The 244,987-nt window shown below is 39.9% G+C and overlaps 4 protein-coding genes and 1 long non-coding RNA gene across 11 annotated transcripts; 4 read left to right on the top strand and 1 right to left on the bottom strand.

Annotated features, from left to right (window-relative positions):
- The first annotated feature begins 3,127 nt into the window (after nucleotides 1–3,127).
- Nucleotides 3,128–15,548, top strand: LOC148116960 (uncharacterized). The gene is made up of 3 exons (XR_015731601.1): nucleotides 3,128–3,221; nucleotides 7,809–7,869; nucleotides 15,420–15,548. It is a non-coding gene; the product is annotated as an uncharacterized LOC148116960 (long non-coding RNA).
- A 6,695-nt stretch (nucleotides 15,549–22,243) lies between these two features.
- Nucleotides 22,244–62,491, top strand: LOC117667687 (L-gulonolactone oxidase-like). The gene is made up of 12 exons (XM_034421243.3): nucleotides 22,244–22,375; nucleotides 23,588–23,689; nucleotides 25,100–25,225; nucleotides 25,949–26,043; nucleotides 28,351–28,441; nucleotides 42,257–42,442; nucleotides 48,322–48,429; nucleotides 49,393–49,469; nucleotides 51,185–51,334; nucleotides 54,941–55,105; nucleotides 57,639–57,729; nucleotides 61,626–62,491. The coding sequence occupies exons 1-12, from the start codon at nucleotides 22,373–22,375 to the stop codon at nucleotides 61,752–61,754; spliced, it is 1,323 nt and encodes a 440-aa protein (XP_034277134.2). The 5' UTR covers nucleotides 22,244–22,372; the 3' UTR covers nucleotides 61,755–62,491.
- A 3,350-nt stretch (nucleotides 62,492–65,841) lies between these two features.
- Nucleotides 65,842–89,202, bottom strand: FBXO16 (F-box protein 16). Of its 2 annotated transcripts, XM_034421248.3 has the most exons (11): nucleotides 88,849–89,202; nucleotides 87,466–87,560; nucleotides 80,549–80,646; nucleotides 79,564–79,599; nucleotides 78,056–78,262; nucleotides 76,581–76,745; nucleotides 75,595–75,827; nucleotides 74,003–74,108; nucleotides 71,471–71,515; nucleotides 68,044–68,269; nucleotides 65,842–67,398 (listed from the first exon to the last, which is right to left on the bottom strand). In XM_034421248.3, exons 3-11 carry the CDS (start codon nucleotides 80,642–80,644, stop codon nucleotides 67,289–67,291), a joined length of 1,224 nt encoding a protein of 407 aa, XP_034277139.2. In that variant the 5' UTR covers nucleotides 80,645–80,646; nucleotides 87,466–87,560; nucleotides 88,849–89,202; the 3' UTR covers nucleotides 65,842–67,288. The 2 variants fall into 2 exon arrangements, with proteins under 2 accessions (XP_034277139.2, XP_034277140.2); XM_034421249.3 differs by lacking the exon at nucleotides 71,471–71,515.
- On the top strand, nucleotides 89,103–129,345 carry FZD3 (frizzled class receptor 3). 6 transcript variants are annotated; one of them, XM_087883335.1, is made up of 9 exons: nucleotides 89,103–89,378; nucleotides 102,865–103,045; nucleotides 103,089–103,337; nucleotides 112,949–113,145; nucleotides 114,533–114,689; nucleotides 115,366–115,550; nucleotides 120,784–120,932; nucleotides 121,929–122,162; nucleotides 124,489–126,011. In XM_087883335.1, the coding sequence occupies exons 6-9, from the start codon at nucleotides 115,398–115,400 to the stop codon at nucleotides 124,700–124,702; spliced, it is 750 nt and encodes a 249-aa protein (XP_087739461.1). In that variant the 5' UTR covers nucleotides 89,103–89,378; nucleotides 102,865–103,045; nucleotides 103,089–103,337; nucleotides 112,949–113,145; nucleotides 114,533–114,689; nucleotides 115,366–115,397; the 3' UTR covers nucleotides 124,703–126,011. The 6 variants fall into 6 exon arrangements, with proteins under 6 accessions (XP_087739461.1, XP_087739462.1, XP_034277135.1 ...); XM_034421247.2 differs by adding an exon at nucleotides 91,910–92,060 and having other exon boundaries at nucleotides 89,262–89,378; nucleotides 114,533–115,550; nucleotides 124,489–129,345; XM_087883336.1 differs by having other exon boundaries at nucleotides 102,865–103,337.
- Nucleotides 129,346–137,311: 7,966 nt separating this feature from the next.
- On the top strand, nucleotides 137,312–243,941 carry ELP3 (elongator acetyltransferase complex subunit 3). Its single transcript, XM_034421250.3, has 15 exons — nucleotides 137,312–137,635; nucleotides 139,686–139,785; nucleotides 140,775–140,913; nucleotides 141,484–141,554; nucleotides 142,558–142,621; nucleotides 144,137–144,205; nucleotides 146,815–146,969; nucleotides 166,102–166,263; nucleotides 179,310–179,436; nucleotides 194,658–194,851; nucleotides 198,847–198,937; nucleotides 202,457–202,522; nucleotides 207,993–208,220; nucleotides 221,012–221,093; nucleotides 243,129–243,941. The coding sequence occupies exons 1-15, from the start codon at nucleotides 137,617–137,619 to the stop codon at nucleotides 243,203–243,205; spliced, it is 1,644 nt and encodes a 547-aa protein (XP_034277141.2). The 5' UTR covers nucleotides 137,312–137,616; the 3' UTR covers nucleotides 243,206–243,941.
- Nucleotides 243,942–244,987: the final 1,046 nt, after the last annotated feature.

Genomic DNA, 244,987 nt, shown 5'->3' with positions numbered 1-244,987 from the left:
CTGATAAATGACCATTGACCCCAAGACTATAATTTCAAGCACTGTGTGGTCCATTGGTAGGCAAGTGCCTCTGTATATGATTAAAACATTTTTAAAAATCCATAAATGTATCTTTTGCAGTGAATTGGTTATAGAAGTGCTTCTTGTGATGTATCTGGAAAGCTGTACTCTGCGTAGAATTTGAGCCAGCCAGAGAATAATAAATCGTGAATGAATTCTGGGGGAAATGAAACCATTGGGCGACAAGTGAAAGATTTGGATATGGATTTTATCTCTCCCTTAAGAAAAAGTTCAGGATAAAAAATGCCTGCATATTTGGATTAGGAGAAATATTCAAATCAAGGTCCAGAATCAGTACGACTTAATCCTTTCCCCATTTTTATATATATTGGACATACCAGTTCTTTGCAGAAGTCTCATGTTTGCTGAAGCCTCCTAGGCAAGGAAGAAGATTGGGCAGCCAAGTGAGAGTATCCTGCTCTGCCCAGCTAATCAAATCAACTCTGTGAGCCTTTCTCTGAAAGCTTCCTACATTAGCCGCCTATAGCATAAAAGAAAGGGCTAGTGACGACAGAAGGGTCATAGCTGAAGATACTCTTGTGAGCTGGACCAAAAAACCTGGCAAGCAAAGGCATTTACAACTGCAGTTAAATGTCAAAATGGCAGCCACATCTGCGCTACTGAATCCTGCCTCTTATTTGCAGAAATTCAATCACGTTGGCACAGCCATCATCTTGACTTATTTAACCTCAATAAAAGAGAATATTTGTAGCTATAGGTTGAAATGAGGGGTCCTTGGTTCTCTCTGAGCTTGCTTTTTTTCTTGCAGACGTCTCATTTTACCCTAACTAGGAAACCATCAGTGCTAGTAAGGAGTGCTTGCTGTCAGTTTATATTCTAGTGGCTTGTCTGTCTGTGTGGGTGTGGGGCAGTCTTAGAGATTCTTTGGTTGGGCTGTTTACTGATGGCTCTTTGGCAGTTCCTTGACTGAGGTATTGTTTATTTCATTGTTCATCTGCAATGAAACATCTACAAGAAAACAAGCTCATAGAGCACCAATAGAATAGAATAAAATAGAATAACAGCGTTGGAAGGGACCTTGGAGGTCTTCTAGCCCAACCCCCTGCCCAGGCAGGAAACCCTACACAACTTCAGACAAATGGTTATCCAACATCTTTAAAATTTCCAGTGTTGGAGCATTCACAAGTTCTGCAGGCAAGTTGTTCCACTTATTAATTGTTCTAACTGTCAGGAAATTTCTCAGGTCTAAGTTGCTTCTCTCCTTGATTAGTTTCCACCCATTGCTTCTTGTTCTGCCCTCAGGTGCTTTGGAAAATAGTTTGACTCCCTCTTCTTTGTGGCAACCCCTGAGATATTGGAACACTGCTATCATGTCTCCCCTAGTCCTTCTCTTCATCAAACTAGACATACCCAGTTCCTGCAACCATTCTTCATATGTTTTAGCCTCCAGTCCCCTAATCATCTTTGTTGCTCTTCTCTGCACTCTTTCTAGAGTCTCCACATCTTTTTTACATCTTGGCGACCGAAACTGAATGCAATATTCCAAGTGTGGCTTTATCAAGGCATTATAAAGTAGTATTAACATTTCACGTGATCTTGTTTCTATCCCTCTGTTTATGCAGCCCAGAACTGTATTGGCTTTTTTGGCAGCTGCTGCACACTGCTGGCTCATATCTAAATGGTTGTCCACTAGGACTCCAAGATCCCTCTCACAGTTACTACTATTGAGCAAGGTACCACATATATGGTACCTGTGCATTTTGTTTTTCTTCCCTAAATGTAGAACCTTGCCTTTTTCACTGTTGAATTTCATTTTGTTAGATAGCGCCCAATGTTCAAGTCTGTCAAGATCCTTCTGTATCTTGAGCCTATCTTCTGGAGTGTTGGCTATTCCTGCCAGCTTGGTGTCATCTGCAAATTTGATGAGTTTCCCATCTATCCCCTTGTCCAAGTCATTGATGAAGATGTTGAAGAGCACTGGGCCTAAAACCAAGGACACCTCATTTTTTAAACTTCTCTGCAAGGATGTTCCTGCTAGCAGACAATTGATAGTTTTCCCCTGTTTTGATTTAGGTACCCAAAGCTGTGTTACTTTGTTTACACTTTTCAACTCTGAGATCTTATAAGGAACATTCGTGCTTGTATGTTCCCAGTGTCAAAGCTGCCTAAGGGTGGAAAACTATCTTTGCAGAAAGGGTAACCGTATGTGCAAGGCATAGACACTTATACTGTAACAATTTAAATATTTATTTAGTTAGTTAGTTAGTTAGTCAAGTACATATTAAATAGTATATATAAGTATAAGCATGAATTGAATACATAAAATGAATACAATTAAGGGGAACATTAGGACAGGGACAGTAGGCACTCTGGTGCTCTTATGCAAGCCCCTTACAGACCTCTTAGGAATGGGGTGAGGTCAACAGTAGCCAGTCTAAGGTTAAAATTTTGGGGGTTTGGGGATGAAAACCACAGAGTCAGGTAGTGCATTCCAGGCATTGTCCACTCTGTTGCTGAAGTCATACTTTCTGCAATCGAGTTTGGAGCAGTTTGTATCTATTGTGTGCTCGTGTATTGTGGTTGAAGCTGAAATAGTGAAATATGTGCTGTCTTCCCCGTACCATTTTCTTAAGTGGCACAGTAAGTCACTTGTATATTATTTTCATACTTACAAGGTCAATTCATACAATTGCAGTCCCATTTTACATCATTAGGGAAGCTGCTGTACCACTTCCATCTCTGCTTCTGTTGCATTTCTGTTCATCTTGGATGCTGCTGGCCCACCGAGTGTTCAAGCAGCAGCTTTAACGTGATCATGTCCATGTACAACAAGACAGCAAAGAAAGACGAGCATGGAATGTACCCTCAACCTGCAGCGAATCATTGGAGCTTTCAAATGAGAATGTGGAAGCACCTGTTTTGACTGGCTGGCAGCCAGGATCTCATAAAAGCTAACCTTAGCACCAAGGCAGCATATTGGAAACTTGGAAACAGCCTTGATTTTGCTTTTCAATCACATTTGAAGCTAATGCCCCTGCCCTTGTGTATGTTCCATCTGTTTTACAAGAAAAGAACATTCAGCAAAGAGGATTGCAAGAAAAGAATAACTGCTGTCAGGTTTGGCACAGCACAGAAGATATCAGATTCCCTCTGGAGTTTCAGGAAAGAAAGGAAACATCCAGTGAAAAGCTGCAACCATGGTCAGTGCATGTGCTTGGTTGGGTTTGTTTTTTTTTAAAGAAAAATTCATTAATTCCAACAACCGTCTTTGAACTTTGGCGTTGAAATCACAAATAGAATAGAGTAGAATATTGGCCAAGTGTGATTGGACACACAAGGAATTTGTCTTGGTGCATACATTCATCAAGAATCATAAGGTACAACACTTAACACTTAAATATTAATTGAAATCCCCATAAGTTCCATAAGCTTTTCTGTTTTTCTTTTTTAATAGTTGTAGTATAAAATACAAAAATAGGAATAGAAAAGGGATGGGATGGGAAGGGAAGGGAAGGGGAAAGTGCAGGAAAAAAAGGGAAAAAAAGGCATTGACTTCCAGCTACCTTTACTGCAGTAAAATAAGATAGTAACATCAAGCCTCATTTTTTTACTTTTACATAATCCTTCTAAAATGAGACTAGAGACTCTCTCAATGCCAGAGTGAGTAAAGGTGCTGAGACCCTAATCCTGGGCTCTTTTGGGCTCTTCTGCATGCAACATAGGCTCTGTACCATTCAGGGATGAATCTTTTTCTCTTCTCCAAGGACAAAATTATGGGTTTCACCCAGAATGGAGGTGAAGAAGCTCCAAGTAAAGGCTGCAGATATCAGGAATGAACACAAAATAACTTTTCAATTTTCTAAATGAGGCTGTTCTCCAGTTACAAAAGGGAAGAAATTCTTTTTAGCTGTGTGGGTTCTGATCTTAAAGCATTATAAACAATTCTGGCACCATTAATTGATTAGTATCCTTTTCCTCTTTGTTACTCAAAACTATACATTTAGTTTCAACAAGGGAAAATGAGAGAAACATTGTCCTTTTGCAAGTATTCCTGATTCCTGGGAACTGCATGGCTCATTCTTGCCAAATGAACATAAAAAAGACAGCTGCCTTTATGTGCCATTTCTTGGTATCAGGCATCGTTTTATGCCCTTTGAGTTATCTATTTTCCTACATTATCTTGAAGGTCAGCAAGACTCAATTCAGGATCCTTGATCTCTTTGCTTCCCACCAAACTGCCTGATTAAATATGCTGTGATTGCTAGAAACAGCTGGCAACATTCAGCCGGCAGTTAATTCTGCCAGGATGGAGGTGGAAATCAAGTGACAGCTTATAACATAATGAAAGATTGATAGTGGCGCTGAACCTTACATGCAGAAATAAACAGTTTCATTTGCCCATTTAGTCATTCTCCCATTTAGTTTATTGTTTAAAGGAGAACAAAGCATCCAAAGCTATAAACCAACGCAGGAATGTTTGCTTGCTATGAACTTTGCTAACCAGCAAGAGGCATGCATAAAACTTCTCTCAATTCCCAAACACCCCAGTGCTATAACACAGTGCCTGTCATTTTCATTTGCTCTAACACCCAATTATTAACATCTGTTGTGTTAATAAGTAAACTAACAGAACAGTCAGGTATAACTTTGCTTGCAAATAATGGGACATCCCCTATTCTTGTTTAGAATTGTGATTTTAATCATACTCCCAAGTAGGTTCAGATTTCAGTGGATTATGATGACAGCAGGAGGAGGAGGAGGAGGAGGAGGAGGAGGAGGAGGAAGAAGAAGGAGGAGGAGGAGGAGGAGGAGGAGGAGGAGGAGGAGGAGGAGGAGGAGGAGGAGGAGGAGGACTGTTCGCCTCCTTGAATCATGTATAAGAAATGGGCGACCATATAAATTTACTAAATACATAACACTGATCACAGATAGAACTCATAGAATTTTCTGAAATTTCCGCTATGACATTTTTGTAGATGTCTACTAAAGGCCTATCCCTTTATCCCTGCTGGTTGGGGAATTCTGGTAGTTGAAGTCCACATATCTTTAAAGTTGCCAAGGTTGAAAAACACTGCTATATAGGAATGATGAACGGCAGTCCAGCTTCTGCTTGTACACATCCAATGAACCTGTCACCCATCTGAATAAATGGATCTTTTATTGAACTGTTCTTACTATTAGGACTTTGTTCCCAACATTCAGTCAGGTTCTACCTTCCTGTAACTTAAATTCATTATTCTGTGTCTGGCTTTCTGACAAATGGAGGGCAGGACTTGGTCTCCTTCTGAGCCATATCTTTTCAGATATTTGAAGAGTACGATGATATCGTTCTTTCTGCACAGTTGTCTCAATAATCATAATCACTCTTCTCAAAACATTGTAACTGGTTCCTAATCATCCTTATTGCTATTCTCTGGATATATTTCAGCTTCCTCAATTTTCTTAAATACAGGATGCTCAGAACTAACACTCCACTTGAGATGGAGACTGTCAGTACAGAAACAATGGGACTATTATTTCCTGAGACTGGAATAGTGGCATAGTCCCGTTGCCTGGAGGCCATGCAGATCTGGATGGGGAGGAACAGGCTCAGATTCAACCCCTCCAAGACTGAGTGGCTGTGGTTTCCGACATCCCGATATAACCAGCTAACACCATCGTTGGCTATTGGGGATGAGATCTTACCCCCCTCAGAGAGGGCTCGCAACTTGGGCATCCTCCTGGATTCACGGCTGTCTTTAGATGATCATATGATGGCTGTGGCCAGGGGGGCTTTTTATCAGGTTCGCCTGATTTCCCAGTTGCGTCCCTTTCTGGATTGGGACGCCTTGCGCACAGTCACTCACGCCCTCGTCATCTCCCGTCTGGACTATTGTAATGCTCTCTACATGGGGTTCCCTTGAGGAGCACCCGGAGGCTCCAACTGGTCCAGAATGTGGCCGCGCAAGTGATAATGGGGGCGACTCATCGCTCCCATGTAACACCCCTCTTGTGCAAGCTGCACTGGCTCCCGGTGGTCTTCCGGGTGCGCTTCAAGGTGTTAGTTACCACCTTTAAAGCGCTCCATGGCTTAGGATCTGGTTACATACAGGACCGCATTCTGCCACCGTTTTCCTCCCACCGAGCGACACGCTCCCACAGAGAGGGCCTCCTCAGGGTGGCCAAACAATGTCGACTGACGACCCCCAGGGGGAGAGCCTTCTCTGTGGGGGGTCCTACCCTATGGAATGAATTGCCCCCGGACATACGAAGGATCCCCGACCTCCACGCCTTCCGTCGTGCTCTGAGGACCCTATTATTTCAGCAAGCCGGTCTGACGGGATAAATGATTTTAAATTGGGTTTTAAAAGTGGTTTAATATGGTTTTAATTGGAAGTTTTAATTTTGGCCAAAGATTAAATTGTTTTAATATGTTTTTTAAATTTTGTCTTGTATGTTGTTTTATCATGGCTGTTCAGCGCCCTGAGTCCTTCGAGAGAAGGGCGGTATACAAATATAATAAAAAACTATTAAGTTATTAAGGTACTACTTATAGGCATGTATATTATTTGTTTTGTTGTTTTGTTTGTCATTTATCTGGTGTGTTGTCTTCTTTTTTAATGACAAATGTAAATAAAGATTATTTTTTAAAAAAAATTTAAAAAATATATAATAAAAACTAAAGCTAAAAATAATGCAGTCTAAAATTATGTTTGCCTTTCTTTTTTCACGTTGTACATCCACCATGTATAATCCCAAGATCTTTTTCCTAGTTATTGTTAGCCAATCAGGTACCCTTCATTAAATACCTGCAGATTTCATTTCTAAATTGAATATACATTTTTAAATTTTTGCATCTTACTATTTCACCATAGATAAAACTCATTTACATTATTTTGGGTTTGTCAATCCCTCAGTAAATAAAAGAAAAGAAGCTAATGGTGCAGTGCATGGTGTTTATTATGCTGGACTAAAATTGGGCTAGGTAGGTGCATGTTGCAAACATTTCCAACTTCAGTGAAACAAGGCCCTCTGGGATTTATTAATATGTTTACAACATGATGGATTTCAAGGGAATTCATCATACTCTTCCCAATGCAAGCAGGATAAATTCCTTATTTAGAAGTGCCTAATATTTATGGGTCTTCCTTTTGAGTAGAAATGTACTGTATACTCTAGTAGTTGGTCTTCTCCAGTGCTTTAATATCAGTGGAATATAAAATGGGCCAAATTCTGTGCACTGTTCTAAAACCTCCCAAAATAACAGCTTGGAGAAGAATAGCAGCGAATAGGTTCACCAATTTAACTTTTACGAAGAAAAGAATGGAATAAAGTTTTCTCCCAGTAATTAAATGTTGCATGATTTCAGTGAGATTGGAGAAGATTTAGCAAGTTTTTTAATATATGATTTATAGATTATAGAAATTGGATTAAGACTTGGAGAGCCAAGTTCAAAATGAACCTTACTCATGAAATCTGCCTATTGGCCTACTATTATTTCTCAACCCATCCTACTTTACAGAGTTGCTTTGGAGAGAGAATGGAAAGAGGGAGACCTACTGTATAAATGCAATCCTGAGCTTTGTGAAGAAGGATAGGATATAAATTCTACCCCAAAAAATCCCTACAGGCACTATTTTGCTAATCTTGCTTAAAGGCTCAGTGTTCTATAAACTTTCAGATTTGAGTATTGATGGCACTGAAGTAGTTTTTATTATTTGGGTAATGTGTTATTCATGTTGTTTTATAGATTGCTTTAGAAGAATATAGATCTTGAAAGTGATCTAAATATATTCTACACTATTTAGGAAGTCAAGATTAGTTCCAGATGTTACCAACTAAAGGGTCACAAGTAACAGAATGAGAAAAGTGAGTATTTTTTGCTGGAAGTATTTCAAAGTAGACATTTTTCCATGAACTCTAAAACTATAATCCCAGTGGCAATCATTTAAACTGATTCTCAGTGGAATTGCTACTGAATTTCAATTTACTTGGATTAATCACTGGAGTCAAAATTTTAGCCCCTAAAAAAAACTCCAGTCTGGACATTTAATTATTGAAATGACCTTTTTAGGCTCTTCATAAATTCAGCAAAGAAAAGCCAGTGAAGTGATTAAATGATTGAACTTGGATCAGGAAAACCTAAGTCCCTATATATCATTACGGCTAACTGGATTATTTTGGGTTTTGATTATTTTCTTTTTCAGTCCAATTAACATCACACGGCAGTTTTTGTTCTGATAAAATGAGGGGGGAGCCCAAGAACTCATGACACTAAGGTTTCAGGGGGAAAAATGTGATCTAAATGCCAAAAATAGATTTTAAAATACTATGAATCAAATAGCTTAACCTGTGGCTACTCAGTAGATGTGTATCTGCTCACGTTGTTAAAAATAATAGGAAAAACAAATAAACTGCAGACAATTGAATTGAGTACATTCAATTAGTCTTAACTTCAGATGGGTGTCTTTCCTTGGTATGAAGGCTGTTGCCTTGATTTGAATCAGAAGCAAAGGAGAAACTCTACAATGTATGACTTGTAGGACTTCCTGACCTTTTTCTGTAGCAGCTTGACTGTTTTTATCTTCAAGATTACTTATCTTGGTTCTTTGTTTGTCTGCCCATGGAGATACAGGATGCAAGAGAAATAAAAGAAGTATTGCAGTTGTCAGAGACAAGTTGCAAGTCAGAGGTGATTTCTGAGCAGGAAAAAGAGCCTTGATGCTGTAACATTGTTCCAATGGAAATACCTTGAAACCATGGATTTTGCTGTTTTGACCAGCTCATAAATTCAAGGCCATGAACTTTCTGGGCGATGATGACTTTTTGCACTGTCTCTTTTCTGACCAATTGCAACAGTCCTTAATTAGCTTGGAAAGTTGCCAATGCCTTTGCTATTAGTCCAAATACTCCCATTACTGCAGAAAAATAAAGATTCCTGTTTTTGCAGTGACTTTTGTCCCCTTAGTTTTCAGTAATAAGATCCAAATGAATGGATTTAATAAAAAAAGGGCTGCCTATGTTAAAAAATAATCCAAATTACATGAAACTAAGCCATAATCCAATTTTCTACCTGATACAATATGGAACACGTGACTTTTTAGATTTCATATCTCCCCCTCAAAAATGGCCATGGATTAGTGGTGAAATTCAAATTTTTTTACTATTGGTTCTGTGGATGTGGCTTGGTGGGTGTGGCTTTGTGGGCATGGCAGGAGAAGGATACTGTAAAATCTCCATTTCCACCCCATTCCAGGGGAAGGATACTGCAAAATCCCCATTCCCTCCCCACTCTGGGACCAGCCAGAGGTGGTATTTGCCGGTTCTCCGTACTACTCAAATTTTCACTACCGGTTCTCCAGAACCTGCTGGATTTCACCCCTGCCATGGATGACCCAGAAAAGTGCACAGATGCTCTGTGTTTAGTAGAATGCTTTTTCACTTGGAAAAAGTTGTGAGGTCTTTACAAAAGCTTTTTCCTTATTTACAATTTGTATCAGCAGTCAAATTCCCTGGTGACCTCAACATTCTCCTTTGATTGTACAAAAACATTTCTCCGGCCCAGGTTTTAAATGGTTTTGTGATGATCCTTCCAAAACTGAGTCATCATGAGCTTTGTAGGACTCCTCCTGCTGCTGCTTTTCTGGATTCATGTGGACTTATTAAACTCACGTTAACCAAGGTCTGGGTTTGCCAGACCAGAACCAAAACAAGAAATTTCAGTCTGCAATGCAAAGAATGTATTCTGGCACTAAACTAAGGTTACATGCCAACAGGATTCAAGTAAATTTAGGGCATGGGTGTCAAACCTGCCACGTCATGTTCCCATCGCGTGACATTTCACAATGTTTTTCCCCTTTGCAGAGCTGGGGTGGGCGTGGCCTGCACATGATGCATCTGGCCCATGGGCCACCAGTTTGACACCCCTGATTTAGGGGATCCAAGAATGGAGAACATTGATTGGATATTCAACTTGGAGGACTGATCAGGAATAGATAAGAATAGTAAAATATATGCATTTATTTTTGGAGAGTATGAAATGCCCTGCATGCCTTCTCAAATATTTGCTGACAGTCCTGAGAACTAGAAGCAAAAGACAAGGAAAGATTAAAAGTAGAAGTATCAGGCATAGATCCATACAATTTGTCTATGGATGTATATTATTGAGGTTTCCTTCCCAGCAGAATGGATTCTCACAAGAAACCAGATAATCAAATATATATTTTGGAGGGATGGAGAGAAAAATCTGTCTACTTCTTAGTGATCAATTCAGCTCCATAGTGAAAAGGAATAATAAAAGGTTCATAAATCTCCCAAGGCTAACAACAGTGGATCTAAACTACAGCTTTGAACAGAGGCCTTAGAACAGAGGTCTTCAAACTTGGCAGCTTTAAGACTTGTGGACTTGTGGCTGGAGAATTCTGGGAGTTGAAGTCCACAAATCTTAAAGCTGCCAAGTTTGAAGACCTCTGCCTTAGAAGTTGGGTTGTAGGAGTTCAGTAGTGTGAGCTGCTCAACCAAAGGAGAAATTTGCTGAGCATCCAACAAAATCCAAGGAAATCTCCATCCATCCAAGGCCATCCGTGGAAATCTCTTTGCTTCCTGTAGGGCCAACAAAGGCAAACACTACTCTCTGATCTCTAGAAACCCAACCCTCCTTATGCTAGTTTTTGACCGTAATAAAGATTTGATTGATGGACCATAAACATCCTCATGTTTGTTTGGGTTAGAGAAAGATTCTTTTTTTTTCCTGATGCCCCTCTAGTTTATGCTTATTGTACTTCAGCAAGAGTTAGATCTGAAATCTAGGCATTAAATGATCTGTGAATATTTAGTAGCAGCATGCTCTTCCTGTGTATGCAAATTGGTCCATTTTGCATTGATTCAGTGTCATGCCTTTAATTAGCATATATATTCCAAGCCATAGCCGCATTCCCCTCACCAGATGTTCCTGTACACTCACCCTTCATCATTTATAATTATAGCCCCACAGTCACAAATGTCCATACTTTATTGTGCAGATTTGCATTTGTATGTATTATGTGCATTATATATTGTATGCCATTTGGCCATTCCTGTCTTATCCAGTAATAGTGTTTTCCTTGCTGTCCTTCTTAGATGGATACCATATCATCATGGAAGCTGTTAACTGTTCAGAGTTAGGTTGATTGCAGGTGACAAAAACATGAAGACTGATGTTTCCTCAATGGGAATGAATGAAAACGGGATCCTGAAAACTGAGGCTGTCTCTCGGGTTCTTTTCAATGGGACCTCTAGCTCAGATGATACCGCTCCAACTCAGAGATTAGGTTGGAGAGAGAGACAGCAAAAACATCTTTGCAATTAACAAAGTGAAAAGGGGGGGCATTGTCCAGTTGGAGTTAGAGGGAAATTAGCTTGCAGGGCTATAAAGAAAGAGTGGCATTAATTGCAGTTTTAACATCTCTCAGGTTTAAGTGATTCACCTTTTCCCTAGAAGTATCGGTGAGTCTGTACTGTTCTCTATCCTCTTGTACACAAAGCAAATATTGATGTACAGTACATGCAAATGACACAAACTGATCTTATTTGCATGAAGCCATAACTCAAAATGAGATCCATTTGGTTTAAGTCTAATATGCTATGTGAATTTACAAACCTTGATTTATGGTTTAGCAGAGGCTGTAGGTAACTTGTTTGCCCAAGGGCAGGAGGGAAATATAGGTATAACTCAGCTTCAGGCTCCGTGACAAGCCAGGTAATAAATAACACTCACACATATACGCCATACCATGAACTGATAAGCTTTTCTGTAACAACCAGGAGAGCAGAGTGCAAAAACAAGTAGAGCCTGCAACCATGTGGAACAGACACTAAGAAGAATATTTTTCTCTCTTTTTTCTCTCTCCTCCATCTCTCCAAATAGTTCAATTAGATGATGACTATTGAAAATTCACAGCATTTTCCCATTATTTTCAGATAGGAATATATGAAACCTAAAGTTTGAGACCTAAAGTAGGGATAATATTGTAAAAAAAAAGACAACCTTTCAAAAACTCACTTCCAAATGCAGAGGGGAAAAAAGAAAAAAAAAACCCTTTTAGTGGGGTTTTGGAGAGCTCATGTATTTTTTTTCCCTTTGATGCTCTGCCTGGTTTCTTAACTCTAATATTTATTAGTTCAATTTATATTCCGCCTTTCTCCGGAGACTCAGGGCGGCTTATTATTACAATTATTACAGTTTCTTAATATATTTTGCTGTTAAAGGTTTTTCTGCATGTGTAATGTTTTCTTCCCATGTCCCTGGGTTCGCAGCATAATAAAATATCTACTTTTAAAATTCTAAAATCTTCCTTTTGTGGGAAGAAATTTGGGGATGGATTTAAGGTTTGGGGCGTCTCTTTTGTCCCTTAAAAGCTATCAGCAGTGGGAACAATAGATCAGCTGGGGGAAAGATGTCAGTTGTGTCCGGCCCATTCAGGATAAGCTCGGAGGGCTGCAAATAGGGTTGATGACGATGCATGTCCCTATAAAATGTGAGTTGCTTGCCCACTCTTGGTCTGGGAAGCTAGGTCATCCTGTAATCTCACAGTGAGCACACTGAACCAGTGGTGGGTTCCTCCCGGTTCGGTCCGGTTCAGCCGAGCCGGTAGTGGTGACGATATGACATCACCGAACCGGTTCTCCCCCCCCGCCCTCCCACCCACATACGTTATTCTTACCTTTTATTTGGTCCCACCCCCAATCTATTGCTGCCTCCTGAGTCCCAGCTGATGACTAGAGGGAAAAAAACTGTTTAAACTCTTGCCGCGGGGCTTCAAAGGGCCGTCCTACAGCTGATCAGTGTTAAAAGCAAACAAATGAGTCGGGTCATAAGTGCGAGGACTAGTCGTAAGTGCGAGGATCTTCCAGAAATGACTCTGACCAGCTAGCCACGCCCACCTAGTCACATGACCTCCAAGCCACATCCACAAAATAAGCCACGCCCACAGAACCGGTAGTAAAAAAATTTAGAACCCACCCCTGCACTGAACAGCTATCTGGGCAATCTTAATCTTCTGCTGATGTTCCCCAAGGTTGACTTTGAGAAGCAAAACACTCAATATTGACATAAATATAGAGCCATAGAAAGCCTTTCTTCCAGAACTACTATAAAACCAGCATCAAATTCTCTAATTAGATCTCTTTGGATGACTTCAAGCAGAACATGGATAGATATTTGTCAAGGATGCTTTGATTTGGATTCTACACTGAACAGAAGGTTGGGATAAATGGCCTGAATCAGTATCTCTTAGATGCTGCAAAACTAGTATTATATAAAAAGCATGCAGATACTGTGTGTCCTAAGTGTTTGTAAATACCTTCACCTTGGAAGCTTAGTCACTATTACACACAGACAGCTGTGGAAATCTCCTGCAAAGCAATTCAACCCATTGTCCTGACTCTTGCTATGTTGCCTGTGTGGGAAGAAGATTTCTCCACCATACGCCATGCTGGCACAGTGGTTTGAAAGCAGTATTGCAGGCTAACTGTGCCCACTGCCAGCAATTGGATCTTGACCAGCTCAAGGTTGACTTAGTCTTCCATCCTTCTGAGCTCATTAAAATGGGGACCCAGATTGTTGGGGGCAACATGCTGACTCTATAAACCATATAAAGAGGGCTGTAAAGCACTGTGAAGCAGAGATGGGTTTCAGCAGGTTCTGACCAGTTCTGGAGAACCGGTAGCAGAAATTTTGAGTAGTTCAGAGAACCAGTAGTAAAAATTCTGACTGGCCCCGCCCCCATCTATTCTCTGCCTCCCAAGACCCAGCTGATCAGAAGGAAGTGGGGGTTTTGCAGTATCCTTCCCCTGGATTGGGGAGGGAATGGAGATTTTACAGTAACCTTCCCCTGCCATGCCCACCAAGCCACGCCCACCAAGCCACACCCACAGAACCAGTAGTAAAAAAAATTGAAACCCACTACTGCTGTGAAACAGTATATAAGTCTAAGTGATATTGCTATAACCCTTTAGACTGAAGTGGGGAAAAGGCTCAGTAATGTATCCAGCCATTTTCCTGCACCGGATATGACTTTTACGTCTGCTCAAGGCTTTGCAAAGTGCAGGATTGAAACCATGTTGTGGTTCCAGTGGGTTAAGAGAGTTGGCATTCCCTTTGGCCAGCAGATGGAAGTAGAGATGCAGATAGAAAACAGAAAGTTGGCATCATATGCTTCTGCCATAACCTAATAGCCTTGTAGCTTTCTTCTTCTGAAAAAAGAATAGCTACAGGTTGCTCATTCTTGAAAAATTAAAGAAACACTGGCCTAATTATCCCTTCCAACCCAATGATTTTTGGGAATATTAATTCTCCTCAGTAAAACATGTTAGGTTGGCAATCTAGAAGTTCAAAAGCGTGCAAATCCCAGTAGATAAATAAGTACCATTCCGATGGGAAGCTTACTGCGTTTCATATTTTCATTACATGATGACACAAATGTCTCTCAAACAACGCATGTTCCCTCTGCTGAGAATCAGAGATGAGCCCCCTTGAGTCACTCATGACTAGACAAGGGAAATCTTTAAACCTTTTTTTTTTTTAAATGCTAAGTAAATGCATACTTTTCTGTTCAAAAATGACTCTTATTAAAGATGAACAGTCCACAACTAGAGCGCAGGTGGCTAGATTCTGAGCAGCAGCACAGGGGATTCGTCGGAAACAGTGTCTAGTCCACCATAGTTATGTTATATAACAAATGTGGCAAGCCCTTTGCACTGCTTATTCCTTTCCCTTTTAGTATTAAACTGACAATGGGCCACACAGTTTATGGATTATAATTTTAGTATAGATAGACCATGTATAATTGACAGCCTGGATTTTATCATAGATTTTAGTTGTTATTTATTATTTTATACTGGAATTTTTAATTGTACGTTTACTGAGTATTTTTATTTGTTCTGGTCTCTGGTCTATGACTGTAATAAACTGAATTGAATTGAATTGAATTGAATTAATTTAATTTAATTTAATGTCCAATTTATATACCGCTCTTCTCCCTGAGGACTCAGGGCGGTGTACAGCCAAGATAAAAAACATAGAATACAAATATTAAAAAACATTTAAATATATATATAAATTTTGGCCCAAAGTTAAGAAATCACAAACTGATTAAAAGAATTTAAAAATTTCTTCTTAAGCCAACCCAGCTTGCTGGAAAAGATGGGTTTTAAGGGAACGACGGAAGGCATTGAGGTCATGGATTCTCCTTATCTCAGGGGGCAACTGATTCCAGAGGGTAGGAGCCCCCACCGAGAAGGCCCTCCCCCTGGGGGTCACCAGCCTACATTGTTTGGCTGATGGCACCCTGAGGAGGCCCTCTCTGTGGGAGCACACGGGTCGATGGGAGGAATTGAATTGACTCTCATTAACCATATTGTTTTCTGATTGCCTATTGCAGATTTTATGCCTCTTGAGAAGAAGCTCTGTCAGAAAGAAGAATTGGTGGAAGTATCAAAGATGCAGGTCACGAATAAGGTTAAATATTTGGGGATACATTTGACAGCAAGATGTGGTACTCTTAAGGAGAACAATTATGATAATCTTAAACAACAGACAGTGACAGATTTAGCAAAATGGGAGAATTTGCAATTATCATTGATAGGGAGAATATCAACTATTAAAATGAATATATTGCCCAGACTTTTATATTTATTTCAGACAATTCCAATTAAGTTGGGGAAAAAGTATTTTGAAGATTTAAATAAAATTGTGTTAAAATATATATGGCAGGGCAAAAAGGCAAGGATAAAACTAAAATTGATGCAAGATGTTAGATCAAGAGGAGGTTTTGGTTTGCCGGATTGGGAATTATATTACCAAGCTTGCAATTTGATGTGGATTAAAGAATGGATAACGTTAAGAAATATTAGATTGTTGACTGTAGAAGGACATGATTTATTGTTGGGTTGGCATGCTTTTATGTGGTATAAAAGTGCAAAAATACAGGGTTATTTCAGAAGGCATATGATACGAGAATCTTTGTTATTAAATTGGGAGAAGATTAAACAATGTCATTATTTAAAAATTCCAGTCTGGTTATCACCTATTGAAGCAGTCTCACATGCAATAACATTCAGGAAGGAACAAATTGTTAGATATGGTAAATTATTAAATGAAAGGAGGGAACTTAAGTCAAAGCAAGAATTAGAAGAACAAGAGTTTGAAATGGAGTGGTTTTCATATATGCAAATACAGTCTAGATATGAGGAAGATTCTAAAATGGAGGGTTTTTATAGTAACTTGATGAATTTAGATAAAATCTTAACAGGTTCTGATGACCATGTAATTAAAAAATTGTACAGTTACTTATTAGAAGTAAAATTGGCAGAAGAACAAGTTAAAGAAACAATGATTGCATGGGGGGGAAATGTTGGTCATGGGATTGATTTAGAGAAACGGGAAAAACTATGGTCGCAGAATTATAAAATGACAATGTCAACAGCAAATAAGGAGAATTTGTATAAGATGTTTTACAGGTGGCATCTACCCCCGGCGAGAATAGCCAGAATGTACAAGAATAAATCAGAGAAATGTTGGAAGTGTCATCAGATTCCAGGTTCATATCACCATATGTGGTGGACATGCGCAGAAGCTAAAAGATATTGGACTAAAATCCACACATGGTTGGAAAAAATGATAAAGAAACACATTGACCTTAAACCAAATATATTTTTATTAGGGATTTTACCAGAAATATACAATAGAGAATTGAGATATTTAATTGTGAATGTTTTAACGGTAGCTAGAATTGTATTTGCTAAAAACTGGAAAGGAGAGAAGATACCGACGGATGACGACATTATTAAGAAAATTCTGGAGTATGCTGAAATGAGTAAATTGACATTTGAAATTAGGGAACAAGAAGATAAACAATATTATTTGATATGGGACTTATTTTATCAATGGTTAGACAAGAAAGAATGGAAATGAAATATGAAATGGATAAGATAATAAAACATATAGAGAAGGGTTTTTTTCCCCTTATGGAGGATAAACCACTGTTAAATAATTGGTAAATGAGAATAATAATGTAATAAACTATTAAATAAGAAAATGTTGGATAGAGGATTAAGCACAAAAGATTTGTAACCGATCAATACACTTTCTGTAATTGTAATGGATGATAATTGTTTTAAGTTTTGTTTAAAAATTAAAAAAAAAAGAAGAAGAAGAAGCTCTGTAAGGCACCACACATAGTGAGCTCTACAAAGGTAGAGGATGCCATGTCCAAATGTTTTATGCCAGTGTTTCTCAACCTTGGAAGCTTGAAGATGGGTGGACTTCAGCTCCCAGAAACCCCAGCCAGCGCTGACTGTAATTTCATCAGCCTTCAGTTTTCTGAAGCGTCCTCAATTTTGTTGATGAGTAGCAGACACCCCATCCCACCAAGGGAATTCCATGTGTTCAGCTGTGCCCAAGGGTCTCTAGAGTTAATGGGACTCTGAACCAGGTAATAGCTAACTTGCTGATACACTGTTCTTATTAACCATTCTGTAGTTAACAGGGTCATTATTCCAGTCGAACTTTAGCCTTTTGTCTGGAATTGAAAAAGAGGGATGGGACAAGAGGTGTGTTTTCTTTAAAAAAAAAATCTATTATTCAGTATCTGGATGTCAAAAGAACCACCATGGAAAGCAGAATCAGTTGTTGCAAAAAAAAGAAAAATCATTTCTCGTTTGTATCTTGTTTCCCTGTTGTATCAGCATAAGGATTGCATGTAATATTTCAAAGCAATTCCTTTCATCTTGCTAATGGCTATAGTATGGGTGTCGGCAACCCACAGCTCCAGAGCCGCATGTGGCTCTTTGACCCCTCTCCTGTGGCTGGCTCCCTGCTCACCCAGTCGCACGACCTGCTCTCCGGCCTGAGACACTGACCCAATCCGGCCATGGCCGATGCCAACCTTGCTAACACGAGGGCTGGCAGGGTGGAAATGGGATCCAGGAGGAGGGTACAGTGGAAAGGGGGACAGGCCCACAGCTGAGGTGTGAGCACGAGCCATAGCAATGGCTTCCCCAAAGATCACCCTCCTCCTCCTTCTCCTCACGCGACCCCCCTGGCTGGCTGTTGCAGGGCCAGGAGGGCACATAGGAGCGGGGATATTTCCCCCAGCGAGCAGCCGGGTTCGGCCAAAGCGCAGCAAAGGCACGCAGAGCAGGCGGCTTGACTGGCTGACGGGTGAGCATCTTTGGAGAGGGCGCTCCAACTTTCTCCAAGCCTGATCCCTGGGGTGGGTGGGTGAGGTTTGGTGGAGCCAGCCCCCTTTTCCCACTGCCCTGAGCTTCTTTACTCCTCCAGCTGTGTGGTGCCACCAGTGTCGTTTATTGAAAAGTGTCCTCTGGAGAGCGAAATAACAGAGAGAAATGAGAGAGAGAGAGAGAGAGAGAGAGAGAGAGAGAGAGAGAGAGAGGAAAAAGAGAGAAAAACAGAAATGGGAGGGAGAGAGAGAGAGAGAGAGAGAGAGAGAGAGAGAGAGAGATATTTCACAGAGAAAACACCGGGAGCCACAAAACCTGGGTAGGCATGGCGGGGCGGGGGGGGTCATGTGACTGGGTGGGAATGACATTGAGTTGGCCACGCCCACCCAGGTTTTGTGGCTTCCAGTGTTTTCTGTGGGAAACGGGTCCAAATGGCTCTTAGAGTGTTTAAGGTTGCAGACCGCTGCTATAGTGCAAGAAGGAAGAGGAAGGAAAATATGAAGACAGGAAGATAGTTTTTTAAAGCACATTTTTGAACAAGCTCCCTCTATACACGGAACATCCTTATAAATCAATTTTAAAAAGGTGTATGGATGTATGAAATCTGATGACCTAAGAAATACGTTAAAGTATGATGCTAAAGGAAAAGGCAAGATCTCACACTTGGGGTTACTGTAGGCAATATGGTACTCTGAGGAATACTGGCCAGCCACGATGTAAGAATATAGGAACAACTTTTGCATATTGAAATTATACATAGGACAGAGAGCTTGTTAGAAGCCCAGGGAAGGTAAAATATCATTTCCAGTCTGGAATTTGTCCTATTTTAAGAGAGGTGATCAAAAGCAAACAGTATTGCTGTAGGATTGGGTCTTAGTACTATGCATGATTAGATCTGGTTTTGCAATGTGGAAACTCCAGAATGACCCAAAGGACAGGTCTAATTTAACTTCTCCAGTTCAAGCTTCTTTCATATTTAAAGGGGGCTATGTAAGAGCATCACTCCCATGAAATCACCTGACTGACCAAACAGGGAAATGGGAGGTTAAGCAAGGCAGAATTTTCGCCTGATCTATCAATGCTATTTTTCTGTCCTTAATTTCTCAAGGTAAATTCTAATTCCAGGGCTGCATGAGCTAACCAATGATCCAGTTACCATGAAAAATAGAGTAAACTTTTCTTTTCATTGCACCTTGCCCTAAGTGAGTCACTTAATTTGCTCACATTGCCAGCAAGAAATCAACCAAGGGGAATGTGAACACTTTGACACTTGACTCAAAAGAGAGATTTTGGTGGAGAAACTAGCATGGTGTTGAGCAACAAAACTTTAAGGATGTCTGAAAAGATATTGATATGGTTAAGCATGTAGTAAGAAAAGATAATAATTGTGAGGGAGTTTTTGGTTCAGAAAGAGTCTGAGCCTACTGCAGGAACGATGAATCTATATTAGTGATAACCTAAAATGCAAAGGGACGTGGTGGCTCAGTGGCTAAGACGCTAAGCTTGTCAATCGAAAGGGCAGTTCAGCGGTTCGAATCCCTAGTGCCACGTAACAGGGTGAGCTCCCGTTACTTGTCCCAGATGCTGCCAACCTAGCAGTTCGAAAGAAAGTAAAAAATGCAAGTAGAAAAATAGGGACCACCTTTGGTGGGAAGATAACAGCGTTCCATGTGTCTTTCACATTTAGTCATGCCAGCCACATGACCACAGAGACGTCTTCAGATAGCGCTGGCTCTTCAGTTTTGAAACGGAGATGAGCACCACCCCCTAGAGTCGGGAACGACTAGCACATATATGTGAGGGGAAACTTTACCTTTACTTTAAAACGCAAACTCCAGTTGAAACAGCTGGCTGACCATTATAATAATAATAATTCAATACAGTACAATGCATTCAATACATCCAAATGAAATACGCCCTGAACTTTCTCCACCAGCCAGCTTAATTGTGGCTTTTTCTGCTTAAGAGTTCACCATTTATATTATGCTTGTTAAACTATGCAGTTTAAGACCAAATTGAACAGGATGCTGAAAGAGAGTAAAGAACAGGTCTTCAAATCTTTCTGCTTTTCTAACCGGGAATCAACAGATTATCGTTCTCTTTCCATATCTAAAATTTATCCTGACAACAAATAATTGTGTCTAGAAACTGTTCCTTGATGATTCTTTCTTTGCTGGTTGTTGTCCACCATAGTTGGAAGACAAGATTTGGTTAGGAAATTCATAGCTATTTTCACATGCGGAGAGCAAGATGGTATACAATGATCAGCAGAAAGGCCTCTAAAAAGGACACAAATGTTCTAAGACAGGAGTGTCAAACTCAGAGACTGGATCTGGCCCGTGGGGTGCTTAGATCTGGCCCACCGGGTCGCTCTGGAAACAACAAAGGACAGGCCCGCAGTGCCTCTGCCAGCAAAAACAGAGCTCGCGAGGGCTCTGGGCGGCTCTCCTGAGCTCTGTTTTCACTGGCAGAGGGTTGCAAGAGGCTGTTGCAGGTGAAAATGGAGCTCGGGAGACTGTTTTCACTGGTAGAGCACTCAGGCCGCCACAGGCACCCCCAACCCGCCCCCCTCCCAAGGTCAAACACAACTCTGATGTGGCCTTCAATGAAATCGAGTTTGACACCCCTGTTCTATGCTCTTGTTGATTCCATACAAAGAGAAAAGCAAGATGGTGTCTATTCACTTATTGTATTTTTCGGAGTATAAGACGCACCTTTTTCCCTCCTAAAAGGGGGTGAAAATTTAGGTGTGTTTTATATACTGAATGTATCCCCACCCACCCACTGGTCCCCACCCTTTGGCCTCTGCCTCGCAGCAGTTACAAAATGAAAAGTAAAGTGAAAATAAAAATAAAAGTATAGCAGGTGTTTGCTCTTTGCTGCAAGAGGCAAAATTTCTCAGAGGCAGAGGGAGAGTTCTTTTTCTTCTTTTCCTCACCAAAAAAGGTAGGTGCGTCTTATACTCCGGTGTGTCTTATACTCTGAAAAATATGGTACTTTAATGGCAGTTGTATGGAATAGTTTATGCACACTCTAACTAAACTATAAAAGAAGACAGAGTCAAGATTCCAGAAGGCCTTGCCTGGGGAAAATACCAGAACGAAACCAACAAGATAAACATAAACTGAGGAAGGGACGGGGCAGCTGTTCATGTGAAAATAAATAAATAAGTAATGACCATTTTTGGAAACAGCTTGTTCAGTTGATGGACTTTGGTTGGAACTGATCAACAAAGCATGTCTTGAATCATTGTTGGTAAATGTTTTTGCCTTTGCACACAATGATTTGAGATAGAGGCAAACTAGTAATAACAGGGTGGGGAGGGCAGAGAAAAGGTTGTCTTATGCTTTGGTACAGACTTCGTTCAAGAATAATCCAGGATAAAAAAAGCTTTTTCATTTGATTCGGGCAATCTCTGATTTATTGAGATGTTTTATATAGTATTTTTGAAATCAAGCATTTTCATTTAACCGTTTAAAAAATATTATTCATATAAAATATATATGAGTCCATTTAAGCTCACGCCAACTTCTTCAGTGACTCCATCCATCCACTTCATTCTCTGTCGTTCCCTTCTTCTTTTGCCCTCAGACATTCCCAGCATTAGGCTCTTCTGCAGTGAGTCCTTCCTTCTCATTAGGTGGCCAAAGTATTTGAGTTTCATCTTCAGGATCTGGCCTTCTAAAGAGCAGTCAGGGTTGATCTCCTCTAGGACTGACCAGTTTGATCGCCCGGCAGTCCAAAGGACTCGCAGGAGTCTTCTCCAGCACTTTCTTTATTACTCAACCCAATTCTTTTTAAAGAATCTCTCAGGGCTACCTGTTAATTAAATAGGATAGCTGCTTAGCTTTCATCCCAAATCTAAATTTCTTAACCCCCAAACCAACATTGCAGTTGTTACTCATTAACCCCTTTTTTTCCTGGAGAAAAGTCCTTATGACACAGAGAAGTATTCCATCATTTGGCTTCTCCCAACCCAGCAGTCTTGATTGAATTTCTGAGCCTCCTGTCTTTCTAGTTCTGCCGTTCAGTGTACATCTAAAAAGTTCAGCTTTTAAAATTCCCCACACCCCTTTCTTTTTTTAGAGCTCTTTAAGAGGGGACTTTCCATTCTGCAAATCTTTCCTCTGAGGTTCAACAGAAGTCAAGTATAATGGTAAGAATATTTGTTTTAACGGTGGAAGAAACTATACTTGGAATGATGAATGAGTTGGGTTGAGGAGCCCAAGGAAAGCTAACCTCATCTGAAATTATCTTGATGGCACTGAACTGACAGCAGAGAAGTGATGATTTTATAGTATTTGAAAAATCACCTAAACTGATTGTTAAGAGGATTTTTCGCCCTGAAGTTCTGGCTCTGGTTTTTCAAGTCATTTTTTAAAGCTGAAAATGACATTTGAATAGTGATCAAGAGCCCATCCTCCAGAAAGTGAATGAGACCCTCCAAAAATAAAATAAAACCAGAGTAGGAAGGATCAAGACAGCAATTACATTTGATTTAATTGAATTTAAATGCTAAATTAAAAAAATAATTAATTCAATAAATGAATATGGTTCTTCCTCTCAATTTAAAAAATATTTTTTCCTAACCTATTAAGAATATTAATTGGCATTCACTTTTGTAAAAAGTCAGTAGGCAGTAAGACATTCCAATCTGCTGAGGATATTGGACCCCTTGCCAAAATAGTCTGGGAACAGGAGATGGTGCAAGCATATGAATTTGCCCAAGCTTTAAGACTAGCATCAGAAGCTAATTTGGTCTATCTTTAAGGTCAGTTAGATCAACGTTTCTCAACCTCATCAGCTTTAAGTCTTAAGATGTGTGGACTTTAACTCTCAGAATTCCCCAGCTAGCATTCTTTCATAATGCAGGGGGCTATATTCAACTGTTTCAAAAGTCTTGTATTTTTTTTTTTAAGTAGACTGTCACAATACTTGATGTATTAGTTGGAAGAATTTTATTTTAGAATCTTGGAATTATTTTACTGTACCTCATTTTGTGCATGTAGTTTACCATTTTAAGTGGAATTGATCAGGGGTGGGCTTCAAAACCCATCGCTACCGGTTTGCTCGTGGGCACGTGGGCACTCTTGTACATGCATGACACTTCTGCGCATGCACAGTAGACTTCCAGGATGGTGGGCGGAGCCTCCCACTGCCACCACTACTGGTTCGCCCGATTCGGGACGAACTGGTAGCAACCCATCACTGGAGTTGATCCAGTAAGATAATCTACAAGCAAAACTATCATCCATGTTTTTAAAAAAATCTTCCCAGAAGGGAACAGATAAAACTGGCAGTTTTCATGAAAACTTCTACAATGAATTCTCAAATGGATGGGCTTCCACTATGTGTTTTTGGGCACTAGGTACATGGTGAAGGTGGAGTCAGATTCCAGAACTGGGCTAGAACTTATGGGTCCTCTCCAGAAATGTATTTCCAGCCAACAACAGTTGATGAGATCAGAGAGGTAAGCAAGCAACATCCAGCCAGGTGTTCTGTTGTTTTGATATTCTCTATGACTAATTGTTCTCTACCTGTTCTCTATCTTCTTTATTTGTTCTCTACTATTCGCCGATGATGTAAAACTATTTAACACCACCAACAATGCTGCTACCCTTCAAAAAGACCTTGACTTCATGTCGGAATGGTCAAATAATTGGCAACACCAAATATCAACCAACAAATGCTCTGTCTTACACATTGGCAAAAAGAATCAGAACACAAAATACAAGCTGAGTGGACACGACCTTGTAGATGATTCTCTAAGTGCCACTGTAACAACATCGCCAAAAAGGCATTAAGAGTTGTAAACCTAATCTTGCGTAGCTTCCTCTCCAGTAATATTACACTACTAACCACAGCATACAAAACATTTGCTAGACCAATTCTCGAATACAGCTCATCTGTCTGGAACCCGCACTGCATATCGGACATTTATACAATTGAGCGTGTCCAGAAATATTTCACAAGAAGAGTCCTCCACTCCTCTGCTCGCAACAAAATACCTTATGCCACCAGACTTGAAATTCTAGGCTTAGAAAACTTAGAACTACGCCACCTTTGGTATGACCTAAGCGTGGCTCATAAAATTATCTGCTACAATGACCTATCTGTCAATGACTACTTCAGTTTCAACCACAACAATACATGAGCACATAGTAGATACAAACTTAAAGTGAACCACTCCAAACTCAATTGCAGAAAATATGAGTAACAGAGTGGTCAATGCCTGGAATGCACTACCTGACTCTGTGATTTCATCCTAAAACCCACAAAACTTTAACCTAAGACTGTCTACTGTTGACCTTACCCCATTCCTAAAACGTCTGTAAGGGGCGTGCATAAGAGCACTAGCGTGCCTACCGTCCCTGTCCTAATGTTTCCTATTTGTATTAATTTTATGTATTCAATTCATGCTTATACTTATATATATTATCTAACTCATACTTGACAAAAATAAATAAAAAATAAATAAAAATAAATAATTCTCTATATCCCATTGTTCTCTACATATAACAATATGTCCTATTGTTCTCTATCTCTATTATGCCAGCTGCATCTTATAGGAATTCTTATATGGTCTAGAGAAAGTACTGGTTTGCTTATAAGAGCCATGGTAGCACAGTGATTAGAATGCAGTATTGCAGGCCAACTCTGCATTCCACTGCTAGGAGTTCAATTCTGACCGTCTCAAGTTTGACTCAGCCTTCCAGCCATTCGAAGTCAGTAAAATGAGGAGCCAGATTGTTACGGGCAATGTGCTGATTCTGCAAAATGCTTAGAGTGGGCTGTAAAACACTACGAAGTGGTATATAAGTCTAAGTGCTAGTGCTATTGTTAATCTAAATGTGCAAATGTGTGATTAATATCTTTGCAGATCTTGGCTCTGGCCAGGCAGAAAAGCAAGAAAGTGAAAGTGGTTGGCGGTGGACACTCCCCATCAGACATTGCCTGCACAGAGGATTTCATGATCCAGATGGGAAGGATGAATAAGATCCTTGAGGTAAAAGGCTATGGCACTGGGTCAGGTTCCTGGTTCATTTCACTTGGCTTCAGAATTCTAAAGGCTTCTTTTCTTTTCTAAAAAAGACAGCCAAACCAACACTACTAAAGACTGCTAGGAATGTGTAAAGAGCTCTTAGGTGTTGGTAAAGGAGTGGAGAGTAGTTCTGGCTAGGTTCACATATCATGCCAAACCATAGTTTGCTTTAATTAAGGTTGTTCATCACAGATCCAGTAAACTAAAATTCTCATATGTTAATCTGTAAATCATGTTTGAAGAACACAATGCCAATTCTGTATGATTACTCAATGAGTATTTGTGCTTCGACTTTGGCTCTGTATTTGAAAATATTTCCAAAGAAACAAGCACAGCACCCCTTTACAACTTATTACAGCATGAATGTTTTTTTTTAAAAAAAAACTTCTCTGCAGGCTTGAAAAAGATGCTGCTGCTTTAAAATCAAATATTTAGTGCAATACTTGTGAGACGTCTGATGCATTTCTTCCAAATGATGCTTGGCCCATGCACAGACATAATAAATCCTGATTGAATTTTTTTTATTTATTTATTTTATTGAATTTCTATACCGCCCTACTCCCTAAGGACTCAGGGCGGTGCACAGCCATGAAATAAAACACATAGATATACAAAATTTAAAATCGATATTTCCTCCCGGACTGCTTCTTTGATTAACACAACAATATACTGTATTATCTCTCGTAGGTGGACAAAGAGAAGAAGCAAGTGACAGTAGAGGCAGGGATTTTGCTGTCTCATCTGAACGTGGAGCTGAGCAAACATGGCTTAGCTTTACCTATGTAAGTATGCTATGTAAGCAGGGGGTTGGACTAGAAGACCTCCAAGGTCCCTTCCAACTCTGTTATAATGTTATTCTAAGTCTGAGGTCTTCAAACTTGGCTGCTTTAAGACTTGTGGACTTCAACTCCCAGAATTCTCCAGCCAGCATAGCGAATTCTGGGAGTTGAAGTCCACAAGTCTTAAAGCGGCCAAGTTTGAAGACCTCTGTTCTAAGTAAACCTTCACTGAGATGGTAGGCATATTGCTCGCTGAAACGAACACAATTTTAAAAAGTTGTGATATTTATGTAGTTACTTACCATGCACATCTACATTATATTAAAGTAACCAAAATATCTTTACATATCATTGTATCATTTGTGACATATCAAGGCATGTCACAAATTTTGAGCACCCCTAATGCTTGGAAATCGAAAGTTGAAAAATTTGACCCGCCCTATAAAAATGCTCAGATAGTTGTGATACATGTAAGGACAAATATTATCACTAGTCTGTAAATGTGGCCAGATCAGAGGTGGATTTCAGCAGGTTCTGACCAGTTCTGGAGAACCGGTAGTGGAAATTTTGAGTAGTTTGGAGAACCGGTAAATACCACCTCTGACTGGCCCCGCCCCCATCTATTCTCTGCCTCCTGAGTCCCAGCTGATCGGGAGGAAATGGGGATTTTGCAGTATCCTTCCCCTGGAGTGGGGAGGAAATGGGGATTTTGCAGTAACCTTCCCCTGGATTGGAGAGGGAATGGAGATTTTACAGTATCCTTCCCCTGCTATGCCCACCAAGCCATGCCCACCAAGCCACACCCACAAAACCGGTAGTAAAAACATTTGAATCCCACCACTGGGCCAGATGTGTGATGGAATTCTGAGTGAATCAAACCATTTTGGGAGGGTGAGAGGACCTTTTTTAGAATGTTCCATCTAGTACAGGTCTCTAGGGCAGGGGTCTCCAACCTTGGCAACTTTAAGCCTGGTGGACTTCAACTCCCAGAATTCCCCAGTTGAAGTCCACCAGTCTTAAAGTTGCCAAGGTTGGAGACCCCTGCTCTAGGACCAGGTTTCAACTCACCTAAATGAGTCAAATACATTATCAACTTAAGATTCAAGGCACAAATGTCCTCCTAGGGCAGCGCAGAATGATTTTAGCACAGGAGCTCAGGTATAGTTAACTCCAAAGACCTTATAATTGCATACAGAGGGAATCCTTCACCCCATTGCCCTTTTTCGGCGCGGGAAATGAATTCTTTTAAAGCAAACTGGAAAATGAAAATGAAATGGGCTTATGGGAGCATATGCAAATGCAGTCATGTGTGATGACACCAAGATGGAAAGAAGTATAATCACAGAAGGATCTAATAAGACTGACTCTTTTTTTCACAGCCAAGGTTATCCAAGAGTAATTATCAATGCATGGGCATCCAGAACTGGTTCCCCCCACCCCTATCCCAATGGGATGTAGACAAAACTGAGAGAGGAACATTCCTGGATTCTAGAGGAAGCATGGAAGGATTTCTGGGATGGAGGTGGTTCCCCTGCCAACTGAGCGCACGCAGGAACAAAATTTCAGTTTCACAAGGATCAGAAATCCATTACATATATCCTTGCCAGGATATAAAGGGGTGGGCTTCAAAAATTTTAGCAAGGGGTTCTCTGCCCAGTTGCTGGATGGGCATGGCCATGGTGGGTGTGGCCTTGTCAGCCTCCTACACCACGGCGGGGGGGAGGCATTTTTGCCTCCCTGGGCTCTGGAGCTTTCTTTGAGCCTCCGGGAGGGCGAAAACGACCTTCTCAGGCTCTGGAGGTCCTCTGAAGGCATTCTGGCCTTCCCAAACTTCCGGTAGTCCCATTTTTCACCCTCCCCGAGCCTCCGTGCGTGCCCTGCACTTACCTGCATCCAAAACTGACCGTGTGGGGACTTCTGGGAGAAGAGGGGAGAGGTGGGTGGGGCCAGCCAGGGTTGGGATTTGGGGATTATTCAAACTGCACAGAATCTTAGCTAGAGGTTCTCCCAAACCTCTGCAAACCCCCAGGAGCCCACCCCTGAGAATATACCGAATCCCAGGAATCATTCCAGGATCAGAAATACAACTCTGTATGCAACATCCCTTCATAGTCAGTGTTCTATTTCTATGGCTTGATAGGATGTGACATTTGCTCAACACTCATTGGGGCATGTTTTGAAGTCAGAGCAGGTGCAGTTAATTAGCTTTTCTTGTATCAGTGTCACATTTGTTAATATATTTCGTCTCAGCAGTTACCTTTGGAATGGATCCCAGCTAAATCTCTCCCTTTTCTGTGTTTCGGGGCCCAGTTTAGGAGCTGTGTCAGATGTGGCAGCTGCTGGAGTCATTGGAACTGGCACTCACAACACTGGCTTCAGCCATGGCATCTTGGCCACTCAGGTATGTCCCTAGTGGGTTGTAACTAACAGGGTTTAAAAATTTCCTAGCCATTATGTCTTATGAGCAAGTTATTAGAATGCTAATTATGTCAGCTTTTATTCCCCAGTGGAATGAAAATAAATGAGAATAATGAAGAATTACCTCGAAGTCCCTTTGTATGCAAGGCACCACAGCAGAGTTCAATTCAATTCAAAAGGCAATGCTTGCCTAGAGTTCAGAAGCCTAGTGGGTCCGTGGATGGGATATCCCGGGGCTATACATTGGGAAGGAGAAAAACATCCTGGGAAATATATTAGCAAAGTACTTCTATATTAGTGCCCCAAACGCTACAGACATACATCCAAGAGGTTACTGATTTGAGTTGGAAGAGAATTTTCCTTGACCATTAGGTATCTGGCAAATAGTAATGTGCTTTTTCATACAGTGTACTTGCTGCCTCCTCCCACCTCACCTCTTACTCTAGATAATCTTGGAAGGAATTATTTGTGCCCAGAATTTTTCCTTCATGTTCCAAAACTGTGACAGACTTTCCTTAGATTTTGCTAACATACTTGGTCTCTGAACTGGATCTAGACCAGGGGTGAAATCCAGCAGGTTCTGACATGTTCTGGAGAACTGCTAGCGGAAATTTTGAGTAGTTCGGAGAACCAGCAAATACCACCTCTGGCTGGTCCCAGAGTGGAGTGGAAATGGAGATTTTGCAATATCCTTCCCCCAGGAATGGGGAAGGAATGGGGAATTTGCAGTATCCTTCCCCTGCCACGCCCATCAAGCCACGTCCACAGAACCGGTAGTAAAAACAATTGAATTTCACCACTGATCTAGACCATCTTTGACTTCCAGTTCAGAAGAAGTACAAGAATCTTCGCAAGCTGGCAACTCATAAAGAGCAACTGACACGGAGATCTGATCCAAAAGTTGTGATGGTAGAGTAGAGTTCTTTTAATGAACTTCCCCGTCTTCATGCTTCTAAAAAAAGAATTTATTTATTTATTATGGCCAACATAGCCAACAGATTTGTCACAAGAGATGTTGTTTTTACATTATTTCTTTCTTAAAATAATAGAGAAGGGGGAAACTCCCTATAAAGTCGGTAATATGACAAGAGGAAAGAAAATAAACCAGATGGTAGTTTGACAGAAAGTAAGATTTTTTAAAAGCTTTTCCTCGATTGAGGTGACAGAAAATGCATTTAAAACAATAAGGCTTTTTGAAAGCCATTTGTCTTGCTTCTAAAGGCTTGCAGTGAATGTTTGCATATCTAAATTGGCACAGAACAGACATATTGTATGGCACTTTGCAGATCTGCCCCCAAATTAATCAAAATGAACCAATAACATACAGAAGAAGGCAGGCTCAGCCAAGGACATATCAGAATTGTTTCCGTTGAAAAACAATAAAAGCGAGTGAGGAGCAAAAGGGCTTCCTCCTGAACTCCAGCAGTCAATTTGTCTGTGAGGTTTGAGAGTTCAGCTTAGTTACTTTTTTTCCTGGTTCAGCTGCCATTTATTTGCAGCTGGAGCAGAAGTGCAATTTTCCTCAGAGGTGTTGCCCTAATGCCTGTTTTCTCCGTGGCTCATCCCATCCCCTATATTCAAGTAGACCTCGCGACCCTACATTTCAGCAATCTGTTCCTGAGCTTCTCTGCCCCTCTTCTCGACTTCAGTCACAGTAGCATCCTACAAACGGTGCTTATGGTTACTGAGAAAAGTGCCTGGTGTTGCGAGAGTGCCAGCATAATCACCAACACAGTTCACGGAGGCCATAAAATGCAGCGGAGGAAAGAGAATTTAGGGGTTTCAAAACAATTCCTTTAGCCATTGTTCTGATTTTATAGGAGGCAAATGCTTATCACATACGTATATGGAGAAGCTGCATTGACTATCTCATTGCTTAATGCCTTTTTGTGTGGAATGTAGGCAATTTTTGTAACTCCAGGATCTCTAGTGGATATGGGGAAGTGGTATGATCTAAGTGCTGGTTGTTGTTGTTGTTGTTGTTGTTGTTGTTGTTGTTGTTGCACTCTCTTACTGATCAGTTTTGGCCTGCTTTGGAGGGATTGGAGGCAGAGATTGAAACAGTGCAGTGGTGGCATTCAGCTAGTTTGAACTGGTTCGGGCGAACCGGTAGTAATGGCTGTTGAACATGCAAGTAGGAGTGAGTCTTACATAGCCTTCACTCATTGGTTCATTTTTCCCAGAGGGAAAATGAACAACTGTCAGTGGCTGACAGGCTGGACAGCTCTCGGTAAAAGCAGCTGCAGCGTCGGGCAGCTCTCAGTTCGTAGTTATTTTTGCTGGTGTTCCTGTTGCCTGAAATAAATGGTTGTTTTACTTCACTACGATTGTCCTGCCTCTCTGTTCGTGTCCGGACTTAACGCTGGTGACCTGCCGCAGTGCTATGCTATCCCATTTAGCCACGTTTTCTACGCTGCATGCATACGTGCAAGATGTGTGCACGAGCAAAGCGCATCCATGGAAGGCCATGTGCATGTGCTCACATTTTCGGTGTGCGGCGAACCAGTAATAAAATCATGTGAAACCCACCTCTGAAACTGGGGGAATATAAAAGAATCCTAAATGAGAAAAAAGAGGGTTTATTAGCAAAGACAAAAGTGCTGTTCTAGGGGTTGACTGATACTTTCATTTCCCATAAGTCTTTTGAGAATGGCACTATGAGAGGCCAAGCTTTGCCCTATTCCCATTGTTATGCCCTTTGAGGTGAGCAGACTCAGGAAACAAGAATGAGTTGGATGAGAACTTAGAACTAAGGAGAAATTTCCTGACAGTGAGAACAATAAACCAAGCGAATAACTTGCCTTCGAAAGTTATGAGTGCTTCATCACTGGAGGCTTTTAAGAAGAGACTTGACAGACATTTGTCTGAAATGGTAGGGTCTCCTGCTTGAACAGGGGGTTGGACTAGAAAACCTCCAAACTCTGATGTTCTATGTTCTGCAAAGATCTAGAATGTAGTAACATACATTTTGAGGGTGGGGGCCACTGGGTGGGCTACACTCAGTGTATAAGACACACCTAAATTTTCACCCCCTTTTAGGGGGGGGAAAGGTGCATCTTATACTGCCTGTCAGCAGGCAGCAGAAGTAGCCCATAGTACTGCACTCTAACCACTGCACCACCACGGCTGTATTAAGGAAGAGCCTTAATAGAGTCTCGGGTCTCAGGAAATGTCCTTCATTTGGTCCCTTGTGCAGTGCCTGCCAAGCAAATGTATGTCCTCTATTATTCTTTTGTATCTGCCTGGCTTCTTGCCTAAGCAGATTTTATTATGGTTCTTATTATTATTGATTCTTTTCATTTAAAAAACTGGGAAGGTAGCAGGCTGCAAAGCAAAATGGATCTTGTTTTTCCAGTACCAAGAGGAGAGTCTTTGAGCCCTATTCTTCTAAAGTAAAGTGGGTAAAGGCAGTGTGTTTTGTTTAGGTTTGTTTAGGTTTGTGCTCATCTGTTTCCCCCCAAAAAGTACAAAGGTTAAATGAGGAGACTGATCACTGAGGTCATTCTGGAGTGGGCTATACAAGGGTGTGGTGGGAGTAACTTTAGTTATAATTTGGTTTAAGGGGTGTTTTGTGTTTGTTCATTCCCATCATGGTAGCCATTTTGTAAAAATGGCTGTAACAAGCTGTCAAAATTCCAAATATGCCTACCAACGCAAAAGTGTAGGAACCTCTATTAATTAAGCATAGTTTCTATGGTAGAATATATACATTTAAAGTACAGGTAGTCGTCAACTAAAAAATCATTTATTTAGCAACCACTCAAAGTTATAATGGCACTGAAAAAAGTGACATGACCAGTCCACACTTACAACAGTCATAGAATTCCATGGTCACATAATCAAAATCTGTACCATGGCAACTGTAGTGCATTTGTGACAGCTGTAGCATCCCAGGGATATGTGAGAGCTACGTACGACTTTCCCAACTGGCTTCCCTCAAGCAACGACAACAGAGGAAGCTGAATTCACTTAACAACTACACGAGTCACTAAAAACCTGTAGTGATTCGCTTAACAACTGTGGTCGTAAAGAAGAAGGTCATAAAATCAGTTGTGACTCACTTAACATCCTGTTTAGCAGTGGAAATTCTGGTCCTATTTGTGGTCACAAGCCAAGGACTACCTATACTTGCAAATGTGCATACAAACATAGAGTATCCATATAAAGGTTCATTTGCACTAATTCATGAATATTGTCATAACATTGCCAAATAGGACACTCTTTGCTGCCCATCTTACATACTGTGTAAGTGTGAGGATTTGTAGCTGTGAAATGGGGTGAGGTGGGGCTAATTTGAAACCCAGAGCTTTGATTCCTTTCTCCAATTATCCGTAGTCCATTAATAGCAATTTGTGGCTACTTGTAAAACAAATTGCTCTCCCTGGTTCAGACGTGGTGGCTAGCTAGATTACCTGCCTTTGAATGTGGCTAATAATTTTTCTCCTACAAAAATCTGTGAATTGTAAGACCCGACAAGGGAAGGATGTGGAAAAGAAAGAGAGGGAAGGCTAATAAGAGAGGGTGGTTGATCAATTGGGAAACAAAAGAGATGAAAAAAACGGCCTTTTGTGAACCAAGAAGACATAAAATGTATGAGCAGCTGACAGAAACAGTTCTGAGGAAAAAACAAAGGGGGAAAATCTTAGGAAGTGGGGAGAAAGTGGAACAAAGACCAATACATTATGTGCCTAAAAGACAGTCTGTGCTATAAGGGGTTGAGGAAGGAAGACATATTTGATAAATCTTGGCTCCATCTCTCTCTGCCTCTGAGCATCATTTTCCTGTCTGAAAACTTCTGGAGGAAGTTTTACAGTGGCAAAGTTTTTCTTCGGATGCAAGTGCTTATAAATAAGTGCATGTCGACATACAGAAGACTTCTCAGAACCAACTGGGAGTGTGACATACAAAAGTGTGAACAAAAGTAAATGTGTAAATGGGAATATTTAGGTAACCAGGTGCAAAAGAGCACAGGGTTCTTACAACTTTAACAGTGGTCCAAGCACAAAATCAGAAATTTCTGCAGCTGCAATGAAAAAAACAAAGTTAACTCCAAAATAGAGTCTTAAAATACAGAATGGAGAATGCAAATTTCAATTGGAAGAAAGCAATGTTAGCACAAGTAATATAATGCATATCAACTCAAAGTAACCTAACTTTAAAATATCCATGGATGAATCTTGAGCTTGGTAAGCATGGCATGACAGAAGCATATAAGGCATGGTTTGGAGGAAGAACATAGCAATAGCAATAGCACTTAGATTTATATATCATCTCACAGTGCTTTACAGCCCCATCTAAGCGGTTTACAGAGTCAGCATATTGCCCCCAACAATCTGGGTCCTCATTTTACCCACCTCAGAAGGCTGGAAGGCTGAGTTAACCTTGCGCTGGTCAGGATCGAACTCCTGGCTGTGGGCAAAGTTACCCTGCAATACTGCATTCTAACCACTGCACGACCACAGCTCAATATGACGACATGATATTGGAAGATTAATGGTAGGAGATGCAGGGTAGAAAACTGGAAATTCATCACATTATAAATTAGATTGTAGCATTCACTGCCAGAAGATATAGCATTGGTCACAGTTTGTGCTCAGTCCTTGCTTGTTTAAGCACAGTTATTTAAACTGGCTATGTTTGCCTAGTTCATATTTATTTATTTATTTATTTATTTATTTATTTATTTATTTATTTATTTATTTATTTATTTATTTATTTATTTGTTTTTCATCTTTCTATGCTGCCCAACTCTCCGAGGACTCTGGGTGGCTTACAATATGGCACACTAAGTCTAAATGCTAACTTACAACAAGAGTGGCAGGGTTCAAATGGCAAACTAGTTCAAAATTAAGCAGTAATTTTGCATGATGTTCAGTGGTGGGTTGCTACCAGTTCTCTTCGGCTCTTACGAACCGGTAGTGGAAATGTTGAGTAGTTTGGAGAACCGGTAAATACCACCTCTGCCTGGCCCCGCTCCCAATCTATTTGCTGCCTCCCGAGTCCCAGCTGATCGGCTAGAAGGAAAAAAACTGTTTAAACTCTTGCCGTGGCACTTCAAAGGGCCGCCCTACAGCTGATCAGCGGTAAAAGGCAGTGTGTTGGTAGACCGGTGCGCTCCAAAAACAAATGGGTAGACTGGAATGCTCCAAAAACAAATGGCTAGACCGGTATGGCTCTGCAAGCAGTTAAAAGCCTGATAGACCAGTACCTCTGCTAAATCCTGAAGAATTGTCACATGACCATCAAGCCACGCCCACAGAACCGGTAGTAAAACATTTTAGAACCTGATGATGTTGACTCTATTCTGCCTGTGTGCGCTTCTATACATGAGTTCAGGAGAGAAAGACAGGAAATGTGAAGCAGTCCTCAAGTTCACAGTAGGATGTAAGCCCAAAGCCAGTAAATTATTGAGTGATGTAGAACTGTGCAGAGAGCAGATTTTTAAAGCGATGATATTGGCCCATATCGTGGCCTCTCTTGCTTCCTAGAATGGAAGTCCATCTTTGTTATTATATATATAGCCAAAGCCGTAAATGGCTACCTAGGATAGGAGCAGAGTCTCAGCTGCAAAGTTTTCAGAATGATAGGCAGGTTTGTTTCAATTGATTTTAGTGTGATTTCCCTAGAGCTTGTTTTCTCCTCTGAACCACTTTGACCTCAGAAGATTGCCTAGAGATTGAAAGGAAGGGGGGGGGAGACCCAGCAAAGCAGCACCATCCAAAAGGCCTCAAACTCTTAATTTTGTCTACTTCTTGTCCCTTGTTTTTTCTTTCCCCTGGGAAGTCATCTTCAGCAAGTGAGATTGTAGGGAAGGCAAACCAGAGGATTGATGAAATTTACTTTGTAGAGCCACTGGAGACCCCAGAGGGCAGCCTGAATTTCAACCCACTGGTGTCCTCTGCTGGAGAAAGTTACTTGAGAGAGAAAAAACTGGGCTAGGTTGGGAAAAATGGATGGCTTTTTTCTTTTTTTGTTTCTTTTGTTTTTTTTAAACAAAAGTTTTTTATTTTTTATATTCAAACAACCAAACACTACACAATCAATTAGCATACTTCATTTTATCCCCACCCAACCCCCCCTCCCCCATTCCCCCCCCCCCGACTTCCCAGAGCAAAAACAGGATATAGCATTTAACAAACATAAGCTAAAATATGCTAACTATTACAGAATTCAAAACTCTCTCACACTTGTTAACTCCCCTTTTAAAAATTATACTTCAACCTTCCTTTTATAAATTCTCTTATCACATTTCACATTTATAAAAAAAAGAAAAAAAAACCATAATCTTATTTTAAACATTTTAAAATCTCTTAATACATTAACAGAACATTCTCTAAAATATAAGTTTCAAAACTTTCAAAAAGTTATCCATTAGATTTTAAGTTATCCACCTTTAAACTTCAATACTTTAAAACTACAATAAAATTCAGAAGGTTATCCAACTTTAATTAAATCTTTTAACATCATGAGACAATCTCCAAAATATGACCAGTCTTTCTTTCTTTCTATATTTTTTCCAGTCCTTCTTCAATAATACTTTCTTCTTCAGCATTGCTCCTCCCCCTGCTTTTATTTTCAAAAAATTTTGGGTTTGAAATTGTAGATGGTGTGTCTTTGGAATTCATTCTCTCCTTGGGGTTGTTTCCTTTAATTTGAAGCCCCCATTTCGACTCTTCTTGCATTTGTAGTCCATCAGTTCGTTCCTTATATATTGATTCTGTCTGTAGAGCCAAAACTTGTCAAAATATTTATCAACCTGCAGTAAAGAGTCTTCTTGCTGTTTCTCAATTAATTGAATGGAAGCCTCTTCCAGAACCTCTGTGTTCGGTATAATAACCTCCATTTTAGCCCCAACAATGTCTCTTTTATCCACCAAAGGCACATTATCCTGATTAATTTCTTCCTCTTTTCCATCCAGCAAGTCATTATTATCCCCCAATTTAAAATCTTGAATAGTTCTTTTAATTATCTGTTTTATCTCAACAGTAAAAGATTTAAAAAAATCTTTTAAGTCCTTCGCAGTCACTACTTGTAAATTTGCTGACTCATATAATCCATCTTTAATTTCAGCCATTTTTCAATTGTCTCTTTATGTTTGTATTAATTCGGCTATCAGGTCATTAACTCTAATTATTTCCACACAAATTAAAGATGTAAGTTAGTTAAAATCAATACCATTTCCACTTTAAATCTTTTTCTTGAATAACCCGATAGCTTTAACAATGTTACTGATGTTAACAAGGACTTTCACTTATAAGTTTCATTTTCATGCCCTAAGGCGCCATCTTTCCCTTTTTAAACGGAGTTAACATACAATACTTGCATTTTTAGTTTCCTGGATTAACTCTGTCAGCATCCAGCATCCAAAATCCAAATTCTTTATAATCTTTCTAGTTGCTTTGCTGGTGTGGTTGCAACGCTTCGGTCTGCTTATTTTTAAGCAGACTCGTCCCGGCTCCGGAGTTATAAAGGGCTTACAGGGAGCTCTCACCCTGCAAACCCCAGGCTTAAAAAAAAAAAGCCTGGGGGTCTAGGGGAGCTCTACCCAGACCCTTCTGCTCTTCTCTCCCCCTTTTCCCTGGGGGAGAGTTTTTAAGTCGCTAGACAGCTGATTTTCGCTGTTCTAGCGGCTATACGGAGTCATGGGGCTGGAGCTCCTAAAAGAAGCTCCGTCGGCGTTTCGCGGAGCCACCAGAAGTCAATGGCTTTTTTCTATCATGTACTGTGTGAAGAATTGGGATCTCAAAAACATTGCCCATCAGTTACTTACATTGTCACCTAGCATCTTGCACCTGGGACTCATCCACTCTGGAAGAATGCTAGATATGAATCATCTTAGGGGATGGTACCTTAGGATCTTGCCTTTCTGGCAACTGCAAACTCAGTGATGAGTTTATCTTGGGTTGGGACCTTGCCTTTCTAACAACTGTAAACTCAATGAAACTGTAAAGCCAATGATGGAACAATGCAACAGGCCAAGGACATTCCCCACATTCTTACAGAAGCTTGGCAGTAGATCAAAGGTCATGTCTCAGATCTGCAGGTGTTCATATTGCTGAAGCGGATGTTCCTGAACCTGAACAAAACCTGAAACTAGGAGCATCCATGCCTGGGCCAAAATAAGCCAAGCGCATGGCTATGACTATGCAATTGAAACTCTGGCCTCTTTTACATATTTTGCACATATAATATGCATAAAAATTGGTAGGACTTCAATCCTACAGTCAAAGCCCACCACCTTGACTTATTTTTGTTTACTGCCTCCTGAGGATTACTCTGTTTGAATCAATAGTTGAAAAATCCCATCGGAAATAAAACATCAAATGAATATTAAAACTGAATTATCAGTTCAAAGTAAATATTCCTGGTGCTTGTTAGATACTTCTAAATTGGAGTTAAAATTAGTCAGTTATGAGTGATTGAATTTTCCTTTCTCTTTTCTCAAAGACACAACCCTATGAACCTTCAGCATTATTTGTGTTTCAAATTCTGTTGAGAACCATTCTTTTTTTTTCTTCTTTCTTTCTTTCTTTCTTTCTTTCTTTCTTTCTTTCTTTCTTTCTTTCTTTCTTTCTTTCTTTCTTTCTTTTTTTTTTTGCTTCTTTTTATTTCTTAAATCAATCATATAGTGATCTGACCAAGTCAGGGATCTTATGTTAAATGAAGTTGATGTTATTCTTTTATAGCCAATCAAATTTTGCTGAACCAAGGTTAAATGAAGATAAGAAAGTAGATATTTTTTATAAACAGACTTACAAAGTAATTCTATTTTATAACACAAGAAATCACAAACTAGCTGACAACAACTTTGGCTAACTTTTGGCTCCCTTCTTATGGGGTTAATTTATGGTGCAGTGTATCATGAGACTCCAGTAAATGGGTTTGTTCAATTAAAATTGTTCAGATAACTGTGGGTAAGCATAGCAAGCAAGCACAGCCATTGTTGAAAATATGAGCAGTTTGGACTTTGCTGTAATAAAATAATGTTATGGTAAAATTAGCCTGAAGTTGAACTGTAATGACTCTAATGTGGCATCCTGTTTAAAATATCTCCAAAGTGCCCTCATGATAATCAGTCTGGAGGCTGGTGACGTACAAATAAGCAAAGTTTTTTTTAACTGAATCAAATAGTTCAATATCAAGTAATGATGCATATGAATTCCAGCAATTTAAAGTCTCCCTCATTTATCTGTGAGACATAATCACATCAAAAACTCACAGATGAATGCCTGTTCTGAAATCTGCACACTGAATCAGGTCGGGTTTATGAATCTATAGCCTGCTTTGTTTGTTCCTTTTATTGCTCTTGTATCCTAAATGCAGATTGCTCTAAAAAGGCTGTCCTGTCCTGTATTTATATGAACACCCCTCTTCCCAAAGTGACTCTGAGTATCCAACAAATGTTAAGAAAAACCCAGTATAAGTGTTAAAAAACCCTCAATTCATAACCCAAACAAAAAAAGTAGCTAGTACTGGGGCTGAAGATAACTATTTTATGAGCAAATCCATCATGCAATATGATGATAGCAACACCAAGATAAGATTCAAGGATAGTAAAATAGCCTTCCTCAAGATCTCTTGGATTCCCAAAGATTTATGGAAATTGATGTCCAACAAATCGGAAAGTCACCAAGCTGGAGAAAGCTGCAGTTGTTCTGCCCCAGCTTTGGATTCCCAGAGAATGTGACATACACCAAGCGTCGCAAACACTGTTTAATTCCAAACAAACCCCTTTCAAGAATGCAAAGGGTCCTTATCAAAGTTATTAAGAACAAAGTCCAACAAAGGTTGGCAATCAGTCCAGAAAATCAGATATGAGAAGTTGCTCGCTCTCCAAGATGCTCTGTAGTAATGAGACGTTGTTTCTAGCAAGAAAGCACTAGCTGCGTGTGATTTAAATAGGCTAAGGGAGTGGCCAATTATCCTCAAGCCCCACTCTCGAGTAGATCTCCTCCTCCTGAGTAGCCACTCCTGCCTTTTGGCAGCCCTGCGTGCCCGGCATTGAGGAGAGGCTCCTCCACTTCGCTCTCTCCACTTGAAGGGGCCTCTGGAGGTTCTGAAGGCCCTGGCTAAGTCTCTGCCTCTGGCATCACATTCTCTTCAGCCTCCTTGCTGTCTGACGCGAGCGCCAGCTGCGCAGGCTGCTGGCGCGACACCACACCAGCCTCCTCCTCGTCGGGATCAGCCATGATCCGCGCAGGCCACTGGTGGGCCACAACAGCAGTAGAAGTTGTGGTGCTTCAGATTGACTCAAGGCAATGTGTTCCAGTGGGATGAGCATATATTCAGTTGTTTGTCTTCAGTTAGCCTTGGATAAGTGCAATGGCATCAGCAGGGTTAATGAGTATGTGGGGGCGGCATTAGCAACTAGGTGGCTAGGTTCATTTAGTGCACCAAATCTTAAATCAGGCTAAGAAAACACAGCATCTATGCTTGCATCACATGCTGTACCGAAACCAACCAACCACATTATGCTTTCACTTGACCAAAGGATTTATCATGTTGATCTATCTTGTTGAATGATTTATTCTGCTGATAGTCCCAAGGGTGCTTTTTCAAAAAGAAAGTTTTTTCAAACTTTCAAAAGAAAGTTTTTTTTCTTTTGAAGATGTTTCGCTTCTTCAAAACATCTTAAAAAGAAAAAAAGTCCACTTGCCTCCTGAAAAAAGCACCTTTGGGACAACCATGACCTGGATGATTGAGAATCTCTACAGACGTTTAGCTATACAATTTGGGATGGACACCCTTTGAATGGTGTGGGAGTAGGAATGGATTTCCAGAGGAAAAATTGCAGACTACAGGAACCAGGAGCACCACTCAGGTGACCCTGAGGACACAGATAAACCTCCAGGTGCTTCAACGACCCTCTGAAAGGATGCAGATTACCATCTGTCTGCAAGGAATAAAAATCCTTCCATTCCCCACCATCCTGTCAGAGCTGAAGAAGCTTCTTGGATGAGAAGTGAAACGTCTTCAAAAGAAAAAACAACCATGGATGACTGAGAATCTCTACAGACTTTTATCCTGTTGATACTGCACACTCCAAGCAAACCACCTGGTGGCAGTTAAGAACTTAAAACAATGATATTATCAATAAAATCCAATGAAATAAATCAGAATGAAATAAATCTTGAAAATATGCCAAATAAAATCATCAATAACATCAACACCCAAAACAGCACAACATAAAAAGCTTCAAACATTAAAAATATAAAACCAAATAATTATGTGTAAATCAAGCCCCTAGATATCAGGCCCTCTGCAGCTTCCCCAAATGAAATATTGGTGGCTGATAGAACTCAGTAAACCATAACCCAGATTACAGGTAATCCTCATAAAGTGACTGCCTCATTTAGCAACCATTGGCAATTACAATAATGATGAAAAAATAATTCTGTGATTAGTCCTCACATTTTCAACTTTTGCAGATTGTAAAGCAAAGTAAAGGTGAAGTAAGATAATAAGCATAGTGAGAGTTTTGTTTAATGACTGCTTCATTTAATGACTGAGATGCCAGTACCAATTGTGATCACTAAACAAGAATTACCTGAAATATGAGTTTATGCAACATATTAAGGAAGAAAAAAGTTGATCTGGATTCTTTTAAAAAGGCTACCTTAGTATGTTGTATATATATAATTACGGTAGTCCTCGACTTATGACCACAATTGAGCCCAACATTTCTGTTGTTAAGTGAGACATTTGTTAAATGAATTTTGCTCCATTTTACAACCTTTCCTGCCACAAATATTAAGTGAATCACTGCAGCTGATAAGTTACCGGTAGTAACCCAGTTGTTAAGTGAATATGGCTTCCCCATTTAATTTGCTTGGCAGAAGTTCACAAAAGATGATCACATGACTTTGGAACACAGCAAAGGTCAAAAATATGAACCAGTTGCCAAGCATCTGAATTTTGATCACATGATTATGGGGATGCTGCAAAGGTCGTAACTTTGAAAAACAGTCATAAGTCACATTTTTTCGTTGTAACTTTGAACAGTCACTAAATGAACTGTTGTAACTACCTGTATTGAATGTAGCTTGGTTAAATTGAACACAGACTATGCATTACAATTTTAACTCATGGTCCAGGGCAGTGGTGAAATGTAAAATTTGTTACTACCTTTTCTATGGGCGCGGCTTGGTGGTGGTGGTGGTAATATGACTGAGTGGGCGTGGCTAACCTTTTTTTTTAAACCATTTTTTCTACAACCTCTTTGGCTGAAGAGGTTGTAAAAAAAATGCTTTTTAAAGCCTCTGACGATCCCAGCTGACTTGTCTGATCGGCAGAGGCTTTTTTTTCCTTTTAAAAACATTTTTTCTATAACCTCTTCAGACGAAGTGGTTGTAGAAAAAATGCTTTTAAAAGCCTCTGATGATCCCAGCTGAGCCGCGCGATCATCAGAGGCTTTTTTTTTTTACTTTCAAAAGCATTTTTTCGGCCAAAGAGCTTGTAGAAAAAATGCTTTTAAAAATAATTTAAAAAGCCTTTGATGATTGCAGGGCTCAGCTGGGCAATAGTGGAGGGGGGGGGCAGGGATTTTTGCTAGCAGTTCTCCGAACCACCCGCCTCCATCACTACCAGATTGAGCGATCCGGTCCGAACTGGGAGCATTTCACCCCTGGCCCAGGGTCTACCTAACTCAGGTTCTACCAGTTGGGCAGGTTGACAGATATTGCTTCTTTTGTGGTGGATGCATGTAAGCAACTTACAGTAAAAAAGAACTCTTCAAATGTACTGTGATAAATGGGCTGAATCCCAGATTCAACCAGATCCCTTGCTTTCCCCCTGGCAGGTGGTAGCCATGACACTGTTGACAGCTTCGGGGGAAATCCTGGAGTGCTCTGAAACTGTGAATCCTGAACTCTTCCGAGCGGCCTGTGTACATCTGGGTTGTTTGGGCATCATTCTCACAATCACTTTCCAATGTGTCGCAGAATTCTACCTGCAAGAAACCACCTTCCCTTCTACACTCAAGGAGGTAAGCTCAGATGCTGCATTTGGGAAGTACAATTTAAGACCATTTTGAGAGGCACATGATGTGTCTGCGTGACCAAGTTGCCATTTGATATTTTAATGTCTCAGAAGAATCAAAGCTGCTAGAAAAATTCTACCAGCATGCAGTGGTAATTAGTTAACAAAATATTCTTTTTCTATGCACAGCAGTCTCAGTTAATCTAATTTGTTAGGAAATCTTCTAAGCTAAGTAGGAAGATTAAGTTTCTTTTCAGAGAGTATCTGGAAATTATTTCTTAGTATCGAAAATGTGTGCGCGCATTCCCCAGGTATGTCAAAGATTTTATCTCTTCTTTTCCCACTGATAGGAAAGAACAATATATATTCAACATATTTATACTTGGAAAATTCCACACTCCCAAGTTATCTTCCATAAAACAAATTTCTGACAGACTTTGGTTACAGTACAAATGTACCCTTCTAACAATGCTTTATTTTATATCAAGATTCTTGTCTTGTTTGCTTCTAAGATAAATGGGAGCTGTTCACTCTCCATTTATTTATTCAACCTATATGCTGAATATATATTAAAGAAAGATGGATTGGAAGAACATGAGCATGGATTTAATATTGGAGGAAGAAACATCAATAACTTGCAATACACTGATGACACTAAACATGTAGCCCAAAATGCAAACTCTAGTAATAAAAGTTAAGAAGCAAAGTGAAAAATGGGACTAAAATTAAATATAAAGACCAAACTAATGACAACAGGTAGAACAACTTATCAATAACACTTTGCACTTATATACCACTTCATAGTGCTTTACAGCCCTCTCTAAGCAGTTGACGGAGTCAGAATATTGCCCCAACAATCTGGGTCCCCGTTTTACCAACCTCAGAAGGATGGAAGGCTGAATCAACCTTGAGCCGGTGAAGATCAAACACCTGACAGTGGGCAGAGTCAGCCTGCAATTTGTTACTTAGAATTGACAATGGAGATATCAGAGTGTTGGATAGCTTCTGCCTTTCAGGCATTAATAGTAAGCAAGCAGTCAAGAAATAAACCATAGATTATGTCTTGGCAGAGCAGCCATGAAAGCCTTGATAAAGATATTTAAATGTCATGATGTATCTATAACTACAAAGATCAAAATCATGTTAGGCATGATATTCCTGTGACAGTCTCTGGAAGCAAACATTGGAATTTGAAGAAGCAAGATAGGAAGAATATTGACGTTTTTGAGCTATGGTATTGGAGGAGGCTCCTGAGAATATTGTGGACAGCCAAGAAAACCAACAAATGGATCATCAAACAAATCAACCCAGAGTTCTCAACACTATAAAAAAGATGTTGAGATTCTACAAAAAGTGCAGAGAAGAGCAACCAAGGTGATTAGAGGCCTGGAGATTAAAACATAGAATGAACGGTTACAATTAGTCTGCTTGGCTAGTCTAGTGAAGAGAAGGACCAGGGGAGACATGATAGCAGTGTTCCAATATTTGAGAGACTGCCACAGAGAGGAGGGGGTCAAGTTATTTTCCAAAGCACCCAAAGGCCAGGCAAGGAATAATGGATGGAAACTGATCAAGGAGAGATTCAACCTGGAAACAAGGAGAAATTTTCTGACAGTGAGAGCAATCAACCAATGGAACAGTTTGCCTTCAGAAGTTGTGGGAGCTTCATCACTGGAAGCTTTCAAGAAGAGACTGGTCTGCCATCTGTCAGACATAGTATAGGGTCTCCTGCTTGGGTGGGGGGTTGGACTAGAAGACCTACAAGATCCCTTCCAACTCTGTTAATCTGTTAAATGACCAGGCTCAAATTATCCTATTTTGGTCTCTCTGTCTCTGTGACCTACAAATAACTTACAGCAGCCTTTTGTAGGCAGATGGGCTGCTTTCCAAATTCCCAGCCCACATTGTCAAAAGGGACTATGCTGTCCCAACCCATCTGGAGGGGGACAGCAGGGAAACATTCAGATGAGAACAATTTGCCTCATAACTTTGTTCAATGCATGCCACAATTTTCCTCGGAGGAGAAATGACAACTTTTAAACATCTTTAGTTTAAAAGGTGAGGTGTGGTATGCAAAATTATTCAGGGAGTAGAGAAAATAAATAGAAAGATATTTTTCTCTTTTTAAAGTGAGATTGTCCAATTCATCTGACTAGTGGAAAGTTGTCTTAGATGCAACACACAGGAATTTCCTAAACTGGCTTTCAAGGACAAGTATATGCAATAAGTTTATTCCAAGGATGATGCTGTTACTATCGCAAACTGCCTAGTGTTCATGCAGTTTTCATTACTTAAATTTTATTGTCAGTGTGATTATCATGTTTTAATCCATATTTGATCCAGACAACTTGTGTTTGGGGACAATTGATAAATGATGGCAATAAAGATAATGAAAATATGTAGAAATAGCTAGGAAGAGCCAAAAGGTGGCCTAGAGGTGAAGACACTTGTCTCTCACTTGGAAGGTTGACAGTTCAATCCTAGGCAGTGACAGATGTTTCTCTATCAGGGTGCAAAGAGAAAATATCTGCTGCGAACTCCGCTTAGGCATAAGGAAGGGCATCTGGCCAGTAAACTCTCAGCTCCATTCAGTCGCCCCAACTCCATCCTGATAAAGGGGATTACAGGATCATAAAAAGAAAAAAAAAAGCTAGGATGAGCCCTCTGAATACCAAGCACAGATGACCAACTGCAAGAAAAGTCTACTACATTCCTACCCACTTAAGGATGATTTAATAGGTCTTGGTGCAACCATCAAGCATAGATTTTCTCATATCCTTTTTTCAGGAAATACAGAGACCATGAGTGGGCAGTTTTACTGAAACTGGTAGCATACAAGAAATAGGGGTGAATGGGCCAATTTTTCAAGCAACTGAATTTTTCCCTCTTCTCCTCATTGGCTTTTTTGTTGTTGCTGTAGCTTTGAAAGACTTAATGCCTTACAAACATCTATATCTATCTTGAGATATCTCTACCTCTATCTCTACCTCTACCTCTACCTCTACCTCTACCTCTACCTCTACCTATACCTCTACCTCTACCTCTACCTCTATCTCTATCTCTATCTCTATTTCTATCTCTATTTCTATCTCTATCTCTAGCCCAAGCCCCAGCCCCATTTAGCTACAGCTACTGCTACCTACCTACCTGCCTACCTTCCTACCTACCTACTTATCTTTGTCCCATCTCATTCTTAGAAGAACTATAATTCCCATAACTCACAACCAGCCCAGCAATCAACCATATTAGATGTTTAGGAACCACAGTATTGTCTAATAAATCTGGCAAACACCAAACATTTGAAAGGTGGTCCATGTTAGTACTTCAATAAATGAATGCATGATGGATTAATCCAGTTGCAATTAACTACAATTAAACCTTCAGAATAACTGATTCTCTCAATACCTGATACTGGCAAAGGCAGGGCCATTAATAAGGGGGACTTGTTAGTTTTCTATCTGGATTATAGGCTTCCAGAGGCACTAGGCTGGACATTGGAAGAAGACTTTCTAATTTACCAAGGACAAGTTGGATAAAAAGCAGCACTTCTTATTTTAAAAGAGGGATGCAGACATTCAGATTTAGAAGACCTAAATCTGAGCCCATAATTTTATGAATGACTTGGATCAGGCATTACGTCACTGAGAAATACTGATCTTTGATGCAGAAGACAGTGGTTTCACATCTTCATGTAATACCTGAATCAGAGCGGCCTCTTTCTTTTCTCTTCTTTGATTGGTTTTCAGCAGTTCCATAAATATGCTTCAATATTACATTGTTTATCCTCAAAGCTTTTTCTGTTCCCTAAAGCAGCTGGAGAGAGTAAAATTAAGAGAATGAATCCCCCTCCCAACTTTTTCCCTTTTCTTTGTGCCATGATTTTCTTTGGCACATATATACCTCATTTTTCTGATTTTGCACAGGAGCTTCCAGATTAGGTTGTACAAACAGATGCTTTTTTAACATTAATTGTTGAGCTTCCGTGGCTGCTCACCTTTGTTGGTCTCCATGGACCATTCTTGTCCAATATATTTTACTCCTCCTTCAGTTCCTGCATGTTAATTTGTGCTTCTTAGTTCCCATGGCCTCATAGGCATAGGTTTAAGTGAGAGGGATTACAAAATCACTGGTTTTGCAATGGTTACTTTATTTTTTAATTTTGAGCATTTTCTTTCCTGGGTTTCAACAGGAATCTATAGTGAGCTACCATCCATTTCCAAATAGAAGGCAACCTTTCCATTTTAAGATGACTAAAAGCTGGAGAAAACATAAATTCCTTGGCTGCAGAAAGGAACTGAGAAAACTCAACCTATTCTTTAGCAATGATTTGTAGTTAGAGAAGATGGCAGGGTTTCCTGATCCTGAAAATTATTTCAAGGGCTCTTCCAAGGTTGAGAAAGGCTAATTTAATGAGGTCCTCAGTTGTCTCAGATTTTCTGCTAAATTATTTATTTATTTATTATATTTTTATCCTGACTTTATTACTTTATAAGTAACATACATAATACTCCTTCCTCCTTCTATTTTTCACATAACAATAACCCTATAATCTGGGTTGGGCTGAGAGAGAATGACTGACCCAAAGTCAGCTTTCATGTCTATGATAGGACTAGAATTAAGCCAGCACCTTAACCCAGTGGTGGGTTGCCCCTGGTTCGGACTGGTTCGCAAGAACCAGTAGTAAAACCGGTGGGAGGCTCCACCCACTGGCCTGGACATCATCAGAGGTGATCTGCGCATGCGCAGAAGAGCACACGCTCGAGGAAGAGAGAGTGCGGGCACGATGTGAACTGGTAGTAAAAGTAAGTAGAACCCACCCCTGCCTTAACCACTACACCAAATTTGCTCTCTGATTTATTAAGTCTGCAATCTTGGCTCCCATCCACAGAGCAAATTTGTAACCTTTCAGATAGGAAGAATTGGGATTGCTGTGATTCTCCAATCTCTCATTTTCTATTTTTAAGCCATTTAAGCACTTTTTAAGCCAACTTAAGCTGGTTCATCGCAGGAAGCAGCAGTTAATTCGAACAACAATTACTGATCTTGTACAATGGTGGCATGAAGTTTCACTGATCAGATTTTGGTAGCAAAACATTTAGAAGGCGGGAATAGGATCCCAAAATATTTTAGTGCAGTTTTAAGCTGTAAAAACTGCATTTTATATACCCTATATAAAACTCCCAGGTTTTATCTGCATTATTTTTGAGATCTTCGTATTGATGAGAATTCCCTAGAGCATCCTAGAGCAGGAAGGAACATTTAGGCCAGCACATCTAACCTGCTACTCCAGTGTTTCAACCTTGGCAACTTCCACAATTCCCCAGCCAGCAAGTGAATCTTCAAGCTGCCAAGGTTGAGAAACACGGCTCTATTCAGGCCAGGAATCCCAGTTAAACATCCCCAGAAGATAACTGTCCAGTCAATGAAAAGGATGACAGCTGTTTCCACTGTTGAACTGTTCTTGCTGTTAGGAAGAGTGTAGACTATCTGTTTGTGTCCTTTTTTTGCAGCAAATTAATGGGCTGAAAAAATCATGCTCTCGCAGAGGAGAAGCAGTGGTTGTGTGATAGTTAAAGTATTGAATAAAGTAGGGAAACCCAGGTTAACCCTACCAAGGAAGTTCTTGAGGATGAGGGGGATGGTCATTATTGCCCAACCCAAACTAACTGTTTCACACAGCTGTTGTGAGTAAGAATGGAGGAGAGGGTATTATGCATTCCTCATCGAGGTTCTAGAGGAAAGGTGAGAAATAATAAATTCATAATTTCACTCTTGAACATAAATTATTTAGCACGTCACATAGGTGGCCCACCAAACTAGAAACTTGAGCAATATCACCCAATTTAAGGATGTGTCCATTCAGCTCTCAATTTGAACACCTTGTAGGTTCTTGACAACCTAGAAAATCATCTGAAGAAATCTGAGTATTTCCGCTTCCTTTGGTTCCCTCACAGTGAAAATGTAAGCATCATCTACCAAGATCATACCAACAAAGTGAGTATGTGCTACCAGGATGAAAGTTATTTGCCATTAAGTTTATTTGAGAAAGAAAACTAGGAAGGCAGCAATTAAGAACATTTCAGTTGCTATGGAGTGACCTGAGTCTTGCTCATTTCAACAGGACTTGCAACAGAGGGTTACCCATTATCGTTTTTCCCCATTCAACCTCCGTCTTAGATAAAGCATAACTGTCATCACTTTACAGATCAAGAAGTTACTGTCAGTTTTGGAAGACAATTTTCTTTTTTGCTTCTTAACTGTCACATATTTTAGCTGGGGAAGTTGGGAGAGGGTTGTTACTGGAGCGGCAGAAAATTAATCATAACAACATTCCGTATTCAAAGACTTTTGTCTGCGTCTGATGGAGACTGCCTGAAGTTTGTATCCAGTTGAGTGTGAAGAGTTGATTGGACAATGTGATGAAGTTGAGGGTGTGGGGCAGGGCTCTGAACTGTCAGCTGGGTGTGGAAAACCTGGAAGCTTTCAGATTCGGGTTTTCCCAGATGTGCCAACATGACATCTCTAATAAATTGGAACTTTGAGGAACCTCAGGCCTCAGAGCTTTATTTCATTGGGGGTGTTCCTTGAAACCCTGACAGTTACATCTAATCTGTCCTACTAAAATTAAATGATTAAAGGACTTGGACTTGGACCAGAGAGATCCAACCATGGTATTTACTGTGTGAGTTTGGATCAGTCACTCGGTCTCTCAGACCAAAGGACCCACAAGGTGGTGGTTGTTGGCATAAATTGAGAGCAGGACCTCATATAAGACCCTGTATGAGCTCTGAAAAATAAAAGATGGGATATCAGTGCAATCAATCAATTCCATGTTGACACATGCTCGGATTTATGATGAATTTAACATTAAGTGGTTCTCATAATACCATGGGATTAAAAGCCAAATCCCCAGCTTTCTGACAAGTTCATCAAAATCCAATACTCTTGTTTTTGCAGCCTCCCTCTTCCTCAGCAAACTGGTTTTGGGATTATGCCTTTGGATATTATCTGTTGGAGTTCCTTCTTTGGATCAGGTTAGTTTCTACATCTCTTTTAAAAAAATTTCCTGGTGGATGGAAGGACTGCATTTGTCTTGTTCATATCTCATCGCTTTCTGCTTCCAGTGAGGTTTTCTATACAGGTTATCTTGGGGTGGGTTCTTGTAGTTGTCACTCGTGAATTTATCCGCCCCTTCTCTAAGCCTTCAAACTTGAATTAAAATATATCAACCTGGGACAGTATATTTGATGTTCTGATTGATTTTTATTCCTGGAAGTCAAGGGATTTCATCCCACACTATGAATCAAGCAAGATTACTCATAAGCAGACGCATGCAGAATCTCCTACTACTGTTGTAAATCTCACTCTTTATTCTAGTAGTGTGATAGCTGAACTTAGGCTGTCCTCTGGTGGGCAGAAGATGAAAGCACCTTTATGAGGTTGCTGAATTGGTGGAGAAAAGAAACTGCTCCACCCATAATGGATGGACTCAAAACGCACCATTGGGAGACTTGAAAGAATAGATTAGGGATGGGTTGCAATGGAGAAACATCTATCTGGTTGCTAGGAGTTGAAAACAACTTGATCCTCCATCATCCATCCACCCATCCATCCATCCACCCATCCATCCATCCATCCATCCATCCATCCATCCATCCATCCATCCATCAATTGTTGAAAAGTAAATTCTCATTTGCATGGTGTTCACAAATTGAGATAGTATTCTTGGCAACTGTACTGAAGTGATTTGCCATTGCTTTTTTAATTTTCAGTTTAGACTGCAGCCCAGGTGTTTCCTGGTGGTTTTTAATCAAATCAAATCAAATCTGGCTTTGCATAGGTTTTCAAAATCAGCCAAGATTGGCTAGAGATTTACTCTGTAATTGTGCTATTCTATTGAAATCAATGGCCATATAACTATGAAGAGTGATAGCAAGGTTTCTTTGCCTGCTAGAATGCACCCTGGGAAATAATGAATAGCAATGTTGATTGCGAGCCCAAGTCAAAGTTGATTGCGAGCCCAGTACTTTATTTGTAGAATGCTGTTTAGTTTCTGATGCTGCTAGCCTTGTACTTAAATAAGGAGGAGGCCATGGAAGAAATGCTAACAGCTCTAGACATATGTTGCCACTCCCACATGCCTTCCTTTTCATCCTTTTTGTAAGACTCCGTGCTGGGTTAGTGAATAACTTCTGTGACATGAACAGCTTGCTTAGACGCAACAATAGGGAAGGCTTTTATTGCCCATCCAGGGAAAGTCTTGCACTACAAAGCTCCCTTTGATGACTTCCAGCATTGACTCTCCACCACCACCATCATCATCCTGGCTGCTTCCTGGCTGCTTCTGCGAAGTAGAAATGAGAGAAGCAGAATTTCAGCAGCTCAGGATATTTTTTTTTCAATCCAGCCCAGGAATGTTTGACTAGGAGCACTCAACTTGGCTCTGGCAGCAGGGAATGATGGGCAAAGCAATCCCATCACATCTGGATGATAGCAGATTGGGGAAGGGTGGTCACAGAGTTGTAATCAAAGATTTGGAAGGTGCCAAACTGGGAAAGATTTGCTGTCCTGACTGCCAGGAGAGGAATCCCAATTCCCCCATGCTGTCGGGGGAATTCTGGGAGTTGAAGTCCACACAAGTTTGAGAATCACTTCTGTAGCAATACCAACTGAGGGCTCTGGCATGCAGACGAGGTGTTCCAGCACCAAGCTAGTCCTTCTCAGCTTCTTGTTTCTCCTTCACTTGCAGCACATTCCTGCCCTTCTTGGTATCATGGATCAACCGCTTCTTCTTTTGGCTCCTCTTCACTGGCAAAGTGGAAAATGTGAACTTGAGCTACAAAATCTTCAACTATGAATGCCGATTCAAGCAGCATGTGCAAGATTGGGCCATTCCCATGTAAGTCAAATGGGACTCTCTCTTTTTTCAGTAGAAACAATAGATTCCACAAAATCTGAAGGATATTTGAAATTTAACATGCAGACCAGGGGTGAAATCCAGCAGGTTCCGACAGGTTCTGGAGAACCGGTAGCGGAAAGTTTGAGTAGTTCGGAGAACCAGTATGGAAATTTTGAGTAGTTCGGAGAACCGGCAAATACCACCTCTGGCTGGTCCTAGAGTGGGGTGGGAATGGAGATTTTGCAATATCCTTCCCCTAGAGTGGGATGGGAATGGAGATTTTGCAGCATCCTTCCTTTGCCATGCCCACTAAGCCATGCCCACTAAGCCACACCACGCCCACCAAGCCATGCCCACAGAACCAGTAGTAAAAAAAATTGAATTTCACCACTGAGGCAGACCTCTACCATTAAAAGTTAAATCTATTTCACTGTGTGTTCATGATCCTACTCTCACTGAATCGTTTGAGATTGAGAGTCAAATTGGTGTAGTGGTTAAGATGCTGACCTAGAAAGGAGACTGTGAGTTCTAGGCTTTTATTAGGCAGGAAAGCCAACTGGGTGACTTTGAGCCAGTCCGTCTCTCACAGTCTAACCCAGTACATAAGGTGGACGTTATGCGGAAAATAGGAGTATTGTGTATATTTGCTGCTTTGAATTGATAATTCAGGATATATATATATTGTTGAATATACATATAGGATAATATAGGAATAACACACACAGAGAGAGAGATTTGAATACACATCTAGAATAATTTATGTAATAATAACTCCACAGTATAGGTAGTCCTTGACTTACAACCACAATTGAGTCAAAAATTTCTGTTGATAAGTGAGACATTTGTTAAGTGAGTTTTGCCCCATTTTACAACTTTTCTTGCCACCGTTGTTAAGTGAATCACTGCAGTTAGTAAGTTAGTACCCGGTTGTTAAGTGAATATGGCTTCCCCATTGACTTTGCTTGTCAAAGGTCGCAAAATGTGATCACATGACCTTGGGACACTGCAATGGTCATAAGTATGAACCAGTTTGCCAAGCATCTAAATTTTGATCACATGGTCATGGGGATGCTACAAAGGTCGTAAGTGTGAAAAATTGTCGTAAGTCACTTTTTCCAGTGCCATTGTAACTTTGAACAGTCACTAAATGAACTCTTATAAGTCGAGGACTACCTGTACAATGAACTTAAAGGCTGGAGAAGAAAAGGAAACAGGTCTCTGAGATCAGAGAGAGACACATCGTAAATATTGCCTATAGTACCCTACAAGGAAAAAGCCACCATATACCGTAAATCATTATCTTCAAATAAATGAAGTTCCAGTACAGCAGGGTGAAGAACTGAAACCAGACCAAAATAGGCCAGATGATGTCCAAAGCATTTGAGGAATACGAAACAGAAAACAAGTAAAATAAGATTTGTCATGCCCCTGGCTGAAGACTTATCTTCAGCTGAAAAAAAGGCCCATCCCTAGCACCTGTGATGAGATGACAGGAGCAGGGATGAAATCCAGCAGATTCTGACAGGTTCTGAAGAACCGGTAGAGAAATTTTGAGCAGTTCGGAAAACCATCAAATATTACCTCTGGCTGGCCCCAGAGTGGGGTGGGAATGGAGATTTTGCAATAGCCTTCCCCCAGGAGTGAGAAGGGAATGGGGATTCTGTAGTATCCTTCCCCTGGAATGGGGTGGGAATGGAGATTTTGCAGTATCCTTCCCCTGCCACGCCCACCAAGACACGCCCAGCAAGACACGGCCAGCAAGACACACCACGCCCACCACACCATGCCCACAGAACCGGTAGTAAAAAAAGTTCACCAATTTCACCAATGATCAGAAGTCACTGTTTCTGACCCTTGTCATTCAGATGGACCCAGACGCTCAATCTGTTCCATGTGTAACATCAGAATTCAGACTGTTTGCTGAAACAAGACCGTGCTGTGAAGCTTGTCTGGCATGATGATCACTCTCTGGATTCCCTTTGAATTCAGAGTGTATTTATTACTACACCTTTGCCCGCTGGATGTATAGCCTTGTAATTGCTAATTGATTCCATTCTGGTATCGTTTTCAAACACAGAAGATCGTCACTTAAAGACAGGCGCTGAATTTAAAGCCCATCTCAAGGCAGTTTTTATAATTGTACTTTGTGTTTCCTTCAAGGATTTAGGCTGAAATACATAGTGATTCCTTGTTCCCTTTACATTTACCAACACTGATAGCTTAGCTAAAGTGAATTACAAATTTAAGGTCACAGAATTACAGATGAATAGATATGCTCTTCAATGATCTATTTTGCCTTTGATGTAATTAAAAAATAATTGTTTGTGTCTGAAGAAAAAATGCTTGAAGAGTGCTATCATCTCCTTCATGGCCTTATTCTCTGAAAATTAAAAGTCCCCATTTCTTTCAATCTCTCTTCATATGATTTTGTTTCAGGTCCCTGGATCACATTTGTTCTTCCTTGAATCTAATTGGTTTTGATCATAAAATATTGTTGCCCAAAACAGGACATCGTTCCCAAGATGCGGACAGAATAAAATGGAACTCTTTTTTGATCTGAAAACTTTAGTTTTATGACCTACGCTTCTATGACCTAAAACTATATTTCTCTTTCTGGCCATGGTTGACTCATATTCAGTCTGCAATCAAGTACTATCAAGTACTATTCTTTTCACAGATGTTATTAGCAGGCCAAGTAATCATGTATCTGTATTTGGTTCTTTCTTCTTCCTAAAGAGAATAGCATTTGTCTTTTTTAAAGTTAATTCTATTATTTTCAATTTCCCAACTTTTAAAAAAAATATTTCAAAATGAGAGATTTTGAGAATGCCTTCCTTTATTTAGCTTTCATTTATTTACTGCACACTTCCAGCCATGAGGTTGGTCCACAGCAGGAGTGGGTTCTACTTATCTTTACTATCGGTTTGCAACGGGATTGCGCGTGTGCGCTCGCTTCGCTTGTACACGCGCCTTGCTTCTGCACATGCGCAAAACACCAATGATGACATCCGGGGTGGTGGGCGGGGCCTCCCGCCAGTTTTACTACCGGTTCTTGCAAACCAGTCCGAACCAAGGGCAACCCACCACTGGTCCACAGTGGTTTTTAAAAGCCCTCGGTGTAGCTATCACTTTGGACAATCTGGAAATCATAACTCTCTATGGTCTTTGACAATAGAGCCACAAATGTCGCTGGAGGCTTTTGTGGGTGAAAGGATTCCCTTCTTTTATTAAACAACAATAGCAAATGGTTGCTCCCAATGGACTTATATCAGCCCTATAAAGGTGACCAGATCAAGTAGCTGACTCTACAAGACAACTCAAACTCTGTTTTATTGAGATTGAATATAGCAACAGAATTTTGCAAGTATGCCTCTGTTTTCCTTTCCCTCCTATTTATATATGAGGAGTTTGAGTCTCTTCCTCATACTCTCCCCCACACACACACCTTCTGTGATTAATGCTTCCTTCAGCAGTACCTGTTGGCCTAACAACTTCTGGATTCCTTCTTCAAGGTTCCTTATGAGAAAGGTATGGATAATAATATTATCCATTATAAAATACTGTCTGATTTGACTAGTGGGTCTTTCTTTTCTTTTTCTTTTTTAGTGAGAAAACAAAGGATGCTCTTCTGGAGTTAAAAGGGATATTGGAGACTAATCCCAAAATGGTAGCCCATTACCCGGTAGAAGTGCGCTTCACCCAAGGGGATGACTTCCTCCTGAGCCCCTGTTTCCAGAGGAATAGCTGTTACATCAACATTATTATGTACAGGTGAGAAGGTGGGGAGGCTTAACTGGAGAAGGCAAGCTGAGTAATTGGAGGTATGTGTTTCTTTCAGTACCAATGAAAAGTAATGTGAAGCTTAATTAACCCTAGGCCCCAAAAGCAGAGTTTAAAACATGAAAGATTTGTGGTTCAAAAGGGATGAATGAGTTCTGTTTTGGCTCCTCATAATGTTTACATCTTCTGTTCAACTTTAACGGCAGTCTCTAGCAGAACACCTCTGTTTTCTTTCCCACAATCTCCCATCTATGATGTTTAGTCTGGCACAGAGAGGGCTTCTGAGGAAACAAGGGTAGCTATCAATAGCCATTGTTTTATTTCCAGAAGTTTCCTTCCTAGGATGCTCATGGTGCTCCATAAGGTGTCCCGGGGGCAGGGGGTGGGCAATGGCAACTACTAGAAAAGCACCCTTAAGAACCAGCAATCCTGCAGTGAGTTCACCCTTTTATTTTTAAACTTAGACTTCTATACCACTTCATAGTGCTTTACAGCCTCTCTAAGCGGTTTACAAAGTTAGCTTATAGCATGTTGCATATTAGCATATTGCATTAGCATATTGCCCCCAACAATCTGGGTTCTCATTTTAACCACCTCGGAAGGATGGAAGGCTGAGTCAACTTTGAGCCGGTGAGATTTGATCTGCTGATCTGCTGAACTAGCAATCAGCTGAAGTAGCTACAGTACTGCACTCTAACCACTGCGCCACTTCGGCTCATACCAGCATATGAGCCTTTACCAGCATTTATACCCTTTACCAGCATAAATCAATATAATATATAAACTCTGCTATCCACCCTATTATTATTATTATTTTGAAGCTGAGTCTCAGCTGCAAAGAAGTTGTGGTACATTCTGACCCAATGCTTTGTCCTGTTATGTTCAGAAGAGTGACATTCAATATGGTCACAATATGGCCACCTATCAGTTGTCTGGAACAAAGCTTTTCAGGTGGCCTTCTGGAGTAGTGGTGTTTGTTGGTGAGATTAATAATTACTGATCAATTGATGCAGCACTCCTTTAGAAGTGCTGGAATGATCCTGGAGAGAGAGAGGAACAGATTTCTATCCCTCAACACCCCACTTCCGTCAAAGAGTCATTTTAGAAGAGCCAATAGTGCCCTTCAGATTTACTGAAAATGCAACTACAAGAATTTCCAGCCAACTGGGGATTTCGTAGACCTAAAATTGAAACATATCTGGAGGGGCCCAGGCTAAAGATCATTCTACCAGCTTACTGGACATACGTCAATTCAGAAAGTTAGACTGAATAACCAGAACCATCTTGTGACTGTGAAGATTGGAAGCTCTTCAAGAAGTCCTACCCCCACAATGATCTTATCATGCCTCTACTAGAACTAAAGATATCTTCTGCATTTGCAATCATGCTGACAGCAATCCAGCACCATGACCACATTACAAAATGTGCATGACCTCTCTCCTCATCACTACTTTTGAACCAGTATTTTTCCCCCTTCCCTATTTCACAGATAGCTGAAAGCAAAGTCACCCAGTGTTTGTGGCATGTGGACTTTCTTACTGCCTACTTGCCTGAGCTAACAACCCTCCCTCTCATGCTCGGCTTTGTGAGTTAAAAGAAGAAGAAAAAAGAGATTGTTTAACCATGCGGGCTTGCAGAATCTTGACTTGTTGGAAAGGAGCCAGGTTAAAACAAAAGCCATTCCCTCCCTTAGTGCTGAAATAGCACCAAGCTATTGGGTGCTGTAAATCAAACAAATGAGCTGAAGTTGCTCCTTGTGAGCTAAACACCAGTCTAAATGTTACTGAAATCCCCATGACGAGGGCAGCATGAAGAACCCACATTTAAGATGCCTTCAGGATGACTTCCAAATAGGGGTGATGGGGGTAGTCACGATGTGGCAAAGCAGAAGATTCCCTCTGTAATGAGCCACACACATATGTTCTTTAAGGGAGTGTTAAGGATATTGTTGTTGTGTTACCAACCAGCAGAGTGTAGAGCACAGAAAAACATTGCTGAGAGCAATGAATAAGAGATGTGCAAACTGGTTTATCAAAAGTTTACTTTATAGTGAAAAAACAATCTCATAGTCTTTAAATCAATCCAAGTCTTTGCCAGTTAAATCAGTCCAGTGATACAAAAATCTTCTTACCACTCAAACAGTAGTTGGTTAGAATAACAAACTCACTCTGGTTCAGAAACCACGATGGTAGCAGATCCTATTTGGAGAAGGGCGGTATAGAAATGGAAACAAAATAAAATCCATCCAACGATAGCACAATGATAGCAACTCCACACACTATGGTAGCTTATCATCAACTGAATACTTTCAGTACCTTTCTTAAATACGTTCAGCATGTAATTACAGCATGACTCAGCATTACAATGAATCAGCAGTAAAACTTTAAAGTCACACAATACATATTCATATTAAAGTCACAGAACACATATATTGCCTGGACAACTTGTTAGGCTCAAACCATATCCTAACAGGGAGAATCATTTAATCCTTGTTCTCACTTTCTGCTGCTGCTTCTTTCTCAAGGCCCTACGGGAAAGATGTTCCACGCCTTAACTACTGGCTTGCCTATGAAGGAGTCATGAAGAAGTTTGGAGGGAGACCACACTGGGCAAAGGTAATAGGTTAAATCCTTTTCTTCTAGTAAACACCGACACCTTGCAAAGTCAGATCATTTTTGCACATAAAAAACACAAAATGAAAATAATGCAGTCTTTTATCAATCAGGTGTCAGTGTTCCAGAAAACCCCCCACTCCAAATAAAAACTCTGAAGCAAGCGTTTTTCAAAGTTCTATTTACTAGAATAGGTAAACTGGCACATCTGGGAAAATCCGAATCTGAGAGGTCCGGGTTTTCCCTCAGTAAATCAAAACCCCCCAAACCTCACTCCTCAGTCGATCACATGCTTCAATCACCATCCATCCAAGGGGTGGCTTCTAAAATTTTTTACTACCAGTTCTGTGGGCGTGGCTTATTTTGTAGGCATGGCTTGATGGTCATGTGACAATTATTTAGGATTTAGCAGAGGTACTGGTCTACCAGGCTTTTAACTGCTTGCAGAGCTGTACCGATCTACCCATTTATTTTTTGCAGGTACTGGTCTACCCATTTATTTTTGCAGGCACTGATCTACTAATGTATTTTTGCAGGCACTGATCTACCATTTATTTTTGCAGGCACTGGTCTACCCATTTATTTTTGCAGGCACTGGTCTACCCATTTATTTTTGCAGGCACTGGTCTACTCATTTGTTTTCTTTTAACACTGATCAGCTGTAGGGCGGCCCTTTGAAGCCCCACGGCAAGAGTTTAAACAGTTTTTTTCCCTCTAACCATCAGCTGGGACTCAGGAGGCAGCAACAGATTGGGGGTGGGGCCAAATAAAAGGTAAGAATAACGCAGGAGGGGGCATGGGGGGGCGGGGGGCAGAACCGGTTCAGTGACATCATATTGTCACTGCTACCGGCTCGGGAGAATCGACTATTTCCTATATGCTGTCCAGGGGTGAAATGCTCCCACCGGACTGCCTGATCCAGTAGCGATGGCGGTGGGTGGTTCGGAGAACTGGTAGCAAAAATCCCTGCCCCCCCCCCCATGCCCAGCTGAGCCGCGCAATCATCAGAGGCTTTTTTTTTATTTTTAAAAGCATTTTTTCTACAACTTCTTCGGCCAAAAAAATGCTTTTAAAAGTAAAAAAAAAGCCTCTGATGATTGCGCGGCTCAGCTGGGATCCTCAGAGGCTTTTAAAAGCATTTTTTCTGCAACCTCTTCAGTCGAGAGGTTGTAGAAAAAAATTTTAAAAAAGAAAAAAGCTTCTGACGATCAGGCAACTCAGCTGGGATCATCAGAGGCTTTTAAAAGCATTTTTTTTACAACCTCTTCTGCTGAAGAGGTTGTAGAAAAATGCTTTTAAAAGTAAAAAAAAAGTTGACCACGCCCATCCAGTCAAATTACCACTACCCCACCAAGCCACGCCCACAGAACCAGTAGTAACAAATTTTACATTTCACCACTGGTGCTGTCCCATAGCTGGGTACCATACTAAGATTAAATGCTTGCTCCATCATTGTTCATTATAAAAGTTGAGCTTGAACCCAGCAGTATCACAGGGCTTTGTCAGACTTCCCACCAGATACAGCAATAAATCTCTACTGTGCAGAAATTCATCCATACATTCGGTAGTAATTTCACAACAGAACTTTCATATGCTCAACTCTAAGGGTCTCCACGGATGAAGATCTGCAAAATGGCAGGTATGTTGCGATTGAAACACCATCTCTTTTGTATATACATGAAAAACAAGCAGGGCTTTGATCATAGCAACATACTCACCATTCTACAGATTTTTAAAATCTGGCCCCAACTTAGAATAATCGCTTTATTGCAGAAGAAGTCATATACATGAAGAAGACACAGAATTCAGCAGCTCCAGGGTTTAAATCCCAAACATTTTCTTCTACCTTTTTAAGTCAATAGAATTCTGACAATTTTTTCTCAGCCTTGAAATAGGAAGGCTGCTATACACCTGCTCAGGGCTGTGTAACAATTTTGCCTGTCTATAGCATTTTAGTTCCTATCACTTTCGTTCTTATAAATTTGGAGATTTCAACTATAATTAAAAGTAAAATGAATACATAAATTGGTTGATCTATAAAAAGAGCAAACTGCTTTGAAATTTCAAGGTCATACAATTTCAAGAGACTTATTCTCTTGCCCAAACATTTTTATTTTATTTTTAAAATAAAATAAAAATGTGGGCAGGAAGACTACAATATCTCTAGGATTTTCCAGCCCTTGCTCTGCATGTACTAATACTGTAAGTGACACAGACAGTCTAAAGTGAGACTTGAAATAAATAAAATGCTGATCAAAGTCCCACCCATGTTTTCCATGTTGTACTGCATGCTATCACTGTCAAGCCTGAAGTTGATCTGAAAACCTTGATAGGAAAGATACCCCCCTCCCCACCACACACACAGAAAAGAAAATGGGCCACAGCCAGTTCAGCTTCAGGCTTGACAATCACCTTGACTTTTTCACTTTCTCTCATATGAACGTATCTGATATCACTGAGAATGGGTCTAGGACTTTTAGTCTCCTATTCTTGGCTGTGCCTCCTTCTCGCCCAGCGTTACTCTCGGGCGATTCTCCTTTGACGTTTCTCCTTGGCTAATACCCTCCTTCTGCGAATCGGCCGTGCCGAAGTGTGTGGGATGGAGGGGCCATGGCCCATTGGCCAGGGCGAACAACTGGGGTATGTCAGCTGAGGAGAAACGGCAGAGGAGAATTGCCTGAGGAGGAACGCTGGGGGAGAAGGAGGCGTGTCCAAGGAAGGAGACTAAAAGTCCCATTCCACTGAGAACTTCTGCCTCTTGGCTTATTGTAGAAAGGTATAGATTTAGGCTTCACATCAAGAAAAAATTTCTACTGATAACAGAAGTTCAGCATTAGAACATACTGCCTAAGGAGGTGGTGGACTCTCCCACCTGTTTGAAGGATCCTGCACTGTGGAGTAGATTACCTTCCATTCCTTAAATTATATTTTTCGATTATTATTTCTCACAGGCATGTATTCAGTGTGTCCAATTGAAAACTATACAAGCTCACAATTGTTATCCGGTATCTTGCCTTAAAATACTCAAAGATATAAACTTTGAAAGCAAGCACTGAGCTGCAGATCTTTTTATTTCCCAAGAATGCCTCTGGGATTTATTTCCAACAGTATGTTGGAAATATAAATTATGGTTCAGATCATGAGAGCTTCTTATGCTTTACAAGATTTTACAAAACAAAATCAGGTGGGGCAGATGGCAGTGAGGTATTGGTAAATCCTCTAAGTGTCCCTAGGAGCTAATTTAGCAACTCAGAGATTATAACCCATTCAGGCTAAGTGTTTTAAGCAGACTGCAGGAAGAGTGACTGATTGATAGATGTATACATAGGTAAAGGTAAAGGTTTCCCTCGCACATATGTGCTAGTCGTTCCTGACTCTACGGGATGGTGCTCATCTCTGTTTCAAAGCCGAAGAGCCAATGCTGTCCAAAGACATGTGGCCGGCATGACTAAACACCAAAGATGCACAGAATGCTGTTACCTTCCCATTAAAGGTGGTCCCTATTTTTCTACTTGCATTTTTTATGTGCTTTTGAACTGTTAGGTTGGCAGAAGCTGGGACAGGTAACGGGAGCTCACCCCATTACGCGGCACTAGGGATTCGAACCGCTGAACTGCTGACCTTTCGATCGACAAGCTCAGCATCTTAGCCACTGAGCCACCATGTCCCTTTACATAGACAGAGTGATATATTTTACAGTATCATCCATCTGTAATTACTATCAGGAATTATTGACGGATGCTTACCAAAAGTTTTGGGTTACAACTTGCAACTCCCATAGCCAATATAATCACATCGAGAGGGTAACAGGTGAATTATTTCTGTGTAGATGTTGTGATCCTATGCTTGTTGACACCATTTTCAAGACCAATATCATAAAACATATTTTCTGTCACCAGGCCCATGCATGCACCCGGAAGGATTTTGAGAAGATGTACCCAGATTTTCAGAAGTTCTGTTGCATTCGGGAGAAATTAGACCCCAGAGGAATGTTTCTGAATACTTACCTGGAAAGAGTCTTCTATTGAAGGATAAAGTAGAGGAGGTGGTCATGACATGGACAAGCCCCTTACTAAGGAGTTCTCCATTGGTTATTCTTGTTGGATGGATAAACACTTATTTGCTGGGATCTGATGCCAAACCAAGCTGCTAAGAGCACATTGCTTTTATATTGCCCATAAGTCCATTTAAATGTGTTGGGTAAATAGGGGGAAAAGTAACAGAAGGGGGAACATTTTTGGATCCATTAGAATACAGTCCATGTTCCTCATTTTCTTAAGGGAGATACAATAAATAGTTGGACAATGATTGCCTTTCCCCAATTCTTTATTCAAAATTATGTTGTGACCCTCTGGGCAATTCCGTTCTGCTGCTTCCATTCCATTCCCCAATTTTTAGAAATAAAGAATTACATGATTTGCAGTTGTCTTCAAACTAGCCAATTTTGGTATGCTATTATGGTCAGCCTTCTCTTTTCAGATGCCAACCATGTTATCCCTATCACACTAGCCAATTGTATAGCTGCAATGAAAATGAGGTAACAACTGAGACAAAAATCAATTATTTTGGGTTTAGAAAGTATTCCATATTGGTATTTTGGGTTTAGCTGATCTTATAAAGGAGTGTTGCTATTATTTCATAGGTGAAGGAAGTATCGCCCTTTATGCATATGCATGATTTATTAGAACATTGATCTTCTGTCTGTCTGTATATATTAGATTTCTATTCTAAAATAAAATCCAGATGGATCCACAATTAAAATCAAGTGACCCAGCTGTTTCTTAGATGGCATTAGATTATTTAATTACTCCCCTTTCTGTCTTTCTAAGGTTACTCCTCAAGACTATCTCTTTTCTTCTTTGTTCTTAACATTTGTCAGTTTTGGAGCTCTGACTCCTTCTCTCCAGTCTCTCCCTGGAGAGTATTTTGATAAAAATGTGGAAAAGGATTTTCAGGAGTGATGTAAATTTCCTTAATGGTTATTCAAATGTGCACTGTAAATGGAATAGGGTTGGTGGTGGAGTGCTAGATAAAGGATGGACAATTTTTGAATGTAAGTAGATGGTGGAGTAGACTGAGAACTGTATGCCAGTGAATATGACTAGAATTGGTAGAGGAGCTCAGGATTTATACTCTCTCTTCTTCCAATCGACCACGAGCCATGTACCCATTATCACCACTCTGTATGCACAAACCTTCACCCGCAGTCACTCTCCCCAGTGTGAACCTGGAGGTCACTGCAAAAAGTTGATTGCACTTGCCACACAAAAAAATGCAATTCCTTTTTTTATACGCACCCTGGTTTAAATCCAGTATTTGCTTTCCCTGTCTTTTTCATGGTTTAAAGAGCCTTGCTTTGCTTTTCTCCAGCTGGGCTCTAGGTAGCAGATGGCTATTGGCATAATCAGCATTTCTACCCAGGGATACCTTAGCCCTCAGCACCTACATCATGGAAAGAAGAGAGTTAATCCATAGGGCAAACTCCCCTGTAGAAAGAGGTGGGGAGCTGACTCATGAGTAACAGCAAAATAAAAAACTTACTGCAGACTCTTAAGCATTCAGGGTCAAGGGCTGAAAACAAAAGGGTCTCTTTTAGCAGTCCAAACAAAGCATGTAAGAGAAAAATCCTCAAACATAAAATATTCAAATTAAGAGAGAAAAACGAGATAGGGAGCAGTAGTTAGAAGCTTGAGATCCTCCTTCACACCAGCAGACTCACTGGGCCTCCAGGCCTCAGCAAACAGGCAACTGACAATTCCCTACTCATGAAGATTCTGGCACCTTCCTTTCTTCCCATAAGGAATTCCAATAGAGGAACAAGCTCTACTTAATGCCTGACAAATCAGCAGGTCCCAACAAGGCAGCATAGACAGGTGAAAAATTCATTTTTACAATCCTCAATAAGGGAATTCCTCTGCAGTATTCTCTTTGTCATGTGCTCTGATATCTGCCATAGTTCTTAATCTTCTTTTCCAACCCTCACATCTGCCCTTTTGGCAGAGCAGCCTGTGAGCTTAGCCAGCCCTGAGCTTGCAGGCACTTACAATTGGGATCCGTGACTTATTTACAAGGAATCTGGTGTTTTAACTTTCAACTGAAGTCCTGCTGAAGATGTCACCTTAGACTGGTGACAAAACGTTCAGAAGCTAAACAGCAAGCTCGGAGAACAAACCACCACCATCTACCACCCAAGCCACAGATATTTTCTGTCATTTCTACCATAATTCTACCATATATTAAAAATAAATAAATAAATAAATAATTCACTTTCTCACCTTCTGTTGTCTCCATGTAAACCAGGGGTGTCAAACTCGCAGCCCATGGGCCGGATGCGTCACACACTGGCCATGTCCATCCCCATTTTAGCGAAGGGGGAAAAAGTCATGATATGTCAGGTAATGACATGATGCCGCAAGTTTGATACCCCTGATATAAACAGTACTCCCTCCAGCCCACCAAATAGCTGTCAGGCTATGGATATCATGGTTTTTATGATGTGTGAAATCAGGCAACCCATTATGCATGCTTTTCAAACCTCCGCATCAATACTAGTAGAACTTACTGGCACATCTGAGGCAAGTGTATAATAATGGAATTTGCAGAAGAATTGGGAGGAGGTGAACATCTACATTGGCCCTATCAAAGATATCCACATTATGCACATTGCCTGCAAAGTTTCCATACTGTTTACTAAGAGAAAACTTTTTTTAAATCTAAAGTTCTCAAAGTTCAATCAGAGGCTACAGAAACAAAGTAAGACAATATCATCTTTCCAAACTATAAAGGTCAATATAATGCAAAATGCAATGTTTGATTTTGTCTTGCACTAAACTGAATTGTCACTTTTGGATTTCTTTTGAGCCAACTCAGATGCCTGAAAACTTTTCTTGAACTGCGTATAATCTAGTAAAAGGTTGTTCATAAGAAATGTTTTATCAACATTTGCTTTCTATTCTGTTATCACTTTGTCAATATTTGATTCATTTGAATGAGCAAACTTCTTAATCCTCAAAATGTGCACTACTTTATTTACTCTTCCCCAAGGAATGTAAACTGGACTCTTAACAGATCATTTTTGAAGGTGTTTAGTCGCATGGGGACAAACATTTTCCAAACTAAATATAAACAGTAATTCCCCAACAGTTCCAAAATGTATATGTAATAGTAAAGGCCTTCCTATAGAACCTCAAAGGCTGGATTTTGTCACAGTAATATTTAGGAGAAAGCACCCTTTAAACTAAATTTCTCCTGCTTTGTGTTTCTGAAAATAAGGGTTTTTATTTACATATATCTAGTCTTTAAGGTGGTGAACATATCTAACACACCTGTCTCTTCCTATTTTCCTCACAACAACCCTGTGAGGTGGATTGGGCTGAGGAAGAGTGACTGGCCCAAAGTTACCCAACCAGCTTTCATGGCTAAGGCAAGACTTGAACTCATGGTCTCCTGCTCTCTAGCCTGATGCCTTAACCACTAGACTAAACTGGCTCTATTGGTGTTCTTCTGATTGCTACATTAGTTCCCCTTTCCATGATCCCTCTTCCTCTTCTATGGAAGAGCAGGCTGCTTATAAAAATTGCAGCCACCTATGTGGCCTCCCCCACTCCCATATGAGTCCCCCTCCCCCCCTCCCCCCCCCAGCATCAGAATAGAAGAGTTGCCAATAAAGCTACAACTTTGAAACAGATGGGAGAAGAAAATGGAGGAGATATGTGTTTTGGAAGTTCTGCAACCACAGAAAACAGAGAACAGTGCCAAATAAAAGGTGTTTTGCTTTCAAAAGGAGTGGATGGTCCAGAGGAAAAAGTAGTATAGAGGCACCACAAAGCACAATGTGGAAAAGTGTTAGCCATTAACAGGGAAAGAAAAAGTAGAAGAAATCCCAGAGAGGAATTAAGGCAGAAAGTAATGCAAGAAAAAAGCATTGCTAGTAGTAATATAATAATGGTAATTGAATAGCAATATAATAGAATATAGTGGTGGTTGTAATAATAGTATTTAACTTAATAATATAACAACAATAGCAATATAATATAGGATTGAGTCAAAAAGCAAGCACTCGGTATTAGGCCTTTCTCAATTTGGACATTTAGGAAAGAAAGACCCTTGCTTCCATTTGTTGCGAAAGGTATACTTTTACTACAGCCAAGTGATTACAGTATAGGAAAAGCCAGATCTGAAAATTCTCATGCAAAGCCACTATTTTTTCCTTTTCCTGGGCCTTCTCCCTTGGTCATCTTGCTATTGTCTAATGAACTTCAAATTAGTTGTTGTGGTAACAATTCTACGTTTGGCGCCTCTTTGGTGGGTGTTTGCTTTCCGTTACCATGTTGGTGTCCTTGGATCATTCAACCGCTGTCTCTGGTTGGCATTTCTGGTTCCTGCCACATGCAGGCTGCCATCAAAGCGAAGCAGGGCTGAGGTGGTGTGGTGGCAGATCCGACACTCGCATTATAGATGTGTAAATTTCACATTTCACTTTTATATCTTGTTTTATTTTGAAAAATCTCCCAACCCTTCTAGGGAACTATAAAAAAATTACTCATCCAGGGCTTTTGTGGCTCTTTTGAGTCTGGGTCAATCTATTTGGGTATAATTTAAAAACGAAACAAAACGTGACAAGCTAATGCCTTTTTCTCATTCTATATTGCAGGGTTTTTTTAAAAAAAAAATCAAATCATGTTTCTATAGCTTGGTTATTGAACAGGTGCTGGTAGCTATTGCACACTGGGTTACATTAAAATGTCAGCATCATAACCATCATTGATGAATTGGTACATTATATTCCTGGTCTTATATTTGACCTTTCTCATTTTATATCCAAGTTAATTTGCATGTTCCAGTGGACTGTGAACATTGTCACATTACAGAATGTTTTTTTTTCAAACAGCACCAGCAAAGCAAGATTGACCTCCTTCCAAAGAGTTTTCAAACTCCGTGCTAATAATGGCAGTCTTGAAGAGGTGACAATTATTTATTTAATATACAGCCTGCCTTTTTGCTCATATATATTAAATACTTACTCATTTTATTCATGATAAGACAGAAAGAAAAGAAGATAGAAAAATGGATGTGAAAACTACATTTGGCACAGATCATGATAGTTATTTAGCTATTATTATTTATTATGATATACACCAATTTTAAATATTCCCCCATTTTTCAACTTTTTAAAATTCTGCATTGAGATGCATTGTTCTCGTTTCTAAATACCTTCAGCTGCAATTGTTTACTCAGTTATCTGTAAATTTCACCGAGTACATAAATAAACCTATGCAGAATTGAGCTGTTGTAATCCCTATAACATTCATCCTCACAACATTCCTATGAAAAACTGGTACATTAAGACAATTTCCAATCCACAGTTTAGTAACTGAGGCTGGGAAACCATCCAAGGCCACATGGCAAGTTCCTGGCTCTACAAATTTTTAAAACCAAGATATCCACTAATTGATGATAAATCTGTCATCTACTTGATTCTTAAACCTTGTCCAAACACCAACTTTGAGAAAGAGGCATTTCACTTAACAATAATTGAATAAGCACTTTTTCTTTTGGGAGATTAAGTCAGTAATGATGCTGAGGTTCTCTTTTCTTCAGCTTCTTGCTCTGCATCAGATACATAGCTGGATGATGGAACTTCCCAGGGTTGACTTTCAAACAGTGGTGATGCTGGAAGGGGGTGGAAGATTAAATAATTAATCTTAGCATTAAGAAAATTCCTACCTTTATCCTATACATTGCATTTAAGAACATACTATTAGATCAGAGACCTATCTAGTCAAGCATGCTGTTTCCTGCAAGAATCAATCAATTTAGGATGCCATCAAGTGGAATGCAAACCTAAGCAAATTCTCTTCTGTCATCTACAGCAGCGGTCTCCAACCTTTCTGGCTTTGTGGACCGTTGGGAGGGGAGAAAGGAGGGCTCTGTGCAAGCAGCAGGCGGGCACACGCAGCTCCATTTGTACAAGCAGTGACCACACATGCAAAAGCTGCTCGCACAAATGGAGCTGTGTGCGCCTGTTCACCTGCCCACTGAGTGTATAAGTGGAACTGTGTGTGTGCGCACCCTCGCCCATCACTTCCACAGCCCGCTTCTGAATGGGCCACGGCCCAGGAGAGGGCCGCAGCATGAGGATTGGGGACCTCTGGTCTACAGCATTCAGATTTAGGAGAGATCCAAATGGGCTCTCCGTAAAGTTCAAATCAAGGCACAAACATTAGAGGAGACAGCACCTCTTATTTTTTCTTCATCCCTCTCTCATTTTCAACCACCCACCCCATATTTATTTTAAATGAACAACAGTTTACTGACTTGGTGAGCTTCTGTTAGTTCGGGTAAAGGCTTTCTTTCCTTTCTCACTCAGTTTTGGGATGGGCCCTCGAGCAGGCGCAGGACGTATTTCAGCATTCCACTGAGCACTCTGAGCAAACATTTTAGCTGTTGATTTAGTCAGAGGGTAGCTGTTTGGCTGATGCTGAGCCCAGCTTGGGCGAACTGTCACTTCTGCCTCTGAGTCAAGTTCTGCTGAGAGGGACATCTAAGAAACAAAGCATATAAACGTGAAATTTGGAACAGAGCAAGTGATGACATTTTTGGTAAACATGAAAATGAAGCTTTTATTTCCATGGTTTTAGTGATAAAATTGAAAAAGATAGATGAACTCCAAGAGGTACCTTGTATTGAGCCTAGATTTGGCTGTTAATTGTCAAGTATTTTCTGCTAAGGGATGTGGATGAGTGTACGCCATAGTAAATAATGCTAACTGCTAAAATGCTCTTGGGGGTAGTAAACTCTGGAGCATGAAGAGCCATAATTATACCAAAATGTTCTCCAAAAATTTAATATGGAATCCTGAAAATTTCAGTTTTTATGTAATCCTGGGCCTCATTGTACGTGAGAACATAGTCATCCATTCCTAAACACAGTGATAGCAAAACCATGAAATGCATGTTGTAATGTCACAGTGCAAGCTCTATCTTTTTGTTCTTGTAAGTTACATACAATGTGCAGGATGTCAGCGTTCCAGCGCTGACATATGAAAAGGAGAGGAGAAGCTTGAACTTTTGCCTACTTAATTCCTTTGAAGATTCTGTTTCCTCGGAGATGGGAGGAGGGGGGGACATTCCTGTGATCTGATGGAGATGGGATGAGGAGAGTGGCTTGGAAGAGAGTCAATGAGATGCAGAGAATTGGGGATCGGAAAGGGAGGGATTGGGGGGCAAAAGGTCAGTGCTGACCGTGAAAGAGCCAGGGACAGATCACTATGCTCAATAAAGAGAAAATTTCCTCAAAGATCGGCAGTTTGGAAATTCATTTATTTTGAGATAGCATCGAAACCTGACACAGAATTTGTGTTGTGATGTTCATTTCATCATTTGCTTCCCCTTGACCCTACAGATACCCTTGGTGAACTGGAAGACTCTTAAAGGTGTGTTAAGTTTAAAAGGAGTTAAAAATTAGGAAGTAAAGCTAGCAGTAGAAAGGTATAGTTTCAGCTGCATTACCCAGAATCTTCCTATGTCCAACCTGCTGGATCTCCACAATTCCTCAAGCCCTTACAGTACCCACCTTTCCCCTCCTAATACGCTATAATCAATTAGGCCATGGGTTTGCCCCACAGTTAATAGGAAGAAGGGAGGATAGACAAAAAGACAAGAGAAAGAAACAATGAGAGGAAACAGTTATCTCCGTTGCCTTTATATGTATTTCTAGATGTTTGTATATACCTGTATTTTTGAATGTTTTTACTCTTTATTGTTTTGTAATTTTAGAATTGTAAGCTGCCCAGAATCATGTGGTTGAGTTGGGTGGTTATAGAAATGGAATGGAATGGAATTAATGAGGCTCTTATTGTGAGGTCTAATGAAGCAATAAAGAATCTTTTACTAAATAGTCTTACAAATAAATTACAAATATTTGGGAAAAAAATGGGCGGGGATTTCTCCCTGTAAGATAAAAGCAGTATGATCACAACATGATAGGTAGAATGAAGAATCTTGGAATGGTATTTTATAGAACTTTGGATAAACTCTAAATTCGTGTAAGAGAGACTACATTTTTTTACTTTTGGCTTTACTGATATAAATCCAGTTTATTCTAATCAGTTTAAGATCAGAATTTCAATAGGTTATAGCACCTATACCAGATATATTGGTATAGGCTAGAAAGCTAAGTGGACTTGGAACTGGTTATCACTTGAAAGGCAGACCATCGAAGAACACTAGGTCTAAAAATTATTAGAGGAAATTTTTAAAAACAAACCTGGAAAATAGTAGTAAGCCAATTTAATTTTCAACTTTACATTTCCAATTTAATTGGAAATTAATAGGTTTTGCATTTTCAGAATAGGCAGCCATAATTCTTTATGTCCACAGGTCTCTGGCTATGACTGTATTTTGGCTTTGGGTTCAAATTTCCCCTAATTGTTCATTTATTTTTTATCTCTTACTTCTGTAACAGTAATGATGATAAACAAGTGTTACAAATAATAACATCTTCAGAAATTCAGCAATCTCCTTTCTTTGAACCAAAAAACAATTTGGAACAAAAATAATCCTTAAGCTATTAAAGCACACTTCTGACTTTACAACATTAACTTTTGCATGTTAAAACAAATTAAAGTTTTGGAAGTCTCTAATTTAACCTAAATGTCCTGGTGTACCTTTGGGTTCTTTTCAAATCCTTGCACTTCACTCTTCCTACCAGGAGCAGACAAACAGATCACTGAAACTCTGTCTTAATTTATTGTGCTGTCTGAATTGGGATCCTTGGCTTGTTTCCTCCCCATATTAAGAAACAAAACTCAAGCTGTGGCTCATAGCACTAGGGCCTTAATTCAGATGTCATAAAAAGATCATGAAATAAATGTCCATGTTCTGTTCATCTGTCCCTCTTGGCCAGAAAAGCATGTGATCCAAATGTTCACTCATCTGTCCCATTCATGCTATGACAGAATTGTTTCACATATGGTTGGTTTGGGCTCCTGCAGTGCTACTGGCTCCAACAAGCAGGGAGATTAGACTGAAAATGCCATTAAATCCAAACTTTGGATATTTGTAGGTTATAAAATGCTGCATTTATCTATGCAGCCTGCATGTCACCCATCACAATGAAAATGTGACAGTCACTGATTCTTTGCGAGAATCCTACTTTGAGACATCCGCAGGAAGCCATTCATCTTTATATGACAGGACATTCTGTCATGGCCTGTGATTTCAGACCTGAAATTTGAAGTGATACTTTGCGGATACTATTTATTAACCCCAATGATAGCTAGTGCTTAGTAATGCAAAACAAAGAAGCACATTAATCAACAAGACTTACGATTTCCAATCAGAAGGAGACATACTTTAGGATTGCAGCCTTAATTTATTTATCTAATATCTTCTCTAGCACTTATTATAAAGATATTGTGACAGATAAAGCTTGCCTGGCAACAGTGTTTAAGCCTGGAAAGGCTAATAGCAGCATTTTCCATTTCCGTAGCATTTGGTTGAAAAAGCTAGAGTTAGAGACAATTTGTGAATGACAGAGATTAATTTGCAATATGATTGGCAGGTAGCAATGGAAAGAGCAGCAGATGGGCATGCTAGAGCTTAAAATGTCAAAGATACTGATGCTGCATGACAGGATAGGATGGTTGGCAGAATGGGAATCTGCTCCTGCCTTTCTGCCCCCAGAAACAGAGGAAGGACAGAATGAGCAATGGAAAGCAAATGCTCCAATGGGCTTCATATACCTGATTCCCACAATCTGGTGTTCTTGATAATTCACTGTTAGGTTGCTAAAGGAGGAGGAAGTAGAAGTAGAATACGTTAATTCACAAAGCCTTGGTAAGGCTCCTCAGAGCAAAGAAAATAATAAGACACTTGAAGGTGTTTTGTATTGTTTTATAAAGTTAATCTTGGGCTTCAGCTAGCACATATTGGGGATTTCATTCCAGCATTAAACCAAAAATCATTACTGAATTACTTAATAAATAATTAACTACAGAACTCGCTCTTCAAATATGTACAAATGACAAATGGCTCAACAAAAACAGGAACCAAAAATTTAAATATATCTACACTGGAATTATTCCATAGTTGACAACTTGGAACCATGTAGGTGTCTGTGTTTTCAGCTTTAAGTTATAAGAAGCTAATAATGATAACAATAGTAGTAGAAGTAATGATGAAAAGTCAGGAAAGGTGAAGACCTATTTTGAAAATACTTTTCCAAGAAATTCAAGATTAAATCTTTAATAGAACAAAGATGAACTTTTTGTCTCACCTTAGAACAATTAGAAATATCTCATTTGTTCCAGTGTCTTCAAATATATTACATAATTCAAAACAATTACTAAATCAAGATGGAACATTCAGAAACCTGATCAAAAATTAACAACACAAAATTCAGAAGCCCTATTGGACTTATTTAGAAGGTATTACTGGAATGTGATTCTGACACTGAACAAGTCAAAAACTGAATGATTAAATAGGTGCAGTACCTAACAGAAAGGGTAATAGTGTAATGCCCAGAGGTACCCCACAGACTAAGAGGCTTGGCCTCAAGCTCTCCTCTCTTGTCAACACTCACTGGACCCAAACATAGAAAAAGCAGGACACTATCTCAGCACTATTCTCCCACTGCAGGCAGACCAGAACAACACTATGGCTGATGGCACTGAAAGAGATCAGTAAGAATCTTGGTCCCAGTTCCTCTAGACGTCATTAACAAACACAACTATTGCTATCCTTCTACTACACCTGGGTCTGAAATCTGACTGAAAGGTGTCCAGATAATTAGTTCACTCCAGGACCCTCTGTAGTCACAATCCATCACTTTCTTAACAAACTTCTCTAAAACGGAAAAGTTAGAGACTGAATAAAAATTCTGTGAAGCCCTTTTGAGGAAGTTTTTTTTTTAATTTTGATTTATATGCCGCCCTTCTCCGGAGACTCAGGGCGGCTTACAATGCGTTAAGCAATAGCCTTCAAAATTTTGTATATTTATACAAAGTCAGCTTATTGCCCCCACAAACTGGGTCCTCATTTAACCTACCTTAGAAAGGATGGAAGGCTGAGTCAACCTTGAGCCTGGTAAGATTCGAACCTGCAGTAATTGCAGGCAGCTGTGTTAATAACAGGGTGCTTTAGACCACTGTACTACCAAGGCCCTTACCAAGTGGTGCATCACTGTCCTCTTCAAGACTGCAGTGACAGGATCTCCTCAGTGAATCCATGACTACAGCATGGACCCAATCATCTATCACCTGCCAGACAGTGTACACCAACAAAGAGAGACAGAGACTTTAAAAAAAAAAAGAGGTAGCTAGGTTAGCATCTAAGGACACTGTCTACCTCCTCAGGATCTATAAATTCAAACGTGTCTCAGACCTTGCTTCTGTCATCTCAAAAGGATTGTCCAGTCAGAATCCAGCTCTGAGTCATCCTTCCATTCCCCACCAGTCAGCCAGAACTAAAGAAGCTTCTTGGATGAGAAGCAAAACGTTTTCAAGGGAAAAAAACCAAGAAAGTCCCATTGTCTTTTGAAAAACAGCTTTGAGACAATGACCTGGATTATTGAAAATCTCCATAGATATCAATCTCTTAGGGATTTAGTACAGGAGTGTCAAACTGGCGGCCCGCAGGCCGGATGCATCACGTGCAGACCACACCCACCCCGGCTCCGTAAAGGCAAAAAACATCGTGCTACGTCACTCTACGTCACGTGATGCGATCGAGTTTGACACTTGTGATTTAGTTCAAGGAATTTGAACATAGGTTGGAATCAGATTCTCTTGAATACTTTCCAAATAAAATGAAATATGATAATCTGTCTATTAGGAGATTAGTTTTCTTTTGTCAGCGCACTGCTGTTCCCATACTGGCAAAATATCATTAATGAAGGGGGGGAAATCACAACTTAATTACACTGTCCAGTAGAACATGTAACTATATTCATGGCTTTACTCTGCACAGTGATATTCTCCTTACTGCCTATGTCTTTAAAAGCTGATCCCGAGGATACCTCCTGTGAGCCCTACTCTGCAAAAAATATTCTGTCCGAAAAGGGCCTGACTTGCCAGCAGTGATAACAATTTATATGCAAAGATTAAATAGAAGCTTTGAGGTCTGATGGTTAAATTGTAGGCTGCTATACTCAAACAGCAATGAAATGCAGTGGGGCACAAATAAAGGGGCATTGGGAAAGCTGCCAATAGCCGAGGGTTGGACTCCTCACTGAGTCTGTTGCTTGGCTTACACAGTCAACCAATCACAATACTTGCCAGAGACTTTGCTTTTCTGAGTTTGTACGTTCCACTGCCTGGTTTCCTCTTTTTCTGAAAGGCTGACTGACTGAGGTCTGGGGTGAGACCTCCTCCTCTTCTTCTACTGCAAGAGTGGAGAAAATGGATATATTAAACAAAGCTACAATGGCTTCTTAAAACAGACAAGATGGGGGAGTTGTATTTGTGGATCAAATTATATCCTGACCTGCAATGAGACTAGTTAGGACAAAAGCACTAGCTCTGAAATAAGCCTGATCTCAGTGAAATTGAGAAAACATGGACACAGCTGAATTGCATGAGGGCTTAAGAGCAGATACGCAGATGGTTCAGGATTCTGTAGTTTCTAGAATTTAAAAAATCAATTTGTAATCCATAACTTGGAGTTGGCTTGTTTTGAAAGTGTTATTACCTGTTGGCTGCAAAATGATTTCTTATTTTCTTAATCTTCTTCTTCTTAATTTAATTTTTATATCACCCTCCTCCCAAAGGGACTCAGGGCGGAGTACAGCCAGCATAAAACCCAGAAATATAAAATTTAAAAAACAGTCTAAAAATATTAAATAGTTTGGCCCGTAATTAAAATAAACAACCCAATTTAAATAATTTAAGAAGAATAAAATTTAAAAAATTAGGCCAGCCTGGCTTGTTGGAATAAGAGCGTCTTGAGGGCCCGGCGGAAGGTGCGCAAGTCGGGAATCCTCCGCATCTCGGGGGGCAATTCGTTCCAGAGGGCAGGAGCCCCCCCAGAGAAGGCTCTCCCCCTGGGGATCGCCAGCCGACATTGCTTGGCCAACGGCACCCAGAGGAGCCCCTCTCTGTGGGAGCGAGTTGGCCGGTGGGAGGCTATTGGTAGCAGCATACGGTCTTGTAAATACCCGGGTCCTAAGCCATGCAGCGCTCTAAACGTGGTAACCGATACCTTGAATCGCACCCGAAGGACCACCAGAAGCCAGTGCAGCTCGCGCAGGAGCGGTGTTACATGGAAGCGCCATGATGCTCCCATAACCACCTGCGCAGCCACATTCTGGACCAGTTGGAGCCTCTGGGTGCTCTTCAGGGGGAGCCCCATGTAGCCCCATTTTGCTCATTTTGATCTGAAAATATCAAACAATTAAAATATCAGAAAATCTTGATGAGATCTTTGGGGTATTCAAGGCCTTGCTGCATCATAGATTCTTAGCAATGCTCAGTGTCAGAGACATGAAGACAGATCTAGCATAACGAAATTATACTCAGTGCTTGGAGCTGCTCTATGCATATCTAAAGATGACAACACAAGTCTTCTATGACTCTCTCAGTATTCTGGTGGAGCCCAGGTTTAGCCAAAACATCTGACCATCACAAGAACCCCTGCTCATATTTTACTGGCTGAAATTAGAGTCCAACTAGGTAGGATGTGACAATAATCTTGAAAGGAGATACATGAGGAAATAGTGACTAAAAGGTTTGGCTTTTGAGGATAAATAGGAGAATCCTTTGACCAGCTCCTGCTGATGCAGATGGCAATGTAACATGAAACATAACACTGGTTTTGTTGCCAGAGAAAGACTGACATAGATGAAAATTACTGAAGAAGAAAGGTGTCTTACGCCTGCCTTGCCTGCTCAATGGGATCAAAGTTATCCAAATAGTTGTAACGAATGATATCTGTTGGATGCTTATCTGATGAACGCCAAGGTGGGAGATCTCTCTTTCCTTTGTTTATCTTTCTTCTTAACAGAGATGCAGATTCGAGGACTGACAACAAAGACTGCTTTATTTCTGGGACATCTTTTGTTATTGGCTGAACATCAACCACCACAAAATCATTTTTTGGTGGGGTCTAAAGAAAGCAAAACATAAGCAAAGTAACCCTAAAGCTGTTATAGATATTCTATACTATACTGAGTCTCTCCTCTAATGTCCCCCATAGTATCTCTATTTATTGCTTGAAAAGAGTAGTGCACTGGTAGTAATGCACTGGTTCACCATAACTCACAGTCTCTCTGAATCTGTTACAGATACTGAAGGCACAAAATAACTGAGCAAAATGGCTGTTTATTAATCAATGAACAATCCAAGATTATCCCTCCTTAACTAGAGATGAAAACAAAGCCTTTTCCCATATATTTTCTTGTCAGGTACCAATATTTCTGATTACGTAATTTTTCTTTAGAGATCATGCCCAGCCATGACAAATATATTCATGTGAAATTGTCTTCAGGCTTTAAAGCCAAACAAGTCTATGACCATCATTATACTTTGCAGGAATAAATTTCATCCATTCTTTACAAATTGAGTATGCCCAGAATCTCTGGCTATTGTATTTAATTGGATAATTTCAAATTATGCACTAGAAATATAACTGAGTTGTATTAAATCTGCTCCAGCTTTTTCAACATCGTCTGAGAATTTCAGAATAACATCTAGTACAATCTTATAAAACTGTTCTGCTTCAATATGGAATTATAAGCCTGAATGTTTCCTATGTTTACTAAAACAAACTTGCATATGGAAATTTCAAACATCCAATATATAATATAAACATACAGATTTATTACCCAAAATACTCATCTTCCAAAGGCTCCACAAATACCTTAGGTCTGGACTCTCGAAATTCTTCTATCTTCTTAATATAGTGTTTCTTCCAGATTCCTTGCTCAAATGGAGTTGGAGAGAAATTGATATACCATCCAAAACGCAGACATTTTGGCATCCAGAGTTGATCAAGCTGGGTTAAATAGTTCCAGTGCCAATTTACCTGAAAGTGCCAAAAACACCTTTACTGTGCTTCAAAGGACTATAGCATAGCAAAAACCCATGAGATATGGGGCATATCCTCCAAATACAAAACACATTTTGATAATTTTAAAATACAAAGCTGTTTTAACTCAAATTGGTAATTCCAAGGAAGTATTCATTTGAATATATACTCTTTGATACAACCTAGACTCTAGACTTTTGAAGTATATGTCAGTGCTGCATTTCATAATTGTATATCTTCTAATTTGCAGTATGTGGTTAGATGTATTTCCTGCAATTATTTTGGTCAATGCTGCTTTAAGAAGAATGTTATAGAATATCTGCATCAATAAGTAAGAAGGATTATTATGTTATTAAGTTGCTTTGATTTACATACAAAGCTGTCCAGCACTGCAGTAAATCATTGGTCTGGCTGAACAAATACTGCATGTTTTCACAAGCAATGATTTCCAGAGTTTTTCCCAGCCTTGATCACTCAATCTCTTTTAAAAGAGAGCTTGAAATCTTCTGTACATAAAACAGGTGTTTTATAAAGGAGTTAAGAGTCCTCCTAGTCACCAATAAAGGCTACTTTACAACCCAATCTGATTCGCTTTACATATATTAAACTAAAATTGGCATGATCCCAAGCTAGTACAATTAGCAGTCATTCTGGTTAGCCATTACTAGAATTGTATCCATTCAAAGGACTTTAGGATAGGGAAGACTATAATTCTAGCCCATTATTATTTATTCTGACATAAAATGGGGCTCCAAGGTCACAACTGAAACATATATTTTGAGAATCTTTTAACTGGACTTGCCAGAAACTAGAACCACAAAGTTTAGAATCTAAATTAGGTATGCTGATGAGCCTGAACAATGAGTTGGAAATTCATCGATGCCACTGTGACTCTAAACTGATCTTGCAATTATGTTCAAGTGTTGTAAAATTGCTAGCTGGAAAAGACTCAGATAATTAATCTACTTCCCATGTCCCCATCAAGGCATATAGGAGTTGACCAGTCTTACTGTGAAAAGCTATGCAAATGAAATTCATTAGCACTTCCTTACTCAGCTCATTCTGTTATCAAGGAGCTTTTCCAGTAGGAAATATTTCCTAAACTATAATCAATACGTATTAAGTAGGACATTTCTTTGTGCCTTTTATGAAGCAGCATAGGTAACTATTGTTTTGCCTCAATTCCTTTGAAAATGTGAAATCTGTTAACATAGTCCCCTTAGCTTTCCCTTCTCTAGGCTAAACCTACCCAGTGAGTTCAGCTTTGTATCTCTCCGCTGCATCCTTTCCAACATGCTGAGTTTTACCTGGGCACATCGGTAGAGACTTTGAGGATCCAGGAAAGAAAAGATGTACAAAGTTAACACTCGGGGAAGCTGGGTGGTGAAATCCAGTGCTTCAATTGGCACTCGATCCTGGAGCAGTTTGAAACAGAATTTCAGCTGTGAAAGGGAGCAGTGCTCCAAGAAGTCTGTCAGGACTCTTCGCCTTTGATTGTCTGTCCACTTGTCAAACTGTGGGGAAAAAACAGAGTTGTGATTTTCATGACCTCTGGAGGAGCCATTTACAATTGACTTTTCCTCATTATAGTTTACAAGCAATAAATTCCAAAGCCAATTATGAACTTAAGCTCATTCCAAAAGTGAAAGATCTCTGCACCTTTCCTTGTTGCAAAGGACACGAATGTCTGCCAAGAATTCATTCAGGCCACATTCTGCCTCTAGAAGGATAATCTAGGTATTTGTGGACAGTTCATAAGCATAATTTTAAAAAGGACGCATTTTGCTTTGTCTTCAATATGGGACACCATTCACTGTACTTTTTATTAAAATCAGCAACACAGAATCTTAAGAGTTGAAAGGAACTGTCAAGCTCCTAAAGTATTTCCCACAAATAATTGTCCAGCCTCTGCTAGAACACATCCAACTCAAGAAAGCCCACCATTTCCCTCCATAATTGGTTCCACTTTCAAACAGATCTTAGTATTAAAATATCTTAACATTCAATCAGAATATGCCTTCCTATAACAAGAGCATTATTCTGCATTCTGTCTTTTGACGGAGAACAGGCTATCTTGTATAAGACACTCCTTCAGGTACTGCTATGACTATGATAACTTTCCTCAATTGCTTTGATTGCAATACATTTTATGTACGGTATGTTATTGTAAGCTGCTAAAGTAATGTATGGAAGCTATATAAAAGGAAGGAAGGAAGGAAGGAAGGAAGGAAGGAAGGAAGGAAGGAAGGAAGGAAGGAAGGAAGGAAGGAAGGAAGGAAGGATACTGAGAGATACTAAAGTTTTCTACTGGATCACTGGCCACCTAGTTCAAACTTTATTCCTAAGAGAAAAAAGTCAGGTGCAACTGAGAATTTCATAAAAGTGGCATAATATACACTGTTATATACTGAATACACACTGGGAAACATATATTTTTGAAGACCTAGAATACATTGTTTATGTATAGTATAAGGAATAAATAACCTCTAAATCAGCCTTCCCAAATGAATGTCCTTCAAACAATTCCTGTATTTCCTCGATTACAGGAATTGTCTGAAGGACATTCTTTTGGGAAGGCTGATTATAGAACTATGGAAGTAAAAATCTTTTACACTGTGAATGTACCATTTCGGAAATACTCTTATATAAATGTTATGCTCTTTTTAAAACAATTCATACACTATATTCTATGGTAAAAAATGCTGATTGTAAGGGTTTTGGAGTACGCTTACATTTCCCAGCATCGTCTAGTTATTGTACAATAAATATTGAAGCCTGTGAGTTTGACAGAGCAATTGAAATAAAAGATGATTACCCATTTCCCCAACAAGTTTCTTCTTTCTTCAAATACCTGTAAAGAAATAAAACTAATTTTAAAATTACTTTTTCTAAGATTCAATAAGAAATGATTCATTACATTATTAGAAACAATTAAGTAAATGAAGCTGTCAGGGGAACATGATAAAAGAGACAATTCTAATTTAAGAAATGATCAGAATCCTATCTGCATCAGAAGACCTTGGGCAATACAATTTTCAGTTCAATACAATGATCGAAAAACATCACATGACCACATTATTTACTGATGGGAATCCTGGGACCTCCTGGTTGCTTTTGTAACCCCAAAACACACAGGACGACACAGAAGTCCCAGGTAAGGAGTGCAGGCATGCCACAGAGGGCTGTAGAGCTTGGGGAGAACCAGTCTCGGCCAAAAGTGAATTGAGGGAGGGCTGACATAGGCTATGTGTGGGTGGGAGGTTGCTGTGGTGGGGAAAAGGAGGGATGTCTATGGAGATTCTCAGTCATCCAGGTCTCAAAGGTACTTTTTCAAAAAGCAACTGGGCTTCTTGGATGAGAAGTGAAATGTCTTCAAAGAAAAACAAGGAAGTCCAGTTGCCTCTTGAAAAAGCACCTTTGGGGAAAAATGAGGGAGTGTCTTGCAACTTTTCCTGCTGGTTTCCTCACTGAGTTTGCTTGTGGGAAGCCCACAGTGAAGTTTGAAAATGTGATCATGTGATTACGGCTCTCTGCAATATTGTGAGGTTGCCGGGCAATGACAATTTATAGTCTCAATGTATGTGAAGGATATCAAGTTTAGAAAGACTGAAGTATTGCTATAACGCCAATTACCTGGATTCTATCTAGGACAATTTTCCAAGCAGAATATGGGCTTATTAGAATCACACAAGAATGATCTTGATACTATTGCTGCATAACATGCTGGAGGCCTGCATACATGTTAAGAAAGTGGGCAAGGACACAAATTATTCATAATTTATAAAGTTCCTAAAACTTACCTTAACATTCATGAGCTGATGATTCAGTGGTGTCCAGGTGCTCATCTTTGTTTGCATCTTGGGCCCATTCAGGTTTTTGGGAGGTCCAAATGCCATCTCTTTTTACATAGAAAAGGAGCCAAAATAATTAAAAATGGCAATAACAATATTTGAAGTATTGGGCGAATGTAGATTTCAGTTGGGCATCATAAATTTCATAATGATAAAAGCTGTTCAAAGTGGGAGATGATAGACCCTTATTTGTTGGAGGTGTTTAGTCACAGGCTGATGCTGTAGTATAGAATTCCTTATTCCCACTGGATAAGGAATAAGACTAGGTGATCTCTAAGTTACTTTGTAGCTCAATGATTATAAATGAACATCCCTTAATCTGGTACTCCTTAGATGTTGGCATTATAGTTGCCAGAATTCTAAATTAGCATGTTGGTTGGGAATTCTGGAAGTTGCAATCACAAGTGCAACATATCTAAAAGATGATAAGTTGGGCAAGGTTGAGCCAAAAGATGTGCAACAGTGATCTGTATCTTAATTATATCACAATTCTACTGTTGCAATGAACTTAATGTAGGTCTAATCTGATGTAATGTTCCGTTAGTTTCAAATACATCATGCTATTAACGTTAATGGCTCATGGTGAAAAACCTTCACAGGTTACCAGTTGTTTTCTTTGGCAATTTAAGTAACTGGTATGTTATATGTATATAATTTAGCCTGGATCCAATCCAAAATAACAGGCTCTGTAGTTCCTGATGGTTTACTGCAATGGGTTTCAGCCTATGGACCATAAACCACTAGTGAAAGTAAGGATATTTTAAGTATACTAATCATTATGTGTGACATAAATATTTGTTTAAATGACCCAAATTACCCAAGAAAACCAAAGCTCATATTTGGCACATAACATAAGCTACTGGATAAGACCCTTGGCTCATCTAGTCCAGCAGTCTGTTCTCACAGAAAGCAACAAATTGCACAAAGAAGCCGGCTAGAACCCCAGCAGATTTTTTTTTTTTTTAAATTTGATTTATATGCCGCCCTTCTCCGAAGACTCAGGGCGGCTTACAATGTGCTCAGCAATAGCCTTCATCCTTTTGTATATTTATACAAAGTCAGCTTATTGCCCCCACAAACTGGGTCCTCATTTCACCTACCTTAGAAAGGATGGAAGGCTGAGTCAACCTTGAGCCTTGGCGAGATTCGAACCCAGCAGTAATTGCAGGCAGCTGGTCTTAATAAGCTTAATAACAGGATGCCTTAAACCCCTGTACTACCAAGGCTCTAGATTTGGGGAGGGGGGGGCTTGTCTTCTCCTGGATAAACATATCTCAACTATTTATCCTAAGTTTTTTCTTACAGGACCTTATCATTCTGCTTGTTTTCCTCAGGTCATTCCCACCTACAAATATTTCTGCTACACTACTCTAAAGCACATTTTTCGGAAATGCAAGAAATCAATGATATTTATTACAACATCAAAAACGTAACAGAATTGGATGGCAATTCCTAGAAACATATAAATATCCAGATTGCAAATTGCAATCAAAATTAGTTATAATTGACCTGGAATGCTACAGTTTTTGTAAGATAGCCTTGATATATGCTTGTGTTCTACTCATGAATAGTAAGGTTGTGCAAAATCTTAGAAAGAGGTAAATTGCAGCACATACTTTTTTTCAAATTATGAAAGCAGCCACATTTTTCTCCTGGCTAGTATGGCTGCTTCATAAGCAGTTTGCAGATGCCTCTATGTAAGGCTGTTTTAACAATTCAAAATTGTACTTCTGTGTATTGTGACGTATCTGTTTTGAAGGATTAGCAATTAGGGAATGGAACAAGAAGATATCTGCAGTATTTTTAGCTATGTCGCTTTACAATACCAAAAGACTGGAATCTGAAGTCCCAATAAACCTCACAGAAAGGCAAGGAGCCAAGGTAAGCTGTTCACAGACATAATTTAATTATATTTAAGAAAGATTAATTACTATAATGCTTGTATCATATTAACTAAAGTCATTAGACTGAATTTTTTTTTGCATTGTGCTAATCCCGGTTTAACTCAGCAGAAATGCTAAACTGGGGCTTCCAAGACACACAGGCTTTACAAGTAAGAGTCTGTATTTTAAATGGTTGAATAAATCAGGTGTATTTAATTTAAGGCGGTAAAATTCATCAGTTAATATGTAATCATGGGATTGATTCCATTTTTGTTTTCATACATATTGTTTTTTATTAGACTATGATTTCAAAATAGAGGGAAGAAAAAAATCATAAGAAAAAATATAGGATTATGTTGATGGCCAACCTTTTTGCTGTCGCGTGCCAAAAGCGGGGGGAGAGCGGGGGGGTTCATGCATGTGCGTGCCCACACCCATAATTCAATGCCCACCGGTGCCCCACCCTCCCGCGCATGTGCGCATGCTCCTCCTGAGTTCCCCCTGCTTTTGCCACATGATGGCATAGTGGGCCCATTTTTCACTCTCCCCAGGCTCCAGAGGCTTTCTAGGAGACTGGGGAGGGCAAAAACAGCCTTCCTCAAGCCCCCTGGAGGCCCTCCGGAGGCCGGAAACAGCCCATTTCCCGACTTCCGGTGGGCCCGGAAGGCCCAAAAATCAGCTGGCTGGCGGGCACATGTGTGCTGGAGCTGAGCTAGGGCAACACTCGTATGCCCTCAGATATGGCTCTGTGTGCCACCTGTGGCACCCGTGCCATAGGTTTGCCATCACAGTATGTAAACTAAAACAGGAGAAATGCCCTTGCATGTGAGTAAAGCAATTTTACCTACCCATGGTTCCCCGAAAATAAGATTTGGTTTTATTTTCTTTTGGGCCCCAAAATAAGCACTAGAGTTTATTTTTGGATGTGTTTTATTCTCCCCCCCCCGGTACGGGAGGCCCACTTCTGCTTGCTCACAGAGGCCATGTGGCACGCCAGTGCCGCCACTGTGAGGCAGGAGGGTGGAGAGGCTTCACGTGGCCCAGACCAGCTTACCTCAGGGTCCCTGCAGCCAGGCCACTCACACCCCAACACCTGCCTCGCCTTGTGGCTGTGGCACCAACACACTGCTCCGCCTCCTGCTCCATTGCTACCGCGAGCAAGCAGAAGAAATGGGCCGATAGCCATGTGGGCTCCTGCTGCACATGGCAGCTGCTGCTGCCACGATGAGGCAAGTGTCAGGGCATGGATGGCCTGACTATGGGGGCCCTGAGGTAAGCTGGTGTGGGTGCGTGGGACAGCTCCACTACCCCACCGCCTTTGTGGCCATGGCACCACAAGCAACTAGACGGAATGGGTGGGCAGCCAGCTGTGAAGGCTCTTAAGTAGGGCTTATTTTGGGGGTAGAGCTTATATTAGGCGCAAGTGTAAAAACATGCTAGGGCTTATTTTCAGGATAGGTCTCATTTTCGGGGAAACAGGGGTATATAAATATTGGAACTAACAAAAGAGGGAGGGCAGAATGGCTTCAAGAGAAGGTTTTCTTCAGCAATGACTTCGACCCGTTAATATAATTTTATGTGTAATATACAGGATATTGCCTTCTATTGCAACCTTTTTCAATTTCCTCATTCCTTCCATTAGCGGGTGGCCATAAACTTTAAACAATTAAATCTTTTGTTTTCTCCAAAAAAATCTATTAAGAAAGGAAAAACAGTACTTAAGTATGAACTTTCTAGCTGGGAGAAACTGGAGTTTATTGTAAGCTATATTTTAATGTTAACTGGAGAGCATACATCAGGTGAAATCAAGAAATATTGAAACTTATATAAAACAGAAGAAACAAAAATGTTGCATCAAAGATTTGTAAACTAGTTCTGAATTAGGAAAGTAGAGAAATCAGCCTATTGTAGTATCTTCTAGCAAACATTCTCCCCAAAACAACAATTTTGTGATTTGATTTATAGTTCATACCCTGTTATTTTAGCCTCAGTGTTTGTATTTCACTTCTAATTGATATAGCAGTTTTATCTTTAAATGAGTACAATCTACTTGCAATTATTTCTTTGTACACAGGAAAGGGTTTTGATATACTTGGGATTACTCAATATTTTCAGAAGTACTTTGAAGTTTTGAAACTTGGATAAGTATATGTGTCCCTTAATTATTATTTAACATTCATAGTGAATGATCTTATTTTCTTTACTGTGACTTTCTGAATAAACCCCATAGACTGAGCTCATGCAACATTCTAAGCTGCCTCAAACTAAACATATTAACATGATAAATAAACAAGTCATTCTCAATTCCTATTAAAATTATGTTATTTAGGGCTCCCTTATGCTATTAGGAATATCTATATATGTTCAAGACATTAGTTTAGACAAGGCTGATTTTATAGCCAGATGTTATTTTATGTATTATTCATACTTTTGAAATTTAAGTCTCTAAGTTCTTTAATATATAAATTTAGGGCTTTTATACAAGAAACAGTTTAGATTGAATGCCACTGAGTTCTAACAATATTAATAAAGTAATAAAGGCTTGGAAGGGGTGGTAGTATCTAGAATATGTCCCTAAAGAATTTTCAAATATAGTTAATTCAAATTTATCCCACCTTGTATATACTGTACATAAAGCATGATTTAAACAGACTTTCCTTCTAAATTTGGTCCATATATTTTTTCCTTATGTTCAGTTGTGTTCAATTCTCAGAGACTACCTGCACAATTCCTTGCAGTTTTCTTGACAAGGTTTTTCAGAATTTGTTTGCCATTTCCTCCTTTCTAAGGTTGAAAGCCAGACACTGGCCCAGTGCTGGCTTTTTGCTTAAGGAGGAACTATAACTCCCAGTTTCCCAGTTTCTAGCCTGGTATCTTAACCACTACACCAAAAGTCTCTCGCATAATAAATACAACTGTTAATTCTATATTTTAAGGGATTACTCTACTCTTTCAATCTTCATGTCATTTCATGAAACCTTGTACACTATTCAATGATTTTTTCCTGATCCAGAAATTAAGAATTTAATTACAAAAAAAGTTATGATTTACAGTATAAGGAAATGTGGGGTTTAATCTTTCACATTTCCAGTGGAAGAGTGGAACTTTGCTTCTTTATAAAAATCAGTAACTTTATAGAAAGTTAAAGAAAATTTTCTTTCTGGAAAGAAATAGCTTAAATTCACTTCACTTCTGGGCTTAACTTCAGAATTATTTCATTGTGGAAATCTAAGCAAATGTGAGGACCTTTTTTTAAAGCAGCACTTAATTTTCCCATATATATTGCAGAATATATATGGAAAGAAAGGTACCGATTCCTTCATTAATGAAAAATATATATTGAGAGAGAATCTTGAAACACCTGATCAATTTGTTTTTTTAGCATCAATTAATATAGGGGTGTCAAACTCAAGGCCTGGGGGCCAGATCCAACCCACGGGGTACTTAGATCTGGCCTGCGGGGCCGCCCTGGAAGTAGCAAAGGACCGGCCCACAGTGCATCTGCCAGCGAAAACGGAGCTTGGGAGGGCTGTGTGCGGCCCCAACATGAGTGACACCAAGCTGGCCATGTCTACCCTGGCCACGCCCCCCCCCAACCCCCCAAAGTCGAACACAACCCTGATGCAGCCCTCAATGAAATCGAGCTTGACACCCCTGCATTAATATAACTATTAGGGTTTTTTTTGTACTGCTGATTTTTCTTTAGTGAGATTATTTGAAACCATAAGGTTATGGGGACCCAGATTGTTGGGGGCAATAAGTTGGCTCTGTAAAACACTTAGAGAGGGCTGTAAAGCACTGTGAATTTAAGTGCAAGTGCTATTGCTATTATATTATCTAAGCTTTCAAAACCTAATGTGGGAAAGCTAAAGATGGCTATATCTAATAATCTAATATTAACATGAATATATTTATTTATTTTATTCATTTTATTTTATTAAACTTGTATGCCGCCCTCTCTCCCAAAGGACTCAGGGCGGCTCACAATGATAAAAAACACATAAAATTCAGTATTCAAATATAAAAACCAATACAATCCCCTTTAAAAACCCCTTCAGTCCAATCTGGCCAGGCCAAATAGCCATGTTTTGAGGTCATGGCGGAAAGAGCGAAGGTCAGGGGCCATCCGGAGCTCCAGGAGAGCTGATTCCACAGAGTAGGCGCGCCCACAGCCAGCCGACACTGTCTGGCCGACGGGACCCCAAGGAGGCCCTTCCTGTGGGAGTGCACCGGGCTATGGGGAGCTGTCGCTGGCCACAGATGGTCCACCAGGTACCCTGGGCCTAAGCCATGTAGGGCTTTATAGGTAATTACCAGCATCTTGAATCTCACCCGGAGGGCAACCGGTAGCCAATGCAGGTCCCGCAGGAGGGGTGTAACATGAGACTGTCGGGACACTCCCATCACTACCCGTGCGGCCGCATTCTGCACCAGCTGAAGCCTCCGGGTGGTCTTCAAGGGCAGCCCCATGTAGAGAGCATTGCAGTAGTCGATCCGGGAGGTGACGAGCGCATGAGTGACTGTGCGCAGGTCATCACGGTCCAGGTAGGGGCGCAACTGGCACACCAGACGAATCTGAGCAAATGTCCCCCTGATCACGGTCGTAACATGGTCGTCCAGAGTCAACCGTGAGTCCAGGAGGACACCTATATTGTGCGCCCTTTCTACAGGGGGCAACATCTCACCCCCTATAGCCAACGATGGAATATTCTCCTGGAATATATGAAGCAGAACCCTTCCCTGTCCCTTCAAATCTGCTCCAACAGGTTCCTCAACCCAGCAAAGCAGTCTGAAGCATGTTTGAGAGAAATCCATTCCACTGATAGATGTCACAGACAAATATGCTCTCTCTTATGGAGTATCCAAAGTATTAAACATCTCTTAATATAGACAAAAGTTCTCTCTTTTGAGAGGTTATGACTTTGGCTTTGAAACTGAAGATTGGGTTTGTGCCCAATTCATGCAGTACTACGTGAGGCCTACCTGATGTCAGTTTTCTATTGACAATAAAAGTGGCCTTGAAAGTTGACAACAGAGATGTTCTGGCCCTGGGTTTTCTGACCTCCTATGTCAGGCCTCTGAAAACAAGTAAAAACAAGTTTTAAAAGATCTATTAATTTGGATATATTGTCATTATTTGTTGAAGTTGTTATCTGTATTTGTACTGTGTCCACCCCCGCCCCAGTAGGGATCCCAACAAAGAAAAAAAATGAGGTCTGCATCTCATTGCAATCATATACTCGAAGTCAGCAATGATATGCTAGCATAATTAACAATAGTAAAAATAGCGTTGTTATACAAGCAGTTACACTACTATAGATTAGAAACATAATTCCTCAAATAAAAGGTGCAAAACATTTTCTAGATGACATCTAATACATTTAGATTACTTCCAAATAAAGAAAACGCTCTAAAATATTATTTGTGTTCTTTACTAATTGGAAGATGTAATAAGAGAAAATAATTAAAATTCTATGCTTACAATCTTTTGTTACTTAATGCGTATTGTACTGAATTTAAATTTGAGGAAGAGTTAGATTGTTCTCATATATGAGTTTGTATATATAAAATTCCTCCCCAATTTTGTTTTACACTAAAAAATGGAGGATATACTGTAGTGTACAGACTCTTTTCTCAACGTTAGTGATATATGGATAAGGCTACTATTTAAAATAACCCGATATTGCTAATACTAATAATGAAGATTTATTTTAAATAGTGACTACCCTGACACCTATCTATATAAATATTATAAATGTGTTTCAGAAGTAATTATCCCACTCTCCATTTTCTATTCCGTCTTTTTTTTTTTTTTTTTTTTGAGGAACTCAGAGCAGCAGATTTCAATCCACCTGCCCACTGACACTGTCAAATAAAGATGTAAGACAGAGGCCTTCCAAGATCACAACTCTTGAACCCAAGGTCCTAATCTAATTACTTCTTTGTATTCGATATCTCATATTTCTTTGCAGCATATCCAAAGCAGCTTGCAAAGAAAAAAAAAAGTAATAATATAAATAATTTCTTATACTTATTTTCACAACATAAAAACAGGCATTGTAATAATCACCTTTTAAACCTAGGGTATAATTTCAAGCAAAGCAAAAAAACAAACAAAAAAAAAAAACAACGTAGCAGCATTGAATTAAAAATGGTTATCATATATGTCAAAGTGTGTAGAGGGAACTGTGTATCTGTGGGATCCTTGGTGCTCTGGTAAGTTTGTTTTCTTGCAGACATTTCATTACCAAAGTAGGCAACATGACTTATCCCATAAGGACCCAAGGCTCAACTCTGAGCTAGAAATATTCACTTCTAACAGCACCACAATTTGGATAGATGGCTTGCCACCACACAAGCTCTCACCTGTTCTGTTTGAATCTTTAACGCTTCAGCAACGCCATTAACGATGGCGAAGGCGAGAGGGCCATTAAGGACGTGGTTGTCTTCTTCCACAACTCCCCCACCATTCACACTCCACACAACGGCCTAGTCTCTTGTACAGCACTCCTTCCTCCACCGCCGCCGCCTGCGAGTTGATTCTCTTCGCCATGGAAACCGTTGCCTAGTTGCAGAGGCCCATCCGAAGCGCAGTGTCCTCCTCCTCCCCCCCTTCTTTTGTTCTACCTAGTAACCAAGAGAGAGTGGCGGCGGGGATCGGTATTTCATTGGCTACTTTTTTTTCCCTCTTCTTTCTTCGTCTCTCTCTCTCACTCACTCACTCTCCCCCCCACCCCACCGCATTCAAGACTCGTGAGGGGGCGGGGCAGAGTGTGAGGAGAAAAAGGCGCGGCGGCGGCGGCGGCCGTTGAGGAAGTTGTTCGCCGGCATATTGTACTCGATGGACCTGGAGTGTCGGAGGCACCTGAAGGAGGAGGAAAAGGAGCCGGAGGCAGGTACAGTAAACGGCGGCGGAGAAAAAGGATGAGGGGGTCTTTTATCCTCCTCCTCCTCCTCCTCGTTCCTCAGCCACCTTAAAAAAAGGAGGAGTCCTTAATTTTCTCCCAAAAAGAAGTGTGAACGCTCCGCTTTCTTTTTCTTTTGTGTGGAGACCGGTTTCTCTCGCCCCATAGTAGCTGTCCGCCCACCCCCTCCTCCCCCCCTCAGCCAGGCCGTTTGTGTTGGACTACAGCGCCTAACATCCTCAGTCTCGGCAACCAAGGGCGGCTTGCCTTCTCTTGCTCGCTCCTTTAGGACAATAAAAAACGTGATCTCAGCCTCTCCTTGCGCGACCGAGGAGGTTGGAGTTAAAAGGGCTGCAGGTATCTCTCTCTCTTTCTTTCTCTGCCGCGCTCCCGTTTTCTTGGCCCCTTCTCTGTCTCTCCCGTATTCTCCCATATCTTCGGGTCAAAGTGGGCTTGGCACTTGGAAGACGAGACAAATGGAGTACATTACATACCTGATTATGCTATATCTTTGTAGATGGGGAAAGAAAGGGGGTGGATTAATGGAGGAGGCTTTCCCTCTTTGTTTTTCCCCAGTCATTTTTCGTGTGTCCCCCACGCTCCCAGTAGAGCATATGAGGGTGCAGTTACCTACATCGTGAAATAATAGTTATTGTTTATTATTGTAACCAATAATTTTTTCTGAAGCTTTTTATATTTGACTGAACCTAGGCCTCCAAAGTGGCTGTCAAAAAAAAAAAAGCAAAAAGATTTTTAAAGTGATATTTAATTAAAGGTCAAATATTTTAATGTAACTGAGCTTGCCTGTACAGAACCTCATTGGGGGGGGGAGCAATTAAAGAAAACACAATCTTCTTTTTGATTTACTGTCATGCCTCGCATATGTAGGCACTGAAATAAGGAGGAATGTCTACTGAATTATTTCACCAAGGATGTGTTTTGCAGGAGCTAGAAGTAATCCTGGGTCGGAGTTGATTTAGAATAACCTTTTCAGATGGAGAATCTGAAAATTCTCAATCTCCATTGAGAAATTGATATTCCAAATTATCAATAGTGCACAAAGAAAAACAATGAGTTGCGAAGACAAATGCAATAATCCCTTTGCTTCTTACTCTTTCTCTAGAAGAAAGACAGGGGAAACCCTTTCTGTGGATTGCCTTTCAGTTTTACTGGTGCTGGAAAAGAAATTGTAGAGCAAATCCTCTGATCCCACAAAACAATTTTCCTATTTTTATGATATCTTAATACTGCAGAGATGCTTCCTTCATTGTCCATACCATAATTCTAGCAGCAAATATATTTTACATAACCACTTTTGTCCTGCTTTAATTTTTCCCCTGGAATGAAGTGTGTGCTTCACAGGAAAACTAAAATATTAAATATGCAAAGAAAATGAGATAGATTAGTGTTTTAATGCAGAAGGAGAAAATTACTAGTTAAATTTTATTGACTGCCATACAAGGCGTTGATTGAGTACTAAGGAACATGTATGGGAAAGTTTTCCATTTCAGCAGATGATAGCATAGAGAGTGAATTTCCATTTCAGTAGATGATAGCATGGAGAGTGAGTTTTCTTTTTTAGTTTATGAGATAATTCTTTAGAAGATATTATAGGGGAAGACTCTAAGCAAAGATTATTTAATGTGAATTATTATTTTTATTTGATGATGCAATGAAAGATTCCCAAATCACTACTTTGTAAACTTTTGGCAGTTGTGGACTCCTAAATAAATATTTGAAAATAATAGATACCCAGTTAAACAAATTCCTTCTTTCTCTATTTTCATTTGCAAAATGAAGACCAATTTTTCGATGAATAAGATCATGATTATAGTTACATTTGTGTATGCTTCCCTGTCCTCCCTGTTTGAAAGCTATTTTAAGCTAAATTTTCAATCAAAAAATCCCCAAATTTAGTATACCTTTTCACTCTTGGATTATTTTGTATATCCAATGCAATATTATTATTTTTAGCACAAACATAATGGAATGATCTTCTGTAGAAATCTCTGAGTACTAAGATGATGGGCAAATTGATCTCCGCTCTATTTCCTAAATTGATCTCCACTCTTTGTTTAAGATACTCATATATGTATTCCTATTTGTATATTTCTTTTTGAATTACTTACGTGAGATCACACTTGCAGTTAGCATCCACTTACAGACTCATTGTCTTGTAGTGAGTCTATTTGCTGCTGTTCGTTTTATGAATTGTGGGGTTTGTATTGCTACTTTTATCACCTGTATGCTTCAGTGAACCTTTTTTTATCCACTGATTCATTTTCATGAACTAGCTGAACTTGCAGAGAATCTACCGTAGGAGGTTGGCACTGAGATGGTTAGCAGACTTTGGTTTAGGCTCCTCACTAGCACTGAGGATGGTGGGAAGCTGTAGTTGACAATCTGGTAGACTTCTGCAAACCACTGATTATTTGACAAGACCACGATATGGGAATCATTGAACTATTTTTTTTAATGCTTTAAGAGATTATGCTCTATTTTATACTTCTGCTTTCTTTTAGAAACAAGACAGTAGCTACAAGAATAGAACAAACCTGAATAACAGAATTGAAGGGACCTTGGAGGTCTTCTAGTCCAACCCCCTGCTCAAGCAAGAAATACTATACTGTATCAGACAAATGGCTACCAATGTCTTCTTAAAAACCTCCAAAGGTAGAGCACTCACAACTTCTGGAGGAATACTGTTCCCCTGATTAACTGTTCTCAACCTTGAGAAATTTCTCATTAGTTCTAGGTTGGATCTCTCCTTGATAGGTTTCCATCCATTGTTGTCCTGCCTTCAGGTGCTTTGGAGAATGGGTTGACATCCTTTTTTGTGGCAACCTCTTACTAGACATGCCCAGTTCCTGCAACTGTTCTTCATATGTTTTAATCTCCAGTTCCTGAATCATTTTTGTTCTTCTCTGCACTGTTTCTAGAGTTTGAATATCTTTTTGGTACTATGGTGATAAAAACTGGACACAATATTCCAAGTATGGTCTTACCAAAGCATTTTAAAGCAGTACTAACATTTCATGTGTCCCTGATTCTATCCCTCTTGTTCATGCAGCCTAGGATAGATTAGTGTGACAATTAAGGAACCTGATTTCTCTTTCCTATTTATGTCACTGATTGTTCTTTCACACTTAAATTGCAACTGAAATAATTTTCAAAACTGGCAGTTTACTGTTGAAATATTAAAATTTGTACCACTTACAACTGATAGAATGCATCTTCATCTAAGTTCCAGAAATAACATTTTCAATATTGTCGCTAGTGCTTATATGAATGATCTCAGTAATATATAGAAATATTGAGGTTTTTTCCTGAGTAGTTTCATGATCTGTACTGTAATATATAGTCTGAGTTGTTTATGTGCATGATTGTTGTATATGGAGTAAAATGTGAGTGGCAGCACAGTTTAAATAATTGTGATGAGATTAAAAAACTGATAGTGCTGTTGGAATTGAAGTAGGAATGTTTTATTTTAGCTATCAGTTCATATAATGTATTGGGCAGGGTGGTTGTTACCACCTATAAGATTTGGGCATCTGTTTTTTTACTATTATCACCTATTTATTAATTTCATTTATTTATTTATTTACTTTTGAAGTGTAAACAAAGTTGTTTGGAGATGAGAACACTCTAAGTTATGTAAATACATAAATGAAAGTTTCTTAGTTGTATATTTTTGAAGATCGTAAATGCTGAATCTCTCAGTAAAGCCTGAAAACTTAATTTAATTGCCAGAGACCCTGTAGGAAATATCACCAAAATGTTTAATATTACAAAAATGAACATTATTAAATGGTCTGGAAATAATTATATTAATTCTGTTTTAATAGAAAAAAATACCTTATATTTTTATCTTGATCCTAGATCCTTGATCCTATGATCCTGTAGTCATAGATATCTGGAGTGATGAACTATGTTCAGGATACAAACCCTGATGCTGTGTACTTGTCATGGTATAGGACCTGAGTAAAGAAGTATTTCAATTGAATTGCATCATGATGATGTGACACATTTCATCATTTGTTCCCACTTACTTGTCCTTATGGAAGTCTGTATATTGATTCGCAAGATATAATCTTAAAACCAAATGTAATGGCCCTACATAACAAAAGCAGTTTTGTTACAGAAACATGAATATAAATAATAGTAAATTACAGAAATTTTATTCTAACATTTGTGGCCTAAAAACTTCAAGTTGTATTAAATATGTTTAGAAAATAATGAAGTTTTAATAGCAGATTAAAATTTGCATCTGCCCCTTTTATTTATTGAGATTGAGACTCAGCATACTGTTATACAGTTGATATAGATTTGCCAGCCAATCTGTTTGAATGTGCCAACTGCCATCTTTTTAAGCCAGATTTGTTTTCTAGGCAGAAATTATTTCCTTTGGAGGAAAGAACCTTCATAAGTAAAACTGAGTTTTGAAAGGGATGGTAAAAGTAAATGCAACTAGAAAGTGAAGACTAAAGTTACTTTCCTCTTTTGTTAACTATGATTTCTTGGATGTTTCTGTAATTAGTAGAAGGCAGATTGGTACATTATCTTGAATAAATTCACAATAAGTAATACATCGGTTTTCACCAGGGGTGAAATCTAAAAATTTTTGCTACTGGTTCTGTGGGTGGGGCTTAATTAGTGGGCGGGGCTTGGTGGTAAGGTGACTGGGTGGGCGTGGCCAAGTCAATGTCACTTCTTTGCCCATTTTTAGCCTACAAAACACAACACAACACAACTGGCTCACCCACAATGTAAAAGCAGCTGTGCTAGACCCAAAATGGCCCCGCAACAAGCAGGAACCTCACACAGCCACAAAAAGCCCAAAAAACCAACTTTCACACTTTACACACACAAAATTCCACATACAGCTTTGTGAGATTTTGTGTTTGTGTAGTTAGAGTGAAACACTACAGAAATATACTAAATCTCAGAAAGCTGCACAAATATTATTTTATTTTTATTTATTTTTATTTTTATATAAAAGCAGCTAAATTTAAAATTTCCTAAACTTTAAATGGCTAGGTCTAAAAAAAGAACAACTAAAAAAATCCCCAATTAACTATTTTTTTTAAAGCTCCCAAAGGGAAAAATACTTACCCAATAGAACAGGGGTCTCCAACCTTGGCAACTTTAAGACTTGTGGACTTCAACTCCCAGAATTCCTCAGCCAGCTTTGTTGGGAGTTGAAGTCCACAAGTCTTAAAGTTGCAGATAGAGCTGCTCACCGATGAGCTTGATTGCAGGCAGGGAGTTTCAGTTGCTTGTTGATGCAATGGATTGCAGGTATTACAGCAAGCGAAGCAAGGCAGGCATTGTGACCAGCAGCTAAGGTAAGCAAGGGGCTGGGGGGTGGGGGGAGAAACTTTTTTTCTTTTAAATGGGTCTGACAATCCAAGCTGAGTTGCCTGATTAGCAGGTAACTCAGCTGGGATCGTCAGAACCATTTAAAAGGAAAAAAAAGGCTCTATGATCGCGCGGCTCAGCTGGGCATGGGTGGCGGGGGAAGGGATTTTTGCTACCGGTTCTCCGAACTGCCCGCCGCCATCGCTACCTACTCGCCCGAGCCGGTCCGAACCGGGAGCATTTCACCCCTGGTTTTCACCTATATAGAGAACTTTATATTATGCTTGTTATTAAAGGCTACTAGCCATAATGGTAAATATTACCTGCTATTCCAGATTTTGCTCTTAAATACCACTTTCCGTGAAGAAATGTTAGAAGTAAGAACATTTCTTGGATTCTCTGAATCATAGGATAGTAGATTAGATAATCCCTTTTTGCATCATATGAGAATTCTTATATTACCATATCAGGCTGACTATAGGAAATGAGGTTCTAATCAGATTCCATTCCTTATCTGCAGTCTGAAAAATACTAAAACCATTATGAGAGGATATTTGTCATTCTTAAATTTTTATAATTGTATTAGTAAAAGCATGTGTTGTTCTTTACAGATAATTCCTTTATGTAACGGTGCCTCTGTTTAAAGAGCAGTTCAATACAAGTCAGTTTAGATATAAGGATTCCTAAAATAAATTCTAAACTGGTGCAAGAATCCTTCATCATATATACCTTTACTAGTATATATAAATACTAGTTTTCTGTTTAAACAGTACTAATTATATTTGAACATGAACCTCACCTGAAAATCGTCGTTGGTTTTTTTATTGTTACAGTACTCTTTTAAATGATCACTAATTCTAATCATGTGCAAGGGCCAATATATTTCTCTGAAAAAAAGATGTCCTAGTTTACTACCAAAATATATTAAAGAGAGAAGATTCTCTTATTTCAGTAAATCTGAAATAAACTTCTTGCTTTAATGGTAAATTATTAGTGGAAAACATTTATTTTTTTTTGTTTATTTATTTATTTATTTATTGAGGTACTGCACACCTTACACTCAAATCCAAATTTTCCTGGATTAACTATAATTATATTTTTGCCATAACATTTTATTTAAAAAATCACTATTAAGCATGACAAACAAAATTACCCTAATATCGTGATGGCGAACCTGTGGCACACGTGCCAGAAGTGGCACACAGCGCCCTCTCTATGGGCACGCAAGCCGTGGCCCCAGTTCAGCTCCGCCATGCATGTGCGCATGCCTCCTGCTGGCCAGCTGGTCTTCGGGTCTCTGCCACGGGGGGCACGTACACAGAAAGAAGGAAGCAGATGGGGTGTGTGCACAGGGGCGCAAGCATGCGGGGCAGGGCACATGCGGGTGTGTGTGCGTGCATTGCATTTGGGTGCTTTGGGCACTCAGTCTGGAAAAAGTTAGCCATCACTGCCCTAGTACATGTAATATTTATAGTGAAGGGACTATTTAATATTGAGGATTAAATTTCAGAAGAACATCATTCTATCTCCAAAGTTATGTAAGAAAAATGCAAATATAAGAACTAACATTTAATCTGGTATCTGGTTTCCTGTAGTGACTTACTAGATAGTTTTTGAAAATGCAGCGAGGCTTGGGAAGAAAAGTATCCTTTGCTTCTTAAGCAGTTTTTCATTTGAAATCTCATATTATATATCCAATAGTTCAGAATTTGCAGAAAGTAGATAGAATTTTTATTCTCTCCCTGTATTAGGATTCCTATAATAAAGCTGAATTATGAGGGATTCAGGTCAGGTAAGCATTGTATCACATATTAAATTATGGAATTTAATGTCATATGATAGAGATAGTTTCATATAAACAAATACTATATTCTTATCATTTAATTATGTTTCATGTTTCCCCCATCTTCAAAATTCTATGTTTAGTACTTTCATTGTGTTTCTTCCACTTTTAGATTTGCTTTCAAAGGAGGAAATTAATATTATGTGTGGGTAATCTACAGATTAATCTACAGACTGGAGAAACAAACATAAATAAATGATGAGAATGTGGTTTTTGGTTATATAAGATATCCTATCTCGGTCATGTTTTGTAGAATTCATGCTGATTTGTTCTAACCTACAAATTCTTCTGGAATTGAATTATTCAATTGGCATATTGCTTGATCTTCTCTGCAATAGCCATGGCTCTATTTCAGTTGTTCTATACCAGGCGTGTCAAACTCGTGGCCTGTGGCCAGATGTGTCACGTGCTAGCCACACCACCTCATTTTAGTGAAAGGGAAAAAGTCACGATATGTCATGTGATGACAATGTGACGACGGGAGTTTGATACCCCTGTTCTATAGCCTCTGCAATTCCTTTGCTCTCCAGGTTGTATTTCACACACAGAGTAGTTTTGATTTTCTTATTACAAAGGGTTGAGTTATAACCATAATGGAGCTTGCCCATTACTGTCATAACTTTTGATGGCCATAAAGCAGGTCAGTCATATGAGCAATCCAATTTTATGAGCTTTTTCTGTGGTCCTTTTTTTTTTTTTTTTTTTAATTTGATTTATATGCCGCCCTTCTCCGGAGACTCAGGGCGGCTTACAATGTGCTAAGCAATAGCCTTCATCCTTTTTGTATATTTATACAAAGTCAGCTTATTGCCCCCACAACTGGGTCCTCAATTTACCTACCTTAGAAAGGATGGAAGGCTGAGTCAACCTTGAGCCTGGCGAGATTCAAACCTGCAGTAATTGCAGGCAGCTGGTCTTAATAACAGGGTGCTTTAGACCACTGTACTACCAAGGCACTTGTTAAGCAATGTTGTAGTTGTTAGGTGAATGCTACAGTAATTAAGCAAACCAATGGTTTGTTGTGGATGTGGTTTGCCAAATACAGAAGTAAATGTTGGTTTTTGGCAAAATCATAATAAAACTTGGTCACATGACCATGGGATGCTACAAAGGGCTGAAAGGATGCTACAGGGATGGATGTAAGGATGTAAGAGTGGCACAGAGACTAATGCTACTGTTAAAGGTAGTATTTAGCTTCCAGGTGCCTGCAATTACTGCGAGTTCAGTTCTCACCAGGCTCAAGGTTGACTCAGCCTTCCATCCTTTCTAAGGTAGGTAAAATGAGGACCCGGTTTGTGGGGGCAATAAGCTGACTTTGTATAAAATATACAAAAGTATGAAGGCTATTGCTTAACGCCTTGTAAGCTGCCCTGAGTCTCTGGAGAAGGGCGGCATATAAATCAAAATTTAAAAAAAAATTTAAAAAAATGGTGTCCAATTGCTGAGCATCCTAATTTACAGTCACGTAACCATGGGGGTGGACGGAAATGACCATCAGAACTTTGAATCCAGGTCGTAAATATCCCTTAGGGTAAGTGATCCATTGTAAGTCAAAGACTAGCTGTTTTCTAGCTTCCTTGTCTCAAATTCTTCAAATTGCTCAAATCTATGCACATTTTCTTTATCCAGATCCAAGTGCATTTTCCATTTAGCCATTCCATAATGACTTTATTGCTTCCTATTTTAAGCCCCAATTCTTCTATGATTACATCAGATATAACATACATCGACTTCCTGTTTGCTGCTGGCCGCCGCCAGACGTTCCTTTGGGATCGTCAGCTTCCACTGCCTGTCAGAGCCGCCTTCACAACGGAACGGCGGCTCGAAAAAACTCCGTTCCCATGAGGAAACGGAGATAGAGCCGGCAGGGGTGGGTAGAACTCTGCAGAGTCCCAAAAGTTTTTCTTTTACTTTTGGGATGGAGCGGATGAGATGCCCCATATCCCCAGCCGCTGCTCCGGGCTTTGGGAGACCTCTGCTAATGCAGAGCCAGGCGTCAAAAGCAAGCTTGCGAATTTGACAGATTACTCAAAGAAAATGTGAGCTGGACCTGTAATACTGAAGCGCAAGTATTTTACTTATCTTTTAAAAATTACTTAAGAGAATAGAGGAAGAGAAAGAGGAAAAAAGTTTCTTTTTAAAATGGCGTCTGCCGCGGCTGGAGAAGAGTTTGAGAGGGAAAGTTCTTCCGTTTTTTATTATTACAATGTAGCGGAATAAATACCACTGGCTACATTTGTAGACAAAACTCCGCTCCTGTTTTTGTTTTTCTCTTTTTTCCCTGGAGGCTTGAGTGTTGCTGGCTGGAAGTCTTTTGTCTTGTTTTTTTTTTTCTTCTTCTAACAAAGCCTGTTTAGGCGGAAACATGGCACTGAGGCTTGTGAAGTCAGACAAACAAATAGGTGGGGGGGATTCCCCCACTAAGAATTTAAAGCAACAAGTTTTAACTCTTCAGTCCCAGAAACCTGATTTTAATATAATAGAATTTCTCTTAGAGGAGATTGAAAGAAGGGATGAGATTGTGAATCAGCAACTTGAAAAATTTAAGCAGGAAACTAAGGAATTGGTGAAATCCAAGTTTGACTTTTTGCAGCAAAAAATTTTAAAATTGTCAGAATTCATGATTCGGTTGGATACAAATACTAATTTACTAGAGTCAAAAATGGATGAAATTCAAGATAAATTGGACAATAGAATTCAAAAAATTGAAAATGATTTGTTAAATATTCAGGATTATAGTTCAGAAGAAAAATTTAAAATGGATGCTGACCAAAAGTCTGGTAATGTAGAATATCTGGAACAGAGGATTCAAAAAGAGGTTCTAAAGATACAATATAATTTCACAGAATATGCAATAAGACTTAGAGGTTTGCAGGAAAATAACAGAGATGACTTAAGGAAAATATCTTCTGAATTTCTAGCTGGGATTTTAAAGATTCAACCTGAGGAAGTGTTTTGTAGGATTGACAGAGCTTATCGAATAAACTCTTGGACTGCCAAGCAAAGGCAATTGCCTAGAGATGTGGTAATCTATTTTTCAGATAAAGAAATTAGGAATAAAATTGTGCAAAATTCCTTCAATTCTAATTTGCAATTGTATGGAAGAAAGATTTGGATTTACAAGGAACTCCCACCTAAGATATTAATGGAAAGGAAGAAATTTGGCTTTCTGGTGTCTGAGTTAAAAAGGAGAAATATTCAATTCCGGTGGGACGTCCCAGTTGGTATTATATTGAGATATCAAGGAGAAAGATACCAGTTAAATACTGTTGAAAGGGCGGAAGAATTTTATCAAAATAGGTTGAAAATGAATTTAACGTCTTCAGATATAATACAGGATAAGCAGAAGGAGCTGGAACTAAAGACAGAGACTGTACCAGATAAATTGCCTTTGGATTTATCGGATACCCCAGCTGGATTATCTACAAATTTGAGAGAAGTGCCATCTGATTTTAATGTGATGACTTATCAAGGCAAGGACAAGCATGGAAACCAAGTAGAGGATATACAAGGGATAAAAAAGAAATGCGAGACACAAAAAATTAGGATGGAGGTCAAACCCACAAAAAGAAAACAAAAAAAGAAATAGGTTGTACAAAAATAGAAATTTCTAACCCAAGCAACAGTGAAGCCAGTGATTTTAAAATATGAATGATTATGTGAAAACATAGAGGAGGCGACATATTGGTCAATATCATCCTGAGGATAGTGGCAGATCTCTGCATTGCCGTAATTTTGGGACATGGAAAGAGCCTCAAATTGATGGTTTTGAATTATCTATTTTGAAACTTCTTTTTGTGTTGATAAATATATTATAATTATCTTGAATTATAAGGCAAGAGAATCATATTGGGACATGCAGAAGATCGGGTTGTTACCCAATACGATGATGGAAATTAACAATCCTGATGAAACCCACAATTATTATTATATGGAATACAATTATAATGTCACTCGGGTGGTTGTTTTTACTTTTATATATATAAGAAGATGTTTACTACTGATGGGGGCAGATATGATTGGAGATCTTGAATAAACTGTTGCATCTGCAAGCTATGTCACCCTATTATGGATGTTGGTTTTAACAATCCAGTGGAAAGACTTCAAGAAGATATTATATGGACTATAAATTTAAAGTTATTGTCTTTTCTTTTTTTATTTAGATATAATGGAATATATATATATATATATTTTTAAGTAGTGTGGGCAGTGAATTAAAGATATCAAGAATTGTTGTGTATGGTAAATTTGTAAGACAGTGGGTGAATTAGCTAGCTACAGACTGATTAGTTTAAGAAAAGGGATTTTTAAGTGATACATTTAGGGGAGTGGAGGAAATGGATAGAGTGGAATAAATGTTAAATTAGATTTTATGGGGAGCCCGCTTTGAAATGTTATTAAAGTAGGACTTATTGTATAGTTTTAAAGTGGAAGGTGGTTTTGAATTGTTGCAATAATGCATAGATATAAAACACTATTATGCTAAATTAGAGTTATTTTATAATAGTTATAGTATAATGTGTTTGTTTTTTTTTTGTTTTTTTTTTCTCTTCTTCTTTTCTGAAATGTATGGATAAAGGGGGATTTATAATACTTTTAGCAAGTAAAGGTCAGTATTTTAAGGAGGGAGTAAGTAATCTGTTATGAATTAGGGTTTTTTTTTGTTACGAAGAAGTCACAGGGGGGGAAGGGTGGGGAGGGGGGGTTAGGGAGGGGGGGGAGGGGGGGGAAAAAGGGGGAAAAATTTGTATTTGAAAACCTTTTCAATAAAAAAAAAAAAAAAAAACATACATCAGCTGGATCATTTGGGTCACAGTTTAAACAGCTTCATTAATATTTTTAGTGTTATAGCCACAGTCTTCTTGTTAATTTGATTCAATTTTGCCAAACATATTCTTTTGGCTTCTTTCATTTAGTCTTTGAACTCCCAACTAGGTCTTGATTAGCTAATAGTATTTGCAGTTCTTTAGCAGTTTTTTCTCCTTGTTCATCATTGAAATCAATCGTTTCTTTACTTTCTACTGTATGTCGCTCACTCTGCAAATTGGTATTATTCATAGTTCTGAATAAATCTGAATTTATTTTTCAATTGTTTCCAGTTCAGTATTGATAAAAATTTGTGTTTCAGAATTACACCCTTTTGGTCCATAAATTATTAATTACTAAATGAAAATGTTTTTTTTTTTCCAAAGCTGGTACATTCACTTTTGAAATCTGCATTTCAGTGGTTCTGATTGGTAGAAACATTCCATAATTGACTAATTTTCTTCCTTTGATCAAATTCTTTGTTTTTGATTGCCTTCCTGTCAACCCCACACTTAATTGCCTAGCAGAAGGAATTGAGCCTTATAGCACATTTGTCAATGAATACCTAGGAGCCATAGCATCCAATGTGACTTTTGTTAATCTGGGCAACAGTTGATCCAGCATGAAATTCAGATTATGTATTCTCACGGCATTGAATGGGGGTTTTGGAACAGATTTAGTCTGATTCTTCAATTGATATGGTTGCACCTGTTCAGCATAGCCCTTGACATCACTAAAGAACCCAAGCCCTTCCACTATGATGAAGTACTATTCCTTTGGAGGGGACTTTTATTTATGATTGGTCACACAGACAACCCAATGTTTAGGCTGGATTTGGTATTTTTATTGAATGCTTCCCAAGGACTTGGAGTAGACAAATGTTTGATAGTGTTAGAGATATCATTGCACGATTGCAAATAATGCTTCTTTCATATATTTGGTATACATCTAATAAGCAATTAAGTATTTTATTTATTGCATTTCTATCTCCTATTTATTTAGAAGTTGATGGCAGTGTACACAGGAACCTCTCTTTATTTATTTGTATCCCAACTTTATTATTTTTTTACAAATAACTCAATGTGGCAAACATATTCTATTTTCCCCACAACAAGCCTGTGAGGTGGGTTAGGTTGAAAGATAGAGACAGACCCAAGGTCATTCATCTGGCTTTCGTGGCTAAGGCAGAAGTTGAACTCACAGTCACTTACTTCTAACCTGGTGTCTTAAACAGGCACTCAACTGGCTCTTTTATATCAATTATAAAGTTTCTCCTCAGATTGTATAAATCTTTCACCTTTATATCAATTATATCCCTATGATAACCCTATGAGTAGATTGGGCTACAAAAGAATGATTGCTCCAAAGCCATTCTTTGTGCTCCATGGTCAGAACTTGAGCCTATGTCTTTTTAATCTATGTCCAGTACTAGTTTGAACTTTAATAAAGTATTTATGTTCTTATCCGTAGATTATTGATAGAAGAAAAAAGGCCGTCAACATGGAGTCTGTTTGGGAATGCGGTTAGTCAATAAATTATGATGATACAGTACAACTTGCATGGTGGTATGGAAAAAAAAAACAAGACAAAGTATCTTATTAGTGTTTTGGAAATAAAAGTATTCTACTGGACTATGCTAAAACCTATTAGTGTGAACAGTTATTCAGTCTCTGAAGAACTTTTAAGATAAAAAGTTGAAATATCCAGCAATGTCTGATAAATAATTTGGAGACCCTCATGACTGTTGCAGAAGAATGGCTGTAATTTGGATGATCCATTATCTTTGGCTTTTGGCAGTTCTAGCAAGATGCAGTGGTGGCCACAGCCTATTCTCTTGTGAACCCATAATCCTGAGGATGTGCCAAGATCTTCCGTACAATACTACATTTATGCCTAACCTTTTGAATCATTATGATCAACAAACAGCAGCTCTAGCAATGGAAGTAAGTATTTACATTCAAAATATAAATCACTACAGTTGTTCAGAATTATTAACAAAAAACAATTAAATGTACTATTTTTTTGCTATTTGGGGGTATTTACAAAGCATGAAACCTTCATGAAGGGTCACCACATGTGATTATGTGTTCTCTGGATCCAGAGGGTTTTATTAATATATAAATTTGCTTTTTATATTACCCTATGAGTGATGAGAATTCTTTAAAATAAAAATATATAACATGAATAAAAGTGGCTGTTATGGATTAGTGCAGTAACAGTGGATCTTGAATCAACTTTATTTACTTTCGGTAAACTGCTCATGAGCAGTTTTTGATCTTGAGAAATTATAGAGTTAAATAAATATATTCTATGCCTTGGTAGATCACATGCAATTAATAATTTATTGGTAATCTTTACAAAACAAATATTCTTCGAAGAATATATTTGCAACTAGAATGAAGCTTTTTGAAATTTTCATGGGGGGGGTTGTAATTGAGGCTGCAAAGATTCTTCTGGACATGTTAACTTAGATGATGAAATTGCTGATGGGGGAAAATGTAGGGGATGCATTATACATGTTGAGAGAGACAAAATAAAATGTACTGAGCTACACCAAATGGAAAATGAAGATATATCTAGTGCCTCATACCCTTTTTCTAGTTCATTAATCAGATCTGCACTCTTTTCAAGAAGGAAGGAGAAATGAAGGAATCTATTATTTTTTTCTAATATCCTTCTATAGCTGTTATAATGTATAATTATATAGTTATAATGTATAATTCCATAAGCACTCTTTCTACACAAAATGAATGGTGTAATCTGTAAGAGGTAAGGCAAGAACTACCTGTTTCTGAGCTAAAGAAAATGATTATGTAAACATAACTCATCCACTTCCCAAAGCTATCAAATATCTGCCAAATATATATTAATTTATAAAAATGGTTGGAAGAAGCCTAGATTTTAAATTCTGCAGCATAAATGCATAAAGTCTCTCATTCCTTTGACTTGCAATAGCCAATGTAATGTTCAAGGCTTTACTGTTAGCAATATTTCCAAGTACCGCTTGGGCATCTTCTGCCAAGTCTAGACAGGAGCTGAATTAAAAATTTCAAGTCTGGAGATCTGTGATTTACTTCTGGCTCTAGGCATGAATCCCGATATAATTTAACTTTAGTAAAATGATGTCTGCCCTCCAGTGCTATTTTCTTTTGCTCTTTTTCCTGTGTACTCTCAGAATCAATTCTGGAAGTTCAAAAGACCCTCTGAAGTAGAATTTAAGAACGTTCAATTAAACTGAAATTGTTTCCAGGTGGAAAAATACTGGAATCTGTTTAAAGACTTTTTGGTATTTTGCCTGTAGAAGGCTGATGATTGTACTTAGCTTGTTTGCCCTCATCTTTATCTGATGCATGGTACTTGGTACCATGAGAATTATTACATTCAATCAAAATGAGATGCTTAGATATAGATTATATAAAATTATAAATGGCATTTCTCCCTTGTAGTGGAGGCAGCATCCAGGAATGGGTTGTCCTCATCTGCTAGCCACTATAAAAATGCCCCCAAAATTCACAATATATAAGCAGTAAAAATAAACATTCTGAAAAAATATATTATCATCTACTCTTCTAAGATGTGGGGAAAAAAATTGACTTTGCAGCATAGAAACTTAGTGGAAAAAATGTGCCTGAAGAATATGTATTTTCCTTCCATGCTTAGTCTCTTCTTTGTAAAACATCCAATACCATTATGAAATTTGAGATTTTACAAGAGGTAAATTCTAGGATTTGGCACAATAATATTGTCATTTCATATCAACCAGTTAGTATTGATTGATGTTAAAATTGTAGTATCCACACTCTCTCTAAAGCACTTTGTCTACACCATATCAGATCCCTTTAATTCTTCTGTATTTTTCCCCTGAGCTTGTATTTTCTGCAGGCTCAGAAAAAAGATGCAGCCCTGCTAAAGAGGTACTGATAGGTATCGCATGTATACCCTTATTTATTCTGAAGCAGCTTTTTTATTTTTTATTAAAGTATTAATTAATACAGGTCCGTAGTAAATAAAGCCCCCCTCATCTGTGATCTTGTTCAGGAGGGGGGAGCGGACCTGGCGGGTATTACGGAGACCTGGTTGGGCCCGGAGGGAGGGGTCCCTCTGGTAGAAATGTGCCCACCAGGCTTCCGCGCATTCCATCAGCCGAGGTCACAAGGGAGGGGCGGGGGAGTAGCGGTTATTATTAGAGAAGGCCTTAGGCCCAGGGAGACCACTGTACCTCAGACAGCTGGTTGTGAGTCCCTCCTTGTGAAGTGGGGCCATGGGGTTCAGATGGGCTTGCTGATCACGTACCTGGCTCCCTGCCGCGTGGCAGCAACCCTGCCTGAGCTACTCAACGTTATTGCTGCGGTGGCGGTTGATACCCCCAGACTTATGGTCATGGGGGATTTCAACCTGCCGTCCGTGGGCGAGACGTCTGAGGTGGCTCAGGAGTTCATGGCTTCCATGACGGCCATGGATCTGGCTTATTGCCCCCACAAACTGGGTCCTCATTTAACCTACCTTAGAAAGGATGGAAGGCTGAGTCAACCTTGAGCCTTGGAGAGATTCGAACCAGCAGTAAATTGCAGGCAGCTGTGTTAATAACAGGGTGCTTTAAACCACTGTAGTACCAAGGCTCTTGAGATAGGGGATGTAGTCATCGAGCCCTTGTCATGGTCGGATCACTCTCTCCTTCGCCTTGACCTTCGTACCGCGGCACCCCGCTGCAGGGAGGCGGAACCGATAAGATGGTACCGCCCCAGGCACCTGATGGAACCTGATAGGTTCCAGACGGAGCTTGGGCCAATTCCTGAGGTTCTGGCTCACGCCTCGACTGGAGACCTAGTGGCCGCCTGGGATAGGGCGGCCGCTGGGGCCCTGGATCGAGTCGTGCCTTTGCGGCCTCTGACCCGGCGCGGATCTCGCCTTGCTCCTTGGTTTACCGAGGAGCTGAGGGAGATGAAGCGCCGGAAAAGACGCCTAGAGAGTAGTTGGAGAGCTAGTCTTTCTGAATCGGACTGGACACTGGTTAGATCCCATATTAGGACTTACCTAGTGGCGATAAAAGCAGCAAAATGTACACATTTTGCTGCTCTTATTGCGTCATCAGATAATCGCCCGGCCGCCCTGTTTAGGGTGACCCGCTCCCTGCTCCACCAGGAAGCGCGGGAGGACCCCTTGGAGGGAAGAGCCGAGGACTTTGTTCAGTATCTGTATGACAAAATCACTCAGATTCGGGAAGGTCTGGACTCTGACTGGGTAGATCCAGCGAGAGTGACGGAGGCAGGTCTTGAGACTGTTATCTGGGATGAGTTTGATCCTGTGACCCCAGATGACGTGGACAGGATTCTGGGTAGATTGAACGCGACCACATGTTTGTTGGACCCGTGTCCCTCCTGGTTAGTGCTGGCTTCCCGGGAGGTGACGCGAGGCTGGCTCCAGGGGATTATAAATGCTTCATTGGGTGAGGGTGTCTTCCCCGCCGCCCTTAAGGAGGCGGTGGTGAGGCCCCTCCTCAAGAAGCCTTCCCTGGACCCGGCAATATTGGCTAATTATCGTCCAGTCTCCAACCTTCGTTTTGTGGCGAAGGTTGTTGAGAGTGTGGTTGCGGGACAGCTTCCCCAGTACCTGGATGAAGCGTCGTATCTGGATCCGTTCCAGTCGGGTTTCAGGCCTGGATACAGCACGGAAACGGCATTGGTCGCGTTGGTTGATGATCTCTGGAGGGCTCGGGACAGGGGCTGTTCCTCTGTCCTGGTCCTGTTAGATCTCTCAGCGGCTTTTGATACCATCGACCATGGTATCATGCTGCACCGGTTGGAAGAGTTGGGGGTGGGAGGCACCGTACTAAGGTGGTTCTCCTCCTTTCTCTCCGACCGGTCGCAGTCTGTGTTGACAGGGGGGCAGAGGTCGACCCCGAGGCCCCTCATATGTGGGGTGCCGCAGGGATCGGTCCTCTCGCCCCTTTTGTTCAACATTTATGTAAAGCCGCTGGGCGAGATCATCCGTGGTTTTGGGGTGGAGTACCATCAGTACGCTGACGACACCCAGCTGTACATCTCCACCCCGGATCACCCCAACGATGCCCTTGAAGTGATGTCCCAGTGCCTGGAGGCCGTACGGATCTGGATGGGGAGGAACAGGCTCAGGCTCAACCCATCCAAGACCGAGTGGCTGTGGTTTCCGACGTCCCGATATAGTCAGCTAATGCCATCGCTGACTATTGGGGGCGAATCATTGGCCCCCACGGATAGGGCTCGCAACTTGGGCGTCCTCCTGGATTCACGGCTGTCGTTAGAAGAGCATGTGACGGCCGTGTCCGGGAGGATTTTTCATCAGGTTCGCCTGATCCGCCAGTTGCGTCCCTATCTAGATCGGGACTCCCTACACACAGTCACTCATGCCCTCGTTACTTCTCGTCTGGATTACTGCAATGCTCTCTACATGGGGCTCCCCTTGAGGTGCACTCGGAGGCTCCAACTGGCGCAGAGTGCGGCCGCGCGGGTGGTGATGGGAGCGACATGGAGTTCCCATGTGACACCTCTCCTGCGCGAGCTGCACTGGCTCCCGGTGGTCTTCCGAGTGCGCTTCAAGGTTCTGGTTATCACCTTTAAAGCGCTCCATGGCTCAGGACCTGGTTATTTACGGGACCGCCTGCTACCACCAATAGCCTCCCACCGGCCAGTACGCTCCCATAGAGAGGGGCTCCTCCAGGTGCCGTCGGCCAAACAATGTCGGCTGTCGGCCCCTAGGGGGAGAGCCTTCTCTGTGGGGGCACCTACGATTTGGAACGAGCTCCCCCCGGAGATACGTAGGATCCCGGATCTGCGCACCTTCCGCCGCGCGCTTAAGACTTTTCTATTTTATCAAGCTGGCCTGGCCTAAATCTTCCCCCTTTTTAAATGTGGAAATTTTAAATTTTTAAATTTTAAATTCGTCTTTTTATAGGGGTATGGGTAAGGCATTTTAAATTGGGGAGCCATTTTAGATTTAATTCTGTTTTAAACGTATTTTAATTGTTTCTATTGTATGTTTTTAACTTTGGCTGTGCACCGCCCCGAGTCCTTCGGGAGAGGGGGCGGTATAAAAATCTAATAAATAAATAAATAAATAAATAAAATGTATATATTGAATCCAAAGTAATCCACATTATATATTATTCCAGTACAGATTGTAATTTGATTGTTATATCTTGCAATTTAGACAGATTTTTTTCCCCCAAAGGTTCAGATTTATTTATAACTTTTTTAATCAAACTCCTTAAGCTTTGACTGATAAACATTTACATCTATTGAAAGGGTTACAGGCTATTTTCCATCTTGCCCATTTTGGTAGCTTTGTGTCTCTTAAGTTTTAATGATTGAGACTGTAAAAAGCACCTCATTGCTTTTTGAAAGATAAGGTACTTTGTGACTTCTTTATATAAAACATTAGAGCTGCATTTGTATTAGTCCTTTTCAGCTATCCAGTTTGTATAAGCAGGCTAGGAGCTGTCCATCTGCAGTTAGTACTGTGAACTGTTAATTTAAATCCCCCCTCCCCAAAAAGATACACGTAAGTACAATTAATTTTCTCAAGGGACCACATAAAAAAACTGGAACTGTGTGGAAAGCCACTGCCGCTACATTGCCCCTCCGCCTGCCACTGCCCTACCCCCTGCTGCCACTGCCATGAGCCAGACAAGGATGGCCGGATGTGGCCCGTGGGCCATAAAATGCCCAGGTCTGATCTAAGCATATTGCCTTTATTAGGAATGTGTGTTAATCAGTTATACAGTTGCTTTGCTTCTGTTGCTGCTTGGGTTTTGTGGTATTTTTATTATTTCTGGAACAGTTGGTTCCTTCCTCAATCATATGTCATGGTTTTTGCTTGTTTTATGCTATTATCAGCTTCCTGAACTCAATGCCCTTGAGCTATCTTGTTATTCCACCTTCCATCTCCCTCAGCAAGCTGAATGGAAGATGGTAAATAAAATATGAAGATTTTATTTCCATAATACTTATATTTTGAAGCAATTTTATATTTAAATGTTGGCTTTGTTTTAAAATCAATGAATTAAATTTCTTAGTATTAGAATTAATTCAAAAAAAAAATTTTTTTTTTAAAAAAGTCCCTTCGGATTGTATTCCTTTAGTCGTTGCAGACTCTAGGGGGCGGAGCATCAAGGCCATTGAGCCTGTGCAGTCCAAAGACATTTTCATGGTCAGGTGGCCAGCATAATGTCATGGAGCACTGAAGTGGTACCTATTTATCTACTCACATTTGCATGCTTTCAGACTGCTAGGTTGGCAGAAGCTGGAGCGAGGATGGAAGCTCAGCCCATCACGTGGTGCTTGGATCTTGAACCTGGGCTGCCAGCTTTCCAGATGCCCAATTCAAAATGTAGGAGAACTGAATAAGAATATAATTATTTTATTGAAAATCATGAGAAATGTGCACTGCAATTTTAAGTAACCCAGTAGATTCCTCCACAAACATCCCCCCCAATTTTTCCAATTCAAGTTCGCTGTGTAGTTAACTAACAGCTGAATTTCAACAGCAAACTATTAAGAAATGGAGATATACTTTTCCTATTGCTTTTCTTTTAAGCTTTACACATGCATCCAGAATGTCCCTAAATCCCAAAACTTTCCCTGTTACAATGGAAATGTGAAAATGGGGGAATTTCAGCGGAGGACTTTTAAATTATCTGGAACCACAATGAAAATCTTTAATATTATGATAAAATTCCTGTCTACATTTTTCCTTAGTTATTAATCTCTTTAAAGCTCCAACATATGAGTTATTGGAATGGCAGAAAAAAAAGTAGTTATATCTGGACTTAACTGTTAACTGTTGCCATAGATTTCAGGGGCAGCTTTGCTATTTCATAGCATGCAGATCTGTTCAGTGAAGATGCAGGGTTTTCAAATTATTATTATTCCAGCATAACTCCCCGATAAATCAGAGTAAACATGATTTGTATGTGTATATCTGTTTATTGCTTAACGCATTGTAAGCCGCCCTGAGTCTCCGGAGAAGGCATATAAATCAAATTTTAAAAAAATTTTTAAAAAAAATTGCCATGATTGCATATTTCATGGTATTTTTGCCTCTCCTGTATTCGGTATCTCTGGGTATATTAGCAAGACCTTTTTCTTTGATAACTGTTCCTATGGTTACCAGCCTTTTGTGGTGTGACAAAGGTTAGTGTTCTGATTCTCATGAGCCAAATTATACCCTTTGACTCTACCCCTTTCACACTTCAGACTAGACTTGGCTTGTGGTAGGCTTGAAATCTTATAATGCAATGTTCCCATGGTAATAGGCATGGCACACTGAAAGGAGGGGGCAGATTGTAAATAGAACATGCAAACCTTATTAATTTGAATGTAAATAAAGGAGGAAGACTTTAAGGTTTTAAGGTTCAGTAATTGGTAGAAAAGAACTTTTTCCAGGTTATAAACTTCTTTATGTTTTCTGTTTCTTGGCTTGGATTAAATTAAATTGTTCATGTCAAAGGCTGTGATTAACAGTAAAACAAGTGTTAAACTGAGTTTCTGCTTAGTTTCTCATTTTGCAAAGACGCTTCCAACTGAAATTCAGAATACATGCAAATTGAAAGGAGGGAGGAGATAAATTTTGCTTGCCTAGGCATGAGCAGTTGCCATGCATTCAAGAAAATTTGAAAAATTCAAAAAAAAAATTGAAATAATTTATATTTTGTACGTTATATAATTGTGAATTAAAGAAATGTGGGAGGTTGTATTTTTTGAACTCTATATTTTGACATTTTCTCTCTTAGAGGAAGGGTAAAGGAAGTAGAATATCATGCTACTGGATTCAGAATATGAATATTCCCTCTAATCTGTTTTAAAATAAATATAAGCATAGGCAAGAATCCTATTAAAATGCAATTCATTTTTATTAAAAAAGCAGAAGAGATACATAAACTCTATCTTGACACTGATTATAATGGAGCATACTAATTAAAAATTTAAAGAGAAAAACTATTTGAATAAAGCTCCCTTTGCCCTCTTATAGAAGCAGCCGTTTGCTGCTATCTGCTCTTATATATATTCTTCGCATTATATATATATATAAGCTTTAAAACATTTATTATTAAAACATTCCTTCTCTTTCTCTCCCTTATCTTCTAGTATTTCATATTGTTGATCCTCTCCCCCCAATAAACTTGTCTACCCATGCTGTTTTTGTAAGGATTCTATACTGTAATAATTTCTGAAATTTTAGTTCATAATATTTTGCTTTTGCTTCAAGTTAAAATCTGGACATTGAGTTAATCCTTTTCCTAAATCCTGCATTTAAAGTATTGAAGGGGTAAGAGACTGATAAAATTACTTTCTGCATATACGTAGTTGCTTATTCAGAATTTGCATTAGTCTAATAATATGCATTCACTGGGAATATTGGCTGTCATTGGGAGTGCTGACAGCTTGTCTTCCAGTGTTTCTTATGTCTAGACATTGTATAATAATATTGGGATATGAAATTGAGATACTGCCTACATCTGATTTGTACCTTTCCTCCAAATAATTCTAGATACCATACATGTTACTACATCCTCAAAAATTTGAAACGACCAAACTAAGAGGGAATTATTTGTTCAAGCACCACCAAATGGTTGTTTTTTTTTTGTTGTTAATCATTTCAGTCAATATTCTAACCCATTATCAGTACAATATTTTATTCATCTATGCCTGCAGTTGTATCATGTTTGTTTTTCAAGCAATATTCAACTGAGTATTATTGCCTTGATTTTCTTTTACTTTTTCCCATCTCTTTTCTCTAAGTTCTCAATGTAAAAAATGATACTGGGCTGAATACACTATCTAAACATTTAATATTTGTATCTGTTTTCTAAAGAATTCTTAACCTGAACGTGAATTCTGGTTTAATACATATATTATATTGCCAAAGAAGGGTAGAATCCTTCATACTTACGTTAAAATTATTTTCTATCTAGAGTAAGCTGATATTTTAAGTGTCCATTATTTTAGATGTAACATTTGAGTTAATTTGGACTGAATATACAGCATTGAATAGTTGGGAGTATAAATCCAGTACTGCCCAAAATGTAAGAAGTTCACATACAAACACATATACCAACAAAAGGAGGTTTGTGTCTGAGTATATAGCATTTTCTTGTCTGGCTGGTGTGCTTCATCAATATATTTCATAAAAGCCTATTATATTACTGACATATTACGATGCAGATATAATATGCTGTAATATACAGTAGACATCATGGAATTGATTAATTTATAAATCTTATTGTACAACTATAATTTATTGTATAACTGATTGGGAGAGGGTGTGTCATGCTCTTGGCAGATGGGCAGCATTCAGCTTTATATCACAAATTACGTAGGGTTATATTAGTCAGAAATGGCACAGTAAAAAATAGTTAATGTTATTGAACTCTTTTTTAGAACTTTTTTGTCTGACATATATATTATTTTATCTGTTTTCTCAAACCTGGTAAGGATTCTGAGAAATCACAGTACACAATATAGAATTTGGTTGTTGAAATATTGGCCCAGAGCCTCTTACTTTTACTTCTTTTTTATAGCCATTTCATCCTATGGTAAACCTTGATTGTTCCCGAGACTTTCGACCATTCCTATGTGCTCTCTATGCTCCTGTTTGCATGGAATATGGTAGAGTCACCCTCCCATGTCGCAGAATTTGTCAACGAGCATATAATGAATGTTCAAAGCTCATGGAGATGTTTGGTGTGTCTTGGCCTGAAGACATGGAATGCAACAGGTGAGTGAATCCTCAGGATTTGTGTTTATTAAAATTACTACTTAAAATTACTATTACATTAAAATCACCTACTTTTTCAAGATGTATTTTCAGACAACATGTCATACGCCTGTGATATTTTCTTGGGGATGAAACCAGTCCTGAGCTCCCTGCTCTCATATATATTCAAATCTATATTTTCATACTTGAAAAGTTTTACATTAGTTTTTAATCAATCATGGAGTTAGAAAAATGGCTTTGCCATGTTTTCCAGCCCATCCTAAGCACAGTTTCTTTAGAGAACTTATTGCAAGCTCTGGTGAATGCTTTTGGAAGACACTACTAGCCTGCCTTTGTCAAAACTGAAAGCAGCTTCTACATAGGGGTACCACTTGTATAGAAGCCTCTTCTGGCTTTTGTAAGTGACAGATAGAAGTCAAGTATAAACTTGAAACCAATTACATTGGCCTTTATTTCAATGAAAAGAAATACGTAACTTCCACAGTACAAATCACTGAGGGAAATCATGCCCACAGACTATTGCAGTCCAGTTGTTAGATTTCAGAATTAAAGTCTGAAAAATATGGGGTAGAATATTTAGTAGAATTGAAAGATGTTCTATAAGTACTAAGACAAAACTGAAAAAAGAATGCAATAAATTAATGAAAAATACAGGAGCAGAAGTATAGGAATACATCTGTGTTATTTATATGCTTAATCAGGAAAAGTATATCTTGGTTAGATATAATTGGATAAGCAGTGATATATTAGTATTTCAGATATTTTATACATTATGCTGACTTTTAATCCACTCAACGAGAAGAAGCGTATCAGGTAAGACCAACGCCTCTTTTGGCTAAAGAACCCTGTGATGCAGATTGTGCATCACAGGCATTCCAAATTTCCTTTTGAAGCATTTGTACTCTAAAATTGATTGGAGACAGTGAAAACTGCAATGGACATGGCAAATTCCAAAGCCTTACCTGGCCACAAAAATATACACACAAAGCAGTAGCCTTTTTCTATTATTCATTTAAATGTTTTAAGATGGTTGGTTGGTTGATTGATTGATTGATTTGATTGATTGTTTTTCTTGGTTAGCTACAAAAATCTCTTAGATTATTTACAGGATAAAGGCAGTTGACTAAATATCATATTTAAAATGAAATCAGGCAAATCTTCAGCTATAAGCCTCTGAAAAGAAGCTGGTACTGATAGTTGGATATATGAAATTATTAATCTAAAATTTGTATAAGAATTTGATCTCTATCCATAGAATCCTATAATTTTATTTTATTTCTTCTTAGAATATTCCTTTAAATCAATTATTTTTTAAAGAACTAGAACGTGCAGAAATGCTTGCTTATATTTAAACATTATTACAAGTCCTTTGGTCTTGCTGTTCTAGGTTCCCAGACTGTGATGAGCCTTACCCTCGCCCCATTGACCTCAATGTAGTTGGGGAACCAACAGAAAAAACAACAGTGGAAGTGCAAAGAGACTATGGTTTTTGGTGCCCTCGCGAACTGAAAATAGACCCCGATCTGGGCTACACATTCCTGCGGGTACGGGACTGCTCCCCTCCTTGTCCAAATATGTACTTTAGACAAGAAGAACTTTCTTTTGCACGATACTTCATTGGTGTGATCTCCATTGTTTGCCTTTCCGCTACCTTGTTCACTTTCTTGACTTTCCTGATTGATGTCACAAGATTTCGCTATCCAGAAAGACCCATAATCTTCTATGCTGTTTGTTACATGATGGTGTCCCTCATTTTCTTCATTGGCTTTTTGTTAGAGGACCGGGTTGCCTGCAATGCCTCCGGCCCTGCCACTTACAAGGCTTCCACAGTGACACAGGGCTCTCACAATAAAGCATGCACCATGCTTTTCATGGTACTGTATTTCTTTACCATGGCTGGGAGCGTTTGGTGGGTGATTCTTACCATCACTTGGTTTTTGGCAGCTGTCCCAAAATGGGGTAGTGAAGCTATTGAGAAGAAAGCCCTCCTCTTCCATGCTAGTGCATGGGGCATCCCTGGAACCCTTACCATCATTCTCCTAGCTATGAATAAAATAGAAGGTGATAACATCAGTGGCGTATGTTTTGTTGGCCTTTATGATGTAGATGCCTTGAGATACTTTGTCCTTGCTCCTCTCTGCCTGTATGTGGTGGTTGGAGTTTCTTTGCTACTTGCTGGCATCATTTCTTTAAATCGGGTTCGTATTGAAATTCCCTTAGAGAAGGAAAACCAGGACAAGTTGGTGAAATTTATGATTCGGATTGGCGTCTTCAGTGTACTGTATCTTGTGCCACTCTTGGTTGTCATTGGCTGCTATTTCTATGAACAAGCTTACCGAAGTGTGTGGGAGACAACATGGATTCAAGAAAGGTGCAAAGAATATCACATACCCTGCCCTTATCAGGTAAGTGAGTCTATCTCTTAAATCGTTTCCTTATGGTTAATTCTTTTTGTGTCCCTCAAGGCAGAAAGCATGCTGTTTTTTCTACAACTTTGGTACCAGTCTCCTGCAATATATTTATCAAGTAAAACATACTACCTGGCATAATTAGCTGGCTAGAAATAAGACTCAGAACAAATCCAGTTTTAAAAACTGAAAACTGAAATTGAGAATGTGAACATGAATGTGAATATATAAGAAGGTATGATCTTCAGAGAAAATAGAATAATTTGGGTTTGTTTTAAAAAAAATTATATTACTTTAAATGCCCTGAAATAAAAAGTTTTTCAGTTAAGAAATGGAGATATTAAAACAATTTAAATACACTAGGCACTAAGCATGTCCATATAGAATTGCACACAGTACTTTTCTGTAGGTTTACAGTATAAAGATAGACATCTGAGCACTTGCCAAACATGAAAAATGATCGGAAGTATACACTGAACATGCCAAATAACTGTTAGGTAGTTGGGGGAAATACACACCAGCATGAAATGGGGAGGATGGTTTACTGAATAGAAGCAATCTTTATTATAGTATCTTGAATAGAGCTTATTCAGAAGGAATGAATGCAATTGCTTTGCTATTAAATGCCCCTTTTTTGGGGCATTTTTTGTGGCTGAAATTGGAGAAAAATATATGTCAAAAACACTTTTGATACTATCCAAAAATTATATTCAAGCAATAGTAATCTATGTGGTTGCTAGTAGTTGGAAACAACTTAATGGCACATTGATCTATCTATCTATCTATCTATCTAATATTCCTCCTTTATTATTATAAATAACTCAAGACAGCTCCTCATATTTTCTCCACAACAACCCTGTGAGGTGTGTTGGGCTGAAAGAGAGTGGTTGACCCAAAACCATCCAACTAGCTTTCATGCCTAAGGTGGGACTAAAACTCAGCCAAAACCAAACAAACCACACTATGGCTTAGATAGTGCTTAGTGCTCAGTATCTGTCTTGTTTGAAATGTAGATTGTATTGGCCTATTTTATGTTTCCCATCACTAGATCTGGGGTGGTTCTTCCTTTTAACTGTGCGGAATAGCACATAAGTAAATGACGATCCTGAGAATTTTTTAAATTTATGACATTTATATAATAATAAATCTCACAATGAAGTGACAATAGGCAGCTTTCAATAAAAACAATAATATTTTTTTTAAAAAACTGCCATTAAAAGATGGCAACAGCATTATTAACAATAAGAGCTGGTCCTGCCTAACCTCCCTTTTAATTGCTTTTAAATTTGTTTTATAAATTGGGGTGTTTTAAATTTGTTTTGGGCCAAAGTATTTAATGTATTTTTAAATGGTTTTTTAACATTTGTACTTTGTGTATTTTATCTTTTGGCTGTTCACCGCCCTGAGTCCTTCGGGAGTAGGGTGGTATATTTTCATTTTTTCATTTTATTAGATTTCTATACCGCCCTACTCCCGAAGGACTCAGGGCGGTGCACAGCCAAACAATAAAAACACATACAATACAAAATTTAAAAAATAGAATAAAATCAAATTAAATAATTTTGGCCCCGACAAATTTAAAACCCCAAACTTTTAAAACCAATTTAAAATTGAATATATAAATACTAAAAGATATTTAAAATTTTAAAAATCTTTTATAAAAGAGGGGGAAAAATTAGGCCAGGCCGGCCTGGTGAAATAGTAAGGTCTTTAAGGCGCGGCGGAAGGTGCGCAGATCCGGGATCCTCCGTATCTCTGGGGGGAGCTCGTTCCAGATAGTAGGTGCCCCCACAGAGAAGGCTCTCCCCCTGGGGGCCGCCAGTCGGCATTGTTTGGCTGACGGCACCCGGAGGAGCCCCTCTCTATGGGAGCGTACCGGCCGGTGGGAGGCTATTGGTGGTAGTAGGCGGTCCCGCAAGTACCCGGGTCCTAAGCCATGGAGCGCTTTAAAGGTGGTAACCAAAACCTTGAAGCGCACCCGGAAGACCACCGGGAGCCAGTGCAGCTCGCGCAGGAGAGGTGTTACATGGGAACGCCATGTTGCTCCCATTACCACCCGCGCGGCCGCACTCTGCGCCAGTTGGAGCCTCCGGGTGCTCCTCAAGGGGAGCCCCATGTAGAGAGCGTTGCAATAGTCCAGGCGGGAGGTGACAAGGGCATGAGTGACCGTGCGTAACGAGTCCCGATCCAGAAAGGGACGCAACTGGCGAATCAGGCGAACCTGATGAAAAATCCTCCCGGTCACGGCCGTCAAGTGCTCTTCTAAAGACAGCCGTGAATCCAGGAGGACGCCCAAGTTGCGAGCCCTCTCCGTGGGGGCCAATGATTCGCCCCCAATAGTCAGTGATGGCGTCAACTGACTATATCGGGACGTCGGAAACCACAGTCACTCAGTCTTGGATGGGTTGAGCCTGAGCCTGTTCCTCCCCATCTATAAATTTAATTAATAAATAAATGAAAAAATAAATAAGATAATGGAGCCAGTCCCACCTTATGGGGGATGATATTTTACAGGGTGGATACAGTGGTGAAATCCACTTGCCTTCACTACCGGTTTGGGAATGGAAGCGCGCTATGTGCATGCGCCTCTTCTGCACATGCTCAGATGGTATAAAAAGGGACATAATGACATCCCGGTGGGTGGGCGGAGCCTCCCACCGCCAGCGCTACCGGTTCATTGAGCCAGATAGAAGCAGGGGGATTTCACCGCTGGATGGATACCATGGCAAAAAAAGGCATGTCTCTTGGGTCCTGCCAGATGAAACTCTTTCACAGATGGCCTCCACAGCAGATCTGTGACCTGATGAAATGGGCAGATATAAGTGGGAGAAAGTGATCCCTCAACCCAGCCCCATGCCATGAAAGTCTTTAAAGGTCAAAAACATCACCTTGAATTGAACCCAGAAGTAAACTGGCAATCAATGCCACTCAAAGAGCAGGAATGTAACATGCTGTTCTAAGGAACAGACATAACTGCCTGTGCCACTGCATTCTGCATCAGCTGAATCTTCTGGATGCTATCTACCGGCAGCTCCATGTAGAGGAGATTCTAGTAGTCTACTTGGGGGGTGATAAATGACTGTAAGCAGAGCCTACTGGTCCAGCAATAGACACGATTGGCAAACAACATGAAGCTTGCAGAAGCCCTTCTTGCCCCAAATTGCATATCAGGTCTGTTTGGGACAGTGCTGAGAAGAAAGGTGCCTACAGGGGGATAGTGTTGTGATGGACTATAGTGAAATAGCAATTTCTCAGGAAGGAGGTGTGGCACATTCCAAGGAGAGGGATGAGACAAGAGGCCATACAACCATTGAGCTTGATAGGAGACAGAGGAAGAGAATTAGGATAGCCACTCCCTAGAATCTGCCAGGGTATGTCTGTTGTGGTAAGGTGTAATCTGGCTAAATTCCATCTATTGAGTACAAAGAAATAAGGAACTGAACTTTGACTGGATTGTTCTGTCATTCTTGGAATGAGCCTGACAAGTGCAATCCTATAAAGTCCAAAGAGGCATAATAATCCCTGAGCTAGAGGGTACAAATACAAAGGGCCACTCAATCTTGCCAGAGTTTAGCTGAAATCTGTTGTTCCTCATCCCCACAGCCTCCAGTCATTGGAATAGAACATCAACAGTGCCTTTTAAGTCACCAGGGCAAAAAGGTATACATGCAGATCATACCTCTCTCCATGGTGGTGGATGATCTCATCCATGGCTTCCAGGGTGGATAAAAATCAATGATTTTTTTTTTTTTTTTAAATCAGAATTTTTAAATTTAAATCAGATTTTTTTTATTTTTATCAAATTTATTTTAATAAAATGCTTTTGGAGTAAAAAATATATCTAAAGATAGTTTTCTATTTAAGATACATTAATAATTTAGTTTATTCAGCATGAAATGGAGCTTAGTTATGTAGCATGAGGCTGTATATTCTGCAATATTGGGACTGTCAGTGAGTCAACAGTGGGTCAGAGGAGCAGCTGTTGCGGGACACAGATGACAGTTGCTGTTTAAAAACTATGATTTAAATCGAGTTGATTTAAATCAAGCCTTTTTACTAGTGATTTAAATCGTGATTTAAATAAAATCTACCCTGATGACTTCATATAAATTTTTATCCTGCGCTTTACTTTTTATATTGAGAATTAAGCTTCCTAGTCTAGCAGATTATTTTTCTCTTGATATGGAGCATCATAATCTAATTTAGGGACTATTTGACTCCAAATACATTCTTTTTTTTTATATGTAAAGTTATTCTTCAGGGATAAATATTTAAAGGATCTCAGAATATAGTTGTTCACGTTCTCTCACCATCTGGTCTGTTCTATTATGTCATTTAAATTATTGATAAGAGGGTAAAGGAAGCAGCTGCAATTTGAAATTTGAGAAATCAAAAATCCAACAAACACCTCTAGCTTTTAATGGCTACACAGAATGTTTGTCTCTTACACACTGTACAATACCAATTGCAGAAATAGAGGTCAAACTATAGCACTGCATTTTTAGATGAGTTTCTGTTCACAAGGTTCAATAGTCACTTCACTGACTAACTATTTCTTGATGCCCTTCTCTAATATCTTCTATACCACATTGTCCTGGAACCATAAGAGATTCAGACAGGGTTGACAAAGCTGAAAGTTTGAAAAAACGTCCAGATTTCTACGTGCAGGCAGTCCAACTCCCTCTATTTCAAGAAGAGGAATGATATTTACCAAATATTGCTCAAGCACAAAAATAATTAATATAAATGAGAAGCTTGAAAATAAGGTATCCATGTAGACCTTTTTGTAGAACCATATGAACAACTGCCTTTTCCTCACTAATTTAATACCATTCTCAATCCAGCAATGATTGCTAAATTAATTGTACAAATTAAAAATGAAGGTTTTGGGAATGCTATTTCAAGAAAACAACTCTTTTTTTTTTTTACATGTCTCATGCAAGGGTTCTAGGGATGAAGTTGTATATGGAGCTATTGCCAAGGATTTTCTTTGGGTAGTGACACATGAACCTATTACCCAATCACGACAGGGACATTTAAATTGACTTAAAGTGATTTATCTACATTTGAATAAAAAGGAAAAACCTTTAACCGATAAACAGTTTTGGATAATAAAGGAAAAAGTTGGGATACACTTGGGTCTATAGTAATTATTTTTAAATGACTTAATACCTGGGATTGTATCTGTGCAGCCCTTTGTCTGCTTGTTACACTTGCCTCTTTTTTACAGGTTACCCAAATGAGTCGACCCGACTTGATCCTCTTCCTTATGAAATATCTGATGGCCCTCATAGTGGGAATCCCATCAGTCTTTTGGGTTGGAAGTAAAAAGACTTGCTTTGAATGGGCCAGCTTTTTTCATGGGCGCAGGAAAAAAGAGTGAGTTGAAGTCCATATACTTGGAAGATGGGGAAGGTTGAAATATATGAGAAGCCAAATCTGCCTTTTCTAGTTGATATGTTAAGCCAAAGTCCATAAATGTCATACCTGCCTACTTCCACTACTTGTGCTTTCAGAATTAAAAATGAATCCAGAAACACCTTCTAACTATAAACTTGATTTTAGGAGGTATGCAACCCCATTACTTGAATTCTTCTGCCCAGGAAATACATTTTCCATTGATTTTAGTTTCTGAGTTTTCAGTTTGTTTCCCCTCCTCAGTTCCAAAATCTTCTGTTTTGGATTTAGGGGTAAAAAAAAAAAAAGGTTAGGTTGCCATATACTGATGTCATTGCATTCCAAAACTGAAGGTGACTTTCCTTGGCAATTTTATGAACTATAAATGTTAATAGCATGGGCAATAAAACCATGATGGCGCAGTATTGCAGTACTGAATGCAATATTGCAGGCTAACTCTGTCCACAATCTGGAGCACGATCCTAATGTGCTTGAGGCTGACTCAGCTTCCCATCCTTCCAATGTTAGTAAAATGAGGACCCAAATTGTTGGAGGCAGTATGCTGGCTCTGTAATAATGTTGTTATTAAGTGTCTCCATTATTCCCAGGACCAATTTGTCAGGTACAATTAAAGGCCCCATAATACCATGCCTCCCCAAAGCTTGTTATATTGGTTAGATGGCAGCTAGTCTACAGCAGCCATGTGGAATGACCAAATTGTGCCCAAAGACATAATAGCTTATATTTGTTTGGTGGTTGCAATATTCTGGGAATGATACAATGCAACTGCTGTAATTGTAGTGGTCATTTTTAAACACTTTCAACCTGTCTGTCATGCATTGTCTTAATTTTGAATGATACAGATATAACAGAAATATGCACTTCTGAATTCATGCAGTATAGCCAGAGCTTTTTGTTGCCTAGCTTCTTCTACATGCTGCTGCTTCCATTTGTCTTTTGGTGATTTATATTTACCAGGGTTGTTAATGAGAGCCGGCAAGTACTTCAGGAACCCGACTTTGCTCAGTCTCTCTTGAGAGATCCAAATACACCCATAATTCGCAAATCCAGAGGGACTTCCACCCAAGGAACTTCCACTCATGCATCCTCTACACAATTGGCTATGATGGATGACCAGCGAAGCAAAGCAGGCAGTGTGCATAGCAAAGTCAGTAGCTACCATGGAAGCTTGCATAGGTCACGAGATGGCAGGTGAGGAAATTAAAATATTATCCTGTAAATACATAAGCAGAGTGTAAAAAAGTGTAAAAAATTCTTATTAAAGCCCGGGCAGTATGAATTCAAGGGAAATGATTGAGTCAAGGTTCCTCATGATAACATTGTATACAGTTATTCTTCCTTCTACCTACTGTATGCTAATTTGAAATAAAATTTAGCAAGTTGTTTTCTATGGCTTAAGCTATCTTTCCCTAACTTGGTATATTCCTAATGTAATGTAAGTTCATTGTGAATGTTTGAAACATATTTAGAGGACATCATTTGAGGAAGTCAGTTTTTGGTTGAGCTTCTGTTACAAGATCTCCACATTAGAGAAATTCAGTACAAATTAGGAAGTCAAATGCTCTAATTCTTAGCAATTCCATTCTGTAATATATTCAGTGATATATAACTAATTAATGAAAGCAATCAGGTCTAGAGCATTTTATAACCATTCCAGAGGGCAGCCAGGTAGAGAGAAGATGGAATGGACTGTTAATTAAATGGCTGTCAGTAATGCATTTCGAAAAAGGCATTTCTCAATCTAACCATATTGTGAACTATCATCCTGTCTCTAACTTCTTCCTTTGGTTGCTGCAAAGGGCCTAGAGGAAATGGATATTTAGATCCTTTTCAGTTAGGCTCAGACCCAGACCTAAATAACAGAGAGCATTGCTTACTTACTCTGGTGAAGAACCTGTGTTGGAACCTTAAAGGAGGCTCTCTTAGTTCTATTAGACTGGTCATGGTATCTTATTGGACTGTCTATAATGATTGAGGGTTGAAGATTCATTTATATCACAGTAGGTAGCTCCAGTCAGTATTGCTGGGGAATGAGCTGTTGACCTGATATGTGCTGTAGCATAGGTTACTATATGGCCCTTCTCTCCCTTCTCTTCTTTTTAACATCTATAAGAAGTTGCTGGAAGAGGTCACCTGTTAGTTTCTCAATATCCGGATGATTCTCAACTTTACATTGTACCCCAGAATGAATTGGAGACGTAGTAATAATTTTAACCCTACCTTTGGAAAGATAGGAACAAAGATAGAGTTGATACTTGTCCAGAAATGTTTGCATGATGGTTCCATCTCCAAATATGAGTGGTGGTAGCCCTTCTAAAGGAGATGGCTATCATAGGTGGAATGCATGAACAGAAAGATATTCACTCAGCTGAAAATGGTGCACCAATTTCTGCCTTATTTGGATCAAACTGTTCTGACAAGAGAGTCATGTGCTAGTCACCATATAATTAGATTATTATAACATGCTTTATACAAGGCAATCTTTGAAAATGATTCCAAAGCTTTAATTGGTACAAAATGCAGTGACCAGGCTGCTAGCAGGTAAGTGCTATTGTCTTGGTTTTATACTAGTTTCTTGGGGTTACAGCTGCCAATATGATTCTGATCTAATTCAAAGTACTGGTTTGACTGTTAAAGCTCCATATGACTTGGCTCCAGAGCACCTTAGGGACTATCTCCTCCAAGTAGCATTTTCCTTGTTCATGCATGCATGCAGGGGAAGGATGTCAGTTATGTTCCCATGAGAATCCAGACCCTTATTTTCTGTTATGACACTCATGCTTTGGAACATTTTGCCCCTAAGGTTTCCCTGACATCCATTCTCCCAGTTTTCTAGAAGAGAAAGGAGTTCTTTGAGCAGGCATTCAGATTTATTTGAATAATCAATATACATGGGAGCTATTGTTATTTTCATTTTTGCTTGTATTTGTATTACTCATGCTGTTTTATCTTATGTAAACTGTCATGATTGAGCTGGGCAATATTAAGGTATTTGAATGAATGAATAAATAAAATAACAGGAAAGAATAATTGGAATGGTTTTAAAAGAAAAAGAATTCATGGAAAATATCAGTGATCATCAGTTCTCATGGTATGCTATATTCAGAGTAAGGTTAAAATTTGTTTGTTAGAAAGCAGAAGTGAGGAAAAACTGCTGCCCTTATATTCTTATTATAGGCTTATATGACACATCTGATAGATGATTGTAAAATGCAGAACAGTGAGCTAAATAAGTATTTGGCCCCATCCAGCAAGTTTCTTATTGTGAGATTATCCATGGTTAACTTGTCCCTCTGTGAATATAAAATAAGTATGCTTAAAAGTGGAACCAATATTACAAAGAAGTAATAAAATATGTTAAAAGTATTTTTACTGAAAAATGATAGTCCTACAAATGAAAATGTTTGGATTAAACTCTAAGTTTTGTTTATCTAATTTATATATTTGGGAGATAATTGGAATATTTTCAATGTATATGTATCTGTATTACTAAAACAGATAAGTCTTTATGAATTAGATATACCCCCTGCAGTTACCGTGGAATTGAAGATCGACTACCTCATGGCAGTATGTCCCGATTGACTGACCACTCCAGGCATAGCAGTTCCCATCGGCTCAATGATCAGTCACGTCACAGTAGCACCAGAGACCTCAGTGGAAATCCAGTAACTCACATAACTCATGGCACCAGCATGAACCGAGTTATTGAAGAAGATGGGACCAGCGCTTGATCTGCACTTCTTTTCCCATCTCACACTTATTTTTAAATGAACGGCATCCATTTCTTATCAAAATAATATATCAGCTTTTACTCCTCTTTTCAGCCAGAATGGCACCCAGTTCGGTCAGTACCTTTTTCCTGTAGCTCAATATTTCTTAGAAAGACTGCCTCTAAGCAAGTCTGTTGTTGATCAATTCTACAAGTTAATTGTGGATGCATTTAAGATTGGCTACTATATTTATTTGTTGATGTTTTCCCCATCGTTTCTAAAAATCCCTATGCATCTATAAGTGTCATACTACGAAGGCTCTGTGAAAAGTTTCCCAAAGTAGAAGACTGGGTTTGCTTTTTTGTGGAGGGAGAGGGAGATATCTGTTTTGCTTTTTTCCATTTTAATAAAATAATAAACTAGTTAGTTGTTCTCCTGAGGTACAGAATGTAGGCTGCATATTAAAAACTATATAGAGGACATCAGAGATTATTAGTGAATGCATTGGGAATACAACAAAAGAAAAAAATAGCAAAAGTCTTAATATTGTTGGCTCTTAAGTTAAATTCTGGTCTTGATGGAGAGGGAGGAAGTTTATCAACATTTAGTGTAAAGTTTCTTGTTTGTGTTTTGATAGAAAATATTCCAATTTACTACTAGTTTTCAAAGAAAAGCAAAGTGGAGTTGGTTCTTAATTATCAAACGGAATTAAACACCTTCAAAATTCTTATTGAATAGGAGAGAAATTGATTTTTTAATATAGCAACTATTGTAGCCTTTAGGAATATTACAAAAATTCCCCCATGCTTCAATTCTTTCAGCATCAGTGCCTTGAACGGTTCTTCCTATATCTATTCTAGGACATTTTGGGAGGAAAGTGTTAATTGCCTCTTTCAAAGAATCTGAGATAATTTTTTGAGAAATGAAGGGCAAGAGGATCCATAAAATAATAAGTACTTAGAATAATCTGTTATCCTGTTTATGAAGAATATTTGCTGAGCTCTGCAGATAGTCATTGAGGAGAAAATGTTGAATTCGATCATTTTCAGTTCCAAACTCAAGATATGCATATGGAAACCAGAAGAACAAATGCAGCCAAACCCTTCAGTCTACTATTGTAAGCAGCTTTTTGAATTCAACTGCCCAATTGCGAAGCACTAGTTTTCAGCTTATTATTTCAAAGTTCTTTGATATTTAGGGACCAATTCAAGATTAACAGCAGTGAGACTGTAATTCCAGAATAGGGATTTTTCTCATTTGAAGATGCAACTCAAAATTTATTGTACAAGACAATGTAAGACCAATTAAATAGAATGGGTTTTACCTCCAAGTTAAAAGTACAAGCAATGAGTTCTTAACTGCAGTGTAACCAGCTATAGTTTTGTATTCATTCACACTTATGAATGATATGCACATGAGCAATTTAAATATGCAAACCTACAGTTCTTAATTAAAACATTGCCCATGCTTGTCTTGGACAGTGAACTTGATTTTTCTAAGGCAGCTATTGGCATGAGTTAAGGAAGCACTTGTGTGTGTTTAAATCTACCTCATCTATTGCTCTAATACTACTGCTGGAAAATTATTATTTTGCTTCTTTTTCTTAATATGCACCCTCCCTTATATCAACTTTTTATATATACAGTGGAGAACATATGCTAGGTATCTGAATTTAATGACAAACCATTTCATTCTTGGTTCATCAAGAAAAGTAACCGGTGCTGAAATACTTTGGAGCTACAAGAATTAGGCTTAGTATTATTTTAAATTCTAATTTATAAATTGTGAAGTGCCAGATCAGCCACTTTGTAACTTGATTAGGAGCTTTAAATCAACTGGGATCAAGATAATGTTAATTATGAGAATATAATTATGAGGAAGCCTGAACAGCATCCAAACCATGGTAAGCAAGGATTTTTTTTCCTGTCCTTGTTCTAGCAAAATTTGCAATATTTTCATTTCAAGAGAAATATTAATATCAAGGGAGTTTTCCATAAAATGTAAATATAATGCAGGTAGCCCTTGTTATTTGTGGTGGTTCTATTCCAGTCTAACAGCCATTGATAACAAAATTGTGCAGAACAAGACTTTGAAGAAGTGTACTTTATTCATGAGCAAAGGCCGCCATTATTTTGTGCACGCTTAAATACCTCCCTCCATTAAAAAATACTCTAGAAATCTTCCAAATAGAATAATGTATCAAAGATCAAAGCTATCCAATCCTTTTGCAAATAATAAAATGTGATCTGTATTTACCAACCATAACTAATGGATTGCAGATAACAAAGGTCACCTGTACCAACTTCAGAGAAGTGGGACTGTTCGATCAGAACTGGGGAAAGACAAGTTAAACCTCCAGTCTAGAATCTGCTTGGGTTTTTGCACAATTCCTGCTTTTTAAAAAATATAATTAATATATATATATACACATACATACACACACATACACTATACATAATTCAATCAGTGCAACAAACATCTGATTTAACTATAAGGCAACACAATTATTAAATATCCAGCAATGTTTTTTTTTTCTTTGTTCTTGGCATACAGCAGTCCCCAAACTACGTAATTCAAAATAGGCAAAAATAAAAATGTCTGTTAGGGGAAAATATCTGTAGAATTTTAAGAAATTTTAAAAGATCTAATAAAATATTTTTTTCTTAATGTGTTTACAATTTGAGTCAGCATGGATTCCCATAGATTTAACTCACTCAGAAAAAAAATTGTCCTAGAAAATAGCAACATAGTTTGCTTCTACATTCTAGTCAAAGCTTACATATCAACTGCCTTTTTCTATTAATGTAAGGCAGAATGGAGCCAAGAGACTTCCCGTAGCTATATGTCAAAGCTGCTTGCAGGAAAGCAGCAGACAAAACAACTGCCACATTCTTTTTTTCCACTAATTGTCTGTTAAGATACCTACCTTTTAAATCTGAGATTTATATGCCAACCAGTGCTGCTTCTTAAAAAAAACTCTATTGGGGTATCTCCACTTCTCAACTGTTGAAATTGGGGCAAATGCCTGTAAATGAATATCTTTCCACCTTCATTGCTCAATGAAGCAGGCACTTTTCAAAATCATCCTACCTCCTCAGGCAGCTTGCCTGACCCCCCTATTTTTCTTCAGTTAACCATATTTAAGTAGTGCTGGATAAAACATTTACATGGTGGTTTTATAAAATGCTATACTTGGACAGTGCGCAGAAAATCATATATTGTGATCATGCAGTCGACCTGTACAACTTCTCAAAACTAGAATGTTTTTCATTGGGACTGATGTGGCCAAAATAGAAAATTCTGGCCTTAATACAGTATGTTTTTATCAACAAATAAAAATTAATTTGCAATCTCAAGTACTTTTAAAGAATATTAATAAAACACAATCCAAGTGGTTCTAGAAACTCCAAGGCATTTCTGCCACTTTGGGCTCCATCTTGCATACCTGAAACTGCTAGACCCAAAGCATCTATTTTTTCCTCCCCATTCAGGAGCTGTGGAAATAGATTTATTTATAATATAATCTATTCTTCAGTTTACTTTCTTATGTACAATAAATAATGTCCTCTGTTAGCAATGCTGTCACCATAAACCAAACAGTTTGAGGGTTTATTATCAGCAGAAGGCTTTTTATTTTATTTTTTGTAATTGCAATAGACTTAATCTTTGGTTTTACAAAGAATTTGTTTTTCTCTTTTGCAAAATGACACCAAGCAAAAAAATTAGGCTATATTTAACATTAGCTTGTTACTTGGGAGTTTTTCTTTTAACTGACTGGGACATGCATCCTTGGAATGGTGTTATGTAAAATCTATGTCCAATTTTGAATATAAGTTATGCAGATCACTCTTGTGGCTCTTTATATATAAAGAAAACTGACTTAAAATGACACATGAACTAGTTTTAGTAGAATGGCATCTGGGCTCCCATTTGTTCCCCTTGCTGAGAAGCATCATTTGCCCATTCCCCAATTTTGATTTGATTATGTCACTGTTGCAGGTAATGTTGCAACTATAACAGATATAGAATATTGAACAATTTAGTAATTAAGCCAGTTTCTGTCAGATCTCGCGTAGTTAGGTAGAGAAGATAAGTCTTTGTTCTAGAAAAAAAAATAGTTCAACCTTAGCACAAAAGACCTGCATTTAATGTTGTAATTTGTATAAAATGACTTGATAGGTATAAGCTACTTTTTGCCAGTGCAGAAAACCAAAATGAAGTAGCAGATTAAAGAAAAGATTGTTTACTTCCTCTGTTTTCAAACAGGGGAAGGGTTGGCTTTTTTATATAATTTCTGTCAGGAAAATTCTTTGCAAATTCTAGTACTTCCAATCAATGCTGTTATTGCGTAGAGGGGGGTTGTTAATGTTTCTTTTTTAAAAATCAGTTTTATTACCTTTATCTGAAATTGAGATTTGAGAATAAGAGATAGATTTGAGTACACCAGCATGGTACCTGATCTCCAATGCTAACAATTCAACTTGCACTAAACTCCTTGTAGATTTGATTCCTCATGTACAATAAGCCAGTGTCCTACTCAGTTTTATTTTGTTTTTAGCACCTTAACTGTGCATGTACAAACGGTTACCATAGCATTGATTAAGCATTTTGTTTTTGTTTTTTAAAGACTATTTAGAATTTTTAATAAAAAGACTAAAATGAAAGCTTTGAAGTGTTTGTTGCTTCTTTAAACATTTAAGGAGAAGAATAAACTTCGTAAACTGTGCAGGCTTTTAGGGGGAGTGCAGAATTCTGCCATAACCCAGGAGACACATCAAGACTTGCTTTATTTCATGGCAGATTCAGTTCTAAAACTGAAAATACAGGCTTCCTCGGCTTGTAAATCGGTTTCCCACTAATATCATTAGTTGCTTGACATAATTCCATGACCCAATAAAGCTTTAAAGTAGTGCACCAGAAACCAAATCCCTTTTTATTCCAAGTAAGAATTGCAGTATCAATCTTATCCATGAAACCTGGGGGGATTTTTTTGGTTGTTTATTTAAATCTGCTATGAGTTTTAATATCTGCTGAATATTGGCAATAAAAACCACCATACCAGGTTTTTCACTGCAAGCTGATCATTCACATTCACACACTATACTAAGCAGTTAGTGTATTCGGGCATGGTTTTTTTGAATAATCAAAATTATTCAAATCTACAAAGCAAACTTGACACAGAAGCAGACAATCTTTTTGAGACTGCAGATGATATTATCATTTTCTTTTTTCCAAAAATTTATTTCTGGAAGGACACAGGGAGTATGTCTGGAGAGACAATTGAAAATGTTCCGCTTTTGAGAGAAGGGGAAAAATAGATCTGCTACACCTCAGTTTAACACACACTTTTTATCTTTGGGAACAAAAAAAAGAAATATCCGTGAATATTAAGTTGTTTGCTGCCAAATTTCAGTGCTTCCATCTTTACATGATCTGGGGCAACATGTGAACTCTGGAATGCCTAGTAGTGTTCGTACCAAGTTGTATCTCCTTAGAATAGTCTTGGTATTGGACTAATAATCATATTTGTGGTCTATACATCTACAAGTCCCTGCACTAAAGTAAATGGTTTCAGGTAAGCTTCAGAAATGCTTCGATTGCTTTTGGTTACTACAGCCATAACAAGCTCCCTCAATAGAAATTGATTCCTATTGCAGTTTCAGTTCTCAAAATTGTGGTCTGCACTTAGGAAAATCAATTTGACTTACGGCATTAAAAGTACACACGGATGTTTTGGAAATTTGCTACAATTTTCATAAAATGTGTAGTAGAGACCTAAGAGAGTTATTACTTTGGTCAGCTGTTTGAAATTATATAGAATAAATTGATTTATTCCTCTGCTACGTTTGTATGACTTCTTGTAGGCATGCCTTTCTCTCCTTTGGCTTTGCTCATGAATTTCTACCAAATACCTTGAAGCATGAAATTGCAGGATAATCCAGCTACAAATTCCACCTGAAAGCTGCCAAAACTAACAAGTCTGAACAATACGTGAATTCCATTGATAACTATCCTTTTGGAGTACTTTAACTGGTGAATTCTTTATGTGACAAAACATTGCAAAACTAAAGGGGAATGGTTATCATACTACTGCTTTTCTTTAAAAACAGGTAAAAATCCAGTTGTGTTACTAGCTATCAGTGTTCAGACACAGCTAATTCCTAGCCCAAAATAGTGAATGGTAGCAAGCTTTGGACAGCTATTATCCCAACTGAAAAATGAAAAGTCCTTTGTATAAGTCATTTTTATGCAAATATTGCTCAACTCTACATCAAGCAGGCTTAACATAATTTGGATCCAAAGCAAAAAATCTGACATTACAAGAGTTTCTGGAAGGTTCATAAAAGCTTGTGCTATAATAAATATGTGGTTCTTTAGACGAAACCTACTGTAACTTTCTGTTGCTGTTTTTTACCTTGTAAAGGTCTACCCACACCTGATGTGTTATATCAAAGTGTCTGATTAATTCCCATAATCTAAGTAGTCCCATTTTAACCTAGACAACTGGTTGGAGAATATGGGAGCTCAATCCAGAGCAGAGAAATAATTATGCAGCTTCTATAGAATCATTATTTTCACTTTTGGACTCTAGATATTTCTCTACCTGCATGCATTTATATATACTACAAATGTATAATCTTTTTATAATATATCATTTGCGAATCATTTCATAATATATTGAAAAGGAGGGCAAAAGACAGGTAATAGTTTACACCTGAAGGTGTTACTGCAATATATGAGCAGTATACTATTTTTATCCACCATTATTTCTAGTTACAACAAGGGCTTCAGAAATGTAAAATGTATTTACCGTGTAATATCTGAAGTGCTTTTCATTGGTCTGTGGGAAAAGCAGGTACAGTAAACAGTACCATGACATCTTTGAAAAAAATGTCTCCTTTCATTTTACTTTTAATCTGTTCTGGGATCTGAGTTCTGCTTGCAGGATCACTCAGCTCAGTTTAAACTTTCTAATTATCCAACCTAGGAGCCTTATTACATTGATAGGCTAATTGTGGCTTAGCCATTGTGCTGTTTTGCTGTCCTCTTTCAACAATTGCATATTCAGTCCTACTAAATTGTATTAATAAATAAGTAAAAATTAGAGGGAGCGGTGGTACTTTTCTGCCAAGGATCAGTACCACTTTATCAAAACTAAGACAGAATCAGCAATAAGTTTTAAGCATGATGACATGGCTTTTTACCATAAACTACTAAAACAGCTATTTAAAATTGAACACAATTAAGGAGATAGTGAAATATGTTTTCTCTCTGCCCTATCTCCTCTGATTTATTGTGCAGAGATATTTAGTAATAGCTATTCTATAAATCCAAAATAAAGGACTATTGATTTTCTGAATAACAGATTTATCTTGATTTTGTGGTCATACTGAATCTCCATTTTCATTTTGCAATTTAGAGTACTATAATTTGTGCTTGGCCTCACATTCCCTTTCATTTTAATGTTTCCTTCAATGCTGCAAGAATTTTCATATATTTTAATATCCAATACTCTCTGAAGTATTCTGAAAATTCTGAAGTTTTCCAGCAGAGCGTACAAATAAATGATCCATATTGTGCACACAATGGAAAGGGAGAGGAAGGAGAAAAAGACTGGCAGAGAAAGGGAGGAGAGAGAGGGGGGGAGGGAGAGGGGAAGAAATGAAGATGGAAGGAAAGGAAAAAATAAGAGGAAGAGGCAAGGGCACTAAAGATTAAAATAATCAGAGATGGGAAGAGAAGGAGGGAGATCAGAAATGAAAGATGGAGAAACAAAATGAGGAAAAGATGGAGAAAGGTAGAGGGAAGAATGAATTATGGCAAGATGACAAAATGAACAGAAGGCAGGAAGGGATGGAGCAGGGATAAAGTCAAAGGGTGGAAGAAAGGAAAAGAGATTCTGAAGAGCAGATAAGATTATGTTCTATGGCTGTAATTCTCTGCCCACTTAATTGGGAATAAAACTTGCTCATTTGCATTTTTATTCCATACTTACCATAAGAAGTCCACAATGAAGTTCACCAATAAAGAAAGCAATTTAAAATTAGTAGCAGGTGGCTTTCAAATCATCCACTATCCCCAGCAGGCAGAAAAAGCAATCAGCTAACAGGCAAAATCCCTGGGTATATACCCCATATGAAGGTTATTGCATAGAACAGGGCTGTCAAACTCCTGGCCCACAGGCCAGATGCACCACATGCTGGCCACACCCACACCTGGTTTAACAAAGGGGAACAAAGTCGCAATACGTCACATAACAATGCAAGTTTGACACCCCTGGCATAGAGGCTTAGATGGGCAATCTTAAGCAGCAACTTCCAGAACCAGAGCAACCATTAAAAAGGCCTTTTTTGGTGATCTTGTCAAATTCACTTGTAATAAACGATGAACACTGTGGAACAGGATTTTGAAGATCTTGCAGACTTACAGAAGAAGAATCCTGTTCGACCAACAAATCATCTATTCAGCATTCTCAGTCACTGAGCGGTAGATCATGCAACTGAGGTCTTTCACCTGCATCTGTCTCTGGCTACAACCAGATCGTACTCAGGCATTTGGCAACCAGCATGTATTTATAATGGTTGCAGCATCCTGGGATCATGTGATTGCCATTTGCGACCCTTCCAAACTGGCTTTCAACAACCAAATCAGTAAGGGCTGTCAGATTCACTTAGTGACTGATTCATTTAACTGCAGTAATTCACTTAGCAACAGTGGCAAAAAAAGTCATATAATTGGATGCCACTTACTCAACAACTGCCTTGTTTAGCAATGGAAATTCTGTCTCCCAACTGTGGTTGTAAATTGAGTATTGAAATTCCCAGCTAGTCCTGCTTTCCATCTCTTCAGACTGCCTGTATGTATATTTATTACGTCTGCTCACTGCAGAAGACCCTGGGTGACTTATAATATTTATACAATTAACAGTTAAAAACACAAAACTGCTGTTTTTTGCATCTTTGTGACTTAATAGCATTTTCTGAAAATTAAAGGTATATGCTCAAATTCATATCAGAGACACTGAATCTGCATTAACTGGACTTGGAGCTTGCACATCAGTGGTTCATGATCTATTCCAGGGGTATCAAACTCAAGGCCTGTGGGCCGGATCCGGCCTGCGGGGTGCTTAGATCTGGCCCATGAGACCGCCCTGGAAACAGCGAAGGACCTGCCCGCGGTAACTCTGCCAGCGAAAATGGAGCTCAGGAGGGCCACCATTTTTGCCTGCAATGCTCTCCTGCAACCTTCTGGCAGCAAAAATGGAGCTCACGACTCCATTTCATTGGCAAAGTGCTCGATGTCACCACATCCACCCGACACGAGTGATGTCGAGCTGGCCATGCCCACCCAGCCGCTGATGTCAAACACAACCCTGATGTGGTCCTCAATGAAATTGAGTTTGACACTCCTGATCTATTCCATAATCAGCAGTTAGCCACAACCTTGCTATTCTATCTCTCTGTACCAATAATATAGTTGATTTGATTTGTCTGTGACATCTATGTATATAGATTATGTGCATGTATATGTGTTGTTTTGATTGCTGGAAGACTAGGTTAGCAATGAAGAAATCAATAGATTGACAAACTGATAGGATGATATCCTGATTCATTTCATTTCTGTTTCATAGGCCATTCAGTCTAACTCCAACTTTGGCATTAGTCTCCAACCATAAGTAACACATCTTGCTTGTATGTTCTACATCTAATTTCAGGTTGAACTTGGACACAAAACCTTTCAACCTTATCTTTTGCATCAGTGGTTGAAGCATAAACTTAGATTGTCTTATTAAAGGACTAGCTGAATACCGTGCGCCACTACAAAACTGTGTGATCGGGCTTGATAAATTGACACTTAGAGTTTGAAAATTAATAAGTACGTAGTTACAATTGGCCTCTCCTCTCCCCTTCTCTCCCTCAGGCTAGCCCCACAGAAGCCTCTCCTCTCCCCTTCTCTTCCTCAGGCTGGCCCCACAGAAGCCTCTCCTGTCATCTCCTTTTCTTCTCTCCCTCAGGCTGGCCCCACAAAAGCCTCTCCTCTCCCTCAGGCTGACTCCACAGAAGCCTCTCTTATCCTACCCCCTTCTCTCCGTCAGACTGGCCCCATAGATCCTCTCCTCTCCCCTTCTGTCCTTCAGGCTGGCCCCATAGATCCTCTCCTCTCCTCTCCCCTACTCTCCCTCAGGCTTTCTAGCCCCTTCTCTCCATAAGACTTGCCCCACAGAAGCCTGTTCTATTCTATCCCGTTCTCTCCAGAGTTATTTTCAAGTTGGGAGGGGGAGTAGAACATCTAACTAATTAGCATCAGAGCGTGTTATAATAATATAGGAAATACTAATGCTCTGATGGTCATTTCGAAAAATCCTTTTCTAGTGAGCACCTAGAAGCCAAGAGGAACATACGTGGCAAATTTCAAGTTTGTAGGCTTTATGGTTCCGGAGATTTCATGATTAATGCGTGAGTGGTTTTCACTTTTATATATATAGATCGGGGTGAAATGCTCCCGGTTTGGACCGGATCGCCCGATCTGGTAGCGATGGAGGCGGGTGGTTCAGAGAACTGGTAGAAAAAATCCCTGCCCCCCCCATGCCCAGCTGAGCCGCACAATCATCAGAGGCTTTTTTTTTTTACTTTTAAAAGCATTTTTTCTACAACCGCTTCGGCCGAAAAAATGCTTTTAAAAGTAAAAAAAAAAAAGGCTCTGATGATCGTGCAGCTCAGCTGGGATCGCCAAAGGCTTTTAAAAGAAAAAAAACCCCTTTTTTTCTTTTAAATGCCTCTGACGATCCAAGCTGAGTTTTTTAAAAAGCCTCTGCTGATCAGGCAACTCAGCTGGGATCGTCAGAGCCTTTTGAAAACATTTTTTTACAACCTCTTCGCCGAAGAGGTTGTAGAAAAAATGGTTTTAAAAGTAAAAAAAAAAAAAAATTGGCTACACCCAGCCAGTCACATTACCTCCCCAAGCCACGCCCACAGAACCGGTAGTAACAAATTTTAGATTTCACCACTGATACAGATTGTCTGCAAAGCTAATTGTTGTTACTCAGCCATTGACTTCATTGGACCCAAGTAATGCCCTTGCTATATGCTTTGATTACTGAAAGAAAGCAATTTTTTCTTCTTTGGTTTTGGATCCTGAGCAGTAAACAGTAAGTATGGCTGACTGAAAGTGTCCAATTTCAGTTTATGTCAATTTGATAATGCCCAAAATGTCAATGTATAGTTCATGCATTCCATGTCTCACCCTGTTTAGCTTTCCTTTGTTCCTGCCCCTTTGTTTCATGTTCCCACTGTAATTCAGTCTTTGTAGTTTTGGATTATTTTTTTTTCCTGCACGGTCACATCAGCAACTAGAGAACCAGACTTAATCTGGTCATGGCATGCCATTAGTACTCTAAAAGATCATCTTTCTGAGTAGAATTAATGTATCTGGGAGCCCATCATCCAGCACTATCATCAATCACTTCATATTTTTATACACATTTTTTTCTGGTAAAATATAGGGGTGGCTTATCATTGCCTTCTCCTGTGCAGTATGAAATGAACTTTCTCACCGTCATTCAAATGATCATCTGCCTTCAACATTTTTCTACGTCTCTGCTGTTCAATATAGTTTGCTAGTTTTAGCTGGCAGCAGGGATGACTTTCAATGACTCGAATGACCCTTCAGGGATTATATATATACTCTTGGCATGCATTCCCAGCATTCTTTACCCAGCCCTGCAAGAACCACCATCACCATCATGTCTGTGGAGATTCTCAGTCATCCAGGACATGATTGTCCCAAAAATGCTTTTTCAAGAGGCAACTGGACTTTGTTTTTCCTTGAAAATGTTTCGCTTCTCATCCAAGAAGCTTTTGGATGAGAAGCAAAACGTCATCAAGGAAAAACAAAGTCCAGTTGCCTCTTGAAAGTATCCTACTGTCGCCATTTATTTGTACTCATTTCATGTGCTCATGTCCATCTTTATACTTATACCTGTTATCTCGTACATGTTTGACAAACTAACAAAGTAAAGTAAAGTAAAATAAAAATAAAAAAGTAAAATAAAATAAAATAAAATCTTTGGGACACCACCACGAGGCAATGTAAGCAGGACTCATTAAATGTTTGTCATAACGCTATTATGAGAATTCCAAACATTGTCGGTTTTTAGTAAAGAATGATTAAATAAAACATGCAAACCGTGTCTACTAAAAGTAGCGAACCTTGCTGGGAAAAAAGCAATCGCCTGTGATCCTACGAGTTAATCTCTTTGAAGTCAAGAGGGCTGATTTAGGATCACTTAAAACGGCGGTTCTCTACGTGCTTGTTCGACCTGAAGAGATACCAGATCCGAGCTGCAAAAACCCTTAAAATTCCTAGATGGCAGCCAAGTTACAACTTTCTGCTTCCTCCTGCCATCCGGCCTCCGGCTTTTGCAGTACGTAGCATAGGTAAAGGCCATAAGGAAGAGATGGGGGACGATGGCCCTTTTATGACTTGTGGACTTCCACTCCCAGAATTCCTGAGCCATCCAGAAGGAATTCTGGGAGTTGAAGTTCACAAGTCATAAAAAGGCCATTTTCCGTTCCCCTCCACCCCCCCACTCCTGCCATAAGGCGTCAATACGCGCCTTTGGCTCCGGCTGCAGCGGAAATATCGTCAGTCCGAAGAGGCGGGACGTCTCGCGCTTTTACCAATCCCTTCTCCTCGTGCGCGCGCCCGACTCTTGACAATCTCGCTCAGAAAAAAAAAATAACTGCCTTCTGTTCCTTACTCGGTTCCCGGTATTTCTTTTTTGTTGTTGTTTTGCGGCACTGTCGTGAAGGAAAGAAAAAAAGAGATTTGCCTAGAGCGGCATAACAGAAGCTCCTTGCTTGACGGCCGGCGAGAAGAAACGGGGAGGGGAGGGCTTGAGAAATCGTGTCGTTGTCGCCAGGGGGACCTTCGCCATGAGGCAGAAAAAGAAAGGTAGAAAGGGGACGGGACAGAAGGGATATTGATGTGAAGCCTCCTAAAATAGATGCCCTCCAGAGGCATTGGACCGGGGGGTGGGGCCGCGCTATTTGGGTATTCTGGGAAATGTAGTCCTCCTACAGCTGGAACGCCTCAAGATAGGACAGTCTCATGTCTCACACCCATAGGAAGTTGCGACTGAGATGGCTTTTAAATATGATAGCAATAGCACTTAGACCAGAGGTCTTCAAACTTGGCGGCTTTAAGACTTGTGGACTTCAACTCCCAGAATTCTCCAGCCAGCAACTTGGCAGCTTTAAGATTTGTGGACTTCAACTGCCAGAATTCTCCAGCCAGCAACTTGGCAGCTTTAAGACTTGTGGACTTCAACTCCCAGAATTCTCCAGCCAGCTATGCTGGCTGGAGAATTCTGGGAGTTGAAGTCCACAAGTCTTAAGGCCGCCAAGTTTGAAGACCTCTGACCTAGACTTATATACCGCTTTACAGCCCCCTCTAAGTGGTTTACAGAGTCGGCATCATTAGCACAAAAAGGAGTAATTTCATCATGAAATTGCTTGTTGAGTGTTCAGAGACTTGAAGGGTTCCCTCTCTTCAGTGTAGGAATCCAGGTTAAAGCATCCAAAGGAGAGAACTGTCTGTTTTCCACCCGAACACATCCACTGAAGGGAAAACCACCACACTCAATCACAATCTGCCCTCCCGTAATTTAAATCTATGATCCCATTGATCCTTGCTCTCTGAGGCAGTAGAGAATCTGCTTTCGGGTGTTTAACAATGCTGGTATATCCTGTTAAGCTCGAGGTTTCTTTTACTCAAGACTTCCCAGTTCGTTCTGTCTCTTCGTAATTTGTGTGTGTGTGTGTCCCTTTCAATGTGATTTCTGATCTGGACAAGTTCCTGCAGTTTTTTAGGCCAGGATTTTCAAAACTGGGTTGTCATTCCCTGCTTCTTAGAGCTGAAAGGGAGTGATTGGCTCAACGTCACTCAGCTGACTTTGCGCCTAAAGTAGGATTAGAACTCATGGTCTCCCGATTTCTGCCTACTGCCTTAACCATTACACTAAACTGACTCTCGTCTTACTTTATTTCTAATCTTCTGATCATTCTTGCTGCTTTTCTCTAATTTGTTCCACTTGGCCTTAATCCATACTATGTGGTGTCCCAAACACAGTATTGATGGTAGGATCTGATCAAAGTAAAATGGAGTGGCTACTTTCTGTCATTTGGAAATTTTACTTCTGTTACGTTGTTGCTGCCTAAAATTGCATTTATATTCTTTTGCAGCCCAATTACATTGTTGGTTTAGTTTATAATCTGTTTCTTGGCCTGGTAGGACAAATATCACCTTTGCTATCTGTGCATTTGATTTTTCCCCCTTAGGGAAGAACTTACCTCTTTTAAACTTAATTCTGTAACTTTTGTCCACTTCTCTAAAATACAAGGCTATTTTCAGTTTCCTGCATCTTCTCCTCCAAAGCATTATTGAAAGGATTGAAAAGTATAGAGTCAAAGTTTGAACCCCATGGTACCCACTCAATGTCAGTTCAGTTTGATAAAACATTAATAAATGCTTTTTGAGTATGATTTTCCAATAAGCTAGATGTCTTATTTAATTGCCATATCCCCCGGTCTATGTCTATTCTGTGTGAATAGAAAAGTGTTCCTTAGAAAAGAATAAACTTTTAGGGAAAAATATAGTTCCTCCAAGAACTCTTTCTCTATTACCTTCTTTCTTGGAGTCTTCAAACATCCTTGAGGAAAGTTAACTAAAGGAGACCTAATAGTTTTCACTTCATCCTCTGAAATATGTACTACAGTTATCTTCTGCCCTATTACCTGAAGGCAGCATTTCCTCAAGAGAGCACTGCAGATGCCACATTGATTAGTACTAAAGGCACTTGTGTTCTGTGACTCAGGTGAATAGGCTTTGGGCTTTGAGAGAAAAGAAAGGCTATTCCGTCTGAGAGAGCACATGTCAGTTTACATTTGTATGTGAGAAATTACTTTTGCACAGACTCTTTCATAACTTTTTACTTCTATTTTAGGAGAGATCAGCCGAGCAGAACTCATGATGATGACTATAGCTGATGTCATCAAACAACTCATCGACGCCCATGACGAGGGCAAAGATGTGAACTTAAACAAGTGAGTTGTCATCTATTTCTTCTTTGCTCTTCAACATTTTATTGTTTCTGTCTTCCCCACTTTTTATGGAAAAGTCAATGCTCTGTAAAAGGTTTGTATTTGAGGTTGTAGAAAGCGTACTATAGCAAACAACACTAGGTTGGAGAGACCCTGGTCGAATGCTAGTGTATCAGATTTTAGTGAATAGCAAAAGATATTTGGAGATAGGCTGTTCTACAGACCTCTATGTCATGAGCAGCTCTTTAGTTGACCACCAACACCTTCAGCTGCACCCAAAAATCCATTGACAACCAAAGCAGCTTGTGGAGTACCAGGTGTTTAGGCATATAGTAAGGTATGTACATCAGTACTTGTGCCACTGCATTCTGAGTTCTGCATTCAGAAGACTACAGCTTCTGTGTTAACCTCAAAGACAACCCCCACATACAGAGCAATGCCACCCCATCCAGAATCAATAATAGACTTTCAGATCTAGGCAATCCCGAAATCCTTAGCCACTCAGGCTTGCTCGGTTGAGCTTAAGTCTGTTTCTCCCCATCCAGAACCTAAAATGCTGAGATAGAAGCTTAAGAGCATCATTTGACCAGCCCAAAGATTAAATAAGTGCAATAACTGATATCTAACTCCTTGCCGATAGCCTCACCCAGTGGCTTTATGTAGATATTGAATAGGATCAGAGAGAGAATAAAATCATAAGACATCATCCAAAGGCAAGGATATAGGGTTGGAGCTCTTCCCTCCTATTAGTAGCAACCTTTTTTGTACCTGTTGTAGTATACGCCAATGTAATTGTATTGAAGAAAGACATATATAATAGAAACAACCTGAAGCTTTTCAGTTATTATTGACCATAGCATTAACAATTTCTTGCCAAGGCAAGTTTAAATATTGATGTGAACTGATGTGAGTTGAAATCCAAATCATCTGGAGAGCATCAGGTTGCCTCTTCCTATTATATAGCCTCTAAGTAGCATGGCTTTCAATTTCAGGATTAAAACAAGGACAGCTGCCAAGTATGGCCTTTCAGCACAGCCACGCCTGGTTGACATCATTGCTGCTGTTCCCCCTCAGTACCGCAAAGTGCTGGTTCCTAAGTTGAAAGCAAAACCCATTCGAACTGCTAGTGGGGTAAGTCTTTGTTTATTTGTTTTTCATGCACAAAGTCCCAGAGTCATTGACCTTGGAGGGCCAGGGTGGGCGTGGTCAGCTTGATGTCATTCCTGTGGTGGGCCAAGCTCTCTGCCAGTGAAAACGGACTCCCGAGCTCTGTTTCGGCTGCAATGGCCTCCTGCAACCTTCTGCCAGCAAAAACAGAGCTCTAGAGGGCTGCACGCAGCCCTCCCAAGCTCTGTTTTCATTGGCAGAGACACTGTGGGCTGATCCTTTGCTGTTTCCAGAGTGGCCCTGGACCAAAGTGGCCCTGTGGGCCAGATTTAAGCATCCAGCCCCCGTGCCTTGAGTTTGACACCCCTGGTCTAAGGTGATAGATACACTTTGAAAAACAATGCTTGTAAAATTGTAGTTACAGCTTCCTTTGGTGATTTTCAGGAAAAGTTAACAAAGTGATTAGGGAATAGGTTCAGGATGTTCTGAACAGAACAGTTGTTTTACCCCTTCCTTCCTTGTGGATTGATGTATTTGCTATATACAAAAAGACCAGATATTCAATAACTTCTCTGCAACACTCCTTTCTTTCAGATTGCTGTTGTGGCAGTAATGTGCAAACCACACAGATGTCCACATATTAATTTCACAGGAAACATATGTGTGTGAGTATGCCTAATAACATGTCAGAATATCTTAAATACCTAGCCAAAACATATAGGAATGCATTAAAATATTCAGCTTCATCTAAAAATAAATTCCTAATAATTGTAAACTTGTTCTTAAAATAATAGAGAGGCTATGCCCTTTCTTTAGACTCATCTAAAATGAGGCTTGCATACATGTGTTATTTTTATATAATTATGGTACCTGTTTTTTATGATATACCGGTAGGTGCAAAACTTTTCAGGCAAATGGCTGAAGTTGGCATTTGATAGTGTAATAAGAGTATTCTAAAAAGATGATGTAGCCTAAATGTAACATTATTTTCATGTCAATTTATAAACTTGAAGGAACTCCAGCCATCTTTTAGGAAATAAAAATACTGAGTAACTGCAATTCAGTGCTTTTTTTTTTTTTGATAAATATGCTCTGATGATGCATTTTTGCAGGAAGTTTTTTTTTTTTAAATAATATGGGCCTAGGACTTCAACCATGATTTGTGGAGTAGGGAACAATTTACATATAGATTTGGTTTGCACATTATATTAAACAATGGCTTTTCTAATAATTAACTGGCCCAGTGCGAAAGAAACTACATAATGCTGTAGCATAATACAGCCATAGATTTTTCTAGCAACACTCATTATCAACTTAGCCTTTAAGGAAACAATGTTGGGACTGGTTTTTCTAGTACATCTGAGGTCCCAAGCCACTCTTTGAACTGGAAGATCTCTGGTTCAGTTCTTTCTTCTGTCTTGGAGTTGATCAGTATCCTACTGTAAATTGAATTCCTTTCCTTGCACTGCATCCTAGGGGCTGGATCTATTTAGGCCAATAGCCTGCTTCCTACAGGGATAACTTTGAAAGTTCATTGAAATATTTCCTTTCCCTTCAAACATCTGCTATTCATTTAAATGTACACAGTTTATGGGTTGCCAACCCTTGTTTTTAATAATATACTTAACCTCTAGTTATGAATTCATTTTTTTTCTTGAAAAAATGCAGATACTGTCCTGGAGGGCCTGATTCTGACTTTGAATATTCAACACAATCTTACACTGGATATGAGGTACTGCTCTCATGGACCTGTTGGTCCTATTTCAGGAAAAAACAATAAATTTACTATAAACCAGAATATCAGAAATATTAGGGGAGGACCAGTTTATTTTACATTCATAGAATATTGATGGGTTTGGATTTTTTTTTCTTTCAATATTTTACAACTGGACTTCTATCTGGTAATTATTAGTCTCAAGTGTGAGATGGTCATTCTTGAGATAATATTTTAGAAATTAAGTTAGAAATGAAGAGATGGTTGGGGGTACAGGTAAGTATACCTTCTACATTGTTGTACTGACACTGTTAGATTCATATAACAGCTTCCTCAACCCAATGTTGTCCTGGAGTATGTTGGATTTCAGCTCCCCTAATTCTCATCCAGAATGGACAATGCATATGGAGGACCGAAGTTCAAGATAGAAGTTAAATATATTACATTTGTGAAGTAATATATTAAGACTTTTCTAAACTGTGTCTCCAAAAGTGGTCCATTACATCTCCCATAGGTTTCAAGTAACATAGCCACTAAGAGTGGTCTGTTTTTAAAAAGAGACTTAGCTTTTTATTAAATTGATAGCTGACTCAATCTGGCTATTTGGCTATTTGCTGAAGTCTGATATATGAACTAGAAGCAACTTTTAAGAAAGTGTGTTATATTGAGTTAGATACCTTTCCCCCTAACTCCTTAACCTATTCATCTAGCATACCCTCCCCCCAATACTGTACTTTGGATTGCTTTGAAAATGGAGATTGTATAAAATTATTATATAATCACTCTATTAGATGGAGATTTATTTATGAAATCCCATTTGGACAGCATCTGTGAAATTGATTTGCATATCATATTAAAATTAAATTCAGCTCTTAGAGTTGTTAAGCTCAAATCAGATACATACAACACATACTACTTTCCAAAGCCAAGGATGAGGTTTCTAGAACTTTTCTGGACATTGCTACTTAAGTGTCAAATGTGATAGAATTAATTATTAAATAGAAGAATGGTCATCTTGTTTGCAGCATGTCATTTATATTTACATTACATAAATTTTAATTTATATACTGAACCTGTTAACTTTTTTTTATATGCTGAGCATCATTTTTTTAGCAAGATTAAGTGATCCTCAGTCCACTAAAAGCTATATACTCCTGATCTAGCAAAAGTAAAATTTGACAGTACAGTACAGTTAGGAATTTGGATTTGATCAAGTCAGTATCGACTCTTAACAAAGACATAGATTTTCTCAATCTGTCCTTAACCTAAGAGTTCAAGTCTACACAGAGTACCATTCAACACTGTGACTGAGTCCATCCAATTTGCTAATGGTTGTTCTCTTCTTTTTCCTTCCACCTGTCCCAGCATTAGAAGTTTCTACATACAGCTAAGTCCTTACATAATTGATCTGGAGTACTATAAGATAATTTGAGCTTGATCATTTGTCCCTGGAGTGAGAGGAGTTTCAATTATAGACACTTTAAAACAACCTTGCTAGTTGTTTCTAAGGAATATTATTTTGATTTCTTTTAGCCAACATCTATGAGAGCCATACGTGCCAGATATGATCCTTATCTCCAGACCAGACACCGAGTTGAACAAGTAAGGATTTGTTATGGTGGAAAAATGTGATGATGGTGGGATAAAAATAAAGCAATCTAGTTCTTTGTAGCTAAATGTGAAGCTTAGTCTACAACTATGTCCATGATCTTATTTATTAAAACCAATTTAGCATTCATGGAGATTAACCAATTGGCAAAAGATTGTTTCACATAGGAAAAGCATCAGTAAAAATGAAAACTGAACCAAAAGGAAAATATGCTGATTGCCAAATGGTTACGGTAAGGCAAAGCTGGATCTGAAGTTTTGCGCCCAAAGCATTTAAGAAACTTCTCCCTTTTCCCCACCTTTCCCCTAGTTATCTTTAACTGTCCAATTACATTCAAACAAATTGTTTCGTAACAGTCCCTGGCTTGGCAGGCTGGATGGCATCACATTCCATTGCATGAACTTGGAACTGCCAGCGGCTCTCACATGGCACAAATAGTAGTTTCAATTCCCCTTTATCCCATCCTCTCTTCTACCTCCCCTTCGGCTCCCTCCCCCCCATTGATTATGGCAGACTGGCATTTGGCAAAGCATGGCTATAGCAGGATGGCAGTCCTGACAATTACTTTTAGCTACTGAAGCAAATTCTTTGTCTAAAGATCAGGGTTAGATTAAAAACTTCCACTAAACGTTATTCATTGAGAAGGTTACAATGTATTCAAGAGGGACAGAGATCTCACTAATATGACCTATATTGCTTGGACTTCATAAATTAACATCAACTTCTTGAATGGTGACCTGCAGAGCTCTTATGCTACATGTTAAGCATTCTCCACCATGTTATTTCATTCAAAAAGTTGTGTTATACTGAGTTAGACCATTTATTTTTTTTAGCCAAAAGTCATTTATCACCTGCCAACAACTCTCTTACAAGTTGAGAAAGTAGTCTTCCTCTACAATAGGGGTGTCAAACTCGTGGGCCTCGGCCCGGATGCATCATATGCTGGTCACGCCCACTCCCAGTTTAGCGAAGGGGGCAAAAGTCATGATACATCATGTGACAATGCCGTGACAACACCAGTTTGACACCCCTGCTCTACAAATTTCCAAATATTATTCAAAATAAATTATTATTATTTTTATTATTTATTATTTATTGAATTTATATACCGCCCTTCTCCCCGAAGGGACTCAGGGCGGTGAACAGCCGAAAATTAAAATAACATACAATATAAAAGTTAAGATAACTAAAAATAAATTAAATTAATCGGCCTCCCAATTTAAAAAGAGCCTTGGTAGTACAGGGGTTTAAGGCACCCTGTTATTAAGCTTATTAAGACCAGCTGCCTGCAATTACTGCAGGGTTCGAATCTCGCCAAGGCTCAAGGTTGACTCAGCCTTCCATCCTTTCTAAGGTAGGTGAAATGAGGACCCAGTTTGTGGGGTCAATAAGCTGACTTTGTATAAATATACAAAAGGATGAAGGCTATTGCTGAGCACATTGTAAGCCGCTCTGAGTCTTCGGAGAAGGGCGGCATATAAATCAAATTTTAAAAAAACAAAAAACCCCAAGCTATACAATTAAAAACTAACCCATAAAACCTATTCAGGCCAGGCCGAATAAATGAATAAATATAGATTTTTATTAAAACATTGGTGTAGGGAAAGCCAGAGTACTCTAAATATTCTACCCTATCCTTCCATATTCCTGGAATATCCTAGAACCGTGATGGCGAACCTATGGCACGCGTGCCACAGGTGGCACACGGAGCCATATTAGTGGGCATGCCAGCTCAGCTCTGGGGCGCATGCGCGCGCCGGCCAACTGATTTTCGGGCCTTCTGGGCCCACCAGAAGTAGGGAAACAGGCTGTTTCCTGCCTCTGGAGGGCCTGGGGGCGGGGTGGAGAAGGCCCGTTTTTCTTTCTTACCTGGCTCCAGATCCTCTCTGTGTATCTGGGAAGGGCGAAAACAGCCTTTCCCACTCCCTTGGAGGCCCTACGGAGGCTGAAAGGGCCCATTTCCCGACTCCCGGTGGGACAGGAAGTGATGGTTTTTCCTGTCCCCAGCCTCCAGAGACTCCTAGAGAGGCTCCTATAGACTCCTAGAGAGGCTCCTAGAGACTCCTAGAGAGGGAGTGGGAAAGGCTGTTTTCGCCCTTCCCAGATACACAGAGAGGATCTGGAACCAGGTAAGAAAGAAAAACGGGCCTACCAGGCCATCATGTACCAGGAGCAGGGGGGGAGGGGGAGGGGGTTGCGCACGCATGCGCGTGGGCATGTGCGTGCGCAGCCCTCCCCCCGCCTCCTGGCATGCGATGGCAAAAAGGTTAGCCGTCACTGTCCTAGAACATTAATGGCCAGAGATTAAGGAGAGGTATAACATAGGCATTAGTTGAACTCCAGGGATGAGAATTCCAAACTTGGAGGACTATTAAGAAAGAGGGCTTATGAGTTAAGTGGATTGCTCAATATAAGTTTGTTGCTTGATGTTGAAGGACACTTGATGAGGAATCTAAAATAAAACTGCTAATACTATAATGCTTGTTTTATACAAAGCTGTGAAGTAACTTCACCTGAAATATTTTACAGCGTTTTGATAATCAGACTTAAAAATATATGGTAGATTTTGGCATGGTTCAAAAGACTGATCTTATTTTTACAGCTGAAGCAGCTGGGCCACAGCATCGACAAAGTGGAATTCATTGTGATGGGTGGAACGTTCATGGCTCTTCCAGAAGAATACAGAGATTACTTTATCCGTAATTTGCATGATGCTTTATCAGGCCATACATCTAACAATGTAGCAGAAGCAGTCAAGTAAGTATCTTATGGAGCAGATACTTTGGGGCATCAATTAGTTTTCTATGTTAATTTGTTTATTGTACCTGAGAGTTGCATCAAATGGATGTTCACAGTGAAAATTACCCTGGTGATTTTCTGGTGAAGTTTAAAATATTTTGAAAAAAATATTGTAAAAATCATTAAGACCAACAGTGATAACAGTGACTGACTATGGAAGCTGCTGAACTGTTAGCTTAAAAAGGATCAAGAGCTTGTGCAGAAGTCTGTTCCTGCTGACTAATTCAGTTTCCTTGTCTGTACCATTGCTTATTCAAGAGGGAGAATGAGAATGGATTCTCAGCAGATAAAAATTGCCAAATAATTAGGTAAGGATAGCATGTACCCAAGAAATCTTAGGTATGTGACCTTTATGATAATATAACAAAAATGTGGATCTTGCTACCAGCATTGGCCTCAACAGTTAAAAAGTAACCAATGTATTGCTCATTTTAAAATAAAACCAAAGGAAAATTGAATTAATTAAAGGCCATCTTGAGTGATTTTTATCTTGGGTAAATTGGTAGAAAGCTGCGTTAGCTTTAGTGACTATTATAACATCTCTTGAAGATGGATCTAAATATATTTTATAGAGGTAAAGCAAACTAGCTGTCTAGAATTGCTTTTGATTATGTCCTTCACCAAGTACTTCTGAATGAATATATCTGTGGGTAACTTCATGGAATAATAATAAGCAGCAAAGTATAGACTAAATAGATAAAATTTATTAATTTCCATAGCTGAGGAACATTTTTTAAAAGGGACGGTTGGGTTTTTAAGGAGTTGGTAAGTGATTTGAAGTTGATGGTGAGTAGTAGTGCAGTCCAGTTGGTTAATGATGCCTAAGTAAAATATAAAACATTAAGAAATTCTGAAAAATCCCTAGAAAGTCTAAGCATTCCAATCTTTCATACAATTTGAAGGGCACATACATAAGACATCCCTGCTTTCATCCTTGACCAAATAAGAGGTTCATGGATATTAGTGAGATTCATAAGATAAGAGGAATTCAGGTCTCTGCCTTTGAAGTCAAAATAAATATTGTTGTATCTTAAAACTCATAAACTTTTGTGAAACACAACTGTAAAACTATGTGAAGTGGATACAATGTTCATTCTAGAATCTTAAAAATTTCTTTCCTCTGGAGGGCAGCAGATACTTAAAATAGTTTGTTAGAAATTTTTTTCCACTTTACCACTTGATTTCCCAGAGTTGCTCTTCAGGTGTGACTTGACAGTCATAAGTTAAATAGAAAAAGTATTACATGGGAAGGAATCCATAACTTTAGCTCTTTCTCAGACTATTGAGCTGGCATGCTGCCAACAGGGGTCTGATGTTCATTAATCTTTCTTGAAGGCACTTGCTTGAAACACTCAAATTGACAATTTGCTTGTGTATGTATTCAGACAACTATATACAGAAAATCTATAGATGTGCACCTATTGCATGGAGTGTGTTTCCACTCTCAACTCTGGCATGTCCAAGTATGCATATGAAGGTTAACAAAGTCACTGCTTATTAACATAGACTAGGTTTCTCCAGTCTAGTGCTTCTGGATTTGTTGGATCACATCTTCCATAATCCCTACACAATCTAGGTTGGCATAACCATACATGATAATGATACCTCTATCAAGGAACTATTAACTCAGACAAGCAAGCTAACAGTAAACAGCAGCCCAGTCAAGGAACCACCAAGACCACTCCCACCAACACTGACAGGGCAAGCCACTAGTATATAAAAGAAGAGCAAACTCCTCTCCCTTTTAGCACTGATGATGTTACCTAGTTTGGTAATGAGATGTCTGTAAGAAAAGAACCAAGCTTAGAGAGTATAAGGGACCTTACAATTCAACCTGAGCTACAAATATTCTCTTCTATTGATAATAGCAAGCTAGCTAGAATAATCTGTTTCCTACCCAGTATTCCTGCATTTCAACAATCAAATGATTGTTGTATGTTATTTTACATAGTTTTGTGGTTGCTTTTCTTATATTTTAAAATCCATACTCTCTTGTAGAGGTGTGTGCATATCTATACATAAGAAAACCATTAGTCAGAAACATAGTTGTCATCTTACAGCTGAAATCCCATTGGAGGAAAGGCAGACAGCAGGTAATGATGAAAATAGATGAATGTTTTAATCATGATTGACATGTCCTCTTACAATGTAAGATATTAAGACGTATTGGCAAGCTATAATCTGGGAGGGGTGTTGTCCTGGTTTATTATAAAATGTGAATGTACCTAATTACATATTATTCAACATACCATGGTTAAACAAAGTTAGTCCAAAGTGCTGAAGCAATCATTATTAATTAAATTGGATAAGTCCTCTATAGCTTGATCCCTTCAATAAGCAGGGATATGGTAGCACATTTTCAGACTAAGGTTTTCTCATTTCGTTGAAGCACAAGATTTGTGAGCTATAGCTCACTTCATCAGATGCAATGGAGTGGCTAGATTGATGTCAGATTTAAATTGGAATGAGTCAGAGGGGTATTGCTGGTCAATTGGGTGAAAAATTGCTTGTGTATTATCACCCTTTCATTATATTGCATCCAATGAAGAGAGCCATAGCTTACAAAAGCTTATACCTCTTAATAAAATTTGTTAATTTGAAAGATGCTACTAGCCTTCTTCTGATATTGGGCTACCATAGACTAATGCCGCTCTCTTCCTACAATATCTGATCCCTTCATTGATCAAAATATCCTACCAGTATAAAAAGATTGTGGGACTTCCTTTTGGTAACTGCCAAAAGAAAGTCCCACAGCTTTTCTCAACGTGGCTCCATAAATGTACTGTTTTACTTTAAATGTCATGTATACAGTACCGATCGCCAGTGTAGTATAGTAGTGAAGGCATTAAAGATAGTTCAAGTGCCCACTCAGTTGCAGAGGTCAGTGGTGACTTTGGGCTAGTCATATTCTCTCAGGCCAACACATCACACTGAATTGTTGCAAAGATTAAATTTGGAGAGACTTTCCCATATATACTGTGTTGTGTTTTCATGTTCAAAGAGCTACTCGGTAGAACAGAGTTGAGGAAACATTTTGTTAAATGTCTTTAATCATTAATTTACTTTATAAGGCGAGCTGATTGAAAGTAATTTAAAATGCTGTCAGAATAAAATGTCACTTGGGACCAATACAATAATAGGGAAGATGCATATATTTCCTGGAGAAACTTCAAGGCTAGTTTAGATGCTGGGGTAGTGAGTTTTTTTTTGGAGCGGGCAGTGTCTGTTTAGTTCAGTGATGACACATGTGTCCAAGACAACGTGCTACAATATTTCGGGTGGCATACCAACATTCACCAACATCCAACAAGTTGGTTTTTTTTTTTAAGCATGCCCTCTTCTCGTGTGACTTTTGGAAGCTGCAAGAGAATGGGATATGCTCTCACATGGGCACTGGAGCCTCAAAAGTTGTACAGGAATTGGACATGTGAGAATGGGGAATGCTTTTACATGTTTTTCAGAGGCTGCAGAGAGCATGTGAGAATGGGATGTTTTTCTGGGGCAGCATTTGAACCCTCCCAAAATTTCAGGAGAACAGGGTGTGTTTTGGGGTGGTTTTTGGAGGCTGAGGAGGCCATAAAAGAAAAAGCAGTCTTCAAAGCCACTTCAAGAACAAAGGCCTTGTGCAACCCAGAGCAGCTTCAGGTAGGCCACAAGGACCTGTCAACAGAAAGAGAACACCACCTGAATGAAAGTGGCGTGCAGTAGATCCATAGGGGCAATTGTACAAATCTCAAAGGATTGTGCACATTTTGAATGACATCAGTGATGCTAGGGGTTAAGTTGCGGCCTCTTCTCGTGTGTGTGTGTGTGTGTGTGTGTGTGTGTGTGAGAGAGAGAGAGAGAGAGAGAGAGAGAGAGAGAGAGAGAGAGAGAGAGAGAGAGAACATATCAGCAATGTGAAGTTAAACATTTAACAAATGTTTCACATGCTGAGCTGAAAGGTTCACCAATCCTTGTCTAGCTGATATGCCTGACTTCTTTCTCCTGAAGAATCCATGAATTATGTAGAGGTAGTCCTTGATTTATAGTCATAACTGGGACCGGAACTTCCATCACTAAGTGATGCAATCATTAAGTAAGTCATCAAGTGACGCCACTGGATTATTATTTTTTTTGCCGTAGTAATTAAACAAATCATGGGGCGTTAAGCAAATCCATCTTCCTCCATTGATTTTGCTTGTCAGAAGCCAGCTGAGAAGGTTGTAAATCATGATCACAGAACTCGGGACTCTGCAATCATAATAAAAACCTGGTTGCCAAGCACCTGAATTGCAATTATGCGACTCAAGGGACACTGCGACGGTCAAACGTCATTTCTTTCAGCCCCGTCATAACTTCAAATGTTTGTTAAATGAATGGTTATAACTCGAGGACTACCTGTAAAGTGCACTAATGTGCTTTTTGTAACATATTATATAAGGGCAGCAAACTTCTATTTCATTATTATCTTAACTGAACTAATTGATAAAGCATAAATGTCATCCCGATTGCTAGAAATACTTTTCTAAAATACTTGAGTATAAAATGGGTGTCAAACTCATGTCATCACATTGTCACCTGACATATCGTGACTTTCCCCCCCTTTGCTAAAATGGGAGTGGGCATGGCCAAGGCGTGACACATTCGGCCTGCGGGCCGCAAGTTTGACACCCCTGGTATAAAAATTTGCAACTAGAATTAACAAAAGTGGCCTTAAGCAAGGAAATTGCTTAATCAGCATATAGTTATGCATGTCTGTTAAAAATAATGTATCAGACAATGTAAACATTTATCTTTTTCACAGTTTCCATGATAATTTTTAAAAACTTTCACGGAAGCTTAAGTAATTTAAACAAATATCTTTCAATACTATTTTGGCAGATTGGATCTCAGGTGGCACTATAAGGGTACGGTAGGATTTTTAGAATGGCATCAAAGGAGAAAAGCAGCCTCTGCACCTTCACCTGCATTTAACTAATATTTCTTTCACCTTCCCTTTAGTACAGCTAGGGATGATGGGGGGTTGTGAGTCAACACAGCTGGAGAGAAATTCTGAGAAGACTATTCTAGAGAGCATTAAAGCAGCCTCTGTCCTTTGGAAGTCCCATACGCACTTGGTATCCAAGCCTTTAAATGTACATTGTCTCCAATGAATGGCCAATCAATTGTCTACTACACTGAATGAAGCTGGAAAGTCTCCTGATAATCCAGCTCCTTATAGAATCAAGTTCTATGCCCACAATAAAAATCTTTTTAGTCCATGGGGTTCCTACATGGCCACGTATTGCTGGCCTTTTACAGAAAAATTCCAGCAGAAGCAAGCATGTTTCCCAGAAGGCATTGCATGAAGGAGCCTCAGTGTTTGGGAGAACAGAACCAGCCACTGACCCAATCACAAGGGCTTTTCTCTTTCTAAAGAATGCCTGGCAAGGCTTTTTTTTTTTTTTAATTTTATCTCTTGAGAACATTGAGGCCACTAAGGGGATTTCAATAGGCTTTCCAGATCCCTATCAAACAAGACCCAGCTGGCGATTGAATGATTACATGGATAAGGCAGAGGGCGTCACATCTGTGGGAGGACAGCTGTCTGCATGGCAATCGTCACTCTGCCGTGACTTGATTTTGTTCTTTAGAGAAAGGGTTTCACTTCTAAATGTTGAAACACAGAATTCTGCGGGAAAGCGGGTAGGAGGGGAAGAGAAAGGGATTTGAACAGGAGCACATACCCTGTTTCCCCCATAATAAGACATCCCCTGATAATAAGCCCAATTGGGCTTTTGAGTGCATGGCAATAAGGCCAAGCACTTATTTCAGAGTTCAAAAAAATATAAGACAGGGTCTTATTTTCGGGGAAACACGGGTAGATGAACGTAACTTTTTAGATGAAAATAAATTGGGATTTCTTTATTTTACTTTTTCTTCTGACTCATTTAGGAGATGGAGGAAATGTTCGCCAAAACTAATCCGTTCTGACTCACGATTTAAAAACCTGAGTGAAGTCCAAGAAAGTTTAACTTGGCCATGAAGTTGTTAGTAACTTTTGGCAGAGAAAAGAGAAAGATAAGACCTTTAATTATGTGTCTTTTGAACAGGCTTAAAGAATTTTAAACAAATTGGAGTAGAAGCAAGCTGGCAGAAGACAGATGGGGGAGGAGTGCTTTTTATCCTTATCCTGCCAATGGGAAGAGCGCAGGATTCTCGTTTTACCTGCCAGAGATTTAATTTTGCATTGTGCAACTTTATGCACGTAATGCAGTCAGTTATTTTTATTTGGAAAATAAAATTTATATTGTGACTTGTACTTTGGCTGAATTTGAAGACTCGCATTGATTTATTATTCTAGAGGCAGTCACAGTGCCAGTGGCTCTTTAAAATAGTTTCAGTCTGTTAGTTGCTCCCCGTTTCATTTTTTATGGTTATTAAATGGAAATCAGATAAGGTATTATGACAAACTCTAGTATCTGCCAAGCAGTTTTTTAGACAATGAGGTATGCTGTGTTTTAGTATTTTATAAACTATTGGTAATAGACCATTTTATTTTCTCTGAATTAAAATTAGAAAAGTATTTCAGTATTGCAGACATATTGCCATTCAGATCCCAAAATGGTGTTTTAGAATGATCTGCATTATATTATTACTGTGCAGAGGAATGTATACATAAACTTAAAGAAGGGATAGATGATCAGCTAAGGCAAAATAAGAGATGAAATCCTGGGAAAGGAGAAAGTGTGAGAAAGAAACTGAAAATAACTCTGCCTTGAGTCTTTTTGGTATAAGAGAGGGTAGGAGGAATCATCAACAGACTTTCAGGTTTTTATTCCAACAATAAAGTAACTACTGTAATTCTTGTCTGTTTCCTGATCTGGCCTACCTCATGATTCCAACTGTCCATTTGTGATCAGTCACCTTGGTTTTTGCAAAGTCTTGCTATATTTGTGAAAATTAGACGCATGAAAGCTTTTTGTTCAAAGGAAGATTGAATTGTTGAGGTATCCAATATCATGGTGAGATGACGTTTCAAGGCACCTCTAAAATCCGTAGAGTGCTATCAATTCTGTGTTACTGAAGTATTTGCAGAAGCCCCAAAAAGTTATAATTTAAATCTTTTTCCAGCTTCTGCCTACAACAGCTTTTTCCAGCTCATGGCCCTTCCCTAGAGCACCGAATAGCAGTTCCCATCTTTCTTCAACTACTGTCGCTAACAGCCCTCTCAGAATCACTAATTCTGAGGCAGTAACTGCTTGAACTCATGTCTACTTCTTATTTTTCAACATGGGGATAAATTTAAAGAAGTTGGAAGAAGATCAGAAATCACTGCAGGTATAGGCTCAAGTCCTCCCTTTTTGTGTGCATGAGCATATTCTTTAAAGCAGAAAGCTTATCATTGATTAATTTATTCAGTTTTTATTGCCAGGGGCAAGCAATGTTTCTGAGTCAGTAGATCCGTTTAAAAATTTGAGAACATCTCTTTAACACTTCTAGAATGCTTGCCTGTTAAATCCAGCCACAATCTTGTAAATTCACCATTTGAAGATATTAAAACATTTTTTTAATGTAAACCAAATGTATCATAAAAACCATCAAAATTTGACAATATAAATACCAACTGTAAAAACTTTTAAACAATAAAAGGTGGCAAAGATGATAAAGTTCATTTAACAGACGAGGAAATACTTTGCATCTTTAACATTCTGAAAGTCATCAAGAAAGAGGCTACTCTGAATTCTGTGATAAATCTGTTCTGAAGCAATGGCATTGAGAAGCAGTGCCTCCTGGCTTCAGTCTTTTTCTTTTCCTGGAAGTGGGAAACTATGAAGAGTTTCTCCCAGGATGATGTACAAATTGAGTTAACCTATCTAACCTCTTCACAAAGTTGCTACTTGACAGTTAAAAAAATTATCAGAAAGTAAAATAGTAAATTTACCATTCTTTCTAATCTCCAGAATGCTTTAGATCAGCGATCCCCAGCCTTTCTGGCTCTGTGGACCAGTGTTGGGGAGGGGAGAAGGGATGGTTTTGAGCACATATGCCACTTGCACAAATCCAGCTTCATGTGCTTGTCTGCAGCTTGCGCAGCCCAGTTCCCAAAAAACCACAGCCCAGTACCAGGCCACGGCTGAAGGGTTGGGGACCCCTGCTTCAGATTACTCAGATTCACTTTGGACATGGGAGAACAGATATGTACTCATCATTTTATGAATCGTGGAGCCCAGCTATATCCTTCTAAATAAATACGATACACTGTAATAGACTAATTTCTCATATTGCGGTGGTTCTCCTCCTTTCTCTCCGACCGGTGGCAGTCTGTGTTGGCAGGGGGGCAGAGGTCGACCCCGAGGCCCCTCATATGTGGGGTGCCACAAGGGTCAGTCCTCTCGCCCCTCTTGTTCAACATTTATGTAAAGCCGCTGGGCGAGATTATCCGTGGTTTCGGGGTGAAGTACCACCAGTACGCTGATGACACCCAGCTGTACATCTCCACCCCAGACCACCCCAACGATGCCCTTGAAATGATATCCCGGTGTCTGGAGGCTGTGCAGATCTGGATGGGGAGAAACAGGCTCAGGCTCAACCCATCCAAGACCAAGTGGCTGTGGTTTCCGACGTCCCGATATAGTCAGTTGACGCCATTGCTGACTATTGGGGGCGAATCGCTGGCCCCCACGGAGAGGGCTCGCAACTTGGGCGTCCTCCTGGATTCACGGCTGTCTTTAGAAGAGCATTTGACGGCCGTGACCGGGAGGGTTTTTCATCAGGTTCGCCTGATTCGCCAGTTGCGTCCCTTTCTGGATTGGGACTCCTTACACACAGTCACTCATGCCCTCGTCATTTCCCGCCTGGACTATTGCAACGCTCTCTACATGGGGCTCCCCTTGAGGAGCACCCCGAGGCTCCAACTGGCGCAGAGTGCGGTCGCGCGGGTGGTTATGGGAGCGACATGGCGCTCTCTTGTAACACCTTTCCTGCGTGAGCTGCACTGGCTCCCGGTGGTCTTCCGGGTGCGCTTCAAGGTTTTGGTTACCACCTTTAGAGCGCTCCATGGCTTAGGACTTGGCTACTTACGGAACCGCCTACTACCACAAATAGCTTCCCACCGGCCAGTACGCTCTCATAGAGAGGGGCTCCTCCGGGTGCCGTTGGCCAAACAGTGTCGACTGGCGGCCCCCAGGGGGAGGGCCTTCTCTGTGGGGGCACCCACTATCTGGAACGAGCTCCCCCTGGAGATACAGAGGATCCCGGATCTGCGCACTTTCCGCCGCGCTCTTAAGACCTTCCTATTCCAGCAAGCTGGCCTGGCCTAACCTTTTCCCCCTTTTCTTTTAAATTGAAAATTTTAAATCTGTTTTAAATTATTGGGATGTTTTAAATTTGTCTCGGGCCAAATTGTTCAATACGATTTTCTAAAAAATTTTTTTAAAAGAATTTAATTTCCTCATTGGCATCTTATGTCTTTCCTTAATGTGAACAATATTAGGTGGCAAGGGGGGGGGGTTGTTAAATTTCCTGAAAGCATAAATTAGCTGAGAATTTTCTTGATGGTGTATTTGTGCTCAGTATTACTTCCTCAACTATGAAATTGGAGAAGAGTCCAGTGTCATATCTTGTTACTCCCACTAGAATTCAGTGGATGTTTCCAGAGATGGCTATATCCATCTCAATTCTACAAGGTTTTTATTATACCCATCTCTGTTTTCAGTTTAAAACAAAGAAACCCTAGAAAAACTAGTAGCCCCATTGACTCTGAGAAAATTCAGAAAGCATATGAGTCCAAAGGAGCTGGATGCCAATAAATATAAATAAATAATAAAATATTTTAGGACCAGTTCAATTTAACAAAATAGTGTAAACTTCTGGGAGTTTTTGGCAGATTTGATGATGGATGGATGTTTTCAAGAAGGTTTCATCACATAAGGTAGTTAAAAGTGTGTGGGAGAAGAGCATGAACGTAACTTGTGTTCAAATCATGTCTACTCTTGATTACAGTTTAAGATAGGTTGTGGGAAAAGTTTCTCACAATATAATGGATTAGTCATAGTTTGTTCCATGGATTCTCCCAAAATTCTGGAGAATAGATAAATAAGGTAAAGGTAAAGTTTCCCCTCACACATACGTGCTAGTCATTCCCGACTCTAGAGGGTAGTGCTCATCTCCGTTTCAGAGCCAGCGCTGTCTGATGACAATTCCGTGGTCATGTGACCGGCATGACTAAACGCCAAAGGCGCATGGAATGCTGTTACCTTCCCACCAAGGTGGTCCCTATTTTTCTACTTGCATTTTTGCACGCTTTCGAACTGCTAGGTTGGCAGAAGCTGGGGCAAGTAACGGGAGCTCACTCTGTTATGCAGCGCTAGGGATTTGAACCGCCAAACTGCCGACCTTTCTGATTGACAAGCTCAGCATCTTAACCATTGAGCCACCACAAAAACAAAATCTTAATTCCCCATTTTTTGGAAATACCAAACTCAGATTTAAGCTCAGATCTGCTTTTCTCCCTAAGTAAAACAAATAGCCCTCTTGTTAAATGAAACTCAGTAGAGAGATGAACATTTATTTGAATGAATGCAAGATTAATATTAAATAATATTCTAAATGTTTCCTGAGTGTGAATCTTAGATTTTTCATTGTCTTGTGAGATAGTTTTCAATTTTCCCATATGAATTAATGCATGAAATATCTTGGCAAAAAATAGGAATGAAAGAAAAAGCAGTGAAAGAAATGAGAAAAAGTATGATGGCTGTGGGAAGAGAAAGTACATATCCTGTATGAAGAAGTATTAGAAGATTAATTTTCCAATATAATGAGAAAAAAATGGATGCCAGGAAACAGGCAAAAAAAAATCAATATGTGGTATATACTACTCAGTGGAGTAACCATCAGGACTGGAGCTTTTCTTCTTTTTGTGATTTTAATGGAATCTATTATTTCCTGAAGAAATAAAGGTACAGCTAGAGAGGAAGTTTGATCATGTGTAATCTTTGGAAAAGCTATGTTACATAAGAATTGATTGGTTTCTTCCTCAGTTACATTTGAGTCAGTTTTATATAGTAACAGATAAAAAGTTTTTAAAAAGTTGATTGATGAAGTTGTAACCATTGTATTCTTTATCCTGACTATCCTTAAGTAAGAAAAACAATAACATTTTGTTATAACTCTTTCAGTCAAGAGGCCAATGGTTTATTTTGTCTTTTCTTTCATTCCCAATGCTTGCTTTATATACTTCAATCACAATATACACTTAGCTGTTTAATCAGATTTATTAAAAGGTTAGAGAAAAGGCTTTTGATAAATGGATATTTAGCAAAATATTTTACTTTACTATTACACTAGGGTGTGATGATTTCTTAATTATCTTGCTAACACGATAGGACAACAGTGCAGATGTTCCAGGCTAACGATGTTTTATATCTACATTAGGCTCCAGGAAGCGGCTAACATTCATGTGTCCATTTCTTTGTGAAAGCCACTGTATTTGCTCTTAAGTTATATTATAAGGAATGCTTAAAAATTATACATAATTTCTACTTAAATTAGAGTGACCATATACTTTATCATCTAGACCAGGGGTGTCAAACTCACGTCATCATGGCGGCGTCATGTGGCGTATTGGGACTTTTTTCCCCTTCGCTAAACCGGGCATGGGTGTGGCCAGCAGGTGACACATCCGGCCCACAGGCCAGGAGTTTGACAGCCCTGATCTAGACCAAAAAACTTTTGGGAATGAAAGACGGTGCTAAAAATAATTAACATTCCTCAACGCAGGCTGGCTGTTTCTTGCATCTCATATGCTACAGCATACAGCAGAGCTGTCAAACTCCCAGTCCGCAGGCCGGATGCATCATGCGCTGGCCACACCCATGCCCAGTTTAGCAAAGGGGGAAAAAATCCCGATATGTCACGTGACGCCAGGGTGTGACACCCCTGGCATATAGCATGACCCACATCATGAGGTCATTTCCCATTTGGTTGTTAAGTGAGTCATTATGGGTCATTAAGGGAGGCATCACATGACCCATGACTTGTGAATTTACTGCTGACTTCTGCATTGACTTCTTTTCTGAAGCCAGTTATGAAGCATGCAAATAGCAATCAAGTGACCATAGGAGGCTGCGATGATTGTAAATTCCTGCAGATTGAGACATGTCCAAATGTCAATTGTGACCATGGGGAAGCCATGATGATCGTAAATGTGAGAACTGGTCATAAAGTTATCTTTCCAGCACCATCATACCTTTCAACAATTGCTAAGCAGGGCAGTTGTTAAGCAACTGCCTTGATAATATAGTTAACGTAATGTTCAGTATGAGACATTTTTTTAAATTATTGGGGTATCTACAGTATTATAAATCAGAAAAAAAGTGCAGCCTGAAAGCACTCACTCCATGGATTCAATCCTGCCTGATTACATGCTCACAACCTCCGCAAGAATATTCTGGAACTTGCCTCACAGTGTGACTGAACAGTGACCATTAAAGCAAGCTCTAGAAAACGCTCATCTATAATGGAGCTAGAAGAGAGAATACAAATATTTTCCAGGTGTGAACCTCTGTATTTTCTTAGCGGTCAAAAGACTTTGCTATACATCATACTCATTTTGTATTTCTATGGCTCCAATAATTGCCTAATTATTTCCTTGGCCTTATTCAGACCCCAAATCAACAGTAACCTAGGCAACAGACAGCACTTTACTTATCTTATGAATCCACTAATACCATTTAAAACCAAACTCATTGGGACCAAGTTAATCTTTCAGTCCTATAAATCAAAAGTTGATTGCCAGATCCTGGCCACCTTCTGAAGCTCTCTTTCTCTAATTTCAGCTCTCCACTGGACACATATCTAGGTATGATAAGTATTTCAGAAACCGCATTCACACTTTTTCATAGGATACATATCAAACCAAAGTAGCTCTGATTAATATGAAAAATGGAGTGAAACACTATACAGTTATGTATAAATGGTGAAGAAATAAAAACTAAAGGAAGGGGGTGAGTTTGTGTTTTTTTTTAACAAATAAATATTGAAAGACACGTATTCCATAAATTTCCGTGCTTATTTCTTACATATATGATTTGCACATCTGCATATACTAGAATCTATAAAAGCTAAAGCAAGTAGAATAATAGTGGGAGGAAATATACTCAAAAAATAATAGCCCTACCTTAGCATAAAATCTTTTCCTTAACACAGAATCTTGCTGTTTAACAATTCCGTTTCATACATTTCATATCTCTCAAATAATCACAGTTGTCTCATGGCAACTGTAATTATTTGAGAGATATGAAATGTATGAAATACATAAATCATTGTATCGTTTTTTAAAATCCAACTTGTGATTAGCATTTTATTTTGTAAAGCTTGCATGCAACCGTGTAGTCTGAGTTTGAAATTTCCTTCCTACATGCCAAATAAGCTTTTGTGGCTTCTCTTTCTGATTCTCTTCTATCCAAAAATAAAAATTTCAAGCCATTTAAGGTTTGGCTTGCTTAGACCATAATAGAACAAGTTCTGCTTCATCCAACTTCGGCTGAAATGCTGACTGTGGTTCATGATTTATCCCTTTAAACTGCATGCTAATGTCCTCTGACATTAGTTATAGGGAGTGAATTTTATTTATTTGAAAGGTATTTCTAAACTGCTTATTAAAATAACCCTAAAGGTAGCTTCAGTGTAAAAATATTAAGTTATAATAAAACATTGTAATGAATCTGAATTCACAAAAGCATTCCTATAATTAAAGAAAACAATAAAATGTGCCCTTGAAGAAAAGGGATTATTTGTAAGTAAGTAATTCAGTAACAAGAATTGTTCTGCTAAACAGATGGTAGCCGAAGAGCTGTTTGCTGAGAGCAGCCAAATGATAGCCCAGTCTCTACAATAAGATTTCTAATGTGCTATAGTTTATTCAAAAATCCTATTAGTGGGTGGGTGGGTGGGTGGATCCTTGAAGAATTGACTATGGTTCAGAGTTGGCTATTCGTATGAAAGAATTCAGGCTATACCACAGAAAATATGAGAAAGATATCTGATGATATTCAATTATATACCTCAATCCCAAGCCAACAAAGTGATCCTGTAAAGGTCCCAGTCTAGTATCTGAAGACTGTGCAGGTCTGATGGGAAGGAATAGACTCAGGTTCAATCCTGACAAGATTGAGTGGCTGTAAATCTTTCAGAGGTCTGGCTCTGGGATCTTTGGTCTTGGATGAAATTGCAGTTGCTTATTCAAGACTGATATGCAGTTTGGAGAATCCCTACGGATTCATTGAATAGAATAGAATTCTTTATTGGACAAGTGTGATTGGACACACAAGGAATTTGTCTTAGTGCATATGCTCTCGGTGTACATCAAAGAAAAGATACATTCATCAAGAATCATAAGGTACAACACTTAATGATAGTCATTGGGAAACAGTCAATATAAATCTTAAGGATACCAGCAACAAGGTTACAGTCATACAGTCATAAGTGGGAGGAGATGGGTGATAGGAACGATGAGAAGATTAATAGTAATGCAGACTTAGTAACTAGTTTGACAGTGTTGAGGGAATTATTTGTTTAGCAGAGTGATGGCGTTTGAGAAAACTCTGTTCTTGTGTCTAGTTGCACCTCATTACACCTCCATTATGGGTTCATTGCACCTAAGAGTAGGTAGCAGCTGTGATCAGGAGTGCCTTTGCACCAGTTACATTCTTTCCTGGAACCAAGAACATTTCTGTCATTCATCTTAGTCAGCTCACAAACTGATTGCTGTAATGGGCTTTCTATCGGGCTGCCTTGGAAGACTGCCCAGAATCTACAGGTACTCCAGAATACAGTGATATAGTGATGGACATTTCTTGTTATGGCCATGTGACAAGTTTCCATCTCTCTCCCTCTCCCCCCCCCCCCCGTCTCTCTCCAATATCTAAACATTAAAAAACTGGCATGTTAACAATTTACATGTAATGCCATCTTCAATGCTGGATGGGGTTATATGGCCCCTGAAACACCCAGTGTGCTATTTGTGGGTCCTCCTGGACTCCCAACTCCTAGAAGAGCAGATGGCAATCATGACTAAGGGCCTTTGCACAGTTTCATTTGTGCACCAATTACACAGGTTCCTGAACCTGGTGGCTCTGCTGACAGTTATTCCTTCTCTAGTCACTTTCTGACTGGAGTATTGTAATGTGCTGTATGTGGTGCTGCCATGGAAGAATATCTGGAAGTTTCCACTGGTGCAAAATATAGCGGCACAGGCAGGTATGTGTGCTTCTAAAACAGAACATGTTACTTCTCCATTCTGTCAGATGCATTTGTTGCCTGTCTCCTTCTAAGCCATTCAAGGCCATTCAGGTTGCTAGTTTCTGTCTTTAAAGCCCTTCATGGCATGGGGCTGGTTTATTTGACGGACCATCTGCTCACCCCGTCAGATTTGCCATGTCCTGTGAACTACACTTGGCAAGCTTGAGGAGGTGGACCTTCTCTGCTATGACACCAGCCTTATGGAACATTCTCCACCCTGAAGTGAGGTCAGCTCCATACATCCTTATTTTTCAGAAGTCCCTCAAGACCCGGCTTTGTCACCCTACTTGGAGATTTCAGGGAACCAGTAAGGTTTCTTTTGTGTCCTTTTTCTAATTTGTTTAATATGATTAGGTTTGACATTTATGTGTCAATTGTTTTATTATTTGTTTTGCTGTATGCCACCCAGACTCGCTTCTTGTGAGATGGACGGGCATATAACTATAATAAATATTTAAAACATATTTAAAACATCTGCAGAACAATTCCAGAAAGGGCCAAGAATATTCCTCCTCCCTCTAATAATACCATATCATTGAAAGTCCTTTTTGTAAGTTATTATTGTTATTCAGTTATCTGTTTTGGTGTAGACTGTAGAGATATTCAGTATTGACTGGATACACCTTAATTGCTACTTATTTAGAATAGGTTCATTGAGTACTAGGCAGCTTGATAAAGATATGGGTGGCTTGGCAGCTTTCCGCATCAGATTCCCAGTGCTGGAAGGAACATCGGTCATTCTTGGACTTGGTCATTCTTAGGTTTAAAGGACCTAAATGGCTTGATTTATTCTCTGATGATGTTCCATACAGTGGCTGATTCCTAAACCACATCACTTGCATTTTCATACCCTGGTCATTGGTAGGAACATGAATTGATTTATGGGATGTCTTACCTTGCTTGCCCCACTGGTCTATGAATACACTTTGTAGAAATGGGTAAATTGTGGATTATGCAACTCTGCTTTGTCTATATTTTTCTAAGTTCCATTCTGGTGACCTGCCTCCATTGTGAATCCTCCAATGATCTCGGCCATTTTCTTCAAATTAGCTATTACTTTTCTTAATAGGATATAGTGGTTCTTAATCTATATGTTTCTACATATTGCATTCGTACCAGATGAATATGATGCCAAATTATATTACAATAATCTAATCTAGACTTCAAGAAATGCATTTCTACAAGTTAACTTCTAGATTTAACTTGCTGCAAAGTATGGCTATGACAAATAACAGTAGTTGCTGCAATGCAGAGTTTTAGCAGTGAGCAGATGATCCCCTAGCTGTAAGTAGGAAATGTAGTTAATAACCTAGTTTCTATCTCTTTTTATATTTAATTGTGTTCTTCCTCTTTAAAATACTTTTTTCTACAACTTCAAAATAGAATGATTACTTTAGAATCAAGATATATTGCCTTTGATTTTATTTGCCAGGTTGTGTTTTGCAACAGTGCACTATATATTAGTCATCAGCGGAAAATTTGTGTTCCACCATTCATTCATTCATTGAAAATAGGCTTCTGAAAACTACTTTTTCCCTGCAGCGTGGGATGTAGCTGAAAGTTAAAGCTTCACAGTAGTTATAGGAAGTTAGCAGACCAGAGGCAAGGAAGGTTGTTTTTTTTTAGGGTTCTCTAGAGAGTATAATTATAGTTTCTCCAACAGGAGCTAGACTTTGCTTCCAGTGGATTCCAAAATTCAGCAATGGACTCCTTTTGAGACTATGAAGCAGCATCTAGAGTTCAGTAACTTGGGAAAGGCTGATTAACAGCACTCCACTTTTCTTCCCAGGGAAGATTCAAATTGATTAAGGGATTAAAATCCAATGAAAGTAATAAAATACAATGTAAAATGTATCTGTTGGAGTTGATTGATCAAGTACCATTATACCTTTCTCGGTTCTTAGATAGACTTCCTTCAGGAGCATCTATTGCCAATCTAGTTCTTTAGGTTCCCCCAGCTAAGTATCTATCACCACTGTAAATCAGGTCTATCCATCTTGATCTTGCTGTTGGTCATCTTCTTCTATTTTCTTCCATCTTTTTCAGCATTATGGACTTCTTAAGAGAACTGGGTTTTCACATACTGTGCCAAAATATAATAGAGCCGTACCATTTGCACCTCAAGTGACAGCGCTGATTTATTGTTTTGTGATCCATTTGTTTGTTTTCTTTGCTGTTGCGTTCTCCAACAACAAAGTTCAGAAGTGTCAGTGCTCTTTCTATACTTCTATTCTTTTCCTTCAAACTCAAACTTTCACACTTTCGTCAAAGGGGAAAGCATTGCCTTCTGAATATCCTTTCCAAGCCTTTTGTTGCTACCTCGCCACATAGTAGCCTGTGGCACAATTCTCAAACCAGCTGAAATAGTAGCAAAAAACCCCACCATGTTTAATAAAGCAGTACTGCTCCCAAAAGCTAGTACAGATAGTCCTCGACTTGCAACGTTCATTTAGTGACTGTTCAAAATTACAGCATCATTGAAAAAAGTGAATTATGACTGTTTTTCACACTTATAACCATTGACCCATGGTCAAGTGATTTACATTCTGATGCTTGACAACTGACTCACATTTATGGCAGTTGCAGTGTCCAGGAATCATGTAATCGCCTTTTGCGACCTTCTGACAAGCAAAGTCAATGAGGAAAGCAGATTCACTTAACAACCATGTTATTAATTTAACAACTGCAGTGATTCACTTAACAAATGTGGCAAGAAAAGTCGTAAAATGGGACAAAACTCACTTAACAAAAGTCTCAACAACATAAATTTTGGGCTCAATTGTGTTCGTAGGTTGAGGACTATCTGTATAAAATAACGATAATTTTAACTGAAATAAAAGGATGTCTACAAATACACATTAATATTGATTGATTCTTCTCATTGAGATATTTCAGATCAATAATTCCCTAAAATGCAGTGTGCTGAGACTCACAGGTGTTCATTTGGAGATAGCCAGTTCTTGTGCTAGCCTTGAATGAGGTGGCTCATCTGTATATATCTGCAAATCAGTCCCATTAAATACTAAGACACTATGCACAGGCATGCACTGAAGTCAAGGCTGCAGTTCTTTGAAGCACAGTGGACATGCACCCGTCTTCGGTGAGCTTCAGGAACATTTTCAAGACAATTCACATGTTGATTTGTCTACCATAAAATTGTGAAAAAATCTTACATTTGTGAATACCAGAAGCTCACTAACATTGTTCTCTGGTTCTTTTCATAGAGCAGGGGTGTCAAACTGGCGGCCCGCGGACTGGATGTGTCATGTGCAGGCCCCACCCACCCCAGCTCCGCGAAGGGAAAAACATTGCCATGTGTCATGTGATTGCAACGTGACGTTTGACACCCGTGTCATAGAGGGGAAAAAACATGCCTTTGTTTCCTAATACTGGAAGTAGAATTAACACTTCTTTAAAACTAGTCTACGTTGAAACATATCTGAAGCAAATAGTGTCCTGAAGAGAGAAAACATTCAAGCAAATGTCCTTTTTCTCCAAAGCTATTATTACATGAGGCAGCATAGTTTTTCAGTGCAGTGGATAAATCACAAGTGAGATCAGCTGCAGACTATCTTTTAGCAAAAAATTCTAGTTTACAGAATATTTCAGTGGCAGACTGCAGAGATTTAGGGACAGTTCTGAAAGCACCATTGTCATAGCTGTCATAAAATGATTTGCTAAGATATTCTCCGAAGCCAGTGATTGTAATGAGCTGTGCCATCTTAGATAGATGTAACCTGTGGACCATAACATGAACGATCTTGACTAAACTTAACCCATTTCATTTGCAGCTCTTTTTCACTTTTCCTATTCCTTCCTTCTACAGATACTCTGAACGAAGCCTTACAAAGTGCATTGGGATTACTATAGAGACCAGGCCAGATTATTGCCTAAAACGGCATTTGAGTGACATGTTGTCCTATGGATGCACAAGGCTGGAAATTGGAGTACAAAGCATTTATGAAGATGTGGCCAGAGACACTAACAGGTAAGACCTGGAGGGACAAAGGTAAAAAAGAATAAAAGAATAACAGAGTTGTAAGGGACCTTGGAGGTCTTCTAGTTGAACCCCCTTTTCAGGCAGGAAACCCTATACCATTTCAGACAAAAAGGAGTTAGAAGCTTTTAGAGGGAGATTACACAAATTTAGAAATGAGGCTCGGCCAGAATCTTCTGTGGAAAGATAGCTATATTTTCAGTGTTTCCTGCTTCCAAGATTCCAGGCTGGAATTTTGCATTGTATAGGCGAGATAGGCAACGTGGGCACATTTCTTAGCATGCCTACCAGATTCTTTTGACCACCAGATTGTTTTGATTTTTGTTATCCTTTTTAAAATTAAAAATAAATGGGAAGTCAGTGTACTGCGCCACAAAATATACCTTTACCTTTACTTCTGAGAAAGTATTTGAGACTCGTATATATCTGAAAGTCTGTGAAAAATGGTGATTGCTTGGTGCTCAGTGTTGTATATGGAATGTGCCTACCCCATAAATTGAGATGGTAGGTTTTATCTTGGGGCACTAGAGGGAATGATGGGGAAGCAAATGGCAAACAAGTGATTTTCCACTCACAACCATCCTGTGTGAGTATCAACTCATAAAAATGTAGTCTGTGAAATATACAGGTAGTTCTCGACTTACGGCCACAATTGAGCCCAAAATTTCTATTGTTAAGTGAGACATTTTTTAAGCGAGTTTTGCCCCACTTTTTGACCTTTTTTGCCACAGTTGTTAAGTGAAGCATTGCAGCTGATAAGTTACTGACTGTTCTGCTCCAGCTATGGACCCAAAGAACGCAGCACATGCTGCGTTCTACAAACCTTAGTTTACTAAATTAAATCAGTCTTTTTCAAACAAAGGCTGTTAATTAACTTTCTTAACAGCCTACAAGAATCCAAAGAATAAATAATCGTAATCTTACTATGGTTGGCAGAAAGCCCAGAAGCAATTTCCAGGAAACTGATAAGAGAACTAAGATCAGGATGCGAAGGAGAGTGAACAAAGTTGTTCCCTGCAAATTGCCTTAGTCGTCATCCTTCCTTAAATAAGCTAAGGGAGTGGCCAATTAGCCCCAAGCCTTACTCTCGAGGAGACCTCCTCTTGAGGAGCCACTCCTACCTTTTGGCAACTCTGCGCGCCCGTGCATCGAGAAGAGGCTCCTCCTCTTCTTCCTCTTCACCCATGGAAGCTTCTGGAGGTTCTGAAGGCCCTGGCTGAATTCCCGCCTCTGGCACCACATCTTCTCCAGCCTCCTCATTGTCCGACTCAAGTACCAGCTGCATAGACTGCTGGTGCAGCACCACACCAGCCTCCTCGCTGTCAGAATCAGCTACTAGCTGCACAGGCCACTGATGGGCCACAACACTAACCCGGTTGTTAAGTGAATCTGGCTCCTCCATTGATTTTGCTCTTCAGAAGATCGCAAAAGGTGATAACATAACCCTGGGACACTACAATGGTCATAAATATGAACCAGCTGTCAAACATCTGAATTTTGATCACATGATCTTGTGGATGCCGCAACGGTTGTATGAAAAAAGATCATAAGTCACTTTTTTCAGTGCTGTTCTAACTTTGAACGGCCACTAAACGAACTGTTATAAGTCGAAGACTACCTGAAATTCATCTCACAGATTGAGATAACTGAAGTGCTTCTAGCTAATTGCTTCTTGAAGGATGAGTTAACTTTAAAAACCATCTTGAGTTTTAATATATAAGATGCAAACAAAATAGTCAGATTGTTGCAACATCTTCACAGCAAGAACACCTTTTGGACTTCTTAATTTGGTGTCTATGCTATGGCTTGGCATATATCAGTGATGGCTAACCTTTTTGCCATAGCGTGCCAGGAATGGGGGGGGGTCGCACCCGTGCATGCCCACATCCATAATTTTATGACCCCCGTCCATGTGCACACGACCTAGGTTCGGAAACGGAGGTTGGTAAACTGACCGTTTCCAGCTTCCTGAGGGCCTCCAGGGGGGTGAGGAAGGCCGTGTTCACCCTCTCCAGACTCCTACAGAGGCTCTGGAGCCTGGTGAGAGAGAAAAATGGGCCTTCCCCACCCCACAAGACCCTCCAGAGGCAGGAAACAGCCTGTTTCCCTACTTCTGGTGGTCCCATAAGGCCTGAAAATCAGCTGGCCAGCTCGTGCATGCGCGTCAGAGCTGAGCTTGCATGCCCACCAATATGGCTATGCGTGCCACCTGTGGCATGCGTGCCATAGATTTGCCATCACAGGCATAAGTAAATATCATTGAGATTTATTACGGTTTGAAATAAATGGGCAAGGAGGAAAAAAAAACTCTGATCCCTTATAATGCTAATTTTTTGGCCAGACAGCAAATCTAAGTGGGAGTAGGTTTATGATAGGAAGAAAAAAAAAGAATATTCCCAAGTAGTTTACAAGTCATTTGTGCCATTTGGCAGCACTAGGACAGAGATTATGTCCTCTGGAGTAGCAATTATTTTCTTTCCATATGAAGTCAAGTCCTGGTACTTCAAATATCCATGAGGTTTTCTTGGCAGTGGTACAGATCTAATTGACAGCCGTGTAATTCCTGGAGGTCTCCCATCTAAACATCCACCAAGCTCAGCCCTGCTACCCTTCGAGATGTTCGCTTAAATACTTAAATGATGAGAAATACTCCAGTTTATTAGATGTTAACAGAATTAGACATTCTGAGAGCAGAATGCAAGTCTACATCAGTCCATAGCCTTAATCCAGCAGTATTTTTAATATTGGCAATATGCTAAGTTTCCTTGTCCCCTTTCTGTATTTGTGGAAATTGTCTCAGATGCACAACAAAAGTACAACCAAGTACAGCTGGTCCACTGGACGTGGGTGGCCAATAAATTTGAATAAATAATAGCAGTAAACAAAGTATTTGCTGATTTTTAACCAAGTTAATGCAAAAGAATCGTGCTGATTTGATAATTTGAGGGGTGAATCAGATTTAAGGGGTTCAGGTGTACAATTGACTATATTTAAAAAGGGAAGTAGTACATCAAAGTTTACCTTTGAGATGAGTCACTTTTCTGGACTTGATAGTCTTATGAATATTAGGGCCTGGGATTCAGAGTTGAAAGAAGTTTCGGTTTATACCACACTATGATTGCAGAAAGTCTTAGTCATCATACATAATTCTAAATTACCAACTTATTCTGCTGCATATTCGCCCAAAACTAAAGCTTCCAGAACTAAGGCTTTCCATGTGTCAGATGTTCTCTTTGGATGCAGGAAAGACTTGGAAATTGCACGAAGAAATCAACAGCAATTTCTTTACACTCTGTATCCAAGGCAGTATGCTTGATCAAATGTTGCCCTGCTTTTTGGAATTCCCTTTGGGCAGAGATTTATTTAACGTAGTCCTTCTTTGACTTTAGGAAAAAATTGAAACACCTACATATTCCATCTCTCATGGGAGGAGGGTGTGTTGTAATGGGAAGGTAGGGTTATGGATGTATGGTATTTGTATTTTTATCTTTCTTGATCGTTTTATTTTTATATGTACTGAGGGTTTTCTGGGACTATTATTTTATATGCTGACATCGTTAGCCTCCTAGAGCCTTTGGAAACAGGCAGTGTGCAAGCAAAAGAAATTATAAAAATGCAGCAGCTTGCATATATTTAAGCACATGATAGCAGGAATATGAGGGTTTTATTGTAGAAATGTGGCCTTTATTGCAGATACTTTCAAGAAATCTGAGTGACTGTTTATAGCTATGTCTTTTATTTTTCATTTATATAAATATATGTATACTAATATATAATGCCAAATATCTGTATATGCATTTACCCTAGATCAGGGATGTCAAACTCGATTTCATTGAGGGCTGCATCAGGGTTGTGTTTGACCTCGGGTGGGGGGCAGGGTGGGTGTGGCCAGCTCGATATCACTTGTGTTGGGGGCACCTGTGGGGGCCCGAGTGCTCTGCCAGCAAAAATGGGCTCCCAAGCTCTGTTTTCGGCTGCAATGTCTTCCTACAACCCTCTGCCAGAGAAAACAGAGCTTGGGAGGTCCACCCATGGCCCGTGCGAGCTCCATTTTTGGCTGTGAAGCCCTCCTGCAACCCTCTGCCAGCGAAAATGGAGCTCAGGAGGGCCGCACGTGTTTTTGCTGGCAGAGGTACCGTGGGCTGGTCTTTTGCTGTTTCTAGGACAGCCCTGCAGGCCAGATCTAAGCACCCCATGGGCCGGATCCGCCCCCCCGGCCTTGAGTGACACCCCTGCCCTAGATGATACTTGCAGAAACCAAATTCAATGTTCAATATTGAACAAAAAAGTGGCTGCCAGTTGCTACATTCCAGTTACCATTACCTGTAACTTCGCAATTTTGTCATCTCATTTTGCATTCATATCTGCAAGCATTTAAGAGTATCTATAACAATGTAGTATGTGAATTAGCCTGGAAGAGGCCCATTCAAGTGTTCTTAACTGATCCTAACTTTCCACTTTAAAATGTTTCACCTTCACTTTTTACTTTCTTCCGTGCAATATGGAATCATAAGCATTTCTTAGGTAGGTTAGTTTTCTATTAAAACGTAGAAGGCTCAAAGAAAACAATACAAAAAATTCACTGGTGTGGAATTGTTTTCTGATTGAGTAAAATGGACTGACTGACTGACTCTTTTCTGATTGAGTAAAATGGATTGACTGACTGACTCTTTTCTGATTGAGTAAAATGGAGTGACTGACTTCAAAAAGTAGTGAAAGAGAAGCATTAATGCTGTCAAAATATTGAAATGTTTCAATATTGTAAGAATGCCATTGTTATTCCTACGTTTTAAAAAAACGGTGGGGGGAGGAGATAACAATTGAATGCAGAAATATTCTGAAAAGGGAGGAGGGATTGTTAAGCATATCTGGAAAAGTATGGCAGAAAATTGATTGAAATAATATAGAAAATGACAATTTAGTGAAGTGCAAAACAGTTGTAAACCAGGGAGGGAATGTGCAGGCCAGATTTTTGCTCAATCCCGCCTTAGGTGTGAAAGTAATTTTGGGCCAATCACTCTCTCTCTCCCTCTGAGCCCAACTCACCTCACAGGCGATGGTTGTGGAGAAAATAGAAGGAGGAAAGAGTATTAGGTATGTTTGCTGACATGAGTTTTCTGTACAAATAATAAAGGTGGGATAATATATATATGCAAGTCTTGGCGTATTCGGGTCTTTTCCCGTGTAAGATTGAGAGTATCTTGGCGATGTTTTGACGAGGTCCCACTCGTCATCTTCCGGCTGGTGTCTTCAGCCTGAAGTGGGATCTTGTCGAAACGTTGCCAAGATATTCTCAATCTTACACGGGAAAAGACCCGAATACGCCAAGACTTGCATACCTCTACCCCTGAAAATCTACGAATATATATATATATATATATATATATATATATATATATATATATATATATATATATGTATGTATGTATGTATGTATGTATGTATGTATGTATGTATGTATATATACACACACACACACACACACATATATATATAATAAAGTAGCAACGGAAAAGGCTATGAATTTGAGAAAGATTTTTGCGCATTGTCTAATTTAGTGAAAGAGTATGATAAAGAGAATGACCTTGATTTGATTAGCACAAACACTATAGCAATATTGGTTGCTGAATGCCAAAAGAGCAGTGCATCATTAAGTAAAATGCTTGAGAACCAGTGGAATGTTTAGTAAAGGATTCAGTGGAGGGAGCAGGATCTGTATATTGACTAGACTAGAGTAATTATATTAATAAAAATGGAGTGAATTGGGGCTTCCGGTTGGCATCGCTGGCATCGCGGACGGTCTTTTTAGACCACCAGCCCCGTGATTCCGTTGGAGCCATTCTGAGAGCGCTAATCAGCTGTCAGACGGCTTGAAAACCTCTCCTTCGGGAGAAGAAGGAGAGGAGAGCCGGTGGGCGAGGGTAGAGCTCCCCGGAAGCCCCTGGAGTAATTTATTTATTTATTTATTTATTCAATTTATATACCGCCCTTCTCCTAGTGGACTCAGGGCGGTGCACAGCCGAAACTAAAATACATAACAATACAAAATTTAAAATTAATTAAAGGAATTATATACTTTGGCCCGAATTAAAACAATGCGAATTGAATGAGAGCTCCCCGCTCAGCCCACTGAAGCTCTGGATCCGTGGCGACTCCGTTTAAACAGAGCCAGACGCCGGCGACCGACTCTGCTGTCAAAAAGAAGATTAATTGATTTCAAAAGACAGAATGGAAGCAGGAGAACAAGCTTTTGCAAGTATGATGCTTAACTCCTGGGATACATTGTTTCTACTTGATTTTGCTGAGCTGGAGGTGGAAATGGCATCTTCGTTGTGGGTGTAAAAGTGAAAGTTAGAAATGAAAGTGCTTGTTAACAGATTTGTGCTCAGAGACTGGATTTAAACTGCTGGGATTTGAGAGCTGGGTGTAGAAAAGACTATCTTGCTTGATAAATTACAAATAAATCTGAGAAAGCTGTTCAAGAGATTTTATGGCTGAGAAAAGAAAATTTCTTTTAAAATAATATGGCTTCCAAACAAGGAGTTCCTGAAAGTGGTGGAGGCTCTCTAATGGCATCAGAAATGACACAGAGAACTGAGTCACAGAGCCAGGAGGATTTTTTGTAGAGACCTTACAGAATTTATAAAGGAAGCCATGAATAACCAAATTGTAATTATTAATAACCTAACAGCAATCATAGAACAAAAATTTATAGAACCGGTGGAGGATATAAAAGCAACTGAGGATGTTTTTGAAGGAAAGCACAATGACAATGTAGGAGACATTTTGACCAAAACAGAGAAGCTGGAACTGGCTGGCTCTCAAGAATCTTCAAACTTTCTTCCTGCCCTTTTGGAATTAACTGACAGAACTTTTCAAAAATATAATTTGGAGCAGAAAGAAGAAGAAACTGACCAGCCCTACGAGGTCTCGGAGGATGATTTGGCAGAGGCTTTCACACAATTAATTGAAATGCAACAACTGGACTTTTCTTTGCAAACTGATCGAGTTAATTCTTCGTTCTATGAACTGACTGATTATATAAGCAAGAAGAGTTGATATGGGGGCTCTAAATCAGAGGAAATGGTTCCAAGAAAGGGACAAGTTTTAAAGATACATCAACCCCCAGTTAAAATTCAAAACCTCCTCAAAATAAAAGTAGGAGGGAGGAAGAAAGACTGGAAAAAATACAGAAAGAAAGGAAGAATGGAAGATTAACTTTCTCTGGTCAAACTATTGATGTATTAATGATTAATTATAATGATTAAGTAAATGAATTTAGAGTTCAATTAATGATTAATTAAGGTTTAATTATTGTATTAAGATTTTTTAAAATATTTGAATTTTGAGAAAAGTAGGAGGAAGAGTAAGATGATTAAGTAAATGAACTAAGAATATCTTACAGATGTATTATGAGATTTTTAGGCTTTGATCTATTAGTGTTTATTAATGGTTTTTAAAACTCTTAGGGCTAAAGGATTATATGTTATTTTGAGTTTAAAGGGAGGTTGATGAATAATCTGTAGAAGGGGAGTTAAGGGGTCTAGGGAGTTTTAAGTCTTGCATTAACTTAGCATATTTTAGCGTATGTTTGGTAAAATTTATACCCTGTTTTTCTTCTGGGAAGTCGGGGAAGGGGGGTGGGAAGGGGGGGTTGAAGGTTGGGTTTACAAATGTTTAAATAGATAAGTGAAAATGTTATTTGTTTGAATTTAAAAAAAATAATAAAAACTTTTTGTTCAAAAAAAAATGGAGTGAATTATTGCAAGTTATACCTAAATGGTAAGAAAGAGATATATGAGTTTGTGTATCTTGGTAGAATATTTACTAAAGATAGAAAAATATAGAAATTTTGCATGCTCAGAACAGAGGTGGGTTTCAGCAGGTTCTGACCAGTTCTGGAGAACAGGTAGTGGAAATTTTGAGTAGTTCCGAGAACTGGTAGTAAAAATTCTGACTGGCCCCACCCCCATCTATTCTCTGCCTCCCAAGTCCTAGCTGATCGGGAGGAAATGGGGATTTTGCAGTATTCTTCCCCTAGAGTGGGGTGGGAATGGAGATTTTACAGTATCCTTCCCTTGCCACGTTCAAGCCACGCCCACCAAGCCATGCCATGCCCACCAAGCCACACCCATAGAACTGGTAGTAAAAAATTTTTAAACCCACCACTGGCTCAGAAGAACTATAAGACACATATTCCAATGTTTGTCAAAAGATGCTGTAATGGCTGTGTAAAAGGGCATAGCAGATCTCACCTCCCCCCATTCTGCTCTCTCCCTCCCCATCTTGTAACCTGTATTTTTATTGTGATTTTATTATGATTAAAGGTAATCCTTGACTTACAATCACAACTGAGCCCAAAATTTACGTTGCTAAGCAAGACAAGTGAGTTTTGCCCGATTTTACGACCTTTCTTGCCACAATTGCTAAGCAAATCACTGCAGTTATTAAATTAGTAACACGGTTGTTTAGTTAATTGGGCTTCCCTATTGGCTTTGCTTGTCGGAAGGGTGCAAAAGGTGATCACATGACCCTGGGACAGTACAAGCATCATAAATATGTTGTTAAATTTTGATAATGTGATCATGGGGATGCTACAATGGTCGTAAGTGGGAAAAAGGGTCATAAGTCACTTTTTAAGAACTGTTGTAACTTTGAATGGTCACTAAATGTACTGTTGTAAGTTGACAACTACCTATGTATGTGTATGATTTTATTGTTTTTAATGTTGTAAGCCATCCAGAGTTATCTCGCAGCGAGATGGGTGGCAAATTTATTTATTAATAAATAAATAATACAGTTTGGTGTTGTGATTAAGTCATCAGGCTAGAAATGGGATACCTTGAGAATTCTAATCTCACAAAGTTACAAAGTCAGCTGGGTGACGGTAGGCCACTCACATTCTCTCAGCCTTAGGAAGGAGGCAATGGAAAACCACTTCTGAAAAACCTGCCAAGGAAATTGCAAGGACTTGTTCAGGTAATCATTAAGAATTGAACACAACTGAACAAAACAAGAAAAAAAAATAAGGGCATATATCTGCATTTTGTTACATGGAAGCAGGAGTTTTGTAGGTCGGGGGGGGAAAAGGTACATTGAATGCATTGGGGAAGAGTTACTTAAGAAGCGCTTATCATAAAAACAGTGAAGAATTGAATGAATGTGGACTGAATACAAAAATGAGTGATCACTAAGAAAGAATATTGAGCTGGTTTATTCATATATAGAAAATACACAAAGCTCTAATCTGAAAAGAAATAGACCAAGGAAGAAGAAATGGGTCAAGAGAATGGGCAAAATAGAGAAAGTTGTAATTTGTAATGCACTGATAGATATATACTGTATGTATGTATGTATGTATGTATTATGTATCTATGAAGGATTATTCTGCATTCAACTAACAATAATGTGAATTTAAGTAAATTAATATAAACTAAATTAGTCAAATACCATTCAAATTATGAGATAAGTGTGGAAATATTTGTACTGATATTCTAAACTTACCGACTTCATAGTAATACCAGAAGATGTTCATAAATACAATAATAATATGTCTAGGATGAGGTAGCTAACAAAATTAACAATATCTTATTTGTATTACTAATTGTATTGAAGTGAAAGTATTTGAAGCTGCAGTAATTTCTTTTGGATACAGTGCTGTTGCTTGTGCAAGTAAAACCTTTTAATTTTCCTGGCTTGTTAAAAGCCACTTTCCCAATGACTCATGGTTCCATCACTTGAAGATTCAAAGTACCTCTCAATCTTCAGGAGCAGAGAATGAATGGGAGAAAATGGATGGCTGTAGTAAAGTTGATGAGGAGGGGAGAGAGCAAGAAAGAACGTATTTTCTGAGCACAGTTCTGCTTGTCCATTTCTGAATCAAGTCTGTTAAATTGAGTTCTAGTTAGTTTGTTTGTTTGTTTGTTTATTTATTTATTTATTTATTTATTTATTTATTTATTTATTTATTTATTTATTTATTTATTTATTTATTTATTTATTTATTTATTTATTTATTTAAACTTATATACCACCCTTCTCCCCAGGGGGACTCAGGGCGGTGGACAGCCAAACTTAAAACACATATAGCACAAAAGTTAAGAAAAAACTAAAATAAATTAAATCATCAGCATTTCCAATTTAAAATCCCAAATCTACAAAATCGAAAAGTTAAAGCCTAAAGTTTAGGCTTTAGAGATGAAACTCAGTTCACAACGTAAGTGTAAATAGCAGTCTGAATGGCTCACTACCCTTTTCTTATTACTCTAGGCATCTAAAATGCATTTAGGTACATTTATACATTTGTTAATTGTATTTGCTGCCCATCTCACCGTGAGGCTATTCTGGGTGACTTACAATAGTAAAATGGAAAAAGGAAAAAAATAATTAAAAATGTAAACATAACAATAGCAAAGCTGTGAAAAAATAAAAACAAATAAGGAAAGTACAATAATATGAATTAAAAGAAGGGCAGAGGGGGAACAGAAAGTGCAGAGGGGTGAATGGGGGTCAGCTAATTAGTCCAGTAGCCACCTCCAGTGCGGGACTTCCATATTGGGGCCACAGGCCAAAGAGCAGAGTCAGGTCTTCAGGCCCTTGCAGAAGGATGGAGGGTAAGAGCAAACGTCAGTCTGCGGAGAGGAACAGGATGTTCCACAAGGCCGACACTACAGCAGCGAAGGCTTTTCTGGATCCTGCCAGTCGGAGCTTCTTGACTGACAGGATCTGCAACAGGCCTTCTCTGCTGACACAAGTAACGAGGGCTTGCCTTAGCAACACAACTTGGTTCTTTGCTCATGATAGAAATAGAAATAGAGATAATTTTTGAAATGTAATTGTGTGGCGATATTATAAACAAGGTATATAAAATATATAAAGGGGTGAAATGCTCCCGGTTTGGACTGGATCGCCCGATCTGGTAGCGATGGTGGCGGGTGGTTCGGAGAACCAGTAGCAAAAATCCCTATGCGCCCCCCCCCCATGCCTAACTGAGCCGCATGATCATCAGAGGCTTTTTTTTTACTTTTAAAAGCATTTTTTCTACAACCTCTTCTGACGAAAAAATGCTTTTAAAAGTAAAAAAAAAAAGCCTCTGATGATCGTGTGGCTCAGCTGGGATCATCAGAGGCTTTTCAAAGCATTTTTTTCTGCAATCTCTTGGCCGAAGAGGTGGTAAAAAAAATGCTTTGAAAAGTCTCTGACGATTCCAGCTGAGTTGCCTGATCGGCAGAGGCTTTTCAAAGCATTAGAAAAAATGCTTTGAAAAGTTATATTTTTTTTAAAGTTGGCCACGCCCACCCAGTCATATTACCCCACCACCACCAAGCCACGCCCACAGAACCGGTAGTAACAAATTTTACATTTCACCCCTGCTACAGAGTAAAGGGGATTAATAAAACATTTGGGAAGGAACAGAATGAGAGATTACTTAGCCTTCATTTAAAACTCTTGAAATTGGTGATTGCAATAAATCATCCAACATAGTGCTCGTGAGTTTCTGCCTATGCTATGCAATAAGAGACTCCTTCATTCTTTTTCTTCATCACAGACAACCTGGATGCATCTTAGAAGGTTCTATAATCTTGTAGGCTGAAGGAAGAATAAATTCTGTTGGCAGAACTGATATGCAGTTCCATGTCATCATGATTAATTGGATTAAGCACAATGCTTTATCAACAGAACTGCAAATCAGTTCTGCCAACAGAATGCTTTATTTTCCTACCCAATATTTGCCTCCTAATATTGTGGATTTGTTTGCGTGTATTTAGCATTCTTGCCCCAATAACCCTAAGTCTTGTATGCATCTATTAACCTTCCCACAATGACTTCTTTCACCTATAAAGAAGACGGAATCTGGAAGATGAAGATATTTTCATGCTTATCTCAGGTAGCTGTATGTTTTTAAGGGTCCTGTTGTCTTTCACAGACAAATAAATAATTGAATATAGAGGATATTACAATATGGAAGGTAGACCTTCCGTGTTCGAGTAAATATAATATCCTCTCTAATTTTTCCTATATAAACTCAAATTAGAGTTAGAAAAATTTACAGATATAGCAACATGGAATAGAATATGGGTAGAAAATGAGGTCTGTAGAAAGAATGTTATTAAATGTACATTCCATGCATGTTCCATTTGAACATGGTTCTGTCTTTAGCTTTTGTTGGGAGTGACTGTCAATCTTTTACTATATATTAATGATATATATGTTCTTGATTATAGTATTTGAAAGTATTTGAAATCTGTTGGTATCAAAAATTATAGGTATAGGGTTGTCTAAAAAATTATGTGACACTAGAAGGAAAAAAACCTATACCAGATTTGTAGCAATTAATTTTTATATGTTTATTAACATTTGAATTACTCCTTTTTTGACAATGGGACATAAAAAAATACTTTTATCTAGTATGGCCAACATGTTTAGAATTATTTTGTCTAGAACATAGTTTCCAGGCCTTTCTTTGTTCCATGCTTATTAAGTTTGTGGTTATAGGTAAAGGTAAAGGCAAAGGTTCCCCCACACATGCGTGCTAGTTGTTTCCGGCTCTAGGGGCAGTGCTCATCTCAGTTTCTAAGCCGAAGAACCAGCGCTGTCCAAAGACGTTTCTGTGGTCATGTGGCCGGCATGACTAAACGCTGAAGGTGCACGGAGCGCTATTACCTTCCCACCAAAGTGGTCCCTATTTTTCTACTTGCATTTTTTTTTACGTGCTTTCAAATTGCTAGGTTGGCAGAAGCTGGGACAAGTAACAGGAGCTCACCCTGTTACACAGCATTAGGGATTTGAACCGCTGAACTGCCGACCTTTCGATTGACAAGCTCCGCATCTTAGCCACTGAGCCACCGCGTCCCCTTTGTGGTTATAATTATCCTTTAATGTTGTTATTTATAGATTTTATTAGTTTTCATAATATTTAGAAGGTAAAGGGTTTTGGATACAGATATTCTAAAACATTTACTCAAGAAGTTTTCATCATGGGGAACATAATTTTTGAATATGTATGTGTAAGTTTCTTAACAATTTCCTTACTCCAGGGGCCATACAGTAAAAGCTGTGTGTGAATCGTTCCACTTAGCCAAAGATGCTGGGTTCAAGGTGGTAGCACATATGATGCCAGATCTTCCCAACATGGGACTTGAGAGAGACATCAACCAGTTTGTGGTAAGAATTTACTCTTTTTTTTTTATTTCTCTCTGATTATTGCTCCCTTAGACTCATGAGATAATCAGGCTCACTTGCCTGCAGAAGGAGAAGAAACAAAGCAACCAATGAAAACTTGATCCTTCCTTTGAGTATCCTTTTATCACCAAGCCTTTTCATCAGACATTTGACTATTTGACACAAAAAATCATTCTGACTGTATCTTAAAGTCAAATGTTTAGCAAAGCAGTGGTAATTACATGGACAAAGAGTCATTACAAAGCTGTGAACTGGTTGAATAAGCTATGCAGAAATCCACGTTTAGCAAGATCATAACTGAATCAGAGTTCACTTTAGCAAAAGGGGGAGAGAAAGAGAGCAAAGGTTGGAGACAAAGTAGCATATGTATACCAAGAGTGTTTCTCATAATATTATTATACTATTTCCCATAATACTAATAGAACTGCTCAGAGCCATAGATCCTAGAGAAGCTAAAGGAATATTTCACCAAACATACTGCAGCTAGTCAAATTAATAAATTGTTTACAACTAATACTTTTGCAGCACTGGTTTCTATGTCCAGTGATAATTTTAAAAGCTTGATACCATAAAGGTATGGTTCACATATTTTGATAAGCCATTTGTTGCTTATCCAGTCTGTTAAGCAGAGTAAGTGCACAGAGAAACGGTACTGAGAGCAATGAATACAATACATACAAACTGGTTTAACAAAGCTTTTACTTTGTAGTGAAAAACAATTGCATAGTCTTTTAGTCAATCCAAGTCTTTAGCCATTCAAATCAATCCGAAGTTACAGATATCTTCTTACCAGACAAACAGCAGTCGGTAATAAACAGCAATTCATGCTGGTAACAAATCACGATGGTAGCATATCCATCCACGTCTTCACACCCGACAGTAACAGTTCCAACCAGCAAGTCAAGCAATGATGAGAGCAGGTCCAACAATGACTATAGCTCAGCTTCCTTCTTATATACAGTTTACACTAGTAATTATCCACTTAAGATAAGTGAAGTCAGCAGTGCAATAACTCAACAGTACAATTAGGATAATTGCATTCAGCAGTCAGTCAGCAGTCATTAGTCATTACAATGACTCAGCAGTACAATTACTCAGCATTACATCTTAGAGTTACAGAATACATTTAAAGTTATAGAACACATATATTGCCTGGACAACTTGTTAGACTTATACCATATCCTAACACAGTCTTTGTGGTCTAAGCTTTAATTGGCAGAGTTCAAACAATATACTGAATCATTAACCATCAAACAAGAGTCTCCTTGAACCTCAGGATGGTGGCAAATAAATTTGATGATGATGATAACAACAAGAAGAACAACAGCAAATAGCACACTATGCCATCAAATCAGACAAACCATATCAAGGCTCATATAGTTTGTGAACCCAGCTGCATTTCATAAATATTATAATAATTTAACAGGATATCCAATGTTGAAAGGTAGCACTACATTACTACAAGCAGTCAAATGGGTCTAGGACTATTCGGCGTGGCCAGCTCACTGCCGCCAGCTCACCACTACCAAGTTGCCTCTGCCAACTCATTGCCACCAAGTCACTGCAAGACAACTCAACCCCACAATTCGCTGCAGGGACAGATCGTTGCAGGTGGCTGGAGGAAGAGCTAGCCCAGTGAGCGAATGGGTGGGCAAAACAATGGCAGCAGCCGGAGGCTTCCCATTTTCATATCTCCTTGCCGCTGTGGGCCATTCAGCAGTGATAGTGTTTGGGCCGTTTGGCAGTGGCAGTGGCCAGGGCTGGGGACGAAGAGGTAGCAGTGACCGTGCATGTCCTATTTTCATACACATCCACCACCGCCGAGCTCCGGGATACAATTACAACATTCAAGAGAATTTGAATTGGCAGTTGTATTTTAATAGGTCATGTGGTTCCGTACCTGAAGTGTTTTATTTTATTTCAGCAAAGCCTCATTTTAATAGACTGATTTAGTATAGTGCAGGAAGAACCGGAGTAGGTTATCTTTGGACTTACATCATTTGTGTGATGACATCATATACATTTTTACATAAATAAATATACATTCATTTCTGACATTTGCATAATGTGAATATCACATCAATGAAGATGTAAATGACATATTTGTATCATTTGTATCATTCAGGTAATTACTTATTTATGCAAGTAATATAAATCATAGTGGAAGACAATTTTCTTTTTGCTTCTAAACTGCCACATATTTTAGCTGGGGAAGTTGGGAGAGGATTGTTGTTGGAGCGGTAGAAAGTTAGGCATAACAACATTCGGTATTCAAAGACTTGCCTGTGTCTGATGGAGACTGCCTGAAGATTGTATCCGGTGGAGTGTGAAGAGTTGATTGGACAATGTGATGAAGTTGTGGGTGTGGGGCAGGGCTGTGAACTCTTAGCTGGATGGGGAAAACCTGGAAGCTTCAGATTCGGGTTTTCCCAGATGTGCCAACATGACATCTCTAATAAATTGGAACTTTGAAGAACCTTAGGCCTCAGAGCTTTATTTTGTTGGGGGTGTTCCTTGGAACCCTCACACATAGTGGAGATTTGCTTTGCTTTGCTTCATGCGAAGTCTTTTCCATTAAGATCTGATCAAATGAGATTTCATTATATTAAAATGAAGAAAAGTCTAAGAAAAGGGATAGTTTGTAGTTAAAGGACCACAAAGCAGCAGAAGGAGGAATCCCAAGTGTGCATTTTCCACTTGTAGAACTTATTTCAATGCTGTTTTGACAGCATGGGTGATTCATGGATCCCCGCTTCTATTTTCCCCCCAGGTCACCTCATTTTTCTTGCATTGTGACAACACACGTGTGCCTTTTATTGCCTAATGTAGTCTTGAAATGCTGGCTGTGTTAAAAACCTCATTAATTTTGGTGAGCAGTTGATTTATGCCAGCTATTAATCTGATCATGTTATAAACTCCCCTGCTGAATCTGAGGCACTTGAAGGGATATGCGTTCTGTTTCCCTAGTTTTCTCTAATTTCGGCCCTATTGATGTTAATTGTTTACAGTAGAAGTTCTGGAACAGTGTTGTGAATTAAGTGTTGCTTAGGTGCACAATTTATTATTATACTGTAAACAAAAAGTTGCTTTTGAAATTCTCTCTTCAGAATTTAGAAATCTCAATAGATGTTGTAGCAACCCATGGTGCTTGCTAGCAATTGAAAGTCCCGCATAAAATCCTCATGAAATTTAGATATATTCATCTAGCTTTATCAAATACCATAACCTAAGAAGAACCATAATGAATCAGTCTAAGGACCTTTCTAGTTCAGCATTCTCTTTTTGTAGTAGTAATTATGGAAGTCTCTAAGAAGAACATGAGTACAATATTCATATTCCCAAAACTGGTAGTAAAAGATGGGCTGACCATGATATGGGGAAGGGACAATGAAGATATAGTGCAAAAAAAAAGGTAGCCATTAGTAACCTTATCCTTCATGATTTTATTTTAAAGTTTAAAGTAATCTCCATTGCTAGTTTTTTTGAAAGCAGATTCCATAGTTAACTGTGAAGTTGTGAACGTTTTATCTTTCTTTTGTTTAGTATCCTAACCATCAGTGATTCCTATTCATTAAATGACCTAGATTTTCATACAACTTGGATAACAAATGAAGTGTAATGGTTCAAATTGTAAACTAAGATTAGGAAAATCCAGGTTCAGATTTCTAATTAGCCATAAAGTTCACTCAATTATTTGAATCCTAGTGTTATCTCGGAGACTAATGAATGTCATAGGATTGTTATGAGGATAAACTTGGAGAAGATAAGCAATATATTGAGCTCCTGTAAGAAATGCAGGATAAACAAATAGTAAATATGCTGTTAAAAATTTATAGTATTAAAGAAGGAATTTAACTTCATCCTGTTTTTCCACACCATTATTAGTGATGGTTACCTCTGTCATTTCCACCCCATCCCCATCTCCTAACTCATGGAGGCTTAACTATTTTTTCAGTAAGTCTAGAACAGCAAGAAATATCTTCATATTTCATACTACAACAATACTTCATAGCAGTAGTGGGTTTCAATTTCGGTCGCTACCGGTTCGCTTGTGGGCACATGTGCGCTCACACGCGCACACGACACTTCTGCACATGCTCAGAAGCTTCTGCGCATGCGCAGAGACGTCCAGGGCTGCCACCGCAGCTACCGGTTCGCCCGATCCGGGGTGAACCGGTAGCAACCCACCACTGCTTCATAGGCCTTAAGCTACAGACTTCCAAAAATGTTTAAGTAATCAAATAAAAGAGGTGAGCAGAGGAAAGGTATTTTTCCCATTATTGTACACACAGGGAAAATCTCTTAAAAGACTTATGAAACTGACAAACATCTCCTTGAAAACCTGCCAGTTTTGCAGAAGGAAAAAAACTCTACAAGAAGATCTTTTTACCTTTTCCACTCTTAGATTAGCAGAAGAAAGATATAAGGTGTTTGGCAGCAGTGACTTGAAAAAATATTTCCAAGAGCTTTATTCAGCACTCCATAAATGCCTGAAATAATAACTTTAATTACAAACAAATTGCAGTCGGTTAAACTCTGAAATATTTAATAGTCTTCTTTTTTATTGTTTCCAGCCCAATGGAATGTTGGGAAGAAATAATGTAAAGGGACTCAGCCCTGTGTCTGTCCATCTGTCTGTTCCATCTGTCCGTCCATCCATCAGCTGACTGACTCCAACAAACAAACAAGCAAAAGATTGGTTTAACAGGAAAAGCTAACGCAACAAAAAGGAGTAGTTTGGAAATGGGCTACTGGGAGGAGGTGGGACAACCCTATGAGCATAGTCTCTAGAACAGTGTTTCTCAACCTTGGTGGCTTTACGATGGGTGGACTTCAACTCCCAGAAGTCCTCAGCTATCTTCTTGGAGTTAAAGTCCACTCATCTTTAAGCCACCAAGCTTTGCAGGCTGGGGTATTCTGGGAGTTGAAGTCCACCCATCTTAAAGCCTCCAAGGTTGAGAAACATTGCTCTAGAAAGTGGCTCAGAATGTCTCTTTCAATCTTCTAACCTTGTTCTTTCTTTCCTTTCATAAATAAGCATTTGGGCAGCAAAACACCAAATGTTTTTAGACTCCATGTTTTCCTTTGATCATAGAAATTATACATTCTTTTAAAATAGAAATATATGACCACTCTGGTAGTGTCTAAGATATAAGCCACAATTCACCTGACATGCTAAACCAAGCCAATGTTCTGACCTAGGCTCCCTTAAAAAGCTGGAAGCAGAGTCTTGGTCTGGCAAAACCTCTTTTATTTACAGGACTGTGAATTACTTTCATTCACAGTCAGCAAGGCCTATCCAAACAGTTTTTCAAAGGAATAGTTATCAACCCATCTTATCTCGCTTGGCAAGCTGCCACGTAACTTGTTTCCAAACAAGGCAAAAGGCAAAACTTGGCACAGAGTCTCTCAGGGTCACGGAATGAACGAATTGTTTCCTGCAAAAGCCCACTCCCTGTTCGCCTTTCTTTTATTTCCTATGGGAGGGGCCAATCATCTCCATGGTATGGCTTTACTCCCAAGTCGACCCTGCTTTCTGAGTTGTTCTTGTCTTCTGGTAGCTCTGCGTATGCGCACACTAGGAACGGGCTCCAGCTGTTCCTCTGCCTCACTGCTGCCTAACTCCCTCTCTGCCTCCAACGCCGAGCCCTTGTCCAAGCTTTCCCCAGCCCCCAGGACTGGCCCATGTTCTTCCCCATCCTCCTCATTGTCCAACTCTGCTGCCAGCTCCGCTGGCCGCCAGCGGGCCACAACAGCCAAAGACATAAAGTTTTCATAGATTTTCTTTGCTTTTGGTTTAGCATGTCAGATGAATTGTGGCTTATATTTTAGAATGAGTGAGCCCCAACATTTGTGTCTTATGCCAGTAGTCCCCAACCTTTGCAGCTTGGCAGGGGGGCAGAGGAGAACCGGGCAGTGCAAGCAGCAGGCTGGTGCACAAGTGCACACGCCACTCAATTTACGCAAGCTGTGGGCCAGCACACATATTCATGCACATGAAGCTTGACTTGCGCACATTGTGTGGGATGCGCATGTGCACATGCGCCATGCAAGTTGAGCTGCACACATGGGTGCATGCCACCCTGCCACTCATGCAGCCTGGTTGCAAATAGGCGAAGGCCTGGTAGTCGGGTTGGGGACCCCTGGTTTATACAACAAAGCATCATTAAAAAGAACCTGTCTTAGCACATAGTACAGCCCCAACTTTTCCATGCGCTATTGCAGTTATAGGGCTATACAGAAATTAAGGTTTGCTGGTTACTTTCTTGTTTCAAAAAAAAAAAAGCTACCTACTTGGATTTAACCGACCCAGAATTATTGATTGGGGATGGCGTTTAAATTAAATAAATATATTCCATATAGCATGGAAAATGTATTAATTTTTGTACCAACAGCTAACAATGTTCTGTTCTGTTCCATATGCTCAGATCTCTTATCTTTGGCACTCAGTGAATAGCACAAGGAAAACAAACTGTGAACATGTGCTAGGTACATCTGCCTGTGTCATGAACTACATGAGGCAGCCTCCTATGTTTAAAAAAACCCACTGTGAACAACTAGGAGCAGTTTGCAATTTTTCTCTTGCACCTTCATTTCTTTTACAGCTGATGAATGGTAAAAACTGTTCCTCCGCCTTGGGCTGCTTATGACTCATCAACTGAAAATGCGCAGGGCAATTTTGAGAGTTGAATGATAAACCTTTGCTATCCTCCCCTCTGCTCTGCCTTGGGATTAATTGTTGCTGTAACATCACTGACATTTAAAATCTCTGAAATAACTGCAGGGGAAAAAGTCAGCTGTGTCAGATTCTCTGGTTCAGGAGCTCAGTTGCCTTTCCAAGGAATCACCCAACTTGTCAAAAGACTTTTTTTTTTTTTTTGGTGAGCAGAGTTAATGTGTAATAATAGTACACTGTTATTTTATTAATAGTAAACAGTGTAATCTAAATCAGGGGTCTCCAACCTTGGCAACTTTAAGCCTGGTGGACTTCAACTCCCAGAATTCCCCAGCCAGCTTTGCTGAATTCTGGGAGTTGAAGTCCTCCAGGCTTAAAGTTGCCAAGGTTGGAGACCCCTGGTCTAAACGATAGTGAAGAATTCTCAAATAACTATAACAAGATTTAAGTCTGTCAATCGTGTTCCTCCCAAACAGCCCTCTTTCCCAGGCTGTAGAATCTCTACAATCTCCACATTCCTTTACATAAATGTAGGTAAAGCACTAACTTTAGCCTGTCCCGACAATTTTTTTTATACAAGCGATATCTCAAAATAATGTTAATACTAGCTTTAAACTCGGGGTTTGTTCATTTGTTTTTTTTGTTTTTTTATTGCAAAAGTTTTACAATTACATTTTCACCCCTTTCCCCCCCCCCCACCACCACCCCCAAACTTCCCAACCTCCCTAACCCTCCCTAACCCTCCCCTCCCCCCAGACTTCCCTATAATATACTCATAACTGGTAAAAAAAAAAAACACAAGAAAAAAAAAACCCTTAATATGACACTTATGTGTAAACTTGAACCCCTCCCTCCCCTATATAATTTTTCTTTTACCTCATTACATTAAAATATTTCTAATACATTATTTTCAAATAAAAGCTATTTGATACTTTCTAGTTTGATATTTGTTCTGAACATATTCTATCCACCTTTTCCATTCCCATTCATAAGTCTCTTGTGAACAATCTTTTAAGTATGCTGAAATCTTCGCCATCTCTGCAAAACTGGCCATCTTCAAAGTCCATTCTTCAATAGTGGGCAAAGCTTCATTTTTCCAATATTTACCTATCAACAATCTTGCTGCTGTTATCATATACAATATCAATTTTGTTTCACCCGATGTAAAACCCTTAACTATACCCAATAAAAACAATTGTGGAGAGAATTGAATTTTTTTCTTCAAAACATTCTGCATGACCCACCAAATTTTTATCCAAAAAGCCTTAACTTTCCTACAGGTCCACCAAACATGATAATACGTAGCATCCAAACATTCACATCTCCAACATTTTGGCTGAACATTAGGGTACATACATGACAACTTTTTGGGATCTAAATGCCATCTATAAAACATTTTATAGAAATTTTCCCTCAGGTTCTGCGACTGTGTAAATTTAACATTCTGAACCCAAATTTTTTCCCATGTTTCCAACATCACTGGTTCTTCAAAATTTTGTGCCCACTTAATCATACAATCTTTAACTAATTCAGTTTCTGAGTCCCTTTCTAGCAAAACATTATAAAGCCTTTTGATATGCATTGGACCTTTCTCTTTTATATGTCTAACCAATTCTTCCTTGTGCAACATAATACCAGTTTTTTGGTCCTCTTTCCATCTCAATTGTAATTGATTATATTGTAACCAAGTTAAATTAATCCCTTCGTCCAACAGTGTCTGCAATGTCTTCAGCTGCCATCTGCCCGCATCTGTAAAAAGAACCTCTTTGTATAAAACCCCCCCAAGTGACATTATATTTGTATTCCACAAAGTATGACCAAGATCCAGCCATAGCGGTATTTTATAATCCCATTTGAGTCGGTGCTTCTTCCAAACTCTCATCAAAGAGTCTCTAAGTATATGACTTTTAAATACTTTATCAACTTTGTCATCATAAAATAAGTAAGCATGCCATCCAAATTCAAGATCAAAACTGTCTGCATTCAATATTCCAGCCTTTTTACTTCCAAACCAATCACTTGTTAAAGTTAAAGCTGCCGCATCATAATATAACTGTAGGTTTGGAAGTTTAAGACCTCCTCTTTCTGGAACATCTTGCATAATTTTCAATTTCACTCTCGGCTTTTTCTCGTTCCAGACAAACTTATTGAGTCCAGTTTGCCAGACTTTCAATTGTTTATCACTTTTAAGCACCGGAATCATTTGAAACAAAAAAAGAAATCTTGGCAAAATGTTCATCTTAACTGCTGCTATTCTTCCAAGTAAAGACAGCTGCAGTTTTTTCCAAGTCTCCATGTCTTTCTGCACCTCTCGCCACAACACCTCATAGTTATTTTGAAACAATTTCATGTTTGATTCTGCAACCTGAACTCCTAGATATTTTACCTTAGGTACAGTCTCAAAACCTGCCCTCCTTTCAAGCTCATGTTTACGATCTTGTGTCATGTTTTTAGCTATCATTTTAGTCTTTTTTGGATTCAGTCTAAAACCTGAAACTAAAAAACCAGAGAACTATAGACCAATATCTCTTTTGAATACAGATTATAAAATCTATGCGAAAGTATTAGCCAACAGGTTGATGCCAGTAATCCAAAAGGTGATTCATGATGATCAAGCGGGATTTATCGAGGGCAGACACATGAAGGATAATGTAAGGCAAGTAATAGATTTATTGGAATATCTTGAGAAGAATACACAGATTCCTGCAGTGCTGGTCTTTTTGGATGCAGAGAAGGCCTTTGATAGAGTAGATTGGAATTTTCTACTAAAGACTTTAAAAAAGATGGATTTTGGGGATCAATTTATACAGGCGATTTCAGCAATTTACCAAGAGCAAAAGGCACAGATCATTATTAATGGAAGTTTGACAACAGAGTTTAAAATTGAAAAAGGAACAAGACAGGGATGTCCGTTGTCCCCACTTTTATTTATTCTAACACTAGAAGTCTTGCTAAATACAATACTGGACTCTAATATCTTGAAAGGTATAATGATTAGGCAAGAGGATTACAGAATAAAGGCATTTGCAGATGATCTGGTTGTTACCCTATCACAACCAATGGAATCAATAATCCTGATGAAGGACATTATACAAGACTATGGTAAAGTTTCAGGTTTAAGACTGAATCCATTTGTTTTTTTCATTTCAAGAATGTATGTGGGTAAGAAATTCTGCTGACATTTATCCTTGGTGCTTCCCACTTTGCATCCACATTTACAGTCGATACACATCCTAATATCTAATTTTTTGATACCATTTATAGATGTTTAGAAAGGTTATCCTTGGTACCCAGATGGTAAGCCATCTTTATGCTGAAAGTTTGATGATAGCTCCTGACCTAGGTAGTTTTGAAAAGCAATTTTTAAAAACCAGGAAAGAAAAGAGATCTGTTGTGTTAATCTCACTGTAACGTGCCTCGCTAAATAAAAATCTGGAATGTTAATGAATAGCAAGGAGCACGAATGGGGGAGCATCCAGAGACAGTATGTATTTCAGAGATGTTTAATTCATCAATTGGCAATATAGTTTCACTTATATCTTCCGTCTGATTAAAACACTCCTGTTTTATGTGTTGTTGAGTGGTATGATATCCACAATTTAATCCCTGAAGATTTTGGAACACTACACAAAACTAGGAACTGCAGGGGAGATGACCTACATACAAATTTAAAATTACCATAATTTTTTGGGACAAGGATGCAAAGTGATGGGAACTTTATCACATAGATTGATGGGACTTTTCTTGTTCTTTTCCAGGCTTAGTTGGAATATTCTGGAAAGTGTGTGCATGTCCTCGCACATATGTTTTAACTATATTAAATTTATTGAGGGAGTTGCATTACAAATTTGTAACGCTTCTCTCAAAATGGCATGGAAGGATCTTCAGCAATTATCTTCAGCAACTATCCTTTTCGACTGTGATATTCACAGGGGTTTAGGAAGGTGCAGGTTGCTACTCTGGCCCAAAAGGCGGAGCTATCCTGGAATCCCTGTAGTGAAATGGGCTTTTCTGAAGCAGGAGGGTCAGTTAGCCTGTTTTGAGTTTTAGGACTGGTTGAGAAAGATGAGGGCTTCCAGATCTGGGCTGCAAATTTTCAGATGACCTTGAAATGGCAGCAAAGAGTCCAGACAACTCTACATTTAGATTTTTCACCTTTTCATTTTCGACTTTGTTGTAATTGTTGTGTTCTGATTATATTCTTTTCTATGTGTGGGTTTTGTTGTTGTTGTTGTTGTTTGCATTTAAACATCTTCCTAATTTCTGAAGATACTGGTGTGCTATTCTTGGTAGCAAACCTGTTCTACCCAAAATGTACAACAAGCATTTTGTGGTGTTTGTTGTATATCTGTGATATATGCAAGCTTTGGTCTCCCTATTCCATGTTTCCTGTCTTTCGCAGTATTCTTACAGTAACAAAGTTTTTTTATGTATGTGCTCAAATGTATACAGGTAGTCCTCAATTTACAACCCCAACTGGGACTGGAACCTCTGTTGCTAAGTGATGAGGTTTTTAAGTGAGTCGTGCTGAGTTTTATGACCTTTTTTGACATGATTGTTAGGCAAATCATGCGCTGATGCAAATCTGGCTTTCCCCCATTGACTTTGCTTGTCTGAAGCCCCTGAGAAGATTGCCAATGGCAATCAGGTGACCTTGAGACACTGCAACCATTGTAAATTACATGCCAGCTTCCAAAGTGCTGGAATCACAATCCCATGACCATGAGGACATTACAACGGTCATAAGTGCGTCGACCAGTCATAAGTCGCTTATTAAATGCTGTTGTTACTTTGAGTGGTTGTTAAACAAATGGTTGTAAGTCAAGGACTACCTGTATAATGCAAAGGGAATGAAACAAACTGACCGCATAGCTTCATTTGATTTGGAGGGGGCAGGCACCAGTTGGGGAAGAAAAAAATTCTAACCTCTAGCAGACTTAGCATAAAGTCTCACGAGAAAAAAAACAGTTTATTACCTCTGTATATGTCAATGTGTCAAGTGACTGTTTTAATGTCCAGGTAACTTAGAGTCATTCAATAAAAATCAAGATAAATAACCAAGATAAAAATCTTGGTTATTTGATTTATTATTCCAAGCCCCACCGTTCATTATTTTGTCAAGAATTCAGGCATAGATGAAGATGGCTGCATGGTAGAGTTTGAAATCATTGACTTTTTTCAACTTCCTGAAGGAGGAGAGTAACAACATTAAGCTGCTGCCTATTATACCTAACATATACAATCATCATGCAGGAATACTTCACTAGGTCGATGCTAGGCTGATTAGAGCTGAACCCAAAAAAATCCAACCCTCTTCAGAGCATCATTATTATCATTTGTTATTGCTTTCTGGAAGACTTTCTTTAAAAATTAAAAAGCACCCTTTTTTACTTGACTATTTTTTCCAGTGTCGTATGTTTCTGTCTCTCAATTGATATAGAATATATCAGAATATATTCTCAGTAACACTGACTTCTAGTCAGTTATAATTAACTAGTTATTGTAGTGAATTTAACCCTTTCATTACATAGTCTTTGATCAGTTAGGATCACCCACATTTCATCCAGATAAGAGAGTAGTAATTGGAGGGAACCATGGAGCAACAAAGATAATTTTAATGGGATAGGTCAGTGTTTCTCAACCTTGGCCATTTTTAAGATGGGTGGATTTCAGCTCCCATGAATCCACCCATCTTAAAGTAGCCAAGATTGAGGAAACACTGACAGATTTTCATATACAGCAGACTACACATTTTCAAGCTTTTAGGCCCAATTTTAAATTTTGCATTGTGTCCTTGATGCCACAGAAATTGTCATGGCAATGGGTGTAACCAGCCACAAAGTATTGGGAATACTCTCCTTTTGTTTATAAGAAGGGTTATGAATTTGGCATAGATATTTATCCTGCCAAAGCAAGATAATCGCCTGTTTCTTTGGCCCCTGAAAGAAAATTTGCAGCTGCACAGCTGAGTAGCCTGTCAGGCCTGGAAGCCATCTTTTTCATTGGGCCTTCAGGCCTGCCACATTTAGTTCTGTGGGAAACTGGGGTGTGACTGGGAAGTATCTCCAGTTGGGACAGGGCTTTGATTGGACCACGTGATGGACATGTGGGTGCTGGGCAGGGACTTGGACTTTCCTTTGGGTGGGTAAAACCTGGAAGCTTTTAGATTTGGGTTTTCCCAGATGTGCCAATATGACATCTCTAATAAAATGGAACTTTGAGGAACTTCAAGTCTCTTCTTTCATTGGGGGTGTTACCTGGAAGCCTGACATAGCCATCCTCTCACAATAATGGTAAAACAATTTTTTGACATCCATATTACTAATTTGTACAATTTGCATCCTGCTTATTTATGTTAGCAGGTTTACAAGGGTGTGAATGAATGAAATCTGTTGATGTAATTAGTGGTAATAATAGTGGAAGGGGAGGGGGTTTGGAAAAGATTAAAATAAATTTACTTATGCTGGTAAAATCAGTCATGACCCTTATAGACTAACTGGCTTGTGTCCTGAAAACCTATGCTGCTGGGGGGGAGGGGGATGTACTGATTTTTTTTGGATAAAGTGAGCCCTTTGGAACATAATAGTACAGCTTTTTTTGGACCAAAACATTTAAAATATAACATTATGGATCAAAATATACAATTCCATCTACAGAAGTTTTATTTTAAAAAAGACTTCCTATGCATTAAGTACATTGACCTAAGCAAATGTTATATCCAGATCTGGTTTCTCCCAGGTATGATCAGTAGCTATTACAAGGCTGTTCTGTTTTGTTACAGTGTGAAGATTGTTATTGACTAAAGATCTTTCCATCATCTTTGTTCCCATGATTCCAATGTTTTTTAGATCTACTTGAGGGCTTCCTGAAGACCATATATTCATTCTGTCAAGTCTGTTGCTCACTGATTTTTTTAAAATCACAATTTAAAGGCATTTTGAGATAGTAGCTATCTCAGTAACTTGCACATCACATTCTATCCATCAACATTGTGTGAAGAATTGGTCTGTTTGGCATAGAAGAAAAACATAAGACTACAAACTAGACAGGTTGTGATTGGGGTTACCATCCTCAACTATCAAACAACCCTAATAACATTAAACCAGTGGTGGGTTGTTACCGGTTCTCTCCAGTTCTTGCGAACCGGTAGTGGAAATTTTGAGTAGTTCGGAGAACCGGTAAATACCACCTCTGCCTGAACCCGCTCCCAATCTATTCGCTGCCTCCCGAGTCCCAACTGATTGGCTAGAAGGAAAAAATCAGGGCTCACTTGACAAAGACAAACAAAAAACAAAAAAACAAGACAGGTAGCTTTAAATTGAGAAGCCAAGAAGCCTCCCAACTGATCGGCTAGACCGATCCGCTCCTTGTAAACTGCTGGGTGGTGGTAGATTGGCAATTGAGGCCAAGCTGCCTGAAAGTGGTTTCCGATGCTCTCGGTGGTGGCAGAACAACAAAAAACAGTTTAAACTCTTGCTACTGCGCTTCAAAGGGCTGCCCTACAGTTGATCAGCGGCAAAAGGCAGTGTGGTGGTAGACCAGTCCGCTCCAAAAATAAATGGTAGACCGGTATGGCTCTGCAAGCAGTTAAAAGCCTGGTAGACCAGTACCTCTGTTAAATCTTAAAGAATTGTCACATGACCATCAAACCACGCCACAAAATAAGCCACGCCCACAGAACCAGTAGTAAAAAAAATTAGAACCCACCCCTGCATTAAACCCATGTTTAAAATCAGCTCACCTAATGGAGTGCTGCATAGTGCACTGAGGGAGAACTACCTGTCAGTTGTTAAGGCAGCTATTTTTAAACACAGGTTTAGTAGTAGTAGTAGTAGTAGTAGTAGTAGTAGTAGTAATAATAATAATAATAATAATAATAATAATAATAATAATAATAATAATAATTTTATTTCTATACCGCCCTTCTCCCGAAGGACTCAGGGCGGTATACAGCCAATTTAAAAACACAAGACACAACAATGATTAAAAATTAAAATAATTAAATAGATTTGGCCGATTTAAAACCCCAAAAATTTAAAATACCCCAATTTAAAACTATTATATTGATAGCCCGGCCTGGCGGAACAACAGGGTCTTCAGTGCGCAGTGAAACACCCGGAGGTCGGAGATCTTACATAATTCCGGGGGCAGTTCATTCCACAGGTCTGAAAAAGATTTAGTACTCTTCTGAAGTAGCATTAAATCCATGGTAAAAATAGCCTTAGGACATCTCATGGGTGGTGTGGTACAGCAGGATTTTCAGCTTGTAGGCACATGGAGGAGGGTTTTTTTAGTGTGATGATAGAAAAGCCTCTACTCAATGAATGCTTCCTTCCCACCGAATCAGACAGCCCTCCAATTCCTATCTATTGGCATGGTGAGGTTTTGCAATGAAATCTTCCTGCTACTGGACCATGCAGGCTCCCCACTCCCATCTCCATGTGCCTATCAGAATGATGATTTATTGAACTGTCCAGCTGCTGTGAGCCATTGCACTAATCTCTCTTACATGTTGCTTCTTCTGCAGGAGTTTTTTGAGAATCCTGCCTTTCGCCCAGATGGCATGAAACTATACCCAACTCTTGTGATCCGTGGCACTGGCCTCTATGAACTCTGGAAAACTGGGAGGTACAAAAGTTACCCTCCAAGCACCCTTGTGGATTTGGTGGCAAGAATTCTTGCCCTCGTGCCTCCCTGGACTCGAGTGTACCGAGTACAAAGGTAACATTTGACTTTCCGATGCTAAGTCTTAGTAAAATATGGTAGTGCAACAGTGAGATAACAAAACAGCTTGATTTCCTCATGCAGCATCTATTTCTGACCCTATTATGCTCTCAGAATAAATGTTTCTGGAAATCTAAATCATTCCACCGTCCCTCACTTCCCTGAAAGTAATTGGCAATGTTGTACTTCTTCTGCTCTGTTATTCAAATTCTCATCACAAGTATCAAGCCATTATATGTGATTCAGGATGAATCGACACACCAGGCTAATGTTATGATAATTATGGTTTGTGCTTGATAGCTCATCTGTGCATAACTACTAGGGTTCATCTCTGATGAGTCACGGTAGATTGTGGCCACTTGCATCTTAGACAGATACTTGCAAATGAGCTTTGAAAATAGAAACCAAGCTGGGAATGGGTAAGCAGTGATGATCTGTAGCTATTCAGAAAATGTGGATTGGCCCCTAGGTAATAAGGGATGAAGGACAAACAAAAGAAGAGCACGCTGGGAAATAGAGTACAGTGTTAGTATTAAACTACTATGTGGTGAAAGAATGAATAAATGAGGGCATTTTCCTGGAGTAGCTAGATAAAGGAAATGTTCAGTTTCTAGAGCAGTGATGGATAACCTTTCCTGGACTGAGTGTCTAAAGCGTGCGCCCAAACTGCCAAAATGCAGTGTGCGTGCGGCCCCAGTGCATGTGTGCATGGCCCCTGCATGCGCCCCATGCATGCAGGCGTGGCCCCCCGCACACACCCCATGCATGCATATGCACCCCTGCATGCGCCATATGCATGCATGCATGGAGCTCTTGCACACACCCCGATCCCTGCGCATGCACAGCAGAGACCTGAAGACCACCTGGCCGGCAGGAGGCACAAACGCACGCATGCGCAGCAGAGCTGAACTGGGGTGACGCCTCATGTGCCATCAGAGAGGGTGCTGTGTGCCACTTCTGGCACGTGTGCCATAGGTTCGCCATCACGGTTCTAGAGGAAGGATATTGCCAAATTGCAATTCACTGCAACCCAACCAGTGTGATTAGTAATATAAGATTAGAGGAATAGGAGCCGCAGAATATTAGGAGGGTCACATATTGTCAATTCTTACTCTACTATACATTCAAATGATTGCTACTGGTAGGCATATGGCAGCCAGTGACCCAGAAATGGCTGGAATATTTGCACAACTTGTTTTAGCCAAAAGAAGGAATGCATTGCCTTTCTTTAGTAAAGATATTGGCTGATAAACATTTCAGAATATTAATCCAATGTTTGTCACCACTGAGTTTCACCTAGTGAAGAAAGGGTATCCCATTTGTAATTGTCAGCACAGATCGTTTCTGATAACAGTTGGTCTGCTTAAGGGTGGGAATTAATAAGAAGCAATGTAATTATCAAGTAATTTGTCTTTGCCTGTCAGTTGGTCAAAACCATGTTCGGGGACTACCAGGAATGTTTTTTTAAGATATACCGTATTTTTCGGAGTATAAGACACACCTTTTTCCCTCAAAAAAGAGGGTGAAAATCTGGATGCGTCTTATATTCTGAATGTAGCCCCGCCCAGCTTCTCAAACGGAGGTTTCAGAGGATGAAAAAAGCATCAGAAACAGAGCTTCAGAAAAGAAGCCCCCAAACAGAGCTTCAGAGGCTTCTTTTCTGAAGCTCTGTTTCAGAGGCTTTCAGAGGCAGAAAAGAAAGTTTTTTCTGAAACAGAGTTTCAGAAGTTTCAGAGGCAGGAAAAAAAAAAAAAAAGCAAGGCACAGAGCTCACAACCAAGGAACCTGTTGCTAAAATTCACCTCTGGGAACAGCTGATTGGCGGTATTCCGAGAGGCTGATCCACCTGTCAATCAGCTTTTTTCTTATTTTCCTCCCCAAAAACTAAGATGCGTCTTATACTCCGAAAAATACGGAGTCTTCAAAGCTTGCCTGCCATTAAAGGAACCAGTGGGACTATAGACAATCAGAAGAGTGCCCCATTGATGGTATTGTGGAACATCTTTCCTCAATCTGGTGCTTTCTGGTTGTGTTAGATTATACCTCATAAGATGGCATTAGTAGTGATAGGTTGAAATTCATGGATAGGGAAACCTCAGTGTAAAGATTCTCTTAGGTAGGTTTGTTTCTTTTTTTTTTTTTCATAACAGCTGCCCTGCATCAGCTAAAATACCCAGTTTATGTAGCGCTAGAAGGAGGCCTCTACTCTTAAATATTTATTTGTAATATTGCCATACCCAATAGTGGATATCATTTGGCTATCTGACTTGAGGTCTTGCCCTTGTTGAAAAAATTATTAGAAGAATTTTTGGGCAGGTAAACTTCAGCAAATGGACCTGTGACATCCCAAGTTATCTTTGCTGCTGGAAAATCTAACGAGGACACCTTAAACCTTTGACATTGATGGATAGAGAGAATGGAGACTTGTCTTTACACTCTTAAAATTAGTCATATTTGCATATATGTGAAGATAGAAGATAGAATAGCTCTGCAGACAAGGCACTGCAATTTAACACCAGCTGTCTGCAATTAAAATAAGTTCGAATCTTGCCAGGCTCAAGGTTGACTCAGCCTTCCATCCTTTCTAAGGTAGGTAAATTGAGGACCCAGTTTGTGGGGGCAATAAGATGACTTGGTATAAAATATACAAAAGTATGAAGGCTATTGCTTAACACATTGTAAGCCGCCCTGAGTCTCTGGAGAAGGGCGGCATATAAATCAAATAAAAAAAAAAAAAAGAATAACAGAGTTGGAAGGGACTTGGAGGTCTTCTAGTCCAACCCCCTGCTTAGGCAGGAAACCCTACACTACTTCTTAAAAACTTCCAGTGTTGGAGCATTCACAACTTCTGGAGGCAAGTTGTTCCACTGATTAATTGTTCTAACTATCAGGATGCTGATGTGTATGCTGATCTTGAGTCACATCCCCTCCTTACTCAGAAACAAAAATATGTTTCACAGCAGATGGCCACCCAGGGCCTTCGGGCACGCCAGTACACTGTGTCACTGTTCCAGAGATGATAGACTTGCTCAGTGGATACTGCTATGTAGGCTACATGCTAGGGTGCAAGAGTGGTTTTATTGACATCCCTGTGGTGAATCGTGCAACAGCCTGGCGTTCCACAGTATTTTGGTAATTGGAAAGAAGCAGAGCTCTCTGACGGCTGCCTCTGTTTCAACGTGCCTAGATGGAAATTGCATTCTCCTCCAGTGTATCCTTTAGCTGGAGCAGGGAAGAGCTTATTAACTCTTAACTGTTACTGCCTGAAGACTGTTAATGTCTGTTGGCTAGATGAGGTTGCATTTACTCCCAGGGCCCAGCTGAATAAATTAATGAGTGAGCTAATTATCACTGTGTTCTGGGGGAGAGGCTAGGCTAGGTGGTTGATGTAGAAGAGAGCAGGGGGTGAGGGAATTAAGCCCTGATGTGCCAGCGGGTGCAGAATCTGGCGAGATAATCTGCCGTACCCTATCACCATCAAGCCTCTTTTTCTTCTTACATTCCCAACTTTTGTAGTCCCCAGATCTTTTTTCTTCATTTTCCTTGCAACAAGATAGCAGTTTTCAGCCAGACATATTGGAGCTTTAAGAGAAAGTTTCAGAAACGCTGCCTTTTTGGCTTTGCTGTCTCTTATAGCTTACTATCTTACATGTATGCCACGTCTTCCCACCAAAAAACTGATCATGCGACCATAGGGATACTATGACAATCATTAGTGTAAGGATCTGTTGTAAGTCACTTTTTTCAGTGCTGTTGTAACTCTGAATAGTTATTACATGAATGGTCATAAGTCAAAGCAATGGCAAAGACAGCAAACTCTTAGTCAGGTATCAAGAACAGCACCAGAACAATACAGGGATAAAATCCTGCTAGGCCTGATTCAACCAAGTAGTAGTAGACGAAGAACTGCTGTATTTTATATTTAAAGCATTGATGGTTAATTTTTTTGAAGTTATGTTTTTGTTTAATGGGGGTGGGTCTGTTTCTTGCAGGGATATCCCAATGCCTTTAGTCACTTCTGGAGTGGAACACGGTAACTTGAGAGAACTGGCTTTGGCTAGGATGAAGGACTTAGGAACAGAGGTAAAAACACATAATTTTATTCTGTATTTCTTAAATCTACCAGACTTGCATCTATTCTTATCTGTACCAAATATGATTGCTTTGGTTTGCAAGATCTGCTCAAAGTCACCTGGTAGACAGATGAGCAGCATACAAATGTATTAAATAAGTATCTTCCTTGCATGTAGGCCTGAGGGCAGTCATAGAGATCCTTGAAGAAGGAATAGTTACAAATAGTGAAATCTTGTTTTTCTGGAAGGGTACATAATAGGCAGCCTGAAGTCCTTTGAAACAATTGCCTCATCACAGATTAGTTATTCTCATCATTGTGATGATTGATAAATACACTCCATCCTTCTGGGTGGTTGTTGTTTTTTCTCAAATGTATGGAGGAGACCTATGCTTCTGATTTTGGGTTTTTCTACCTAAATAAATAATCCTTATTCGTATAAGGGTGTATGTGAAGGGGACAGTATGAGGATTCCTCATGAACACCCATAAAGAATACTTTATCTTACATATGAAAAGGACCTGACCTGAATGTGGCAATTTCAATCTAGGGAAGCCATATAGTTCAGTGGTTCACAACCTTTCCAGTTTTGCGGACTGGGGGGGGGGGGGGGGAGTGAGAGGAAATGGTGTTGCGTGGATGCATATGCTTGAATGCACAACTCCATTTCACAAGTGTGCGCTCATGCAAATGGAACTTCACATGCATGCACGAGTGCTTGTCGCTCGTGCAAATGGAGCTGTGTGCACAAGCGTGCGTGCCTTCTGTTTGCATGGCCCAGTGCTAAATGGACCACAGCCCAGTACCGAACTGCGGCCCTGGGGTTGGGGACCCCTAAAATAGTTGATTTATAAAACGCTCAGTAGCTAAGATGCTGAGCTTGTCGATTGAAAGGTCGGCAGTTCAGAGGTTCGAATCCCTAGTCCCGCGTAACAGGATGAGCTCCTGTTACTTGTCCCAGCTTGTGCCAACCTAGCAGTTTGAAAGCACGTAAAAAATGCAAGTAGAAAAATAGGGACCAACTTTGGTGGGAAGGTAACAGCGTTCCGTGCGCCTTTGGCGTTTAGTCATGCCGGCCACATGACCACAGAAACGTCTTTGGACAGCGCTGGCTCTTCGGCTTTGAAACGGAGATGAGCACCGCCTCCTAGAGTCGGAAACAACTAGCACATATGTGCGAGGGGGACCTTTCCCTTATTCTGTGTTTGCAAATATATTAAAACAAAATCAATCCTGTCTAAAGATCTCCTGTTTACGATAGATACCTTCTCTTTACAGCTTGAGCTATACAAAGATAATTTATAATCTCTTAGGACTAAAGGGATTTGGGTGAAGTGCCACCAATTGTATTTGTTCATGGAAAAAGCTTTTAAAACTTTTTTTTTTCCTGTTAAGCAAAGCTCATTCTTGCTCGTTCTCCCTTGGTGTAGTTAATGTATTTATATAGGATAGAAATAAAGAATCATTTGGACCAGGGGTGGGTTCTAAATTTTTTTACTACTGGTTCTGTGGGCGTGGCTTATTTTGTGGGTGTGGCTTGGAGGTCATGTGACTAGGTGGGCGTGGCTAACTGGTCAGAGTCATTTCTGGAAGGTCTTCGCACTTACGACCAGTCCTCGCACTTATGACCCGACTCATTTGTTTGCTTTTAACACTGATCTGCTGTAGGACGGCCCTTTGAAGCCCCGCGGCAAGAGTTTAAACAGTTTTTTTCCCTCTAGTCATCAGTTGGGACTCAGGAGGCAGCAATAGATTGGGGGTGGGACCAAATAAAAGGTAAGAATAACGTGGGGGGGGTGGGGGGGCAGAACCGGTTCGGTGACATCATATCATCACCGCTACCGGCTCGGCCGAACCGGACCGAACCGGGAGGAACCCACCACTGATTTGGACCAAAAGTACACTTGGAACATTGAGAGCATATGGTGGATGCATCCTCCAAGGATGACTATAATAGGAGACTGCTACAGTAGACAAGGCCAGTCACATAGAGACAAGTTGTTTAACATACAAGTGAGACATTTATGAAGCCCAAAGGCATTGCTTCAAATCAATTATATTTACTGAAGCTGGTGCTTTACCGCATGCCAGGATCCTACTTATTTATTTTTCTTTTTAAAATGTTGGGTACTGTAGGGAGCCTAGAGGACAACAAGTTTGGAAATGTCTTAGTGCCCAAGAGCAATTTCTTCCTTTCCCTGCTGCAGAGGAAAATGTCACATTTTACTTTGTGTGCTCAGCTGAGAGGCTTGCATTCTGAGCTACCTGCAGTAGTAGAACAAAAGTGTTGACAGTTATTAGTCTAAATTAGGCAGGATTAAGATGAATATGCTGGGTAAATCAAGATTTGCATGGCACCTAAAGTTATTCAGGATTCACAGCAATCTTAGTAGTACAGAAGAAAAATGATGAGCTGTTACATCCCTTGAAGATCATTGCTGAAGAGGTTCATCTGAGAATGGCTGAATTTAAGAGTTTTAAATGGCTTTAAGGTTAAAACCAGTGCTTGTTTTGTGGTTAGAAATGGATAATAGCTGTTTAAGAAGCAGTCTGTCGCTTTTTTGTTTCAACATTTTTGTTAAGCATTGGATCAAACTTCTAGACTGTCTTCAAGGCAGTCAAGATATGAGGTAGTGCACTAGCTTTATCTCGGTCCTTAGTAATCACCATTTTACAAATATCTAGAAGCCACATTCTTTCCCTCTCCCTCCTTCCCCATAAAGAAGGATCACAACTGTTATACCAAACTGAGCTTATCATACTTTGGATACTTTATGCCACTGTTGTCACTTGTACATCCAAAATCGGGGCCCACACTATTTGAAACTCTTCAGTTAAGAACTAAATGATTTATAGATCAGATTGCATGTTGCCTTCTAGAAATTTTGGATTACAGTTCTCTTAAACTATCATCCAAGTCATTCTGCTGTGCTTGACAGGAATTAAACATATGCTGCTTGTCTTGTTTTAATGTAATCTCAGCCAGAATAAACAAGATACTTTTCATCACATTTGAAAGATTCTTGCCCCTAAGCCTTTCTTAGAGAAGCATGGCAAGTTTCAGTCCCTAAGCCATCAAGGAAAGCACACTCTACATTTATAACAAATTTTTCAGGAGTTTATCTGCACAGCTTTAAATTAGCATGATCTCTATCTCTGCTTCAATCCTTACTTATCCAGTGCAAAACACAGTTAACATTGGTGTCTCGTATTTGATGAGAAATTTCTGGCTGTTTTTTAAAAATATCGATACATTCCTCCATGAGATGCAGATCGCTGAAGGAAACCAGTGTGCTAATATATGTGATGGATGGGCTTTTATTTTATATCCCAGGCTTTTCCTTCCTTATCCTACAATGGATAAACAAGAATTTTTATTTTGAAATCTCCCCTTCAAATTGTCGTCTTGTCTATTTTAACTTAATTTTAAACCCTTGAGGAAGTGAGGGTGATGATGAAGGCACTATTCCTTAGCTTAAATACGTGGAATTCTTTTATCTGAAGCTTTATCGCTTACTCTTCCTATCTAGTGCCGTGATGTGAGAACAAGAGAAGTTGGAATACAAGAGATACATCACAAAGTCAGACCCTACCAGGTGAGCTTTGTTTTATTTGTTTTGTTTTGGTTTTTTTGCCTGTGAGTGTTAAAAAAAAGAACTTGACACCCTTTTATGGAGGTTGAGAGAGCAGAATTGCTTGTCTTTGTTCCCAAAGTAACAAAAGGAATCTGCCTTTTATCAAGCCAGATTGGTAGTCTAAATAACAGTGAATATGTCTTGAATAAAACATCTCAGCTAGTGATTCTCAATTGGTGATAGATGTACCATTAGTAGAAAGTGAAATGGAACCAAATTAGGTGGGATGCAGGCAGTGGTGAAATGTAAAATTTGTTACTACTGGTTTTGTGGGCGTGGCTTGGTGGGGGGTAATTTGGGTGGGCATGGCCAACTTTTTTTTTTTAGTTTTAAAACCATTTTTCTACAATGTCTTTGGCCAAAGAGGTTGTAAAACAAAATGTTTTTAAAAGCCACTGATGATCCCAGCTGAGTTGCCTGATCCTCAGAGGCTTTTTTTTCTTTTAAAAACATTTTTTCTACAATCTCTTCAGCCGAAGAGGTTGTAGAAAAAATGCTTATAAAAGCCTCTGACGATCCCAGCTGAGCCACACAATTGTCAGAGGCTTTTTTTTTTACTTTTAAAAGCATTTTTTCGGCCGAAGAGGTTGTTGAAAAATGCTTTTAAAAATAAGAAAAAAGCCTCTGATGATTGCGTGGCTCAGCTGGGCATTGTGAGGGGAGGGATTTTTGCTACCAGTTCTTCGAACCACCTGTCGCCATCACTACCGGATCGGCCGATCCGATCCAAACCGGGAACATTTCACTCCTGGATGCAGGGTATGTTTATATGTCCATCTGAGGAGAAAAGGCACAACTGCATCTCCTGATTCACTCTGCTGACCGTGGTTCACCCAGCTTTTTGTCCAAAGCATCCTCTTCTACTCTTGCACATCCTTGTCAGTTTTACAATTCCTGGAAGAAGAAAAATCATGCTTACCTTGCATCTGCCAGAATTTGAAATGATGCTGCCGTGGGTTTGCAGTGGCCATAGAGTCTATTGCTAGACTAGGGAATAATTGAACAATTGTCACTTGGCACCTTAGCAGCAACAGAAGCTATCAGAAGTGAAAGGCAATGTGTCATTCCTCTCTGCAAGCCAACTGGGTTGTCCCACATCCATCCCATAACACTCTCCTCCTTTCTTTTATAACTTCTGTTAGGCACTGATCTTGGCATTGGCCCTTGCATGCCCATTGACAGGATTCCAAATGGTCTCCTTTCCCACAGGGCAGCTTTGACTATTGCAAAGATTTATTGGGCATTGATCCTTTCCTTTCATTTTAACAGCTGCCTTCTAGGTAGAAATTTCCCACTTAGCAGCCAATAGTAGGGGAAGTAGTACTGGCTGAACTTCTGTCTCATCCATCATCGTTGTCCTAAAGGCATTTTTTTTTTTTTTTAGTATCTGAGAATCTAACAAGAATAGGTTAACCTGAGTGCCCTTTATCCAAACTCTTTTTTCCCATACCTTTTTATTTCTGGTGAAATCCAGATTCTTTGTCAGATGCAGTTGTAGATATAGAAGGTTGAGGATCATTGATCTTGTTCACTTTATTAGCGAAAATTATTCATTTTTTAAAAAAAAAATATGTTTATTTGAGGAAAAAAACCACTTCAGCAAATAAAATTAGCATAAGTCAAATAAACATGTTACCAAACATCTCAGCCAATTTAGGCTCAGAAAATTATTTTCCAGTTCAAAAAGCATGTTTATCCATAATTGGGTCTGTGATAGAAAACATTCTATTAACATTTTGTTAACATTCCAGAAAGCTGTGAAAACACTGCTTTTACAGAGAGCCCTCCAGGGCAAACAATGCTATTTAATTGGAGGAAAGTGCTTGGGGGTGGAGTGGGGGGTCCTGATTTATTCTGGCTATATGATGTTGCTTTGTGGTATGTTTTTATGAGATGAAAGCTGCCTAGAATCTTTCAATGAGACAGCACACAAATAGATATTGAAATTATAAAATATGCCACAGTTTAATCAGCTGTGGATGACAATTACAATATCTTTTGTTTCTAGTTACTTAGAACAGGAGCATAATCATTCACCATGGAACTTTAATTCCTGGAGTTAGTTTAAATAAATAAAATAAATAAATAACTTTATTGTCATTGTACGTGTATACACAGTATACCCATACAATGAAATTCACTTAACACCCAAAGATCAGGTCCAACACACATAACAATCCCCAAACACACTCCCACCCACCACAATTCTCCACCCCTAAACCACCCAAACATCCACACAACAGACCAGTTTAGAAGTAGACAACAAAGTGTCTACTTTGTTTCAAAAACAAAGTGAAGATGAATCCAGATTAGATGCTATAGCTATGGAAGAGGATCTTTCTGAATGGAGGGGTTCATTTTGTTCTGACCGAGGCGGCTCAGGTGGCAGCAGAATCCTGAAATGAATCTTAATAGCTTCAGCTAATAAACTGGTTGCAGGGGAAGAGAGCCAATTTGCACTAGTGGCAGGTTAAAATTTCAAGGTGCTTGTGATGAAACTGCCTTTGAAGAAGACTTGCAGAACTGAATACCACCAATTGAATATTGGTATAAACTATCAGCTTTATGACAGATGGACAGCCGAACTAGTTGCCAGTATTTTGGCGGCTACTTTAAACTGCAAGTTTTTATTTATTTATTTAATTTTATTTATTGATATTTCAACCTTGGAAGAAGGTTAAAGTCAAGGATAAACAACTCAAATTGCATATTGCCCCCAGAACCGTCTGTCCTGCTGCTGCAATTTGGTTACAAATCTCCCCAAAAATGCAGCTGGTACAAAATGTTAATGGGAAAGCTGCATTGGCATACAAAATATCTGCATTAAATCAGTTGATTACAAAGAGATGTCTGGAACCTTTGCAAAGTGCTGGTGGTTAGCATTAAATTCCTACATAGCATAACATCAGGATTCATCACACAACTCCTTTTCAGAATTAAATCTGCCTCTCCAGTCTAGTAATCTATACAAAGCCTTTGAGAGTTCCTCTTCCATGTGAGAAATACAGGGTACAGATCAGGGATGTCAAACTCACCCCTGTCGTCACGTCGTCATCATGTGATGTAACAGGACTTTTTTCCCCTTTGCTAAACCGGGGGTGGGTGTGGGCATGGCCAGCACGTGATGCATCTGGCCCCGGGCCATGAGCTTGATACCACTGGTATACAGTAGATGAATCTTCTCTGTGGTATCCCTGCTTTTTGAAGCTTCCCCTGGAAGTATGCATGATCCCAACTCTACTTGCATTGTGAAAGCAAATTAAAACAATTCTACTGTGCTCTTAGCTCAAGTTGATTGGGAGATTCTATCATAGGACATTATAGCAAATGGATTACGTTAATTAAAAGCAGCAGGGTTATTTTCCATTAGATGTTGATGGGAAATAAAATTGAAATCTTTAAGCCCTAGATTATGCTTAAAACATTAAACTTGAGAAAGCCATAGCATATGAGAGCTGTGATGGCACAGTGGTTAGTCTGCAGTATTGCAGGCTAACTCTATTGACTGCCAGCAATTCAATCCTGAGCGGCTCAAGGTTGCCTCAACTTTCCAAGGTAGCTAAAATGAGGATCTAGATAGTTGGGGCAATATGCTGACTCTGTAAACCGCTTAGAGAGGGCTGTAAAGCGCTGTGAAGCTGTATATAAGTGTAAGTGCTATTGCTATTCCCAACGCTCTAGAAAATCCTCAGTTTATATGAAATAATCCCAAGTACATCACATCATCTTCTGTATCAAGATTTATGCAGCATGGCCAGATATATAATCAGATTATGAGAAGCAACAAGAAGATTTTATAATAGACTCTATCTCCATAAGCAGAAGCAAGTTTGAGTCTAGAATTCAATGTCCAGTATCAATAGATATTCAGGAATTTGAGAAACAAAAGCAGGAACAAGGTGAAGAAATCTGGGCAGTCTCAGCAAGCACAGATACATAGAAGAACAAGCTGTCATTGACATTGTGTTTGACTTCTCTCAAGCAGAGGCTTATATAATGGAAGCTCCTGTCCTCTGCCCAGATAGTATCCCAGCTGATCAGAACTGGATCAGAAAGAGAGCTCCTTGAAAGGTCTCTAATGAGAAGTCAAGAGAGGATCTTTGGAAGATGGGACAAGGCAGGGGTTCTTACTAACGCAAAACAAAACTCCAAAGGAAATACTGTAGGCTGTCTTCAAGTGTTTCCTCTAGAGCAGCAACTGAACTAACCCAACAATAACCAATTGAAGCATGGCTTCAATTCCAGATTTGGGCTGGCCTGCATGTAGAGGGGCCCACAGTCTTCCTATTCTAGTGACTAGACCAGTGATGGCTAACGTTTTTGTCGTTGCGGGTCAAAAGTGCACCCATAATGCAATGCGTGTGCGCCCCCGCCCCCCTGTACATGCATATGTGTTCCCCCTTCTCCCTGCGCATGCGTGCATGCCCCCCACGCTCCCCACGCCCCATTTTGGGCCTAGTAGGCCTCCCTTGCAGCCTCCTGGGACCAAAAATGGGCCGCGCGGGGGGGTGCGGTGACCCCCCCCATACAGCCTGGTTTTGGTCCCAGGAGGCTGCAGGGGGGCCTACTATGCCAAAAATAGGCTGGGGGGGCATGCTGCACCCCCCCACTCCCCCGCCCCTGCACATGAGTGCGTGACCCGCCCCCACTGCCTGGGCATGAACGGCAGAGACCCGAAAATCAGCTGGCTGGCGGGAGGCACACACGCATGCGGGGTGGAGCTGAGCTGGCCAACGGCTTGCTTGCCATAGGTTCGCCATCACAGGACTAGACTATTTGTATCTATATTGCTTGCAATGCCAGAAGTTGTTCAAACCCTACCTTTTTTTTTTACTTCTGGGGTGCTACCCTGTTTCCCCCAAAATAAGACATCTCCTGATAATAAGCCCAATCGGGCTTTTGAGCGCATGGCAATAAGGCCAAATTCTTATTTCAGGGTTCAAAAAAATATAAGACAGGGTCTTATTTTCGGGGGAACACAGTAAGAGCCTAAGATTAAACAAGCATCCTATTTTTTGTAACATGTTTGTTCCCACAGTGGCCAACTATAAGCAAAAAGTGCATACGTTGTGGCTAAGCACGATGCTTCTTCATATATTCTCAGCAGAAGGTGTTGAGAGGCCGCAAATGCTGAGGTCTCTTCTAAGAAGTGTTCATGGGATTTTCCACAAAAGATGTTTTCATTTAACATTTTAACCCCTGTGGAAAGACAATAATCAGACTTTTGGACTCTTATCTAGGTTGTTAAAAATCAATCTATTGTGACTTACACATTGAGAAACAATTTCATGCTATTTTTCTCCTGCACAAAGAATTACCTGCATCACCATGAAATTGGCTTTGGCCCCTTTTGAGTGCTGCACAATTTTTATGGTGACAACTGTCTAATATCATTTATCAACCTTTTGGCTCTTCTTTCTCTTTTGATCAGGTTGAACTGGTCCGGAGAGACTATGTGGCCAATGGTGGTTGGGAGACCTTTCTTTCTTATGAAGATCCTGAGCAGGACATCCTGATTGGACTTCTACGTTTGCGGAAATGTTCGGAGGACACATTCAGATCTGAGCTGAAGGGTGGTGTTTCTATTGTCCGGGAACTCCATGTCTATGGGAGTGTGGTTCCTGTTAGCAGCCGAGATCCCTCTAAATTCCAGCATCAGGTAACTGCAGCTTATTAAAGTGAATGGTGGCAGCAACATATAGAATTAATCTATCTGTCTTTGATGCATTTTGATTTTTGAGCTTTTGAATGGGGTATCATTTTATAATAAATATAAAAGTAAGTAAAATCTCCTTTGAGTCAAGCTAAACTCCAGATGATCTTCACTTGATTAGGTAATTTTCTTGGCAGTAAGATGGATGAAGCTTGTCACTGCATTCATCTAGGGCAGGAGTGTCAAACACAAGGCCCATGGGCCGGATCCAGCCCGCGATGTCGGATCTGGCCCGCAAGTCTGTCCTGGAAAAAGTAAGGGGCCAGCCTGCATCACTTCAGCCTGGAAAATGTAAGAGGCTGGCCTACGTCGCTTCGGCCTGGTCTACCCATGTCGCTTCGGCCCAGTCTACCCGCATTTCTTCAGCCCAGTTTACCCGATGCGAAGAGGAAATATCAGGCCAGTGTGGCTTTGGCCCGGTCTACCCAGTGTGAAGAGGAAACATCAGCCCAGTGTGGCTTCAGCCCGGTCTACCCAGTGCGAAGAGGAAACATGCCAGCAGTTTGGGAAGTGGCATCAAGATGGTTACACCCACCCAGTTGGCCACGCATGCCTGCCCCCCGAAGTCAACCCTGAAGTGGCCCTCAATGAAATTGAGTTTGACACCACTGATCTAGGGATACTTTTTCAAATTCCTAATCTAGCTAATTGTATTTCCTGGCGGTTTTATATCAAAATAGAAATGAAGAGTACTTCTGTATAGGTTTTGAAATCAGCCAAGATTAGCTACATATTAGCACCTAATTAGGTCTTTTTAACAGTAGCATTATTTGCATTCCAATCAAGAAAATACATGTTATTTCAATAATGTTTGCATTCCTGCAGCCGTATCTCTTCAGTGTTGCTTTCTGTGTCTATTCTCATGCTAGTCTCCACTGCTATACTTTCTTTTGAATGACTGTATGAACGTCCTTGTACAGTGCATACAGGTGAAATGCTAGAGATTAGTAGCAAAGTGTAGACAAATAGTGGCTCCTGGAGAAAAAATTTAAAAAAAACACATGAAGAAAACATTTTCCTTTTTTAATTTTGTCAAGTGTTATGGTGGAAGAATCAGAAATTAGATATAAAAATATTTCATAAATCTTTAAAATATATATAAGTGTTAAGATTTTTTTTCCCTTGGGCTGAGAAAAATGCCTTTTATATCAAGTTGTAAACAGGCTACATAATGTAAATGTTGCTCAGTAATGGTTTCCTCATTGTTTGAACCATGATTCCTGTATATTCTGTTCAGTGTTTCCAATGCTACCACTATCAATTTGATATCCATATTTGGGCCTTAATAGAGTCATCTTATAAGGGAGATGGAATGAATGAATGAATGAATGAATGAATGAATGAATGAATGAATGAATGAATGTTTGTCATACCCTTGTACAATAACTTCAGAATTATAGTACATGGGCATCTGTAGCAGTAATACTTGCTCTCTCTAATATTGTTATATTAGCAGTTTTGCTTCTACAGAAGTCAGAAAGCTGTTCTTTATAGGCATATTTTACAGTAAATCCTGTGAACTTTATTTTTTTATTAAAATTTTATGCCTCAAAAAAAAAAACACCTCAGTTATCTTTGATGCCAGTGGGCAACCAACTCCTTGTTGGAGACTTTGGGTAAAAGTACTACTAATTATTAATACCAATAGAATTAACTGTTGGAGCACCTAATTGATATGTGCCATTTTTTCTTATGGATCTATTCTATTGCTTTCTAATTTGATATTTTCCATGTGTCTTCAACTACAGCTGCCATAATTTTCTTCCATAAGTGAGGCAAGACTAGATTATATACATATTCGTTTGTGGGTATGTGTGTGCGTGCATCTTTGAGTCAATATTTACTCCTAATGATTCCCTTGACAAGTCCCTGCAGTTTTTTTGGCAATATTTTGGAAGCGGTTTGCCATTCCTTTCGTCCTAGGGCTGAGAGAGAGTGACTAGCTCAAGGTTTTGTGGCTTTGTGCCTAAGACAGAAGTAGAATTCATGGTCTTTCATTTTCCAGGATGGTGCCTTAACCACTACACCAAACTGGCTCTCTTTTTCTATCATTTGGTTTCATTAAGGTGAGTCCTTACCCTATCTATTTCTGGATTGATACCAGGCCCAACCCAAGAAGGACACAGAACAATCCTGCTAAGGCTCAGTTCTTTATTTGCTTATACCATATAGACAGAATCGTACCATACTAACCTAAGATACTCTAATCCTAATGGATATCCCCTAGGAGATTCTAAGGAGTGGCTATCCTTAATCTCTTTCTCTGATCCAGCTCAGGGCTGTGATATCTCTTTTCTCATCCCCTCTTATTGGAAGGTACTCTCTCCTTCATGAGAAGCTGCCCTTTCATTGTAGTCCGTCACACTCTCCCCGCCTTCCTTTTCATAGACACATTCCATTTGTAGATAGACTTCGTAGAGATAATCTTCTCTACTTACATGTTTTGTTCTGGCACTAAAATTAGTGTATTGGCAAGGGCATTTCTAGCTTAAATTTCTCAGTGACTCTCTGGTTTTCTGAGCAGTGGAAAGTTCTTTTTGCATACTACCCTAGGAGAGCCTCCACTTACAGCCTGGCTATGTTGATAAGACCCAGATTGCCTCACGTCAAGCCCAGATACGATAACATCCTTGGAATAAGTTCTTGCTTTACGAGCCGTGGTGGCACAGTGGTTAGAAAGCAGTATTGCAGGCTAATTCTGCTGACTACCAGCAGTTCGATTCTCACGGGCTCAAGGTTGACTCAGCCATCCATCCATCCTTCCGAGATTTTTATTTATTTATTTATTTTTTTATTTTAATTTGATTTATATGCCGCCCTTCTCCGAAGACTCAGGGCGGCTTACAATGTGCTCAGCAATAGCCTTCATCCTTTTGTATATTTATACAAAGTCAGCTTATTGCCCCCACAAACTGGGTCCTCATTTCACCTACCTTGGAAAGGATGGAAGGCTGAGTCAACCTTGAGCCTTGGCGAGATTCGAACCCTGCAGTAATTGCAGGCAGCTGGTCTTAATAAGCTTAATAACAGGGTGCTTTAAACCCCTGTACCACCAAGGCTCTTGGTGGTAAAAAGATTGGTAAAATGAGGATCCAGATTGTTGGGGACAATATGCTGGCTCTGTAAACTGCTTAGAGAGGGCTGTAAAATACTGTGAAGTGGTATATAAGTCTAAGTGGTATTGCTATTGCCTTACCATAATAAATGTGTGTTTTCACAATGTGTTTATAGTGCATTTCCTTTCCTTTACCTCAATTCTCTGCCATGTGGGCTGTGCAGCTGCTTCCCATCATTGCTTTTTTCTCTCTCAATAAATGGAATACAGTTAAGTAAATATTAAATTAAGTGTCTCTTGGATGTGATCATTAGTTTGCCACCTTTGAGCTTTTAGCCAGAATAGAGAAATTATCAACATGCACTTTATATACCTAATGTTTTCAGTTCAAGTCATTGCGATTTAAAAGGAGGTATTTTGAAGCGTTCTTTTTTTTTGGCTATGTGCATTAGAATGTGACTTCTGTTTGATGGTAATAACCCTGGGCAATGAGGCAGCAGCAATAGAGAACTAGGGGAAAGGAGCAGAAAATGAATTCTTACTTCACGAAAGTGAAATTTCAAAAGCTAGGAGTGGAAAAAGTGGTTGACGCATGTGGAAGACAAAAGGGAGAGAAATCTATTGAATAAAGCTAGTACTAATAAAGGGAAATAGATTGGAAGCCAGGTCCTGAGTGGATGACGCACGAAGATGGACTGGAGGAATGTAGCTGCGGTACTCCAGAAACGGCACTATTTTGCTTCCTCTTTCCCTCCCACGCTTGACATTCCTAGAGCACAATAGAATACTTCATAGCACATAGGTCATGTAAAGCTGTATTAATTTATGGATAATCTTCTTGGAAAAAAAGGACTGGATTCTTTCCTCTAACTCTTTTCTCTACCTTGGCCTATTCCTGCTGGTACAACTAAGCGACAGAAAAATATATTGGGCAAAATTGTTTCAACCGCACTGTTCTTCCTGGGCTGCCATGACCAGCTGTTTTGACTGCTGCTCTACTGCCAAGTCAACACCCATTTATAAAGTTGACATAACTCTCTGCTATCTCATTTTACATTAATCAAAATCTTAATGTGAAATCAACAAATCTATACCAGTATCAAAATGACCAGACTTTGCCCTCCTCTCACTGTCTGTAAGCTCAGTTTTTCAGCCAGCTGAGCCATCATGTGCTCCACAGTTGTTGAGAAAGTCCATTCCTACACGATTAGGCATTTTCAGATATGTGTCTGGCAGTGGTGGGTTTCAAAAATTTTTACTACCGGTTCTGTGGATGTGGCTTGGTGGGCGTGGCATGGCTTGGTGGGCATGGCAGGGGAAGGAGACTGTAAAATCTCCATTCCCACCCCACTCCAGGGGAAGGATACTGCAAACTCCCCATTTCCTCCCGATCAGCTGGGACTTGGAGAGCAGACAATAGATGGGGGCAGGGCCACTCAGAATTTTTACTACCGGTTCTCCAAACTACTCAAAATTTCCGCTACCAGTTCTCCAGAACTGGTCAGAACCTGCTGAAACCCACCTCTGGTGTCTGGCCATTATTGGAGCTGGTTTAATTTGAATAAAATCCCTTTGTGAGTGAAACAGTGTTTTGCTCTCTTCTTTAAAATTAGTAAATAACGCAGGTAAATACTCTGATATATCCTGATTTAGTCATGTGGGAAATCAAGCTGTCTTCCTAGGAGCGTTTCCAAGCATTTCTTAAAATGGAGGACAAAATCAGAAGATGTAATTCTCTCGTTCTAGCTGCCCCATGTTCCACCAGATGCTACTTTAAGGAGATCTTCTGCATAGCTTAATACACCTCCTCAATCTTCTGCATAGCTTAATACACCATAGGAAGAATGGAAGACATAAATCTCCCACCAAAGATTCTAGCCCAATATACTTCCCTTTTCTCTTAGTTGATGGCCATAGCATTTAGGCTTATATACCGCTTCACAGAGCTTTACAGCCCTCTCTAAGCAGTTTACAATGTCAGAATATGACCCCCAACAATCTGGGTCCTCATTTTACCGACCTCGGAAGGATAGAAGGCTGAATCAATCTTGAGCATCGTGAGATTTGAACTGCCAAATTGCAGGCAGCCGGCAGTCAGAAGAAGCCTGCAGAACTGCATTCTAACTACTGCGCCACCAGGGCTCATGATAAAGGGAAATAACAATGATTAGGGAGATTTAGGTTTAAATCCACCCTACCCATGAAAGCTTATTCGTGACTTGGGCCAGTCCAATCTGTTGCACAAGGCTTTAGACCAGGGGTCCCCAACCCCCGGTCCATGGACCAGCACCACTTCACAGCATGCCAGAAACCAATCCGCGCAAACAAGCGAAGCCCCATCCGCGAGATGCAGGCAGCCCATGAAACCATTCCCTCTCCAGTCCATGGAAAAGCCTCTCTCCACAGAACCAGTCCCTGGTGCCCAAAAGCTTGGGGGCCACTGCTTTAGACCAAAAGGGAAAATAAAACGAAGGATGGAATACTGCATATGGGTAGTCCATGATTTATCCCCACAGTTGGGACCAGAAATTCTGTTGCTAAGCAAGGTGGTGGTTAAGCCTGATGGCTCAGCCCACAGCTGTGATTGTCAAAGCCTTTTTTTAACCTTTTAAAAGCATTTTTTACAACCTATTCGACCGAATAGGTTGTAAAAAAATACTTTAAAAAAGTTTTTTAAAAATTGGCCACGCCCACCCAGTCACATTAATACACCCTCCCACCAAGCCATGCCCACAGGACCAGTAGTAACAAATTTTAGATTTCACCACTGGGGCTACCTGTACATCTTCTTGACTTGTAAGAAAGAAAGATGGGAACAAACGTAACTAATTTTACCTGTCCCTCATTCTTTTCATCTTAAAGCATGTTAAACTATGCAGCTTTACCCAGAAAGAGAGCCTTTCATGACCATCGATGTTCCCCTGCCATGATTTCTCATTTAATTGACATGGTTGTCATGGTGAAATAGTTTTATTTTTGGAGCTGAGCCACATTATATGTTCATAAACATGATGTTATATTGCCTTTTAAAATCTTCCTTATCTGATAAGTCAGTTGCAGAAAATAATTGGCCCTATTTATAACAGGTACATTTACGAGCTAAAATGTTCTTCTACAATGCTTTTCAGATGCAATTCCTTTTATTTTTAAGTTGGACTGCCCATCATAAACTTGAAGATAAAATCACACAAATCATTTCCTTAGATCATTTCAGATCCTTCCTGAGCTGAAGCTATTTGTGCTCGGCTAGATAACACTGAATAACACAACAACACTGTAGGAAAATGAAATGGCGATTGTGTTAATATTGCTAATTGAGAAATGCCAGTTTTGTGTGCATTAATTGTTTTGAGTGGAGCTTGGCTTGTTTGTCCTATACAAAGTGAATTGTGTGACTGACAGTTGTATCGTAGGTAAAATTATGAATGGAACAAATGAAGCCCCAGTTATGTAGATTGACATTACAGGATCCTGTAACAATAGTATCAGCATACACAGAGGATGCCATTAGTTGAAAATTGCTTTTCTTACACCGTTTGTTTCTTCTGCATCTTTCTGAGATGGTCTGTATTGCTAGTGTGTTATCATTTGGGATTGGACAATTGTCTGTAAGAAAGTACAGGCCAATCATTAAGATCTGTGAGTGGAAAGGCTTTAGTGCCAAGCTGAGTTGGATCTCATATGTTTGAATTGGTTATAGTTGAGAGCTAGATGGGACAAGTGATGTTCTGTCATTTTCTTTTCTAAATCTCTCCTGTAGCGGGTTATTCTAGCGTACCAGCCTGGACTTGTTGATCAGAATTTTTTTTCCCAGTTCATTGGCTGGATATGGCAGTTTGAGAAATATCCACTGTAAATTGCTGTGAATCTCTTCTTCATGGGTGGGCAAATAACAGCCCACAACACACGCACAGAAGATCGTACTGCCAAAATTAAGTGGTAAAATATCCAAAGATGGAATTGGTTTGATTCCCAGAAGTTTCCTGTTCTTACTTAAAATGAAAAACTTGAAACAACTGCCCAAAGGCCACAAAAAACTACGCCCGCTGCTCCTTCAAGTGATGTTACAATATCCCCAGAGGACTTGTAAAAAGGTTAGATCATGATAACTGGACCAAAGTTGATTAAATTGAGATGTTTCATTACTCATCCAAGTAATGACTTCAGTCAAATGAAAATTTTAGTTAGGCATAGAGTCTACATTTACATATCCCCAAAGGACCTCTCGTGTGCCTTCAGTAGATAAAGGCAGTGATTCCCAGCCTGGGGAAACTGTTTTCTTCTGCTCCTTCTGATAATAGTTAAATAGTTACTGCTCTATCCTGGGAATCTGGTGATACATTTTGTAGCATTGTGGGCAAACGTATCTAGGTATGTATAATAGATAATAGGGTTTCAGTAGTGTACTGTATATAGCATGTTTGCACATTAGGCAGTTTCACAGTTCTGTCCTGAAATTTAATTAATTACAAGCTTCTAGCCTAATCTAGGCAAAACTAACTTTGTACATATATACTATTCAGTTTTGGGGTAAGCAACTCTATTCACAATGCAGCAACTTTCTCCCATTCATACTTTCACAGTGAGTTACTAAAGTGCCAAAATCTGGTCACTTCATACTCCACACAGCACAAAGCCACACTGCATTTCCCAAGTTTTGCTCATTGTCACTCTTTCAGATAGATTTTTCTCAAACATTTTCTCAGAAAACATAGCAAGCCATGTCTCTATGGTTTTGCATTCAATGCTATTATCTTTAGAGTTAAGGTATTCTTCCAGTTGCCATACATAGTTGTAATCTTCACAATCTTATAGTTATAGCACTTAGACTTATACAGCACTTCATAGTATTTTATAGCACTCTCTGAGCGGTTTTCAGATGTCAGCATGTTGCCCCCAAAAATCTGGGTCCTCATTTTACCAACCTTGGAAGGATAGAAGGCTGAGTCAACGTTGAGCCGGTCAGAATCGAACTCCTGGCACTCAGCAGAGTTAGCCTGCAATACTACATTTTAACCAATGCGCTGCCGTAGCTTATATTAAATAAGTTGCACAGCCACTCCATGACCAAACCATATCCATATTTTTATATTTTTATAATTAGCCCATCTACACTTGCAGGCTTACTATTTTTAAGTATTTTCATTGCCTTTATCTTCATAAATGATTTAGATGAGGGAATAGAAGGGGAATGCATCAAATTTGCAGATGATACTAAGCTGGCAGGAATAGCTAACATCCCAGAAGATAAGCTCAGGATCCAAAAAGATCTTGACAGACTTGCACAACGGGCCCTATCCAACAACATGAAATTTAATGTGGAGAAAAACAAGGTTTTACACCTGGGCAGGAAAAATCAAAGGTACAAGTACAGATTAGGTGAAACCTGGCTCAAAAACAGTAACTGTGAGAGGGACCTTGGACTCCTGGTGGACGATCACTTGAATATGAACCAGCACTGTGCGGTAGCAGCCAAAAAAGCTGATACAATCCTTGGTTGTATAAACAGAGGCATAGAATCAAAATCACAGGAAGTGTTAGTACCGCTTTATAAAGCCTTAGTAAGACCTCACCTGGAATACTGTATCCAGTTTTGGTCACCACATTACAAAAAAGTTGTTGAGACAACTTTGGAAAACGTGCAGAGAAGAGCAACTAACAACAATTAAGGGCTTGGAGATTCAATCATATGATGAACAGTTGCTGGATTTGGGGTTGGCTAGTCTAGAGAAAAGAAGGACTAGGGGGGACATGATAGCAGTACTCCAATATTTGAGAGGCTGCCACAAAGAGGAGGGGGTCAATTTAATTTCCAAAGCACCAAAGGGCAGGACAAGAAACAATGGATGGAAACTAATCAAGGAGAGAAACAACGTGGAATTAATAAGAAACTTCCTAACAGCGAAGACAATTAACCAGTGGAACAGCTTGCCTTCAGAAGTTGTGGGTGCTTCATCATTGGAGGTTTTTAAGAAGAGACTGCACCAGGGGTGAAATGCTCCTGGTTCGGACTGGATCACCTGATCCAGTAGTGATGGCAGCGAGTGGTTCGGAGAACCGGTAGCAAAAATCCCTGAACCCACCCACCCACCCCCATGCCCAGCTGAGCCGCGCAATCATCAGAGGCTTTTTGTTTTATTTTTAAAAGCATTTTTTCTACAACCTCTTTGGCTGAAAAAATGCTTTTAAAAGTAAAAAAAAAAAAAGCCTCTGATGATCCTGCGGCTCAGCTGGGATCGTCAGAGGTTTTTAAAAGCATTTTTTTACAACCTCTTCAGCCAAAGAGATTGTAGAAAAAATGGTTTTAAAAGTTAAAAAAAAAAAAGTTGGCCATGCCCACCCAGTCACATTACACCCCCCACACCAAGCCACGCCCACATCGTTGTTACTACCAGTTCACCCACACGGTGAACCGGTAGTAACAACACCACTGGACTGCACAGCCACTTGTCTGAAATGGTATAGGATCTCCTGCTTGAGCATGCCTCCAAGAATAGAGCCTTCCAGCTCTATTCTGATTGAAAATTTATTCTTCACCTCTATTTCTTGGACACTAACACAATATTCACTTCAGTTCTGTATTTCAACATATTTATTTTATTTCCATATAGATCCCTAAAATATTCCATCATCATTCTCTTATTTCATCTTCCTTCCACATCATTTGATTTCTATTATTTTTAATTCCTTTCACTATGCTGGAAGCTCATTGTTTAGCCCCCTTCACCTAAATTATTATTTCTATTAAAACCATTCTGCCTTTTCTCTGCTTCTTAATCTTGTTTCTTGTTCTTTCACTATATTCCTTGAAACTATATTTTATCCTCTATTGACATGCAATATCTTTCTTTCTCATTTTTTTTGCATTAATATTCCCTTACAGTAATTGCATTTCCAGAACCTTTTTTATTTCTGCACGCCAACGAAGATCTTTGTTCATATTTCTCCAGATACCTGTGTGACATTCTATAAAATAATTCCTTTTACTCTGTTCCAAGCAGCTACCACACCCTCTTTCTACATTTTATCAGGAAATTTTTAAAAAAATATAGTCTAATACTTTTTATAGGATTAATATTTTCTTTTTCTGCATGCGTTCTACTTTCACTCATGGTTTTCACATCTGTCTTTTCCTTCCACATCTATTTCCCAGATATATTTCTGACTTTACCAAAAAAAAAAAAAGGTCTGTCCCATATCCAGAACATCTCATTACCAATGTAGCTTTCACAGATGTTTTGTCTTTCATTATAAACAAGCATATCAATAATCTTTTCTATTTATTTATTTTCCATTTGCAGAAATGAATAGTTATGTGCAAATGATATATTTGAAATAATATCGTACTTTAAGCAACCACCAAACCATCTCATTTTGGCTCATTTTTGGCTCAATTTGTTTTTATATTGTTTCCACCCATCCATTCATTTCATCTAACAGAATAATGCTTACTTTAGGATTGCATTCATTTACAATGTTGTCTACTTTTTTCCCCCAAACCCATCCTTGGTTCTTCCATTATCCTATTATTCACCAAAACATGTTTTCATCAAACTATGAAGTCCTACTTTGATACCCAGCCACAAAGTCATGGATAAAACCAATTCATATGTTTTAGTTCCCTCATTCATTTCTTTATGCATATATTTGACTTCACAAGATTGGGCCACTTTCATTCAAGTCTATTATATTTTTTCCCTTTCTCTTAGTTCCACAAACACATAACATATACACAGTCAACTTTCAATTAATGATCTTTGGTTCAGCTGATTTTGAACATAACAGGCAAAATCTAAGGTTACACTTTACCCAAAACAACAGACAAAATTTATTGTTTGCAATCAGTCTGGACAATGCACATACATTATCAAAGTTTTATGCACAAAGTGTACAGTTTATAGAATCTATGTACATTTTACTCATGCATAAAATCCCACTAATGGACATTAGGCTTTAACAGATTTCCAATTAGTCTGTTAAATCAAGCATTTAGTCTATTTTTATTTCTTCATTTCATTCGTTGTCACATACCGTATTTTTCGCACTATAAGACGCACCTAACCATAAGACACACCTAGGTTTAGAGGAGGAAAACAAGAAAAAAAATATCAGGTGGAGCCTGAAAGGACCATAGATAGGTGTCCTCTCATGTGCCGGCTCTGCCTATTGACTCCTGCACTGCAGAAAAGAGACAGAAGAAGCGGGCAATGACAAAGACAGAAGAAGCGGGGTTCAGCACTGTAAAAGGAACCCCGCCACCACCACCCGGCTGCTATTCACCAAGGACCAGCACCCTTTCCACCCACTTTTGTGGGGGGAGTGTGTCTTATGGAGCGAAAAATATGGTACTTCATTATTTACTGTTCTTAAATTTCCAGTTATACTGTTCCATATGTCATGAACTTCGCTAGAGTGGCCTTAACATTTCTAGTGGGTGTCTGTGCCTGTCAAGGACTGGTACAATTATGATGATGATGATGATGATGATGATGATGCCAGCAAAGTCCCAAAACAACTTCCATATCTTAACAAACCTATCCCTTTTATATACTTTCACTAAGACTTGCCTGGCCTCAGACATTTAATTAAGTTGCTTGTAGGGTTGATGTGACACTTTGCCAGGTTTAGCATGTACGGAAAAAGCTTTAACTTTCAAATTACTTGACATTTCTGTCCCAATCACGGCATCTCACCCTGCCATACTGTCCATAGATCCTGACCTTCTGACATCCATCATGGCTTTGTTCAAATGAGGCTTTCAGACTGTAATTTTAGAAAGATAGAGAAAATATAGATTATGAGCCTGAGTCATAGCCGTGCTCTAGGCAGCATTATTTGCTATTGCTAAATATTGTATCAGCTATTTCAGTTACTCATGTTCTATAGGTGCCAATGTTATCCAGACAGGCTCCCATTATTCATTGTATGCATGGTAGGACCTCTAGAGACAAACTTGCAAGCCAATATAGTGGGCATCCATGTAGCAATTCAGAGGCACATGTGTTGTACTGATAAAGGATGTCTCAACATTCTCCTTTGGGTGTTTTGTTTTGGTTGTTTGGGGGTTTTTTTTTTCTTCCTGTAACAGATCAACGCAGCTGTCCCATAGGAGCTGGTGTATTTGTTAAAAACAAGGAAATGTTTGAGTTATTTTTAATCCTTTTTTCCTTTTCCTCAATTCTAGCTGCCTCTCCATACTCCACCATACTACCTTCTAAGTCAGGGGTGTCAAAACTCGCTTTCATTAATGGCCGCATCAGGGTTGTGTTTGACCTCGGAGGCCCGAGTGGGCGTGACCGGGATGGGTGAGGCCAGAGTAGGCATGGCCAGCTCGACATCCTGCAGCCCTGTGCCAGTGAAAACGAAATCCGGGAAGGCCGCATGCAGCCCTCCCGGGATCCTTTTCAGCTGTGACAGCCTCCTGCAGCCCTCTGCCAGCAAAAACAGCCCGGGCGACCTCCCAAGCTCCATTTTTGCTGGCAGAGGCACTGCAGGCCAGTCCTTCACTGTTTCCAGGACGGCCCTACCCAGATCTAAGCGCCCGGTGGGCCGGATTCAGCCCGCGGGCCTTGAGTTTGACCACCCCTGTTCTAAGTGTTCTGCCAGCTAATTTCTAAATGATAAGCTCCCTGTATTCTGGAAACTTACATTTCCCTGCTTCCGTTTCTTTTTCTTTTTCTAGGGATTTGGGATGCTGCTCATGGAGGAGGCAGAGAGAATTGCCAAAGAAGAGCATGGCTCATGGAAGATAGCTGTCATTTCAGGTAATAAACTACTAACAACCATGTAAGTATGTACCCTCCTTTGTGAGCAGGTGAATGGGAGGGAAAGTGTTGGATAGCCGAGTATCTGAAAATTGGTAAAGAGAAAAAGCTTTCTAGATCAGAAGTCTTTGTCTGTAACAGAGGGAGCATTTTGCTATTGAAAAAAAAACAGTAATGTATGTTTACACAGAGTATCTATGGTTTGATGAAATTTCTTATTGTTTCTTCATATGCTCATCCTTCCAGGAGAAAAGGACATGTTATGAAATATAGATCAGATAACTAGAATCAACAGTTTCTTTAATTTACTTTCTATGCAGTTGTCTACTCTATGTGGAAATTTTGACTATACCACAACATCCATTGGAATTTGAATCTGTCCTTTAAATCTGCAGGATATATATAGGGCAAGTTGTGAGATTGCTTTTTCCCTCTCTAGGATGATATTCCAGTGGTGTTCGGGAAATAATGTATATTTCCAGCTACTGATAAACACTAGTCCCAAATATTGCTCTTCAAACTATATAAATTGGGGATAAGCAGATGTACTGGCTTTGTTTCTGGACAACATAATCAGTAGGGAAGGATTATGGGAATTGCTCTCTAGTAATATCTTGTTTGGCTATATGTAACATACTCCTGATGTGCGTACTTATTTTCTAAAGAGAGAGATACTGTAGTTCAAATCTATCTAGGGACCATATCCTGTATCCTCCTAATTCTGAGGAATTCCTGTACTTTGCCCAGAAATAAGATTGATATTCACTCCTAGCTTTGAACTAAACTGAAAGTTACATCAATCTGCTGATACAATCATAAATTTACACACAGGAGTCACCGTCTGCTGGAGACGGTGGCGAACTCTTCAGAGTCAAATTGAAAAGAGGGTTGCAGAAGGAAGGAGAGAAGAGGGAGTCCCCATTATGTGTGCATTGTAGTGTTCACCTATTCATAAATTCAACCCAGGGGTTAATACTCTTGCGGGAAAGTCCAGAATAAATGTAAATCTATCAAAGAATAAGACAGCCAGGAGAAGGCCTGAAGCAATAGTACTTTTCTCTATTATCCAGTCTCTGGATGTTTTAGGAGTTTAACTTTGGGAAGGGACGGATGCTATTTTTAAAAAAGCCAGTTTGTGGCTAAGGCAGAAGTGTCAAACTCAAGGCCAGGGGCTCAGATCTGGCCCACGGGGTTCTTAGGTCTGTCCTGCGGGGCCGCCCTGGAAAGAAAGAAGCACAGGCCCGCAGTGCCTCTGCCAGTCTCTGCCAGCCAAAATGGAGCTTGGGAGGGCTGCAGGTGGAGGGTTGCAGAAAACCATTGCAACCTGATACGGAGCTTGGGAGGGCTGCGGGTGGCCCTCCCGAGCTCCGTTTTCACTGGCAGAGGGTTGCAGGAGCCCATCATAGCCAAAAACAGAGCTTGGGAGTTCGTTTTCTCTGATAGAGCGCTTGGGCCATCACAGGCGCCCCCAACACAAGTGATAGCGAGCTGGCAATGCCCAATCCGCCCCCCCGAGGTCAAACAAAATGCAGCTACTCAATGAAATTGAGTTTGACACCCCTGGGTTAAGGCACCAAGCTAGAAACCAGGAGACAGTGAGTTGTAGCCCCGCCTTAGTCATGAAAGCTGGTTAAGTGACTTGGGGCCAGTCACTATCTCAGCCCAACCCACCTCACAAGGTTTTTGTGGGGAAAATAGGAGGAGGAAGGAGTATTAGGTATGTCTGCTACCTTGAGTTTATTTATAAAAACAATAAAGACAAGATAAAAAAAAATTAAAAATCTTGATTGCCAATCTTTTCCAAGCAACCAGTCTTTGTTGCATTGCAGTAAGTGAGAAAACTAGGGCTTCTCCTATGGCCTAATAAAGAGATCAATCAATGAAGAAGGATGAGAAGTTTAATCCTTATTCATGGCTGTTCATATGGTACAGGGCATGTCTCGTACACTTAAAAAGCAAAAGGCAAATAAGAGCAGGGTGCTTCCCAGGGGTGAAATGTAAAATTTGTTACTACCGGTTCTGTGGGCGTGGCTTGGAGGGGGGGTTAATACGACTGGATGGGCGTGGGCAACTTTTTTAAAAAAAAACTTTTCAAAGCATTTTTTCTGCAAATGGAAAAAAATGCTTTGAAACGGCTCTGCTGATCAGGCAACACAGCTGGGATCATCAGAGAGACTTTTAAAGCATTTTTTTCTGCAATCTCTTCCGGGGAAGAGGTGGTTAAAAAATGCTTTGAAAAGGCTCTGACGATTCCAGCTGTGTTGCCTGATCGGCAGAGCCTTTTCAAAGCATTTATTTTAACCACCTCTTCCCCGGAAGAGGTTGCAGGAAAAAATGCTTTATAAGTCTCTCTGACGATCCCAGCTGAGCCACGCGATCATCAGAGGCTTTTTTTTTACTTTTAAAAGCATTTTTTCGGCGGAAGAAGTTTAGAAAAAATGCTTTTAAAAGTAAAAAAAAAAAAGCCTCTGATGATCGTGTGGCTCAGCTGGGCATGGTGTGTGTGGGGGGGGGGGCAGGGATTTTTGCTACCAGTTCTCCGAACCACCCGCCTCCATCGCTATTGGATTAGGCGATCCGGTCCAAACTGGGAGCATTTCACCCTTGGTGTTTCCCCTCCTTAGCAACTTCTCTCACTTTCTCTTGGTCACATTTTCACTCACCCTCAAACTGTTTCAGATATACCCAAAAAGTGCTTTTTTGTTGTTGTTGATTATCCTCATTTTCATTACAAAGAAGCAAAGGAGAAGAAGCACTTAAAGAGAGTTTAAGAGCATATTTTAAAGCAGCATGAAATGCATAAGATGATATTGTGGAGAAGCCTCCAAGCAGTCTTTAGAAAGCTTGATGTACTTTAGAAGATACAGACTCTCACTTTTACCTCCGTTGGGAATCATTCTTGCTGCAGACTTGATTAAAATCTCTCTCTTTGTGTGTGTGTGTGTCTCTCTCTCTCTCTCTTTCTCTCTCTCTGTCTCTCTCTCTCTCTCTCTCTCTCTCTCACACACACACACACACACTCACACACACAGGTAAAAGTATGCAAAGCAAAAACGAGATAGAAAGTAAGATAAAAAGAAAGAAAAGAAAAAAGAAAATATACAATTATGCTTTCCATTCTTTTTTTCTATTGATAATGTCAATTTTTCCCCATCCTCATCCCATTTTATAATCTCTGAATTATCAGTTCAGTCTTTTCTTCATTCAACAAAAAACCCATGTAGAATTTCCAGTCTTTCAAATAGATTCTTATCATTTTTGCCAAATTATTTAATCTTATGGAGAAGGCAGGACATATTTCTAGATGTGAGAGCTTCCCTCAATTTAAAGCCATATCTTTTTGAAAAAATTTCTTAGGACATCTCATGATCTCTAGCATTGCATGGAGACCTGACCTGTGCCCTAAAGCAAACCCACAATAGACTGTCCTTTTCACAAAAGTCAGCCTTGATAAAGGTATGAAGAGGGGAAAAAAACACCAAAAGCCAAATTGTACTTTTTATAGCTGAAAGATGAAATACCAGGCAGAAAATCTGTAGATAAACGCCATTTAAAATGACATGGAAAAGTGAGCAAATCCACAGGAGCCACTTGTTACTTTCTGAATCCTCAGAGAGTGTACCTAGACTAATCCAGAGACTTCATTTATGGTGGGTTTTTTGAGATTATTCAAGTCCACCAGGATGATCAGGGAGATCAAGATTTAGGATATAACCTACCCATATTAGGTCAAATGGTGTAATTTGTAGAAAAATTTGCCAAGTCCTAAGGATATCTTTTATAGATTCCACTTGGTCTTCACATTTCAACAGCAATTGCCAGCATCCCAGTTGAGCCCAAAATTTCTGTCGCTAAGTGAGACATTTATTAAGCGGGTTTTGCCGCTGTACAACCTATTTTGACATGGTTCTTAAGTGAATCTGGCTTCCCCATTGACCTGACTTGTCAGAAGGTCACAAAAGGTGATCCCATGACTCCAGGACGCTGCAATCGTCATAAATATGAGTCAAATTCAGCCAAGTGTCTGAATTTTGATCATATGACCATGGGGATGCTGCAATGGTCGTAAGTGTGAAAAACTGTTGTAACTCACTTTTTGCAGTGCTGTTGTAACTTCAAAAGATCATCAAACAAACTTGTAAGTTGAGGATTTTCCTATATTATATAAAATTGCTTGCTGCTTTAAGCCATGATTTTTTTTATCCAGGGTGTTTTGGACAAGTATATTTCCGTGCCTCTCTTTCACTTTGTGGGAAACATTTATAGCATGAGCCCAATTCATCATCATTATCCTCATCATTTTTTTTCTTGTCATAGATAAACTTACGAAGTCCTTCTAAGCTTTTTTAATGTACATTTTGACTAATGCTGCATTGCTCATGTTTCTCTTTTTGAAATTCTTTCCAACAGGTTAATACTTGCTTTGATTCGTACGTCTAAAATTAAGTCAAATTATTCCAAATAAAATTCCTTTAATGGAAAGAGGAATATTTATACTGGTCTTTAGGACAGGAAGGATGGGTTAAACTTACCCCAAGACACATTTTTGGTCATATCTGCCTCAAGGTCCAACTAAATCCATTCCCCATCCTAAGATTTTCCAGGTGCATTGGGATTGCAATTCTCAGCTAACATTTCTTCCAAAAAATTTTGAAAGAATGCACAGCCATACTACTTAACATTTATACTTCAAGCAATGTGTTTTGATTTCTTTCAAGCTTATTGATATTACTGGATAGATAACTGCTGCTTTTCTGATCTTGCGAAAAATAGAGGCTGCAGGATTCTCTCCTTTTTAATTCTAGGTTGGCATATTGCTTTTTACTGTTTAATAGGGAAGTAGAATGGTTTCCTATTCTTCATACTTCATAAAGGATTTAAAAGAAATACTTTGGACCTCATGTGTGCGCTACACTCCTCTGCTTATTCATTAAAGTAGCCTGCCCATAATAGCAAATGTAACAGAAATCAAAAGGCACTTTAAAGAGTTATCTTTTGATGCTTCTTCCACCTCTCAACAAGACAGGAAGCTTTTCTGTCAGCCCACCTCATATCTATATTTTCTACACATAGAAAAGCCAAATTAAAATTGACAAGCTTGCTGAAAAATGCATTAACTGCTTAAAACTTCATTCTGTACCAATTTAGTACTCTTCCTTGGCAATTGGTTGCAACTCAGGTAAAGGAGAACTTGGTATTTGATTCTGTTGTCTATCTTTCAAGGAAGTCGCCCCTCTGCCCTACTCCGAGAGAAGGCAGGGAGAGGAGACAGAACATTTTGAGCTAGTAAATGACTTCCTTCTCCTCCTTTGTCTCTCTCTTGCCTAAGCAATTCTTCTATCCCAATCCAACATCAAGCTCACCTTCCCATTGTTTTCTCCACTGGACCATAAGCCCATTTTAAAATAACGCAAGATAAAGCCCTGAACAATGTCCATCTTAAACCCCCTTCCTATTCCAGAACACACCCACCCAAACCCCTTAACACTGGTGATGGCAAGAAACCTCTCTGAAATTTCCTCAGTCCTCTCAGGCAAGATCATCGGGATGGTGAAGGAGAGAGAGAAACATGAACAGACAAGATCTTAAGGAATCCTGGCATGAAGGAGGAACTGAGTACATTATAACCCTGTCACTACACTAACAGAGCTTGAAATGAATCAAATCAGAAGATAGTTAAGAACAGGCGCTCCAGTGGAAGCTTCTGGCAGTCACTGATGAAAATCTTGCTGCTGTCTGTGCCACCTGCCACGCAGCTGCAGTTTGGGTTCTTAGCAGTCTGTGCTAAGAAAAATGTGTGCTTAGATTAAATTGAACAAGTCACTGTGTTTTGATTCCCATCCATGTTTATATCTTTTGGCTGGCTGTGGACCTAAAATGCAACTTTCTCGGCCCACTGTTGACTAGCCTTTTATACAAATGGTGGTACCGAAGGATGTTGTCGTTGGGTTTGCTGTTCCCCACATTTAGATGCTGGCATTTAAGAAGGCTACTTTCCTTTTTTATTTACCCTAAATTAATTGGCCACAGGCAATGGTAACCTGCAATGGTTTCACGCCTGCATGTCAACTTCACAAAGGCTGAATTTATTTGCCAGCAATTAGAGCTATTGTTTTCTTAGAGCAGCTTTTGTTTAATGAGTCCACAGATGCTACTTCTAAAGATTGGTGTTTAGAAGATACTGCGTGGTTGATGGGGACAAGAGAGTATTTAGGCTGTACTGTTTCATTTGGAAAAGAAAAACTAACCTGTTTTATGAGGCTAGAACTGTGATGGCGAACCTATGGCACGGGTGCCACAAGTGGCACACAGAGCCATATCAGTGGGCACGCAAGCATTGCCGTAACTCAGCTCCAGCAGGCATGCGTGCGCTGGCCAGCTGATTTTTGGGCCTTCTGGTCCCACCGGAAGTTGGGAAATAGGCTGTGTCCGGTCTCCAAGGGGGTGGGGAAGGCCGTTTTTCCCTCCCCAGGCTCCTAGAAAACTTCTGGAGCCTGGGGATGGTGAAAAAAGGGCCTACCAGGCCCACCGGGCCATCGCGTGTTAAAAGCGGGGGGGAGGCTGTGTGCACATGCGCAGGGCACATTGAATTATGGGTGTGGGCACGCACGTGGGCGACCTCCCTGCGCTCCCCCTGCTTTTGGCACTTGACGGCAAAAAGGTTAGCCATCATTGGGCTAGAACATTACATTCAAAGAATCTCAAAACTCTAGATACAAACTTACATTTTAATGGAATGTTAATAACAAGCAGCAGGTAATAAAATAATACACAGTTGCAACTGTGCAACCAACACCTTAACCGCTATATCACCTTGATTCTGCCATCATGTGGAATCTGACAGCATATGAACTGGGCTTTTCACAGATACAGCCAAAATTCCCTGACGGTGGTTCCATCTTCATGCAGTTTCAGTAGCTGCTATCTTTAAAGCTGGAGATACCTCCATAAAAGCTAAAATGATATTCCAGCCTTCTCAACATTTATTTATTTATTTATTAAAAGTATTTATAGTATATATCCCTTCCCATCATCACCAATTCTAAAGCAGTTAGCAGTAATCATTAAAAAGGCAGCTGATTAAAAATATTAGGGGAGTTAATTTATTTATTTATTTATTTATTTATTAAATTTCTATACCGCCCTTCTCCAAATAGGACTCAGGGCGGTGCACAGCCAAGGTAAAAACAGAGCATACAAAATTTAAAAACAGTATTAAAATAATTAAATATTTTGGCCGTAAATTAAAACAACCCAATTTAAAATCAATTTAAAATTTAACTCAAGCCAGCCCAGCTAGTTGAAATAAATAGGTTTTCAGGGCCTGACGAAAAATCCGGAGGTCTGTTATTGTACGTAACTCGGGGAAGATTGTTCCAGAGGGTGGGCGCCGTCACAGAGAAGGCTCTCCCCCTGGGGGTCGCCAGCCGACATTGTCTGGCGGACGGCACCCTGAGGAGGCCCACTCTGTGCGAGCGTACTGGCCGGTGGGAGGCTATTGGTGGCAGAAGGCGGTCTCGTAAGTATCCCGGCCCTAAGCCATGGAGCGCTTTAAAGGTGGTCACCAACACCTTGAAGCGCACCCGGAAGACCACCGGAAGCCAGTGCAGCTCGTGCAGGAGAGGTGTCACATGGGAGCGCCTCGTCGCCCCCATAATCCCCCGCGCGGCCGCGTTCTGGACCAGCTGGAGCCTCCAGGTGCAATGGGTAATGGAAGCTAAATGAGATTTTATAAGACATCTGAAATATGGAGCTTTATAACGGTTGGAGAAAAGGCTTTTTCATCCTATCATATGGCAATATAATAGCAGTAGCAACAGTCTTTAAACTTATATTTTGCTCCATAATGCTTTACAGCAATCTCTGCTCAGTTTTCAAATGTCAGCATATTGCGCCCAACAATCTGGGTCCTCATTTTACCAACCTTGAAAGGATGGAAAGTCAAGTCAACCTCAATCCGGTCAGGATCAAACTCCTGGTTGCAGGCAGAATCAGCCTGCAATACTTCATTCTAACCATTGCGTCACCACGATGGCTCCTAGTTTATTTTATTTTATTTATTTGTTTAAATTTCTATACCGCCCTTCTCCAATGTAGGACTCAGGGCGGTGAACAGCCAAAGTAAAAACAAGACATACATACAAAACATACAAAATCTAAAATCTGTTTAAAATAATTAAATAATTTTGGCCGTAATTAAAACATTCCAATTTAAAATCCGTTTAAAATTTGACTCAAGCCAGCCCAGCTAGTTGAAATAAATGGGTTTTTAGGGCCCGACGAAAAATCCGGAGGTCTGTTATTGTACGTAGCTCTGGGGGGAGGTTGTTCCAGAGGGCGGGCGCCGCCACAGAGAAGGCTCTCCCCCTGGGGGTCGCCAGCCGACATTGTCTGGCGGACGGCACCCTGAGGAGGCCCACTCTGTGGGAGCGTACTGGCCGGTGGGAGGCTATTGGTGGCAGAAGGCGGTCTCGTAAGTACCCCGGCCCTAAGCCATGGAGCGCTTTAAAGGTGGTCACCAACACCTTGAAGCGCACCCGGAAGACCACCGGGAGCCAGTGCAGCTCGCGCAGGAGAGGTGTCACGTGGGAGCGCCTCGTCGCCCCCAAAATCCCCCGCGCGGCCGCGTTCTGGATCAGCTGGAGCCTCCGGGTGCACCCCAGGGGGAGCCCCATGTAGAGAGCGTTGCAGTAGTCCAGGCGGGAAGTGACGAGTGCCTGAGTGACTGTGCGTAGGGAGTCCCGATCTAGAAAGGGGCGCAACTGGCGTATCAGGCGGACCTGATAAAAAGCCCCCCTGGCCACGGCCGCCAAATGATCTTCTAACGACAGCCGTGCGTCCAGGAGGACGCCCAAGTTGCGAGCCCTCTCCGTGGGGGCGAGTGATTCGCCCCCAATAGCCAGCGATGGCGTCAGCTGGCTATATCGGGACGCCGGAAGCCACAGCCACTCGGTCTTGGAGGGGTTGAGTTGGAGCCTGTTTCTCCCCATCCAGGCCCGCACGGCCTCCAGGCACTGGGACATCACTTTAAGGGCATCATTGGGGTGGCCTGGGGTGGAGATGTACAGCTGGGTGTCATCAGCGTACTGATGGAACTCCACCCCGAAGCCACGGATGATCTCACCCAGCGGCTTTACATAAATGTTGAACAGAAGGGGCGAGAGGACCGACCCTTGTGGCACCCCACAAGCAAGGTGCCTCGGGGTCGACCGCTGCCCCCCTGTCAACACAGATTGCGACCGGTCAGAGAGGTAGGAGGAGAACCACCGCAAAACGGTGCCTCCCACCCCCAACCCCGCCAACCGGTGCAACATGATACCATGGTCGATGGTATCAAAAGCCGCTGAGAGGTCTAACAGGACCAGGATAGAGGAGCAACCCCTATCCCGGGCCCTCCAGAGATCATCCACCAATGCGACCAATGCCGTTTCCGTGCTGTGCCCAGGCCGGAAGCCGGACTGGAGCGGGTCTAGATAGACAGCTTCATCCAGGTACCGGGGAAGCTGTTGCGCCACCACACTCTCAACAACCTTCGCAATGAAGCGAAGGTTGGAGACTGGACGATAGTTAGCCAAAACAGCCGGATCCAGAGAAGGCTTCTTGAGGAGGGGCCTCACCACCGCTTCTTTCAAAGCGGCCGGCAGGACCCCCTCACTCAAAGAAGCGTTAACAATCTTCTGGAGCCAGCCTCGTGTCACCTCCCGGGAAGCCAGTACCAACCAGGAGGGACACGGGTCCAATAAACATGTGGTCGCGTTCAGCCGTCCCAGGACCCTGTCCATGTCCTCGGGAGCCACAGGATCGAACCCCCCCCAGATAACACTCTCAAGACCTGCCTCAGTCATCCCGTCTGGACATACCCAGTCAGAGGCCAGCCCTTCCCGAATCTGAGCGATTTTGTCATACAGATACTGCACAAAATCCTCAGCTCGACCCTGCAAGGGGTCATCCCGCACTTCCAGATGGAGGAGGGAGCGGGTCACCCTAAACAGGGCGGCCGGGCGATTATCTGATGACGCGATAAGAGCGGCAAAATAGTTAGTTTTCGCCGCTTTTATCGCCACTAGGTAGGTCTTAATATGAGACCTCACCAGTGTTCGGTCAGGTTCGGAGCGGCTGGTCCTCCAACTACTCTCCAGGCGTCTTTTCCGGCGCTTCATCTCCCTAAGCTCCTTGGAAAACCAAGGAGCTAGGTGAGTTCGGTGCCGGGTCAGAGGCCGCAAAGGCACGACTCGGTCCAAGGCCCCGGCAGCCGCACTATCCCAGGCGGCCACCAGGTCTTCAGCCGAGTCATGAGCCAGAATCTCAGGAAATGGCCCAAGCTCCATCTGGAACCTATCAGGGTCCATCAGGCGCCTGGGGCGGAACCACCTGGTCGGTCCCGCCTCCCTGCGGCAGGGTGCAGCGGTTAGAAAGTCCAGTCGAAGGAGCGAGTGGTCAGACCATGACAAGGGTTCGATGGCTATATCCCCTATATCAAGGCCACTCAACCACTGACCAGAGACAAAAACTAAGTCCAGAGTGTGTCCTCCTGTGTGAGTGGGGTCATGAATTAACTGAGTAAGGTCCATGGCCGTCATGGAAGCCATGAACTCTCGAGCCACCTCAGACGTTTCACCGATAGATGGCAGGTTGAAATCCCCCATGATGGCAAGTCTGGGGGTGCCCACCGCCACCTCGGCTATAACGTTAAGGAGCTCGGGCAGGGCCGTTGCCACGTGGCAGGGAGCCAGGTACGTGACCAACAGGCCCATCTGTACTCCACGACCCCACTTCACAAAGAGGGACTCACATCCGGCTATCTGTGGAACAGTGGTCTCCCTTGGATCCAGACCTTCCTTTATAATAACCGCCACCCCCCCGCCCCTGCCCTGAGCCCTCGGCTGATGAAATGCACGGAAGCCTGGTGGGCATATATCCACGAGGGGGACTCCCCCCTCCTGGCCCAACCAGGTCTCCGTAATGCCCGCCAGGTCCGCCTCCCCCTCCTGAATAAGATCGTGGATGAGGGGGGCTTTATTAACAACGGACCTGGCGTTGCACAACATCAGCCGGAGGCTCTGGCCCTGAGAATCTGAACAACCTGGGGAACAAGAAAAGCATTGGGGACCGGAATGCGCAATCGCTCTAAGATAGCGAGTGCGCATTCCCCGCACATGATATGGTCCCCAGCTTCCGCCATATCTGCCCCTCCCACTCACTGTGCTGATGGAACAGCCCTCTTCAAATCGAACTCCAACCCCCTCCCCGACCTCCGGTTCTACGTCCCTAATGTCGCAGCCCTTCGCTAAGGCTGGTCTTGAACCCGGTGGATTTCCCCCAGAACCCACCCTAATCCCCCCCGAACCCCTAAAAATTTTTGTTAAAAACTCACTAAAAAACCCACTTAAAAAACCCCTCAAACTCTTCTTAGCCGCATGCCATCTCTCGGGGCTCCAACGCCCGTCATCAAGATAGGCCCTCGATAACGAAGAGGGCCAAACCTGCGAGAGGGGGGAGTCTCGCAGGGCACGAAGGTCATTCACCGAGTACATCAAAGATCAAAGGGAGGTGATAGTCCATGGCCAATAACCAGGGGGTTACAGAAGTTCTATAACCGTTATGTTATATAGGAGCCATATATAACATAACGGTTATAGAACTTTGGGTCCATCCATTGAAGTGATTGGCAGAATATTCAGAACAGAATCCTTTCTTTGCACAGCTAGTAACTGTAACTTTCTGCTGATAGATGCAAAGGATATGATTAACTTGGATATCTTTGAAAAGAAAATAGTCAAGTTCAGAGAAGAAAGCCTTAATTTATTACCTTTATATCCTATATTTTTCTGAGATGTGAAGGTGGCATATAGGTGGTCTCCCCTAGCTTTATCCTCACAAGGACAGCTCTGTGAGAAAGTTTGAAGTGAGGGAGACTAAGGCCCCACGTCCTCTGTCTGGGATGATGTGGTGAAACCTTTATTTTCTGAGAAAACAAAGGACAGCTTCTTGGGAACGTCAATAGGAGAAGCATTTTGGGAGTTCCTTTGTAAACTTTCCAAGACTTTTAGTTGTTCCCTTTGGGAGACATGATGCTAGACTACATCTGAAGGGCACTGGCTTAAAGGCTTAAAGGTGGTTCAGTTGTGTCAATTCATGGTTTTGTTTATAGAGCAACCTTTCTGAGTGCTGTCCAGTTATGCTATGAGCATAGTTCATAGATTCTTCAGCCAGGCTGGCTAGTATGTTTGACTGGAAAGCCTTAAAATTGTGGTGCCAGCCCAGGGGTAAAACCTAAAATTTATTACTACCAGTTTTGTGGGTGTGGCTTAGGGGGGTAATGTGACTGAGTTGGTGTGGCCAACTTTTTTTTTTTTTTACTTTTAAAAGAATTTTTTCTACAACCTTAAGAGGTTGCAGAAAAAATGCTTTTAGAAGCCTCTGATGATCAGGCAAGTCTGCTGGGATTGCCAGAGGCTTTTATAGGCATTTTTTTTTCTACAGCCTCTTCGGCTGAAGAGGTTGCAGAAGAAAATGCTTTGAAAAGCCTCTGACGAACCCAGCTGAGCTGCACGATCATCAGAGGCTTTTTTTTTTTACTTTTAAAAGCATTTTTTTGGCCGAAGAGGTTGTAGAAAAAATGCTTTTAAAAGTTAAAAAAACAGCCTCTGATGATCGCGCGGCTCAGCTGGGCGGGGGGGTGGCGCAGGGATTTTTGCTACTGGTTCTCCGAACCACCACCCGCCATCGCTACCGGATCGGGCAATCCGGTTCGAACTGGGAGCATTTCACCCCGTGCCAGCCTATCGGGAGAGCATCTGGTTGGCAAAAGCTGCTAGTGCTGTTCTTCCAGAATATACAAACAACTTTCTCTCATACATTGCATACACACATATACAAGCTAAGTCTTGGACCATTCATCAGCATCCTGAGTAGCAGCCAAACCATTTGTAGACTGTAATGGTGGGAGGAACAGGGGAAAGCTGTTGGGGCAGTAGGCTGCTTACTGAGCAGCCCTGACTCAATTTTCTAAAGATTTTTTTTTTCAATTTTACATTCTAGGTGCTTGTTCAATTCTTTTGTGTTTGGCCAATCAGTCCTCCATTGTTCTCATTTGAAAAGGTGGGCTATATGTCCTTAGCAACCAAAAAGCTGTCCCTCCCCACTCTATCCCATTTGCCTTCTCCTTCCTCAACAATTGTCTCCAAGAGCCAAACATAAGTGGAACAACTTACTTATCGGGAAAGTGTTGCTTGATCTTCCAAAATTGAGTAATGTACCAGCATGGCAGGAGGAATTGCTTTGGTTCTGACCTTTGGGGGTGGCCCCATTGGAGCTCCTCATTGCTTTGATCCACAATCTTAATTTCTGTTTCCAAATGTTTATGTGTCTAAAATGGCAGTTTCTGACTTTTTGTAGGAAATCAAGATGTGAAGTGCCACTTAAATAATTTTTAAAAATCCTTTCTTTTAGCTGTACGGAATGCTTCAGAAATGTTGCATAAACTAGAAAAACCAAGTTTGTGGTGATTACACATACTTTTTCTTTTCGGAGAGCAGTTTTCTATTTGTTTCACAGATAGCTAAATAATCTCTGAGAGTTTAGAGTCTATTTCCAGAATCTTAAACTGTTTTTATTGACTTTTTTATCTGGAAACAGATTCCCTCCAGCAAGTGAACTTGGGTAAATTGGGGGAGCTTTGTAGGAACAATCTCATTTTTTTCTTGTCTCCTTGCTCACCTAATTTATCTCCCAATTCCACTTTCACCAAACCTCTGTCTTCTTGAAAAGATTAAAGATAACATTCTTCATGGTATTTATCCAGCCTTCAGAGCACGCATATATGGAACTACATAGTAAAAAATGGCCAACCCAGTTTCCCAGTTATCAGGCAGTGTTCTCCTGCCTGCTCCCCCTTCACCATTGAAAAGAAATGTAGGTGTTCTTCCTCTTGTGGGGGCTCTGAGATTTTCATCCAGTTCGTAAACACCTTCATGCCCTTGTAGGAAACTCAAGGCCAGCTCCCTTTGCGTTTTTATTGTGTGTGTAAATTTGGAGGTAGGCAAGAATACCCAAAATGTACATCTCTTACGTTATGATGACATCTTATCTCTGCTGCAGGATGGTAGGGGGGGTGGGCGCAGTGACACCTTGCAGAACTGCCTGTCTTTGCTGTGAATTAATTACCATGTAGTGAGTTGATCAGCTTTCCTCCAGACCAGATTTCGATTTGTGTGCCATCAAGTAGAAAATTAACATGGACACAGGCCAGAAATGTTGCATGCCTGAGCGCACACGGCTGCTGAAGTGCCTGTAGAGGAGAGGAGGGGCATTTCTGGGAACTGATGACATCCAAGCTGGTCGACCCTTCATAGTAGCCTTTAAAAGGCAAAAGACAAAAGTGGCCTTTGGCAGGACAGAGGGCTCAGTTCTCTTCCTCACTCAATGAGTTTGGAAAATCCTTAAAAATAAAAAAGCTAGGGGAACATTCATCCATAGCAGTCTGCTCTGAAAGAAAGACACACGGCTTCATTGCAATCATGAAAACATTTTCCTCCATTTTTATTCCATAGGTGTAAATTGGGATTATTTGGTAGGCTGAATGAACTGATAATAAAGCTGCATTAGGAAATCAGCAGCCTCTCTATATTAAATTCTCCTGTGAGGTCTGTTTTTGAATCCCCGTTACACCTTCCTATAGGTTAGAGATGGCTAACCTTTTCCGGACTGAGTGCCCAGAAAGCGCGTGTGTGCCCAAATTCACAAAATGCAAAATTTGCATCCACTGTGCATGCACCACTCCCCCCATGCATGCACGCACGACCAGCATGCATGCGCAGACCCCTGCACACGCCCTGCCCCATGCGCGTATGGACCCCCCCACATCCTGCCCCCTATGCATGCACTTGCAACCCCCACATGTGCCCTGCCCCTGCGCACACGTGCCCCCCCAGGGGCTCCCGCAGGGCCCCCCAGCAAATGCGTGTGAAGGCCCCCACACACACCCGCCCCTGCACATGCACACGCAACCCCCCCACGTGCACTTCACCCTCATGCATGACCCCCTCGCATGTGCCCCACCCACCATGCATGCACCTGCATCCCCCCGCATGCATGTGCACCTGCATCCCCACTGCACCCACTCTGCCGCATGCGCATGCATGCACAAGCCCCCACATGCACCCCCCTGCATGTGCAGCAGAGACTTGAAACAGAGACCTGAAGACCAGCTGGCCGGCGGGAGGCATGTGCACATGCGCAACAGAGCTGAACTGGGGCGACGGCTCGCATGCCATCAGAGAGGGCGCTGCATGCCACCTCTGGCATGTGTACCATCGGTTCGCCATCATGGCTATAGGTTCTATTTGGGAAACTGCCTGTTGTTTCTCCATCTGGCACAAAATCGTTGGCTTAGATTGCAATGGTTTTTCACCAGCTCAGCAGTAAGAAAAATACTTTTATTTGCTTGTTTTGAAGGCATTAAAAGTAAGCAAGGATGGGAATCAGGACAGATAAAACTAAGCAATTTGCATGGCACATTCTTTTGAATTCTTTTTCTTTTGAATTCAAAAGAAAAAACAAGACTGTCCAGTCGCCTCCTGAAAAAAAAAAAGCACCTTTGGAATAACCATGACCTGGATGACTGAGAATCTCTACGGACTTAAAGCACATAGTCAACTTAAGGAAGTCATTAAGAAAATGCTGCAACTTTGAATGATGAGGAAAACTTATGAATAATAAGTCTTTCACAGATACTAGTCATACTGGATGTATGTATAGTTTTTATAATCACTTCTTGTTTGTGTATTGGTCATGAGTAATTGTGGGTTGGAGATGCTGCTGTCCTTTTTTGGATTTCCCAGTGCTACCGATTGGCCAGTTGAGTAAGAAAATACTGTATTAGGTGAAGTTTTAGTTTGACTCAGCAGGACTCTTCATATTCATCTGATCCTTTTTAAATTGATGAGGTCAGAGGTTGTTTAAGACTTTCTCTATGCAGACCTGGTGATTGACTATTGAGATATGGGCTCCATTAATTCTCCATTCACCAGGGAATTTATTGCGTACAGTACTGCCCAGTTCAGGCAGCCCAGAGCCCTGCATTTCCAAAATCTTGTTGAAAAACCATTCCTTGAGATTGTGCAGTATTCCATAGGCAATTCAAGTTTTGCTTTTCATATAAAACAGCGATGGCGAACCTTTTAGACACTGAGTGCCCAAACTGCGTGTACGCATGCCCAAAATGAAGGGTGTGCGCGTGCACGCAAATGTGCATGCATGGGCATGCGCGAACATGCAAATGCGCAGACATGCGCATGCAGCCGTGGTGGGTTGCCCCCGGTTCGCACCGGTTCTATAGAACCGGTAGTAAAACCGGTGGGAGGCTCCACCCACTGACCCTGATGTCATCAAAACGCTTCTGCGCATGCGGCCCCATTGTGAACCGGTAGTAAAGGTAAGTAGAACCCACCGCTGGCATGCATGGACATGTGCATGTGAATGCTGGACATGCACGCATGCGCAGCAGAGACCCAAAGACCAGCTGACCGGCGGGAGGCAGGGCATCCCAAAACTTGCAGCGCAGCAAGAGGTAAGATCTTTTTCTTTCGTGAGCTTCTGTTTCATGGTTTGTAGGGCAACAGAAGCTTGCTAAGGGAGATCTGACCTGGGGCGACGGGGCACATGCCAGCAGAGAGGTCTCTCTGTGCCACCTCTGGCATGCGTGTCATAGGTTCGCCATCCCAGATACAAAAGGAGTGAAAGCTGATTTACAGTTTATATATCAGATGCCAGAGGTGAAGTTTGTAAAGCCAGAGAAGATACTGAGATTTACTACAATCTTGAGAAAGGTTTTTTCTGAGGCAGAAAGATTCACATGAGCTCAATATGACACCAGGAGGAGCTAATGACAGAAATGTCATGGTATAGATTTTGAAATAATAAATTGTCTTTGAATGTTCTACTTTATTTTGACTGAACCTAGTGATTAATGTTCTGACAATAATATTTGGTGGTAGATAAATCTGTCAATTCCATCCTTGTGGATGCAGATTCTAGCTCCTTTGGACTGTAGTTTTTTTCTTTATGCGATTAAAACCAGACTTAGAACTGTCACAGACCTTCCAGATGGAGTGATTATATCTCATTGAGCTCCTGCAGAGATGGCAATATTTCATTAATGGCACTTCAGCTCGGCCTCATCCCCAGCTGTATTCCCCCTCCCAAAAAACCCCCACTGTGGGAGTCAGTGCTTACAAAAGAAACAAAAACAATTTTAAAAATTGGCACAAAATTATATCTTTATCTATAACTTATGGCTGCAATTATTTTTATTAAAAAAACCCAAAAAGGTAAAGGAATCCCTGCGGATTTTACTCCACTCATTGCTGATTGTAGGGGATGGTGCTCATCTCCATTTCAAGGCCATTGAGCCAGTGCTGTCCGAAAGATATTTCCACAGTCATGTGATCTGCATGACGCCACCGAGCGCTGTTACCTTCCCATCAAAGTGATACCTATTTATCTACTCACATTTGCATGCTTTAGAGCTGCTAGGTTAGCAGGAGCTGGGGCAAGGACAGGAGCTCACCCCATCACGTGGCGCCCAGGTTCAAACATGGGCGGGCAGCTTTCCAGCCAAAACTTATATTTCAATAATTATTAGGGCTTGATTTGAATCAGAGATTGATTTTGTTGTGATTGTGTTTTTGAAGGTTGGATGCTTCTAAACATTTTTATATAGCTTTCCCTCACCATGCTTTACTTATGACCAGTGCTCATCAGCAGAGGTTGGTGGCAGGATAGGACAACTCACTTTTAAGCAGCATTTGGTTTCCTTGTTTTAAGGTTAGGAACTGAACCATATCTTTTATTGATTACATATGTGCCTTTGCTGGTTCTAAAAGTGATAGAAAATTTTCCTATCCTTAATTAGAACTAATCCTCAAAATAAAAAACCAGAATCAATCCTCAACATGGTTCTGGTTAGGAACAGAAAAATTTACAATAAAGGAGAAAGGAATTTAAGTACCATATAAATGAATACGTCCATTATTAAATCCATATGCAAAAGATAATTCTCAGTGGGCTACAGTCAGGCTGTGCTTCGGAAATTAAAAACTTGGATGCACATGGCTCATTCATCACATTGTTTAGTGGGTGACTTGGAGTTTCTCACTGTCTCTCTGCCTAATTTTAACATTATAGCATGGGATGGAAAATGAAAGTCAGCCATGAAAACCAGTTTGGTGACCTTGGTCCAGTCACGTTCTCTCAGCCCAACTCACCTCATAGGGGAAAATAGGAGGGAAAAAGAATTACTAGATATGTTTGCCTCCTTGAGTTGTGTGTAGATAGATAGATAGATAGATGATAGATAGATAGATAGATAGATAGATAGATAGATAGATAGATAGATAGATAGATAGATAGAGATAGAGATAGAGATAGAGATAGAGATAGAGATAGAGATAGAGATATAATAAATGAGATGCTGATGACTGAACTCTTTATAGGCTGAAGCACAAGTATGTATGCAGTGGCTACTTATGTGTATCTTCATCTACAGTTGATCAGACTAGAAAATCAAAGTATCTAGGCCAGGGGTGGGCAAATGTGGCTCTTTTACAACCTGTGGACTTCAACTCCCAGAATTCCTGAGACAGCTTTTGGCTGTCTCAGGAACTCTGGGAGTTGAAGTCCACAGGTTGTAAAAGAGCCACATTTGCCCACCCCATCTAGGCCAACACTACTTTTAACATAAGGTTATAATAACAGAATCTTGCAAGTGTGAACGTCTTTCCCTCCTCCCTCCCTTTTTCTTCATGAGGGGTTTGTCTCAGATGCTTTCTCAGGTTACAGTTCTGCCCCAGACTCAGGTTTCTTTTATCTGACCATTTTCAGCTCTTCCTACTGCTTCTCAAGGTAATTTCTTCTACTCATTACAAGGGAATATATTAACTATTTCATTTGAATAAAGTGTAATTGCATTCAAGGGCCTCTGCAGTGGTGGTAAACAAAATCAAGATGGCAGCTGTGATCAGAACCATCCCTTTATGTAAATCATGAACGAAAAACACATAAAGAGGCAAAGCTGTTGTCATGTAGTCACAGTTGCCTTCTTGACAATTTCAATCCCCTGCATTTGTTTTTTTAAAAAATAGTTTTGTCCTGATCATATACTGCCTCCACTTTATAGCTCTTAAAGCTCTTGCCATGTTGGCTGAGGCTTATAGGAGCTATGGTCTAAAATATTTAGAAAGCATCAGGTTGCTAATTCTGACCTAAGAATTTACATCAGCTTTGTTTCAAACAATGCTCATTCAACAAGCTGAAAAGGGAGGGGGGGAGATAGCTGAGAATAATTGATTACAGAACCAGCCTTGAAGAGAAAATGATAGTGTTTTGTTTATTGCCACTTGCAAGCCCCATTTAAAGTCATTTCAAAGTATAACAAGTGACGGACAGCCTATCCTAAATTGTATCATTTGCCTCTCCAGAGCCTGTGGGTGGGAACCCTGTATTTAGTTATGAGTGCCAACTACCAGCAGAAGCAACCACAAACTTGTAACAGACAGAACAAGAGCCAGGAAACAGAAATTGCAAAAGAGCTAAATACCAACTCCATCTTTTCTCCAGGAAGTGTTTGTGGCAGTGATATTATGGGACAATATAAGGTCACCAAGAACATAGAGAATTTGCTCACTTCCCCATCCTCCTGTATTTTGTATACATCGTCTGCTAGAAATACCTTTCTGCATTCCATATAGGACTAGCATATTTCATATTTTAATGTATACTGATAATTGGTAATTGTTTTGTGAATGACCAGATACTCTTCAATATCTTCATCAATGATTTAGACAAGGGGATAGAAGGGGAACTCATCAAATTTGCAAATGACACCAAGCTGGCAGGAATAGCCAACACTCCAGAAGATAGGCTCAAGATACAGAAGGATCTTGACAAATTGGAGCGCTGGGCTCTATTTAACAACATGAAATTCAGTGGCAAAAAAGTAAAGTTCTATATTTAGACAAGAAAAATCAAATGCATAGGTATAGAATAGATGGTACCTGGCTCAATTGTAGTAACTGCGAGAGGAATTTTAGAATTCTAGTGGACAATCACTTAAAAATGAGCCAGCAATGTGCTGCAGCTGCCAAAAAAGCCAATGCAGCTTAAGATCATGTGAACTGTTACTAACACTTTATAATACCTTGGTAAGATCACACTTGGAATATTGCATCTAGTTTTGGTTGCCACAATATAAAAAAGATGTTGAGACTCTACAAAGCCTACAGAGAAGAGCATCAAAGATATTTAGGGAATTGGAGGTTAAAACATACGAAGAACGGTTGCAGGAATTGGGTATGTTTAGTTTAATGACGGATGAGGAATGATATGATAGCCATGTTCCAATATCTCAGGGACTCCCACAAAGAACAGAGGGTCACCTATTTTCCAAAGCATCTGAAGATGGGACAAGAAGCAACGGATGGAGTCTAATCAAGGAGAACACCAACCTAGGAGAAATTTATTGATTTATTAATCAGTGGAATGACTTGCATCCAGAAGTTGTGAGTGCTCCAACACTGGAGGTTTTTAAGAAGAGATTGGCAAACCCTTTGTCTGAAATGGTATAGGGTTTCCTGCTTGAGTAGGGGGTTCGACTAGAAGAACTCCAGAGTCCTTTCCAACTCTGTCATTCTGTTATTCAGTATTAATAAGCTTATCTGTATTGCCTGTGTTTTATTTCATATTCTCCAGTATAATATTTCAAGTATCCGATAAAATAGTTCCTGTTCTACCAAAAGCATTATTATCCCATCTTTTTTTTTCCTGTAGAAAAAAAAGAGATTCTGTACATTGTTCCAGTTTATGTAGATATGTAGGATAACTACATAAGTTAAAAAGCGAAAAGTAAAAGTGATGTGATGTGATGTGATTCAATGTTTATCTTTCTTATTTTAAAAAGTATGTCTTTCAGAACTTAGAAATCTTATCTCTTATGTATAGTTGATTTAGATTTTTCATACTTGATATTCTGGATTGGCAAGAACCTGATGTAAAAAAAAGAGATATGGTTTTCATAAAGCCCACACATTATTCAAAATAATGGAACATGTAGACCAGCCACCTTTCAGAAAAATCTATAGCTTGCACCCGTCTGTTTCCTTGTTTTCGTTCGGCACCTTCAACTCCTCGCTGAATCACTGATTAAGAACTTTATTTTCCAGCAGCAAAATAGGAGATATGCTAATGGGCTCTCTTTGTCTCCACAAGATACATTGGAGAAAACCATATGCTCTGGGTTATAGTTCCGCATCTGGGGAAAAAAAAAACCTTAGTTCAGTTTAATAATCATAAATGCAAACAAAAAGATCACTTGACTGTCAACAATATTATTAATGTAGCAAATGTCACAGAATGGTCATGAACGTTTTAGTTAATCGTGTGGAAAGCATGGTCACGGAATAAGTAAAAAGCTCTGCAGCTGAAATGGAGAATTGGTTTAAGTCACAGATTTGCAACCCTTTGAAAACCACATTCCCTTGAATAAGGTGATAGAAGTGCATTGGGGAGGGAGCCCCTCTGGTACCCACTTTTTCCTCTTCATAATATCTCAGCAGATAAAGGGCAGGTCACTCTTATCAGTAATTTGAGCTTGGGCAAGATTTTTGAAAATTAACCCTCAAGCTGAATGAAATTAGCCCAAGGGCTACAAGGTTTCCCATCTCTGGTATCAATGAAAGAACATGCTGCTCTAAAAACAAGAGGGTCCCCTGTAACGTGGGAACTGGGGATGAATAACCTGAGGACCGAAATGTGAGGCAGGATGAAGCAAACTTAGTTGGTGTCATGTGCAGGTGGTAGCAAAGAAGACATACAGATGCTACGTTATTTCAAAGGAAACGTACTTTGCTGCTGATAATAGATGTAGTAAAGGTAATTTGAAAATGTGTTTCAATGCATCTTCCAGTGAGACTGGCTATTTGCATATTCTTCTCCGTAAATTGTTTCTTGAACGACATCTTTTTGTTTTTTTCCTTGCAGGTGTGGGTACCAGAGATTACTACAGGAAGATTGGCTATGGACTAGAAGGGCCCTATATGGTGAAAAGACTGGACTGAGATTTAGCGAAGAACACCTGAGGCTTTGCATTTGCACATTAAGGCCAGAGCAGAATGGAGATGCCATGGCTCTACTACAAACATTGTCTGAACTAGCCAAACAAGGTCCATTTAGATCACTTGATATCAAAGAGTGGATTCTCTCTGGGTATCACATTCAAATCCATCCCGTGAATTTTGTTGGCTCTTCTATAACAGGCAAAAAAAAAAGAATTGACCATTATTTCATTTCTCTGATTATCATTTACAAATGGGTAACAGCCTGGAAACCTTCAGGGTTTCAGATCTATGGTGTCATAAGGCAGGGGTGTCAAACGCGCGGTCCACGGGCCAAATGTGTCATGCGCTGGCTATGCTTACCTCTGTTTTAGTGAAGGGGGGAAAAGTTGCAATACATCACATGACAAAAACATGACGCCGCGAGTTTGACACCCATGTCATAAGGTGTCTGCAACGTGGACCGCTTTATATCAGCTGCAGCTATTTTTAACAGATAGCATTGGGCTTTCTTTCGTTTAGTCTAATGTTAAGCGACAATGCCTCTTGTGCAAGATTAAACTTGCCACTTTTAGTATCTGTAGTGTTAGCCTTCACTTGTTTACTTGATAGTCTCAGAGTATATCTGGCATTACAGATAAAGTTTATACTCCTAGTTGCAGATACACAAGAGAAAAGGCATCATTCCTTCTATAAAGTTAAATTGCTCCTGCCAATTAAATACAGGTTTTTGCATCCACTGCTTATTTTTGTTGACATTTGTATCCCTCCACTCTAATATCTATACACCAGCGTGGTTCACAAATGCTTAAGACCACCATGCTGCATTAAACCATAGAGTCATTTTAAAAAGTATTTAAAATCCAGCGGAGGGGATTATAAATAAACAGTCTATTAGCCTCTAGGTAAGATGAGCGGCATACAAATAATATTAAAAATATTTTCAGAATCAAGATGGATTTATCTTAATGAAGAGAAATGACTGCAAACTATTCAAAAATTTGACTTTGAATCAATAATCTAAAATCATACAATGTCAGATTTTCACTGCTTTTGCTAGGATGCGATTTGTGATGCAATTAATGCAGCTAGAATTTTGTACCAGGCTACAAATGAAGCAAAATGACTGCATCCCTCCCATTTCATGGCAGGTTTCCCTGCACAGTACTTTAATAAGATTCCCCCTCAAAATATTTGCATGCAGGGTTTGAGTTTAGTCCTTGGCAGTAACTCCAATCTGAAGAACCTCAGGTCAATAGACTGGGAAAGGCCTCTCTGTTAAGACCTTGGAAGTCACCATTGATATTACAAGCGACTATTGTCCTGTTGAAGGCCAGCTATGCTGGCATGGACACGTCCTGAGAGCAGCACCTTCCACCATTGCCAAAACTGCCTACCAACTAGAAGTCAATGGCCAGCAACTTCACGGGCGTCCAAAACAAAGATGGCAAGACTCCATCAACAAAGATATGCAAGCCACGGGTCTGCGCACTGAAGACGTAGCTGACCGTGCAAAATGATGTTCAATGATCCGAAATGCGGACCCTGCACTTGCAGGAATGCACTAGGAAGAATTTCTATCATCCTGTTGTCCTCAGTTATGATGCAACCATATCTCCCAGATTTACTGTAGAATATCTGGTTGGGAAGGTCAGTGGACCAAAGATCTAATTCTCTGTTGGACACCATTAGATGTGTCCACAGCCTGCCATATCTGTGGGTACTTGGCACTGGAGCAAACTTTTTTCAGGGACTCAAGTATCTCCATTGGTATCCTTCCAGTAA

The sequence above is a fragment of the Pantherophis guttatus genome, chromosome 1, assembly GCF_059756535.1.
Source record: "Pantherophis guttatus breed Tessera chromosome 1, ASM5975653v1, whole genome shotgun sequence".
In the NCBI taxonomy this organism is placed as follows: Eukaryota; Metazoa; Chordata; class Lepidosauria; order Squamata; family Colubridae; genus Pantherophis; species Pantherophis guttatus.
This window is presented reverse-complemented; position numbering and strand designations above follow the sequence as displayed.

Excerpts from the sequence above, each read along its gene's own strand:
- LOC117667687 (XM_034421243.3), top strand. Across the intron at positions 25,226-25,948 it reads GGATGAATAAGATCCTTGAG|GTGGACAAAGAGAAGAAGCA; the intron begins GTAAAAGGCTAT and ends TATCTCTCGTAG. Across the intron at positions 51,335-54,940 it reads CAAGATTGGGCCATTCCCAT|TGAGAAAACAAAGGATGCTC; the intron begins GTAAGTCAAATG and ends TTTCTTTTTTAG.
- FBXO16 (XM_034421248.3), bottom strand. The coding sequence starts at position 80,644 with ATGGCATTTGGACCTCCCAAAAACCTGAATGGGCCCAAGATGCAAACA. Across the intron at positions 79,600-80,548 it reads ATCAGCTCATGAATGTTAAG|GTATTTGAAGAAAGAAGAAA; the intron begins GTAAGTTTTAGG and ends ATTTCTTTACAG. Across the intron at positions 76,746-78,055 it reads GTCTCTACCGATGTGCCCAG|GTAAATTGGCACTGGAACTA; the intron begins GTAAAACTCAGC and ends TGGCACTTTCAG.
- FZD3 (XM_034421244.2), top strand. The coding sequence starts at position 103,149 with ATGGCTGTAATTTGGATGATCCATTATCTTTGGCTTTTGGCAGTTCTA. Across the intron at positions 103,338-112,948 it reads CAGCAGCTCTAGCAATGGAA|CCATTTCATCCTATGGTAAA; the intron begins GTAAGTATTTAC and ends TCTTTTTTATAG. Across the intron at positions 113,146-114,532 it reads GAAGACATGGAATGCAACAG|GTTCCCAGACTGTGATGAGC; the intron begins GTGAGTGAATCC and ends TTGCTGTTCTAG.
- ELP3 (XM_034421250.3), top strand. Across the intron at positions 166,264-179,309 it reads GTGGCCAGAGACACTAACAG|GGGCCATACAGTAAAAGCTG; the intron begins GTAAGACCTGGA and ends TCCTTACTCCAG. Across the intron at positions 194,852-198,846 it reads CGAGTGTACCGAGTACAAAG|GGATATCCCAATGCCTTTAG; the intron begins GTAACATTTGAC and ends TGTTTCTTGCAG.